Below are 205,212 nucleotides of genomic sequence, written 5' to 3'. Positions count from 1 at the left end.
CTAAAGTAATCCTGCAAAGTCAGCAGACCCAAGCAAGGCCTTTGATTGAACCTTAAGACTGGAATACTGTTCTGAATGGCTGTCAGTTTGTCCTATCATTTTGGAAACATTTGGGAAACTTAGTCTCACATTCGGAATTAGTTAGCATTTAAGGTCTTGTATTAATTCAACTAGTCTTATAAACTCTGGTACCTCCAGTGTGAGCAGTACCTAAGTAGAACAAAGGATGCAAAATAAGCTGCAGAGAGTGCTACTTGAGTCTTACGCTTCTTGGTAGAATCTGTCTGTCCCTCTCGGTTACTGTCTATTAGTACAATACACAGAAATCCACAGGTAAGACAAAGACAAGCAGCCAGGCAAGAAGAAAGCCTGCAGATGGGAAGAAGCTGGAATCACTGTCACTATGAGATTGTATAAAATGTTCTTAGACTCAGAGATGACAGGAGAAAGTTGGTATATAACTGTTTTGGACAGGAATCTGCAGCATGTAACACTTAAAGTAGTTTGTTCAAAAACTTTGATTTTTCCTTCCATTATTAGTATATATATCTATGTCCTTTACTCTGACTTTTTACTTTAGCTTCTTTTATAGAAAACTAACCATTTGCATGATCAGCGCTGTTCCAAGTACCTTCAAAAGCTGACAGGAACTAGACAACCCATCCCAGCTTTCTCTATTCCCACAGGAATCTCTTTCAGCCTGTACTGCTAACCTCAGAAACCCATGAGTCAATATGTTCTAGCCAAATGTCCCTAGAGGAGAGATTAAAATGCCAGAAGAGGAAAAAAAATAAAAAATATTGGGTTATCTCCTTACATTAAGAAAGTTAGCCTGAATGCATTTCCAAAATTTCCTTTGCAAGCAGGATGATTGGGAGAGTAGATTAAAAGTTATGAAAACTGAATTTCTTTAATAATCTTGTCTCTCCAAGGACTTGTATTTAAAGGAAGGACTATGTGTCAGAAAGCCTGAGTGTCAGGAGACCACAATTCTAAATCAAGCTGCTAAACTAAATTTTTCCTAAGATCCTCATCTTCAATCAAATGTGACCAAGTTGTTCTCAATTTCAGCATCAGGCATCGGATGTAACTAATAGAAGGAATTTCAAGGCTCAGTGAATTTCTGTTCGGGATATTTTATTAAGTGTACTCTTGCATAGGGAATTCAGCAAACATTTTCTAGCAGTGTCTAAAACCCCTTTGAGTTAAGTCTCAGTTTGCTCTAGGCTTGTCCTCTACAGAGAAAAATCTTGTATTAGGAGCTATTAGACAAACTGTCGAAAAGAAAGTTGAGGAAACCGCAGAACAGCAAACCAGACTCATACGTAAGCCTTCCTCTTAATTGGCTCTGGCAGCAGTATTCACAGGCTGCTCATTCTGGAAAACAAGGTTAATAGTTAACTTCAGGCAGATTTGGGTTTAGATGGTAGTTGGAGGGTAACCTTCCTGAAGAAAACAAGCAAACAAACAAACAAAAAAGCAATTGCAACAAATCAGTAAATTGCAGCAAATCAGTAAATTGTGCTTTGCACTTTTTGTTGATAGGGAGTGAATAGCCTTGCCTGGTGATACAGGCCTCTGTATTTGAAGGTATTTGACCCAAGTGTAGTGTGAATGACTGTGGAGGAGGTCCCAGCTCTGTGTCACGGCAAGGCTAATAGGTGATGGGACTGCTTCCACTGATGGACTATTTCAGTCACATTTCTTTGGGCTGTGATCAAAATTCTCACCAGAATCTATGCAGGGATCAGTTGGCATGATCTGGTAACTTCTGTGAAGTTAATTGATCTGTTCTTTATGCTGGTTTCCTTTGCATTAGTTCTTTTCTTTGCAGACCTGCATGTTCCTGGCAGAAACACCTTTGTTCCAGTGCAGACTGGTTGCATTCCCTGGAATAAGCAGACTTTTTTTCTTGCGGACAATTTTGTGTGTCTCAGAAGGGTGAGAAAAGTGGGATCCTTGCCTGCACTGTTTTTAAATAAAACAGCGATTGGCACATGTTCTGAAGATTAACAGCAAGATTGCAAAAGATCTTCACATGTTCTGGTAGCTGTCAAGATTAAATTTGCTAGTCTGTTTTTTAAAAAGTGTGAATGCAGATGGATTTATAGTGGAAATAGCACCTCCTGCTCTGTGCACAGCAGGGCTAGGTGCAATTCCCACACTGTGCCTAGCAGCCACACAAGGTTACACGGCTGCCACAGAGCATTACAGATTCATACTCACGTTCAGGCTGTGTTAAAACCAAACACTTAGACTCAGTTCTTCTAAGCTAGCAGTGCATTGGACTGAGTTGAGCCAGGCACGTTCTGTGTTCACACAAAAGTTGGCAGAGCAGTGAGTTTTGGCACCAGCTGGACAATACTTACAGCCTGAGTTCAAACTCCTTTCTCCGTGTGCATCAGCATGCAGTGCTACTGTAATTAGGCAACCCTAGAATTAGAAAAAATCCTGGTTTTGCAGCCAAATCTTTAGATGCAAACCTTTTTTTTTTTTTTTTTCAAAATCTTCTTTCATAGTGTATGAGATGACTTTTGATTATGTATGTAGCTTTAGGGATTTGAATTTTTTCTTCTCTTTTCCTCCATACTTGTTGTCTCTTTTCAGCAAAAAGCAAATCTCTGTATTATACAACCAGAATATAAATGTAGTCTAGTAAAAATAAGCATTGCCACCTGTCTCTGTCTGCGTAGCATCAGCCAGTTACAGAAACTTTGGCCCACACTCCTTTGTGAGCTAATTTACTGTAGTGAAAAAGCAAATCGGTAAGTGGAAGTCATGTGAAGGTCTTCCAGTGAAGACTACATTTAAAGTCAGCTGGTATAGCCCTGTTTTAATTTTTAATTTCTTTTTTCCTTTATGTAGCCAGGACCTTTACTATGACTTTGAGACTAAGGTGATGGTAACCATGCAAACCGTAGAAAGGAGCCACAACTTACTTGACTGAGAGCAGTGGTGTTTTTTTTTTTTTTTACTCTCTCTGTTTTTGCATTTTCAAGGCCACAGCTTGCTCTCACTGAGCAGTTTTCTGCAGGTAACTGGTGTGATACTTCTCCAGAAGGCATGTGCAGTGTTCTTCAGATCTAAACTGCGACAGAAAGCTTGGAGCTATGTTTAAGCAAGGATACAACAAAGATATTCCTTAGCTGCATGGAAGCGTCAGCTTTAAGCACTTACCTAGGAACACTTTGCAGTGCTAATTAGAGTGCTGATATGCAAACATGGCCATGCAACTTACGGAAATAGCACTGGTATGGCATTACAGCAGAGGTAGGACTGGGCAGAGAGATGAAACTGACTGGCCTGTAGTTCCTCCCGTGTTCCTTTTTTTCCTTTTTAAAAATTAGGACACTAAATTACTAGATACTCTTAACAGCAGAATCAGAGACTAATAACTTGGCGCCCTAAGTCCATCGTGGCTCATCTCTCAGGTTGGTCCTGAATCAGTTTAGGGCACAGTTTTAAAATAGGATCAGCAAGGAGGTGGAAAGTTTTGCTGGGCTCTTCAGTTGAGGTTCCCCACCTAGACCTGCTCTCTTTTTGAAAGTACCTTCTTTGGTATCTCCTTTCTCTGTTGTTGATGTGTTGTTTATGAACAGTTTACTCTGGGCTAAAGGAATTACAGCAACGCTACCAATGCAGCGATTAACACGTATATGCGATGCTTGAATTGAGGGCAAACAATCAGCAAAGAGAGACTACAAAGAGGTAGGAACACACTGGCAAATGGCGAGGGTGCAGAAACACTGTTGCAGCATTCTGACATTTGAAGTAGCTTCACATTTTGCTGACAAACTCTGCTATCTGCTGTCTCAGGGGAAGGATTTGTGCATTCCCTGCCATATGGACTGGCTGCCAGAGCAAGAATTTATTGAGAGAGCTTGTAAGCTTTTATCCCGCAGAGATCTTGCCCTCATTTTCAGGACGTGATAGATATGGAGAAGAAAATACCTAGCCCCTCATCCACATTATATATATACCTCCAGCTGCAGATGAGTAACTGTCAATCTGACTCAGAAATCAATTGACCTAAAAGACCAAAATATTTAAGTACTGTTGGAAATGTAGTTATATAGAATGAATAAAAATAACTTTTTCTCTGAATAGCCAAGTCAAGGAATGCTTGCTAGGCTAGATTAAGAACTTCCCAGTCTTTGAATGAAATGATTCTGTTCTTTTGAGTGAATATTAGAATTAGTGCACCAACAGAAATTGTATGAGCGCTTCGCTACTGTTTTGTGAAAAATACTTATATTCAAACTTGTACTTAGCATTTGAAGAGTTTTTGCTCTGGAAAGTTGTGGTTGCAGCCACAGAAGCTGTTTCAGTGCACTTCATGATGAATGTGATCTTCGTAGGAAGAGAAATTTGCCAGCTGAGGCAGCGTTCATTTCTTGCGTTCCACCTGCAGTTTCTGACATCAGGAGAAACTTCATAGAGAATTTTTGTAGGAGTCCAAATTACTCAATAAAACACATTAAAAATGTTTCAGCTTCCCAAATCATGTCTTTCTTGTGGTATTTTCAAGGCAGACCAGAGTCACTGGGTCTGGAAATGGTGCATGTTTAGGAAGCTTTCTGAAAGTTAAATTACTAGTGATATTACTTAGGCTTCCAAATGGGATATTCTCCTGGCAGTAAGCAGTAGCTGTGAGGAAGGTTAATAGGACCAGAGAGACATTTTTGGACTGAACAGTGCCTGCAACAAGCAGCAAGAAAACCTTTTTGGCAAAATAATGGAATTTTTATATAGTGCTGTTTTTTGAACTTGACACTTTTATGCCAGCTAACAAGACAGTATTACCTATATAGCTATAACATTTTGTTCTGCTTCCTGTACTTAGTCTGCAGTGTTTGCAAACTGTCTGATCTGTACTGAAACAAACGCAGGTGTTGCTGCATGCCTAACTTTGGTAGTTTTTCTGCCCTCTTCCTTCACTGCTCTCCGCAGCACCACAGTTTGCAGGACAAATCAGTCTGATATTATGGTAAACATCTCTTCGTCTTCTGTGGATATTGTGTAAAGGAAGATAAACCAACCCTTTTTCAACCTATGAATTTTTAACTATGAGAATAATAAGGTATTCCTGTATTCATTCTCTTCAGATTTTTTTCAGGAATGGTTTTGGGACTTTGTTAGGAAAATTCACATATTAATTAACGTTTTCTCTGTGAGAAGCTCGTGACATTTCAATTTATTAGATTAAGTAATGTCTTTTTATTGCACTGAAAAAAAAACAAACGTTAAGACACCTGTAGCCAGTTTTTGAGCAGGTATGTCTGGTGGCTATCAATAATTTTCTAGCCTTTGAGTTGGGTATGTCTTCCTCCACTGCAGCATTTTCTTTTGTGTATAAATTCTTAATAAAATACACAGTTCTTCTGGGAGAGGTTATATTTTAATGTCAGATGAATTATTTATGTACCAGCACTTACAGAAATGGAATTGCCATACATCAATATGCTGAAGAGAATGAGTACTGGCTTTTAAACTTACTCACAGATGGATGCAGAAAAATAACAAATAGTGCATTAGAAGCCTGTAAATATCGCTCTGTCTGAGATTAGGCATTTAATATATTTTTCTAGCTTCTGTTAAAACAGGTCATTTGCTGTATGATTTGCTTTAGTTCTTGAAGCAGAAACAGAATTCACTTTAAAATATGAATTCATTCAGTGTTTAAATTTGCACAGCCAAAAGATTGAGTAATGCAATATATCGACTGTGTACTTGTAAAGACGCTTTTCCTTTAGGTGTGACTGGAAGCAGGTGTCATTAGGATTTTTAGAGGAAAATGTTCTACTTATGTGTATAGAAATAAAATTAAATACATATTGAAGCCTGTGAAGTGGGCAGAGAACTGGTCTTTGTGTGGTCAAGCAATAATTGCCACTGACATTGGGGTCAGAGCCCCGAGCCGTGAGGGCTGGTTGCAGCCATGTACAAAGGCAGACTGCCTTCGGCTGCAGCTACAGACAGCCTGCAGCCTCCCTGCCACAGCAAGGCTGCGTTCCTCCCGTGGATTTACTGCCACAGGTTTTCCTACCTGAAAGGCCCATTTTGTGAGTGCCTCTGTTTGTAATGCAGAAAGGTGTGGGAGGGATGAATTATTGATTTAAACAGAAGAGCTGTGTATGATGCATGACAGAAAACGTATCCTGAAGAACCATTTTAAATTGTTTTAATTGTCTTTACTATCAATTAATCTCTTATAAAGAGAGCTTCACCAGAACAAGAACCTACAGAAATTAACGTCTGGAACGGCTGGGGGGAAGGACACTTACTTCCCCGTTCTGCCTCAGTGTGGCGTTGGGCACGGTCACTGTGTATTTCATTACCCCAGAGGTGTGTAGGTGCTGAACTGCCGCTAAGTCCCACAGGGATTTAGTTTCCGTGCCGTAGTCTGAAAAATGAAACTAACAGTTCCTCCTCTCAGCGTGAAAGACTGTGTGTGATGTGACTCATGCAAACATAGATGATATTTTTACACAGTATGGCTTTAGCGTCAAGCTATATTGATTCCCAGCTACCTCCTCCCATTGTCTCTGCTCTGTGGCGGATGTTGGTGGTGTGACGATGCTGGTGGTGTGATGGATGTTGGTAGTATGACTGATGGTGTTGGCGAGGTCTGAGCTTCCCTGTGGGAAGAGCTCCCCTGTGGGAAGCTCTAGCTCTGTGCTACCACAGGAGCTTGAAATAGTCCAGCTACTTCCAGCCACCGCTGCATGTCACCAGCCTTTGAGGTGGTGACACATCCAGGAAGGAAGAGGTTTGAGAGAAGAAGCCGTCACAGGACTGAGCGTGGTGGACTTGCCTTTGGGATCTGCCAGGTGCTCAGGGCAGGGAACTGTGATGGAAGATGACACGTCACTTATCAGAAATGTGATACAGCTGCTGTTGTAGATGTATTTTCAAAACAAACCAAGTCATGTCTGCAACAGTGACAGGTTCTTGGTCATGGTCATTAATTGGAATTAACGTACACTGACAGGATACATTTTCACAGGATGTAAGCACTCCTTGTGACCCTTCACATATACTGGGCAATTAACAAATTGTTGCTGTCCATGCCTGTCATAAATTTTTTTTTGGCTTCCTTTCCAGCCCTGCAGTCTGACTATGGCCCATGCTTGCTTGGAGGTGGCCTGCATGAATTCCTTTTCATAAATCAAACACAGGCGGGTGGGGGGACAATGAGAATGTGAATGGCTGATATGTAGTAGGAGATTCAAACTCCAGTGAAAGGGAAGGTTAAAAAAGCCAGGTAAAGGATTTGTGGTTTGTTCCGCAGGAGGGCTTTTGTCACTCATTTGGCATGACAGGATCCAATACCTGGGTTTGTCTGGGCAGAGCAAAGAGGGACAACTTGCCTCTGTTTTTGCCGTTCATTTAACAGTTCTTTTTTCTCAGTGTCACCAGAAAAATACCTGGGTTTGTATGTGCTGCACCCTGGTTTAGCAAGGCATCTGGACTGATGCCAAGATTAGACTGTTTGGATGTAGTCAGCTGTGCTAATTGCTTTGCTGATTGTTGCCACTCTTCCAACATTTAATGTATCTTAATCTTATCTCAGATAAATTAAAAGCAAGTTGTTGAATGTCATGTTTTTCAAAGAAAGATTGAAAGGAAGACAGGAATTCTGTTGCTATACAGAGTAACAACAACAAAAAATGGATTAGAACTTTTAAAACTCAGAACTTTTAAAACTCAGAACTTTTAAAAATCATTTTGTATTTAAAAACTAATGATTTTTGAACTTTTGTGCTCAGTCAGCAATTCTGAGTCTCCACTGCTGACGGCAGTGACAGTAACAGCATGCACTTCGTTTTGACTTAAATCAGGAGAAGCCTGGAGTTTCCATGTTAAAGGTTCTGGGCTGCATGTTGACCTGCTGATCTCTCTATAGGCAGGCAAGGTTCATTATATAGGGAAATGATTCACAGTCCTTCTGCTTTATTGAGTGTTTTAGGTCATAAATTTCTACCTAAACATAGCTTCCAGCAGAAGGAACTGTGGGGGTATTTGTAATCACTTGTTGACACAGATTGCTGTAATACTTCTTTATTCTTTTTATTCTTTTTATGTGCTAAATGTGAAGTAGTTTTAGCTAATTGGCAGCTTGGCTTTTTAACAAGACTTTAAGAAATTTTTAATCAAGTTATCTTGATCTAATCAGTTGTTAATCCCACTAGTTTACACAGAAGAGATAATTACTACAGCATCTCTAGACTGATTTTTCTGGAAAATGGGGCTTTAACTCCGTGATATTCTTTCCTGTAGAAAGTATTTAAAATACTCAAGGGGCGACCTTATTGCTCTCTATCGGTACCTTAAAGGAGGCTGTAGCGAGGTGGGGGTTGGTCTGTTCTCCCATGTGCCTGGTGACAGGACGAGGGGGAATGGGCTAAAGTTGCGCCAGGGGAGGTTTAGGTTGGATGTTAGGAAGAACTTCTTTACTGAAAGGGTTGTTAGGCATTGGAATGGGCTGCCCAGGGAGGTGGTTGAGTCGCCATCCCTGGAGGTCTTTAAAAGACGTTTAGATGTAGCCCTTAGTGATACGGTTTAGTGGAGGACTTGTTAGTGTTAGGGCAGAGGTTGGACTCGGTGATCTTGGAGGTCTCTTCCAACCTAGACAATTCTGTGAAAATGCATAATGAATATTTTTTGATATATATACCATGTACTGGTTTGTCTAGTCTTTCATGTTGATAAATTAAGCAAATAAGCTAAAGACTGACATATGTGACTAAACATGGAGAGATCCAAAAGCCGTAGCTTAAATCATAAGAAATGTGTGTATTTTTTATATTTGGAACAAAAGAGAGGCTGATGCCATGGTTATTTGATATATGAAGATTGAATTATAACTGTGGGAAGGAAGTCAGACTTTTCCGCAATTTTTCACTACTGTAACACAAAAAAATAATTATTCATTTGGAAAGAGAATTTTCATAGCTTCACAAAGCATTATATTTATAACAACACCTGCATGTGAGCATGAAATCTAATTAATATTTTTGTTTCAAGAGATTAGATTCCTGAATGTGTTCATCAAGAGCCTTTGTTGGCTATTTAATTACCTGTTCTCTGGGGAGGAGACAGGCAAAACGATGGCAGGAAACTCCAACGAAGCAAAGCTGGTTGGCATCGTTTCTCAAAGCAGTTTTATTAAACACAGCAGAAAAGTGTGGCCGTAGGTACAGTTCAATTGCAAGCTGAGCACTTGCTAGCTTTTCTCCTTTTAAAGTGATTATTACAGCCTTGCTGTAGCTCAATTTCTTTTACTTCCTTCAGGAACACAACAGAGATTTTGCTAGTTTTTTCTACAGGAGTTTGGAGATAAGCATGGTTATAAATCCAAAGCAAGAAGGATTTTGTAAAAAGAAAGCGAAGTGTAAATGAATGTCATGGTCTGAAATATCCCATTTATAACCTCTGCCTTCAAGACTGTCATACTGAAAGCGGATCCCCGTTTGTCTGTGGTAGATATGAATGTGAGGTATCAGTATGTGACTGTAAATGGTCTTTTCATCATGCCCTGTCAGTAGGGAAAAGCAAATTCTGCATATGCAAAACATCCCATGGTCTTAGTAAGACTTTCCCAATGGAACTGCCTGTAAATCCGGGGGCCTGGTAGCTTCTGCTGAATTTTAAACATTTATTTCATAGCAGCTACCCAAAGAAGAAACCATGCAATACCTTTCTTATAGGAACAGTAAACTCTGAGAAGTTTATACCATCTATGTGAAGTTTCCAGACAACTTGTTAGACTGAAAAAAATGTGTATGAACTTTTTCCAAAAATATAACAGCTAATTATTTTCAGCATGCAACATAAATAATATTTAAAGAATATGAATTTCCTTGTGTTCACATAATAAATATGAAATTCAGCACTACTACTCAGGGGAGTTACTGCTAGGGAAATTAACTGGGTATTATATCTGGAGCCAGAGTGTTAGTCCAAATTGAGATGGTCCCCTAAAATTAACTCAACTTAAAAGATGTAAAGGTGGTCACAAATGAATGGTTTGTAAGTTAAGTATTTTACAGAAGCACGTAGAGGAGAATGCAAAATATAGAGAAATCCATTGTTTTTTGTAGAAATTATATTCAACTATTAAGTAAAATGTTGTACAAATTTAAATTTTGACAAGTAATTTTATCTATTTAAGTGGAAAAAATTACTTTGGGATTAGAATTGAGTTAACTTTGATATATCGAGTATTAGATTTAGTTAATGTGTGTAAAAAGTTAATGTGAAGTGGCATTGACCAGATCGGTCAGGTGCTAAGCATTGCATGAATTCTGCTGTACATATAGTCCTTGCTCCAAAGGGTTTATATATTACAGAGTGGCTAAATCCCAGAAAAGGGGTTTAAGAAACAGACACTTCCTTCAGACTGTCTGTGCCGGCAGCTATGTAGTAGTGAGTAGCAGTCAGGAAAAACAGCTCTGCACATAAGGGAAGGATAGGCAGCAGAGTTTGAATTTGAGACTCCTGAAGTAGGTTTTCTTCTTGGGCTTGTCAGGATGAAAAGGATGCCGAACCGTCTGAAGTGGCCTGCTAGCATTTCCCTATCTTGTGCGGACCCCTCAGAACATCCTACGCTGCTGTTGTCCCCACAACTCCCGTCAGAGGCACATTTCAGAGAAAAGTCAAAGCACTTTTACACTCGGGGTTCAGGGCAGAGTGGGTAGACTAAATAAAAGCAGCACTCTGGAAAGCATTCTCAAAACTGACAGTTCAAAGAGAGTCAGGAAATTCAAAGCTACGAAGTCGTAAATTAATCATTTTTCATCCAGCACATAAGTGGTATGTTTTTACTGTGTTTCTTCTTTTGATGTCAGCAGTCTACCCTTTCTGTAAGGCGCAGCAGTGCTCGAGTTCATTCCTCATGATAGCAATCTGACACAACTCCTTCTGAATCCTGGTGGACATTTGAGAAATATATACATTGCACAGCTTCTTTGTGTTTCCATTTTGTTTGAACAACTGTGGTGAAAATAAAATAAATTGCATTTCCCTCCCCTCCATAAAATGGTGTTCTTAAGTCAGAATTTCTTTCCTGTTTATGTTAACATTTGCTTTCCTAATTCTGCAAGCATGCAGGCCTGTCATGTAGCAGAGACCAAGGCTGCACCTTCTATGTACAATTCCCAGACAGGGTTCCTGACAGAAGAAAATGAAGTATCTTGTTGAGGTTAGCTGGCATTGTATTGTCAGCTGAGAAAACAGTGCTCCAAAGTAGTAATGAACTACTTCTACAGTGCAGTACCGATCAAATTTTGTGTAAAACGTGGAGTAGAAAGCACACATGACATAAACTAACTCCTTTTCCCTTGTGTCAGTGGTAGATACACACAAACAGTGAACCTGATTTAGGACCAGTATTTATTAATATCCTAGACCAATTTAGTTTATCGTTGTTTCTATAACGGTGCTGCAGTTGATACCATATTCCAGTTTGCTTTGTACCGAACTAGTATTAGTAAGAAGGAATTGAAGAAAAACTTAGATATGCCTCTTTTCCTTGCACATTGTTGCTCTGTGAAATTAATTTACTGAAGTCGATCTCTAATATCTGACTGCTCTTTCTGATGTAGACAACTGCTTTCCATAAATTTAAAGATTCTCTTTCATTTTTTTTAATAGCATGTGTGAGGATTCAGCGTTATTTTTATGCTATGTGTTAGAAAAGAAAAATGATTTGCTATCAAGAGGTAAGAAGTGGCAATGGCTGAAGTAATGCTATGTGCATTTTTCTAATTGAGGTCAAGAAACTGGAACCTGTGTTTGCTGTCATGCAGAACCGGGATGTGTAGTGGTTTAGAGAGAAACTGCAGTGGGGTGGGTTTCTAGAAGATCTGAGCACCCAGAGATCTCAGAGCTGCTTAGGGAGCTGGGAGAGCACAGCACACAAAAATCAAGAGCGTTTGGTTCTGTAGGATCATATCAGCAAGTCATTTCATTCATAGGAGTGCATGTGATAATAATGTACTGAGCGTTGTACACTGCCACCTGAATCTGAGACTTGAGTTATTAAAATCTGTGTTAAAAGTCTGTTAGTCTGTTAGAACTTTTTTTTTTTTTTTTTACAGAGTCAGTAAACATAACCCTAGCTGGCATGTGACATATCTAGTAGAAGCACTAGAAAATAGTGCTCGTCTAGTCATGAATAATATACATATAACAAATTATTTATGTTTGACAAGTCTAATTTATAACAAAAGAAAATGGAAATTTTATTTTGAATAGCTATGTATCAGTGTCAGACAATGAGCCAATGTGATTTGAGTGTGGTTTGCCAGACGAATATGGTCCAAGGACAAACATTTTGAACATACAGTGACGAGTACTATGCTTATAAAAACTTTAATGTGCCTCCTGCACTTGCTGGCATGTGACAAGCTGAAGTATTTACGTACCATACATTCAGTTAAATACCAGTTCAGCGTTGGTTGAACTATATCAACACTGGTAAGGTTGTTAATGACATTTCGAAACATGCTCGGCCATGATATGAGATATTTTTGTATTTTGAACCAGAAAAAGGAATATGGGCAGCAGTTTGTGGTTCCTGGGCTTCCGAAGTGTTCTGTATGGATTGGCTGGTTAGGTTACCTGGAATTCTTTCTTTTCAGTGCCAGCACAGAGGGGAGCTGTTACAGAAGCGCTGGTATCACTCTGAACAGTCTCCTGAGGCAGAGATCCAAGTGTTTGCTTTCCCTTCAGATTACATATGTAACCAGCATACTTTCATCTGGAAAGAAGAAAAAAAAGAAAAAAAGAAAGGGGCAAAGGCTGACAGTCCTCCCTGGTAACTTTCTAGATTTATTGAGTCATAATGGAAGATAAAGAATGATCAAGGATGTGTATTTAGACAAATTGTGTGCTCGGTTTACATGTACTGATAATCTTCTGTGTGGGGAACTTGTTGGAAAAGAAATTTCTGCTGCAGTCGTATTGCTTAATGGACACTTCGTGAAGTGCTAAACTCTATGAAATAAGTCTCCCTAAGGGGCTAGAGTTGGGGATGATGGCAGTAAATTAAAAACCCAAACCATCCAAATTTAGTATTCTGTTCATTCTTTTGCCAAGCAGAGTTGATTTGTTCCTTATCCCTTGACTCTCAGGGGTCAGTGGCAGTGGCTGAGGATAAAGGGACACATACGGTGCAGGAACTGCTTGCTCATGTGTGTTCTTGTGCTTGAGGAAAGAATACATGTTGCTCTCATGCAGAAATTGCAGATCATTCTTAACGCAGATGTTGATAAATGTTTGTAGATTGTCACTTTTAATGCCACAAAGAGCATAGCACCATCTAATTTGACATTTTTTTATAGCACAGCCTTCTAGAACACAATGCCCTGAAACACCTCTGTCAAGCTTAGGAACTCTTCATATCTAGACTTAAGGCATTTGTACTTAAAATTGTTTTCCTTAAGCTTGTGTGAAATATTTATCTTCCTTATATATAAAATGTCATTCTTATCTGTAGTATGTCTCTACTCTTATGTTTTTTATATAATAAGTACTCCTCAGTGTGAGCTATTGACTAATTCATCAAATTCCCGTTGAGTGAAAAACATCTTAAAAGGAGAAGAAGTTCCTCAAAGGCTTGCAGAGATCTCACTTTTATTCATTACACAAGAAAGGAACTGGGATCAGGGACTGTAGTTTACCCTTAGGCTCAGAGCTGATGGACTATGCAAATGAAGACTTGGAACCCACAGATAGACAACTTGATGTCAAGGATCGCCTGTCCCAACAACGGGTGGGAACTAGTTAGCCAGTTGCAAGACACAGACACTGACTTTGGAGCACTCCTGAGCCCGTGAGTTGGAACAGTGGCTGGAAACCGTTCCTTTTCCAAGGCCTCTTGGCAATGTTTTAAAGGCCAAATCCTTATTTAGCACGCTGAGCCACATGACAGTGATCTTTGTAGTCTGGCTGCCTGAATCTTGCTGTCCCAGTGTCTTGCTGTCAAAGTTCCTACTCCTGATAGCATAATTGCTAACAGGGACTTTGTCTACTCTTCAGACCCTGCTTCCCTGAGAAGCTGTCATTGCCTTCTCATACTCTGTGCCAGTAGACCAAGGAAATAGAGGCCTTGCAAAATGGTTACAGGAAGTATTTTAAAAAGTAAAAGAGAGTTACAGATCTCAGCTAAAACTGTGTAATCCTATATGTAAGACCTTCAATATCCTCCTCATCCTTGAGGGATTAAGTTTTTGTAGATTAAAGAACCTCTCCTAGCTTTCTAGAACTGACCTCCTTAGTTGTGAGAAGTGAATAGTTTTCCTCACTTGAACATGTGTTCCTAAAAGAGCTTTTCCCCAGGTGTTTCTCCTCCCATTTAGCTCCTAGGTAAAGCCATTGAGATTTGGGCTCTCAGTAATGGTCAGCGGTGATAACCATTGGCTGCTCTGCAAGAGCTTCCTCTGTGGGCACTGATAGCTACCAAGTGCCAGCTACAGCAGGAATGTCAAAAGCCGCAGTAACTGGTAGTATTTGAGGGGAGTGGAGGGGCTGAAATATAATAAGGAATTAAGTTAATAAAAGACATTACTTGGTAAACATAGAGATATATTCCTTCTCAACATGCACATTCACCTTTCCAGGCTTCTAGGAGAAAAACCCCTACTATTCCTGTCTAAATAGACAGTCTGCTCTGAGAAATGAGATTATATGTGGTTCTAAAACCGTGGATGGAAGGTATGGTGTTAGACATATAGGACTCAGTATCCTGCTTCTGTGAGGGGCTTCCCTGGTTGTTCTGTAATCTGTCTTCCTTTGTCAGGACGTTTTTGAATAGCCTAGTCTGTCCTTTTCAGATAGTGGAACGATGCTGGGAGACTCTCTTCCACATGATGACAAGCAAGGAGATTTTTTTCTCATTTTTTTTTGGTCTACTACATGACAATGTGACAGTTTTTTAGAAAATACATAATGTTTGGACTTGGTTTAGATTGAATGTAATTTCAGATGAAAAACAGGACAGTAGCACAGCTTCTAATGTCAGTCAAAATTCTCACTATTTCTTCCCAGTTTCCCAGGCAATGAAGCAGCGGGGACAGCACTGCTTAATCCATCATAACACAGGCACTGTTGTTCCCAGACTCCTGAGTCTGCTGGCTCACAAGATGGCACAGGGAGTCAGCAAGGTCTGCGTTGCAGGGATATTCCAGAGCCACAGACCCTCAAGATGAATACTTACACCTGGCTTAGTAACAGACAAAGTTAAAGTCCAGAGAATGGTTTATGTTCCTTTTGGAGACAGGTCAGAGAGAGAGATGTTCATCCTCAAGTTACAGTGAACTTCATTCAGTGGTGTTTCAAGAACAGAAAATTTCGCCTGTTTAGTTTCAGGATGAACAATCACTGTTAGAAATATTTTAAACCTTGTACTATAAATCCAGAGAAAGGAACAATGAGTGAAAAGTTTGAAATGGGAAGTATGAAGTGAGGCTTTCATTTTATTAGCTTCTCTCTCAATGATCTCTTAATATCCAATTTTAACAATGTTTTCCTCTATTTTTTAAAAAAATGTACAGGTTTTTAAAAGAAGAAGAATTTGGGAAAGAATTTGTGTTGATATATATTGCTTGTTTTAGTACATCTATTCCCAGAAGGCATACTGTTCCCTGCAGCAGCATAAAATTATGCTTTGTTTCTGACAAGCTCGGCAAAAAAGTAATAGTACTTTCTTTTTATTTTATTCTCACTTCAGCTGTGACTTCCTTTTTTTTTTTTTTTCTTTTTTTTTTCCCCTCCATATATTGATGCCAAGCCTGGATCTCTCTTGCTTTATGAGATTTCAACAAAGTTCTTTGGAGGTAGCTGTCATCTTATTTACATAAGACGCTTCAACTCCGATGCTGTAGGAAACTTCTTATAAGAAGTACAGGCAGTTACACAGCCAAACTCATGGGGTTTCTCAGTATCAGGCAAGTGCACCTGGAAACCTCAAGCATCTTCATTTAGTCAGCTTTCCAGCTTTCTTTTTTTTTTTTTTTTTCCAGCATTTTAGTCAGGCTGTGGATTTTGCAAGGTCTTTGCTTCTTTTTTATCCCTCTAGAAAAGCATGTTGATGGACAGACTTTTCTCTGCATCCATGAAATGTTCCATATAATTATTTGAAATTATTAGGGCATCCCCAGCCACCTGTAAATGTAACAGACAATCAGTGGTTTTAAATCTTTGCCAGATAGAAAGCTGAAGTTTGAGACTAATTGCCCTTCAGACAGTAGGTTGCAATGTGGGCTCTTTCTGGAACACCTCCTGCACTTGCAGTTTGCCCTGAGCTCTGTGTAACCTACTTTCAATGCATAGTGAGGGCTCAGGAGCCAACCGCTTTCCCAACACAGTGCTGAATGTCTCACACTGTTCCCAAAAGACAGAAAATTCTCTGTCCCTTCTGTCTTGGGGAATGATGATCTGTTGCACAGGGATACTGATGAGACTAATTAATAGTTGGGAGAAAAAAACAAACAAACAAAAAACAAGACAAAAACACTTGAAGATGTAGAGAAGAACATTAGGTTTTTCATTTCTTTTTCATTTCTTTCTTTCATTTTTCTTAGCTTTTTCATTTCCACTTTTTTTTTACTTTCTTATTTTCTATGTCTGTTCCATCCTAACTTGCTATTACTTGCCTTTTCATTCCTCTTTTGCATGGCTTGTTTTTCCCTCTCTATACAACTGGTGTGGCTTCAATGCCATCGTAAAGGCTTCTACTTTTGTAACTCATCTGTGAACCAATGTGAAATTGGGTTAAAATAAAATCTGTGCTGTATTCGTAAGTAATCCTAAGAAAAGGAGACTGTACTTCCTGAGTCTGGGGTATATTTTTATAGGTAGGTGAGTTATAAAACCTCTAAAATAGGAGACTATTAGAATAGAAATGCTGACATGTTCCTGGAACGACCTGACTGGAAGGACCTGAACTTAAAGTTCTCTGACAATAATGAAGAGTAGAGTATCGCTACAATATCACAGTACTGGTATTTTCATTTTCAATGCTAGAAGTTGAGCAGCTGGATTTCCTTGGTGGCTTTTCCTGGGCAGCCCTGTACTCAGCTCTGCGAAGTCTCAGCCCATGGCCGCCTGCAGGGACCCCCAGCTCCCCGAGCTGACCACGTTCCACAGTGGATGCCAGGAGGAGATTATGTAGCGTGAGCCCAGCATGCAAACTGTTGCTTCCTAAACTAAGGGAAGCAGTTCTACTATCTATCAAGTGAAGAAATTCACATGCAGAAACAGAAAATTTAATATCTGCTAGCTTCTCTGAAGAGAGAAGGCACCCTCCTGCCTGTCCCAGCACGTTTCTGCATCTGATACCTCTGGAGGAGAAGCACAGCAATCCAAACTGTGTAGCTCTGTGGTTTGGCACTAACCAACCTAACAGGTGTCACTTTTTATCCAAAGGTTGTGCAGAAACTGGTTGCATATCTTCATAAATCCAAATTAAAATTACATTTAAATAGGCTATTTATTTTAAGGAATAAAACAGGCTAGTTATTTTAAGGCTATTTTATTTTTTATTTATCTAAGGCCCTCATTTTATACTTTTATTACCTGCCTCGGTAACTACGTAGAGTGTCGGATGTAATTAGGTTAAAAATAGCAGTTGTCTGATGATGTTTCCTGAGACCTTTAAGATGTCTATTCTGTTTAGTATCAACTGTGTGCAGAGAGCCGGTCTCCTGCCACTGCGATTGTAAACCAATGTCTGATTCTGTGCTTTCAAGAAACTGCTCAAATAGGCACTCAGCTAATGTCAAGGCAATTGATACTAACATGAGGATTTTCATACTCAGTGTACGCTTTTGAAGAGCAGCCTAAAATATCGCCACTGGCTGAAGGAGAAATGCACTGCCAATTCCTGAGGAAGGATTAGCATACCCTTTACTGTATCTGTGAGTCAGCTTACCCTTTTATTTTTTAGTATTTGCTTTTGCATTTTTATTGATGTTGAGCCCTCAGTGGGCAGAGACAGCAATTAAATTCTTCCCAAGGCTCTGAAGTGGGACATGGCGCTGTCATCTGTCACTGAAGGATGGTAGTTCAGTGAACTGCTGTGCAATTCAACCTGGCGAGGGGCTGCGGGGATGTACTGGGGCACCACTGTCTGGTATCCCAGAATATCAGAGCCTTCCACAATGAACAGAGCTGTTTTTTCAGTTCTTTATTGGTGGCACAGGTATCTTGGTGGTTTTGATGGCTGTCAGGTCTTATTTCCTATTCACAGAAAGATTCACTATGCCAAAACAATTAAAGTCACTAAGGTAATACAAGCTGCAAGAGCATCAAATGAGGAGGCTGACAATCAATGGAAGGGGCTGTTGAAGGAGAGGCATTTTCATCATTTATAGGTTATAGTAAGTTGTCAAGGCTGAACATTTTTTTAAGAAAAAAAAAAACAACAAACAACAAGGTGTTAAGTGCTTGCTAGCACAGGATGTGAAAGCTAACTGTTCTAAAAAGTGCAAAACAAACCACTTCATTGTCAAATTCACCAGACAGGCAGTGACTCTGCTTATTCTGCTCAGTGACTCTCTCAGCTAGGATGATGGCGTACGTTTTTCACTGCAGGCTGCTGACAAGCAGCCCCGTTGCATCCCCCAGTCAGATCACATTTGCTTTGCAGGAGGCTAGCAGCAACCGCTGCTCATTGCAGTGCTGCCTTCCTTTTTTGATCAGTCTGAGCTCTGGCATCTCATCAGTATTTGTAGTGATGGTTACACATCCCGTCTCACAGGGATCTGATCTCCCATGCCCTCCGCCCTGCAGCACCACTATTTTGTAGTAAGAGACCTGTCTCAAAAAAATGTCTGCTTTTAAACCCTGTGGAAAAAAAACTACAACTGTAGTACGTAAGAGCACTAAAGGAAGCAGTGTATGCATGCATAAAGAAAAATTTACTTAAAGCTGTATAATATCATACAAAGAGCTAAAGCTAATAGGCTCCCACTGAGACAAATTCCAAAGATTCAAGGTAAAATATCAGAGAATCCTCATATCTTCTAGAATTATCTGTAGGATGATGGGTCTTACATAGGAATACAAAAAGAATCATTCCTTACATAGGAATACAAAAGCATCTTTTGTCTCATCTGTTTGAGTTCTGCAGTTCTGCAGGCCACAGCAATTGAGTATATTCCAACAGCTCATGAGGCACTAAGTGCTGTCAAAATCGTCCATTCTTTCTCCTGTCCTTGCTCTACAGACTTGCAGTAAAAATTTTCTTGATGCATTTTCTTGCTACAGAGTGTGCTGGTGAGGGAGGAAGAGCTCCTTGCCCTTAGGAAGCTGAGCATCTGTACTAGCTTTCCAGTCTCCAGCTCTGCCTGGTGCTCCTGCTTGTAGAGATGCTGCCCTGAACCACATAGGTCAGTCGATTCCCCACATCAAGTGAGCGGGTGGCAATGATGAAGTGACCAGGTCCTGAGGATACTCAGCTGGGCTGGCCGCTGCCCTTTTGTAGTCGCCCAACACACCTAACGTGAAAATGTTCCCCTTTGTCAATGTGGTGAGGAACTTTTGCATAAGGTGACAAAATTCAAAATGTCTGTACTGCTGCTGGTTGGAAGAAATACTAATGTCTCTAAAGAGGCTTCTTCACAGCGTCAATGAAGTGGAGGTGGAGCGGAACTCTGCTGTCTTGGTGTAAGGTATGGGAGCTATAAGTTGCCTGCCCTGGCTGCCTGTGTCTCTCACTTCAAACAATGAAGCCTCACTGATTTTTAGCCTGGTTTCCTGTAGGACAATCTTTGCCACCCCTTGCACCCTGCCTTGCCACCCCCGATATCTTTTAGACATGTTGGCAATTTTCATCCAGATCATCTGGTGGCTGAGAGAGCAAGGAGGGGAAAAACAGCTGAGCCAAATTATACTTAAAGAAGGACAGGAAATTTGATTATGAAATGATCCCCTGATTTTTAAAGGAAAAAAAAAAAGAAGAAGAAGAAAAACTCAGTAAATAAACCAAGAAAAATCCAAAAATGTAATAAGACTGCTATATATGGGAGGTTTTTATAATGCTTGTGCGCAAGGGGCCAGACAATGAAAGCAGGAGAAATGGAAACATTTGGACTGAGGTGATTCCAATGTCATGGGCTTAATAGGAGAAGCTGAATAAATAGATGAACAGCCCATCAGTATAGCTCAGAGAAACTGTGGAGGCTCCTATAGCAACAAAATAACTGCTAGAAGCAATTTAGAATGAAATTGATTTCTTAGGAAAAAAAAAATCAATGTGCACAAGTCAGTCCAGAAAAGGGGTGAGTTGTTAGAGGGAAAAATCTACACGTTCCCCTAGATCCCATTAATCCGTGTCCTCCTTTCACTGAGGCACATGAAATGTCACAGTTTCTTCTGGGGGTGAAACAGTGCTTGCTGAAGGGACTAAAAGGCTGCCTGCATTCGGGCTTGAATGTCCAAGTGCCAGTAGTGGTGCAGAGGGGATGTTGAGGAAAACTTATTTACCAGCATTTCATCTCCCTTCCCGTTACTTTTTTCCCAGGAGGTAGGGCAGCTCCAGCTTGAGCTTTGGGCTCAGAGCCTAGCACCAGCCAGCCCACCAAAGGGGCCTTGATGATTTTCTGCTGAATAAAAGCAAGCGACCTGATTGATTTAATGTCTATCCAAATCAGTTACTTTGCACAACACTAACAGAAAAAGAAAAAAAAAAAAAAAAAGGCAAAAGCATTCATTGGCAACAAATATAATATTCTTTTTAAAGCCAGAAGAATTTCCTCTGGATTTTGCTGTCCATTAATGCCTTATTTCTTTTTGCTGAGCCAACAGGATTCAGTTTGTCAGGATCAAAGCCCTCTGGTGTAAAAGAGAATGAAAAATGAATATGGAAAAGCAAACAAACAAGTTTTCTTTCCACCCAACTGTTCTATGTATCTCTTCTGTTTAATGTAGCCTTTTAAAATGCTTATATGCTTTTTTCAACCCCTTTGTGTAAACCTTTATAGTGAAGGATTCTTCTGTCCTTACTAAAATAAGGGCAAAAGTTTAAAAGAAAAAAGAAATTAAAAAAGGGAAAATAGCAGTCTTCAGATGGAGCTGATTTGCCCCAGGAAAAGCAGCAGCTTTGCAATGTGTACGTTGTCATCAGAAAGGCAGGAATTTATAGAAGTATGAAATTACGAGCAGGAAGATCTTGGCTAGAAAAATACACTAGGTCTCAGAGTATCTATTCTTTATTTCTGGCCTGAGTCTTCCTAGAACTCGGGATTTCTCTGGAGACCTCTTTGACACCAAAGTGTAGTAATGAGAGGTTTCATGCTGCATTCCCTTCATTAATTCTGTTCACAAAATGCCCCCAAAGCAAGATATCATAAAGAAGATGCAAGGCTGGATTAACTAGGCTGGACTAACTTCTACTAAAAATAGCTTGTTTATTTTCAAATTTTCAATTGAAAAGTGCCAAACATGGGTTTACTGTTTTGGGCTTATCAATCCACCTACATAACAGAAACACGAGATGTGAAGGGTGTTCTGTTGCTTTGTCAGCAACTTCAATAAACATGTGCCTGGTGTTCCTTCTGTACGTTAAGAATGTCTTCAACCGAAATGCTGACTTATAGGCATCATAAGGAGATATGCTGTTATGACCATATAATTTAAACCATAAATAATTAAGTCATTCTGAGCTCTGAAACACTCTTCTTCCTTAATGGCCAGCAGATGTGAATAAATATGTTATATGGATCAGTTCTTTGTTACTAGAGTTGTGCCTGCAAGAATTAAAAAACAGGGTGATTAGAGGAGAAGAAAAGCTTCCAAATAATTGTGAAGATATTAGTTGAGTCCTAAGTGGAATGGATTTATATTTGTAAAATATTCCCATTTCGAATGCATTTTATTTGTTTTTAAGCCAATTAAATTTTGTTTTTGTTAGACTGCTTGGTGGGAGAATGGAACTGGATTGGACTTGGAATCCAATATTTATTGAGCTGTGTTTTTCTAATGTGCTTTTTGGTAGTATTCCACCTACCCTACATAGCGGGTAGGTCAAGCTGTATTGGCTCTACCAGTACAGACGCTGTGTTACGTAGAGCTTCGTACACTTCAATCAATAGAGAGGTTTTTAATTAAACCACTCTATAATGATTCACTGGCCTTTGGAAGTTCGTACATTTTCAAAGATAAGCTAATAATATAAAATGCACATTTCAGTTATTATTCGATAGTTCTGATTTTTTTTTCTGACAAGAAAATACCTTTGAATCCTGTCGTTTAGATGATATAATAATGACTTAGCCTTTTTGAACAAACTATCTCAAAAATTAGCTGTTTTTTTTTTCCCTTTCTCTGCTTTCTGTACAAAGTTTAACTCCAAATGTAGATATTTGGATTGAGAAGTTCAGACCACTAGGAGCTTGTTTTATATCTAATGTTCTGTAATTGCCAGAACAGGAAGTACTTGGTTCCTAACTCTTACATTTACATCTGCTGTTACATTATCTTTTAGTCATAAAGATTTATTTTGTCTGGACCAGTTCCAAACTAAAACTTAATTTTACAATCTCAAATGATGCCACTATTTTCACAAAAAATGATTCATTTGTATTTTTAGGGAGCAGCTGTACCTAGACAATATATAATTTTATACATTTGGAGGGAGGACCCTATTTTGATGATAAGTATCTAAAATACTGTACTACAGCTGACAAATTATTTGTAAAGTATAGCTCACCATCATTCAGGTCAGATCAGAACTATAAATACCATCTGCATTACTGTGGGGAAAGAGTAGATCTGAAATGTTAATCAACCTGTGACTGAAGACACTCATCGCTGCATTTAAACTTGATGGAGGGGCGAGGAGGGTGGGAGAAAGGCGGGGGAACAACATGATATCTACTGCAGACAAGTTGTCCCGTGACACAGGAGAAAGCCTGCCTTTTCTGTGGGATCCCTGGGGGAGCCCCCATGTTGAAGCCATTTGGACTCTGCAAGTGTAAAAGAATTAGTTCTGCTGAGAAATGCATTGCTTGCCAAACTGTCCTTAAAATATTCAGTGAAAACCAAGAAACAAACAAAATCAAACACAAACCACCTAAAATATAAGCGCAGAGGAGTAAAAGATTTAATTTTCTTAAATTAGCTACAGAAGAATTTTAAGCCTGCTGTGTGTCACTTTAGCCTTTCAAGTACTATGATAATAAAGCTATATTTATTCTCTTCTCTCTCCTCATCCACTGCTTAAAATATCCCAGCCAGTTGAATGAATTTGCATTTTCTGCTTTGTAGAACTTGGTAAGAAAGTGTTTGGTCTGTGGAAGGTGCCCAGAACTTGCCTAGCCTTGCTCTATGCAGGAATCAGAAGTTTAGCACCAGTGGGATCAGACAGTAGAATCACTGTATTTGTTCTATTTTTGTCATGCTACAAGGTCTAGAGTCTTTTAAACCAAAGTTTGAAATATATTTTTGGTACTATCACTGTGTAGTTTCCTTTCTGTGGAAAATAACATCAGCCCTATGCTGTTTTCCAGTCAGTGCCTAAAGGGACAATGTCTTCATTTGTTACTTGCTATTTATGGCATGAGCGAGGATAATTAAGCCCTTTAAACAACTTGGCAATTTGTTTCTGAAGGTCACAAAGAGCTGCTCAGCTTGTTGAAGCTTCATTTGTGAGGTCTAATTTTTCAGGATGTGGAAGGAAAATTAAAAGTGAAGTCTGCTATATTATGTCTACATCTAAGGCACTTTTGTGTAGATTTTCAGGCATATAGGATTTATACAGCATTTGTCTATTAACAAAACTTGAAAAGTACATTTTCATTTAAATGAGGCCTCCATTATTGAAATCATGCACACAGATCTGTTATCACGTGTATTCCTTTTAAAAGGTTAACTGGGCAGAACATGAGACCTGTGATGGTGCTTCTAGTGCAAATGCTCTCCAGATGGATGACTGGGCCTCTGCTTGGAATGACTGTGGAAAACTGTGAAATATTCGGAGCTGTGGTGGGACCCGGTGTAATCAGTACATCCGACGTACAGATAAATGCACTGTGAGTGACGAGGCGAGTCGTCATTTCAGATCTGGCTGCCCGAGCTCTGTGTGAAGCCATGCTGAACTTCAGGGTTCAGATAAGTGATGGGTAGATATCAGAAATACCAATGCACTGTGCACTTGTTTGACATTAGCAAAGTTTTTGCCTCAAAATTGTCATAGCCAGGTTATTGTATATGAACCAGGAGCATCAATATAAACTTACTTTTCAGCTGATATGAAGAACCATCGCTCATTTCACACGAGAGAGGAAATGTCTTTGATAGGTCTCTAATTTCATCTGATGTGAAGCCGATAGGGAGATCTCCCAGAGGCTGGGTGAGGGATGTGGCAGTGTGCTCCCCCTTCTGCACAGGTGACACCTGCCCTCACAGCTTAGAATAACAACCTTCGGGCATCGCTTTGCTTAAGTACATAAAGATGCAGCAGATTAGATCATGTTGAGAGACTCTATATTAAATATTTTTCACTGTGACATTGAATATGTAATTACTAGTCACAGCTCTACTGCTGAGCATTTGAATCTTCTTCATATAAGGAGCATATGCATGCGTGCTCATGGGATAGTTACATTTAACATTGTAAATGCCCAATTGCTGGATGGATATTCTTCAGTTTTCTCAATCTACATTCTCCATCTCCACCGAAAGCTCTAGCTTACTGACCTTTGATACAGCCACATTATGTAGCATCTGTTTACAACCAAGGTCATGTTGGCCATCTCATACTGTGGAGGAAACATCCTTCACTTGTTTCTTTTTATCCATTGTTTTGTGGAGAAATGTGTGAAGGCAGAAAAGAAATTACTCAGCGTTTGCCTTTGAATAACATTCTTATGCTTCCTTTGTGCTTTGAAACATGTGTTTCAGATTGGGTAAAACATTTGTCTGAGAGTCTTCCTAAACATCTCAAACTGATTGCAATAATTTTGAATTTAAATTGTAATTGCTTTTCCTCATCCTTACCTAATGTCCTTGTTCCCCTTGCAAAGAGAGGTGTTCTGTACTCAGTGAGTTTTAAAACAACTTTCCAAAATCTGATTCGTGAAATTAGGCAGTCGATAGTACAGGCACCAACACCAGTCTGCAGCACCCTGCGAGCACAGGTGGGCGAGCGAGCGCCGCAGTCATGCAGACTGCTCGGGGCACTGGTGGCATTGCCTATTCCATCTCTTCAACCGGAAGAATGATTTTTATTTTTATTTTTCCTTTTCTGTCCTGCATATTTTTGCTGTCTGGCACTCGCACCAATGCCATGAGCAGCAAATCTTCACAACGTCCAAAACGGCTAAGTCTGGGTGTTAGTTCTTGGTGCTTTACAGATATTCTCCCCTCTGAGTTGGTTGCTTCTTCCTTTATTTGCAGCTGCATTCTGGAGATTGCTGCAAAGATTGTAGGGCACACAGGTATCTTCTTTGTGCAGGATGAAAAAATAGTCAAAATTACCTTCAATCAATAAGCCAATGACAAAAAGGGTTATTTTTCAGCTTTTCTCTCAGTCCCTTAGGAAGAAGTGTTTTGGAGTATGTGTGAAATCCAGAAGGATGTATTGTGAATATCAAATATCCTGAAAAGTCATAACTAGATAACTTTCAGGGTGTACCAAAGGAGGAAACCAAGCCATGCCAAATCCTCCAGAAGTAAAAAATTCTGATTTTGAAGAGTGCTAGAAGTTCCACTGCAGAAGGATGCACTTTCACTAAGATACACTGTTCTAATCAGAGCTCAGGCAATGCTGTTCCCTGGTGCTGACAACTCCTGTGTCAGTCTCAATTACTCAATCGTCCCCAGGAATGTAATGTGAACCGTAACAGGTGTCAGTTTGTGGTTTCACTGAGTCAATAATGTAGACAGTAAAATGTGCAACACTGAGGAGTCTTCTAAGGAAAGCAAATGTGTATCAAATAATCTAGGAATGACCTTGATTTACATCCAGCAATCTCCTAAATGGGATGGTATAACATACCTCACCTTTCTTATTTTTTATTCCATTTCCTGTCTCATTCCTCAGTAATATAACGTACGTAAGCATCTAAAAGAAAGATTTTACAGATTAAAATATGCTTAATTTCCAGCTATGTAAGCAATGATGAGATGGCAAAGATAAAAAGAAGCATTCTGAGGGCTTGTGGCTTGTAGATGTTAAAATGGGAGAAGAGTGGTTTCTGGGTTTACAGTCACCTTTCAAACCTATTGGCTCCAGTTGCCTCACCTGCACGCAAGGATGGTACTCAGTGTTTTTGTGCTGCAGTTGGTGAACCTCCACAGTTAGAACGCAGATGGTCAAAGTTTTTACTGCTGCAACTGCGTTTTTTTTTTCACTGTAGCTATTTGTTATTCTGCAGAAAAATCTGGTCCAGAAAATGCCATACAGATGAAATCATTACAAGCGTGTAACCAGTCTGATAAGCCCTCCATGTCTGCTATGGGTGATTGTATATTGGCATTGTGAAATGCATGAATTACTTAGAATAATGCTAGAAGCCTTTAATATAGAAGCACAAAGTAAGTGTCTTGGGACTTGCATTTCTTTTTCAAATGTCTGTGATAAATAGATCATCTGAAAATAATTTAGTGCTCTCTCATCTTGCCTTCAAAAGCTGTTAGGAAAGGGCAGCTGCTAGTGCTTTTCTGGGAAAGGACCAAGAACGGTTTTAGAAGAAAAAAATATCTTGTAAATCAGCTAGGTTTAGTGGCCGTGGTGCCTTCTTAATACAAGGGTGGTCAGAGATCAAGGTGAGGGTTTATAATTTGAGTTGCTCAGTTATCTGCTCACTCTCCCTCCAGAAGCACCTCCACACTCGTGCAGCTCTGCAAGCATTGCTGGCTGCTGCAGCAGCAGTGGGGAAGCCTTGGGAACCAGCACGGCTCGCCTGGACCAGGGAGGGCAGTGGGTTTAAGGCAGGGAGGAAAACACTGGCAGTGTTACAGAACAGAGATCAGATTCCTGATTCAGATTATTCAACTGAAGAAGTGCTGCCAGAATGACTGCCAGATTTTTTTGGTCTGGCTGAGTCGGAAGTAAACCTGGGAGGAGCTCACTGTATGTTGAAGGCTTCTAAAGGGTTCAGCTAAATACTCTAAGTTTGTAAGATCCAGCTTTTAAAGCCTGCCAGTTTTAAATTCAAGTGTACGCTAAGAACGCTTGTTCTTTTTGTGAAAAATCCCTAGAAAGAAAGCATAACAGCATTATGCTTATTAAAGTCTCTTCTGTGCTTTAATTTAATTTTTTTTAAAGTATTGTTTAGATATGACAAATCTAAATGTGCTATTTTTTCCCTCTTTTTTTTTTTTTTTTTTTTTGTTCATCACCTCCAGCTAGAATTTTGGCACGTAACCTGTTTATCTGGACATTTTTCTCTTGCTCTTTGGGTACCCCATACACACACAGGCATGTGCACTCGCACACAAGTAGACAATCTAACCAGTCGCTCAGTCTGCTGTATCTTAAAGCCTTTTCCTAAAAAGCTATTAATATTACTGCTCAGTTTGTCTTTTCTGGCTGTAACATTACATTGCGATATTGGACGTGGTGGTGGTGGCATTCACCTGCAGATATAATAGCTGATTTTTTTATTTCCATTAATCTTAAATCAGCCTGCAATCATAAATGGCTAAATATAGCACAGCACTCACTGATCTACTTTTCAAAGAAAGATGAATAATTTGTAGTTTGGAATAATCTGGCAAGATTGATGTTTTTACCCCATAAGAGAGCATTTTGATTGCAGAACCGGTTCTCCCCTCACACACTTGTGTCTGATCTCAGGGAAAGCCTTTCTGTGTAATTTTGAAAAGACATAATCAAATTGTTGTCTGCTTCCTATTATTCCTTTCATGCTAACTTGGCTTTTATCAAACCAAGTTGGAAAATATAAAATTAAGATTTTGGAATAAGCAGCATTTTCCCATGTACTGTAATGGGGCAGAGAAGTAATTGAAGAGACTGTTCAAGTCCCTGCGATACGAAGTGATAAATGCTGTCTCATTTAGCTCTGGTATCTGTCCTGAGCGATGATTCCTTCATGGAGATCAGCCATAGACCAACCGATGTAGCTGAATTACAAAATAAAGTTGTATTCTGCAGCTGTCGTGTCTATAAAAAGTTTGCTGATTTAAGTTAATGTATGGAAGAGCACATGAAGTTGCCCTTGTGCTTATTTTTAATTTTTTTTTTTTTTAATCCATGGATCTTTTGTCTGAAGGAGCCCGTAACGGGCTGTCCTCATCCCACAGGGACGGCAGCATCTCTCCTGGCCTCTGCTGAGCCCCTGCCCCCCGAGGGACCCCATGTTTGTGTCCCCTGTTACCCGCCCATGGCTCATGGCTCCAGCCTTCACATCCATATGGGTGGTTTGAACAGGCCTGGCCTAACACTACATCTAACAAAAGTGGACTTTTTTTTTTTTTAATGCACACAATAATGGATGACAATATTTATACTCTGTGCATGGTTTGCAGGTGACTGCTGTTTCACATAGCCACATTGAACATAACTAAATGAGAGCAGCCTGCGTCTTGCATTCTTTCAGAGGAATGTATGTGCTCTCTCCAGCTCTTGCTAGCAATTTATAAATGGTCTTGATAGCAGAATTGTAACTAGAAAGTTTTAATAACCATAGACCATGCTAATATTACTACTTGGGAGTTATTACACAGCCATACTGAAAGCTCAATCTGTCTAGCTGAATTTGTAACACTGTTTTTGAATCAGTCTGAATATCTGCTGCTCATGTTTACATAGGCCATTGTATTTGTATTCACCTGAATCCCAAATGTTCCAAGATCATCTAACAACAGAAACAGTAGGCAAAAGTATTTATTTCCATAAATCTGTTGGATGACAACAGATTGTCAGGGACAAAGAGAAAACTGCTCACTTTTGCTTGCCTGTGTTTGCTGACTCTCTCTTCTGACCCGATACTATTTCCCTGAAGCTTTCCCAGAGCAAGTAGCTTGTTTGTGCAGTCTATTAATATTATCATAATTTGAAGTGGAATCTTATGCTCTGACTCATTCTTGGAGGATTTTCTTAGAGGAGTCAAACATCCTTCTTCTGCTCTTCTTTTTTTTTTTTTTTTTAATAACCATACAGTTCTGGATCGAGAGTTTGACTAGTTGCAATGTACTATAAATACATATAAATACATTTGTTTTAAGATCTCTACAATGTAGTTACATTAGGTATGTATGGTTTGGTAACAGCCTTCCAGGCATTTTGTGAAGTTAGAGGTGGGACTTCCATGAAAAATATGTCTGTGGCTTTCAGAAGTTTGTTACTCAAAAACACCTAAGCCTTTGCTGTTTTTCAGATAAGATTTCTTGTTTTTCTTTTTTTTTTTCTGCCTCGTTCAAATTAAATTGTACAGTAGTAACAATGTGTGAATTCTATTTTCAGTTACTTCATCCTTAGAAATTGCTTAGTTGCTTTTATTTGTTTTTAGAGGAATTCACTTTCAGACAGTCTCAGGCTTCAGTAATATCATTCTGAATATTGTAAGCACTGAAAAAGGAATTTAGAAGGTGAGTTCATGTGAAAGTGTTAAAAATAATGATTATTTCTACCTTGGACGGTTACACTAATTTATGTTGAAATGCTTCTGATATTTTCAGTGGTCTGTGAAACACTGTGAAAATATTAAACAAGGTAAGGCAAAAGTTGGATGAAGCTCTTTAGATACAGTTTATGCATTAACTGACTGTTTTGAAATACTTTGAAATGAATAGGAAGAGATATGTCCTCATAAATGTCAAACAAGGAAGGTCTTTAATTTAATCTAGTCCTATTGCTAGATTAAGAGAAATATTAAGAGGAAGCAAGAGGTGGATCTGACAGTGACTGAGACCTCTAAACTGCGATAGTCTTTTATATAACAATTCATGTAAACTAAGATCAGCTGTGAATGTTTACACCTGCATTTAGAAAAAGATCACCATGCATGAGGAAAGTAAAGAACAGACCATATGGAAAAGTAGCTAAAGATGCACATGAAGAACTGAGCATTATTTTATATATAATGCATAATTTTATATATGATGCTCATTCATAAAAACTCAATTATTTCTTCAATAGCCACCCACTACAGGTAAATTTGGCAAAGGAACAATCACTGATTAGTAAATAAAATATAAAATAAACAGTCTGAATTTTTTAGCAAATGAACTAAAATCGTTTTATATCCACCTTGGTGTATTGGCTTCAAAATCTTTATGCAGCACTGCAGGAAGCAGCCTTACAGTTTCGGTTAGTCTTCTGGATCTTCCTGGGATGCTTAGCAACAGAGCAGCACGTGTCAGGGTTAGCAAATATTTTCTGTCTCAACAAGTATTGGATGGAAATCAGGTTGTAAGCTAAAGTGGCTCTCAAAGGTGGCACTCCTCAGACAAAACCAGATCTGATGTTCTGCCGGTGTTAGATTAATGAGATTACTGTTATGAAATGAATGCCACCAGAATACCAATCAGATTTGCTTTCTAGTTTGATTTTACCTCAGCCCTCACTTATACCTGAATAAACATTGTCTAAATGTGATTACTGAAGGTCTGCAATTCCTGTGGGGTTGGTCTGTTCTCCCATGTGCCTGGTGACAGGACGAGGGGGAATGGGCTAAAGTTGCACCAGGGGAGGTTTAGGTTGGATGTTAGGAAGAACTTCTTTACTGAAAGGGTTGTTAGGCATTGGAATGGGCTGCCCAGGGAAGTGGTTGAGTCACCATCCCTGGAGGTCTTTAAAAGACGTTTAGATGTAGAGCTTAGTGATATGGTTTAGTGGAGGACTTGTTAGTATTAGGTCAGAGGTTGGACTAGATGATCTTGGAGGTCTCTTCCAACCCGGATGATTCTGTGATTCTGTGGTACGGCACTGATATCCTTGGCTCCAGCAGCAGAGAGAAAGTGGTTCGATTCAATTGCCGGTCTTGCTCATTAACACTAGATCCACGTGCAGTTGTGGATTTTGCAAGAAGTGGAGTTAATTGGTGTCTCTCACATTCTCAGTAAGGAACAATAGGTGCTGAACAAATTGGTTGCATTTCCACAGCCCAGGTGCTGTGGGTGTCACTCCTTGATCCTGACCAGAAGTGTTCTGGAAACTCTGGGAGTTGAAAATACTCCTGTTTAAAAATGTCTAATTGTTTGTGTACAAATTTCCAGAGTTCCACATTAAAAGAAAGCCTCTTGTTTTATACTTTGGTGGTAATTTTGAGATAATCCCTAAAAATGTTACTTTCCACATTCTTCTGCTGTACCGCTGTGCCATTTTCAGATGCTGATCCTCATTAAATCCTGATCAACCCTCATCTTGCCAAATAATTACTGATAGCATGCTGCCTAATGGCAGCATATTAGCAGTGAATGGAGCATGACAACACGTCTTCACTCCCACTGTTGCTTCGTCTTTTGCGCTCAAAAGGATAGGTAGGACTCCTGCATATCCTAAGTATTCCTACATACTGGTGTCCGTTATCTGACACGAAAGCAGGTATCTCAGGCTACCGCCAGAGCAGTGCTTGCTGTGTGCTGGTGGTGTGCTAGGCAAGGGCTTTCAGCCAGGTAGCAGGGCTCAGGCCTTGCTGCAAGCTGATGGCACACCTGGGAGCAAGTCCTTCACTGTTACACCCTGGCTGGGAAGAGGCATCAGAGGAAAACAGTTCCTGACCCAAGAGAAGAGGAGGAGAGATTCACAGACCTATTTGTGTTACTTCAGGCAGCACTCACTTGCTGTTGTAACACGTCCCCTCCACTATGCTGTATCAGAAAAACCACTGGCACACTGTGGTCATCTCACGTGCACAGATCAGAGTTGTGATTTCCCTGAATAAAGCTGTGACTAATGCTAAAAGTCACAAGGATTCCTGTGATTGGTTTTGGCTCGAATATCTTGACAGAAGGAAAGCAAATTAATAATAGCATTTAGCACTGGAGATCCATGTTATTTAAGGTACTTTTTGACTCAGTATTGGACTTGTTGACTAGTAGATTCTGTATTTATCTTTAAAATATGATACAAACATGTTACATCTTTTGGTACATAAATTAGCATTTGTTTTATTATATAAGAATTCACATGCTGTCAGTGTAAATGGATGTAGTATGGCCACTGTATCCAAACTCCTATTTGCAGTATGAGTGCTCCTAGACTCAATCAAATGTCATTTCTCTGTTAAACAGACAATGGAAATTAAGTAGCTGTAGTGGAAACTGTGAGTCCTCAACACTTACACATTGGCAGAGACTGTTTTGCTGCTTTAACTACAGACCCGAGCACGTTTGTGGGCACATAATGTTAGAACTTCTGTGCTTTATTATTTGTTTTTAAACAAAGCAACTTCTTTCACTCGTAACTCTAGAGCTGGCAGACTTTGCACTGTAGAGTGAGCCCCAGGGTCTGGCCTGAGTTAAGTGTGTACCTGCGATGTCAGGCCTTGAGACCCCTGCCACCAGTAGGCCCCGGCTGTCAGCCAGGCCCTGTATCCTGAGGGCCCACACGTCAGAGCCTAGCAAAGGGAGAAATCTCTCTTATTTCACACCTGGGATCCTCACAGAGGGGCCTAGGACTGGAACTGGGAAAGAACTAACACATATACAGCGTGGGTGGCTGTGACACTGGTGCTCTGGCAGGGAACCCAAGTGGGAAACAGTCAGACCAACTTCCTTGGCCACGTTCTGAATTTTGAGCTCAGCCTTTGGGGTGTGGCCTTTATGGCATGCATAAGGAAATGCAAGCAGCTCTTCTTCAGGCCACGGAGGGCATTAAACTTGCTCTGGAAATGAGGCTTTTGTCATCCCAGTGGAAAGACGCTTTAGCCTTCAAAGTAGTCAGTGAATTTAGTGCCATCTGTGTTGTGCTCAAACTGCTGTAGACAAAATAAATGCACAAATCTAAATGGAAAATAAACAGCATCTGGTACAGATGCACTCTGCTGCTGAAATCTCTACAGGCTCTTAAGGGTTTAGTGATCACTGGATGGATACACCAAAATTAGATTTTTATTACAAGAGAAGCATAAGAATGTGTTTATTCTTGTCACTGGGAAAGCAGATCCTGTGTGAGCGGCTGGGGGAAGGACCAGAAGGCAGAAAGGTTGGCCAAGGGCTCGTTAGTCTGCCAAAAATTGTCTTGACAGGCAGGGGAGTGGGGACAGCAGAGCTGGGTGCTCAGCACTTTCTGCCTGAGGGCCGTGTGGTGTAAGAATGGTGGTGCTAAACTATGACTTTCTCTGTTTGGTACTTCCAGCCAGTGGCGTGGTGGGGAGGGATGGAGATCCAAAACCCAGAGAGTTTCCAGAGGCTTTTGTGCTGAGTGAACCTGGTAGGGGTTGGGTTGGCTGAGCTCTTAGCTGCAGTGTACCCCATCTGCTTCCCTGACTGAAACGGAACTGGTGTAAAGCTCAAGGTCTGCGCACGCAGGAAGGCAAGAAGAGAGATTCCTCTTGAACTAAATCTGCCCTGGAAGTGCTTTGCAGCAGTTCAGCTCTGTGAGCTCTTCAGCAGGTGCATGTTTCCCTTTTTCACGTGTGAATACTCAGCGTAGCATGGCCAAATGAGCATGAGAGAAGTGCCTGCAGTGATGGAGATCCACCCCATAATTCCTAGCAGAATGTCAGCCGTGCTTTCTTCTGCCTTCTGTTATCAGTGTGTCACATTACTACTTTGTAAGAAATTGTCATAAACCCAAAGAGGAGTTAATTTTTCTTTATTTCTTTTTCCTTTTAAATTTTCTTAAGCTTTTAGGGTCCTATGTTCAACTTTAACTCTGCAAATGCTGAAGGTACTTGCTGGGCTCTTGTGTGTTCTTAGAAGTGTCAAATGGTCATCTTATTTAACTCTTTCATGGTACAGAAGAGACAACAGATGAAGGAATAGATTCATCTTTTGTGCACAGGCAGATGAAAATACTGGTTTTGCACTGGATCAGTCCAAATCAACTGCTGCCTGCCTACATGCTTCATGACTTCATTGAAAAGGCTTTTGTAATAGCTCCTATAACAACTGTTCAGAATTTCTAGATTTTACAGCATAAATTTCTTGAGCTGAAAGATTACCTCTACATAACTAGTGGCATGGCAGAGGAGCTTATGCAATGTAGACTTTTTTTAAATGCTCCCACTTTTATTGCTCTGTGTGGTCCTGGGATATTTCTCCAGTATTTTGCTGTCTGGTATCAGTTTCTCTACACTACAAGTTAAAATGGAGTTCCTATGCCATCGACTTAAGAGTTTTTTCACGGTATACTTTTAATGAACTTCAACATCAATTAGTTCTATTTCCTCTTCCTTTAACTTTGTTTAAATAAATGGTGATCATTCAAAAATGCAGTAACCTGTTCCCTAGGAACTGCAGGAACCCTCCCTTAATCCTTCCAGGTTATAATTTGCAGGCACTGCAGGGAGACCTGGGGAACATCATCAGGTCAGGTACCAATGTTACTCTGGACCTACTCTGATGCACTACTTAGGTCTTTGCTGTTTCGGGGATGCTGAAAGAAGGGCAGTGTCTTTACCTCCATCTTTCCAATAGCAACTGGCTATAACTGAATATTTGGCTTGCTTTGCAAGAGAAGGAATCCTAAGTAATTCCATGCTAATGATTTAACTCAAAGGGCAAGAAACTATCAGCTAGTGCTGTGTAAAAGCATCTGTGCTCCACAGACTTTGTTCCTCTCTTCAAGATTGCATTAGCATTCTGTTCTACATTTTTGGTGGGTTTGATTGTGTGAGGGCTTTTCTCCTTCCAACAGGCACTGAAAGTATGTTGTCAGAATAAAATGCAATTAAAAGAGAGAAACAGGAAGCTCTGTCAGCTTCACCTGCACTTAGTAAAAAGCTTCTAAAACTTCTTGCATGGCAAGAAAATAAACAAAACAAACCAAAAAAACACCAACAACCCAGACGTGTAGGATGCTGTATAAGTTTGTTCAACAGCAAAGTACAGGGAGTATGAGTTTGTCAGCAATTTCTTCAAAGTATTTTGAAGAAATTCCATGAGGCATGCTGTCTCTAGCAACATCTTTGTGCTAATACTCAGAATCACAGAATCACAGAATCGTCTAGGTTGGAAGAGACCTCCAAGATCATCTAGTCCAACCTCAGCCCTAACACTAACAAGTCCTACACTAAACCATATCACTAAGCTCTACATCTAGATGTCTTTTAAAGACCTCCAGAGATGGCGATTCAACCACTTCCCTAGCCAGCCTATTCCAGTGCCTAACAACCCTTTCAGTAAAGAAATTCTTCCTAATATCCAACCTAAACCTCCCCTGGTGCAACTTTAGCCCATTCCCCCTCGTCCTGTCACCAGGCACGTGGGAGAATAGACAAACCCCCACCTCGCTACAGCCTCCTTTAAGGTACCTATAGAGAGCGATGAGGTCTCCCCTGAGCCTCCTCTTCTCCAGGCTAAACAACCCCAGCTCCCTCAGCTGCTCCTCGTAAGACTTGTTCTCCAGACCCCTCACCAGCTTCGTTGCCCTTCTCTGGACTCTCTCGAGCACCTCCATGTCCTTCTTGTAGCGAGGGGCCCAAAACTGAACACAGTACTCGAGGTGCGGCCTCACCAGAGCCGAGTACAGGGGGACAATCACTTCCCTAGCCCTGCTGGCCACACTGCTTCTTATGCAAGCCAGGATGCTGTTGGCCGCCTTGGCCACCTGAGCACACTGCTGGCTCATATTCAGCTGCCTATCAACCAATACTCCCAGGTCCTTCTCCGCCAGGCAGCTTTCCAACCACTCATCTCCCAGCCTGTAGCGCTGCTTGGGGTTGTTGCCCCCCAGATGCAGGACCCGGCACTTGGCCTTGTTGAACTTCATGCAGTTGACCTCAGCCCATCGGTCCAGCCTATCCAGATCCTCCTGCAGAGCCTTCCTTCCCTCGAGCAGATCGACACACGCACCTAACTTGGTGTCATCTGCAAACTTACTGAGGGTGCACTCGATCCCCTCATCCAGGTCATCGATAAAGATATTAAAGAGGACCGGCCCCAGCACTGAGCCCTGGGGGACTCCACTAGTAACCAGCCTCCAACTGGATTTGGCTCCATTCACCACAACTCTTTGGGCCCGGCTATCCAGCCAGTTTTTAACCCAGCAAAGCGTACGCCAGTCCAAGCCACGAGCAGCCAGTTTCTCAAGGAGAATGTTGTGGGAAACGGTGTCAAAAGCCTTAATGAAATTAAGGTAGACCACATCCACAGCCTTCCCCTCATCCACCAAGCGCGTCACTTGGTCATAGAAGGAGATCAGGTTCGTCAAGCAGGTCCTACCTTTCATAAACCCATGCTGACTGGGCCTGATCGCCTGGTTGCCCTGCAAGTGCCGCATGATGACATTCAAGATAATAAATACTCCTCCCAGTATAGCACCTGGTATGACCTGGGCAGCCATGCAGGAGTTTGTACAGGGATAGTTAGCCAGGAGCTGCAAGACCCCACTTCCTAGCCTCTCTCTCCAATTAAGTACAGATTGGGGGCCTATTTTAGCATACATTGTCACTGAACGAAATTGCTGTGTTAGCATTGATCTCTGTGGAGCAAAACAAGACCCTTACAGTTCCAAGTGCAGCTAGAGCAAGTGGAAAGTGAATAGATTCAGCTGAGGGCGAAATTAATCCCAGTATTTGCAGAGAGGGAAGGAGTGGTACATTTATAATTATTGGGAACAAACAAATGTTTTGAATTAGTCACAGGACATTCAGTATCTTAATAGCAAAATTTGAGGCTCTTACATAAATCTCTAGTTTGTTCAGAAATTGTATGCAAGACAGAAGTAAATAGGCTGAGCTAACAATTCGGCAGAAATCTCAGCATTCTTGCTGATTTCAAAGGATTGGTCATGTGCAATTATATGTTTGTGATAAACCCCTACTGAAGACTGAATTGGAAAAATAAGGTGGAAGATTATTTCATTGTTGGCACAGGATTAATTTTATATCCAAAGCCTGAACATAGATTTTCTGTAAGTGTCACAGGCATCACCGGGGTCAGTAAAGAAGGCATAGAGTTGTTTGGTATTTTGAGCAAACCCTTGGTAGGACTCTGTGCCTAATTTCTGCTTTTCTTGTATATTTTCAAGGACAGATCATAAGAAAGTCTTCTGAATCCAAAGGCACCTTTATTGGAAGAGCTATGTGTTTGGTCTCTTCATTGCAAAATTCTTATGTAACGGGAAAACTCATGCCACAGTTTTGCAGGCACACAAACTCAAAGATTTGAGAAACTATTCCCAATTTGCCTTTTTTTTTGTGAAAAATGGCTTATTTATTTTTATGAATTTGCATGTATTCAAAATTTCTGCAATCTTGAAATAGCTCTATCTCTCTCTCCAACTTCCCAAGCACAACCTCTACATTTAGGCACTAGTCTTTAATTGAGAATCCCGTGGTTGTACTCAAGTGATTTAAATGGTCACGCAGATTGTCACCATGCTGCAGTTGCTTTGAAATTCACTTTCCGTAAGTGTTTTTGCTAGTAAAAGCAGTTCTTGGTCTTGCATGAATATTCAAAGGGTATCCAATCCCACTCTAGCTTGTGACACGGAACTTCAGCTGAACAGTCACAGAATGATTTAAAAATAAATAATTAAGCAATCCATTGTATGATGGAGCACAAAGCAGAAGAACTGAATGTGCAGTTTCCCAGTGTCCAGAACTCCCTTGCTAACAGAAATTAGAAACTCTGTCAGCAGCCAATTGCAAACGTAATTAGCATTAAGTGGAAACCATTTTATTAAACTGAAAACCTGATTAGCCACTGAACTGTACGATGCAGATTTTCCAGCAAGAATTATAACACTGGCACTTACAGAACATTAGGAAAGGAGGAAAATTGCAGCTCATGCACACTGATGGGCACCTCTTGTTTTAGGATCTTCTTGGCTAGGTTTAGCAACAGGTATTGCTTCCTCCCCTCTCTGTAGTAATACTACAAACAGCCGTACATCTACCTTATTGAAGAGTCCATTCACAAAAACCAGTAAGACGAGAGCCCTCGTTCATTTGTAATTTCCAGGGATGTTATTTCTCAACTCTTCTTTCTAGGGCTGTTTTTTATACAGTTGAGGGAGTGCTCTACAAAGCAGAGATTTTACCATAGAAGTGACAGGCCATAATGTTTTCTGTGATGTTCGGCTGGTTCTCTATGGAGTTTTGGTAACAGCATGCCAGTCTCTATGTGTGTCTGTGTGGAAACAAAATCCTGTTTACCACTCTATATAGAAAGTAAAGTGCTTCTGCAAATGATAACAAATGAAAGTTGTGTCCCTTTTGATACTCAAGGCTTGTTATCAGCAGTACAATGATGTCGGCTTTGGCATACGCTGAACTTATCTTTTCTTGTAGGGAATTCAGTTTTTGTTTCGTGTCTGGATGAAATAAGTTCATTTTTTCAAGAGGAATGAATGGAGTATTGTACATCGGGTGCAGGGATGTCTAATCCTCACTTGTGAGTCGTTTGTGATTATAACTGCCTCTTTTGTGAGGGAAACAATGTTCCTTTGCCGCTGCCTTCTGAGTTCCCCGCTCAGCTCACACAGATCCGCCACTGCTGCATCGTCCCGGCTGCCCCTCTGCTCCCCAGTGTTTTCTATGGGAAAGGAATCTCCTTCCTCATTCAGAAAGCTGGGAATGCAGCTCATTAGGATCTTGGCATCATGAAAGAAGCTTGTCATTTTTCTTCAGATTCCCTCATGGCCCAATAGAAGATATAATTTGTCAGATGAGGAACAAAATTAGTATGATATATGTTTAATCACTTTTTTTTTCTCCCAATTTTAACATGTTTTTTGGAGATATAGTAGAATAGTTTAATGCTCTCACTGAGCTGTTTTTGAAAGTGGTCCTGTTTCTTCTGGAATTATTGCTGTCCTCTTTCTCCATGCCTTCTTTCTGCCAAAGAATCTGAAGGTGCATATAGAAATTAAGTGCAGTGGATATCTCTTCCAAGAAAGTCCAGATCTGCCTTGTAATACTCTTGAGGAAAGACTATGAAAGATAATATTGCTATCACTAAAAAAAGAGGTGTCTGGGAATTGTATGTAAGAATTTAAAGCTGAGTTCTTTGATGCTGGTATAAATCTGCAGTAACGCCATTAACACTACCAGACCCTGATTTATGCTGGTATGATCAGGCAGAATTTGTCTCATCATGCCCACATCTATATTTCAGTGGTGGAAGAAGTGTTGAAATCCTGGTGTCTAAATGAAAGATCGTGGAGAGAAAAGAATCCAGACTCAATGTGCTGTGACACTGCGATGTGAGGGCATCAGTCAGCTAAAGAATGAAGTACTCCTTTTAGCCTCTGCTGGATCCAGTACATTCAGTTTGGGAAATAATAAAAAGAAGAGAAAAAATCAGAACCAAATAAGAGTCAAGAAACATGGTAACATCTAACAGCAAGATACAGGAATGAGAACAGGAGGTGGCGGGCTGTGCAGCACTGCTACTGCAGTTTGAAACCTGGAGGCATTTGTGAAGTTGTCACAAGGAAGCCTTTGGTGGCTTTTCTTCTTTAGAAGAAAGAATCCGTGCGGGTTGGAGGTCTAACTCTGCATTTCTGTCTGTCAGAAGCAGAATAGATACCAGGCCTTATCTGTACTCTTCTAGCTATAGATACTCTTTTCTGATCTGCAGGTAGACTAATTTCATACTGGCTATCTCCATTTCTATGTTACTTCATATCAAATTCTCCTGTTTTAATAGGGATTCTTTTTCTGTCAGTTATGTTGTACACAGGTCTTCTTACTTGTGTCATCTGTTCTTACAGGTGCAAATTTCCATTTTCACATTAAATGGATATACTGTGCATCTGTAAGTCAAGTGACACAGCCTCACCAGATGTGTATCAACTAGTGTCAGAAATACAGCAAGATGTTTTAATGAGGAACAATTTTGCCTATTACCAATGACAAGTGTTTACCTTTGTTCAGCTTGTGATATTTTAAAGCACTTAGATTACTACAAGCAGGTATATGGACATCTACAGCAAAAAAAATAAACACATTTTTCAAACGGTCCAAATCACACTGCAATTAATTTTTTGAAAAGAGCCTGCAGCAGCTTTTAATGTTTAACCATGAGTATCTGTAACATCTGTACTGAGACAATCAGTAGTACTGAAATCGGTATCCGTGAAGTGATTTCCCCCAATTTCATTAGACTGAATATGACTCATTTTATTTCCACTTAAACTGCGGTTTAGTCTCTGTAACCTGCTTTTGTGAGCAAGGCCTCAGAATAAGCGTACACCAGGATGCAGCCTAATGCAATTCATCATATCCAGCATCACTTGTTTTCAAATTGCATCTTTTTTTCTAACAGGAGGAAGAGGTGCCAGGTAAGTGCCAAGACACAGCACAAGACCTGTGGTTAAGTCATCTCTACTGTCTGGCAGCAATGGCTCTTGTGGGTGAATGAATGCAAAAGTCATCTGCCCTTTTTGTTCCTTGGCAGACACTTCCACATGTTTCCCAGAAGTTTCTTAGAAGTGAAGCAGATTGTGATCTGAGCTTAAAGCTTGGGTCGGCTCTTCTTAGGGCATTTTACACCTTTTTTTTTTTTTTTTTTTTGACAGGCTTCAGGACTTTCCAAACATGCTAGTTTCAGTGACGCAGTAAATTCTTAATCCAAGTGGTAGATAAGAATAGGTTCTTATCTGCTCTAGATAAGAATAGGTTCAGTCCTTTATTAAACTTAACATTTAAGTACAGAGACACTGTTAAAAGCAATCATAAATTACAAAGCCAAGCACTTCCTAGGAATGCTGGGGTTATGCTTGTCTTTCTGCATCTATTTTGTGCGATGCATGAAGCAAGGGATTTGGGAAGAATTATATAATTCATATGTACAAAACAGAATTTAAGAGATCAGATATTTGATATGAATAATTCCAAATTTGTAATTATTTTTCTATGATATGCAGGGATGGAGAATATTTCTTTAAAGGGATAAATAAATTTTTAACTGCCCATAGAACTTCACAGAAATTGAATTGTGAACTTTGAACCTACAAGACTGAATGTGTTAGCCAGTGAGATGCTTTGGCTCATTTCTGTTCCTTCCATGAAGAGCTGGGAAACTCCTTTGTCCCTCCCCCCCCCCCCCAAATCCGTGGTCCCATACGCTCTATCCAGTTAGATCGGCAGGTCCCTCTCTGAAAGCAGGAAACCATTTTGGCCTTCTGTAAAATATTCAGATTCTGGTATTTCCTGCTACCAAGTTTCTTGCTGAAGTCATGGGAGGAGCTAAAGCGTGTTTTCCTGGGATTTTTTAGTAATTGTGGAGAGAGATGAAAAGAGGAGAAGGGTTTAGTTCATATTTCAGCTAAAATTTGATGGGCTTGAAACAGAATAACAACCAAACAAAAATCTATTCCTTTGTCTAATTGTTGTGTCTCTCCTAATCCAAATTCAAAGGCTACACTGAAGCAGGGAAGCATCAGACATCAGCTCATACTTTTCTAATAGGCAGCCCCTACAGGGAAGACATAACTGTCTTCCCTCCTCACAGTGCTGGCAGGCACCAGAATGGTGCTAGGAGAAGCTTGGGCCAGTGCTGAGTCCCGTGATAACCCACACCAACAGGTGCCTAATGTAATAGGTATGCATCACACACAGCTTTCTCAGCAAGCCTCTTCCAAAACCCCGCTTCGGGGTATTAGCTGGACTGAGCCATCCTCCTAGAGGATTTTCCAGTGTAATTATCTGCACAACAAACCATGTAATTGCAAGTTTGAAGTATTGTTCACAATGTTGCAAGTGGTCCCCGGTGATTTCTTAGCAACTGTTAAGCATTTGGCATTCACACTCTGTGCTTATCTAAGTATCTGTTAAAAGATGTTGTTTCTCAGGCAAGAACTTGTTCTGAATTTATGTGAAAGTCTTGACATGCACTGTCTCATGTGATTACTGGGTCGAAGGAATTCTTTGCTCTTAGGGAACCTCAGTGATTTCTTATGTTTTCTTCAGTTTTCCAAGTTTCATTTTCAGGAAAACAAAAGCGAAGTGGCCATGACTTTTTGGCATTAGTTATGTTGTAGCTATGATGAACAAACATTGTAAGAGAATCAAGACGTATGAGAGGAACTCTGGGGGCAGCGGTCTGCTTTTGTGACTTCCTGCACAACTTGCTTCTCCATTTCTAGCTCAGCTGGGACTATTTTCAAAACAAATGGCAATTGGTCCCTCAAATTAATCTTGTAAAATAATAGGTTTATTTTTAATTAATATGAATAAAAAAGTTCCAAGTTTGTACCAAAGCTGGAATTAAACCCAGGTTTCTAGATTGGCAGAGCTCTCCATTTTCTGGAAAATCCCTCATAGGGTATCTTGGTGTTAACATCTGCTCTCAAAAGGATTAACAATTACGTATTTTTGTAGTACTTCTTGGTTTGTCACATTTAATAAAAGTGTTGTATAAGTGCCATATCGTGTAGAGCCCTTGGCATTCAGTCAAAACTATGGTTTTGGTAGCTGGCTTTTTTCACATTAGAAAAGAGTGTATTATTCATGAAAGAACTGTATGGCGTGGTAGGGGTTTGGAGAAGGGGACGCTACATCTCCCATGAGCAGTAAGACCCCTGTTCATCCCAACTAACTGAGGTGGCAAAGATCAAAGCACGGTTATCCTCACTGCTTCCAGAGCCGCAGGTAGCGGCCGTGGAAGGGCTGCCTCTGTCCAACCCTGCTTCTCCTGCTCATAGCCCGGGCACTGACAGCAAGGGGCAGTGAAGAACAGATGGAGTAGAGGGAATTGGTGGTGGTGGTGGTGCCCAAGGGCTGCAAAATGCAGCTGTGAGAAGCAAGATTTGCTGCTGCTGCCGCTGCCCCTTGTGCTTAGCAGCAGCAGGATGAGGGAGCAATGCCTCCAGAAGGTGCCACCAGTCATGGAGGGACCTGAGGGTGGCTGTATCAACACTTCACGTGTCTTAAATGCCTGAAATTGGGTGGGCGGATAGAGGCCTAAACCAGTTTCAGCTAATTACCTCATTTGCTAGGGCTTCTGCAGCTAATTGTGCTTAAAAATAACTGACAAAGATGAAGTCTGCAGTCAAGTAACCGCACAAATATCCTGGTGTTCAAGGCTAAGGCCAAGCCCAGCCTCATGGCTATTTCAGTGCATGCTGCATCGTTGCTTTAGGTACACGGGGCAGGTGCTGTGACAGCACTGCAGCCAGTTCTGTGCTGTGGAGGGTAATTTCTCTGCAAAGAGGTTGTAGGGGTTGGTTTTGACCAAACGGGTACTTGAAGCGACTGAGGAGAAGAGGAGACGTGCCGTAAGCGTTAGGTGTTTGTTCGAATGTAAGTGCCAGTACTTTTTACAAGTGCTGGTACTTACACAGAGCTTCATGCAGTGCTGTCGTAACCAAACAATGGGGATAACACCAGAAAGGGTTCAGCCTGCTTTATGAAGCACTCGGGTAATTTCTCTGAATTAAAAAATGCACTCAGTCCATAATGTGGCTTTGTGATTCTGTTGTATGCCAAGCTGCCTGGCTATTTTGAGCAGAACAAAAATGTTTTCAGGCTATAACGGAGAAATGTACTTATATAAATAACCTGGAATTCACATAATTCCTGGGAGGCTTAAATTGTTTTCTCTTGTCTGTGGTCTGGGCTGTAGCGCTAGCTTCTGTTTTTGTGTTACAGGCATCACTGAAAAAGCCATGCTATTAATTTCCTACTGTCACCAGGCACATACAGCGCATAGCAGGTTATTTTAGCTCTGTAGGCTTGGGTGCTGGGTTGGGAAACGTAGCTCTTCCTTTTGTCTTCAGATCTTATGTTTGACTGCTTCATGGAGTATCATTATTCACTAGCTCACGTTCAGAAGCTACATATGAAAGCTTTTGTTTTATGATTACGAATCTGCAAAGGGAAAAATATTACCTATATACAGTCAGTCTAGCTATATGGAATGCAATATAGTGTTTGACAGTGGGTTGCTTTCGCACCAGCTGGCTTGAAATTTAATGGACCTACCATGAGGTACTTTGAGGAAGAATCTTTGCGGTTTTTTGTTAAACGTGCAAGAGACTGTGGCTATCTGGAAGTCCTAAGGTTAAAAAGGCCTTTAATGCATAAAGCTTTGTTTTCACTTCACTGAAGGTTTTTGCAAGTTACTTAAAACACTGCTAAGTAATTATGTCCCAACTACAGGCTACCCTGTTCTATGCTTACATGAACTATACAGCTTGGTATGTGTCTTGGTGCTGCTGGTTGCCAGGCATTATCTAGGCAGGTTTGATGGGAAATTACATGTGCTAGACAGAAAATGAGTAAGACTGTTCTCTGCTCTGAATTTTTCTCCCTAGTTCTTCCCGTGATTAAAAGGAAAACATTTTAAAATATTCAACCCTATTACCTAAAATTATGCAGTCCATTTTTCATAATGACTGGGAGTTTAGAAACTGAAGCAATTCACAGGAGAGTAGTAAGAACTTTTATATTATCTCTTCTTTTCCAGATGAGCTGGACCAGAGTAAATAGTCTGCATGCAGCTCTGAGAAACCAGCTTGTTTCAAGGGATCCTTCCAGCTGCAGGCAATTATGTCATCCACACTAACGAGCTGCCATTCTGTGAGAACTGGGCTGGGTCTGTCGTGGGTGTGGCTGGACATACTCCAGTGCTCTGCTACAGTGGGAGATACAGGGTGAGTGCTATACGGAGCTGGAGGTGAGAGCCTGGAGATGGGCAGTTTATTTACAAAAGAATTATGGTTAGGAAGACTTCTTAGTAACACTGAAAAGGTTACAGGTGTTATGAAACAAACATTTATATCCCATCTTTCAAGGATCTAAGATGATGTTTTTATGCTGCTACTGTTCATGAAAGTACAACTAGATTCCAACAGAAATACTGCTGCTGCTTTTTCTTTCTGTGACTCAGAACGTGTCTCCTGCAGTCGTTTGTCTGAGGGCTTACAACTGGCGTGTAAAGGTTGCCTATACTAAGGTTTGTAATGAAATACAGCTTCCGCTACTTCTGACAAATGGGCTTCATCCACTTTGTTCATCATAGCCTTGCTTTAGTAAGCATCTGTCTGTGCATGAAGCCTATTTGCATTCCCCTGGAAGCCCAAATAGGGCAGCTTTAACTAACATATCCTGCAGTTCTCAATGAATCATTTGTATTAGAGTTTTCTGTCATGTAGTCTGCCGAAGGAGCAGAATTGCAAGTAAAGCATTGTCAGTTCCAGTCCTGGCAGCCTGGTTATCACCCATCTGGTTTTTACTGTATAACTGAGAATTCAGCAGGTTTTGCTGAAGAAAGAGAATTTTTTGAGTTGCACTGAGATGTTGTAAGTGCTTCAAATAACCACAGCTAAAAGCATCTACTGTGCTTGTACTAAAGCAAAGAAAAGCACTTTTTTCTTTCTTTTCAGGCCAGTGGTTCCCAGAATAACAATGTATGGTTGAACACAGCATCATTTCTATAAGGGGATATTGCAGCTTAAATGTTTAATACGAGGGCACTGTAAACTCCAGCCTCAGCACAGGGCGGTTGCTACCAAATTAAAATAGTCCAGCAACAGCCTGTTAACACAGCAGTGTGCTTATCAATAAGAAAATTCAGCCCCTCCTACTCTAATGCCAAACTGGTCAGTATTTCTTAGAAGAAGGAAAAATCTCTGAATCTATGCAATATTTCACATCTGCATCCATTTGCTACCTATAGGAAGGGGCAAAATAAATGATACCAGACAAATACATGCTTCCTCATGCACACCAGCTGTCTCCTGCTCTGCAAAATCGCTCCCTTCTGACAGACTCATTCCATAAATTCTTGATTGTGGTGGACAGCAGCTTGGTGAGCATCTCACAATCTGCCTCAGTCTCACTAGTCTGAATTTGGCAAATCAGTAAGTCTTTGGAGAAAACTCATGTCTGTTATTAAATCACTTAAATCACTGAAAATGATTACTTTTTTTACACCTGCAATTTTTAAACTGACTCTTAGAGCAATGAAAGTTAATTGTTACCTTTGAATTTTTTAGTATGCTGTTAGGACTATTAAAAACAAAAATTATGGCATGGAGAAGAAGAAGAAAAAAATATGATATCTAGCCTAAAGTGTCTTTTTTTGTCCTCTATTCTTGCCCCATTATATAAAAGCTGACCATCAGAGAGGTGTTCCAGTAACATCTGCAGTTGCACCTTTGTTTTCCTTAATCAGGAAATTTACTATATCCACTGATACAGTATATTCAACCTGTGTTTTTGGCAGAGCAGCACTGGAGAGTTGAGTCTGAAGCCCCTGCAACTTTACCACTTCCAGAGATGCCTGCAATTGAGCTCTATATGTACAAAGTGTTTGGAGATTCTTGATAATCCCCAAGGGGTTTATCTTGTGCAATTTCTGAAATAGTAATTTCAAATATACTGAGTTGTTGTGTTCAGGCTTTCGTTTTGGAAAAAACAATAGTTTGAATGTTATCCATGTTGTAGCAATAAAAAGACCTGGCAGAAGCTGGTACAGGTAGAAACAGATTTCTGATTATACCCTGCTGTACTCAGCCCTTTCTTTGAGGTGGGTACAGGACACAGCGGTAAGGAAACACAATTCCCACAAATTTGGCTTTTCCCACAAAGTTTTGACATCTTTTCCACAATAACTAATTCATTCACATTAAATGGGACCCTTTCCATCACCCCCAAAAGCAATTAACAGTTGAACATGCAATGAAGTCTGACCTAAACCACACTTTATTATTTAGCACCATCTCTGAATACCAGATGGAGCTCTTTCAACCATTTTTGCTTCATAAGCATTTGGGGATGACAACAGATCTTAAAAGAAAAGCCAGAAATAGGCTTGAAAAAGCTGGAATAAATAATTTTGCTTTAAGCCTTGCATCCAGAATCACTAAGTTGATTCATTATTTTAATAAAAAGATAACCTGTAGTTTCTTAGTAGGCTCGTGGTAGGATAGTGAGAATAAAAATGAAATGCATCTCCAGATGTTTCCCTAACTTATCTATTTTAATTCCAATCTCTTAGGAATTGCTCATATTCATAACTACTATGAAAAATATTGACAAGCTGACATTTAATTAAAAAGTACGCAGCATTGCTGTTATTCCATTGCATGGGGAAATTAAATGCTGATTTCACACTCATTTAACATTGCTCTTCCAGTCTGCTCTTGTAACTGACATTTCTGCCTTTCCTCTGGGTATCCAAAGCCAGAGTCTGAACTCATCAACAATGGCTGAACGTTGAACAGTTTGGACATTCTGGGACAATGTAGGCATATTCCAACTCAGAAATAAATAACAGAGAATGTATTAAAAGTATCAGACACAATTATAGGTCTGTGCATATGGATTTATAAGAGAGAAAATACAGTGCCTGGTTTGCTAGAGCAACTTTTGATCTCATTTTCCAAGTTCTTAGGATAGATGGCATACTGATATTGTTACCAACAGTAACCAGTAACCTCATGGAGCAGTGTAACTTCAGATAAGATGAAATGCTGAAGAGAATTTTGTGTGCACGAGTAGTTGTTTTTTTTTTCTGATTTTTTTTTTTCTCATTGCACACTGTGTTAATCAGTTGTCTGTGGTTGAGATGGAGAGAAGACATTGAATTGATATGTAGTTCCCACTTTGGAGTTGCAATAATTCATGTACATATATGATTCATGCAGATTATATATCATATAAATGTGATATAAGGTTGCTGGGGGATTTGAGGGTGACCTAGGGTTTTGTATCTTTAAGGAACAAATGGTGTTACTTCCATCTCTGCATATGGGTGATTTTAAAATTCATCTTTTTCCTTTCTTATTTGTGATGAATAACACTAATAAATAAGGGACAGTCCATAACATTTGCTCAAAACGCAATCTCTTAATAATCATCAACAAAACAACATCCATGTCCTTTTCTTACTGATTCACCTTGTCTTGCAGTTGTGGACATGGCTTTCCCATGTAATTTGCTGGAGGTCAGGTTTGTGGGCTCTCTAGGTGAAGGCAATTAATCTCATTTTAACAGCGGTAGCATTGCATAGTGGAATTACCTCTGTGAAGGATTTAAGCTTTTTTTGTCTGATATTGCGAAGCCTTTTGCTGTATCAGTTTGGACGCAGTGTGTTCCATCTTGTGGACAAAGCACGCTAAGTCAGAATCCTTGAGACACATTTAAAGATTGGGGTATTTTGAGTGTATGTCATAAAATTGCTTAGTGCAATATGTAAAATAATAGAAGTTTGTAGCTCAATGCAATAAAACCCTCTTCTGGGATGTTGGTTTTGTAACTGAAGTTACTTGAGTTGGCTTGATTCTTTTAATTCTGAGGAAGCAGAAATTCTTTTGCTAGGATGCAAGTTGCTTGCTACCATTTTTGAAATTATCAAATGTAAAATTCTTTTCTATTTTCTTCTTGAATTAAATTTAATGACCTAGAATTATGTTAATCTGGGAACAAACCAGAAATAATTCTGCGAAACATCTGTTGAAGCAGCATAATTGCTACATGCTAACATTAATAAGAAGTAAACAATTTTAGAAATGTCTTTGCTTTGGGTATGAAAGCAAAAATATTCTTATCAGAGATATAAGTGACTTCTACAAATATTTTTTATTTAAAGTTCATTTATCTCTACTCTTTATTGACCCATACTAGTTTATTTGATGCTTTCTTGGTGGAAAGCAAGTGACAACCCTTAAGATGGTGCTCAGTGACTGGAAAGTCCTTTCCAAAAGCAATAGGGATTTGTTTTACAGACAAGACTGTAAAACCCCAACATTTGTCAAAATATGATGCTTTCTGAATGAGACTGCTTCCCTTTTCTTGCAGAGATCGCTGAGATCAACAAATCATGTCCTATAAAAGTCCTTTAGGGGAACTAGCTCATTGCCTGTTTTTTCTAAAATTTAAAATAAGGTGAATTTATGGAGAGTGTTTTCAAAAACGAGTATGTAAAAAGCTTTAGTATAGATGGCTGCAAAGGTGAAGTTTTTGCTGTTAATTTAAAAGTAGGATTCTAAAAGGAAAAAAGTCTCAAATAAGATGATCTATGTGAAAATGTAATTTGGAGTCAATCAGAAGCAATTTTGTTTTAAAATAGACTTAAATTTGATTTCATGAATGAAAATTGCTGGACAAATGAAGTAGTGTCAATCAAATTCTCATTAAAGAAACTTTAAAGGTCATTGTGCTGATGGTCTGCAGGTAAGCAGAGTCATTTCTAGCTGCAGAGTAGATGTTCTCATTAATTGGTCATGCAGAGATACTGGAAAGGTGGCTGATTAATAAGTTTTCCAACTGTTCGTCTATAACCAAATTAGTGCTACAGAGATAAAAGGAGCTTCTGCTAATAGGTTGTTGCCCAGCATTGCCAGGTACATCTGAAGTACCGAAAGCTATCACGCAAATGGCAGAGCAGCTGGTCCAGATGGCACTGCTGTTGAGATATATGAATGTGGGGAGCCTAAGCTGATAAGAAAACTCATGACTTACTAAACAAACACGTAGAACCAAAAACTAGTGCTGCAAGAGCTGAAGATACTAACATTGCCCATCTATATGGCAAGAAATGAGGTCACTGTGATAATTATAAAGGGTCTGTGCTTGATGACCAATGCTGAGAGCTTCTTTATGAGCTGGACTGAATTGAGTCAGGAGTTTGCAGAGAAACTGTTTATTTTTAGTTACTGGAGATTCTGTTCTGGTTTTGTCACAGATTACTTGCTGAAGTGAAAAATCCAGAGGAGCTTTGGATAGAATCACAGTGTGGCTGAGGTTGAAAGGAGCCTCAGGGCCAACTGCTCCCCCCTGCCCCAGCAGGGCCACCCCGAGCAGGGGGCCCAGGCCTATGTCCAGGTGGCTTTGGGAGATCTCCAAGGAGGAGACTCCACAGCCTCTGTGGGCAACCTGTGCCAGGGCTCTGGCACCCGCACAGCACAGAAGTGCCTCCTGGTGCTCAGAGGGAGCCTCCTGTGCTCCGGTTTGTGCCCACTGCCTCTGGGCCTGGCCCTGGGCACCACTGAGCAGAGCCTGGCTCCATCCTCTGTGCACCTCTGTGCACTTTGTAGGCATTGGTGAGATCCCCCCGAGCCTCCTCTTCTTCAGGCTGAGCAGGCCCAGCTCACACAGCCTCTCCTCACAGGAGAGATGCTGCAGTCCCTTCATCATCCTTGTGGCCTTATGTTGGACTCTGTCCAGTATGTCCAGGTCTCCCTTGTACTGGGGGGCCCAGAACTCCAGGAGTGGCCTCACCAGTGCTGAGCAGAGGGAAAGGATCACCTTCCTCCACCTGCAGGTAACACTTTGCCTAATGCAGCCCAGGAGTCCATTCACCCTCTTTGTGGCGAGGGCATGTTGTTCGCTCGTTTTCAACTTGGTGTCCACCAGGACTCCCAGGTCTTTTTCTGCCAGGCTGCTTTCCAGATGGGTGGTCCCCAGCACGTCCTGGTGCCTGGGGCTGTTCCTTCCCAGGTGCAGGACTTTGCACTTGTAGAAATTCATTAGGTTGTTGGCTCAGTTCTCCAGCCTGGGCAGGTCCCTCTGGATGGCAACACAACCCTCTGGCGTATTAGAATCTATGTATACAGTCAGCTCTCAAAATCCCAAAGTGCTTTCAACCATCACATGCAAGGGTTTCTGGTTCACTTATTTTTATTACTGATGTTTGTAAGGATATTCAGTTGTTGACTGATTGCCTTGCACATCACAAAGGATTAGTCTGAAAAGACAGAGGATTCATTTCAACTGAGGAGTGTCCTGCACATTTGGTGTCCATATGTAACAAGCCACTGAAGATAGCCAGCAAATTTGGTGAAGTGCTCTCTTAACATTTAAGAATGAATGATGAGATTGTGTTTCACCATAGTTAAGTCATCATTTTGGTTAAATGGCTATCAATCCCCCCATTGCTATCACTGTTTTAGTCTGCAGTTATGACGCTTGTGCTGATTTTGTGTCCAGATGGTGAGATTTCTGGTTTGCTGCTTCCTGCAGACAAACAGTATCTAATGAGAAGATAAGATACCTGAATTGCTGGAACAAGAACTGACAACCTTCTCAGCTGAGAGTGTTGGCCATTTAATTTATATGTGGACTTGAGAGATTCCCTAAAACACCTTTAATGAAGGCACTGCTGCCAGAGGTGGGGAATTGAAATATTAAACATTATCTCTGAGGTATTCTTAAATAATGTAACATGAGTTATAACAGCTGGTGACTATAAGCTAAGACAGAATTTAATAGCAATAATTTCATATTTGCCAGATCTACAGCAGTATTACTAGAACTAAGTTCAAATGTCTGTAGCATGGAGGGGAGCACAAGAAAAACGCCTTTCAGCATCCATCTTTACACGTAATGTGTGTGGCTGATGCTGGACCAGAGTTGCAGAGAAGTGGATATTCGAGGCCTTAAGTCTCATTGGATAACTATGAATTTTAGCAACAAAGTCTTAATATCTGTCTGTGTTTCTCAATCTCTTGCCTACAACCCAACAAGGCTGTAATACTTCTGACATCCAGATAGCAGTTGTATGAAAGATTATGATGTCAGAATTTTACATGGGAGAGTACTGTGGTATTCCTTACTCACTTTAGATCCACAGTTTGATCAAAGCAATGCATTAACATAAGTCAGGCTGCTGCTGTAGGTAAAACAACAGCATGCCCAAATGTAAGTAGATCAGTTGTTTCGGTCATCAGATGTAACATGAGCCAGCAGACCTGGTGTACAGCCAAGATGATACCAGCAGCTTTGCCAAACAGCAGGAACGGTGAGAAGATGTGATTTTTGTGCTGCTTTGTTTAGGAGTAGCATCACAACAGTTGAAATGGGAACTGAGAAATAAGACGGCTTTACGCAAGATAACGTGTCTGACAGCTCACTTGAAGCTACCACTTATCTGTCATATGAGGGTGTTGTTTTATTTTCCCTATCGCTTCCACGTTGGTATGGAGCAATAGTCGTTTTGACGCATGAACCTCAGCAGTGAGATTGTCAGTCATGGGGTATTTCTCCTCATGGAGCAGTTCCTGAAAGGGAGGGTGTATTTGGGGTTCTCTGTTGTCTTTTTCCCTCATCCTGCTGCTGTGTATAGAATTTATTTGGGGTAACTTAAGCTGAAGTTATTAATGCCCAAATCAACATTGCAAAGCAGTGAGCACTCAGTGAGCCCACTTGCTGGCAGTCTTCAAACCCCAGCTCCCCTCGTTTCCCACAAACACACTGCACCGTGCTGTCAGATGAATTTGGCACTCAGAACGTAAGTCCTCGGTAACGGCACATATCAGTATATTGTTGGCTAATACTCACCCAAGCAGAAATGATATCTAGGCCTTTCTCTGCAAGCTGATAATTATTGCATTGTTAACTTTCAATTACTTTAATTATCGTTTCTATAGCATTGCATGAAAGGAAGTCTATTATGGCAGCACTTGGCTTTAAGTATTGTAGATATTTTTGTGTGCATGTGTTGTTAGAAGTAGCTTGTGGAATAAAACCAAACTCGTCATCAATCAGAAAACAAGAACATTGCTATAGATTGGGTTTTGAAGGTGACAAAACTCTTAAACCCCAAGCTAGAAATCAAATGACATAATTGCAATTTGTATTATGGTACATTTTTTTTTCTTTTCTTTTTCTTTTTTCTTCCTTCCTTCCTTTTTTTTTTTTTTAACACTGATGCATTATTTCTTAAATCAGATGGGACTGTTTGCTCACCAGTTGAACATTGTACAAAATGGGGGTGGCATTTGTAAAGATCTGTGCTCATCTAAAATATATTTTCCAGAAACTCATCCAAATTTGTCTGAAGTACTCAAAAGATGTAGAATCTCATAGAATCTCATACTTCTTTTGTCAGTTTCTTCTAGTGGCTCATCAGTTAAGTGTTGAAATGGAAAACAAGTCGTTAACCTTCCCAGCTTTGACCTCTGAACATAGCTTTTTACTATACTTTTCTCTCTTTGATTAAAAAGCTCCTTATCCCCTGGTACCTTCCTTCTCATAATTCAGTGAGTGCTTTTAGACAATAATTTTCTAACCTTGAAGAAATTTTATCATTCCATAATTAAGAGATTTAATACACAGAGTAAATACTGATCTTCACGTCAGTCTTGTTTAATTAGGGAGAAACATAAGAAAAACCTGTGCATTCCGTATACTGATTATTTTGACAAATATGTACAATAAAACTTGTTTATTTTACTTCCTAGATTTTTTTAATCCAAATTCTTTAGTAGTAACAACCTAGCAGAACAGTATTTTGATAATGGAAAGAAAAAGGTCAAGACAGGAAGAGATTGTGTGAACTTATTTAAATAATTACAAGAAAGGCTAACAAAACTGGAGAGGATTTATATTGGCATTATGCACAAAATAACATTAAAAAGAACTTAGCTCATAGGCGAGCTAAATGAGCTGTGAGGTTCATAGAAAAGATTTAGAATTAGTAAAATCATTGCTAAGCTCTACCAGTTTAATTAAAATTCAACCTCTGCATTCTCAGGCAGTCAGCATTCCCACGGGCAGAAGCTTAATTTTGATTAAGTACCATTTGACATTATAAATGTAAGTAATTTATTCTTCATTGGCATTGATCCTATCTGGAAGTTCAACCCCTGGGGGCTTTGAGGTATTCTTTCAACCCATTGCTGCTTCCAATAGTGAATGATGTAGAAAGGACTATTTTGGATTTTTGGTTTCATTTGGTTCACTACTTTGAACACAAATCATTCAAAATATTTGCTGTCCTCGGTGTTGCACTTCTAGATGGCACTCCTGTATTAGTTGTATTTTCTAATCCTATCAAACTTACCTGTTTCTCTTTTAAAATATTTATATAGTGAAACGCAAACCTATGAGTGGCTTAAATTTTAGCTGTTGTTTAGATCAGGATATTGACTGGCAATTGCAATACCAAAATGTCCGTCTTCATATTTCTTGTGCTAAATGTTCAGTGTGTTGCAGTTCTTGTTCTGTTTGCTTTGCAACTTGAATCAGCCATTGTAGAAAAAAAAACACAAAACATTCTTTAAGGCTATTTGACTTAATGTCATCTACCTTGCTTTGCATGTAAATCTGTGCATCAACCTTGCCTGCCAGTCTAAAACTGCAACCTAGTACAAATCTCCTTAAATATCTAGTATTATTGAAGTTATCAAAAGTCATTTGAGATTCTTTTTAGCCTTAACCAATTAGTACACGCAAAATCACTACAAAAACCAACTGTATGTGTGCAGATCCTACAACTTCCAGGCAGGAAAAAAATAAGGTGACATTAAAACTTGTTTACTTCTGCACATTGAATGTACATCAACTTCTCAGCTTCATTTAGTTTCTTTGGTGGAAACTGACTGAAGTAAAAGCTAATAAATCTAGCACCTACGCTAAGGCATTCATTTTTGGGGTTAAACTGACATCTACTGGTGTCCTGTAATAAATTACGTGCCATTAGTGTGTGAACAAAACATATACAATATACCGTGTACTTTACTGTTTCGTGACGCTGTCGGATGACTCAGCAGGGTGGAGAAAAGCGTAACAGCCAAATACCAAGGGTGGGGCTGCTTCGTACATCATACCACCAGAAAGGTGACAGAGCAGAGCTCTTGTGGGATACTGCGTTGGGACCTACGTAAATTTTCTGAATTTGTCATGTGGCCTTTCTTCTTTTTTTTTTAACAAGTTAAATATATCATCTTCAGAACACAGCTCACGGAGTGGGGGAGATGATCAAGATTTCTCTCAATTTCTAGCTGTGTTTCCTCAAGCACGAAGTGAGTTCATGCTGCGTGTCCCCACCCAACCACTTGGTCTACTGTGGCTGACCCCAGGAAGAGTGGGTCAAGCTGTCCCTAGCTTCACTCTGCATCGCCGGAAAAGGACTGGAAAGGGAGGAACTGGTAAATGGTGAGATAGGTGGGCAGGAGGAGGGGTAATGAGAGGAAATACACTTGTGCACTGCTAAACTGATGCTGTTAGTGGCCTAACCACCAAGCTGTATATGGACATTTGGTAAGAAGAGTGGTAGGGCAAAACGGCACAATGTTATTGGGGTCTGCAGAGAGGGGTAAAAGCTGTAGCATGAGGCAGCCTGTGATGAGATGTAAGCAAAAAATATAGCACTGGCAGTAAGAAGGCTTTCAGATGAGGCTCATGCCTTATTGCACCCCAGGAGATGCGTTTAGTCCTGGCTTCTCTCTGCTGTGGCTTCTAAGCTGCTCACATCCACCTGGCAAAGGAAATTCAGTTACAAAGAGCACAATTACTCCAGTTTTAACAAAGCCAGGGCACCAAGGCAGAAATTACACATATCCTGCTTCTGAGATAAATATCATGACCTATAATGTGATTTCTTGACAATGATGAAAAGTTACTCACATCTAAGTCGTGTTCTATCCTCGGGGTCAAACGCTAACAAGCAGGAAGGACTGACTGCTGCCGAATCAAAACAAAAGCAAAACCCACCACTTTTTTTTTTTTTTAACAGAATCAGGGGTGAGGAGTATTCATGCTAGCAGAGCCCTTGTACTTCACTATCTGATCAAAACCCTGCATACACATACCTGTAGGCAATACGGTAGATCCCTCTGACCGCAGAGTTGACTCTTGGGCTTCTCGTCACTTGGAGCGAGTGCACCTTTTGTCCTATGAAACCTGAATCCTGGCCCTGGGATGGACTTGAATTGAATATACGTGTTACTTAGGGCAAGGGCCAAGAAAGGTTTTAAGCACAAAACTAAGACTTTAACAGATTTTAGATACTTTCAGCCAAAAGGCCTACCATAGAGTCCCTGCTGAGCCCTGGGGGGTTGGTGACTCCTTCCAGTCCAAAGCAGATTGAAGCACTTAAATAACAAATCTTGCCAACTGGCTCATTTAAACTGCAGTGGTGAAGCAGAAGCAGCCCTTGGTGAATCCCTTTCAGCGATCTGGCCAGTAATGGTTTCTGTCTTACCTTGGCACATATTTTTGAACTGTTGGGTTGGATGGATGAAGGAACAACAACCTCTGTAGCTTCCAAAGGCTGAATCCAATTAATTGGTTCTAAGAGCCCCAGTTAACGACACTGGATCTGTTGGGAGGTTTCTTTAATAATTTTCTTTCAGTTTTGTCACATGCAGCACTGGCTGAAAGAGATGATCCTGGTAACACAGGCATATCAAGGAATTAGAGGAAGGATTTATTTTTTCCTCCTGTGCTAGGAAACAGGCAGTCTGGCAATGCTGATTACTGGGAAGCTGAGGATCCCTGTGAATCTGGGAACCTGCGCGTAGCCCCTGGGCAAGACCTTCCAGCGGGACGTTTCTCTGAGGAGGCAGCCTCCACTCCCGGCGTCGTGCGTCGAACTTTTCGTGTTTCCTGAGGCTTTTTTTTTTGCATTTCGTTTTCCTTCTCCTCTCGCCCCGCTGCCAGGTGCCGGAGAGGCGGAGCGGGGGCGGCCGGTCCCGGGGCCGGGGGTGTCCGGGGCAAGGTGCGTGATTCGTGCAGCCTCGGGGAAGGGGAGGAGAAAGAGACGGGACGGGACGGGACGGCGGCTCCAGCCGGGCGGCGGGGAGGGCAGGCGGCGACAGCTGCGGAGCGGTAAGGGACGGGCCGGGGGGATCCGGGGCTGCGCGGGCGCCTCTGGAGCCGGGACGGGCGGGAAAGCGCCGGGCCCCTCGGAGGAAGCCGTCGGTGGTCACCGAAGCTGTGGGCAGGGAGAGGAAGAGAAGAAGGGAAAGGAAGAAGGGAAGGGAAAGAAAGGGAAGAAGGGACGGCACCGGGCGTCTCTCTGTCAGGGCCGCTCCCCTGAGGGCGCGGCGCAGCTCAGCTCAGCTCAGCTCCCTGTGGCGCTGGCGCTGCCCCCGCCGCCTCGCCGGGTGCGTGGCCGTGTTTACTTTCTGCCTTACCAAACCTGAAGTGTGTAGCCTCCTCTTCTCAGGACCACGGGATGCCTAATGCGATTTCTGGTCTCTTAGTGTTTTATTTGCTAGTGTTTTGTTGGTAAATCCAGTGTGACTCCAATGGCACTGGTTGTCTTACTGAAACAATAATGTATTGAACTTTTTGTTTGTTTGTTTTTTCCCCTTAAAGTATAACAGAGTTTTATTCTTTCACAAACATCTAAGAAATCTGCGTGACTTTAACGCGCTGTTTCTCAGCAGGTTGGTGAGTTAGGAAGCTGTTGTCTGGAGTTCAGGTAACCAAGATGGTGGCCCCAGCAAGTGCTGTGCTACAGCTTGCTGCTGCGTGCTGCAAAAATCCCGAGTGCTCCCATAAACCTGTATATCCTGCCTGATTGTTTAAAAAAAAGATTAGCTGTCAATCTGCCTTTTGTTCCGGGTGCTGTTGATCAGCAGCTGTCTTCAGCGCCGCTGTGACAGAGCCCCTGTAATTAGTCATGGTGTTGGAGAGCAGCCTGGGGTTTCTAGCAATGGGAACTGAGGAGGAATAGTGCAAACAGATTAATCCTGCCAAATCTTAGCTAAAGAATAAGGGAAGGATAACAGTGTATTTACTTGGCCAGGCTGGGTTAGGAAATCTGTTTTCATAAGCCTTTATTTTCGGTGTCTTTACGCTAAGTAGAGAGGTGGGTTATTACCTTCTCTTTCTCTTGTCCCCAGGCTAATCTTCAAGCTGGATTGCAAGACACATGTTTGCGCTGGGCGTATGAAGTAATAGTTCAAATATTTCTTTAGGGTTGACGTTTAGAGCAAGAGGGACATCAGCAAAATTCTGTTGACAAGCTGAAGTTGTGGTTGCATCCACAGTGATTAATCTTTTGATGAGATTGTCTTTTAGTCCTGATGTCATCTTGTTCTTTTTTAAAGAATTTCCATTAGAAATAGAAATTCTATTCTAATTTCCATTAGAAATTAGATAGATGTATTAATGGGACTGATACTTGGTTTTATTTTTACACTGTTTGTTTTAGTACTTGATAGTTATCTGTGCCTCAGAATTGAAATGTCCTCCTTAGTTAATTAAAAAAAAAGGGGGGGGGGGAGAAGAAGAAAAGGAAGGCATAGGAGACGTCATTGTTCCAGGGATGCTGCTGTTAAGACCTGGAACCTGTTTGCTTCTGTCTTGTAGGGTGGAGGGAAGCAAAAAAGGATAGATATCATTTTTAAATAGAACCACCTGCCCCAAATTAGTCAGTGGTAAGAACTGAAAAATGCAACGTCATTTGAAAATAAGTATTGACCATAAGTACTGAGACTTAGAAGAATTTGTGCTAGAAATTATGGTCATGAGCATTTTGAAATCTATTAAAAGGCGTTGATTTCTTCGACCTTGTTTCCTCAGGAAAGCAGAGATGGGGATTGTCTTCAGTTGTGCAGCATCTGCCACGCAGCAGGAACTGTGACTGGGGGCAGTTGATCAGCATTCAGATCTGTAGCTTACTAAGAAGGGGAAACATTTTTTTTCTTTTTTCTAAAGAAAACAGAAGGTCAGTGGTTTTTAAAAATACAGTTGTCAAATATACAGTACTACTAAAACTTAGAGTTTAGTCATCATTTGATTGCTTTCTTCCATCTACCAAAGCTGCAGTGTGAGTAGGAGGTTGGTGTGAAAGCTGAGAACAATGCCTTCCACACAAGGAAGTGAGGGGTTACCAAAATAACTGCTCCTGTGTACACACTGTGCCTGTAGTCACGTTGTCCTTTCCTTCTGCACCAGCTCCTATGTTTGTCCTAGCTACGTGGCCAATCCTACACTGGACTGAATACACAACTCCATTTCTAATAAACCTTTCTACGTTTCTGCTTAGTCTGCTGGGAAGACCGTGAGACTACTCAAGTGTATAAACATCAGCAGTGTGTAAACATGGATCAGCAGAGCTTTGTCAGACAGGAGCCGGTGATTGAGAACTGTAGTTGAGAAGTTACAGTAGTAGAAATCTATGGGATAAACACTAGGATATACAAGTTGTCAACAAGCTACTTAAAGGATGATGTAGACACAACAGAAGCTGGTTATAAGTTAAAGGTAAAATTTTTTACAGTTTCTAACATGGACAGACAGGTTTCCAGAGCATCTTGCATAAAAGCGGGAAAATCAAACTTGTCTTAAAATGGGTCTTAATCTTAAAATTCATGTGTTCTCAAATATATCTATTTACATTATGCTTTGTAAACTACGGAAAAAAGTCAGGACTGCTACCAAAATCCAGTTTCCTTTTGATATGAAGATACTGATCCAGAATCTGCATTTCAGTAGGTGTACAACAGTACTTGGGGCAGGGGTATTTAACAGCTGCTGCAGTTCCACTCCTTGTGGTCTCTACTTGGGATGAATTAGTGCCTCAGTGACCTGAATCAAGCTGGCAGCAATGGGGACAGCTCAGCAATAAAGGCGGATTTCTGGCAAATTGTCCTCAATGAGGAAGTCATTAAAGCAATTTAATTTTTGTTTACATTTAACACTGGTATATTTTGCATCAGTTTTGTCTTAACTTAATTAGTATTTAGTACGCATGTCTTAAAACAGAACTGGGCCTTCGTTATCTTTTTTTTTCTAGCAACCTGTCTTCTGTTTTCTGGGTTGTTAAAGAGCAGTATAGGTCGGAAGGAATCCCTGGAGGTCACTTGGACCAGCCGCCTGCTCAAGACTAATTTTAGGGGAGGTTTTTCAAGGCCCTTTGACTTCTGTTTTGTCACAGCTGTCTGTTCTGGAGTGTGTTTCCTACTTCTGTTCTCGTTACGGAGGCATTTACAGCAAGCTATGGTGCTAATGGGGAAATTCTGCCTTAGTTATCTGGCTTGTTTACCATGACTTTTGTTTGCTTCTGGTAAAAACTGTCCAGCTTCAGTTTCCTTCCAGCTAATCTGTTCATTGCCCTTGAATGTTTGGCCCATCAATTCTGCTAGTATTCCAAAGTGGGCGTATTACTGGTCTTAAAAGATCAGATAGTACAGTTATGTATGCCATGTGTAACAAATGTGTAACAATCCAAGTGAGTCAAACCTTTTTTTTTTTTTTATTGGTGCCAGACTTTTTTTTTTTCTTCTGTTTCTTCTCCACTCTCTCTCCAAATGTAGGCTGTGTTATACCCTGCACTTTGAGACCTGCTTAGGTAGTGTCTTTCAAACTGGGGACAGCTTCTTGGAATAAACCTGAGGAATGGGAATATGGGAAGGGGATTATATCCAGGAGACAGCAGTGAGATGGGGATAGAGCAGCAAGAGTCCAGAGTCTGGCAGGAGTTTGTGAGATGCACTGTAAGCTTTTAGGATGGCGAAGGCAGGGAGACAGTGGCTTAGCTCTCGTGCTCCTGGCAACCCCGTGCATCTTCTGTCGTTTGGTGTCAGTGCTGTCTGCTTCCTTCCTCAGCTTAAGCCTCTCTCACACTGGGCTATTTTACAGCCCCATTTCTCCTGCCAGCTCCTCTGCTGTGTTCCCAGCCACTACCCAGCACTCTCTCTTCATCCTGACTGGAAGGTCTTGTGTTCCTGCTTGAGATCTGCTGTCTTGCACTGAACCATGAAGGACTGAGTTTACATAAGTGTTGTATTTTTTTTTTTGATCCAACAAATCTATCATTTAATAGAAGTCTTCCCCAAACTGCTAAGAAGTCTAATAAAATCGTAACTTTTGGTGCTCTTCTTAAAAAGAAATTCTTAATGCTTTCTGATGATGTTGTTACCTTGTTCTTCATTTGGATAGCCAGAACAGAGGCTTACAGAATCACAGAATCATCTAGGTTGGAAGAGACCTCCAAGATCACCGAGTCCAACCTCTGACCTAACACTAACAAGTCCTCCACTAAACCATATCACTAAGCTCTACATCTAGATGTCTTTTAAAGACCTCCAGGGATGGCGACTCAACCACTTCCCTGGGCAGCCCATTCCAGTGCCTAACAACCCTTTCAGTAAAGAAGTTCTTCCTAACATCCAACCTAAACCTCCCCTGGCGCAACTTTAGCCCATTCCCCCTCATCCTGTCACCAGGCACATGGGAGAACAGACCAACCCCCACCTCGCTACAGCCTCCTTTAAGGTACCTGTAGAGTGCAATAGCGTCGCCCCTGAGCCTCCTCTTCTCCAGGCTCAACAATCCCAGCTCCCCCAGCCGCTCCTCGTAAGACTTGTTCTCCAGACCCCTCACCAGCTTCGTCGCCCTTCTCTGGACTCTCTCGAGCACCTCCATGTCCTTCTTGTAGCAAGAGGCCCAAAACTGAACACAATACTCGAGGTGCGGCCTCACCAGAGCCGAGTACACGGGGAAAATCACTTCCCTAGCCCTGCTGGCCACACTGCTTCTTATGCAAGCCAGGATGCTGTTGGCCGCCTTGGCCACCTGAGCACACTGCTGGCTCATATTCAGCCGACTATCAACCAATACTCCCAGGTCCTTCTCTGCCAGGCAGCTTTCCAACCACTCATCTCCCAGCCTGTAGCGCTGCTTGGGGTTGTTGCCCCCCAGATGCAGGACCTGGCACTTGGCCTTGTTGAACTTCATGCAGCTGGCCTCAGCCCATCGGTCCAGCCTATCCAGATCCTCCTGCAGAGCCTTCCTACCCTCGAGCAGATCGACACACGCACCTAACTTGGTGTCATCTGCAAACTTACTGAGGGTGCACTCAATCCCCTCATCCAGGTCATCGATAAAGATATTAAAGAGGACCGGCCCCAGTACTGAGCCCTGGGGAACGCCACTAGTGACCGGCCTCCAACTGGATTTGACTCCATTCACCACAACTCTTTGGGCCCAGCTACTCAGCAGCCAGTTTTTAACCCAACAAAGCGTACGCCAGTCTAAGCCACGAGCAGCCAGTTTCTTGAGGAGAATGTTGTGGGAAACGGTGTCAAAAGCCTTACTGAAGTCAAGGTAGACCACATCCACAGCTTTTCCCTCATCCACCAAGCGCGTCACTTTGTCATAGAAGGAGATCAGGTTCATCAAACAGGACCTGCCTTTCATAAACCCATGCTGACTGGGCCTGATCGCCTGGTTGCCCTGCAAGTGCCGCGTGATGACACTCAAGCTAATCTGCTCCATGAGCTTCCCTGGCACTGAGGTCAAACTAACAGGCCTATAGTTTCCCGGGTTGACCTTCCAGCCCTTGTAGATGGGCGTCACGTTTGCTAGCCGCCAGTCAACTGGGACCTCCCCCGATAGCCAGGACTGCTGATAAATGATGGAAAGCGGCTTGGCCGGCTCTGCTGCCAGTTCTCTCAGTACCCTCGGGCAGATCCCATCCGGCCCCATCGACTCGCGTACATCCAAGTGCTGTAGCTGGTCACCAACCATTTCATCGTGGATAGCGAGGGCCACATCCTGCTCCCCATCCCCTTCTACCAGCTCAGGGTACTGGGTATCCAGAGAACAACCGGTCTTGCCGCTAAAGACTGAGGCAAAGAAGGCATTAAGCACCTCAGCCTTTTCCTCATCTCTCGTCACGAAGTTTCCCCCCTGCATCCGGTAAAGGATGGAGCTTCTTCTTAGTCCTCCTTTTCGTGTTAATGTATTTATAAAAACATTTTCTGTTATCTTTAACAGCAGTAGCCAGATTGAGCTCCAGATGAGCTTTGGCCTTCCTAATTTTGTCCCTGCACATCCTTACAAAATCCTTATAATCATTCTGAGTGGCCTACCCTCTTTTCCAAAGATCATAAACCCTCTTTTTTTTCCTAAGCTCTAGCTACAACTCTCTGTTCAACCAGGCTGGTCATCTTCCACGACTTCTTTGCTAGTGTTGTTCATCTCAGTAAAAATTCTGGAAGCAAACTGATGTCACGTGTTTGGATGAATTTGCATTCAGCAACATTCCTTACAGTGGAAGATAAAATAAGCTATTTACTTTTTTTCCAAGTCATCCTAATAAATGCTTGTAACAGAAACATCTTTCCTCTTACTCAGAGTGCGTATGTATTGATTCTGAGTTTTGGAATGCCATTCAGTGAAAGTAAAAACAGATGGTCTGAGATTTTGGGTCTGGTTTCATGATCTGCTTACATTCGTTTGCATGAGTGTTCTTGCCATCTCCCCTTGTACCACTTGTATGCTAGGAACTGATATGACTGAAAACTCACTCTGTGGTGGTAGCTAGCCACAGTGACAAGTTGGCTTTTTTTTTTTAATTATTATTATATTTTGGTAGAAATCTTCCTGAGTTGATTTAGGACATATATTTGCTAATGCACTGTTCTAAGGATATATATTTCTTTTTACTAAAAACAAGAAAGTTTTAAATCCGTGCCAAACAATGGAAATGTTCTTAATTGAAACTTCCATGGAGCTAACGAAATTTATCTTTCATAAAGGCTTCTTACAACAGACATTCAAGATTCAGTCCAAATGTATTTTCTTTATAGTAAGATTGAGTTTCAGGGTGGCCTTTTTAGAAACAAGTAGAGTATTTTGGGTCTGTACCTGAGTAACTAAGGAAGTTTTCAGATGAGGAAAATTTTTCTGGAAGGTAGTAAGTGTATTTACTCTTCCATTCTTAGCTGAGTGGTACTTCCTATTGCATTACAGGTTTGGCTGGTTGAGGAGACGGTCTCTCCCAGTTTCTTCAGGCTATCAAGAGCAGAACTTCTGCACATAAGTTTCTGCTCGTGTGGTGTGTTAATGTGGGGGCTATGCATACTTTTTCTTTTCTTCTCCCTTCTCCTCCCCCCCCGCCCCCTGATAATAAGGGGCAGAAGAATCATCTGCCCACAGTTATCCTTCAGGTACTGCTGTGTTACCTGTGCACTGCTGTGGAATCCATTTCTGCTGAACTTTGATGAATGCCAGGAAACGAGCTGGGATTAAAAACATCATTGCCCTCTGATTCATTTTAATTGTTGGTTGAAGCACAAGTGACTTATATTTCTACTTTTGATTGGTTTCCCCTCCTGTGTTTTTTTTTGTTGTTTTTTTTCCGTGTTTGTCCTTGGGTAAAAGGTGTTTTTCCACATTCTTAGGATACACATTTGTATCCTGTCTTCAGAAAAAGGGTGCAGTTTTAAACTACACAATCTTAACAAACTGATCTGGGCAGTATCAATAATTCTCATGAGATGGGGTTTGCATCCTCTGGTGAAAAAATGGCACTAAATATGTGTTCATATTGGGTGAGGAAAGGAGTAGTTGGTACCATGAGGTGAAGACAGGTGAAAGGCATGAGCCAGACCCTGACCCCAACTGATCAGCATCATGAACGGAGTGGGAAGAAGGAAGGAGAAGATGACTGCAGCTCTGTAGCTCTGTCCTCCTCTCTGTATTTTGGAGTATGACACAGATAATGTTCCCTATGTGTTCTTACAGTAAATCTGGCCCTTGAGAGAAAGGGAATCTTGAAGCCATTTCCCTTCCTAGGAAAAGATAATGGCATAAGTTCACGTGTGAATGTGTGTTACCTGGCAGATGGCACAGGTATCGATTATCACAGGGCAACCTGTTATGTTTTGGGCACGTTAAGTAGTACCTCTGTAGTTCCTGGTCTGTGACATACATTCCTTCAGATTTTCCCTGTATTAATTTTGATGAAGAAGAAGATCAGAGTAAGTCTTCTACACTAGGCTTTATAATTCGACATTTGAATTTGCCTTCTGCAGAAACTACCCAATTTCTGAGAAACCCGTGCAGTGGGAAGATGTACTCAGGAACACTGTGCAGCTATTTAATTAAAATGTAAGGTGTCACCTATATAGCAGTGTTTTTTTGTTTGTTTTTTTTTAAATTACATGAACATTATCAGGAAGATCTCACGTCTGATGAGCGGTAACCCAGCTGAAACCTGCAGTGTGTAGCTGCCTGTGAGTGTACTTTTAGTTCCAAGTCAAGGATTTATCTCGAGCGATTCCAGTCAGATACAAACCCTGCAGTGTGTGATAGAAGGCTTTATGAGGAACCCTTGGCTAATAATTTCCTCAGATAAGTTACCTTAGAAGTCTGATTTACTTAGTTCACTTTATCGAATAGCAAGGTAAAAGGAAAGTTTAGCCAGGTGCTGTGCTTTTTCAGATACAGCCTGCAAACTCCTCTTGCCATGTTAGAACTGGCAGTGTGGGTTAGGCAGTAAATGCAGGCCATGCTTTGGGTTTCAGCTTGCTACGTGGGCTTGTAGTTTAGGGATTAACTTGGGGGGGATGGGGAGCACTTGAATCAACTGAAATCTGATTTTGCAAAATGCAAAACTGCACAAAGTGCTGCATACTGCTGAGTTTTACTTAGCAGTCAACAGTTCTGAAAGGCTTCCATGCCCCGAAATTTATATGGCTTTAGTGCAGTTACAAAAGTGAGAGCGCTGTGCTGCACCCTCCGTTGGGCAGGAGGATATCCATGTATCTGGTTGTTTGTAGGATGTGCTGCTTGTCTTCCGGGTCTCCAGCTAGCATAAGTAACTAATCTAATGAGCTGGTTGCACTTGAATAGAGTGATTTGTGAATGCTGTAGCTTTTACCAGGCTTTTTCCTACCTTTATGCCAATGTTATTCTGTATGTGGAGCAATAGATCTCTGCATAAAGCAATAAGCTACGAGAGTGCTTTGCCCCATGCAGGTGTTCTGCCTCAGTATGTGCTTATGAAGGCAATGATTTGGGCTAAGACAAGTGTGAGCAGATACAAGTATTTGTGATTCTTTCTCTCGAGAGAATGAACAAAAAGAAAAATCTGGAGAAAGGAGCTGCTGCTTTTTCTATTTATTAATTTTTCTTTGGAGTCTAGTGACTCACCTACCCAGAGTTAGTGCAGCTGAGCAGCACAGTGAGTCAATATTCTCCTTTCTCTGCAACTGGAATACAAGAGATGTTTTTTTTTTTTTCTTCTTTTTTTCTTTTTAATGAAAAGCAGAAGTGTGGGACAAGTAGCTGAAGCCATTGGTTTTTGTCTTACTACGTGCATTTCTAAAGACTTCAAGCACAGAAGGGTAGTGAGAGACAGGGAACAAAAGCAAGAACTGCTCAGTTCTCCTCTGTGCTAAGTGGCATTTGGATCTGAAACTTCCAGATCTAAATGGAAACTCTTGTGTAAAAGACCCAGTCTTGAATTTAGTGTGCTTGTTGGTCATTCAATGTTTGCTTGTCCTGGTTCGAGATAGCCTACTGGTTTGCATATGTGTAAGTAGCAGATAACAGGGAAGTCAAATGTACCAAAAAGTTATCAGTCTTATCCTTTGTCATTTCTTACAGTTGAGTACTTGTCACCAATCTTCCTTTTTGAATTATTTGGGAGCAGCGTTTGAGAGTCTGTTTTAAGAAGACAAAACTCGTGGGCTTGGTTCCTGCCTCTGCCATCAGCTTGCTTTGGTGCCTGTATTTCAGTCATGTAAGTTCATTTATCTTTAAATTAGTAAATTGCTGTCATTTCATAGGATCTCAAAGTACCTTGAGTTGGAAGGAAACCATAAAGATCTTTGAGTCCTGCTCCTGATTGTCCGAGCTACCCGTGACACAGCTTTAAGCCATTTCCTTGTGTCCTGTCAGCTGTAACCAGAGAGGAGGTATCAGCACTTCTCTCTTCCCTCTCCGCACCCCTTCATGAGGAAGTTGTAGACAGCCATGAGGTCTCCCCTCAGTCTCCTCTCCTCTACGCTGAACAAACTGAGTACCCTTAGCTGTTCCTCATATGATGTATGTCCTTATGTAAGTAGCTAGGTACAGTTTGTTAACGTGTTAGAAATTCTGGTCTTCTCTGTCCTATATGGGTGCTTAAGACTGTATCAATTTTTTTATGATCTGGTGTTGGTTTGTGGTTTAAACCTTTTGTTCTCTTTGCATTCAGGCATTATGCACTAGTTGCTCTTCCGAGACAACTCTGTATCAATGGTATTTTATATAAGAATGTATCTGTAAAACATACGAGTAAAGGCATAAGCTGCTCTGCGCTTGTTTGCAATGAGCAAAATGCAGATGGTAACTGGAAATTCTCTTAGTGCTTTTATGCAGAGTGGTACAGCATACGTTACTAACTCAGGCTGTAAGACTTGCCTGAGCTAAAACAAAATGCTGAAAACCCTTTCTAGAATGTCCCTCTGGCCTTTGTTTTCATTGCTATCTAATCTTTAAGTTAATGCTTATTACCATATCAACTTACTCTAGTTACTATCTTACCTGAAACTCAGATAATATTGATAATCAGCAACTTTTTATCATGCTGGTTGGTTTCCTTTTTCTAGGTGAAGCTGGTTTTTAGTTAATTCTAGACCCAGTCTTGCAATGAGTTTTGTGGATAGGGGCTTGTTTACAAGCAGTTTATTCAGGATTTGGGCCTTAACTTCAGAGGAAGTAGCATTTTACTTTGGAAACAGCATATATAAAAGTACATGTTTAAAATTAGTGTTGCATTTATTTTCAACAAACAGTGCTGAACTAATGGAAAATACAGTTGCAAGGGATGTGAAGAGATTCTTGAATCTACTTAATGCTGTATGACAAATACATCAATAAAAGCTTTGGTCAAAACTTTATGGAGGGAAGGCTCTGCAACTCTTTAAGCAGTTTTTCCAGTGCTTAACTAGTCTTAGTGTTAGACCTAAAGAAAAGTTTATTATTTTGAAGCTTTTCTTAAAGTTTTCATTGAAGTTGTGTCAAAGAAGAGTTTATTCAGAGTTTCTTCATTGCTACCTGTCGTCATTATTCTCTCTGGCCTCTTGAAATTAAGGAACCTCAGTTAATTTGGCTTTTTCTCAGAATTCCTCTTCTCTAGCCTGTCTGATTGTTCTTGATGCTTTTCTTTGCAATCTGCTCACCTGTTTGTTTCTCAGATACCATACTCCCATGGGGCTTTCCCAGAGCAGCAGACCTTTTTCAGCTGTCATACAGGTACTCACTCTGCTTTCACACGCCTTCATGATGTTTGCTGTTGTCATCGCAGCTTCAGCTTCCATTCAGGTTCTGATCTGGTAGATCTGCTGGGTATTTGTCTGCACTCTAGCTGCTTAAGTGATCAGTTTTTCTGACTGAAGAATGTGATTATATTTGCTGGGTGCTAGGCAGAAGAAGGTGCATTTTAAACAGTAGAAAAAGCCATATTTTAGGAGAAAATGGCATTTCTTTTTTGGGCGGTTTTTTTATAACCAGCTAATAGCAGGACTCCATGTGCTAATTTCCAAGTCCAGAATATTTTGACTTGAGGGTTTTACAGTTTGTGACATTTGCGTGAGAAGATCCTCTTTCAAAATATGTGGTGGAGAAGTCCCATGATTTTGTTGGTTTGGTCCCTATATGAGCAGTTCTGTGTTCAAAATAGCTAGATTCTTTCCTGGGATGAATCTTGCTGATGCATTTTGTTGCTTTACTAGTGCTTTTAAGCATATCATTCTTTGGAAACAAAAAATTTTGAAGCTCACCTCCATGTATAAAGAGAATGGAATGAGGTAACCTGGAAAGAGATCGTTGTAGATATATAGTTTTACAACAGTTCTCTCTACTTTGGAATCTAAGTTCTCTGATAAAGTAATCACTCTAGCTTAAAAGTAAAAGGGTTATTCAGGCTGCTCTGTCAGGAAACTATTGAGCAATAACCTATTGCACAACAAGTTTAGGCTGGTTGTCCCCTGATCCCCTGATTGTTGTTCCTCTACTGTCTGCTGTGACTTTGTATTGATTTCTATGTGAAAGAAATTGTGATCTTCCTTTTTCTCAGAAGTTAAGTTCCCCAAAGGCAATTTAACTACTTACAGAACTGCTTACAGATTAGCCAGCTTTTATGTTGAGATTTTTTTTTTATCCCTCTCTTCCCTGCTAGGTCACAAATCCAGCTGTGTCTTCATGGACAACGCAAACTTCTTAAAGGATCCTTCACTTTTATTTTCCTTGTTCATCTATGTAGTGACTCTGCATATCGGCAGCCAATTTACAGTAAACTTACTGGATTGTAAAAACCCACAGTGTAGGGTAGCTTGTGAGGAAAGGATTGTTCACTGATTGAACTTGTGAGTTTAACCAGGTCTAAACTTCAGTCCTTAATGTTCAGCTTTGAGTTAGATTGCATCTGTGATTAACCACATTCCTCTTTGGTTTGTTTTTGGGAATGAGATTTCATTTTTATATAACATAGAAAAAGAACCTGGGGTGGAAATAACTTGGTAGTCATAAGCTTCAGAAAATAAGCTAAGTTTAAGATTAGCTTAGTATGTTTAGGTCCTGTGTTTACTGTGTAGCATAGCAATGCAGTGATGTCCCTAGATGTGGTATGAACAGTAGGGAGAATTGTTGTGCTTATAATGCATGATTTCTCACACCACAAGACATTGCATCTATACCCAGCAAGCTGCTTTTCTTTTTATTTCCTTATTTATTGGAAACATCTGTCATTGATTTTTAGTTGGCTATCAATCCATTTCATTATGTTCAATAAAGTGTTTCTTTTAGCTCATGTTTCAGCTCTTCAGTATAGAAATATTTTTTTTTAATCAAAACTTAGCAGTGGAGTTCATAGCATGGAAGAGAGAAAGCAGCAAGGTTTGACAGTAATGCTGTATTGTTGTGAGTAATTTTTTAACATACATTTTTTGATCATCAGTGCAATTTCTCTTATTCATTTTGTTCATACTGGTGCTATGGTAAGTTATTGTTCCTACCCTACTACAAGAATACAGAATGAGTGTGCCAGACAGGTTTCCCACCCCATATCGTACTGAGTGGAAAGATTGCATGTACACAGAGGGATGAAGTGTGCAACTGAAGAGGATTGAGTGTGGTTCTAATTGATCTGTCTGATGGTCCTTAGGAGGAAGAGAAAACAGGAGATGCTTAATGAGTGTTGATGCCATGAGAGATTGTTTGACAAAGAAATTGGTGGGCAGAGTGTAGGGAGTGTGTAGGCAGTGAGAAAGATAGGAAGTCCGTGCTGGAATCTGTCATTATTTCCACATTGAGAAAAAGCAATGGTTAGCATTCTGTATTCTGTAATAAAATAATACAATAGTAATTGATAGAGAAAAGTTCCATTAACAAATTCATTGAAACCTTGGTAAGCAGCAAAAATGAGAAACTTTAGACTTGAGAATTACTAAAGCTTTGAATTGAGTTGGATGTACTTAGTTTTTTGGGGTTTCTTTTTCCTTCAATATAAATATTTCTTTATTTCAAATCATGGCAAAGATCAATATTCTGTTTTAAATATTTGAGCTTTACCACAAGCCAGGCTTGTACTAGTTAGCAACTATTATGCAGCCCATCATAATTCTTGTTTTTGGAGGAGAGTGGGGACACCTGAAGTATGGTTCTTGCAGAACTGGGAGAAACTGACAGATAGCTTGGAATACTAATAAAGATGCATGATATCCAGCTTGGAATACTAATAAAGATGCATGATATCCCTGTTTTTAGCATTTTTAATTTATAAAGGAATGATTTGTGGTGAGAAAATGTGTAAAAAAAACACACAAAAAACAGTGAAAAGGAAGAGCGAAGAAAGCAACAACAAAATCAAGATTAACTTTTAACACTATCAGAAACACAAAACAGTCAATACATTTTGTGCTGTGAAATGTGCATTTTGATCTAGTTAACTACCTGCTTTGTGTCTAAATAAAGCCTAATTAGTTGCCACTTCTCCTAAATAAAGTCCTTAGTTACGATTTTTATCTCCATTATGTTCTAGATACAATGTCTGCCCCGAGTGGCATCCCTGCCCCATCTGCACCACCTTCTTATGAGGAAACAACAGGAATCAACGTGAACTATCCCCACCCATATCCTGTCCCAGACCCTGGCCAGAAACCAGATGGGAAGGGGATGAACCCTCCTCCGTACACAGGACAGCCTATGCCAGCAAATAACCCCGGTAAGCCTGAAACTTTACTGTACCTCATGTTAAAGAGGTGTCAAGCAGCTGTAATAGCTGCTGTGCAGAAACTTAAAGATTGTGGTTCAAAGGTGTTCCCTACTTACCCAGAAATATTTTTGAAGTGAATAAGGTCAGTCAAGTCTTGTGATACCCCCAGAGCACACTGATGTCAATAATGTAATTCACCTTTCTACAATTTTTAATGCAGACTTACTCTTAGACAATCTGTTTTGCATTACGAAATGCCATGCTGATTTCTTTTTGTCGTTGTGTATTTCATTGCTCTTATCCTCAAGTATTTTGGAATTATACCTGGTTGTAGCTCAGAGGAAGTTGATAAACTTTTCTTTTCTTCCTTGTTTACCCATTGAATAAACAGAATATTTCTTTGCTCAGTTACAGTTCAGACGGTGTATGTGCAGCAACCTGTAGTGGTATTTTATGACCGCCCAGTTCAGATGTGTTGCCCTTCCTGTAACCAGATGATTGTGACACGTCTCTCGTATGAGTCAGGAGCGTTGACTTGGCTGTCATGTGGTGGCCTCTGCCTGCTGGGGTAGGTTGATTCACATTTGCACTTTATTTTTCTCTTCTCACATGACCTTTGATAGCTCTAAGGAGTAACGAATACCTTGTAGGCTCTCAGCTTTGTTGCTTTCTCATTCTGTCTCAAATCTGACCCTCGATGGCTGGAATAGCCCATGTTGAGTGTAAGTCCTACAGGACCTCGAAGCAGGTCTGCAACAACCAGTGATGTGCATTCTTCCTAAAGCTTCATGGCATCAGTTTTATGGATAGCTTATGTAGGAAATATATTTAACGTTCTTGTGTATGTAACAAGTGTTAGAACTGTATGTTTTTTTTTTCCTTTGCAGGTGCATAGCTGGCTGCTGCTTAATTCCCTTTTGCATTGATGCCCTAAAAGATGTGGATCACTTCTGTCCAAACTGCAATGCTCATGTTGGTTCTTACAAGCGTTTATAGGCAGTGTTTAAACATTGATAATTGATTGATTTGAAGTTGGCTAGCAGCTCTGTAAGCCCCTTCCAAAGCTTCATGGAGGCTTCGTGATTGTTTCTGTGCATCCTGTCACTGGAAACCAATCAAAAATAATGTTTATTGCTAGATTGTTTGAATAAGAATTTGCTAAGAATAAAGGATTCTGACTTAGGTCTGTAGAAAGTACGTATAATCTTTATGGGCCACCCAGTCCAGCACCAGTCCAGCACCTAAGTGTTGTCCCACTCTGCTTTATGCAAAACAGATTGGTGATGTCGGTCCAGTTAATCTCATGTCATATTGCACACTGGTGTGTTTGCTTAGAGCCTCTGCACAGACCAAGAGGAGAATGTCTGGAGAACCATATAGTCTCATGCTTGGTGTTGATGCTTTTGCAACAGCACTGTTTACAAACTGGCAGGGAGTTGCTTGCCTCCGACAGACGTGGCCCTCTGACAAAAGAAGTGATTTTGGTCCCCAATGTTATCATTTGGGCACCTTTTTATAAGCACTAAAAATCACTTTAAAACTTTCTCTGTGAAAGACAACCAAACCTAAAGGCTTCTTCCTTCTGGAAGCTGCATTACCAAATGGCGGTAAACAATAACTCAGGTTATTGTGCATCAGCAGTGATTCAATCTAGTGCCTGAATTTCCTTGCCAGTTTTGAGTCCAGAAGTATCTCTACTTTGCAGTGAAGATGCTTATACAGGAATTTTGAATAGATATTTTTTTTCAGATTTTTTTTTTCTTTTTTTTACTGCTGATTTATGTCTGTGCTGTCTGTGAAATGTTCTCTTCTCCCCACCTCATTGGAAATGCCAATAGAGCCTCAGTTGTAGTGTTGGAAGGCTTCCTTATACATTTACATGAGTTCACTGATGGATCATAAACAAACCTCAGTCTTATGTTAAAGCTGGAATTCCACCTGCAAAACACAAATAAATACAGGACCCGTGTTTTTAATTGTTGATCTGTTTGTTAGCTGTGGTTTCTTCATTGAGAAGGTAGCATGTTTTTAAGGAGTTTTCTCTGATGATTATTTAGACTTGTACTCTGATTTTTCCAAATGAAAGATAAGTTCTGTTCTCAGAAACCTAAGCTGGCTATGCTAAGTTTAGGTGGTGATCACAGAAAATTAACAAGTGACACTCTGAAGGTTGAACTATTTTAAACAGCAGACTAGGTCCAAGTGACATCTAAATACATTTGAGTGATACCTGTCTAGAGAAGGCAGACAAATGTTTAAACAAGGCTGTGATGCTAACACTGTATTAATCTCTGTAAAAAGCTAAAATGAATACTGCATTTATTGTTCTTGCCAGATGTGCCTTCTATAAATATTTGGTGTAAGTTAACTTTTCAAAAATCTTTGAACGCTTCACATTTGAAATCTGAGTTTTGTGGATTACAAGTACAATGTCTAGGCCTCGTAAATTAGTCTTTATAAATTGCTGCTGTTTGTGGGTCAGTTTGTAAGTGATTTAAGAGCTTCCTTGTGCATTTGGAAAAGGCTTCGGATTGTATGTCTCTGTATTTACATTGGTAGCTACTAACTAGCAAGAGAATAATGGAAAGAAAAGGTGGTTGCTTTGTAGCTTTCTGCTTTGGGTCTGCAGTAACAGCTCATGTTTTCTATCTGCTGTACCACCACGGTAATGCCTTTGATGTTCTTTAAGGACCTGGGTGACGCTCCATTGAATTTTCTGTTCTGATGACACAGTCACTGGTCCTCATTTATGCAAGTCACAGGCATTACTGTAAAGCAGCCTTTTTTTACCTGGATTTCACAAAAAATGTATTTTTTGTCAGTTTATCATCAGAGTAAGAGAAGAAGAAGCAATGAAGCATACATTCCCTTAACTCCCTGTTTCTCTACGAAGTGCTGGTTGGAAAATCTAAGGTGGTAGCACCATGATGCAGAAGAACATTGACCACCTCCTTTTCCCCCACCCCCCAATAATTATAAATTATGTGGGTTTTCTTTTGGTTTTATGAGCATAGTCAATTGCATGTGTTAAATTGCTGTTATAGACTAAGAATAAGACAGGTAATGTTGGCAGCTACTCCATGTAATTAAGCATTCTGCAAAACGTTTTGCTGCCCCCTCTGTGCTTAAATTTCCTTAAATACAAAGCCTGTACATGTTCTCTTGTGTATGGATTTATCTACAGAATGTGCCAAAGTGACTTGCTTTGTAACGCTTATTTTAGACAGAGTAATGCAGGATATAACTTGCTGTGTGTGGAAAGTGCTTTGTTTGATTTTGTTAAGTTACTGTTTGTTTTTAAAGCTGGTTGTATTTAAAATAAAAACTTTCTTTTGTATCTAGTGATTATAATTGGAAAATTATAGCATTTGGAATGTTTCCAAATGTGAATGTTAAAATAGTGTCAAGAAATGTAACTATAGGATGCAATTTTTCAGTGTCTCTCTTGGGCCAAATCTCTGAGAAATGGCTTTCTGTGGCATGCAGATAAACTGCTTACACACAGCCACATTTGAAAATGTTAGAATATCCCAGTGCCTACTGAAGTAGGTGTTTTCTCTTTTAATAATAAATCTTCCTGAAATACTTTGGTCTTGTGGCCCCCTCTTGCTCTCTGGGACCTATCTGTGCTTCACCATGTGCTGTCTGCTCTCTTTTCATCTGGATCCCTTGTGTTGGGATGGGACTGCATGGCCTCTCTAGCTGAGATGTGGTGAGCAGAGAGGGCGAGCAGGGTGCATGCATGGTAGTTGCTCTTGGTGATCTTGAAGATGTTTTCCAACCTCTAAGACTCTAGGTCCTGGCCAACGGTGTGCCTTCTGCCTGGGTGAGTGCTTGAAGTGGTGTGTGCAGAGGGTGAATAGGCAACCTGGAGAAAGAGGGGCGCACAGGAAGGTTCTGGTCCTTGGGACTTCTTTGGAAGAGGTCCCAGCTGTGGCTCCCAAAGGACATGCATAATAATTTTTAGTCTTGATAAACTGTTGATGACAGCGAAAAGAATGGTGCAAATGATATAAAAATTACTGACCTGTTTATGCCTCAGAGTTTTCTAATGATTGTCAGAGTGATAGTTTTTTGTTGTTGTTGTTTTTTTTTTTAAGTTGAAATTCTTTTGCGCAAAACTTTCACTTGCAATACAACTAACTAATCCCATATACATGTAACATACCAGTGACCTGAAGGGAGAAAATAAGTACTAAATATCCTTACATTCAGTGGGAATCAATCCTATTAATTATGCAAGGCTATCCTTTTTTTTTTTTTTTCCTTTTGTATGTCTGAAGCAATGCACTCTTTTTTTTATGTATATATATTTATTTTCTGAGATGCAGAAGATACAGAAAGGTGAAGTTGATAACTTGCATGTCTGTTCTAATGCATTTTTTATGAGCAAATTAACCAAAATATAGGTTAATGAGTAATTTGAGTCGTGAACAAACAGTTTTCCTCTGCTGATAGATCCAGAAGTGGCATGCTGACTTGATGTGCTCGTCCCATTTCCACAAATGCGTAAGGAAAGAGTGGGGGCCACCTGAAACCCTCCAACCTCACTCAACAAGTTCAGAGGAAGCCTTCCCCAACCACCACCTTCCTTAGCTTTCAAGGATGACATTGCTCTCTGTTCCGCTCAGACAGCGTTATTTCCATTAAACTTCTGTCTTTAATCAACCAATCTTGCACAGTGCTCAAACTTAGTTATTTCTAGTGATGCGTGAGCCAGAAAGAAACATCTCACCATGCAAATGACATTTAAAAAAAAAAGGGGGGGGAAAAAAAACCAGTTAAGTAATCACTAGCTGACAGCCTTACAAGAGGGTGTTACTAAGCAAAAGCAGTGGTTTCAAAAAGCTGCTATTTATTGCAGTGTTTTGGAAAGCATTTCTGACCATCTAACCAGAAGATTTTTTTGATGAAGCTAGTTGATTTGTGTGCTAAAAAACTGTCAATTATTCTTCACAACTGAGCAACACAAGGTGAGTAATAGAACACATGCTATCATCCTGGGAATAAACAACTTCAGAAGTGAAAGTACCTTGACAGAGGTGTCAACTATCAAAGTGTATAGTTCTGGTATTTTATAACAAATTCACCTTTGTGTCCCTACTTTTCTTTATAAAATTCTGCAATGGGATGCAAATTGATTAGCTTCAGTATGACTTTTAATGTGTTTTTTTTTTTTCTTTTGTGAAGTGTACCCTCCTATATGATGTGCCAAGTGTTGCGGAATTTATTTCTATACCTAGTTCACAAGTGATTTGTTTTCTCAAGCTAAGTCGCCAAACCATCCATGGTGAAACCTGCTGTTTCAGAGGAAATGCTTCTTATACCATTGTAAATCTTTTTTTGTGTGTGTTTTTTCTCCTTATGAATCTTTTTTTTTGGTTTAAGAATCTGAAAATCTACTGTCTGTTTGAACAGGTGGCTGTGTGGTTTGGAGATACTAAAAATACTCATGCACAAGTCCAGAATAAAAGTAGAGTGAGTAGAAAGCTTTTTCAAAGTCCTTTTGTGGTTGGTTGGTTTGATTTGTGCAACTCCTTCGTATTCACGTTTCAAAAAGAAAAAAAAAAGCTTTAATGAGCTCCAGATGGTTATTGTATTAGCAGGGTGTGTGACAGACAATGTTTTGGGATTTAAAAGCATAATATAAGCCATGAGTCTGAACATGACAAGAGGGATTTCACAAAAGCATTGGAAAAAATAACAGATAAAAACTGAAGTAGTTTCTCTCTCTTGTTTTTCCAGACAATATTGCAACACAAAGACTGAAGCGTTATCTGTAAATCTTGGGTAATTTCCTCTATGATGGAATAACATCAGTAGGAAGGGTGAATTCCCCTGCTGTGCAGCAGACACCCTCCCTGCTTCAGGCACAGCCCCTGGAGCAGTTGGAGCTGCATGCTCCACCACCACTGGGAAGCGTTTTCTCCTGTCACACTTGGGAGGGAGAAAGGTAAAACTCCACCATGCTGGGTCTGCGATCCAGGCGGTCGTAGCTTGTTACCTTTTTCTTCTGGAGAAGGAGCAGAGGGAACATTGCTGAGGGGGTAACTTGGTGGCTGGTGGACATTGCTCAATTATACAAAAGTGACATTAGGCCTGTACTTCGTAAGATACTTCTTTACATAATGGTGCTCAAGTATTCTGCACTCTGAGATAAAAATATATAGAAAAACTACTTTGAGTTCATTTTTGCATAGGAAAAAAAAAGGTGAAAAACCTCAACACTTGATGCTCACCAGGCCCCAAGCAGGTGGGCAAGATCATGCTCTATTTTTGCAAAGCCAAATTTTCCCTTTTGGGGGCCCTCCTGGCACTTGGCTCTGACTCTGCTGCCCAGGGGGAGGAAGGGGCACTCCCTGGGGAGCAGCGGGGCCTCAGGGTGCTGTAGGACCTGGGCCCGGCCAGGCGCAGCCTCCTGCCCTCCCGGCACCGCGGGGTTTGGGCCCCACAGTACAAGAAGGACATCAAGGCCCTGGAATGTATCCAGAGAAGGGCTACAAAGCTGGTGAAGGGCCTGGAACACAAGTCCTTTGAGGAGCGGCTGAGGGAACTGGGGGTGTTTGGTCTGGAGAAGAGGAGGCTCAGGGGAGACCTCATTGCTCTCTGCAACTACCTGAAAGGGAGGTGTGGGGAGCTGGGGGTCGGCCTCTTCTCGCAGATAACTAGTGATAGGACTAGAGGGAATGGCCTCAAGTTGTGCCAGGGGAGGTTTAGGTTGAAAATAAGGAGAAATTTCTTCTCAGAAAGAGCAGTCAGCCATTGGAATGGGTTGCCCAGGGAAGTGTTGGCATCACCGTCCTTGGGGGTGTTCAAGGAAAGGTTGGACGTGGTGCTTAGGGACGTGGTTTAGTGGGTGACGTTGGTAGTAGGGGGATGGTTGGACCAGATGATCTTGGAGGTCTTTTCCAACCTTAATGATTCTAGGAGTCTGTGTTGGTTGTGGGGGATGAGAAGGGGGCACAGCGACCACTGCCGCCATGTTGCAGTTGGCCCATTAATTGCATACTTTGGTTAGTGCTCTAAAAATTTACCTGTATGAAAACACTCCTTGGTTTTGAGGCCGCCTTCCCCCCGGGAAATTATTTATTCTGAATAAATAATTGGTGGCAAACCCAACCGTTACCATCTGAGGACACTATCCACTGCCCTCTGCCTTTTGCAGCTGTTCTGGCTGCAGCAGGCCTCAGTTCACAACTTCTTGATAAGAACCAGAAGTGGTAAAATCTATTAAGACGTCAAAAGGTTGTAAAAACACGCAGGTGGGACCTGGAGCACAGGCTGTGGGCAGCCTAGGTAGGCTGCCTCAGCACCCTGCCCTGAGGGAGCTGTGGCCGCCATGGCGGAAGGCAGTGTCTGCAGCCGCTCGCCTCAGGTGGGCTTTGTAGGTTGGGGGCCAGGCCTAAGGGTGATTTCCTCCTGCTTCTGGCCATTAGGGGCTAATATGAACGTTATAATGGTAATATTAATTTTAAAAGCCTCACAGGGCCTTTGCAAAACAGACTTTGCCGATTTGTTAAACCTCAGATTTTGTTCGCAATGCTAGCATAGAGTTTTCAGGAATTCATGGACATCTTTACTCTGTTGTGTGCTACAAGGTGTTTTTGATTAAATTTGTTTCGCAAACTTGAGTTCATTAAATGGATGAACAATTTTCATAGACTTATTGCCAGGTAAGTCTCCTGAGTGTCAATAAACTAGTGTTTGCAGCATTCACGTCTAATTTTCCTCAGTATTTTCAAAGTATGAGTAAGTTTTCTGGGACAGAACCATATTGGAAATTCCTCTGGGAGATTTTTTTGTCTGTTTTTCTTTGGGGTGTTGTTTGTTTGTTCATTTATTTTAAAGAAAAATCTCTGTTATGGGGGAGGTAGAAAAAATGCTTAAATACATTGAACTTGTTTTTCAGTCTTGGAGTGCATCTTCTGCTTAACAGCCCACTTGAATTAATGAAGTTCGTCAAGTACACAGGGCACTGAAGATATAATGTGTTTTATTGTAATGATTTGACTTCAGCATGCATTTAAGAGTCTATTGTAAGCCAGACATTTAATTCCTAACTTTGAAGTTTTAACATGAAAGGCAGAAGCTCTGAGAAACACTGACAAAATACTGTTTGAAATGTTTTTGATTAAAAAAAAAAAAAGCCCTGGAGTTTTGTTTGTGAATTTCTTTGCTCTTAAAAAAATAAAAATTGATTGGTAGGTTTATGAAATTGTCAAGCCCAGGTCTATAAATCCTTGTGTGTGCTCATATACCTACAAGACATTTTTCTTTCTTTTTATTGATACAGTTTCTTCCCTAAGAAATTGAAAGCCCAAAGCTAGAAGTTTACATTAAAATGCAGGTTTGCTTATTTTGGAAAGTGTGATTTACAGCTGCACCTGAAAAAGCAGAGCAAGACAATTTGAAAATTATAGAGAATTAAAACCAGGTAACATTGATCCTGTTTTCAGAAAAATAGTCACCTCTAAGCCAAAGCCCAAATCCGCAAGCCTCTCCGCTGCTGAGCTGTGCTGACCATGATGCACTCCGGCAGTCTGCGTACAATGTGCAGTGTGAACCCGAGTCTGAATTGTGAGTCTCTTAAGTCTGAATTGTAGAATATTGAAATGTAACCCAGTCTGTAATTAATGCTTTTATATAAAAAAGTCACCATATCTGTTATTTTGCATGGATCTTCTATGTCCATATTCAGTCTGTAGCTCTCATTGTTACTACTGAATGTCAGTCCTCAGTGTGGTATCAGAAGGGGAGAGACTCAGCTATGTTCTGGTCTTGCTGATGCCTGAAATTGGACCTGTCTGGTTCTCAGACACTCAGATCAGTGGCGACTTCTGATGGAAACTTTGGAATAGCTGGTGCTCTTTTCTTAAAAACATTTGAGTTTCTCTAAATTCTGCTCAAATATTAATGTCCAGTGTTCACAAATTAAAGCTTTTTCTCCACTGTTGAGACTGGAGGAGAAAAAAAAAAACACTGGATCTTTTGAGAAAGTTTGCTTGTTAATCCTTAAAGAGAACCCTTCTGCTATGACACACCAGCTATCATAAATGATTAATTTTTCTATAAAGGTGTCATTACTCTAAAAATAGCAGTTGAAATGCTAACATCCATAGCTAAGTATTTGTTTTAAAGCTTTGAAATGTGGCTTCTTTTAGGAAAGACTATTGCATCTTTTCAGAAAGATCATCAGGACAGTCCAATTTGTTTAGTGTGATGCATATGTAACCTTTGAGGAAGACGCATATTTCTTGTCTCTTGCAGGTGATAGGACATATATGCAATGTTGTTGATTTGTTGTGCATTCTGAAGCATCCCAAAATCTGTGTGCAGATTCCCAAACCATGGTGCAGTGTTGTAAACAACATGTCTGACACTGCCATCTGTTTAGTCCCTGCTGTGTTTCAGTGACCTCAGGCACAGGCTGTCTCTCAGCATAGTTCGTACAACCTTTCCTGGTCTCCCTCTTTCATCCAGCTGTTTTCTTGTAGGAAAGGAGCAGCCTGTGACCTGCATGAATTATTCTGTATGAAAATTTAAAAATATAACTTAAAGAGAAAATTAGATTTGTAAAAACAAACAAACAACAAAAAAAAACGCGCACACAATGAAACAAACAAAAAAACAGAAACAAACAAACAAACCACAATGCTGTAAGGAAAGTCTAGTTTTTTAGAGAGAAAAAATGTTTCTGAAAGAGCTTCTGATGTTTGAGTAGGGAATGAAATGACTAATAAAATGGCCATATTCCAAGATAGCATTTAGATTTGAGCACATGCCTGATTCTTTGTGGTGTGCTTATGCGTAAAATTAAGCACTTATTTATATACTCTGACTCCGGACATGGATGTCATGCATGAGGTTAATATACACTAACTGGAAAACTTACTGTAAAGCACCTAATTCATTTGAAAATGAGTTTATATTGGCACCTCAAATGGATCACAGTGTTGTCCTAAATATGAAGGAAAGGCTACACAAGGGGATCTCAGTGCACAAGTGCTGCTTGTAAGTTGTTGATGTTGGGCTATGTGGTTCTTAACAGAGCTATGATAAAGTACAAATTTCCCCTAATTCCAGCTTTGATTACCCCACTGACTTCAGTATAAACTTTGTTCTTTTAAGTTGTTCTGCAATAGATATATTTAATAAGTTACAAAAAATCTTACTATACAAACAGTTAAAAGTCAGATTCCAGTGGAGAACAGGCAATAGTAGTGATTCAAGAACATAATCATCACAACATAGGAATTTTACTCTGAATCATTATGTTTTTATATTCTTGACCAAATATTATCTTGCCTGCTTTTCTGTCCATAATTGCTGATTGTAGATCAAGAGCTGAATGACTGCAAGTTACCTTACTGAGCGGGTACTGTGTCCAAATGAGCTGAAATCTTAAAAGGAAAAATCAGAACAAATACAAAATGGAGTACCTCAGCAGAGGACAAGCAAACAGCAAACCACACAAGTTGCAAGATTTCTACAATGAACTCTCTGAAGCAGTTTCAAAATTAGAATTTAATGTTCTGAAAAAATATAGTTGGAGATGGTAGGAGGTTTTCTCAGTTATTCCTTTGGGTTGATCACAGGAAATCCCTGCTGATGTGTGAAGTCTCTAAGATTGTTGGACCCAGTTTCAGGCCTGAGCTGTCCCTGAGCTCGACATTTAGGGGATCTGGGGTTTTTGTACAGCAGTACGTCTTTAATCGTGAAGTATTTTATTAACTCTTTATACTTGACCTGCTGTCTCTCATTTACTTTAGTCATTGATCTATGCAAAGCACATATGAGAAGCTGCTTTCCTTTTAATTAAAATTTGTAAGCATTTTAAACTGGGCAAAAGTTAACCAATGGAGAAAGTAAGCTCAGGCAAGAGGACGTGATAGCACAAGCTTAGTGGGGGAGTGTGGTAGCAGGGACTGGGATTATCTGTGGTTTCTGCTTGTGAATCTTGTTTGAAGTGAACGATAGCTCATGGTAAACCACAGGGACTCACAGCAGGTTAGTATGTGGCAGAAAATAAATATTGGCATGTTCAGAGCAGCTTCCTTCAGAAGGTCTTGGCGTGCTTGTGTAACTGAGTTCTGTTAATGCCATCTCTGTCTGAGATGGCACAGGTGATCATCGATCCTGTTACATGTCAAGAGTGAACAGCAGGTTTCCAGGGAAGGTGTGTGACAAGCACCCAGGTCTGGAGGAACGAATAAGTAGAACAGGAGACAGACAGTGAAGCTCCCTCAAGCAGGAGTGGAAAGGAAAGTTTTTTATCAGTGGTTTGGTGAGCTGTGGACTACTAATATCTGATGTGTTGTAAAAACCTGAGTGCTGTCAGAAGGACTGTAGTTTAGTCTTTTTGTGTGTTCTTTATGCACAATTTCAGCCATCTTAGATTTGGGACTTTGGTTGAAGGGATGAACTGCCTCCCATGAAGCAAGTTTTCATCCTGTGTGCTTTTGATTAATCATTGAGAATGATTGCTGGGGTGTTTTTTTGTTTGTTTTGTTTTGTTTTGTTTTCCCCCTAACCTTACTGTGTTGGATTGTTCTTAGCATTTGCTATTTTGTCATGTCATGTACTTCATTTCTTTTCTTTGCAGTTTTGTGTAATTTCTAATAGGTTAATTTCTTTCTCTCTGCCCCTTTTTATAGCAAAAGGGATGAAATGCTGTTAGGATTGGATGAGATGTTTGTGTGCTTCTCTCCCCCTTACTACACACATGTACCCTCCCCTCCACAGGCTGCCCTGCCAGAGCCCCTCCTCTGTCTGGAAGAAGGGAACTGAAAGAAATAGCGAGCTCCTGCTTTGTGAAGGAGGCTTTCTTTCACTGCCTTGCTCAGAAGTGCCTTTGAGAGGAGAACTGATGTGATTTTGTTAACTTCTGGGCTGAGGAGGGAATTTCACTGGTCATGGGGCTGCATGCCATCATTTTACTCTATGCTGTTGCAGCAGGAGCTTCTGGGAGTAAGTAGAATAAACTTTTTCCTCTGCTAAGACTGATATCTGTCAATGAAATATTTCTGCGAAGGAATGATCTCACTATCAAAACCTCAGAGATGCTGTAAATTATGTTACAGCTTGCAATTCTGCAGTAATTTTTGTAGCAGCTTTGTCTCGATTCTCAGTGTAGCGTAGCGGTTAGCTTTACTGAGCGCTCTGGGTGGTACATGGGCAGGTGGGAGGGCACCCTGCCTATAATGCAGTTAAGTAGTGCATCTTCCTTCAGGATTACAAGGGAAAGCAACGGAAACAGTGAGATTGTGCCAATTTTCTCACCTGAAAATAACAGGCAAAAATTCTGTGCTAGCCTCTTGTTCTAAACCTGTGCTCACTTTGTAATTTGGCAGATGAAAGATTTTCTTAAAAGTGTGAATAAATCATGAGATGTCAATTATGTGGTCCTTGGTTATCATTTGTGACTCTTGTCAACTGAAAAGGGATAAGTACATGAAGTAAACTATGAAAGAAAATTTACAACTTAAAAAACAAAGCAAAGAGCAGAAGCTCTAAGTTTAGGCACCTTAACAAAATTATCCAAGTGCCTGACTATCTGAGGTGCCCAGCCAACCACAGCATCTCTCTGTGATAAGCATATTTAACAATTCTTTCTACAGCATTCAGGTATCCACATGGGAGCTGAGAGAGCTCTTAAATCTGGTCCTGGGGAGGCATGCTGAACATTTTAAAAATCTGATGCTGCATAAGAGATGAATTTTCCAAGTTTGTCTTACTATATTTACTTCAAGTTTCTTGAATGTGATACTGATTTCTTCATTAAAAGCCAATAACTTGAAACAAACTTTTTCTACAGTTTAAAAGAAAAGAAGGGGGGGGGAAGGGAGTGCCCCTTTTTTTTGCCTGAACCACAAGATTCTTAGGGATGTCTTAGAGGCAGTTGCAGTGATGCACAGGAAATAGAGACCCTAAAACTCTGACTGGTCTTAACTTTCCATGTGCAAACAGAAATTCTCCTCCAGTCTGTCATGTGCTTTTTATGTTGTCTAGCAGTGCTTGAAATTCCCCCACTCATGTCAATGTGAACCTGAAGCAATTCCCTGTGTGGTGTAGGTGTGTTCTGGTTCCCCTCAAATTCGCTGCCATCCCAGACCAAGTCTGAAGGAAAGTCATGCTGGAGAGCAGGCTCTCCGGTGCTGAAGGATGCTAGCCTTGAGTTGTGATGTTTAAGTGTTTGTTCCTTAGTGGACTGGTGCTGAAAAAATCTTTCTTCAGCAGTAAAGGTTGCTCTTGTTCCTGTTTTAAATGGTACTTATGAATTCTTGATTGTCTGTGCGCAATAAAGATTTTAGTTAAGTAGACATTTTCCTAAGTTAAAGGCCTGTGGCTGTGCAGAAGTTTGGCGTACAGGAAATGTATTTCTTTCTTGGATTAAGAACCCCTAGTTAATGCAGGCATAATTCCATTTTGTACAAGGCATAGTAGTGCTTAGTCTAAATGTTCCTGGGAATACACGAGAGAAGGGAAAAAGAGCCATAATTTCCTTTTTGTTCTTTATTTGGTTATCCATGGTATTGTTGCATTTCCATACCTACCTCAATAAATACACTAAGGTATGTCATCCTTTTATCTGTGTGCTCGTGTGGTTTAGACATGTGGAAAAGGGTGAAAGCAAAGTCTAATCCTTGCATACTTAGTAGCAAAACTGTCCTTTTTTTTTTTTTTGGGGGGGGGGGTTGGGTAGGCTTTGGTTTCTGTTTGGAACAACTCATTGAATGGTTGAGGCCTGGTAGCAACAAAAGGACAGAGCATAGAGCCATGCTGATGTTTTGTGTGGTCACAGACTTTGACTCTGAAAGTAAATGATGTTTTTCTTCTCAGTGGTTGTTTCTAAGATTTTCTTCTGGAAAACTGAACTTTTATAAAAGACAGAATATGCTAGTTATTGTTTCTTTTCTTTGATCTTTTCACTAAAAATAAAACGAAAGAGAATAGACACATATCTATACAAAAAACATAAGATTGAACACCAGTATACATTACCTGAAACAACCACTGCTCTTATCTCTCCTCCCCTTTTCCCCTCAAGTGAGTTCCAAAGGGTTCAGCTCACAACGCCACGGAGGGTTCCCTTGTCTGGAACAGGAGACCCCTGGCTCTTGGTGCTGAAATCGAATGTACACTTCACTTTCACACAGATGGTGGTGGTGGTACAGAATGGGTAAGAATCCTTTGTAAGACATACAAAGGTGGATCTCAGCACCAAATTGTTGGATATGATCCTTCTGAGTTGCTCTAACATTACAACTCTCGGGGTAAGGATGTGTGCTTGCCCTAGGGTGTTCATAGGTTGCTTCTTATTATTTCATGTTGGGTTTGTGGTAATTGAAGAGCAGCAGGTCTGTCCTGAGCTGCATACAAATTTTCAATGCTTTTCAGTAATCTTACCTGTCATTACAGGAACCTCAGAAAATTTAAGTTCTGGAGCTTCCTGTTTTGCTGATTGTGTTGGTGAGTATCAGAAGACTGTATTCAGGCCTTGTATGTGATAAGGAAAGAGGGATTTGAAAACTTCCTTCTCTTCAGCAGGGATGTTGATTTATTAGAAGAATGATATTTATGTCCAAGTGATATGCATTCACAGAAGTATCTGAGAAGTCCTACTGAACTTTACCATGCACAGACTGCCTCGAGTTCACATTCTGTGAACTGAGAAAACTCATAAACATTAGGGCTAAACAGACTACTAAGCCAGTGCAGGACAAAACACAGCCATGTATGAATGTCTTTTTTCCAGCACCCAGTGTTAGCTGCTTTCATACTGAAATGGGCATGAAGAAAGACTTCTCCTTCAGTGACCATGCACAAAACTTCTATTCTTTAAGGGATGGACAGACAGGAAGACAGGATATTGAGCTGACCTGGAAAGGTTTGGTTGGATGGCCTGAAGTATAGTTTATAACTTTTGCATCTGATTTACATTGCCAGCAGGTGCTTGAATGTGCAGATTTTTTTTTTTATTTTTTTTATTTTTTTTAGTGTGGCAGGAGGGAAGGCATGTGGATGTTCTGCTCGCAAGATCTCACCCTGGCCTCTTAGCTTCCTACCCACACAGTGCAGCTTAGAGACCCTTGGTTTGTTCAGCATTATTTCATCCTTGTGTGGCTTTGTCATTGAAAGTGCTTGAGTGTATCAGTGCCACTGTGAGGCAAAGAAAAGGAAGTTCTGTTTTATGGGAGTCACAGTGGTCATTTTTCCCGCGTCTTGTCTTCTTCACCTGAGGGAAGAATGTGTATTTTCTATGAATCTTTCCTCTTCTGCACTTCAGTGGTCCTGGATAAGGCCATACCATGCTATCTTCTAGGGATATCATATTTGTTAAAATCTCGCACACCACAGCCACCAAAACGTTTGGCACTGAAGGTATTATGACTCCAATCCTCTCCTCCTATGAGGGTAAATTATCACCTGGTCTAGAAGAGAATCTCCTTCAATTAGAGGAATACAGACACTATGCAATATGCATCAGGGTGTCTGACATTATGTTCTCTAGAGGACAGTGCTGCTAATGGACATTGCAAGGTCATGACAGTGTCTTCATATACAAACATGAACAATCCCTGTCTTCCCATGCTTTCTTTTCCTCAGCCTGGATCTTCTAGGGTAGGTTTTCAGAACCAAACTTCTTTAGTTTGCAAAGGTCCAGCTTTGCTGCTCTCTGAAAGGTGTCAAGAGAGCATCGTGCCACAACTGCATTGCATTCACTTTCTGCTCTTGGAATTAGCTTCCTGCCTTGATGGGAATTGTGAGGCTGTGAGCATACGAGAGAGGGAAATTCTCTCCACCTATATAGCTCCATATAGGAGCTATCACTTGCATGCAGGGTGCTTTCAGAAACCCAGTTCTTTCAGTTGTAAGTCCAAGTGGGAAAGGAACATTTTGAAAATTTAGCCCCTTACTTATCTGATTTTAGTGGTGAAAAGATTAAAAACTATTTTTTTAAAAAAAGGAGGAAAAAAACCTGTAACAGACAAAAGATTGTTGTTGTTTGTTTCCTAGGACACAGTGCATCATACTTCCCCCAAAGAGCTAGATACAGCTACAGGTATTCAGCAGTCACCAACACGTTCCTGCAGGGGAGTATTTATAAAAGCAGTGGCATCTCTTTGGAGAGCACAGTGATCATTGAAGTATTGGGGAACTGCCAGATGGTTTTGAAAGTGAGTATTGTCATAGTCTGAGTGATTGGGATGAGCTAACATGGAATTGTATCTTTCTGTGGGATTACTGCTACATTTAATACATTTTTTTTTCTTATCATTAAAAGCCAGTTAGGTCCTGGATCTCATAATTAGAGTTGCAGATTTCCCTGGATGCGACACAGCTTCAAATTAAATAGCTTAGAAGGCAGATTAAACAAAACATTTTCTTTCCTAAGTGGCCTGTTTTGTTTTCATAAATTTCATTGTTTTGTTACATGAAGTGCAGAACTAGATATGAAATGCAGAACTAGATATGAAGCTAATCCCTTTGAAAGGAATTTGTTTTATTTTTAATTACTTTCATATCTGTAGCTGTAATTTAGAAATAGCAAACTTTTTAAAGAGAACTTGAGAAACTTGTATGATATGCTGGATTGGTGCCTTTCCTAGCACAGTGTAAAATTCAGTTTTGTAACACTCCATTGATCTCAGTAGGAGATCTCTGTCTCAGTGACAGAGCAACAGACCATTTTCAGATTACAGACCTCTTCCTTGGGTGAGCCCTGTGGTAGGCAAGCTGAAGAATTACAGTTCCTAACAGGAGGAGCATGGAAAATTAACTTTCATCTGCCTTGGTTTTCTTTGGGTTAACAAAGGAGCTAATTCATGGGTTCTGTGGGGGAGTTGACATATGTGTGCAATATAAAAAAATATAGATGAAGCCAACAAAGAATAGGATAGTTATCTCTGTCCTAACATGGCCATGTGGATAAAATTAACTGGTCGGTGGTCCCCTGGTTTTGCATAAAAAAATGAGTATTTGGTTACTGTCTTCAGGTTGAATCATTGAGTTCTGCCTTGTTATATCAGTGTCTGGACTCCGCTACTTCTAGCTTTTTGTCTTAGCTGAGGCCTTGTAAGACATGCAAAAGAATCTGTAGTTAAATGCTTGTCTTTATAAAAATAAATTAGAAAATATTAGGGAAAAAAATCACTAGTGGTCGTAATCTGTGCTGTATTTAAAAGGGGGACAGAGGAACACCATTCTTGTTGCATCATTTGAGAGCAGTTCTTCCTTAGTACTACCAGCCAAATTGGAAATCACTTAGGCATGCGTTTTCTTCTCTGAATTCAGTAAAATTAAACTATGAAATGGCTAATGAATACTGAGCATTTTACTGGGTTTAGTTGCAAGAATCAACCAACATAAGTAGTCATTTTGCTTCTCCACAGGAGTAGAAAGGACTTATATTTATCCAGGCTCCTACTTTACCTTAGAGTAGGTGATTGCTTCTGGCTTGAAAATAAAAGGGTATAATTGTGCTGTACAGAATGCATTTAATAATCAGTGAAACTTCTTTGTAGAAGAAATTTCTGGAAACTGTCTCAGATACGTACCCTGAAGATGTGGTTATTGCAGTTGTCTTGTTTGCAGCCCTGAGGCTTTTTTTCATAGTCTTCTACTTATGTCCTTATGTAACAAAGTCCACATGTTCCTAATGACATTGATATTAATTGCTCTATAATCTTTACTCCTAGGTGCAAGATGTACAGATCAAGAAAAGTCTTGCATCCAGAGAAGAGTCTCTGAAGGAAATGGACAGTCTAAGGTGGAAAAACTTCAAATTTGGCTTAGTTTTTTTTTTTTGTTTGTTTGTTTTTGTTTTGATGTTGTATGGTTTAGCAGCAGATAAATCTGAAGACCATCAGGAAAATGAGGGTCGTATGGTCCAAAAAGATTTTTTGAACTTATTTTTCATCCTTTGTATGTAAAAAATATTTGAGGAGTAGACAGTTTAAGTGATTCTGGGTACAAACTATCAAGCCTCTTGCTGCCTAGCAGCATGTATGGATCACTCATTAGTTTTCTGAGTTGCAGTTGTTACTTGCAGACACTCTTGAGTTTTGAACTCCATTTTAGAAGTTCTGGGTTTGGAGGGGACTGTATTTCTTGTGATGTAAAACTTTTTTTTTTCCTCCAGGTTATTTAAATTCCATTTATTCTTCTAATGTCATCTTCTTCCACTTATGGTTATACTAGCTTACTTTTAATATACTGTCAGTGTGTACCTCTCTGGCAGGCAAAGGTAAAGACACTTGTGAAGAATCCTATATAAAAAGAAGCCCCTTCTAAATGTGGAGGTCTGATATTTTTCCAGAGAGCTGATACTTCTTGTATTATCCAAAAAAAAAAAAAAGGCATTTCTGTTGTCTGGTCTAAGCTGAGCCTCATAATCTTCTCTTTGTGCCACTGCTTGGATTCTCAGCCTTTAAACAACACTGACAAGTGAGATAATTGACTCAATTCAGAGTGTCAAAAAGAGCAAGTTTGGAGTAAATGTATTGCTTTTTATGTTCATCAGGAAGAGCTCTGTGTTCCAAAATAAGAGTAGTGGTATTGGAATTCCAATCATTTATACAGGCACACATTCTTCTATAAAGATATTTGTAGGACTTAGAGATAAGAGCAGTTGTCTTATTCTTTGCAGAGAAGAGAAAAAAGAGGTAGCAAAGAAAGCATTCAGTGAAGTCTGGCTATTGAAAATAATTATTCAGACCAGTGAACCTTATTAGCATTTCCCTCAGCCTATTGTGAATAACAGTGGTATAGCTTGTCCTCTGAACATGCATATAATTTCCACAGATAGTAACAAAAGCAACCTCATTTGCCTAGGAGTACAGAAACCCTTATCCCATGCACAGTCTCTTCTTCTGGAAAGACTTTTTCAATGCACTAACACCTGGATAATGTTTTCCTCTTGCACTGTCTTTATGAGTTGGCTTGAAATGAATGGTTAGTTCCAATGTTAATGTGCAGAAGAACTGTGTATCTCCCTGTTTGGGAGCTGACCTTTGGAATACTGCAGAATTCTTCCTTTAGATGGCTTATTTTTCCCTATTGAGAGGGAAAATAGATTTTTAGAGTAAAATCAATGTTCAAACACAGTCACTTCCAAAAGTGGAAAATTCTGTACTCTCAGCCTGGGATAGCAAAGTTACTGAGTCAGACAACAAGGACTGGGGCATAACACTGGGATAGAGCCCAAGTATGTACACCTAGCAAAGAAGTTAGATAAAAACAAGGGGTTGACTGGAAAGCACTTAATCATGGTTTTGTGCGTATCACAGCAGAAGACAAATGTTTAAGAGTACATACAGCTGCATCACAAATGAGACATGCTCACCAATGCTGCAGGCACCCTGAATCATAAAATAAAATTGCTGTTTTACGTTAAACAATAATTGTTGCCATTAAGTATAATTGCTTGTAAGTAATTCCCCAGGAAATTGCTTTACTAAATGTTACAGTTATGTTGAAGATGATACGATTATCTTGATAGTTTTTTTATTATTATTTTTTTGATTGTTTGTTTTGAAAAGGGGCTTTTAGTGTCAAAGCTAACTCATGAAAAGTAGAGGTTTGTTATAAAGAATGGAGATACAGAGTAAGATGGATCCATTGTGGGGGAACAACTCTGTTCAGAAAATCTGAATCTAATGTCATAAACTGACTGGCAACCACTGTTTTGAAGCAAGAAGCATTGTTTAATTGCAGGGAAGTACTAGAACAGCATCCTCTTCACTTTTCTTTCCATGATGGGAAAGTTCTGAAGCTCTGTCCTGTAAGGAGTGAACAGACTTGGGCACTGAACATAAAGCGAGGCATTCTCAGTGTCCTGCAGATGTCACAGCCATCCACTGCTCGTGCTGTTGTTGAAGAGGTGAGACTGTTGGTAGAGTCATGCTCTAGCCTGACTGTTAGCCTTTGTGCCTATTAAGTCTATCTCCTTGTTAAACAACTACAAATTGTTACAGCTTGATGACAGGCTGGCAGCCTATGGTGCTTGTCTGATTTCTTTTAGGAGTTAGTGTTATGAAATTATCTGTAATTTGCATTCTTGTTGGGGTTTGGAAGCCAACACGTTGTTGCCTGAGCATGGTGTGCACTTGCTCTCATGCTATTGCTACATAGCATTGTTTAAATAAATGTTCCTTTATAAGGCGCGGGTCATATACAATTCGATTTCTTTGAGTAGAGTAGAAATGCTCTTCTTAGTTAATGCTTCTCTGCAAATACAGAAAATCTGGAATGAAAAAGCATATGTCTGTAAATGATCTGATTAAAAATAACACACTGAAGTTAAACAAACCAACAAACCCTGGCTTTTATAAAACTTGTCCAAGATCTTTAAAATGATTGGGCTTTCTGTGGCTTTTGTATCAAAGCAAGTGTCCTGCAAGGTATAATTTATGTCTCTCCTATCTCATTACAACAAAGCAATGACTTTAAATCATTGTAATAGGCCGTAATACTTCCTAGTATTGTAGCATGCATGTGTGATTTCACACTTTACATATGTTACCAGATGGATGTGCTGGGAATATGCCCAACCAGGTATCAGCGAAAGGGTCCTGTTCTTGTCAAAACAAGGGACTTAAACCTCTGTTCTCATCGATATTCTGGTTTTACTTCTGTGCAGTCTGTTGCTCTTCCTCGTATGTCGGTAAGTGTTGGGAAATGACATTGGTTCTTTCACAAGTCCTTTTAATTTCTTTGAAGAGTCTAAGGACCAGGTTTGCAATTTCTGTCAGGTACTTCTACTGGCAGGAACATTTTTTAATAATGTAAATGAAAACATTTTGAGTAGTTGTTTATGCTCAATTACATTTGTGCGTGTCTGCCCAAATTTGAATCCTTAGCAAAGAAATGATTACTGTTGTTATTGTCCTTTTAAAGCCTATTAACATAATCTGGTTTTAATGCAGATTTGCATTGTAGTTGTTGAGTATTATAGAATAAATGCAAGAGGTTACTGTGGTGCCTGTATTAACCTCTGTCATTAAAATGTTATAGTGGAAACTGACAGAAGACCATGAAAGAGGGGAATAGAAAGAAGGAAAAGAAAGCTTTTCTAAAAGCAAAACTTACAACTTTGCACTGTTCATGGCAAATACTGTTAATGTTTGTATTTTGTATCACTTTAATTAGGTGAAAAATAATTGTTCCATGTATTGTACTAGCTAGTCATCATTTACCAGCCTTTTCTTTTTCTCAACTTACTTGACCAGAAGGATCTGCTTAACAGTAATGCTTTGCAAACTGAAATGAATTGAGACCATTTGACACTGAAAGTTAGTAGCAGTTGCATTTCAGTGAAGGAAAGTGTAGACTGAAAAAAGAACACATTAACCTACACAGGCTGGGGGCAATCAGAGGTCTAGACAGAAGACTTAACTACATCACAGAACTGGAAACCTCCATGAAGTCAGGAGTGAAAGGATTGGGCAGCCTGACATAGGTCATCAAGACTTTCCCTGAAGTATCTTTTTTCTCAGTCTAAGCAGCAGATCCTGTCTTCTAAACTGGAATGTGTTCAGAGCGTTAAGGATGGAGTCCTGGCAGAAGCCAAATGTACTGAATCCCATCTCGTTGCACCATTCTCTCAGAAAGGTGGCAGGGCAAAGACAGAGACTCAGTCTTCGTTGAAACTCTTTCAAGTGGAAGCAGAGACACTGCACAAAAAAGGTAATAGGATGTTTCTGCTTTATCAAAAATAAAATTATTTCTTGCAAAATCAAATGATTTCCTAGAAGAATCTTGGGACTGCATCTTGCCTGTGAGAACTCCAGATATTTCTGTTCAAATATTAAACTATGTGAAAGGCGATGTTTGTACAGTCTGGGCTACTGACAGCTGCCTATTTTTTTGAAAGCTGGAGAGACTGCTGTAACTGTACTTTGAGTGGTTATCTAAAAGTGATAGATTGAGCTCTAAATGTGAGGAACCTTTTTTTTTTTTTTCTGCTTTAAATATATATATATATATATATATATGAATTTCCAGAATACTTTTTATTTGTATTTGTACTGATGTAAGATGACATGATCTTCCTCCTGAGGAAGAACCTTAGAGTCCAGCCATGTATTATTCTTGTATTCTTGGCACCCAGATCTCCTGTTGAATTTTGGGAGGCTGGGGTATGGGACAGAGTAAACGATTATATAAAACTAGAAAGGGCAATGATTGTAAAGTGGCAGGGTCATTGTAAAAGGCATATTTATAGCAAATAGGATTTTTTTCTCCAGATGTATCTGCTTTGTTTTGTTTCTCTGAATTTCTTTCACACCACATTTGTGTTTAGGCCTTCATTCTATGACATTCAACCAGAGTACAGGCATACATATTCATCCCTTGGCTTTACTGAAACTAGAGAGATTCTTACATGTAGAAATAAATGCTGAGAGTAACATTTCCCTAAAATTTGGTGTTAACCAAAGCAAATGGCCAGCAACCAGGTGTCTGATTTTTCCTTATGTCTTTCCAGTGGACTCCAAGGATCTGTATATGACCAGCATGCTCTATGAAAGGGAACAAACCAAGAAGGAGGTCACTGGGAAGGGAGTGACCGACCTATTGTGGAAGCTTTGCCTAGCACATAGTACGAGTTTTGAGGTGAGCTTTTACATGTAACCTCAGTTTCTAGTGGTCTTTTTGTGGTCTGAGAGTTCTACACAGACAGATGGTGACTTCCACTGGACAAGTTTAGAATCACTCTGGCACCATTCCTGTGTCCCTTCATTATACGTCTAATCCATAGTATCAAACCTGTTCCTATGGGAATTGTACAATTTATGATGCAGCAAGGGAGTGTAACAGAAAGAGGGAGATGGGATAGTAAATGTAGTAGCCTCAAAGTTATGGAGGTCACTTATTTTTTAACTGGGTGAATCCAAGTGTTTGAAAGCACTTAAAAAAAACTAAAACAAAAAACCAACAATGTTCTTTTGCTTCCTAAACTGACTGGCTTCTTTCTACTTACCTTTTTCTATTACCTGCATGCTGTACTCACTGCCTTTGTTCTCCTTTCCCTATTATGATTTAACTGCATGTTTTAGTTGTATCTTTACAACTTTGTATCTTTACAACTTTACAACTATCTTGGTATCTTTAGGTATCAAACATACACAAACTCTATTGTACCTCAGACAACTTTATATATAGGAGTTTAAAAAAATCTATTTGTGGTGCAGATTGGCAAAAAATTTTAAAAGCTGAAACATTGTGTAAAATGGAATTTGTGCATAATGGGTTGAAAAGTTTCTACAGTCTGTTATTATGAACAGATTTTCAATCTTTATTCCAAGTTAGTTGGAATAGAGGTAGCGAAGCAGAAAGATATGTCCCATTTCTGGAGTATGCAGGTAAAGCCCAAAGATGAATATTTACATTAGCATTTAGCATTGCCATAAATTGCTAGTTATGTAGTTTGTTTAATATTTAAAATACCTACCTAACATATGAAACTAATGTGAATTTCCAAAAATATGTTTTTAAACATGATACATCTCTCCTGTGTCTTGTGATTTTTCACTGTTCTTGGGTATGGATTTATTGTTAGACATGTCAGAAGAATACTGGCTCCAGGTCTTTCCTCTGGTAGTTATATGTAGCACGGGCCTGATTCTAAGAATCAGCAGAAGTTTGTTCTAAGTAGCTCTGTGTGTTGTCCTAAGAGAACACATAGAGCTACTATGTTCTGGCTACATTATGCTAAATAAAGAACAGTTTTTGTAGCAAAATATTAAATTCAGTAGAAATTGTAGTTTTGATTTTAAAAGGCAGCAGTTTTGAAAATGCTGAAGCCTTGCATTGTTTTGAGAATGTATTAGTGTTGGATTACAAAAAGAAAAAATGCTTTGAAGTGTCACTTTCATATATAAGCAATAAATCAGACTGAAAAGATGACTTAAAAGGTTGTAAGACCACTGAATATTGGGCAAAAGCAATTTTGAACTGTATAAAAAAAAGTCTGGTTTGGGTTGACGCTGCAGTTTGTACAATTCAGCATCAAAAACTTTTTTCCTACAACTTTACTGGGAGATACTGCCCTTGGTAGTGCTATTGTTTCCATGTTTATTTGAGTTCCAAAGTTCTTCTCACATTGCCTCATTCCCTCAGAACAGTTTGCACATGAAACCCTTGCTGATGAGTCTTAAATGGTTTGTTCCATGTGTTTCTGATGAATTCTAGTAATAACTATCATATTTTTCGGGGGTGCTGCGTGGGGCCAGAGGGAATCTCTTCTCACCTAAACCATTTTCACTGGTGATTGCTGCTAAGGTAGGGTGGAATATTGTGGTCACATGGAACATGCAGTACCTTCATTTTTTTCTGTGATGGCCATCATTCTAGATGAGGGTCTGCCTGTCTCCTTAGATTGTTCAGGTCTTGACATTTTTATTGATACTGGAAGCAACTGCATCAGTTAGTATTTGTCACTGTCTTTGAAATGAAGATCCCTATCTTCTGTGAAACTCTGAGGTTATCAAGAACACCTGTTATATACAATAGAGAATGATCAGCAGATGATGGTGCTTAATCATTGCTGATGGGAGAGAACTGATGGCAAAACCTAAGAGAGAGAGAGCTCTCCAATATCCCATTATCCTTCAGATTGAATGGTTCTTGCTGGTACTGGAGTTTACATATTGAACAATCTGGAAGAAAAAAATAAAGAGAAGAACACAGTTCTTGTTTAAATCATTCATGGTCAGCATGTTACTAGAAAACAGTTATGGCTTAATGGGGAAAACACTGAATTGAGCCTTGGTGCCTTCAAAAAGCTTCAGTCCTAGCCTAGGAGAAGGCACTCCACCTTCATTTGTGTAACGTAAGTCCCGTGTCAAATAACAAACACTGTCTGCATCTTTCTTGGGAAGAAGGGACACAGATACTCCAGTAAGGGTATAGATGGGGTACAGGCTTTACGGGGACTGGAGAAGAAAACCATGGTGGATTAAAGCTCTGCAGGGTAGTGGTGCCTGTTTAGATATGAATATACTGCATATATTCACCTTTCTCTTAGTTTTAGCTGTGATTAACGAGCACAAGTAGGTGTTTGTGTAATGCGGCATGAGACTTATGGCAAAGACATAATATGGAGGAAGAATCACAGTCACAACCCCCGAAACGGGCAACTTTAGTTATCTATGATAAATGACAGCCCTAGGAGTTACTCCCAACCTATTAAATGGTGATCATAGCCTGACCTTGTATCACAGCCTGACAAAGACCTATAGCACTGGGCTGGGGAGCAAGCAGCAGGTGGCCTTTCTGAGTGCTGTTCTATGGGACATGTTTTGTTACTGAGCTGTAAGCAAGTCTGCCATCTTTTTAGCATGTGTGAGGGAGACTGGTGCTAAAGAGAGATAGCAGAGCTGTAAAAATAAGGGTTCTTGATATGTAGAATAAAATCAGCCTCTTTACTTATGATAGTGCTGAATTCTATGTGACTGTCATTGTAAACACAATATATAATGGCATTTAGGAACAGACTAGAGTGCTAAATAGTGTTTGGAAAATGCTGAAAAAAGAAATCATTGTAGTGAACCTGAGAAACTTTCTCTAAATCCTGGCTTCTTTTGAACACCCATAATTCAATGTCTTTGAAGGAATGGTAGATGATTTTTCCCAGTAACAGAGGGATGTCACTTCTGTCTCGAAAGGGGCCCCGCTGGCTTCTTGTGTGGGAAATTTGTTTTGTAAATTACTAGGATTAGCACAAGTGGCTGCTGTCTGTGTCACTGCCTAAAAGAGAGGTGAATTATTCATCATAAGGCTGTCCCAGCACAGGGTTCGATTGGTCATCGGCTGTTTTCACTGTTCCAGGGTGTTCCTTCTTTGTGACAAGGCATTTCAAAAGGGATCTGTATTATCCCTCCTTCCAACCAATAAAACGCCCTTTGGGCCAGGAAAGCAGTTATGGGAATGGCGACAGTGTTGCTTGGGAGACAGCTCTGCTGTTACGCATGTATGGCTTGTTTGTCCCCTTATTGTCTGACTGTGAATGAGGCAAGATTATGCATCTCTTTCAGGACCCCAAACCAAGAATAAATAGAAGGGAGAATCTCAAACTCCAGTGAAAACAGTGAACAGTGGAGAAAATGGAGGTGGAGACCGTGTCATTTCCAAGGAAGCAAAGCTGTTGTTTAATTTTTTTTTAAGCTATTATGAGACAAAATTGAATTTCAATGTGGATGTAGATTAGCTAATGGACCATTAAGTGGACAAACTGCATACTGACAAAGAATGGTCAAAGGGATATGAGGAGAAGTGACCCTCACTTGAGAGATTTGAAGGAAGGCTGTCACACAGCTTCTGCTGGGGGCTGCATTTACATATGGCTGTCTGAATTTTGATGCTGAACTGGTAGCTCTGGTGAATGTAGCTGTGTGTGTGCATTCAGCAGTATGGGCAAGGGTATGTCAGGCTCACTCACCCAACTCCTGTATCCCAGTCTGAGCAAAAAATGTTGACATATAGGACATAGTCTCACTATTTGTTTTCTGTATGAGACATTCTATACACATGCACTATGGACCCACACAGTAACTAGTTCTTCCCATAAATATCCCACAAAAAGTTTTGTACAAACCCCAAATATTCTTCCCCTGCTTTCCATAATTAGCCCTGGTGGACTAATTAGTTCTGCCAGTAGACTTCAAAGAGAAGATTGTGCCACCTCCATGTGATATCAGACCTGTCTTTCAATTAAAGGAATAACTGGTTCTTTAGCATATGTGTAGTCGAAAAAAGAAATCAGCTGAAAAACAGAAGTACAGAGAAAAGACTATGTAATTCCAAAGAGGTATATTAAATTTGTTGGAGAGAAGGGCTCAAACTTTTACTGAGAACACATATTGGTAGGTGAAAAAAAATACGTTCATTGAACACATCAGAGTAACTTCCCTTGTGATTACATGGGGTTTATACTTGGAAGCAAATAAGGTGTGAAGCTTCCAAAGAGTAAGTGCTCCTGTACATCATAAACGGAAGTATTTTATTGGGAAACATCTTACTACTATACCTTCTGATTTAAACTATAACATATCTATGCTTGCAGAGGAAAAAAAAATGATGGACATACAGATAAGTCTGCAGATAAAAGGAAAAACAAACTCCTGAGTACAATAAAAGCCGGGCTTCTTTATATTTCATTTAGGCTTGGGAGTGGTAGCCAAATTTGCATGTAGTTTCTGGTTCTGAAAATGCGAATAGAGGAATTTACAATGAGATTATTGTTTCTCTGACATCCCAATTTCAGTGCAACTTACCTTAAAAGTACAAACAGCCTACTTCAGCAGGCAGTTCATTCCAAAGCTTTATTTTGTTAGGAAATAAAAATAGTTGTTTCCCTGCTAAATTTTGTCCTGGGGTATTAGATTAGAATTGGTCTAGTCAGCAGGTGTGAAACTGAATGAAGTTCGTCTACAGTCTAAAATTATGTTGCCTCAAAATATATCAGTCTGGAAATGACACAGGGACTGTGCTGAGGGCCACCTGAGCCAGGCCCAGTGCGGCCTACACCCGGCAGCAGCTGCACACGCAGCTCCTCGCGATGGCCTCCATGAGGCCACACACCTCCCAAGCTCCCCCCTTCAGACGGCCCACGGTGTGCTTATGTGTATAAAAGTGGACATAAGGCCTGAATTTTACACATATTTTTGAAGAACTTCATTAAATAAAGTTTTCTGAATTTTACAGACTGTGAAATGTAATCTATTTCCCCAGCTCCACGGTGCTCAGGGCTCAGTGATTTGTTTTTAAAGTGGACCTTAGAGCTAATGCTGGAATACATGTTTATCTAGCTGGATTTTAGCTAGGAATTATAAATGTCATCCAAATTAAATCCCAGGAAGTGTTTCATGTACAAGAATAAATGTTATTTTGATGAAATCAATACATTACTGCTGAAAAGAAGTCCCAAAAGAACAGAAGCATAAACAATATTTATATTGGATTTGAAAAATGATTTCCTTAGCCTATCAAACAACACAGTAAGAAATTACTGTCTTCTTACTGAAAGATAGATTCTTTTTACTGAAAATGTCTTGGCAGTCTTAAATGAAAATTAAATGTTGGCACTGCATTATTCCAATTTTTTATTACTTTTGGAAGCAACTCCTGAGAGGAAGGTCAAGAGGCCCAAGCAGGTCTCCCCCCAGACCTTTGGAACTGTGGCTTAGTGGAATTGACTCTGTTTGTACGATATTTACACAAATAAATTTTTTTTCATTGGAACCTGAGCAGTAGAGCTGCATTTAAACCTTTCACATCTGAAGTGAATAAACAGTTGAAGTGAATCTTCACGATGTGGAGCATGACTAAAGCTTGCACACTGTGAAGTTAGATTAAAGTGAACATATAAGCTACTGTATTTAACATTCTCCTAATTTTTCAAATAATGAGACTTATCTCCCATCTTGAACTTTAGATCAGGTCTCAGAGGAACATGTCTACATGCTATTTAGCCTTTAAATGCTTTTCTTGCCGTTCCAAAAGCTTCTACTGAGACCAAGATAACAATGTGATAAATAATGTATATGCAAAAGAAAATAAATTGAGAAAATGAAAGAGGCTCCTCCTTTTCAGCAGAGGACAAGCTGGACAGGTATTATAGAGCCTGGTTTGAGTCAGGATGACATTGGCAGGTTTATACTGCAAAAAAGTAGACAGGTTCATGCCCTTGGTAACATGTTCGGGTCAATTCAATTATTAATTTTATTTCCAGCATCACATTTCAGAAAATAAAAATTATTGTTGATGTCGTAATACACATCCAAAAGTACCTTGAGATGGTAGTTTCTAAAAAATACTTGTTTCAGCTCATAGGAAACTGATACTGACATATAAGTTATATGGTTTTGTGTCTGGTATTTTGGATGTGAATCCAGTACAGGTAGCCACTTCACTTGACATAAAAGTGTGGGTTAGCTCTAAATTGCCCTTAATTTCTTTCAGCCAGGCACGTGAAAATAAATTATTAAAATTATTCAACTCAGATTGAAATTTTTTAAAGTAGTAACCATAAAACATGTTCTTCAGTCTTATCTGCTTCACAAGAGCAAGGGGTAGCATGTGACTAGAGGGCTAGGATTTATGTACACTGACAAGTGCATGAGAATAACGTCCTGCAGGTAAAATAGCAGCTGTATGTAGTAGCAATTCAGTAGAGAGGAGAGCAGGTATGTCTGGGGAAAAGCCATTGAGATGGGATATTGTCACACAAATATTAGCCAGAGCCACTTAAGCAAAACTTTTAAGTGTTGGTCCCCCTTCAGTTAAATGATCTTTCTCATAAAGTTCAGATTAAAATAAAGTTAGCTTGACTGTTGTTTCATTTTGTCATAGTTACGTCAACAGTTCTGGTCATGCACCAGGATCTCAAAAAGTCAGAGAAGATTACAGTCTTCTCTTCCAGATTGTTATTCATTTGTTTGGAAGTGGTGTGCTTAGTGGTCACTGATCACTGTTGCTTGAGGGATTGAGTGGTATCCTAAGTGAAAGCCCTTCTCCTTAGATGTTTGCAGCCCCCATAGAAAAGTTGGGAGGGAAGGAAGACAGGGGCAAGCAGAAAAGAGGGGTCTTTGCTCTCAGGTTATGTCGCAAATTAGCAGCAATACTGCCACAATCCAAAGTCTCTTCTTGCTGTGTTCCATTATCTAAAGCTGGTTTCTGCACAGCAGTAATACTACCTTTATCCTTGTGCTGTTTTGCAGACTGCAGACCTTTTCATGACTCTCGTGTTTGAGCTTCGACATCTTTCTCTTGAAGCCTTAAAAACGCTATGGCAAAGATCTTCGTTTAAGTGCAGAGACAACTGGTAAGATCCCTTTAGTAACTTCATTAAATATACATATATTTATCAGAGAAATGTTTTGTAAATATTTTAAATGGATTAATGATCTAAACCTATGTCCAACTGTTGGATTTAAATTTGGAGTACTTTAAAGGAAGAATGTGTATTGCAGATCTTGTTTATGTGACAGACATGATATTCTTTCTTACCAAATTAACATTGTATACAAAATAGACTTTCCTGTCCCATGCATATTCACAAAGACAGATTTCCTGTTTCAGGAAAAATGTGAACAGGAAACTTGAGTCATGGCTTAGCTGTAAATCAGTGCTGATGGTTGTGAAAAACTACTGCCATTTGTCACAAAAAAGCTTACCTGGTTTAGTACCTTTAGTGCCCTTAGTACTGGCTGAGGAGAGGAGACAAAGGCTTGGCTGGGAGTTACAGACCTGGTGGAACCATGTCATTCAGTAGCAGCCTGGTCTCAGGATGCTTTATACTGATATTGAACTGTGAAGTTGAAGTTCAAGGTCCCCGCTCCTCTGCAGTCAGGAGTAATTGTGATCCAGTGGTTTGAGACTTTCAGGAATACTAGTCTAGTATTATTAAAATCAGTACAATTTCTTTCTTCTTCTGAAATCAATGTCCTGAAAAGTGTATACAAAGAGATAAGTTTTTTACTGGTTTCAGTATGAAATGTCATCAGCTTATTTGAAATTCACCTAATGCCAGGCTTTTTTAACAATATTTTGTTTGTAACAATATTTTAATACTTACTTAACACAAAAGGGATAGATTTTGGTTTGGCTTAGGTTTGTTCTCATCTTCTGAGAAACAGTCATGTTAATATTATATATTAGAGAGCAATCTGAACTACTCTGCCTCTTTCTATATTAACTTTAGACTAACTTACTCAGGACAAAGTCACTGGTTTTAGGAACTAAGAAGAATTCCATGTAGACTACTCTCTTATTCCGATACAAGTGCTTTTACCCAGTTCAGTTTAACTGCTTCCTAGTTAATGTGTGTTTATCCACCAGTGTGTTAATGTGTGCTCATCCACCAGTACAGGAGGTAGGTGCAAAAGTTTTACAGAAGGACTCCTAAGAGCTGAAATGTGTATTGTCTGATTGTCATGCTGGTGTAATCTTTCCACTTAGATAAGGTCTAAGACAGTGCAGGAAGGTAAAAAAAAAAAAAAAAAAAAAAAAAAAAGTTAATTCAGTTTTAATATTTTCATTTGGTATTGGTGAAACAAAAGAAAAAGAAAAAAAACCTTAATATAAAATTATTACTTTAAGATACTTTAGTCTTCAGAATTTTGGATGTCTTTGGATGTCTTTTAACTTAGTTTTCAGAGAAAGCAACCAAATATTTTGCTTAGAATCCTGGTTACAAAGAGTTATTGAAACACCAAAACATTTAATCACATCTTGGCTGAAGCTTATTTCCTTACGGTCACCAAGCCAAAGGAAAATGGTGATTTCTATGGAATCTGCCAGTGGAGTGGACTTTTATTTACTTTGAAAGAAGCTGAACCTCAATGTGTTTGTTCTTTTATTCTTGAGTATTCTGGTCATCTTAGATTTGCTGTACTTTTTTCTTGTGTTACAGGCAGCCCTTAATAGATGCTCTCCCATCTTGTGCTACGGAAGCATGTGTTATCCTAATGAAAGAAATTATAGCTTCCAGAGAAGTTGAGGAAGACAAAATGGAATATTTCTTCTGGTCATTTTCATTCATTCCTAAGCCCACCTCGGGCATGATTGAATCTCTTGCTGTGAGCAGATCAGTTTTTTTTTTCTTTTTTTTTTTAATACATTTATCATCAATCTAGCTGTCTCATAATTTTTGTATTTTACAGTAATAGTCTTTTTCACAGATTTACACAAATCTCCATCTGCAGGGGTTGTTTGGGCAATGTGGTGAAACTACTGGCTATTTTAATTTTATTTTCAAAAGATGATCAAGTCCTGTTTGGTCACTGGAGCTTGATATTGCATTTGTAGTCTAGAGACTTAAGAAGCAAAAACAAAGCAAAACAGAAATGTATGAACTACCCTGTGGACTCTAGAGATGGGTCTGGGTTAATTAGTTTTAAGGTTCAAGGTCAGGTCTGTGTGAGGATAGGATGTTGAAATTTGGCATTTGCAGGTTTATGGGACAGATATAATTATTTTCATTTTAAAATGGGTGAATTTACTAAGTTGTAAGTGCTTTTTGCTAAGTTTTTAGGTGGGATTTAGAGAAAATGTATACTGATGATGGTTTTAGTATTAAGCAAGGAATAAACCCAGCATAGGTTGCCTCAAGGGCCTTGATCCTTCCATTCCATTTATGACTTACTTACGTGGTTCATTGCATACAACAGCAGAAGTTTGCTTATCCAAATGTGTTAGTTAAATGCTAGCCTGCTGCCTTTGCCATTGAAATAATTTTTATATTACGTGCACACATACACTCTAAAGTTCGTATTTTTTTAATATATATATATATTATACTAGTGGAAAAATTCAGTAGTAGCCTTGAAGAATACACCGCACTAGCAACTGCCATACTGCAGTAATAAATGGTGGAACTATCCTCAAATACTTAACTTAGTGTGATTTTGCTATCTGTTACAATAATGAACAGTGCCTAAAATCACAGATCTGCTCACTCTGTGCATTTACCTTTGTTACATCATATCCTCAGGCACCACCAAAGCAAGCATGGACTTTTAATAGTTTTACATGTACATGACCCACCTTTCCCTCTGTAAAATGCCTGTTTTCTCCTTAATTCCAGTGGCTTTCATTTTTATGTGGTCGTGGTACTTATTCCTCTGTCGTGCTGCTCTTCACTTTTCATCTCTTCATCTCCTCTTCTCTGTTTCCTGCTGCTAGCTCTTCGTCTTTTCCACTTGGGATTATAGCAGCTGCCCTCAATTTTCTGGCTAGACATGCTGTCGTGGCAGCTTGTAGCCTTCTATTAAGAAATTGGACAGAAATTTGAAAAGCTGATAGTTAGGCTGTTACTGCATAAAGTACAGACAGGAGCAGCTTTGGTTGTGGTGAGTGAAAGAAGACTCTTTCACCAGATAGAACTTATTTGTTGTTATTATGTCCCAAAGTGTATGAAAAGAGTCTGGCTGCTAGGTAAGATGTATATATTAACCATGCATCTTTTGTACAGCTACAGATGGCATGTTGTGAGCTAATGTAAAATATAAAATCACTAAAATTGTATGAAATTTGGCAGGTTCTGCAATAAATATAGGTTTTCCTTTGTCCTCCACCGTCCTTCTCATGTAATTTTTAGGAAGACAGGAGACTGTCCACAGATTTGTCTCCAATTTGGAATGTAAATGATGTTTAAAATATTAATGTTTTCAGTCAAACTGGAACTGAGTTTTTGGCCAGCTCCAAGGATAAGAAAGCCCAAACTACATGTATGACAGGCATGAATGTCACAAATACTCTGCAGTAGAGCATAGTAATTGATCATTCCTGTTGAATGCAAGTGTTAGGGCATTGATTAGAGTTACAAGACTTGGACCTTGGAAAAGATATGTAACTATGAGATCCATAAATATCCAGTCTGGCTAATCTATCATTCATGGATGCCATATGCAGGTTACCAGTTTCAAAAGCATGTGCTACAACTATAAACATGTCATTAGATTTTATAGATGTTTTCAAATACTCTACTGTTGGACTAGGTAACTAACAATCACAAATAATTTAATTATCTGCTAATAATTTACAAGTAGTACAAGAGTATTACTTAAAAATAATTATTTATGGAAGTCTTCATCAAGGCACAGCATATTGCATAGTTGTGCTTCCTTACACATTTTAATGCTAGTTTTTACATCCTCTTCTAAATTAGTTGTGTGTCACATTGGGGATACTCAATTCATCATTTTGAGCATCCTGGAAAATAGTTTAGATTTGTTTTCTTACTCTTTCCTGAGCACACAGGGCATGATTTCTTGTGGAAAGAACTGAGGTCTGTGTCATACTGACATTACCTTAGCCCTTCTGTTTACATGTGAAGGTGGAAGAATTTTCCATTATTTCTCTGCAGGGTAGTCTGGCCCCCCCCCCCCCCCCCCCTTTCCCCCCCTTTTTTCCTTTTATTCCTTAAAGGGCTGTTTGAAAACATGCATTGCTGAGATTGAGTTTTAGTATGTAAAACTTTGGATACATCCAGTTTCTCTTGTGTGTTATAGTAATTATAAGACTTTTCTGACGCAGCCTGTTTTTTTCGTGCTTGTTCACAGCCTTTGCTGAAGTCATCAGGAGCAAGCCAGAGCTGCTTCTTAGGAGTAACTGCTCTCTTACATAGGTTTTGCTCAGCTCACAGCTCCTGTGATGGTATGCCTGCTGTGCAGAGTGTGATGAGGACACTTGGAGAATTTTTGGGAGGAAACTGCACCGTGCAAGATTCAGAAGGTTTGAGCCAGGTATCGATCATATAGATACCAGCATGTGGTATAATGCTTTATCACATTACCATTATGATCTAGAATATATTTGATGGAAATAGCATTCAGTGGGTTCCCAGAAAGTCATAAATACAAGTTTTTTTTAATGCATACTCTTGAATAGGATGAGCAGATAAAATTCTGTAATCCAACAATTATTTCTGACCGATCAGCACAGACATTCATGTGTATTTAAAGAAGGAAAAGTCTTGGGTCTTTTCTTCTGATGAAGCAAACTTCATGACTTGAGATATGGAAGAACACCCATCACTCCCCTGTAAAGTGGCATGATGATGAGAGTTTCCTATTCTTTGGTGACTTCCTTTGGACATGGATTCATGTACAGTTGTTATTGGCTATGATGTCACTGGCTAATAATTTCTATCGAGTCACAATGTTACTGTCTGTAAGCAAATTGTGGTTTTGGGAGAGTGTAATGGGAGAGTGTGTGATTTTTACCCATTTGTCTTCCAACAAATCTCATTAAAATTAGCCACGAGATTAGAGAATCAGAACTGGGAGTTGAAGTGCAGCCTCTTGAAACTCAGCAGCATGTTGCAGTGACAGGCATAGGTATCTCTGATGAGGACAACTTTACTGAAAATGCTGAGCACTACAGGAGAGACCTGCCACCTGAGCTCTCAAATCAACAGTGAATGGAATCTTTGACCCGTACTGTTATGGAAGATTTTTGAACAGTTTCACTATGTTGGCTTCAATGTGGTTTCATGGGGACTGCTGGCCCATATTACATAGAACTCCCTAGGCTTTAAAACTCTGGACTTCAGTACAGAGCTTTTAGCTAAAAAATCAGATTGCCAGCAATTAATATGCTTTCTGGATTCTGAAATGGCACAGGTTTCCTTTATGTTCAGCCAAAAAAATATGGTAACATTATGGTATCTGGTGATGAGTTATTCTTTTAAATCAGTTATTGTTTCCTGAACTCCATGTTAGATCACTAAAAGGTCCAAATGTTTGTGATCAAAATGGACAAAATATCAAAGTACTTGAAAAACGTTTAGTGTACATCAAGTCCATGACTTCTGCTTTCCTATTGCAATGCTGGTTGGTTGGTTGGTTGGTTTGAATGTGCTGTTTCACCAGGTCTAAGCCAGATTTTACTTGTGTTACATGACATTAGAACACCAGTCCCAGTCCATATTCATAAAAGGTCTTGTCCACACATTAAAGCCAGAGTATAGCTGTTATAATAGGGTCTGCAAGGAAACCTCCCATATGAGCAGCAGTTATTTTAAACAGAGATTTTTGCAAAGAAAATGTTAATGCAATAAGTTTTCATGTACAGCTGACAAGATATGGAGAATTTTTTATGTTCTGCTTTGTATTTACAGATGCAACTGGTTCTAAAAGCCATTGGAAATGCAGGACTGGCAGCAGCTTCACTTGCTCCTGTTTTGAGCCTGTGTGCTTCCCTCCAAAGTAATCCAACTGAAATTCGTCTAGCTGCTATCCAGGCATTCAGACGCATTCCCTGTTCTGTCAGGGTAAGTAATTTATTGCCAGCAGGCAAATGGTGGCTTCCTGGTACAGTCCCAGAGTTTGGACTTTCTGGAATAGGTAAGAAACACGCAAGCAAACAGGAAACAAATCTAAATGTGTCTTTCAGCAGAGCTTCTCTGCTGTTGGAAAGGTTGGTACGGCCACCTTAAAAATTGGACCTGTGGTAGGTTTTGCAATAGCTGAGGTAACATATCTAGTGACAGAGATAATGTTGTGTGGCTTATGTCTATGTGGGTTAATGGTTAAAAACCCACAATAGTTGATTTTTCCTATAGCCTGTTCCACTGTATCTGTGAAATGCTGAGTACTAATGTGAGAAGCTTGTTGTGATTGGCAATACACTGTCATAGTTGGAACATTTTGTTAATTGTTTAAGAGCAGAAAACACAAAACTTGTTTTTTCAAATATCTTCATACTAAAAACAATGGCAAAGCCCAGAGTGCTAGCCTGGGCAAAGCTGGCTGTTCTCCAGAAGTACAAGAGATTTGCACATGGATTTGCAGTTAGAGAAACATTTTGTATGGCTTTTTAAAATCTAATCCCAGCATGTGTTGGCATACTTGTTCTGTAGTTATGAAGCTCAGCATTGCTTTTTAGAGTTGATGAAAATATGAAGTCTGTGACATCTATGATACACCCTATCATTGTCTAGCAAATGAACTGCTAAACCAACAACCTCTGGGTGGGCTGTGGATGTTAAATGCTAATAGAAATGTTACTAGTATTAGTCCTAAGTCCTTAAGTCCTCACAGTTCACCAAATAAACTCTTATTTGTTGATATCATGGAAGTATTGAACAGAATAAATTTGTTACAGTCCTATACTTTGAAACCAGAAGTAATGATTTTAATAAACCTTTAAAAATGTAGCCACTGTTGTCTGTGGCAGATGTGTGAAATATAATAGAACTCTCCCCTGTGGTAGAGTAAAACTATCAATTGTACTGTGAGCAAGTGAGGCTGTGTGTTGGAAGTAGTCCTGCATCCTACCCTGAGTGGGTGTAGGATTCAGGTCATAATGACAGTTCTGGAAATTTGTGGATAGAGCAGTATAAAGAATACATGCATACATTTGCATACATATTGCATGAAGTGACTGTCGAATATTTATAGTCATGGATATCTCTTTCAGAAAGAAAAACCCGCCTGTACCTGAAAGTGCTCACATGAGGTGTTTTAGGGGTGTAAATATAACAACTGTCTTTTTCATTCTCTCTCTTTTGTTTTTTTTTTTGTAATCTTTTTGTCTTTCTTTTTCTCTTAGAATGCTGTATTACTTGAGCTGTATCAAGCAACTAGTGAAAATGTGGAAATAAGGATTGCTTCTTACTATATGGCAATGAAATGTCCAAATGAAGAGTTGCTTAAACAAGTACAAAAGAGTTTGCTAAAAGAAACTTCCAGTCAAGGTTAGCAAAGCATCAACTGAAGTCTTAGGCATTCCTCAATGATACTTTGGTGTAACGTTAACTTTACAGGTGTAATGGTACCAATCTATTTCAATGTTTATTTAATTTTAATACTTGGTAGGTTGTTTTTAAAAGATTGTTTGTATGGTTGTCCCATTTTGTATTAACATTGTGGTGCTGTTATTTTAGCTTTGTGAAGTTGTTATTTTAGCAATAGTGACTCTATTGGCACCATTTCATTAACTTAATACCAATAAAGAGATGCATGGAACTTCTCTGATGTTTAGTGCATCCCAGATACAAATGAAGAACTACAAATTACATTTTGTTAAGTTGTGAAAGAAGCAAATGGCAGAAAAAAAATATTGCAAGCTGCAGGTATTAATTAAACTATTTCTTAATTATGTTTTTAATGCCTCTAAATCTCATATTTCCTATTAATTTACTATATATAATATTTTTTGCCATTATCTTTGTTTGGTCTTGTCCTCATTTGCAGTTATTTTGTGTGTTTTGGTATGGTTTTAATATTGACAGCAGTTTAAAGATAGCATTAGGCAGAAACTAAGCAGATCTGAAGACAGCAAAGAAAGGCATGCTGATTTTCATCTTAAAATGCCTAGAAACTTTCAGGCTTCCCTGCAGTTAGTAAGAGATGCTCCATCACTGTGCCAGCAGTAGTTCTTCAGGTCAACCAACAGTCTTCTAAGGATCACAGTTTGAGAACTGCGGATGTAATGGCAAAAAAAAAAAAGGTGTCAAGAAACTGTTTATAACACAAGAAAAAGGAAAACGTGGCAACTGGGACATATTTTGTTAGAAATGCTCTGAAAAGGATTTTTTTGAGGGGCATTAATCATATATCCAAACATATTTTGCTGGGCAACAGTGTAACAGCTATTTGGGGAAAAAATTAAAACAGTTAATAACCTCTTAATCATTCATAGTTTGTTCTAATTAATGCTGCCTGCTTGTCTGGCTGTGTGACTGATTATTGCCTAATCTGAGACAGATTTCTGACATGAGAGACTGAATTGAGAACTGATGCCAAATAGAAAATCTTCTATGCTATATTTAAAAATAGTATTTTAATGTAAATAGCTTATCTGAAGGAGAAGCTGTTTGGTCTAGTATGAAATTAAACTGTAGGTTCTATAAAAGTAAAGAATCCTATCAGCCCTTTATTACCAATGCACAGGGATTATTTAAGATAGTCCAATATTTTGTATGAAGAAGGGATTTTTTCTCAATAGTTTCAACACATTCAACAAAGAATAACTTTAGACTAATCTTTGGCTTTTAAATCTGTCAAAAACATGAAAGGATATCTATAAGGCAATTTGCAAGCAGATGAAAGCAGGCTCTGTTTGCTCTCTGGACCCCAGTGCCTGGACCCTAGCTAGCTCTGAACTTGAAGCTGTGTATCCGTTTTGTCAGGATGTTGTGTCCAGACCAGTAAATCCTGCATGGATTATGAGTTTAGGCTCAGTATTGTGCTCACCTGAAGATATGGGCTGTGGTTTGGAGGGGACTTGCGTTCCTTTTTTTCGAGTTTAGACAGAAAGAAATTGCATCAGCCTGCAAAATACCATCAAGGCGCACCCTTAGTGACTCTTCTTCCTGTTCCATGTGAAAAATAAAATGTCTGCTAGCTCAGATTTACGAAAAAACTCTACAAGTTCATCTAAAATGTTATGTTTGAACAATTTAATGCAGTATTCCTGAATTTTGATAATTTCTTTCCTTTGTCTTTGGTTGACATAATAAATAATTCATATAACAGACTTTTGAGTAACAAGTGCTTTTGCAGGCATAAAGCATATTTTTTTTTTTTAGTTTCCATGTTCAGAAAAAAAAAACAATATAAAGAAAGAAGTTGTATTGTGAAAAAACAGTTATATCAGTGTTAAGTGTCTGTGTGTTGAAATATCACTGGAGCCTAACGTACATTAACTTCAGGAGAAATAAAACCTCTGTTTGAGAACCAGACTCCAAAACACTTGGAATTAGTTTGCTCCCCACAACGCAGCACATAATGTAGCCAAGTCATGAATCAGCACAGTGTTGTGCAGACATAACTCTAAATCACAATCTAAATCACAATTGTGTAAGTGTATGCGCTTTTTTTTCCCCCCAAACTGTTTTTTGGAAATATGCTGCACTGCACATTGTAGAAAGAGTTTTCGTATTTTAATTTGTTTGCTGTATACAGAGAAACTTTCTTGCCAATTTTCTCTTACAAATTCACCTGCAATTCCATTATAAACCTCAGGGTACTTGGTTATCACTTGCCAAAGTTTATGTAGGGAATCTGATAACTAGAATTCCCTATATTTAAAGTTGCTTAATGCTTGGCATTAAAAGGCTTTGTTTACTGCTGCTTGTAGTTTTTAACTATTTAAGATTTTCATGTTCTTGCTGTCTATCCCAGACTTAATTTTCATGTTTCTGCACACTGGGTCAGTGATTCGCTAGAACAAAATGAGCATTACTGCCAAAGTGAGAGTGTAAAACCATATTTCAAATAATTCTGTTGCATTTTTTCTTTGAAAAAGGGACAGAAACAGTCCTAAATTATTTGAGCAGCACAGCCTGCCTCTAATTTCTGTATGTATTGTATCTTTTTTTGCAACACTCATTTGGATTTAGTATAGAAGACCCTTTCCAAACAGCAAATAAGTAGCTTAACATTTCTCACTTGCTTGCTTAGTTAGCTGAGAGGCATAAGTGAAATTAAGGCGTGAAAGGCCAATTACATTCCATACTGGAAAACAATAAGACAGTATCTAAACGAACTGACTATGGCAAAGATAGGTGCTGAAAACGAGTGAATCTTGTGATCAGGGGAATTATTTAGGATTAGTTCTAGTATAAATAAAAAAAAAAGTTTCCTGTATCAGTCTTAAGAACAGTTTTATTTTTTCTCTAGTTCCCAAATGCTTTTCTTTTTCTAATTTAAGTGGGCTCCTTTGTTTGGAGTCATCTCTCTCAGCTCCTGGAGACAGATGATCCACTGAAGGAACACCTTCGAGATTCTATTCCCGGTGATATCCTTAGCAGAGATTTTGACTGGGAGACATGGAAATACTCCTCATATTCAGATGTCACATTCCAATTAGGTATGTGGAGTTTTAGAACTTGATGCTTTGGAGCATATGAACTATTGAAATCCCATGTCTTTTTGGGTTCTTTACACCTTTGTGTGGAGATTTTTAATTTCTAAGACATAATGGAACCCAGTACGCAAATGGAGGCTTGATTCTGCTCTGACCTTAATTGGACTATTACTACTATCAATTGTAATTCCAGTAAGCCAGATACCATGCAATTTTGCGCACATAGTTTGTGAGGGAGGAGAACCAATGTGGTGGTTTTTATTTATTTCTTTTAAAATAATTTTTATGAACACCAACTTTTAATTCCTTAGTGAGCTTCCTCAGCAGCAACAGAGCATTGGGATGTGTTTTTTCTTCTGATATGTGTGTTTTTCTTGTTGTAAAACTCAGATTCTTTCCTGTTTTATTATCTATTCATTCTTTGTTTTCAGGGAAAAATCTAGAGAATATTTTTCAGAGTAACATTATGATTCATCCATCTCTTCCAACATAGTTGTGTGAGATATGTGTTCTAAGTACTCTTTTAAGGTTAGATAACAGGCTTTCAGTCATGTCCATTAAAGTCTTTGCTGTACTAGAGTTAAGTAATTTATCTTGCTGTTCTAATGTTTTACTCACCACCATCTTAAAGGGCAGAGTTGCAATTTCCCAAAGCATGATAAGACTTGAAAAGTATATAAGAATAGCTCATCTCTGACTGACATCTGATATTTTATGTTGCAGCTGGTGCAGGTGCAAATATGGAAGCATCAGTGGTCTTTTCTCCTGAATCTTTTGTACCACGATCAGTCATGACAAATTTGACTGTTCACCTTATGGGGCAGGCTATAAATCTACTGGAGGCAAGTTCTGGGAATTTTTTTATCCCTCTACTCAAGGGACACTTGGTGTATTGAAGTACAAAATATTTTCTGTTTTCCCATTACAGTTCCTTTACCAAGCTATGCTTTTCATTGCTGCAGCAAAGTTGCCTTCAGACTCATGACTCCTTTGCATAACGGACTTAGTCACAATAAAACCACTGTTGCTCTGATAGTACTGTATACCAGTATGTATGCCAATTGAGTTATATTCAGTTGTTGCTGATTCAAATAAAAGATGAAAGCCAGTGCTGTTGCTTTCTGAAACACTTATCTTAGCTCCTGTTTAAGATGGTAAGAATCATCTAGTTGGTTTACAATGGAAAATGGATTAGCTTGGATATGCCACTCCATTAATACAAGAGATAAAGAGTTTTATATTTCAAAGTGAAGTAACTGTTCTGGTCCCACTGGCCATGCTATAAGAGAAAGGAATGCTTGGCATATAGACTCTTTTTATTGCAATTAAAAATGTGTACACAAAAGAGAGAATTTAATTTAACCTTCAGATTTCAAGTGAAGCTTGCATATTCCCTGGATTCGTATGTGTTAGTAATACTATTTTAGTGAAACTTGCAAGCAGAATTTTGTTTCAGGAGCAGAAAATTGTTTTTTTTTTTGTCATAACAACCAAATTACTGTTTGCAAAGTGATAAAATAGGAGTAGCTAACTGTCCTGTCATGGTGTAAATGAACAAGTACCTGAATACAAAAGGATTTTTATTTTGTACTGAGCTTCACATAGTCAACAAACCAAAGTGTTTTTACTAGTAAGATTTAGTACTGAAATATCCAGTATTGGATGCTAAAAGAGGTAAGATACTTTATAGACCCCAGTGATTTTGTATGGCAAATTCTCGTTTGTACAAAAACCTAAATATTTCGTCTTGATGTATTTTTAGTTGTGTTTCTGCCTGTAGAACTGTACATTGCTTATGTATCTCATTTTCAGCCTTTGAATGCTGTATGCTTTCCTGTAGGTTGGTGTACGGTTAGAGAATGCTGAAGCTCTCGTGCAGAAGATTTTTGGGCAGAAGTTTGATACTTTTGGTGACAATTTTTTTGCAAACACCAGTGAAAGAAACCACAAGTCAGGACGCCCCGTGCAAACAACAGGAAAAGTCAAGCAGAGGAAGCTGACTTTTAAGCAATATAGCCCTGCTGATCATCTTGTAACTACGGCTGGCAAGCCAAAGTTGAGAAGAGCTAACCAGAATTGTCCACGTCAAAAGTATAGCAAGATGAGTGAGTTAGTGAAGAAGGTAATTGACAGTGTCATGACTTGGAAAAATTCATAACATTACCCAGTTAACCATAGGTCCCCATCTAGTATTGAACAGTTGTTTTGCATTAGTATGCCTCCCTTGCAAAAAGCGTACGTACCCTTTTCCATTCATATAGCATTTAACAAATGCATAATATACAAAGCACAAAGGGCCATATCTTCATTTTTTCAGATTGTGTTATTGTCTCCAAACAATGACTCTCAGCCACAGGAATGTATTGCCTGTGTTTTGGGCTTCATCTTATTATTTTGAGTACTGATCGTCTCTTTACTGATGTCCTTTTGGCTATTGACTTTTGTGGCACTTTACACAGTTGCTTGATTCCTGAGTCATGTTGTTTGTGATCTGAATTCCCAGTTTGTGTCAGATGTTACATTGACCCTTTGTACAATAACTCATGAACAACTAATGTTTGGAGAGAGCTATGTTTATGACAGGGAAGTTTTGGAAATTTACTTCAATTGTTGATGTGTTATCTGGAAAACTTGGGGGCTGTGATTTCTTTAGCTTGTCTTAGACCATCTGTACTTTTAGGATTCATCTTCTTAGAGTTTCTTCTTACAGTGTGATCTCACGTTCATGTTATGTTTCTGTTGTATTAATTCCTACGGAGGGAAAATGATTTTATTTTTTTTAACCTCTTAGTTTATTTAGCAATCATGTTGCTCATAATGGTATGTTAACTGAGATTGTATTTCCTGGTATTTTTTCAAAGTTTCAAATGTCTGAGGGTATGTACTGCAATACTTGTTATTTTGTTCAGTCATCTTAGGACTAGATGTTACCTGTTAGCTGGAAAGAGCAGGTATGAGTCAAGGGTCTTAAGTGGGCTTGAAATATTTATAAAAGGCAGCCTAATGTCTGCTTATTACTAGCCTAGCCTGTACTGAAGAAGTGTTTATTATAGGCTTGAAAGAAATTTAATATAAACATCCTTCTCTTCCTGATTTATTTATCATGTCAGTTCACTGAGAGAAAGGTGAGAAAGGAGGAGATGAAATGTGAGCTAAGCGTGAAAATCTTTGGAAATGAAGTTAGCTTTTTGGATTGTGAAGATTTAAGAAAGCAAATGAAACATTATTCTTTAAATCTGGCTGAGCTTGCTGTCAAACTTCTGAAGGTAAAAGGAATCTTTTTGTTATTTGAAAGTAAATGCTTTTAGAAACTACTTTCTGACAGATACATGAAAGATACAACATATTACTTATTGTTTCTCTAAATTGAGCTCTAAAAGGCACTAGTATATATTGGGTTTAAACTGTGTATGATTAATTAGGGAAGGATTGGTTCTGCTGTCTGATGGTTCTTACCTCTTATTTTTCCTGTTCCAAACCATCTGCGTTTAAATAGAAAATTATTTCTTTAAACAGGATAGAACTAGTAGTGAACTCATGCCCTGACCAGATGCTGGCTTTGGGCTGCTTTCTACCTAATTTCCAATATCAGTTCAGTTTAAAACAATTTTGCAGCAGAGAAATGCGTTGGGTAGTTATGTCTGGAAAAAAATGTGCATGTTGGCTTTATTATGCAAAACAGAATTCTGGGATTTTGCATGTGTGTATGGTTTTTGTTTGTTTGTTTGTTTTTCCACTACAGGGGCAAGAGATCCAGCTTAATAAAAGGCTTAGTTTGGCCACGGAAGAATTGCAGTTTCCAGTAATTTCAGGCTTTCCTGTTCAACTGGCAATCAATGCCTCAGCAGCAATCAATGTTAAAATGAAAGGCAATGCAGAGTTCAAAGAACAGTCAAATTTCTTTGTAAATGGCTATATCAAGCCAAGGTAATAGCTGCTGCAGATGCATGTCACTTCTACGTATTACTGGTTTTAAGTAGTAGCTCCTGACCTGAAAGTTCTGTGTGAATGCCATTGTAATCAGTTAGGAAATTCTTGAAGAACTTGAACAGTCAACCTTACATTGCTGGGTGGTTTCTATGCAATAAGGACAGTTGTGATTTCCTATTCTGCCAATCTGATTTTGAACTTTATTGCTGTGCTTTTCCAGATCTGTTTCAAGCTGACCATTCTTCCTACCTCTAAATCAAATTCCTAAATGTTTGCATGCAGATGGTATGCTTTACCTGCTACAAGGATAGCACCTTGAATTTTTCTCAGGACCAGATATACAGTTACAGCTTATGGATCAAGAACCAATTGGATGATTTAACCTTACATTTCCTTACCTGGCTATTATAGTTTTTTGTGCATACTGAATACATTTACTAAACTTCACTATGGGCAGCATAATATAGATAAATATAGATAGGTAAATATAAAATATAGATAAATATAAAAGATATATTAGATAAATATAAAAGATATAAATATAAAAGATAAACTTACACCAAACCACTTAGTCCAAATCACTTTCCCTTACTTGATATTTCATGCTGAAGTCTGGGTTCAAATCCTTTAGGACACATCTCTCACAACACTTAATTTTACTGTTCTTGTTAGAAAGTGTGTGTCTGTGTACACACAATATCTTAAATTATTTCCTGAAACAAAATACTCATTATGATTTTAATGCTAGAATATACAGTCTAGAGCACCAAACACTGTGTGTTTACTGAAGAGGATAAGAAGACTATGGTTTAGAATAAGTGCTTTAAAAATAAAGTGCTCTTCACAGAAGAATGTATACCTGAATTTTTCAACAGTGCATTTATCCAGATTTCTGTTCAAATGGGAACTGTGGGGACTGTTGGACAAGCTGGCCTAAGCTGGTTAACAGGAATAAGGACATCTACTAGTCTTGATGGAGGAATCCAGGTTAAAAAGGGGCAAGAACTCAAAATTGTTTTGAACACCCCAGAAGAATCTATGGAGATAATTAATTTCAGGTAAGCAAGGTCATCTTCCTAAATTAGTAACCATGATAACTTTATTGAATCAGAGCTTGACTGGCAGGCTTATTAACAGAGCAGAAATATATTCTGTCAGCAAACTGTTTCGGTCTGACTGTTAGTCCAAATCCGCTATTCAGAAGAAAAGGAAGGGGAAATAATTCTGTGTTTTACACTGTTTTAACAAAAAAAGTACATCCTTCCACTGAAGTAAAATGCTCAAATCAAAATCTTGTGATAAAAAATGTAAATTATTTTTTTCCATACTGCTCATTTTTTTCCTACTAAACATTAGTGCTGTTTCTGGAACCTTACTCTTAAAGTAATCTCATTCAGGGCATTAAAGTGGTGGAGAGAAACCTTAGCAATACTTTTTCTACAGATGGTATTTACCAAACCCAGGTATAAAATAATATTTAGCAAAACACTGGAGTAATTTGGAATATAGTACTAATGAGATGTGCTCATGCACTTCTGATGAGTTTTTACTTAGGTTCTTTAATGTTAAGTAAAGGTTAGAGGTTACAAATACATACTACCACAACTGACAGATGTTAAGCAAATTAATTACTTGTGCTAATGCAAGCTGTGCTTTTAGGCTCTTGGTTTTTCTTTGGACTTACAGCTTTGTTAGAAGTTCAGCTAGGAGGCACTGAGGTCATCAGTGTGATGACATTGAAAACCACATGTAAACTGCATGGCTCTTAGGCATGACTATGGAATCATGAAGTGTTTTCAGTATGTGGATTGTCATTCCTTTGTGCTTATTTTAATTTTGGACATTGCAGTACTACAGGATATGCAGTTCAGGAAAGACTGTGGAGTTTAAATTTAAACCATCCATTTCTTTAGGACTGCTGGAAACTTACTGATGTAATTCTGTTTCTGTCAGCTAGGATGAATGACAGTCCAGAAGACTAAAAGTCAAAGTAATTACAAACCTGTTTTGTCCATTATTTGAACAAAAGTCTGTCTGTAGAGCCTACTGGATATTTCACTAACCCTCTTGCTACCAACAAGGACAGATACCGTGGTTCTTGTACTAGCAGTTTAGTGAAGTTCTGAAAGAACTTCAGGACTGGAACAAAATTCATGTCCGTACGTACCCTAAGGGGAAAAAAAATAATAATAATTAAAAAATAAAATCTAGAAGCCAGAAGGTAAAGGGATTTGCAAAAAGCTGACCATATCAAATTGCTCAGAACAGAGAGCTCTAATTGTGACTGTAAAAAGATAAAGGATCCTACAGAAGGATCTCATGATAGTAAGAAATTAAACATGGAAATTGTGGATAAAAATCAGTGCTAATTAGTGGAAATGTAGACTGAGCTTAGTAGAATTTGATTTTTCTTGTGTTTCTCATGTGGTACAAGATGACATGTAACTAAGAATTCTGTTTATATATTGTTGTAGCTTTAGCATAATTGGTTTTAAGTGACTGTTTGAAATTCTTGGTTGTAGCTCTAAACTCTTCTTCACAATGGTGGATGAGACTGAATATGTTGATATTTTCCAAGACCACACAGAAAGCAGATCTTGTACTGGGAAGGAAGGTAGGTCTAACTATCAAGTTTGTCTGAGAAATCTTGATCATTCTGAAATATCCACAACAGATGTTTTATTCACTAGAATTACTTCTTTACCATATTACTTCTAGGGGGTTCTTCAGTGCTCAATGTGCAGTATTCATTTGTATGTTTTTTTTGCTTGGTGTTCTAACTGAGTGTTCAACTGTTGTTTTCCACTAGTGTCTGAGTTTATTGGTTGGCAGCTGTGTTCTGAAATGTCATATCCTGACCCAGCTAGTGCTTTGCTTTATCCTCTTGCTGGACCTTCAAGAGTGGCTGTCACATTAACTAAGCAAGACAGAGGCCTACAGCAGTACGTTGTGGAAGCTGCATATAACTATGTTCCTCAGGTACCATTAAGCTGTGTTTTCCTTGGCTTTTGTAAATTTATTAGTTTACTTACAGTGATGAATGAATGGTATATCTTAGCACTGTATATTCAACATGACTAATTTTCAAAGTCTGTGGTGTTATTACTTTAATTCCCATTATATTGGAAAAAGATGTAGAAAACAACTAATGCTGACAGTGGGTGAATATTATTTTCATATATAAAACAGTGCACAGGTTTTTTTTTTTTTTTTTTTTTGTTTTTGGTTAGATGAGAGTTACAGGACTAAAACATCTGGCATCATTTTGATGACTTTTTTTCTGTTTGTGACAAAAGACAGAACAACAACAACAAACCCTCCCGAATCATTAGTTTACATTAACCACCTTATTTAAAAGCAAAACTTAGGCTCCAGTGGATCAATTCTAGAAGGCTGCCAGTTATTTTAATGTGTTCATCTGGGCAAGCCCATGGAAGGAGTCGGTTTCACTGTCTGCAGGGGACAGCAAAACTGTATGGCTTTTTCTAAAATAGTGTTACATAGTTGTGGGCTTAGGTGCTACACCTGACCTATTATCATTAAATGGACTATGAGGGGACTAGCAGCCTTTCGACTAGTATGTGCCACTGGGCCATAGTGGGACAATGTACCCCTAAGTCATCTGCCGCAGGGGCTACATCTGTGGTATGGTTGCTGAAAAACTTGAAAAGCAGATAGCTGAAAATGCTTTATAGCTGTAAAGGTCGCTAGGATCATATGATGTAACTCATTCTGACAGACTGTTTTGTAAATACTTTGCCACTTGCAAACATGGTTATCCTTTCTTTCTTTCAGGAGGATTCATGGATCCCAAGCGAAGCTGTCCTTCACTTCTTCATTGGGACTCCAAAGTCAGAATTGAAAAGGGATGTTGCTGTTGACCTAAACTTTAATGGCCCACAGAAGAAATTTAGAATCCAATTCATACAACCAAAGAAAAAAATTGAGATCGATGGTAGGTTTTTTCACCTAAGAACCAGATCATCTGTTAATGTCAACTCGGAGAGCTTCGTTAGAATTAATAGAGAAATGCCAATATATTTCAGTCAATAATCTAATGCTAAAATTAAATTATTGTGTGATAGTCATTCAGTTTACTGCTTTAGATAACACTCATTCCCAGTGGTTTTTGCATTTCAGACTTCCTATTTTTGAGAGTCAGCTTTTCAGTACAGGGTTCACAAACTCACATTGAAGAGGAAAGCCATTACTAGTATATATGAAATTAAGGCTGAGGAACAGAATTGATAGTTCTATAATCTTCTATATATGCTGAACTGGCCTTACCTATTCCTGAATTTTAGTTTGTTGTATTCTGTTAGTTACGATATGAAATCACTTGTTGCCAAACGAACTAAGTACTGATTATAATATTGCCGTGCATTATAATCAAAAGTAACATTTCAATCATAGTGTAACATAAAAAAAATAAAATCAACAAGTATATGGATGAAATATGAAGTGATAAATGTATGGTAATAATATAGGCAATATATTTCATCTTCTTTGACATGCTGGTCAAGACATCTAGATTTATACAAAAATGTACTGTTTGCCAAAGTCAGATTGATTTATTTTATTTTTTAAAATTTTTTATGTATTTTAGCAAATCACATATTTAGAATTTGTTTGCCTCTCCAGATTTTATTTATTTTATATTTGTAATCCCAGTTATTTTCAAATGGTTTGCATGGAAGATTAACCTATACTCTGCAAAGCTTTGGGTGAGAATGTCTCCACAGCACAACACAGCTTATTAATCTTAACACAGGCCTAAAGGAAGTGTGTAAACCACTTCCAGAACTAAGCTGGTTTATTGGAGACAGTTTGGTTGCCTCTTCTTAATGAGAATTCTCAGAATGTCCTTTCAAAAGGAGGTACGTATTCTGAGAATGCTTTGATGCCCTTGTAAACTCTGTTCCTAACTTTTTTCCTTTGCTCTGATATTTATTACATTTTTGCAATTTAAATATGTTGCTAACAGAAACGGCAACCAACATTTTGGAATATGTTTTTATGAAGCATTGCTAAATGGTGTATGTCCAGAAAAAGTAAACAGTTTTATTTCTCTCTAAGGGAAAATTGATTCTTCTAAAAATTCACGAATTGGATACCTGGAGTTGATAGTAGATGACCAAGATGTATATTACATTAAGGTATGTTTTTAGATCATGAGCTCTGGTACTAGGATGAATACTCAAATAAAAGCATGGAAAAGAGAGGAAATTAAATACTTGTGTTTAAAAATAGTTTTATGAGCAATCCATCAGAGAAATTAACAATACTCTTTATTACATATTTTTGAGATAGACTCTGCTAAATTGCTCTTTTTTTTTTTTTAAAGCTTTTAAAGCATGGCTTCTGCAAGTAACCTAAAATAATTTTTTTACATTCAGATGTACTCAAAATCTTTGGGTTGCTTCCACTGTTAAGTCAGTAGAGAAGATCATATTGACTCCTGTGGACTTTGGCTCATTATGTGCATATGCAGTCACACAGTTTTTCAGACCTGTATTCTGGCATAGAGACTCTGAGTAAACCTGGGCTAATATCTTCATGTCTGTGGAGTCTATAGATAGAAGAATATATAGCAGAATCTGTAAGATATTGTTCTTTATATCATATAAAATTTTTATTTTTTTTAGGCATTGGGAAATAAGCAAGAGCATGCCAGTGTTCAAACTCCGAGATGAAAAAGCAAGGAAAAATGCATGTGGGAGTTAATAACTGAAATTCTACTAGCATTTTTGTTTCTATTTCAGGACTTGAGCAATTTTTTTAATTATGCAATTGAAAGCCACAACAGCGTGCCATGCATGTCTTATGTGGGCCTCCAAAGTCAGTTAATTTCAAACACTGTGTTTTCCTACAGTGAGCACATTACTTAAACAGATTTTTTTTTTCTTTCTAGAATAATGTTGATGTTTCTCCTGGTCTTCAGTAGAATAACAAACTCAAACACTAATTAGTTGCAGATTGTTGCATTTGCATCTAATCCAACCTAAATCTAGTTCCCTACTATGAGGCTGCCAGTATTTTCAATAATACCATATTATTTTTTGGCCCAGTGTTACAACATTCTTTGTGATTTCAGTCACTACTGAAACCAGCAGGAGGTGAAGGAAATCAGCATCTCACACCACTGTGATTTTTGTAGAATGGAAAAATAAATAAAAATAAATCCATCCTCCTTCCCCATTGCTTGCTAATGACAAATTTTATGCTGTTTTTGTTTTTTTGTTTTTTTTGTTTATTTGGTGGGGTTTTTCCCCTGGGGTGTATAGGAAAAATTCTTTTCTTCTTCTCTCATCTCATTTCTGAAATGCCCGAGTCTTCTCAAATCTTAATCAGTTTCTAGTGTTGAGTGGCTTGGGATTTTGTTTTTCATTTGTTTGTTTGTTTTAGGGTATGACAGATTTGCAAATACTGAATGGAGAGCAGAGGTACATGACCCAAGTGGAGTTAAAGCTGATAAAGCAAAGCAGTCCTATCATTCTGTCAGGAAACATCACCAAACAACTTGGCAAGAAGATAGCTTTTTCAGTATCCCTGAATAATTTGTTGAAGGATGCTGCATTTCTATCAGGTTAGAGGACAATAAGTATTTGCCATATAAATGTAAATTCTGGAGCCCTTATATATTAAGATTGCCTGGGCTTGGACATGCATTTCTAAAGTCCCTTTCAAATCAGTAAGACTGCTTTTTAAAATGATTTTCCTTTATAAATTAGTGCTAGTATGTATTTCAGAATAATAGGAATTGTAGAATAAATTGTAAAATAAATATCTGTTTCTAATTACTGTTGAAGAGGGGTGAGAACGTAAGTTGTAAGGCAGCACTTAACAAAAACAAAACATCAAAAATGGTTCTCACAGTATTTTCTATTGTTCACTTGTGTTAGTACAAAGCAGTGCAGAGATGCAAATATGTAGCTCAGCTCCAGACACTCTCTATTTAGAAAATCTTAAATCTAAAAATCTTAATATCATTTTTTTCTAAAACATACAGTAAGAAGAAAATGTAAGAGAAAATACCAGAAAGAGGACTTAACTATTTATATGACATCAATTCATTAAAACATAAATAAATACTGTGAAATAAACCAGCGTTGTAAGACTAAGGCTGTCATTTTATCCTTAATATTTCTTACTGTAGTCTCCATGTGGCAAAGACATTGCAATGTTTTACCCAATATTTTCAAATAAAACTATCTTTTAAGGAATGGATTTAGGAAGATCACCCTTTAGTGAAATATTCACCTTAACTGTTACATGGAGTGCCAGTGCATCTAAAAATGGTGCTGATCTGATTTAAATTCTTATCCCCTGAGAACTAGTTGCACCAGCTCTTCTGTTGCAAAGCCACAACCTTGCTCTGAGTTAATGTAGAAGTAAATCTCCATGTTAGCTGTTAGTTAATTAAAAGATCAATCTCTTAGAATTGGTTCCCGTTTAGAAACGGCTTTGGCTGGATTCATTTCACGAAACTTTAAGCAGTATCTGAGAAATGTAGTCTACAGGCTGTATATGTGTTCAGGGAAAGAGTCTGAACATCCAGCTCTCTTTTTGTTTACTACACAGGGAGTATGTGGGATTCCTCAGTTAGACTGGGTGAAACAGGACACATTTGTGTTTTCCCCAATGTGGTATTCCATTTTCTAGCTGAAGTAACTACATATCCCACCAGTGTATCATTGCTCCTCTCTTTTTGTAGCATTTCTGGAGAAAAAGTTTGATGATAAGCTGAGGCAATACTCATTGGAAGGGAAGACATACCTTCCAGGTGTTCTTGGAGTTCACGTCATTGGTCTTCTCCAGCAACGTGAGGGCTTGTGGTCTCATGATCTGAGGATAAAATACGGACTTCTAGGTACAGTGAAAAGGAAGGAAAGTAAAAACATTCTGTTTTTTACATTTTTCTGCAATTAACTTGCATTCAAAATTCACATAAAATGTGTTTTTCACAAGTATGTCCAACATTGATTTAAATTTCACTTTTTAAATAGGAGTTGTTCCTAATTAATTGACATTCTCAGGTGCTTATGCAAAGCAAATGGGTGCATACATTCATTTAAAAGTATGAGGGGTTGTTTCCAGGAAACAACTGTGTTTTCTTGGCCACAAGGTATAAACTGTTTTAATTTTATTGGACAAAGCAGGTAAACATTAATGCAATTATATCAAGATATTGAACAGTTGCAGTAGCTGGTCATGATGTGCAATGTAGGGTGACTATATAAGTAAAGTATGTTGCACATTCAGAGAAGATGTATAACAGTATGAGTAGTAAAGTTTTCCTAAACCTACACAGGTATGACCCCATCATTTTGCTAATAATGGCATGCTGATTAAAATATTTTGCACACGCAGACAGAAACATATGTGAACACTTATAACAGTAATAGGTGATGTCTAGCTATAGCTGTATTATTATGCTTTTATGTACTTAGAGCTTAAGTCATATTTTGATATATGCCCAGTCTGGCAACTATTCAGCAGTCAGCAAGTGTTTTCTTGTAAAGTACTAGATTTTTGAAAAATAAATTAGTCCTCATACTCAGTGGTTGAAACTTCAAATTCATTATTTTAACCTCTTCTCAGGGGCCACAAAGTCTAGAAGTTCATTTCTGTTTTTCGTTTGAGATATAATGTCATGTCATGATGTCAGCAACTGAGTGGTAACAAAAAATCTTCGAATATTGTGAGACACCAAGAAAAGTGCAAAAGTTAAAAGTAATTAGTGTATACCACTTTTGTTTCACTTAGCTAAAATCTATTTAAATAATAAATCTATTCTGTTTTTAATATATTTATTTATTTAATTATTTACTTCTAAAGGAAAAGTGAAAGAACCTGCAAATGTGGCAGAGTAAACATCTAAGCCTTTGCTTCTCTTAAACAAAATCAGCCTAAATCATTGGATTATATTCATTCCATTCTTAATGTAAACTGTCTGTTTCCAATTGCCTAAAATTGGAAATACTTTAATTTTTTATTAGACTATAAAATAAACACAGGCCTAAACTCTTACATGTAGAGCCTGTTGCTAGGATGTGCATTTCTAGTATAGCTTGTGGGGGAAAAATAAATAAATTGTAATTCATAATACATTTTTTCCCCAAAGTCTTATAGCATGTCTGCACTCAGCAGTGCAAACCTATTGGTTGTAGTTAGGTTGGATATATGCTGACTAGCTGGAAAATAAGCTCAGGTATCAGAAACAGCATTTTAACAGATATATTGTAGTCTTTAAAATGTGTCTAGGTCTTAGGCAGTTATTGGAGATGACTGTTGAGCTGAACTTCATGGTGCTGCTATTATACCAATATTGGTACTGATCTTCACAAACTTTGGTCAGTACCTTTAGGCTGCAGAACATACTGCCAGACCTTTTTACATTAATTAGATATGTACTTGACTTTTGTTTGCTACTATGGTAGTGTTTTCATTTTCATCATGTAATTCACTCATTAAGTCATCTAGCAAATATAAACTCACTACTCTTAAATGCAGGTTCATTAAAGGTGTGCTTTCCTTTGGATTCCTAGGATAAATCAACAAGTATTTGTCTGTGAAAACAGATGAATTTCACTTCAGTATTTTTTGAGGAAAAAAAAAAAAAAAGAAACATTGAAGCCAGCTCTAGATTTCTATTATTAACATCTATATGCTTACTTTTGAATTATTTGAACAGATAACTTTGTGATTTAACTTGAACAGGAGAGGCAAAAACCCTTCATCATGAATGCAGGATGGGGCAAAAAGTTGAAGAGAAGACAGGTGCACATGACTTGTACAAACTTGATGTTGGCCATGAGTTTCATTGTATGCAGACTCCAACCTATAATCACAAGGTAGAGGTACAGACCAAAGCACTTGTTTATATGTGTGCTGAGTAAATTTGTGTCACTCATGTACTGAGGGGCTTAAACAGAGCAATGTCCAAGATGTCATTTTTGGATCAGTTGTCTTCTTCTGATCTTTTGTTTCTTTTTTCTTTCTGTATAGACACAGGCATCTAGTGATGTTGCTAATTTGTGCAGTCCATTGCAGCTGTAAGTGATGGAACTGTTCAATGATGTCATTTTTAATGTATAAATGCACAGAGCTTCTGCAGAATGTTTGTTGTGGAAGTTTTTGTTTTATGTAAAACAATAGTATTAATAAGTTTGTGATTTATCTAATTTTTCAGTACTTGTAACTAAAAGTCAGAAACTCTGCTTATTAGAAGTCCTATGTCTTGAAAATAACCTTATTTTTTATTAGTTTTCTGGTTCAGATCTGGATTTATTCTTATAAATTTCAGTGTGTGCCTCTGATGCAGAAAAGCAGATCTGTTTAAAATCTTTTCATTTGCAGACTGTACAGAGACAAAGGTTAATGCAAAGGGAAATTACCATTAATGCTGGATATTCACTGCAGACTAGAGAGCTGGATGGCAAATAAGCTTCTGAATTAAAGGGAAATTTTGTATCCTTTCACCTTTGCTTTTCATCCAAGTTGGACTGAAGCCCAGGAGTGTTAAGATTTCCCGTGTAGCAGGATCTTGCCAGACTCTGCAGCTGCACAGTGAATCCATGCGGGGCAGTCCATTGGGAGTGCAGTTGCCTTAGCTTTTGAGAATAGCAATTTGACAAGCAGTGAATGGACAAAAATTCTGGGGCTTTGTAGTCTGAATTGACATATTCTGATGGAACTTGATTTTTGCTTTGGAAAATCTGCAACCCTTTCTTCTTTAGCCTTGCTTGCTACTTGGGAATATTTCTACAGCCAGTTAACAACAGTAACTAAATGAGAAAGCATGGTTTACAGGAAAAAGACAGATTTTCATTCTTCAGGTTCACCTGAAACATGATGCGAGTGCATCTTGGCTTTCCTCCCAGATGGAAGTGAACTATGGGAAACACTGGAACAAAATAAACAATAAGAAGAAACTACTGATCAGCCAAACATTAAAGAATAGTTCCAGTTTTTCACTAGTCAACTATTTCATGGAGGTAATCATGATTGTTGAAGAGTAAAACCTTCATTTCTAATATTTAACAGATGATCTTCTTTCAAAGCGCGTTCTATGGGCTACCAACTGAAAGAAAATAATCATTTATATTGGCATATCCTGTGATGTTTTATTTGTAGGAAGTTCTTACAGAAGCTATTCATGTAAATTTTTGTGTTGTTTCTTAAAGTAGCAGATCTCCTCTGTTATTGTATTAGAATAGATGATAGTTTTCTGAGGAGGGTTGTCATTATTCTATTCCCATAGAGAGCACCTAAACGTAGATTTTATCTGTGATCACAATATGGGCTGACATAGAATTATGGACATTATTGTTTTTAACCAAGTAAGTGATCCAAAATTTAGTGGAAAATATCCTTTTTGAACCCCCAGTAGATAAAACAAATGCACGTTAAAGAAATTTCAATCTGTAATTCATCAGCATTCATGAAAATCTGTAAAATGAATGGCAAATATCAAGAGCAGAGGCAGTAGTTGTGACCTTCCTGTTACTGTATGTGTGTGTTAGCTTAGATAGCTCTGAAGATGGGATCCTGTTTTTATTTAAATTTGCTTCACTTGTTTTCCAGTTTACTGCGCAAGTCGTGGAAAAGCAGATGAATTACAGAACCCAGCTGCAGCACTCGCACAGCTCTCAGGGTTATTTGCAGAGCAGCACCAACTTTAAGGTGCAGTATAATAACCTCATGCCATTTTTGGCTGGACTGCAATGGAAAGATGTATCCAGAAATGGCCTGAAGAAGTGGGAAGGTGAAGTACCACAAACCATTTCCAGTCTGCTTAGAAAAGCATGCATGCAATGTTGCAGCTGGGATTTTATGAGGTAGTCACGTATGGGTGTAACAGAATCATTGAAATATTGGTTGATCAAGGCAGACCCTGGAGGTTATCTTGACAAGCTTCCTGCTCGAAGCAGGACATGATCACATCTGCTGTGGCTTTGTCTAGCTCAGTTTTCAAAACCTCCACCTTTCCCCAGCCTAGCTGACTTAACCTCTTCCAGCAGTTCCTGAGACTCTCAGTGTGCAATTTGTGGCTGTTGTCCTTGTATTGTATGCCTGTGTTGAAGGGTTTGTGTTTCTCATTTTTGCCATTTGCCTTCAAGATAGCTGTAGGCAGCTATCAGATCCGCCCCATCCCTTTGCCAGACTAAATAAGCCCAGTCGCCTCCCTTCTTGTCACAGGTCTTGTCTCTAGGTGTTTTATCGTCAGAGCAGCCCTCTGTTCTGTCCTGTCTGGTTTCTCACTGTCTGCCTGGCTCTGGGTGGTCCAAAGCTAGATTCAGTGTCGTAGGCAGGACTTCTCCGGAGCTTTGCAGACGGGAATAACTCTGTTTGATAGCCATGCTCCTAATGTAGACTGGTATTGTCCTAGTAGCTTTTGACTGAGCTAACTGACCAAGATGTGAGCCATGTTTTATTTATTTATTTTTTATTATCAACTTGCTTTAGAAATAGTAATTGGATTTGTAAATACATTAGAAAGTGGGACACTGAGATGAATACTAATGGTATATCTTAAGCTGTAAATTAAACACCTGTGTATGCATATGGATGTATTTTAAAAATCACATTTCTTCTTGGTCTTCGATTCATAAAGTACAGCAGGGAGTAGACCTTTGTTATTATAAGCTATATTTTACATTTTTGGACTTCTTTCTCAAATAGAGATTAAATTACCTGTAGCATGCCAAGAATCAATTTTCTGATATTTAGTGCTTAAAATGGATTGAATGACACTACTATTTTATGCTTCAGTGGATTACATGCTGTACAAATCAGGGCAATGATTGGCTCAGTGACTAGGTATGCTATTGAGATGCATTTTTCAAAGCTAGTATATACTATGTGTGCCAAAACTTGGATCCTTATTAATGCAAAACAACTAGCTTGATACACTGGATTAATTATTAACTGTTGTGCTTTTCTGCTTGTTAAAGTGAAATGAACTAAGGTCGAATTAATTCTGAAGTCTTAAAAATGTGGAGATTACTTTGTGAGTGACTGTCATAAAATTGTGCATTTCTGAACTATATTGCAGTGGGTGAATGGCATAATTTGATAAATAACCAGTGAAATTTCAACAGTGAATTTTCAGCACCTTGTCAGATATAAACATTCTGAGCTGTCTGGAAACTAGTTTCCAAAATAGCCTACCAATCTTGTTCAAAATTTATGTATTGCAGAATTTAATTACTATGTTGGCTTGTGTTGAAACAGCTTTGATAAAAGCCATTATAGTAATTATGTGAATAATAGCTACAGAATTACAGTTCAAGTAAAGGTTCCACATCTTGTTGCAGGTCATGCAGTAGAACACTTTTCTGGTGTAATTTAAGTACCAAGTTCCATAAATTTCCGTTCTTGTAAATGGCGCTGTGTTTTAAACTACGCAGTATGGTACATTAGTGCAGGACATTCATTTAACTATGTACCATCCAGAGATTTTGACAACTCTGAAGCCAATAGTAGCAATTAGTCTCATTCCAGAAACCCAGCTTTGTTGCAGAATTAGAAGCCAGGCAGCTTGAAATCTCACATTTCTGCCACCTTTAATTTATATATTCCTTCCAGGAGAATTAAGTATGGACACCCCATGGCTATATCTGCATGCAGCTCACAAAATACATCAGCCTCAGCATTCTGCTTATTTATTGACTATGGAACTGACAACTGGCAAAGTTCTCTCCATTAAGAATCTTGTAGTGGAACTATTCTGTAAAGATCAAGGCAATGAAAAGGAGGGGAAATTTCACATTTACACACCAGCAACCACATACCTGCAGGTAAGTAACATGATGTTTCCTATAATGTAGAGCTTTGATGATGCAGCTTTGTGACGGTACGTAACTAAACTGTCATCATACTGGAATAACACTTGCTCAGCTTGTTATGTGAAGTAGCTTGTTTGAGAAACTAATCCACTATGTGCCAACTTATAAGAGAGCATCTTGAAAAGCCGATGTTCATCTCTTTCTTGTGCTGGAATGACATGCTATTCTTCCTCTGGGAGCAGGCAAGTCAAAACAGGCAGGGTCTCTTTGCTGTCTTTGAAAATATTAGGGCCCGCTATCTCTGCCTCTATTTGGAATGGAAGTCCATTTATTCCTGCACAAAGCCCAAATATTTCAAGTCAGAATTCTACCTAGGAGTGTACAAACAACTAGAACTATTTTTAAGTTCTCTCTCCTCTCCTTTACTCCAAGAAAATGAAAGGTTATTTCTTTTGTTGTGACTCAGTTAATTCAGTCTCCCATAATTCTGTGTGAGAATTTTCACTAGTAGGTTCTCAATGTGTAATCTTCAGTCTTTTTTATAGGAATTCTTCCACTTTCTGTGAAAGGATTAGATATCCCTTGGGTGGAATCAGTGTGCCTTGAATCTATGGATTCTAAGCTTCTTCCTAACTTGTTTTCAACTGTGCCATGCAATGGAGATTTTAAAACCAATTTCATCACCAGCTGCTATGAATTAACAAATAAGGTTAACCTTTGTCACCATGCAAGGTGTAGATTTGCCTTGGAGAAGCTTCATTATTTTCATTGAGGTAGTCCTTATCTGTCTCTGTATAAATGAGAAGAAAGTCTAGAATTTTTGCCTTTCTTCTAGACATTCACAGTAGATTCTAAATCTTATTTTGGTTTATCCTTAAGGTTTTCCTTTATTCTGAACTGCAGCTTTCCCTTGTTAGATCACTGATGGTTTAGGCACAGTGAAGAAGATTGTGAGAAACATTCTTCAATGAGAAAGGAAAAAAAGTGTTCATCAACTATTTTCTTTCCAACTACTTAGCTTCCTCTCTCTCCCTTGCTTGAGGGGATAAAATAATTTTTGAGATCTTTATGGAAATTCATATTATTTGGATAATGGAAAAGCTGATGCACTATTTCTAATAGTTATTGTAATGAACTTCTCCAAGACAATGCATTCTTTTCAGCTCTGGCCTGTGATGCTGGCACAATAGGATTTTCTCTGTCCCAACTCAGCCTGACTACTATGTTCCCCTTTATTTTTAGGCCTCCACATTTAATCATCTTGAGAGAAACGTTCTGCACAGCTATACTGAAATGGTATCTTTGTGGAATCAGCCTGTGAAGAATGAGATTCATTTGGAGAATAATGAACAAGCCAAATTTCTTTGCTTTAAGATAAAGAGCGCAAAACAGGACTTTAACTTCACAGCCAGCTATCAGAACCTGCCAATGGTAAGACAGAAGTACAAATCCACAAAGGTAATTTCTCTGACCCAGTGCTGTGTTTTTCAGGTCTGCCACCTTCCCCAAAGATGTCTTTGCTAGTGTTGAAGCTTAAACACTTCCAGAGCTCCTTCTTTTTCATCTGTTTTGACAACCTGCAGTGTAAAGCTAAGTTTAAAAACAAAACCAACCAACCATACCCCACCCTCCAACGTCATCCCCCACAATAGTTTTGAGTCCTATGCACCTATCTGGGATGCCAATCACAGACAGAAGGGCAGGGAGGAGAGAGCAAAAAGATATTAGATGACTAGAAAATAGAGCTATAGATGTGATTGCTTACATTCTTACATTTTGATACAAGTGGCAGGTATGGAAGATTATATTGTCATAGGGAATGAGCATGTTTTGCCTATGAGTGTGCATAGTAACAGCCTTGGGTTATATGTCATTCAAGCCTCTGCATCCTTTCCAATTTATGATAATGCTTAAAATCATGTTTGCTTTGCTTGGTGCCTACAACACGGGAAACGTAATAAATAGTTTGTCTCCAAAGAGGAGTAATATATTAGTAAGGATGTTTGTCGTCTGACACACTCTGTGGTTTACTATTAATGTCACTTTTATTCTTATGTAAATTGTGATCAGGATTTAAAGTGGTGCAGAAAGGGGATGTTCTGTGAAATGACAGTCTCACTGCAGCCTGTTAAGCTGTGTGGTTTCTGTTTTGGTGTTCCTGAATATGAATGCAGTAAATCTGATGCAATTGTCCTTTTCTCTCCTGGTGTCATGATTTGACTGCAGCCTATGAAGACAAACTTCTCTGTGAAGGCTGTATGGACAGATTATAATAGTCTGCCTAAAATTCTTCAGTTTGAAAGTCAGATAGAAGAGCTGAAGAAGAAGATGCTCTATCAAAAACGTGGAACCATTTATTTCAGGTTCAGTAGTTTCATTCCTATCTCTGAAGAAAATTTTGGTCTAAATTTAATGTGTATCTTGATGCCCTCAGGAAAAAGTTCTGGGCTTTACATGATGTATGTGTCACATGCACAAAGCCTTAAATCTTTCCCATCCGTCTCTGCACTTCCTTGAGCACACTGCCTCCATGGGCTAGTTATTTGCATCCACTTAGCTTTCACACCCTTTCTTGAAGTGGTAGAGAATAAAGTCATCAAGGGAAACAGGCAGTTTGTGCTGTGACAGTGTATTTGTTGGCAAATCTATTAGACTTAGAGCCTTCTTTAACATCAGAATTCACGGTGTCCAAATGTCCAAGTGGTGAGAAGATCCAAAATCTAGATCTGATCCCCTGTGCCATTCAGATATGGTAGGAATAATGGAAGCATTCTAAAACCAAATATTTCCCTCTTAAAACATATAATAAATAGTCTTATTTATGTTTTAGAAAGTGTTTCCATTTGGTGGTGAGAATGATTGCACTGCATCTAGATATTGGCTGTCTCCAAAGTTTCTCTTATTTTTGAACTCATTATCAAAACACAGCTTGAAGCCTCTGGTAAAAATGTGTTGTCAGACCTCAGAAATCTGTATCTTCTCTAGAGATATCTCAGCTTTTTTAAGGCATAGTAGGGTCAATTGGAGTGCACAGGCTCCCTTAGGAACCACTGTGCATCTTGGAAATAACTTCATATATATATATATATATAAATAAAAAATGAGAAATGTCTTTTCAGTGATGGAAAAAGTATAGAAACGAAAAACGATAAGGTATACCAGACATCCAGAATATATAAAGGCAGTCCAATATCTGATTATAAAAGTTAATGCATTTTTCCAAGACTTCCAACTAAGTAAATGCAGAGAAATATTTAAGAAAGTCCATAAAATGTTGCACTGAGGTAGTAAATTGAACTATATATTGGCTGAACATCTGTTGCATAGAATTCTTGGCATGCAGTTATTGTTTCTGCAGAAAGCATGAAAAGTGTTTGATAGCTGATACTTTGAAAGCTGCCCTAAGCTTTTGGACACTGTACCTGTTTGAAATGAAGTCTTGGCCATGCAGGTTTATAAAACATATGTACTAGTATGCATGTCAGAATTTTAGATCATCCTCTCACCTGGTCTTCCAAGCCTTTCCTGAATCCAGGCTGGAAACTCTATCAGAAATTCTGGTAAATGGGTATAGTTTGTATGAAGTTGTAATTACACTCTAAGAATTTTTCAGAGGTCCTGGCTGCATGTGTTTTGCTTCTGTATCTGACACCCTGATGGCATCTGCAATTGAAGATTTGGGAATTCTAGTTGAACTCTGCATAATTTCTCATTGTGGCTGTCCATTAAGGTCTTTTATGGTTTGTTCATTCCTTGTTGTGCTCCAGGCATCCTTTTAAACTGCCGATTTTGCAGACCTTTCTTCTGCAGGAGACGTTTACTGTTGACAAACAGCAAAAGCACTACTTCTTGGAAACAAAAGTTTTGATAAATGGGCTGGAGGAATCAATTCAAACTCTTATACTTGGCTACCAACCTGAAACCCCCTATGTGAGTTATGTAAGAATTTTTCTTCTTCTGGCATGCTGGAAAAAGCCAGCAAGTGAGTGATTTAATGTACATAACTTATGTGCCTTCTATTTTCTCTGATTTTTTTCTAGATTTGTGCTGGCTTAGCTCATCCTTATAACTACAGTTTGTTCCCCAGAGATGTTGAAATATGCATTTTAACTCGAAGTCACCAACCTGTGAGTAAAATTACCATTAAATTTCATTTAGAAAGAGCCATTGATCACCTCTCTCTATAGATTTCCAGTTTATTGTCCGTTTAGACCAAATTTGCTCTAGGTCTCTAGTTACTCACCAAGTAAATGCTGTATGCAAAAAATTCATAGCACAATGATGTGCTTTGTGGCTGACTAATACAGTGTTTCATATAATAATATATAATGGTTTGTATGGTAATACATAATAATCTCTAATATAATCTTTCAAAATGAATTTTAAGTATAAATATCATTATAATTAAAAAGTGCAGGGAAAGAAGGGATTCTAGTCTATATCTAGGTGTATCTGTTCATCTTTCTTAACAAATGCTTTTTTTTTCTTTTCCCTATTTTTTGCTCATTTTTCATTCTGTGCCACAATGTAATAGCTCTAAACTGCAATGGCTTCTCTCATCTTTCATAATATGTAGGGTTAATACCTGATGCAATTCACTTATTCACATTCTAAACACATAGGGGAAGCATGAGGTTGAGACTACCTTGAAAGTCAACAAGCAAAATGTTCTCAGCTTTCTGGGAAGATACCAGGACAAATCCAGTGATGTAGACTTCAGACATCTTTTACATGTGAATATGAGGCACTCATTCCAGGTATTGATGCTGAAACTGGTTGTTATTTTACAAGTTAAGGAGAAAATGTGCCTTCCTCCTTTCCAAAGAACAATTTCTCCATGTTGGTTTTATTTATGACACTTTAATTTTTATGTCTTGGTGGCTCTTTTACTGCATTGTCTTTAGAATTATAATTATTTTATGCATGTAAGAATCCAAGTTCAATAAAGGTCAGGCTCTGACAAAGGCTCCTGGGTGTATAACAGCTGATCATCAAATCATAATTCCTGTCAATAATGTCTTGTAAGAAACACAATGAGCATTTGTTGTCATGTGTTTTTTGATGCATTTGATTTATTTTTCTGTGCCTTTGGGTAAAATTGATGTTAAAAAAAATTATATACACATGAGTTTTATACTCATCCTCCACTTCATGCTAAAAGTTTAGATGGCAAATCTCTTGAAGCAGTTGCAGTAATTATGCATTTTACTTTGTCAAATAGCTTGAGTATCCACAAGCAATGGGCCTAAGTGGGGAGCTATCTTCTAGGCAGACCAAACCAGAACACTTCGATTACAGCGTGAACGTAAAAGCCATCATCAACAAGACCGTGTCTTCACAGGTCAGTTCCCTATTTACCACAGTTTCCTTGCATGAACTTTCAGGCAAACAAATTATTCAATTTAATTTTTTAATCCCTCTGACTGAAGTATTTTAATGGGTTCATGAGACTATCAAACCTTGTTTCTGCCTACAGTCTTATTCCTCAGAATGGTGTTTCAGTATGATTTCATTATGTTGTTGGTGTTTTATTATGATTTGAGATTCCTAATGACCTGTTCTCAATTTTCTCTATGCGTAGGCCCAAGCAGCACTGAGGAGTTATGATGAAAACAAGCTCAATGGCTCTCTTTACCTTCATTCTAATGAAAGGGATGTGCTGATGCTGGAAGTTGATATGAACAAAGAAAATAGGAAGGACGCTAGAGGTGTTGAACTGAGGGCTTTCCTCCACCAGGCAATCCTTACAAACCCTGAATCAATACAGCTCCAGCTCATGTGCAAAATGTTTCCATCGAGGTAGAGAAATCAGAATCTTGGTTAACAGAGGAGTTGAACTGTGTTCTGTGATAAATATCTAAATGTAACTATATTCATATAGCTGCAGTATAAGCCACTGCCATTTCATGCATTAGTCCTGTTAGTGAAACACTCTTTTTTTAAGAATTGATAAAGGAAAAAATTCAATCTATACAGTTTTCAGTCACTGACCAGTGAAATGAATATAACTTTGCTGACATGTAGATCAATTCTATCCAATAAGTGGATTTTTGTTAAGGTTTTACTTGTTATCAGTCTTTTAAGAGGGTTCAAATTTTTAGGAAGGATCTCTAACACTCTGAAAATAGGATTGCCTCACTTTAAGGTATACTGTGTAGTATACTTGATTCCAGAAAGTCAGATATTTCAGTGGATATTTTGACAGAAATTTGCAAATTGTGTCTGTCTTGTACTTGAAACACTGAAAACTGAACTTCTTGTTTTCCCAGTAGATTTCCCTAAAAAGATGTGCTATGTTTCTCCAACACTGTTCAGCTCAGGGCTAAGATGCAAAGAAATGATTGTTGGTTCATTTACCAAACCCAGATGTTGGTGGCTGTTGTGGTTTAACCCGGCCGGCAGCTAAGCACCAACACAGCCATTGGCTCACCCTCCCCTCTCCCTCTCTGGGATGGGGAAGAGAAACGGGAAAGTGAAGCCTATGGGTTGAGATGAAGACAGTTTATTAAGACAGGAAAATAATAATAATAATAATAATAATAATAATAATAATAATAATAATAATAATAATAATGTGTATGAAACAAGTGATGCACAATGCAATTGCTCACCACCCGCTGACCAATGTCCAGGCTACCTCTGAGCAGCCGGCCACCCCCATCCTGGCCAGCCACCCCTATATATTGTTTAGCATGATGCCAGATGGTATGGAATACCCCTTTGGCCAGTTTGGGTCAGCTGTCCTGGGTCTGTCCCCTCCCAGCTCCTACTGCACCCCCAGCCTGCCCGCTGGCAGGACAGAGCGAGAAGCTGGAAAGTCCTTGGCTTAGTGTAAGCACTGCTCTGCAACAATTAAAACATCAGTGTGTTATCAGCACTCTTCTCATCCTAACCCAAAACATAGCACCCTGCCAGCTACTAGGAGGAAAATTAACTCTGTCCTAGCTGAAACCAGGACAGTGGCATTTCAAATTATTGTTAATGCTGAATTCTCAATGATGAGTTTTATAATTCTGTTTCTAAATCAGCATTGGAGAGAGATTTCACATTGTGGCAGAGATTAATTAATTTCCAACTCTACCTAATTCTGTCCAACTCTATCTTCTTCCATCTGCCAATCTTTTAGACTTTATTGAGTATTTTTTTTAAACATTTGGTGAATATCGTGTACTGTTCCAATGCATCTGACTCACTGATTCACAACACTGGAGCAAATTACCCAGAAAGTCTGCAGAGTCTCCTTTGTTGGAGATACTTCAAACCTGACCTTACACAGACCAGAGCACCCAGCTCTTGTCAATCCTGCTTTGAACAGGGTGGGGGTGATGATCATGAAATAAGCATTATAATGGGACCTTACTGGCAGTTTTTGTCTCTGTCTTTTTAGATTTCGGATATCTTCTGTGATAAAATTTAATGAGAATGGGCTTCATGTGGATTTCATGGGAGCCAGACAGCAGAAAGTTGGCTTTGTCTTGTCCCTAAATGGAAGAATCCAACACACATTTTCTGGATTCAAGACTATACCTCATCTCCTTTCTCTGAATGGATTACTAAAGCACAAAAACAACATTCACGATGGTATGTTCTTACTTTGTGTTTTGCTGCAGCTATCCAAGAAAACTTCTTAATATATTCCTTACTGAAGTGCATTTGATGCAGAGAGTATTTAACAAGCAAAATGAACTATTCGTCGTTGGGTTGAAACTACTTCTGAGTGAATTCACATAGATGCAGTTGCATTTTTTTTTGTTTGATAGTTTTCATATTTTTGTTAATTGAAGGAAGTAGTGGGAGGCATCCTTCCTATGCAGTCCTTCTGAAACACAGAGGGAGACAGACTTGGGACCCTTACTCTTCTGAATGGTTCATGGATGCAATAGGTCACTGCAGAGTTCCAGAGGGATTGTTTAGCTTGGAGGCATACGAGTAGCCTTTGTGATAGGTCACAGTCCCTGTGTAAGTTTTCCCTCAGAGAGCACTGATAGTGTAGTCTGTGGCCTAAAGGGTCAAGGAACTTGGTGAATAAAAAGAAATGGTTGTCAGAAGTACCATTATGTAATTTGTTTTAAACACAGACACTTCTAGTAGTAGATAAACTCTCTCTCAAGAATAAACTGATTTTCTATCTGGATTCGGGTAAATTATCTATTATAATCAATGGAAATTCATTTACTTCCTCCTGGTATAAATAAATGGTTAAGATGTTGCTCGTCAAATCCTGGTTACTTCTGTCCCAAAGGGAACCTGTCTCCAGTAATCATTTCTGCTCATTACAGGTAACATCAATTTGATGATCAACAATGCACTGTATGGATTCCATCTCGGGAGCAGAAATGTGTTTGGGAATAGCACCATACGCAAGATCACTTTCACTATGTTTCAGAATGGCAGTCAGGCAATCCCAGTGGAAGCAATACTGAAAGGACAACTGGAGCTGAGTAAAGAGATGATAAGAAGTCTAGTTAGCTTTCACATGGATGAGAAGGCCCTTTTTGTAGATTTTTCCAAAGTAATGAGTCACGGACACAATAGAGTCACTGGAACTCTCACACATAATATCAGCTCTTTAAAAAACGCAGGTATGAAGAAATCTCTGACTTGATGGTGTGATGTAACAAGATGTGAAGGTGGGCTTGTCTAAATGGATGCAGATCTGTAGAAGTAGATGAGTTGCATTTGTTCACACCAGAATAAAGTTTGATTCACTCTTGATTTAGCAACGTTCTTTTTCATGTTAAGAATATACAATAATTTGTGTAAAAGAATATTTAAAAACTATTTGAACTGCTTCAGAGTAAATTATTTCTCATTTGTACATCTGTATTCCTGCATGCTGATCCATTCCTCTAAGCATATTTTTATGCCTGCTTTGGTTTGGGCCATAGTTGAAAAACTGAATGTCATTGAATAAATCACCCAGTAAACTATTTCAAGTGCTGTTTACTAAACAAAGCCAACAGTTTTCATGAACTGAAATGATTTTGAAAGGATGAATTGTCTTTGTCCCTTTGTACTGAAGAAATCAGTTTTGAAATTTTCAAACATATGATTACTGGAGTTGAACACCATACATATTGCTAGATATCCTTTATTAAAAAAAAGAAAAATCATTTACTTCTAAAGTGCATGCCACATTTTAATTTAATAATCCTTTTTTTAATATGATTTGTATATGGTAGGTAATGTCCTTTCTTATTGTAAATATCAGAAAGTGCAGCTAACTGGAGGATAGCACTTGAAAAATCTGTTTCTTTTTATGAAAAATGATAGCTCTTCCTTAATCTGTAATAAAGTTTTTCAGTACAATGACAATCCAGCAGTGTTGATTTTGTTTCCTTCCCTGTCAATAGGATTGCCCTCGGATGGCATTCTCACCATGATATATGAGCACAGAACAGGAAATCACACCATTACTGTAGTCCTACAGAGTGGCAGTGAAAGAATTTCTGCTGTGTTTGGAGCTCACAGACTGTCCACAGAACCTCCTAAATCCTATCTGTCTGTGAGATTAAAGCACAATGTCACAAAGATAAAGAAACATGGGATCCCTTTTATTGTGGAAGCTGTTGGCTATTATGAGGTAAGAAAAGTTCAGCCTATTATTTAATTTCTGGCAGAACCATTTCTAATAACTGTAGTTTATTCCTGTGCACGGTATTCCAAACACATCTGCATTTTTGAGAAGTACTAAGTTAATATGCAAAACAAAGGCACCTGGATGGTTTCTTGTCATACGGTGTACCTGTTGCCTGATGTTTTGGATCTGAATGTAGACTAAATGAGATTTTAAATTCACTTCTGATTTCAGTGTAGTGCCTTGCTACTGCAAGGAGTATTGTACAACAGGAGTATTGTACAATTTTATTTTTCCCCTATAACTGAGAAGTTATAACTTGGAAGTGAACAGGGAAGCATTAATGTATGTAGCCATCAAGTAACTGTCAACAAACCTAGCACTGCATTGCATCTTGTACTGGGATTTATCTAATTCTGATTTCATCCTTTGGATGTTGCTGAAAAGAGGAAGAGTGCTTAGCATTTCTTTCCATTTGGAAATTTCTATCCACAGGAGCATCACAGATCATGTTTCCTGGTACTATGTTGCTTGTCTACTCTTTGTCTATGTGCATTTTTGCTATAGATCTGTGAACAAGTTATAGCTCTCTTGTATCTCAGATTATCCTTCCATAAAAGAAAAAAATAAAAAAGTTCAAATATTTTTCTTGTTCTTATGTATGCTGGAAGGCTCGAGTCACTACTATACTCATATTTGTGGTGGGTTCAGCCACTGTGGTACAGTGAGCCACAGAGTTGTGCAGAGGAAGAATTTTATACCAATCCCCCTGGCCCTGCTGACCAGTAATTTCACTGGTTTCATCAGGTATGCCTTAGGACTCAAATCTTCCTGTGTACTGAATGCTCTCAGTATGTTTTAAAGCCTGAAGGCATCATTGGCACACAGCATTCAGAAGGTGTAGTATGACAGGAAAATCTCTCTTTGAATTGAAGCCATGTTCAAGAATTTGTACTAATATTTTACCAGTGCTGCTGCCCTGACACAGGCTATCATGTTTAAGCACCGTGAAACAGACTCTGCCTTTGCCAGTTGTTGCTGGGATGTTATTTGTTTCTTCCCATGATTTGGTTTCTTTTGTGCTTAGAATTTCACCACAAAGATTGCTGCAGGGCTAACAACCACCATAGAGACAGAACAGCTCAAAATTGAAATAGAGATGAAAACCACTGGCAGTGCCATGGAAATTTCTCTTTCACTTCACCATGATGTGGGAGGACTGATTAACATCGTTCCATGTGTACTACAGGTAAGCAGACATCCTGCTATGCGGTGTATTTGATCTAGCTTTCTGTTGTGTGTCAACTATTTGAATTTGCGTCGTGAGAACAATTTAGCAGGTCAGAAGAGAGGGTGAATTTTGTCAAACAAAGCCACCACAGAAAGCCTAAGAGTTGTTTGCAAACATGCGTTTTACTGCTAAGTAAAATGTGGTGGATGACAAAAGTATTAATGTCATGAAATCAGAACGGGCATATATCCAAAAGGGTGCTTGCCCAGGGCCAGTTATATGCAGCCCCTACTTTTCCACCTTGATACAGCAGGGTTTTCAGGTGGATCACTTTACTGTTTGTGGGTGTGGGGGTGCTGATGGCAGAATGAATAATAGCAGTAGTTTTCACGCAGCCAACAGCGCTTCCCAAGGAATACACTTTCTGCATTTGGAACACTGAACATCTATTTGTGACAGTGGTATTTTCCATGCTACAGATAAGAAATACCATAACCTCCTGCTAAAATCGAAAGTCAGAGTATCAAAAAATAGTTCAGTCTAGCCAGTAGTGGTTTCCTACTGTTTGAAGATATATTTCTGTCTTTATCTATACTGATAATATTTTGGCATGATAATGTAAAACTAAAGGTGTGATTTTCCCTTAGATCCACTAAACTGTTTCTTTTTTGAGATTTAAAAACTTTAATCTTAAACATATGGTTTAACATATTCATGCTCTTTATCCTGAAAGCTGCCTTTTACCTCACTTCTTTGTATTTTAGTCCTCTCTGCTTTTCTCCTTGCTCTGAATGTGCTTTGTTGATATGCCGACAGGTTACTTGCAGTGGAGAATCTAACAAACAGGTTTGTGGCCTTTGCAATGGAGAGATTGCATTTCATCATTTTGAGGTACTGGCTTCATTCATAAACTCTGCTGTCAACTACATCTTCTTGTAACTACCAGTAAGGGAATCTAAATGCTGGAAGGTGTCAGAGATGTAGAACTGTAGCTGGAAGTTTTGCACACACATTAAGATATTCTTAGTTCCCTAATATTCACAGGTTCATACAGATCAGATTACTTGTTCATTAAAAGCCGAGTAAGTCCATGGGGAGGGTTGCATTCAGTTTCATGCACTCTTGCAGAACGCACCATATATGGTTTTACTCTGTTGTTGAGCAGCCAACCTGAAATGAAAGGAACAAGCGAGCATAGGAGACACAAGCTGAGAATTTCATAGTTTACTTCTTACTCTTTCTGCTCTTTCTCACTAATAATTTGTTTGTGAAAGTCCCTATGATACTTGAACTGTTCCAAAAAGATACACTTTATAATCTGACATTTACTTAAGAATGTGTTAAAAATGTCTCCTGTGACTGATGTTATATAAGATTGTTTGTCTCTATAAAGATAGTAATCATAGTGACAGAGATTGCCATGTTTCTTCTAATGGCAAAAAAAGACAAACGCATTTCAATTCTGCCCTCGTGTAACATGGGTCCAGTCTACATAACACTAGTCATTCCTGCTGAGGTCTGGGGGAATAGAACACATTCTCACATTGCTAGAGCTGTATTTGTTTATAGTAAAAACAGAAGTAATGATAACAAAAACAGTAGTAGTTGATTTTTCTCATATTAATAATTGTTTGAACAGGCTTTTTTTTCTTTTATTTTATTTTCTTTTTTCTGTTATTGTTATTGTGGAACTCTAACTAAAGGTTTTCAGCCTTTTCTCCATTTGTTTAGGTACTTATGAATATGCAGGGTGAGTACCAGTATGTTAGCAGGCTAGTAGGGAAATAGTTCTCTTTTAGTAACATGCACATTTTTAAAAAGTATATGATCTGACAGGAAAACAAATTTGACAACATTTTTTCTGTAATTTTTCAGAATCCAGCAAGGGTTTCACTGAATGGATCGATGATTACCAGCGACTTTACTGTCATCATCTTTGGACGCATTTCCTTTAATGACATGTTTGCCTGCCTGCAACTTCATGCCACCACTAACATCCAGCCACATTTGGAAATTGACTTCCAGCATTCCTTGCCTCATCTTCAATCTCTGGGTATTTCCAAAGAGAATCAAGTGAAAGTGTCAGCTGTCAGAAGTGACAAATATAAGGGAATGCTTGATGTCATCCTCGGGCCTTGCAGTTTCAAAGCTGATGGAGAAGTGAGCCTGACAAGCAATGAAACAGAAACAGCATGGGTACTTACTTTTACAAACAAGTGTGTCAGCCTAGAGGTAAGCATCAATTGTTTTCTGTATGGTGTTATAGTCTCTCTATTTCAAACCATCAGGAGTTACAGAGAACTCTGTCCTGATGCAGGAGTATCTTTAATGACAGTTTTGGTCATTAAAGTAGTTCTGGTACAGCACTGAGTGAGAGTGTTTTCCAGAGGGAGTGTATTTAAAGTTGAGAATTTAGGGTAGTACAATGGCAGATGTTACTGCTGTTGCAATAAAATAGTTGCTTAATCATAGCTTTTTAATTAAAATAAACTTTTGTTTTGGAATCTAATGAAAAGCATGTACTTTCTGTTTAAAATTCTGGAGGCTTTCTTTGGGATTATGAACTTTTCCTTCTACAGTACTTCTTAAAAAGTTGTTTTAGCATTTTTTTTTCCATTCTGTTTATTTTGGGGGTAATTTCTGATTTCTCTGTGAAAAAAGCTGTCTTGGATGGTCCTTTCCAAAAGCATATTGGTTCAGAAAGAAGAAATGCTTTCTGATTAACTAGGAGGACAGTTTTTAAAATTTATTTGCTTTAAATAGTGTCATCTTTTCTGTTGCAGAGAGTGGGACTGCCGCATGCTGTAGCCTTTGGGGGCTCATTTCAACAGAACACCTGCAATATTGGCTTGTTGATGAACCTCCAGTGTGATGGCAAAACAGTTGATGTGCAGATGGATACTTCCTGCAAAAACAAATATGCCTTCCAAGGGATGCTCAGGCATTCAGTTCCCTGGATGAGTCAACTTGGGCTACCTTTTGAAAACTCTGTCCTGTTCTCTGCTTCCACAGACTCCACCACTGAGGGCATTTTGTTGCTGCAGGCTGGCAAATGCAAACTTAAGGCTAGAGGAGATCTCTGTATTCAGAATAAAGCTGAATGGACACTGGAAACAGAAACAGAATGTCGGCTTCTGCAGGTAGCTCTTGGAGGCTTTTAATGAGAGACTTGGGATCAAATGAAGGCCATGTAGAGATTTAGCTAAAACAACAGTGAGTGTTGGAAAACCACTCTAAAGACGTATCTGTCTTACTGCATTAGGCAAAAAGGTATCTAAGGGATCCTGTTGTTCATAGATGGTCTCTGTAAGCTGAGATTATTTCAGTGTCTTTATTGCTTGTTGTCCTGGCAGGCTGAGACTGCCCTTATAATTCTATAGCTGAACAGCAATTTTAGTTTGAACCATTTGTCAGAGAAATGCTTTCTCTGGTGTCTCTTTTTTTTATCATAGTAGAAGTTGTGAAATTTCCTTGGTTTTCACATCGATCATCTCTGACTGCATTAGAAAGAATGACTATTGTGAGATTGGGGGTTATTTCCAGATGTTCAAAGGCATTTATGTTTTGCTTTTAACTCCTCAGTTTTAGCTTTCTCAGCTGCAAAGTAGCAAGATTAAAATAAAAATGATGGGAATGTGTTTATCATTGTATTTTCATAGTCATGAAGAGGGAATGTAAACCACTTAAAATATTAAAAATAGTAGAGTTTTTGGTATCTTTGCAAATATTTCAGAAAAATGAGAGGAAACATTTCATTTGGGATGTTACATAGGTCAAACTTGAAGTTTTAGTATAAAAAAAATCTTGGAACACCAGATGCAAGAATATCTGTTAGGCCTATTATTTTGTGGGTGTTAATGTGTTCTGAAAATTTAGATTGGTCTGGTCTGAATGAAGCAGAGGATGGTCAATAAACCTTGCTACTCTGAAGAAAGAGGCATTTTGCATTTTTGTAAATGTGTAAAATTTCATATAAAGAAAGAATTTGTAAATTTTGCAGGGCAGTCCAAAAATCTTCCCTCAGATTTTATTCAGGCCAAATAGTCACCTTATCATTGGGAGTGAGAGAAGCAGGAGTGCAGGGATTGCAGGTTTTGTCTCTGATTTTGTAGCATAAGATCTCCTTCCTTGTGTGCTGAAAGGAAAAGAAAAATTAATCAAAATTGACTCATCTCAATGTGTATGTATAATCAAATGGATAATTATTTTTTTTTTTGTATCTTGGTAGGATTTTAGTATTCCAACTCAGTCACGGCTTACAGGATCTGTTCAGAAAGACAAGTGCCAAACAGAACTTCTCTGTGTCCTTGAGACAGAAGGCAAGACTGCCCATCTTGAAGTAAGAGCAGAGTGCAGACCAAAGATCACACTGGAAATTCAATTCAGGCATGATCTCCCTCAACTGAAGGATGTCCCAAGGGAAAATAAGCTGTCCATAACTTCACGAAAACAGTTAAACTATCAGATCGGCTTGGGAGTGAAATCAGGTTCTTGTGAGCTTCAAATGAATGGGGACTTCCACCCTGAAAAGAAGCTTCAGTGGAAAATGTCTGTAGAAAATAAATGCAAAACAATTCAGGTATAGGAAAGAATTTTTTGTATTACTCTTGATTTTATGCTGCTAAACCAGAATCTTTGCACCTACTAAAGTAAAAAGAAAACAGTCTAATGATTTCAGTGGTAGCAAAAAACAAAAACAAAACAAAACAAAACATTCTCTTAATGTTACATTTTACTTTTAGAGCCAATCATTCACAGTAGAATGCCTTTAAAAGGTTTAAGCCAAATTTTATAGGAATCAGTGCCTATGGTCAATGGACTTGCTTGTACTAGCTCTGGTGTATTTTTTTAAAAGGATGGCTGAGAAATCTGCTTGATTTTAATCTTGAGAGAATGAGTATTCAAAGTAGTCCTTGGTTTCACCTGTGATTGTAATTTCTCAGCAGTTTGACAACAAATCTCTATAGTAGTTTAAAAATATATCAAGTAAACTGGGAAACAAAATTAAAATATAATTTAAATGAATAATCTTAATGTCAGAAAATTTTCATTCAGCTTTACAGGAAAATGAATTTGTTAGCAAACCGATGTGTAATGTATGAAAAACATTGTGTAGGACACACAGAGCAGGAAAAAAACACAGCATTAAACAGCAGTTGCAATTTCCTGGGAGACCTTGATTGAGGAATATTTGAGGGGAATTTTGGTTGAAAACCAACAATGACATTTTGAACAAGCTGTTTTGGACTGCCCTGGTGAGGCATTTTTCTGTGTAATTCTTGAAAAGCTGGCCATACAGTTACCCCTGAGCTGAACCTTACCATTTAGAGTGCCTGACTAGCACCGCCAAGTCACGCCTTCTGCTTCATTAATGAGATTAAACCTCTAGGTGTGGTGAGAATCTCACTATAGACTGTAAACAGCAACAGTAGTAGTGTCTTTGTTGAAAAGATTTAGCTAGTAGACATATGTAATGAAAACTGGAGATCTGTGGAATGACCTCATATCGCACACTTGAAACGTCCATCCTTTGCAGTACAGTCTCATTGCTGTACAAAACAAAGGAAGCTAAGCCCCGTTCTGGGGATAATCCACCTGGCAGGCATCAGACATCCTGGGAGTCCTCATCTCAGAAGGAGTTCAAGTGCTGGTGCCTGGGAGGTGCTAAGAGAGCTGGGCAGTGAGGCAGGTTTCAAAGCTCCCTAGGTGAAGAAAGGCAGAGTGCCGTGACCTTTCTCAGCAAGTTAGTGTGGCATGCTGAGCACGTTCTGCCTTTTGATGGAGGTGTGAAAAAGTGGCACTTCTTCCCTCAGTTCTTACTCATGAGTTTGTTTTCTCAGACTAGACTGTTGTAGGAAGGTGGAGGGGGAGAAATTCTGCAGCAGGATTTCCTGAAGTAGCAGTTTTAAATGTAGCTGGATTGAGCACTGAATCTTCGGACTGAAAATTTATATTGCTGTTTGAAATCATTGCATTGTTATACTAGGCCTCTCACAGACCCCACCAGTTAGTGCTGCACAGCCAGGAAATGGAAGGGACAGAATTGCGTGGGGGGAAAGTTTTAGTGAGATGTTATCACAGAATGAGCCATGGATTCAATATGCACATCAGGGTAAAATGGAACATATAATGATGAGATTTACCTGCCCTCTCCTTAAAACAAAGCTGCTGTAATCAACCTGTGTAAACTGTACGGTTTCAATGGATTTATGGATGCTTTGTGTCCTTGGAGCAATGCAATGCATAGGAAATTAATTGACCGTTACCTCAGGTAGGAAGATCTGTCAGGTTGTCTTGTGTCCTATTTATGGTAGCTCTCTTATTGAAAATATGTCTGACATCTTCAGAAGAAAAAAGAAAAAAGTGGATGGGTATACTACCTGATGTGCTAGATTTAGAGCTAGGTGTTATTATGGCTACTTAAAAGGAATAAAAAAAAAAATCTCAGGTATATAACACCTGTGGGTAAGCATAAAAGGGGTGAATTTTGGTGTTTTGTTTAGTGTGTGTATTTTTTTTAATTATTTATTTGTTCATTTTACTTCTACAGGATCTTGGAGCACCAGTAAAAATTGATGGTTCAGGCTATGTTTTAATGGATAAAATGAACCTAGATTCACAGACATTCATCATTGTTGATGAAAGTAAATTACAAGGACTCCTTATACTAAACATCACTGATGTGAGTATCCTGCAGACTATTAGATTGCATGTGCAAAGTACTGGATGACATACTCTATTTTATTGGGAACAAATATTGTCTATTTGTTTGTGTTGGCTTTAGTAACAAATGCCAGAATAAAAATTAAATCTTCGGAAATTTGACACCTGTAATATACAGTAAAACACATAGGATAATATGATACAGGCTGTGGCACTTCCTGAATCATTTCCTTATTATGTTCTTTGCCTGCATGTATTTTTTTATATCATACTATTTGGTATTTTTTATATTGTGCATCAAATATGATACAACATGCAAAAACACAGGTGCTGATCACACCCCAGGTACACAACAGGTCCTCCCAGTATTAACACTCTTCATTCATCATGGAAATACACAGCAATGCACAAGAAGAAAAAAGGCTGTGATTTATAGAGTGATCACTGTGATTCACAGTGCAAAATAATAGGCAATGATTAATTGTAGCACTGCTGTTTGTTTCTTCAGTAAGACAACAACACAAGAAAGGCTATGAATCTCTTGCTTCCCTGTTGACAATTACAAGTTTGACTTCTCTTGTCACTAGTGCAGGAGAGAAGAGTACACACAGAGAGAAGTACATGAAGTTCCTTTTGATCATTCTCTTGCTTGCCATAACTGGTAATTCCTGGGTATTTTGTGCTGTAGAGAAACAGATTGCTAGTGGAAGTTTTTGACACGAGGGGGAGACATTTGCACTTTTTGTCTTGTAATTGAAAACTGTTTTTTATACTCTCTGTCAGGCTTAACTTTTTTTCTATTCCCTACCCGCTCCCCCATCCCCCCCCAGTGCAAATTCCTTAATTTCAGTGCAATTGGCTTTAATTAGTGTTAAGTGTAGGACAGACAAATATACTAAATTCCTGTTTTGAACTATATATGGCAGCAAGCTTTGGAATCTACACATATTTTTCTATATATGTTGTGAAATTTTAACAGGAAAGACAAGAGCTGGATGTCGTGCTAACCCATAACATTCAAGAAGCTGCTGACATTGGAATTCCTATGAGGATGTTAGTTGATGTAATATCAGAAAAAAATACTAACTTCTATAGAAGACTGACTTACTTCTGTGTGAACAACAAGCAAGTGAGTATCTTCTCCATGTTAGGAAGATGTGAAATAGAGGTTAGCGTGAGCTGATTGGTATGGTAAAAATTGCTTTTCCACTTCAAATAGCTGTGCTTGAGGCTCTCCTAGGAATACTCTTCAAGGGCTGGTTCAGTTTTAAAGGTCTTAAATGAAGCCACTGTCTTCCAACCACTCCTGTGCCATCTGTTTTAGCAATAAATTTGACTTCAGCAGTGATCCATGATTCCCATTTGCAAACTGTATGTCCTGGTTTCAGCTGGAGTTAATTTTCTTCATAGTAGCTGGTATGGTGCTGTGTTTTGGATTTTGGAAGGAAGTAATGTTGATAACACGTAGCTGGTTTAGCTGTTGCTGAGCGGTGCTAACACAGAGCCAAGGACTTCTCTGCTTCTTGTACTGCCCTGCCAGCAAGGAGGCTGGGGGTGCACAACGAGCTGGGAGGGGACCCAGCCAGGACAGGTGACCCAAACTGGCCAAGGGATGTCTCACACCGTGTGGCCTCATGCTCAGCAGTAACACGGGGGGACTTGGCCAGGGGATTGCCACTGCTTGCAGACAGGCTGGGCATTGGTTGGCTGGTGGTGAGCAATTGCATTGTGCATCACTTAATTTTTAATATATATATATATATATATATTTTTTTTTTCAGTCTTGTTAAACTGTTCTTATGTCAACTGTTCTTATGTTCTTATGTTCTTGTGCTTTTACCTTGGTCAATTCTACCCCCATCCCACTGAGGGGAAGTGACCAGACAGCTGTGTGGTGCTTAGCTGCCTGCCAACTTAAACCACAACACCATGTCAAACCTTTCTTTTCATACATCAGCACTAGGTGCCTCACACTCCCTATTGCAGTACAATGATGTGACATAAAAAATTAGACAATTCATCACCTTAAATTTTTGTAATTTTACTCTAATGTGTAATTAGTACAATAATTAGAAATAGTCAGGGCAGTGCCAGTATCAAAGATGCACCACAGTTAACTTTTGTTATATGTTATTTGTGCATAACAGATTAGAGAAGAACTGAGCCTTGTCCAGAATTTGGGTGTTGTGTCTCTGAACTACAAACTTACTCATAACATAGAGGCACTGAAGGCTTTGCAAATAGAAGACAGGATTGAGTTGCAGGTGAGTTATCAGACACTGACAGGGGAGACACGCACCTAGTCTGGAATCAGGCCATGAGATAGAAGCAGTAGCTGTGGAAGTCAAATAGCAGGGGAGTCCAGAAGCTCACTTTGTTCTCGAGGGGCTGGAAGAACAGCTTGCTGGACCCGAACTTTTAATAGGAATAAGAGCTTGGAGGCTTGTTCCCAATCTATGAACAACCCAAGCCACAGCTGAGCTTGCAGCATTCCCTACCTGAGGAGGGGCAGTGGATTTTAGCATATGCCTTGTCTGTCTGATAGATCTTCAGTGTGCCATGTATAGACTAGTCAGAGTTGAGTACTAATAACAATTTCAAGGTTTACATTCCAAATGGTATTTTCCTTCCAGTCACTGATTATCTGACATATTTTTATATCTGAGATACACAAGCCTACAGCACAACACTAAAGTTTTATTAATCACATAACTGCTTGAATAGGGTTAAGGCCTGGCCATGCTGGAGAATACTTGTTAAAATCTTAAATTTAAAAATAACAGGTAGCTTTCTTCAATATTTCTAACTAGTCTGTGTTACAAAATGATATGAGATGAATTTTTATTTACACGTCTTTGAGATGATACTACCTGAACCAAAGATGGAAACCTGACTAACAGGAACTTTGCATTTTACGAAGGTGCGTTTTCACAAATTACCATTGTTGCTTGCAGGCTATTTTGAACCTGAAAGCGATCAAGAGCTTGAGTATTAAAGTGCATTATGGTGCTCACTTGACGGTTCTTGAAGGGCGTATCCAGGAGTCTGAAACAAGTACCAATGTAACAGGGAATTTCGAGCATACTTGGCCATGGTTGATACAAGCCAGAATCCCAACATCTATACAGGTAGTTTCAATTTAAAAAAATGTAAAAAAAAAAAAAAAAAATTATTGTCCTTTATTGTAATATATAGACCATGGCTAAAATGAGAACTACAATTTTGTAAGATGAGACTTTCTGATATTTAATAATATGGATGGCTAAAATCTGGACTACTGAAATAGAAAATTTATTATTAACTAATTTCTGGACCAGGTTATTCCATTCTGATCAGTGTTACTACAATGTGTTTTACAAATATTGCACATCAACGACAGTATGGCATCAGCACATTGCATTGTGAATTGGAATATTGCTCCTGATTTTGTTAATAGGAATTTAATACTTAAAGAAATAATTATTTAAGTACTCTTTCAGGGAAGTACTGGAGTACCTACTCTCTAGTAAACATTGGCAGTATGCATGGATCAAAGATTCTTTATATAACAGGAGTCATGTTTTTCATGTTTTTGTGGGATAAAAGAGAACTAATGAGAATTTGAGATAAATAAATGAGACTTAAGTGATTCGAAACTCAGTTGAACAGATTTGCTATGGGAAAGTCATAGATGATTAATGAAAGGATAAGATTTTTTTTTCTGCTAATGGATAGATTTTTAAAATAAGTATAGAGTAAAGAGACTTTTCACTTCCATTTGCCTTCTGTTTTAAAATTAATTGACATTTAAATGGTATTTCAAAAACATATCTACATGTTATTTTTTAGGTAGATGTGTTTTTTCAAGGAATAAATGCTACTCAAGAAAGATATATGCATATTGCAGCTGGAGAAACATCAATCACATACATAATAAACTCTTATTATGTTGGTCACCAAATGGATATCTTTTGCCAGAGTGTACATAATAACGAGGTGCTACAGGCATCTGGCTACCCTAGGGCAATCAGTTTGATTCTCGGTTTACAGAAATCAGGTAGGTTCCTGCTGTTCCTTGTGGCATTCTTTTTGAATAATAGCTCTTTGAGGATGTTTCAACTATTTCTTCAACAGCTACAAACTGATTAATATTTTCTCTACTTAAAAAGGGTCCTTTTTTTTTTTTGGTATGTGAATAAAATTGTCATTCTTAAACTACATCTGTTTTTAGTTATATTTCATTTGTTTTTTTAATTCCAGGAAACATCTCACGGGGTACAACACCTGGTAAAACTGGTGATCCCCAGGATACTTAGCTGCATAAACTAAGAAACTTCATTTTCCAGATCACACAAAGAAACTGCTACAGAGCACAGAAATGTGAATTCCAGTGTAATTTTAAGCAGTTTTTGAAAATAATTATATATGGCTTTTATTTGTTGACAGAACCATCCTGAATAAGCCAGTCTGTCCTTAAAGTGTGCCCTGATGTAAATCCTAACTGCATTTTCCTCAGCTGGTGATTTCCTTTCTGATCAAGTAACTCCACTGCCCACACAGGAGAATATTTGTGGTGGTAGTGGCAGACAACTGTGTAAATAAAACCATAGAGCACCAAGAAGTAGGAATTATTGAAGCCAGCAGGCACTGGATCAATACTGTTGTTAGCTATTCTGAAAAAAAAAGCAACAGCAAAAGGCTTTTGGGACAGCCACCAATGGTGACTGTCTGTGATTCATTTTCTCCTAAAGATTTTTCAGATTTCATATCAGATTTTTCAGATTTCATATCTCTCATCTTGTTTTTATTTCAGTATGTATTTTCTCCTTTTTCAAATACTAAAAGTTGGTAGCAAAATGGAAGAAAGGTCTTAAGTTGTTCAGTTTGATTAGTGTTGTTCCTCCTGTATCTGGAACTCAGTCACTGGAGATAAAAACAGCTCAGAGCTCTTCAATAAAGGGAGTGGGTACTACGTGCCAAGTGCTACGCCTGGTTGTATAAGCTAGTCGACTCTAGTCACAAAAACACATTACTGTTGGGAACTGACTTGTGACTTAATACATGGGTTCATGGGTACATGCTCTGTTAAGACTGGATAAGTTCAAGGACATCCAACACTCCTCGAACCCACAGGCTGCAGCTTATGTTGTCACAAATGGATGACTTCTTCATGATGAGTGTCTCAATCCAAAAGCATGATGGATTAATTTGATACAGGCACTACTGAAATTCCTTGAAAATGAGCCCTTCAAAATGACACTATTTTGTTATTGTTATTTAGAAAACAAAACCAAGACTATCTGTGAAGTCCAATATGATAATAAAGATATAACCATGAATATGGATGTTGATACCGGCTTTGAGCTCTATGGTTTATTTGAATTCATGGCAGAGGTGAAGCATTCAATATCACTTCTCCATCATCTGGGACTCCCCTTCTTCCTTCAGGTAATAAACCATAGATCTTTTGTTGTACTTTGATTAGACCTGTCAGTTAAGTTGCACTAGCGTGAATCCAGAGCACCTCCGACAGACTCAGTGAAATTATTCCAGGTTTATACAAGGTGCAGATGAGAGACAACTTGGTCCAATGTATCAGAATCCTTCATTATCTTAAGTACAAATCTAATGGTCTCTTTCTAAAGAAACTCGGCAGGTACCTGAAATCACTGATTTCAGGATTTAATCATGTCAGGAAGGCACTTGTTTACTGTCACTTCCTAGCTGATTTGGGTTGCTAAAGTAGGAGCTTTAGCAGTAATAGCAGCTGTCCTTCATACACTATACATAGAGAAGTCCTGAGCTCTGTTAAGCCATCTGTAGCACAAATACCTCAAATATTTCATTGTTGCTCAAAGCACAAAGTTTAATGAACAGAAATAGATTTGTATTCCAAACTACCTGACAGGATCAACAAACGCTGTTCCTGTTCATCCATTGGGAGAGTTGTTAGTTGAAATGTCTCCTTGCCTTCTGGTGGGTAGTGTACAGAACAGCACATCCAAGTCATCCACCTGTCACCTTCTCTTCTAATAAGAGGATATGCAGCTAGAATATAAGATTAAAGGTAGACTCTTCTGAAAATAAATGTTAAACCAATATTAAACCTGCATATTAAGTGTCAGTGTTTGAAATGTATATTTAATGCCAACATTTTTATTAAAAGGTGTTAGATGTATCCCCCGCTTCTACCACCTTGATCATTAGTGAAATGTCTTTTATCTTCTAAATGTTTGAGTGAAAAAAAGAATAACAGAGATGTTAATTCGTTAAATGCCTTATTCATGTGTAAGGTACAAGTGTAATCAAGGGACTTCAGAAATTATTGTTTCCACACACTTTGGCAAACATGACGTGTTGATATTTAAGTGAGAGACAGTAATCATCTTCCCCAGGGGGAGTCTCTAGCATTTCGGGATAAAGCTGTAGATGCGCCAGCAGCTGTGGGAGAAAGAAAATACACTAGAGTAAGAGGTTTGTGGAGCTCCGCCTGTTTCATCAAAAAAAGAAGGAGAGGCAGTTTATTTACAGCAGATGAAAGACTGGAGGAGGCATAAACAAGAATCTAAGGCTTTAGATTTAAAGTAGACAAGGGTACGTTAAAAGTAAGGTTATTTGTCAACAGTGCAAATAAGTAGCTATGGAAACACAGAAATAAAGGAAGACATCTCTTTATCGTTTTGAATTAAGTCTAGAAAGCATCTGGAAGGCCTGTCGGGAAGATAAATTTTTTTGGTCAGTCAAGTGACTGTGGTCAGGTTAGGTCAAATATTGTGTGGAATCTATGGAGTGTGGTTTTTTATTTGCTTCCTTGTTGTTTTTTCTTCCCTGCAGATGACAATTAAAGAAGTCCTGACTGAAAAAGAATTTGAAGGAGCTCTGAAGCTGACCTATGAACAAAACAGAAACTTCACCTTTACCATTAATAGGAAAAATGACCAGCAAGGGTAAAAGGGTCATTCTGAGCACTGAAAAAATGTCATTAGACCACTGTAATTCCATGGAAAAAATTACTGCTTTCATTACCAAAGCACTCTGTAAGTTTATGAAGAGCTGGAGATGCCCAGCCCTGCAGTTTGGGGCATGCTTGTCTTTTTGCCTGCCCCCACAGCATCAAAGTGCAGCAGACAGTGAAATAATGCAGGAAACTCAAGCTGAGCAAGACAAGAACTTAGAAGTATACCTTAACTTGATGTTGCTCTTCAAATCTTAAGTCATTCTAGCATAATTGAACCATGTAAAATAATGGAGACCCTCAGTTTTGTAAATTGTTATCAGTAGGGCTGTATCTGCTGTGCTTTATTTCCCTATATTTTTCTTTTAAAAATTTAAAAGTTATTTCAAGAAATGAAGAATGAATAGAATATGCTGCAAAGTGTCTGATAATCGATGCCTAAACAGAAAAATTCGGTATAGCATATATATATATTAAAAAAACACAACTATAGGCTTTTGAGGACGTTTAAGAGGTGTAATATTTTGAGCTTTACAGTATTTCAGGTATTTCTAGATTAAGTTTCTAGTAAAAGACCTTTGTGCTGAAAAGTCTTGTAAGTTCTGTTAAAATGTCTAATAATGGTAAATTCTAAAGCTGGAAACCATGGCAATGCTTGCAAAGTGAGATTCCAAAATATATATATAATTTTAAAAGAGCTGATGTATTTACTATGGCAGCCAAAATAATTTTTGATCCAGCAGGCCACATTCTATCCCTCAGATACATACACAGGTTTTTCACTGACGTCAGAGATGGCACTGCTCTTTAGTTTCCTTTCCATTTGTATGAATACATCAAAAAATGTGAGCTAGGTAAACTTTCAGTGGAAGGTACTGCAATTTTTAACTCTTATAGCTGTGGTAGACTCAGAGACTACTCAGCTGAACTTGTGCTGTCAGTGAGAGTAGACTTTCTGAAATACTGTTGAACAAAAGTCCGTTTCTTCCCTTTAGTGAAGAGTTGAATATAAAAGCACTCCAGAATCTTCCCTTCTTTCTACAGTACTTCCCCAGTGCAACAGAACTATCTACTAAGGTAACTATGTGCAAGTTATCTATCACACATCACCACAAACTAGACTTACCTAGTATTTTTGGAGTCAAGCTGTATTATTTCTAGTGCTACTATCTCTGGCCTTCTTGTTGTTGAGGACGTTGATGTTTTCAAAGATGCCAGCAGTCCTGATGGAAAGGCTTTGTTCCATTTGACTCACTTCCATGCATCTGCATAAATTACGACTTCTGACAGAATCTCCCCCAGAATTTTTTTTAATTATTCTGGCTACTAAGAAAAGGGAGACTGGGCAGAAAACAGTTTTGGATATTGGCTGTTTGCAGTGCAAAAGTACACAAGAATCAAGACAGATGAATGGGGTTATTTGTCAGTCACAGAATCACAGAGGCTGGAAGGCACAGAGGTTGGAAGGCACCACTGGAGGTCAGCTGGTCCAACCTCCCTGCTCTACAGTGGCCAAGTAGAGCAAGTTGCCCAGGCAGCTTTTGAAGATCTCCAAGGAGGGAGGCTTCACAACTCTCTGGGCAACCTGTGCCAGTGAAGTCAAATGCAGAACACTATTACTCCTGAAATAACTGGTCACATACAAAGTTCTTATGCGTGTTATTCAGTATACGCTATTTTGTACCTGTCTTCTACAATGTGAACATAAGGGAAATTGACAAGTCACATCTGTCTAAGGTCTTGAGGACCATAACATAATATACTGTGACAAGAATGTGAGCACAATACTCATCTCTCTCTCTCTCTCTCTCTCTCTCTCTCTCTCTCTCTCTCTTTGGGAACTTTAAAAGGTAAATTCTGACATGAGTGAAGCAAAAGGCAAACTCTACCTCAGTATGGAAGAAAGGGATTTCAATGCTACGGCTAAGCTAACTTTCACTGGAACCAGCTACACTAATGTCATTGAAATAATACAGACAAGGTCCCAGGTTGGTACCATCAACTCAAATGGCAAAAGGCAAGCTGTGACTATCTTATTTCTAGAGCATGGCAGTCAGGATGCTGGCCGCCAAACCTTGAAGGACACATACAACTCTATTTGCTATGAGGTGCTTTGCCCTTGATTTCTTCAGTAGCATGAGCAAACAAAAATTTGAATGGCTGGATTAGCTTGCCTGGATGACAAATGATATAAATTGTTGTTTGGTTTGATATTTGTGTTCTCCTATAGACAGAGTATGTTAATACACCTAGGAAATAAGAAAAATCATATATTAAAAACTGAACTATTGCTAATTTTTTATTATACAGGTAATAAAAGGAGTGATCAGGTATTAGGGTATCATTGTGCTAGACCTTTTACAAACACATTTCTAAAGCTAGATTCTAAACAGGTAATTTTGGGTATAAACTATAAACTCCAATAGGTTTTTAACTTTTCAGAGAACTTGGGATTTAATGTTTGTCCTCTTTTATTTTTAGTTAAAAAATATTCCAGTGCAGCTTGTGTTCATGACGGTTTACCAAAAAGGCAATAGAACACGTATGCTGAGGCAAATTGCTCTGTGGGATGGCAAAGAGGTAAAGATAACAGGCATTTACACTGGACTCTTTCCAAAGTTGCATGGAGGTCATGACATTCAGGGTAGGTTTCTGAATTCTTTTGTTGATAGCAGACTATACAATAAACTAAGTTGTATAAACCTGATTCTAAAATCCATATTCAAATTGTCTCAGTCCAGGCCTTACAAGATCTTATTTGCTTCAAATTCTTGAGAAGTTTGGCTGTTAGAAACGTCCACTTCAGAGCCATATTTCTGCTTTGTGAAGCATGTGAAACTTCAATAACCTCTAGTAGTGCCAGGAAAATGTTTAGCCAGACTGAAAAGTCATCAACAAATACAAATGTCTATTGCTATTTTACAATAAATTTCAGAAGTGCTCTGAATTAAATGAAACATTTGATCTTATTTTTATATTTGCTTTTGAATATTTTAAATATTTAATGAAGAACAAAAACTTAGGAACTAGTATTGGAGACATAAACAGACATAGACACCATTTGTAAACAGAGAAGAGCGTTAAAATATTGCAGCTACTTTCTTTCTAGCGAGGGCACTAGGACACATAGCTGGGAGGTGGCCGACTGAGGTTTGCATCTGCGTTCTGCCTCATTCAGAGTAGTGATTTGAACTAGAAATCCCTGTTTAGGTGTGGGGCTCTCGCTCTCCTCTTCCTAATGGTTCCATTTTGAATATAATAGCTCCTTAATTGTGTGCCAGTGAATGCCTCATTTTTCACAAGCACAAGCAACCTTGGTGGGAGAGATGGAGAACACGTAGTGTGAGCAGCAGTACACTCTGCAGTGTACATCAGGGTCTTGGTTCTGTAGTTTTACAACTTAAGGATACAGTTGAAAAGTACTGGAAAAGAAACATATATATTTCCTTCCTAGAGAAATCAAGGTGCTGAGGAGAAGCTTTATAGGATCTGTAGACTTACAACTCGGTGAGGTTGTCATTACATGTGTACACATGGACTTGCATGGACATGCTTGAGGAACATTCAGCCTCAAATGCCCAGTTATCCAGTGGTGAGGGTTGCTCACCCTGAAGTTATTATATAAATGCAAGTCTTTCACAACTGAGAGAAGGAAAACATTTCAACATCTCAGATGTGGCATATCAGAACTGCACCAGAAGCATATCCTGCAGATAACATTTTTTCTGAAAGCTGGCCAAGTACCCTTTTGAATCTGTAGAGTTGAAGCATTTTGAATTCATTTTCGTTTATTCTTCTTTCTTCTTCTTCATGTGTTTCTTTTTCTCCTCGGATAAAATTCTAATTTTTGTTGTTTTATTGTCACATGCTTCTGAGGCTTCTGTCAGAAACTGTAGTGAATTCTGTTACCCTAGTGCACTGGATTGCTGCAGGGAGCACTGGTGCTACAGGCCACTACCTTGAGGTGCTAAATCTGTATGCTGAGGCTGTGTTAACTGAAAATAGAGAAAATAACTGCACTTACTTGTTTGAGAATTGTAAACTGTTACTTAATTGTAAACTGTTACTTAATGGTAAAGTCATCCCAGCTCCATAAAGATGACTTCCCTGGCTGTTACTGCGGGAAGTTGCTTTGGGTGTAGATATCAATCTTCTGATGATTACGGATAATTACTGATTTGCTGGTAAATAGAAGACTCTTCATTTCCCTTATTTTTTTTTTTTTTTTGTATTCTGCAGAAATCAGCACACTAAAGTCACTATGGCTGTTGGGTAGGGGTGCATGCATGTGTGTGAACCAAGACCATGTTTTCTCTGTGAACCAATTGTTGCCCCGTTCCCTTTGGGAGAGCATATCCTATACCTTCTTCTTTATCAGAAAGTAAAATGTCATGATTCATGGTGAGGAGAACTTACTTGTGTTTTCATTGTTGGTGGTGTGTTTTTTCTTTTTTTTTTTTTTTTCTTTTTTTTTCCCTTGTAGTGGAGCTTTTCCATCCTCTCTCCATTACCTTCCCGTGGCATGTGAGGGTGAAGTTGTATATGAAGCATTCAACACGCAGTCACCGGGATGACCTGACTGTCATTTGGAAGGAGAAGGACCAGGTACAGCAGTCCACAGAAGATATGTGTGTGGGGAATTACAGGAACTATGAAGTTTGTGGAATTTTTTTTATTATTATTTTTTAAGACAGTATTAAGCAAGCCAAAGAATTCAAGTAGGAGTCAAACTGTCCTTCTCAGATGTATAAAATGCTGTGACTATGGAACATGAGAAGGCCATATACTTGTTGGGAGTATTTTCAGGCCATAGTATTTTGTTTGCAGTAACCCCACAGGTTGCTGCATAACCAAAGGTAATGAAATACATATTGTAACTAACTATGCCAACTTACATATATGTCTGAAATACAGCATCTTGGCTGAGTATTACTTTTTTTTTTTTCTGAATAATAGAAAAAGAATCAGAATTCCTTTAACAGTATCCATTTACAAAGTGCTAAAATTCCAAATTTTACTTTAGAATTTGTATAGTATGCATTTTTGTGTTGCTGTTCAAATTACCAAAACTATTTAAATGCTGCCATTACTTAAATTATCACAAAAAATATTTTCAAGTAATGTATGATACCTCCCAGCGACATTACAGAATTTAGTTCCTGACTCTGCAAATATTTTTGTTTGTGCTTGAATTTGCAAGCTCTGACTAATCATTCTGAGGCAGTGGAGCCCAGTGTGCCTAAAGATGAGATCAAACTTAAGCCTCAACAAACTTAAGCATGGTTCATCATCTCCATAACATGCATAGAATAGTGTTACTTTCAGATGTGTCATGTAAAATTCAAGTAGCAAGAATGTCCTTATTTAAACATCAATTTGCCTAGCTACTTTAAAAATGACTTTATTAAGCACACAGTTCATCTCAGGAAAAGGTACAGAAATATCTTGCTGGATGTATGTTTGAGGTCAATATATGAGACGTATTTTATTTCACAAGATTCTTTTACATCTGTTTATATTGATAAGGTATCAGTGTCATCTTCTCTGAAGTTTGGAAGAGACCGTGTGAATTACAGAGCCACTGTTGCCCACCCATTCAATTACACTTTGAGGCAACTGGAGGTTCATTCCCTGTCAGAAAGAAGAGCCAGAAAGTACAACCACCAGGTGAGATAATGTGTAAGGGCTACAAAATACAAAGCTGAAATACTATATTGACTGTTAGTGTCTTTTCATCTCAAAGAATTGCAGAACCAGATATCATCTTGAAAAACTGAAAAAGCACTAAGTGCTATCATCTACTTGTGTTCAAAACACGAGTGTTATTTCCATTTGTAAGCATAACTGTTGCTAGCTGACAGTATCTGTCTTGCCTTAGCATTGACCCACTTTGGATGGTAAGAAGCCAGAAACACACGAGAGCCAACCTAGCAATGAAATAAGGCAAATTTTGATGAACAAACTCCCATTCTTACAAATAAATAAATAAGCTAGAAAATAAGCCAGAAACCCTTTGATAAAGTTTTTTGTTTGTTTGTTGTTTTTTATGATAACCTAAATTTTAGTACCATGTAGGAAATTGCAACACAAGTGTGAAAATGTGTGAGACCAGAAAGGCTTTAAACTAAGATTGTTATGTATGCTTGCAAAGCATAAAGGGGGCAAAAAGATGAAGAACTCCTCAAATCATCCTTCAGGTTCAAAGATGATGGAATACTTTTTTACCTGAACATTGTATGCATAATGCAGTACCTGTACGGCATGGGCCTGGACACTTCAGTTGCTGAGGCTGAAGACTTTCTGCTCAATAACAAGCTGCACAAACTGTGTAATGTTCTGTTTGTTCTGTTTGTTGTGAAATATTTTGGTTGTCATAGTCGTGCCATTGAGAGCTCTCAGTAAGTCAATATGTCTCAAATGTCATGTTCAGTGTGATAAATTCTCTTGTAATGTCATTACTCCACTGTTACCATTAATTGCTATGCATGATAGACCAAATGCAGCTTCCCGAGAAGATAACAGAAAAGCTTCTATTGCTTCAGTTGTAAAAACGCAGTTTCTCTGTGCATTTTTCTAAGGCCTTCAGCTTCCAGACCACATGCATTTCAATGGAGTCTTAACACTTTTCTCTAGCAGTTTTAATTGTGTTGCTTTTTTTCTCCACTGGATGGAGATCATTCTGCTGCATTGCCATGAAGGCTCTTCTGCTAGTTCTAGTCCTGCTTCACTAGGCAAATCCTTGTCTTCTGGTTTCAGCTGCAGCTAACGTGGAATGGTGGGCAGCCTACTGACATCCAACTGACCCTGGAGGATAAATCAAGGCCAAACATCACTGCCTGGGATGGGTGTGTATCAGGCTCTTCAGGACAGGTATGAATCTTTGAGTCAAAGAAGGGCAGGGTGTAACTGATACCGTTTTTCTGTCTCAGAATGATTTTTTTCTCCACCTGTTATTATATGAAAACCTTTTAACATTTTTTTTTTCCTGCTGCTGCCTCAGAGGAAGAAAAATAAAAGCTCTGAAGAATTCTGTTGCATGTTGCCAGATATTTTTGTATTTGGGATGCAGTTTTTTCCCAGGACAGGATATTCAACCTCTTAGAGACTAGAAGAGTATTTTATAGATATGGACTGTTCAGGGCTTCTCACAGGGATGTATTTTGCCCACAAAGCATAGTCCTCTAGAAAGGCTGATAATACTGAACACATTTTTTTTTTAAATTACTAATATGTCTTTTTTTTTTTTTTTTTTCCTCTTCCAGCTTCAGGGAGTATTAATTATAGAACACCTTCATGCATGTGGGTTTCTAGAGCAAACATCAACATCATTTAAGGAATACCTAGATCTGAACTGGGATGACAAAAAGTTCAAACACAATTTAACTTATGAGGTAAAAGAAGGCTGGTGTATCTGCTAACTTACCATATTTTTCATGGAAGTTGTTCTTAAAAGATGGAAATTTCTTTAGTTTTTGTATGTAATTTTGAATGGCTTTTAATAAAGCTTATGTAAAACACCATGTTTTATGAAATACCACTATTTCATTTTACCTTTTACATCTTTCTCTCCATAGGAAGAAAAATAAATGTAGCATAAGTAAGAAAAATTGAGTTCTTATAAGCCATACACCTCACTTGTACCCTAAATTTGCAAAACTGTTGAGTTAATTCAGTAGGATGGGGCCTAACAACTGTGCTGTTAAACCAAAACATTGCCAGTTGGAAATGTTATGTAAAAACACTGAATCTGAAGTTGAGAGCTGAGGCAAAAGGGTCACTGAGGAATGTCTAAAGTTCTGTTGTCATATTTTAACTTCGCTTTCTCGGTTAATTGCAGAGAAATCGATTCCTATATCCTGATAAATTTCAGTTAGAAGCTGTTATGGAAAACATTTTCCTGACCTCATGCACCAAACAAAATATTCTGGGTAAAATAGAAACAAACTATTCATCTTGCCTGGACTATTACATGAGCTTTGAGTTCTGCGACATTCCAAATGTAAGTCTCACATAAACATATTGAACCTACTTCACTTTAAACTTAATTTCTGGTTTGGAGACTGAATTTTCCTCAGCTGCAATTTTTCACAAGAATTGCCTTACTTATGTAATTTAACAAACCATAAATAAACAATGCATTTTGATGGACTGCAGAGAAAGGTTATGTTTGCCACTGTAGTGTTACTTCTTCTTAGTGTTACTTCTTGGGGGGTTGGACCCGATGATCTTTCGAGGTCCCTTCCAACCCCTACAATTCTGTGATTCTGTGATTCTTTTTCTGTAGGCCTTATTATGGTTGTAAGCATTCACCTGTCCTCTATGTTCTTTCTTTTCTATTCCTCTCTCAAAGATCTTTTAAAAAATTTCATGTTTCTGCAGAATACTAAAACAGGCTCATGTGTGATCAAAAATGAAGCTAGGCCTTACCCTGTAGTCAAAAGTTTACTTTTTATTTTATTTTATGCCTGCTCTGCTGGTAGTGATGGACTTTTGAACCTTATAGTTGTCATTTATTTTTATGTTACTCAGACAAATTGAAAACCCTTCCATGACCTTCCTTAGGTGCAAATTTTGACACCAAATTGCCCATAGATAGTCACAACAATAAAAATCTTTGAACTTGCAAGAAATGTGGTCTTTCTTTCCAGTTCCCAGTGGCTAAAACACATCTCAGTTTCCTCATTTACTGTCAGAGCATGTCACACCCTTTTGGGAATGAGAAACAGCTGCCAAATTCTGATGCCAGTGAAAAACTTTTTCCAAGATCAAGATGTGTTACTGCTTGTTTATTATGGGGAAAATGTATATATGTGTCACTTTAAAATCAGGTGCCTCTTTATTTTTTGGATCCTTTCAAAAGGGATCCTACATAGGGTAGCTGAGAAGCAAAAAGGCAAACATAAATTTGTTTTTAATATGGTTTTAATGGAATTTAGTTACAGTACAGCTGTTCATTGTCTGAGATTGTAATCAGTGAATATGCATTATTGTACCACAAAAACTGAAGATGTAATGAAGTAAGCACTGTGAGGAGGAGGCTGTGTTGATTTCTGAAATTACAAGTTTTATTCATCACTACATTGTGTAATTTCATGGGAATGCCAACACCCATGTACAGCCTCTTATTACTCTATGAAGAGCCCATTTCTTTGACAGAATTAAGCTTTAACACCTTCTTTGATTATACTTAGGTAATCGTTTTCTCTGGAAAACACCAGCTCAACAAAGGAGACATCATTTTGCAATCAGAGAGCAGATTCCATTTTTCTGATCATGGGAGACATGAGGGATTGATTGGAGTATCCTTAAAAAATCAGACCACAGCTGATGTGAAAAACTATTCTCTGGAAATTGAAGTGAGTTTTTATCTTATTTTATTGGTAGTGGATTTGTGGGGGTTTTATTTCCTAAAGACCTACTGCCATCTATCTTCCAAAGTGCTCAGGTGCAGCCAGTGGCTTGTAAAACATCAGGAAAGTACAGGCAATATAAAGTATTCTTGATTTCTTCAGTTCTGTTTTTAAAGGAGCAGTTATGCAATGTACAAGCAGTATGATCAAGACAGAAAGGAAGACAACAACATTAGTTATCTGCAAAGCTCAGTGACAAATGTAGTAAGTGTATATCAGCTGGAGTATATAATTTTTTCAGAAGCTGTATGTTGTTATAGCTCACCTTCTTCAGCATGATTGGGCTGTTTGGTAAGGCAGGTAAAATCACCATAGCAAAAATAAAAAAAAAAAAAAAGAAATGAACTGTAAGATTCAAAGCATCATTTGCCAGAAAAAAAAAAGAATTGGCCTTCTTAAAAAAAGGCACAGAACAGCTAATACAATGCTCATCTTAAGGCAAATCTCTTCCTCTTTCTCTCCTCTGTTCTGCCTTTACTCTTAATTCTCTGTGATATGAATAACATAAACAAGGTGATGGTAGCAAAAGAGTGGGACAGAAGAATGATGTGGTCAGCACTGTCCAAACTCTTCATTAGGAGGAATGTGGGTAGTTAGTCATAATTAACTGAGAGAATAGGCCATCCTTTAAAAAATAATCATGATTTAATAAGTAACAGGCTAAGACAAATACTACATAATTTTTCACTCTCTCTAAACTTGCTCTGCTTAGCCTTTCTCTATTCCTCGTTTTGGAATAAATCGCACAAATTAGCAGCCTTACAGGGAATTGACTGTCGGAGTATGTTTCTTTCATTGCTACCATTAAAGGATTGTCCACAAGCCTGGTCCTATCCAGTCATTCAGCTCTTGAGCCAATCATCCTCATGCCTGTGCCTCTCTCGGTAACTCCTATGTAAGCGCATAACCATTGGGAAACATTTCCCTCACCACTTACCCCTCTGTGGGAAGCACTGATAGTTGGGCATCATCTCTGAACATGGCTTCATTAATTCTGTGTGGTGGCTTTGAACAAATGTGTTTTTCCTTTATGGCTGCAGTTAAAAGGCTCTGAAGACACTTGGCTAGGCCTGACAGGAACTGCTACTTCCTCAGCTGTTCAGAGCCAAATCCTGGTGGAGGGGATTATTGATCAAAAAGAGAAAGTAAAAGTAGCTGCTTCTAAAGGAAAGGAGTGTTTGCAGTACTACATGGGGTATTTGAAAGGTACGTACCTTCAGAGCTATCAAAGGTATGAAGATGCAGGAGGAAAAGTTGTGTCTTAGTTTCTAGGGCCAAGCTAGCTTCAGTTTCATGGCAATCCAAAGCTATGGTCTTTCACATGATGAAAAGCTGAAGTTTAGAACTTGTTACACGGAGGTCAGTTTGGTGGAGACTTTTGTATGATTACTGCCCAGGGAAGGATTATAACGGTGACTGAAGATAGGATTCATTTCACCTTGATTTAGCCATCTTACAATTGTGTGTCTCATTTAAGATAGTCCTTATATTCCAATTTTGGTGAATGTAAAGAGAGAGGCACCTTTAAGAGGCTGGCTCAACCCCATGCTGAAACAGATGTATGAAATCACTCTCTGCAGGTCTTCCAGTCAGAAATCATTAGTTCTGACTGACCAGGGAGAGGAAACAGGGCTATCTCAGACTGTGCTTGGCTTTCGGATGACTGAAATTAGGTGAAATGAGACCTGCTGCAAGTGCTTCCTGTTGTGACTCATCCACCTTTTGGACTGTATTAGATTTATTTATGTGCAAACCAGGCAGATTTGGTGGTATGACAGTTGCCTCAGACTCGTTTTGTTGACTATCCCAGTCCTAGTTTCTGTTATGGATTTGCCTTCACACACTTCTGTTCACATACTTCTGCAATGGAATTTCTCTCATGGTCATGTCCTCACTTGTAAGTGCTGTGATCCATTTGCGATGAAGACCATTAGTTTATGGATTGTTGAGGTCACAAGTTTGTAGAAATAATTCAGCTCAAGTTTCTATACACAGATTCTGTGCACACCTCACCAGCTGTTTCTGTTTATTAGTACTTGGGCAGAAACAACTTACGTGTGTGACAGGTAGTTGACTGATAATCTTTAATTTATCACTTTTAAATTTCAGCAACAAAGGATAGTGGAAGACTAAAGTAGAAAAAAGCCTGTGAATCACTGTCTGAGAGGATTATTTTGGTTTATAGTAATTAATTGCTTTCTTTGCAGTAGCAAATCTGTACTTCTAAAGCATTTACAAGCCACAGAGGAGAAAATCAAATGTTGATGCTGATCTAATTTTCTCATGGTTTTTTTTGCCCATGAATACCTAACACTCAGATACTGATTTATCAGCTAAGTAATTAAAAAGCTGTCTTTGAAACAATGTCTGTCAGTGTTGTTCCCATAAATGAAGTGCTCCCTTTTAATTTTCCAAGGGGATCTGGAAGAAGGAATGGAAGTCAGTGCTTGTACTGATGGGCAACAGATGGCTGCCATTAATAGCTATCTCAACATTAATGGTGAAAGGCAAGAAAACATGGGACAAATTACTCTAACAGCTGTTAATGAAAGCTTAAATTTTCTGACTCATGGATGTGGGGATCTAATTCTTAAGGCTGAGGTAAGAACCTTCAGTGGCAGTTAATCGTGGTGTGGCTTTTCCAGAATAGTGTTTAATCTTGTCAGTTGTAGCATCTTCTAGGCAGGCTTCAGTTGTGGGTTTTAGTGAGTAACCAGGGGAATATTGGTTTAAATTTTTAATTTGTAATAATATTATTTTACAATTTGGTGTGAAAAGATACCATGTTGAGAATTAAATAGTTCAGCTACACCTAGAAAACATAGAAAATATAGTACCCTCTCTTAAAAGGTCTATTCTGTGAAAAGGATAAGTAAAGTGAGAACAACACTAATTTGCCATGGCTGCTCAGCACATTGGTTACAAAACTGGGATTAGAATTCTAATAGGGTTTCACATACCTACTGCTTGGAGGAGGCTTTACGGTTTTTCATCCTTAGACTCTTCTAATTCCATTTCTAACCATTGAATAACACAAAAGTCATTTCACCCTGATAAATCAGAGGACACTGTGGATTTTTGCTGGTGTTGAAACTATTACAAAATTTAAGTGATTTAGACCCAGTACAAGCATTTCTAAATCATAAATTCAAAGTTTTTGTTCATCTTCTCATAGGACAAAATTAATGAAATTGGGAGCATTCTCAAAGCCAGACTGATTGAGAAGATAAAGAAGCTTGATGGATATATCTGGAGACTCAGGAGATCAGTAAGTACCTCCACAGCATTTGTGAAAGTATCATGAAATGTTCATTCAACGTTAATAAAAAATCATTAGGTTGTATACAGTTGTTTTGGTTTGCTTAAACATTTAAATGGCTAATCAGGTGCTAAACTGCAATTCATACATTGGCAAAAAGAACATTTCTTGGTCAAGACCTTATATCTCTGCACCTAACATTGAGAAGTTCAGAATTGCCTTGGAATGGAGTTAAAGCTTTGCTTGTGATCACTGTGTATTTTGATATTTCTTCTTTATTGGGAACCACTCCAGGTGCAGCAAATTGATTTTCTGTCTGAAGCAGCTGGCTGGCCTTCAATAGCCTCACAAAAGATAGCAGGATTCCTCCACTGTGTGGGTAGAGCTTTCACCCAAGTGTGGAAGCAAAGTGGAATCAAGCAGATACTAAGAAGCAAGCTCCCGCTTTACCTGAATAAAATTCAAGACGCTGTCCAGCAAATGCAGAATGAATTGCAAAGTAAGTAAAACCACGCAAAGCAAGGAGAAAAACTGCACATGGCAATGACAGTGCAGGGGGGTAGGGGGGGAGGAGTATAAAAGATGCTGAACTGCACAAATGTTTCTATTTTGATCTAGCAAAAGTAGTGACCTTTGCTCTTACATATTACAGAGAAGGAGCCTTGATACAATCAGCTCTAAGTAACCCCAGTGTGGCCATCCTTCTAATGAAATCACTGAAGAAGCATTCTCTTGGTTGTAAGAGTCTGGGTTCAGTCAGATGAGAACAGAGACCTAATTCCTTAAGCTGAAGCAGTTATACTAATGGTTCCCTGGCAAGCATTCCCTCCCAAAGGGCTGTTCATATCCATCCTTGAGTTTTGAATGCTTGTACTAATCAGATTTCACTTGACCTGTTGTTTTCAAGTCTATCCAGTAGCCAGTATTTCTGGATTATTGCCCATGTTGAAACCATTGAGAAACATGGTCAGCCATAATTATCTGTGAGAATCTTCAGTTTTCAATAAGAGTAACATCTCGTTTTGAAACATCTGACACTAGACTCTTTCCACTCAAAAACAGGATTTAGTTGATAAACCTAATATAAGATGTATAAGTGGAACAGGGTTATAGCTAAATGCCCACTTCAGTTTTTCATGATACGGTGTCCACACACACACAGATGTGAAATATGCCTAACTGCCTTGAAGATAAAGCTGCCTTTTCCTGTTTTCTGTGTCCCTCCTTCACTTATGTTTGAAGCTGCAAGGATTTAAAATTAAAAACCAAATCGCTCTTGGTAATCACTTTGTAACATGTTATTTAAGGATTGTTTCATGTAATGTTTGCTTCAGACCCATTAGCAACTTTGAAAGATGCCTACTATGATGTAACCTTGAAGCCACTGGATGAAGTTTGGCAGGAGAAGACAGAAGAGTACCTGAAAAAAGTCCAGGCATTTTTGCCCAGGATTATAAAAGATGTTTGGCTAATGGAGCCAATCCAGATGGCATTAAGGACTGTTAAAACAGGCTTGGATATGGTTGGTATAATTAATTTCTTAATTTTTAATGTTTTGAAGGAAAAGGCTTACAAATTTAAGTCTTAGCTTTGAACTGTGGATACGCAAAAAATGTTTTTATGGAAATTGTGTGGTTATCTTTCCACATAACAAGCTTATGCACAGCTAATGTACTGTTCCTGAAATATCTAACTTGCTTTGACAGTAGTGCTTCAGTAGGACAATAGGAGAAGGATTTGCTTTACTGGTTTGGTTCAAATCAACAGCAGTGAACTGCTGCCATTCATGTAGCTTTTTCATTTTCTGTGCAGAGAGGAGGGATTGTGATTCCAACTAACAGTGTACAAACAAACAGGTTTGGGCTCCTGTAGTTGAAATGATAAAGGACATATCATGACAAAAATTTGTATTAAGAAAGATATCAATCCCTTTGTAAGCCCCTGTAGCACATTAACTCTGTGAAGTATTGGTATACAGTAAGTAATGTTCTTTTAGGAAAGATATATATTTCTGTCCACTATTTGTTGCTGGAATGACTGAAGGCTGTCTTCTGGATACTAACCACTAAATGAAAAAGTGCTGTCAGGCAAGTGATAAATGCAAGAGAGGTTAAAGTGCAATTTCACTGATTGTTGCTTTAAAACTCATTATCAAGTACTGACCCTGCACTAAAGCCGTACAGAAGAGTTTTGTAATCTCCTTTTCTGGCTCTCCAACAGACCACACAGCAGATGCTCAGGTGGGCAGAGGCCCTGGTTTCTAGAGCTGTGAGCAAGATTCGGAAGCCCTTACTCAACCTTTACAGTTTTTCAGCCAGGTAATTGTTTTTTTGGAGGACTTCTGCTGCTGGGTACCATTCTAAATGGATATATGTGTAGTTAATCTTCATATTAGCTTATATGCTTCAGGCTGAAGATAGCAACCTGGCCATTCTTTGCTGTGGGCACATCATATCATGATGTTCATGTTTGCTGTCTACTAGGAAAGTGTGCATTTCAAAAGAAACTACTCAGCAGCAAACAAAATAGCAATAGCTATGATAACTTGGCCTTATATGGCATGTTTTTTTGTTGGTCTTAGCAATTGTACATCTTTGTTTTGCTATTCTAACCAGACTACAGTTCTTATGAATATTTCACTTCCACATTTCTAACATAGCAACTGCATTTCATCAGTTTAGCAGTTAAGGAGCACATGTTGTTTTGCTTGTATTCTGCAGGAACTGTTCAGTGGCAGTGAAACTGCCAGTACTTCCTAAAGCATACTGCTCCCTGGATCTGGCAAATATTACTAATTATCTCATTGAAGAAAAGCTAATGAGGCCTCTCAAAGACCTCTACAACATCAACGTGGTTGCAGAGTATTACAGATTCAAACGAAGGATGATGGAGAGTCCCTTTGAACGTAAGCCCTTTCAAAGTGATGCTTTTGTTTTTTAGCTGGGTCAATTTCCACTTCATTCTAGTCTACAGATCCTATCTGGAATAGTGGTTTACATAGAGATGGTCTCTAATTTATAATTTGCCTTTAAACTTCTTTATATATAGTATTTTTTGTAAAACAGTGATTGTATGTATGATATTCACATTGTGGCTAAAGCTGTCACGCAAGAAATGCTCCTCTACTTAACAGTCATGCAAATCTTGAAACTCTTCACATTTCCTACTGTTGAGACTATAAATCAACAGGTGGCGTTAATCTGTCTTAGAATCATAGACTGGTTTGGGTTGGAAGAGACCTTAAAGATCAGCTAATTCCAACACACCTGCAGTGACCCCTCCCACCAGACCAGGTTGCCCAAAGCCCCATCCAGCCTGGCCTTGAACACCACCAGGGATGGGGCACCACAACTTCTCTGGGTAACCTGTTCCAGTGCCTCACCACCCTAATAGTAAAGTTCTTCTTGATACCTAATTTAAATGTACCCTCTTTTAGTTTAAAGCCATTATACCTTTCACTACACTCCCTGATACAGTCTTATCTATATGCTCTTGTGATTTGATTCTCCAGTTCAATGCTAGTCATAAAGTCATAGAATGGTTTGGCTTGGAACATCATCTAATTCCAACTCCCCTGCCATGGGCAGGGACACTTCCCACTAGATGAGGTTGCCCAAAGCCCCATCCTGCCTGGCCTTGAACAATTCCAGGGATGGGACATCTTACAGCTTCTCTGGACAACCTGTGCCTCACCACCCTTGTAGTAAAGAATTTCTTTCTAATATCTAGGAAGAAATCAATATCAATTCAATCTATGTCTACCCTTTCTTAATTTAAAAGCATTACCCCTTGTCCTCTCACTGCAACCCCCGACAAAGAGTCCCTCCCCAGATTTCCTGTAGCCCCCTTCAGGTACTGGAAGCCACTATAAGGTCTCCCAAGAGCCTTCTCCAGGCTGAACCCCAGCTCTCTCAGCCTGTCTGCGCAGGAGAGGTGCTCCAGCCCCTCGGTGGTCTTCATGGCCCTCTTCTGGGCTTGTTCCAGTATCACCATATCCTTCTTGTGCTGGGGGCCCCAGAGCTGAATGCAGTAAATGCAGTCATACCTTTTGACCCTGGGCCTTCTTGTGGAGGCTTTATCCATACTCTGAATCTGGTAACATCACTTCTGCTGACTCTAGGATGAAAAAACAGTGCTACCAGATCTTGAGCAGCAGTATTGCCTGAAAAGCACTGCTAAATACTAAAAGACTGCATTAACAGTCCCAACTGTCCCTTGTAGATAATGGATCTTCCAGAAAGACATCTTCAATGGCTTCCTTCCAGTAAGCAGACACAATGAAGGGCACTAAGAGTGGGTCTTAGTGACCAAGGAGTCTAAGTAATGTATCAGGAGTGCTTCTGGACTGCAACTGTGTTTGATACTCTGTTTTGGCAGGGTATTTTTTGATACAGTTAATATTCTTGCTCTTTCCTGTATAGGAATGTGTATGTGGGGGGGAAGGGGGCACTATAACTATGATTATCAAGTAGCATGACTGTAAATCAAGGTGAGCTTTGAATCCTAACTCATATTTGCCTACACTTAAGGGCACTCACGTGGCTTTATAATGAAAAATAAATCATTAGATCATTTTCTTTCCTGGATGAATTTTTGATGCAGAGCAACTTTTGACTAATTAAAATGTACTAATAGCTTGGAAAATTCTTTTACGAGTAAACCAGTGAGAAGCTGGTCATGTTGCAATATGCAAGTAGCAGCACTTGCTGCTCTGTGGACAATTCACTGACATTTCTTCTGAAATATCTTTATCTAGATCATGCTATGTTAATGGGTAACAGGCACCTTATGACTTTTGATGGAAAAATTTATGATTTGGCAACAAAATGCAGTGTGCTTCTTGCCAAGGATTTTCTTCACAATACTTTCACTATAATACTAAATGAGGAAATCGGTGATTCACTATCACTGTATGTGGAGATGAACCAGAGCGTGATCAATATCTATCCAAGACTGAAGGTAGGAGGGCACAGTCAAACATTGTTCCTTTCTAGACCAGATATTATCTTCCACCCCTGCCCAAGTAATAAAGCTCCAAACATAGATCAGAACATTTCTTGGACATAACTGCCAGGAAGTGCACTGATCATTAATCAGGAAATAACTCCCCAAACCAAAACCACTTTTAACTCAGGGGCTGCCTCTTTTCTGTCTTGGTATTTAGAATGAGAGAGGTTTGGTGAACTTTTCAGCTTTTCTCTTACCTGGTCTAAGGGAATAGCAGTTAAAGAGGTCTGACGGACAAACTGGGCCCACAGCCTCAGTATACGTGGGAGGCTTTATGCTTTCCTGCTCTCTCAGAAGATTAACGCAACCCAATTCTTATTCCCTCACTCTGAGCTGAGCAAAATTGACGCCACCTAACCTGCAAACACAGTCTGAGCATGCCTTTCATTGGACTTCCATTGTGGCATATTTGAAATTGCATTTTCACTTTAAAACAGATGTCTAAGGTATCTGTGGTAGAGAACTGCCAAGGACTGGATCAATCCCTTGAAAAGAATGCCACTGATTCAAGGAAAGAAACCAACAAAATAGAAATATCTGATCACAAAGGAGTTTCTGTCTCTTGTGACTTTCAGTATGATCTCTGTACTGTCACTCTGGCTGGATGGCACCATGGTGAGTATCAATCATTCAGCTTGTCAGCTGTATTTTTCTGTACCTCTGGAGTATCCTCACCTGTACGGGGGTTGTCTTTCCTTTGCTTTTCCCCATTCATTTATACAAGCCCAGGAAATGGCATTCAGCATTCCCAGTTATTATCAAATAAAGCACTATATATGTCCCTCCAGTAAGGACAGCAAGTGTTTACCCAGGTTACACTATTTCAGAACAATAGAGCAGCAAGCAATAGGAGTTAGATGTAATGCAGTCAGCCCAATCTCAAACCTGTCTGAGAATCACTGTTCTATAGCAGGCTTATCTTGTCACACCTGTAAGAGCACAAGAGGGAGGCCTAACAGGCCTAACATTCGGGGGGGGGGGGGGGGGGGGGGGGGGGGGGGGTGTCGGTTGGAATACATTCCTATCCATGTGCCTCTATTCTAAAACTCACTCCGCTGAGATTAGCAGAGAATTAACATGATGTCTTTATCTGGTCAGGAGAAGCAAATGAACACCTAACAAATTAAATGCCATTGCAGTTTGAGGAAAAATATATAATGGATGCTTGGGCATATTTACACTCTTCAGCATTGCAGCTGAGCTCTGCTGTGTGGAATAATCAGAGCCCAGAGAGAGCTTCTGAAATTTTCCTGTGTCTACTCGTGACAACTACCTTTTTACACCATTTCAATTTAATTCCAGGTATTTCAGCTGGACTTTTTGGTACCAATGATAACGAAGCTGGAAATGAATGGATACTTCCTAATCATTCCTTCACTGATAATGTGCAAGAATTCACACAGAGCTGGCAGGTAAGGAGCTGAAGGGTTTTTTTTAATGCAGATTACCTATGGTGTTGGAGCACAAAGGACAACATTTTACATGCTGTTTTGTCTTACCTAGATAAACTGAAGCTAGACAGAGAAAACAGCAGCATACCCTAGATACTTTGTTTTTCTGTGTTTAACTGGGGCAAAAGTTGCACGTTTGCTAAAAGCCATCCAAGAATAACCAATGCATAGGTACTGAGCATTTCTGGCATAAATGGTAAGGTAAAACATGGAGGTTGCTTCTGCTGTTAGAAGAAGAAACTGATGTTGCAACCAAGTATATTTGATGTTTTCCTGTTTGCAATACCTCTGTGGAGTACAGAGCTGGGTGGTACTGAAGTTTGCTGTAAGTACCACAAGGCCATGGTTTGTACCAGACAAGGCCATGGTTTGTACCAGGAGCCCTCTTACATGATGGGTCTGAAGTTTTCTCCAGAGCTGGATGTTGTCGCTGGCAATGCTGAGACTCTTAATCATTTTTTGGTGTTCCTGATTCTCATTTATCAAGAAACAAAACTTTAGAAACCAGTAACTGGTAAAGTTGTTCTCTGCCCATGTGCCATTTAAGTGCTAAGTTTTTTTTCCAGAGGGTTAGCAGCTACTCTTTCAGTTATTAACTTACATGAAAGAACTTTTTCTATTTAAGAAATTATAACATTAAGTAAATAAGTTTTACTCTTTTACCAGTAGTTTTATACCTCTTTGCGTCAAAGAGACTTAACCTTAATTCATGTAATGTATCATCAGATTAAAAATAATCTAAATATGAAAAAGTGCATGTACACATGTGAATACAACTGACCAAAATAAAATCCTAGCCTTAATACGCTCTCAAGCCATGCTGACAGTTCTTCTAAATCCCTTCATGCATAATTTGAGAATCTACTAGAAACAAAGAAAACAACAGCGTACTGCTATTAAGATTTTCTGATTCTGTTTACTTTCAAGGGAAAGGACACCAGAAAGCGTCCCAGTTCTGGGCACAGAAATACTACTATTCTCATCTTTATTTCAGTACTTTATGTTAAAAAAATGATTGCTTCAAGTCTCTTGTACTTTTCCCTGCTATTGGCTAGTTATATCTAATAAGTTTGCAGCCTGTGCATGTGGGACCATGACATGACTGACTGTTGATATGATTTTCTTAACTGCTACAAAGATTAACTTCTAACATATTCATAAAAATGCAACTATCTAATGCAAAAGTACCCGGAGAAGTTATTAATTGGTTATTACTTCTAGTTCAACAATACCTAATGAAACTTACTGTCATAAACAAGCTGGGGAGTCATGGATGACCTTCTTTAAGTGGCTGATGGCATAAAGGCTGTGCTTATGCTATTGATTAGTACATTTTATGTGTAGGCCATGGCATATTTGAAGTGCTGTGTACCGCCAAGAAAAATTTATAGATGACTCTAGCTGAACTCTGTGCTGTTTGCAGTCATATCCCGTTCAGTAAAAATGTAATAAAAGGACTGACTTGCCGATAATGTACTAGTGTCATACATCATTAAAGGAATGGCCGGAAATACAAATGTGCCAAGTCAGAAATTCATACAAAGTCTTATAAACTTTTATAAAGAGGTAAGAAGAGATGATATGGTGGAAATAACCAGTTCAAATAGCCAGCTTTTGCAGATGTGCTGATAAAATGGAGCTTGCAGAAAATCCTTCCTGACCAGAAGTTTTGGCATAACTGTACGTGATGCAGAAAGCAAGCAAAAGAATCGGGTTAAATCTGACCAAGTATCTAAGCCTGAAGCAAAAAGCAGTCAGTTGCCCTGAATTCCTGGAGTCACCTCACATTGCACTACAAACAGTCTGGAAACTCACTACCAGGAGCTTTCCTACAGCTACCTCAAACACCGCCTTGCAGATAGTCAATGAAGTTCTTGTGTTACAAGACCAGTGGCTGTCCAAAATGAGGGGATTAGTAAATTAACTTTGCAAATGTGTGACTCCTGCAGGAAGAGAGTTACCTGAGAGATTAAACTGGCAGTTTATAACTTTTTTTCAATTGACTTTGTTTGCTTAAAGAACTTCTAAACTCAGAGATGTGCCATCTATGGAAATTACTGATTAAAAAATGTATAAGTTGCTGATTTGATTACAAGTCTTAAGAAGTGTTTGGTCAAAACAAATCTTAAGAAATGTTAGTAAATGCTGTTCATTAGCAGTTCTGTTAATATTTAGTATCATCAGCTTTTGACTGGGACCATATTTAAACCATGTACAACAAAAATCCATCCGCATTTTGTTGTCCAAAAATGCTCATTCTTGTAAGGAACTTCAGGTGTGATGTTTTTTTCTTAATTTGTTTTCTTTTGTTTTAAGCCTTCTTGCTGTTTATTACGTATGAGTAACCCAGTGAGGAGATGAAGATTCCCCCCTCCCCCTCCCCACAAATCTAGTAAAAGCACAACTCAAATCTGTCATATATAATAAAGTTAAGACAAGCCAACTATTTACTGTGTCAGCAGCCACCCACTAGAATCCTTTAGTGAATAACAAAATCAATAGAAAAAGGAAACAATGTCTGTAATCTGTAATATTTATGAGACAAATACTTTCTTCATTTATGAAGAGCACAAGGTGCTTCACAATATTAATGAAAAATGGATGTATTCAGGGCAGTGTAGTGAGCTGCCCATATCTTCCTTCAACCCACTTCACATTGTAAATCTGAAGAATTCACACTACTACGCTGATGTTTATATATATATATATATACACATATATATTATTTTCCTAGGTGAGCAAGTGCAGTCTCACACAGAAGAATGTGAAGCCCTGTCCAATTACAGATAAGGAAAAAGTCTGTAAGGAGTTTTTTGAAGAAGCACATTCTTGTCTCAGGAACTGCTTCAAAGTTGTAAGTATAACTGTGTCAACCAAGGACTACCCAAGTACTCAAATGTCATACTTTAGAACAGTACACAGAATTATTGCAAGGATATAGAAGTTTAATTGTAGAAGTTTAATTAACTTTAGAATTAGAACAATAATCCAGACAGGAGGAAAAAAAAAAAAAAGAAAAAATTGTATCAGCAGAAACATGGAGTGGTGTCCTTGAAATCTACAAAATAGTGACACGACTTTGCAGCACCCTTCAGCATAGTAGTTTAGCATTTGGAAATACAAATAAAAGCCTCAAATTCAGGATGAGAGTAAAGATTTGTGAACAGTCCTTACAAGGGAGAGCTGTGGGGAGGGGACCAAAATCCAAATTTCCTTTTCAATTCACTTCCAGGTGTATTGCCAGATCGCTCTCTCTAGAACAGATGTATGCTTGTACCCCGTACGCCAAACAAGTAAACAAACTCCCTTTCTGTTAAAGGTGGACCCCGAACAATTCTACATCATGTGTATATATGACACGTGTGAATCAAAGAAGTTGAAGGCTGCCTGCAGTTTAGCAGCAGCTTTTGTTCATTTGTGCAACCGAAATTTTGTTCCTGTGGAAATTCCTCCTCAGTGGTAAGTGTCCCTTCTTTTCATTCTGAATATTCTGACTGCATTGTTCCAATATTTTCATAGCTGATATTCAAGATCACACAAGAAAATGAAACTAATGAATCTGACTGTGGGGTGAGTAAAAATAGTCCTATTCCAGGATTAATTCTTCTTGCGCCTTTTCTATCTTATCTATCTTTTCTGCTGCTTACTCAGAAGCACAGCGTAACCTATCTGATTCATACTGTAATGGCTTTCTTATTTCCTCCTAAATTGCTTTGTAGAAGGAAGCAGAGGGGATACTTGTAGTATATAAAGGAATTTCATCAGGAGTTCCAATTCTCAGATACTAATTTTATTTCAACCTTTTTTTTTGGTCTAAATAATGCATGTGGATTCATAGTAACAGTAATAAGTATTATATAAACATACCGAATGTACTCAGTGACATACTTTTGTACTTTTCATTCTCTTATAGTGAAATGATCTATCCTCTTTAAATTTACCCTAAAATTTCAAGATTATCATTAGGTATTTTAATGCAGATGTCATCTAGATAGCTATCTTCTGGGAATCTGAAGTTAGCAAGCTGAAAAGCTTGAAAGAACAGTAATTCTAGTTTGAAAATTTTGGCATTGCAGTCATTGCACATTTCATTGTGCATTGCTGCAGAATCTAGATTTAGGACAGTTAGTACTCTAAAAGTGACTGGAGTCATTTGTTTTGCTAACTGTACCTGTATTATTTGGTAATTATTGATAAGCGCAGGATTTTAAGGAATGAATTCTTGTTAAGTAAAGAAAAACCCGTGTAAGCCCACAATCCAAAAATACTGTTAGTAAGAAAGTTTAGTCCCTTCCTGTTCACTTTCTTCAGAGTTACTGCATTACAGTAGTTACTGCACCATACAACCATACAGTTACCGTTTCAGTATTATCCTATTCCAGTTCAACTTAACTATTTTGCAATATATGTACCCAAAGAACAGCAGTCTGTGCCAGAGAACTGCAGTAATCAGAAACGCTTTACCATACAAGGATTACAGCACCTGTACATTTAGGCATAATCTGTATTATGTATATTCACTAATTTGCACCATACGTCATTCCTACATTTTTTAACCTCTCTCTCTCCATTGGAGCATCTTTTTTGAGTTATGCTATTTATTGACTACTAATTGTGACAGAATGGTATATTGACAGTGATAGTTTGTACTACTTGAGCAATATGTGATTAGTCAACAATACTACTGTCTTAATAGAAATTACCATAAACTAAACTTATGGTAATGAACTTTATGCATGGTCAAAACTTGCTCTTTTATTCACCCATGTGACATTATTCCTTAGTTTAGGCAAAAGAGAATGAAAGGACAAAGCCTTCTACAAAATTTGTTATATGCTTTTATCTTTGCACTGAATGAGAACATTGAAGGAAACACACACATTATTGTCATACTAATTACTGCCACATTTGCCCAAGTAATAATTTAAGATATATTTTTACAAGACTGCAATGAGAACATTTACTGCAAGTGACAGAACCATGCAGATGAGCCAATTACATTTTTTATAAAAGTTTAAATTCAAGTGTTTCATTTCTAACTTCTATGCTTCATGCTTTGCTAGGGCTTGGTAATGAGAAAATAAAGATTTGTTTTGGTGGTGGTGGTGTTTTTTTGGTTTTTTTTGTGTGTTTTTTTTTTTTATATACACAATGCAATGTTACTCCTTTCCATTTGTAAACAGACCACCACCTCAAGAGAGCAATTTGGTGACTACAAGCATATTTGTGGTATGCTAAAAACTAGTTACAAGTGTTTGCTGCATCTTTACTCACTATCAAAAGGAATGACTATCAAATATTTGTAGATAATTGTGTAAGCTATAAGATACAAGCCTAGAAATCAAACATTCAATATACATATAAGTGCATTACATACATACACTCCCATATGCAGTAATAATGCCACATGGCATTATTTGCCTTATTTATTGAGTCTATTCTATGTGTAAACAGTAGATGGCCATGAAATTTCAATCTAGGTAGTATCTTGTAGGCAGTAAGTGGTTTTAGCTCTAACAGTTTATATAAACAACTCATCGTCATATGAATGTGACATATGGAGACAAACTTTATTAAAATTGTGAGCCTGAACCTTCAGCTGATGTTGTGTCAAACAGAGTTTTAGAATGGCTTGGTAGCGAAAAGACTGAAGTCGGTCAGTGCTACTAGTTTACATTATCCCATTTCTAAGAAAAGGGATTGGAATTACTGTGGATCACAGGCTCAGTTAACAACAACAACAAAAGTATGCTACTAAAACAAGTAGAATACACTGGGATGCATGTATGAAGAAACACATTTAAGATAAGAAATAACTATTATCTATTCAGCTTATTTCATACATTTATTTTTGGACATGGTTTCTCTCTGTGGGGAAAAAAATTGAAGAGCTGAGGGAAGACATGAGTTAAGTCTTTAAATATGTAAACACACTAAAGAGAAGGAAGCGTAACAGACCAGATTGCAGTAAGGGAGAATTAGGTTGGATATTGTGAAAGAGATTTAAGGGCTCAGCTAGTCACGCATCGTAACAGACAGCCATCTAAGGTCATGAGAACAGAAGAGATGATGTCAGTCAGTAATAGACATATCTGCACTATTTTCTTTTAGAAAATAATTTCTTTCTTGTCAAGGGTATCCCATTAGATAGATGAAATAGTCTTAACAGTCCTTATTCAGGTCCCTTAAACCTGAGTAATAATGCTCTTCTTTTCCTCCTAACTGTGAATGTATCATCAAATATGAAGAAAGAACCTTACATTTTTATTCCAGTTTGGTGTATCTAGACAAAGCTGTAACTAAAACACTAGAATATTTTTCCACAACCTCTTGAAAACATCATAAATATACATGGTTCTATTTCTCCCTTCATAAATTTCTTGTACTTCAGCATAACAACTTGTATTATGTATCAGTTGTTAATTTCTATCCTTTAAGTACTTACCAAAAACTTAATTGGATTTCATCTCTTTTTCATTTCAGCTTGAGCCTTTTTTGAGTGGTAGATACCAGCCCTGAAGATGGAAGAACCCCTTCAGCATCCAAAATAAAATAGCTATTTGGATAGCAATGTTAGGGAAAACAAGGGGTGTTAATGAGATAGTGTTATGATGATTAATATAATAAAGCATAAATAAAATAGAAAGCATAATAGGACATATAGTATAAAAGGAAAGCCTTTCACCCAGAAACACCTGAGGCCAGAGTAATCACTTCAGTACAATGACAAGAAACTATAATAAATCAGAAGGTATTGGATATGAGAATATCAGTTACTTAAAAATAAAAAAAATCTTTCAGCCGGTAACAGAATTGTTTCCTCAGAAGCCTTGAACCATAGCATGAATACATTTAAAAGATGACAAAAGATCTTTTCCAGTTCAGATTAGTACAAATAGGCTACTTTGTGAAAGCAGTGTATGAGCTTTGAACCTGTGCAGAGATGTTGACAACTTTTTCTCCAGAACTGAAACTCATCTGTTCAATACATTCTGGAGAAATTAACCTTTTTCCAGGGAAGTGCCCCAACACACATGAGGTTTGACAAAAATAAGATGGCTAAAAAGATACAAAGGAAAGCACTTAATCATTTTCATGCTGGCTGATTTTTCCCTTATCTATGTACTCATTGTTAAAAGAGAAGAAGCTTTCTTGGTATCTGCTCACCAGTTTCACATTCTCCCTTTGTGTCTTTAGGAGTCCCTTCTTGGAAGTTAGTTTACATGTTGGGAAAAGCTCTGGTATTCATAAAGTAGTCTTTAAGTGTTATAGATACTGTTGTGTAAAAGTACCTTATCTGTCGAATTATTTTCTATATCGCAAGTCTGTTGATTAAAAAATGCTTAACAGCGAGGCATATATTTCCCTACACAGTACCAGGAATGTGATTATTTAGTGAAAGGTAACATTAAAAAAATCCTTCAGCTGTCTTTGCATAAGAATATACTAACATCAAAATAAGTGTTCTTAACTATGAAATGTTGATAAATAGTTGACTTCCTCATTTTTATGCTTCCCCAATTTTTATTGATTATTCATAAGAATAACGTTGTACTGATGAACAGTTAGAACTGGCTGAGTTTAAGTAGTTCCTGCAGTTGTTCATAGAGACAAAAACAGCAGCTGGCCTCACTTACCTTGGGTTTGGAATGCAGTAAATTGTTTAGTATCATCATCACATAGTCTCAAAGCTGCAATCTGGAATGCACCTACATGTGCACATAGCACTTGCATAGCTGGCTGAAGGTAACTGACAAGGATCAGAAGTGATAAAAGCACTAATAAGCCTTTAAAACACAGTCCTTTACTCTTTCTCAAATTAGGCCTCTCAAAGTTGTTTTTCACATACATAGCATGCGCAGAATCTTCCACTGCTTACTAGGAGCAACACTTTTGAGTACAACTAGTCCAGGCACTTAGATGGGTGCTTTAATAATGTTATCAGCTGGGGTTACATACAAGATGTTGCAAAGGGTACTGAAATCCAGAAGGAGCAGGTACTTTCACACAGATTGATTAAAGACTTAATTTACAGTGTAAGAAAAAAAAAACCCTCCACAGAATAGCTGACCATCTCGCAGTGTTTTTCAGCTGGGGAAGCATCTGTTGCAGCTCATCTGTTGCAGCAAGGCCCTGTTGGCACAGGGAATTCCTAGATGCTCCTGGCAAACACGTGCACTTTTGCAACTGTTGCAGCTCTTGCTGCAAAAGACCTTGCTTCACTCACTGATACTAGCTTTACTTTTTCCCCTGAGAAAAATCCCAGCCTGTTAGCCCCCCTCTCGCATTCTGAACGCTGCTGTACACAAACGCCACTCCTGGAAGAGTGGCACTGCTGTGGCACATAAGGCTACATGTAGCATACCACAGGTGATTAAAAACTCATTTAAACACCAATAAACATTTTAAACTACAAACATCGCACTCAGGGAGTGCTAGGTGTTGCTGAGCTGTTCCCCGCATACGCAAAGGGATGTTTTTGAGATCTTGACGTTAAGGATGGGGCAACCCAAAGAATGGAGGAGCGGTGACCTCGGATGACCCCCCCCCCCCCCCCCCCCCCCCCAGAGGTTAATTGGTGACCTCAGATGACCCCAGAACCCGAGGAATGGAGGCGCAGTGACCTCAGATGACCCCAGAACCCAAAGAATTGAGCGGTGACCTCAGATGACCCCAGGGGCCAATTGGTGACCTCAAATGACCCCAGAACCCAAAGAATTGAGGAGTGGTGACCTCGGATGACCCCAGAGGCTAATTGGTGGCCTCAAATGACCCAAGAACCCAAAGTTTATTTTTTATTATGTTAGGCATTGGAATGGGCTGTCCAGGGAAGTGGTTGAGTCACCATCCCTGGAGGTCTTTAAAAGACGTTTAGATGTAGAGCTTAGTGACATGGTTTAGTGGAGGACTTGTTAGTGTTAGGTCAGAGGTTGGACTCGGTGACCTTGGAGGTCTCTTCCAACCTAGATGGGTCTGTGATTCTGTGAAAAAATGTCCCTCAAACCAAGTAAAATATGCTTCTGATTCCTCACAGACATGATCCTGCAGAAAGGATCCCCTTGTCAGGATGTGACTGAATTGTTTCCCTCTCAGGTCAAACCTTCAGTTTTAGTATTGCAAAACTGAGATTTTTTTTTCTCTGTGCTACCCATGGCTTTATCTGGACTGAACTTGTACACCTGATAATACTGCACATTTTAGAACGTCTTCACTGAAGTTGCTTTCTGTAAGACTACTGAAATGTTTATGCTTCATTTGAAGGTAAGGCAATACACAAACTGGGTTGTCCTACAGAAAATGTGTACAATCCGTTTAAGAAATAGCTCATGGCTCTACCTATCGGACAATATAAATGACTGACCTTGCCTCCTGGCTCACTGGAGACCAGGAGCTTCTGCATCTGTAACTCCTGCCAATCAGAGCAGTTTAAGCACAAACACACACGCCAACTGTCCTTAGAGGAGAATAGAGAGACTAAGTCATTCTTCCAAGCACAAGTATTTCTAGTGCCTACCACACACGTTTATATAGGTCTTATACAGAGACCTATACCTAACTCCAGCTCTAAAAGTTCCCAGATGTTTATGTGTACCACACAAACTCTTATGCCCCAAAACTTAGTAGCAGAATTGAGATTTTGAGCATCTATCAGAGGCTGAGAAAGCTGGAAACACACCAGGCCTCACGTTTCTGCTGGCTGTGCTCCGTGCTCAGATAAGCCGAGATGCATTTGTTACAGCTGCTAACATGGTATGCACAGAAGCCTTCCAGCCATCTGTCCCTGCCAAGGCCCAAACAGCCAAGCACTCCGAAGAAGATTCCAGCTCTGAGCTCCCCCTCCGCAAGGCAGGGATGGAGAAGCCCTACAACTCCTTTGGTTATGTACTCTGCTGTGCAACAGCCGCAAACCCACTGAACTTGAGACACGAGTTGAGCTGTGGAAAAGGCAGGATCTGCAGGCCCCAGCAGAGCCCTACAGCGCCTAACAGTCTCCTCACAGAGCTGCCACAGGAGCGAACCCATCTCTCCACCAGACAGGAAAGCCAGAGACAGGCGTTTTGGGCAAAGTCTGGAACCTAGGGAGCCCGAAGTGCCATCAACCACATGAGGTACAGCACAGCTAAACACCAAGTCACAGCCGTCACTGGAAGCCATTTGTTTGCAGGCTCAATGTTCAGCTTTGCTGAGCTTCTGCTTTGAGTTCCTAGGAAAGCACTTTTTAAGGTGAATCGTCATAAAAGCATCCAGTCTTGGCTTTAAAACCCTTAAAAGTTATTCTTTTTACTAATGTAAGTGTAATCCTTTCTGAAGCACTGCTTCAGCTAAGCAACAGATCTCTAATCAACTGCCAAGCGACATTTATAGCTTTAGACTGATTAAATATGCAAAACTTTCCAGAGGGCTGGAACCAGAGTTTATGCCCGGGTTTTTAGTGTGCTCAAGTATATGCTATGGAGCCAAACAGATAATGAAACACCCTAACTCAAGTAATGAAGAGATCTAGGTCTTTATGCTTAAGTAACAGCATTGAAATTGACTGTTAGAAAGCAAGAAAAGAAAACCCAGGTACTTAATTCACTCATGAACCTCTGGATAGGGCAGGGTGGTAAAACATGCAAAGAAATCCTCTACAAATCCAATCCAGCAATATTTAAATCGACCCTAGGTAAATACAACTATTCGGACATGTTCAGTGAATACACATCACTGCCTCGCTGCCAGATGGCTCAACAGTAGGTTAATCCTCTCCTCCTATTTGCTGTATTGCGTACTCACTATGGCAGGGTCTACAAGCCATATTTAACTGCTGCTGATTTATTGGCACAGGCAAGGATGCAGCAGGGCTTTTAGCTCGTATTTCCAGGGTTTTATTGCCTAGTTACAAAGCATAAGATTAACTTAACTGGAATGAGCTTCAGGTTTCTGGCATGTGAAGCATTCAGATGAAAGAGTATCTATCACTGGATGAAGAAGGTTGCCAACCAACGTGTCACCGCGTGGATCATTTCTGAATGGCCACAGCATTCCTCAGTGGATTTTTCCCAGCACTGAAAACAGAAAACATACCCAGGCTGTCAAAATCCTGTTTGCTCTGGCATTTCATCAGCAAGCTCTCTGAGCACAGGACCTCCATTACACTGCTGCCACTGATGTTGCCTCATTTGAAATACTGAACCGAAGGACGGAATTGCATACCTCTGAAATCCATCTCTTAATCTGCAAAGATCTCACTTCAAGATCTACTTAATAGATACTTAATTTCCATACGCTGTGGGATTGTGTTTGCAAAACTTTAAAATATAGTTATTACCACTGTGTTCTTGTCTTGAGAACATGGTGCACCAATACAAGTACTTATACTTCCAGTTCTTTAGGCACAAGAAGTATCTAGGGGATGACTCTCGTCTTATAGAGAGCATCTTTCCTTCGCATATGCAGAGGAAATGTTAATTAACATAACTCAATTGCTGGACAATACAGTCCCAAACTACAAACCTACACCATATGGATAATGCAGTGCTTTCTTTAGGACTCAAATTATCTTTAGACAAGATGGGAAATAGTAATATTTTTCAGAGAGTGCTTTTTAAGGGTTTTTGATTTGATTTAGTATTTTTTTCAACAGGAAAGATAGATAAACATAACCAGAAAGATACCTAAAAATACCATACACTGGAACAAGAAAGGAAACCTTCAAATAGAAAAGTGCACTTAAGCACAACAAGTTTTCATGAGGTGGTGAAAGTATTTGCATCTTGAACCTGGAGAACCTATTCCAAGGAATTCTGCATCACATCTTTTCAGTTAATTTCATTTCACTGGAACACATGGGTTATTACTGTACCACTTTCACTATTTCAGAAACACAGAAACCAGAGAGGTATTTAAGTACAAGATTATGCTTACAGTTAGAAAGAGACATCTGTCTTACAAGTAAAGTTTACTGACATGGTTATTACTGAAAGAGAAAACACAGACCAAGATGCTATTTCCAGCCACATCTAAATGGACTAAAACACCTTCTGCCTTCATTCCACATATCAAGCTCACCTTGGTAACATGAGCTGTATGCAGATCTTGCTGCCACGAATGCGTCACTCTGGGAATGCCTGCCTAGGCACGTGTTCCTAGAAACAATGGCTAACACAGGCAGAAACGTGCCACATTCATAACAACACTGGCGAGAGCATCAAGTGTTTCTCAGATTAATGTGGTTTAATCTGTTGGTACAAGACTGTGAAAGAAACAAGCACTGTGATTACTGTCACATATGCACATTTCCCTCAACTTAAATCCAAGCCCAACAAAATCCAAGCCCCCGCCAAAAAAAAGCCCGAGTCTTGTTACACTCCAAGGGTGTTGTTGGAAATCACAAATACCCAGAATGGCCCAGCACAGTGCACCAATACGTGTGCTTATATTTCCAGGTCTTTAGGCACAAGAAGTATCTAGGGGATGACTCTGTGCAAATCCTCCACTTCAAGGCTCCACATATTTTCATGCACCGGATTTTCAGAAAGATCCGTCATCTTTATTGCTCGCAGCACAGGTTCGGGGCTGCAGGACCGCACCACGCCCATCACCATCACGTACTTCCCTGAGAGAGATACAACAAAAGCAGCCAGTCTGAGGCCCCATCGACCTTTACGTCTTCATTTCATTTCTAAAGCGGGCAGCGAAGCCTTTACGACCACGCAGAGAGCCCGAGGTACAGTTCGGGGCTCCGGCCCCGCTCCGCACCCGCCTCCCCGAGGCCTCAGGGGGCCGCCGAGCGCCGCCCGGGCCCGGGCCCGGCTGCCGGCGGCCCCGCGGTACCTGCGCTGAGGCACGGCCGCCCCTGGGGCACCGCCTCCACCCCCAGCACGGTGAAGGCGCCGCTGGCGTCCCTCAGCCGGGCCGAGCCGCCGGCGGCGCCGCCCCGCGCCACCTCCAGCACGGTGCCCTGCATCCACGCCGCCTGCAGGCGCAGCGGCCCCCGGCCCGCCTCCGCCCGGCCCAGCGTCCACGTCCCGCCGGCGCCCCGCACGGCGCCCCGCAGCTGGGCCGCCAGCACCTTCACCGGCGGCCCCGCTGCCTCCCCGGCCATGCCCCCGGCCGGGCCCGCGCCGCGCAGCCGCTGAGGGACGGAGCGAGAAGGAGAGGGCGGGAAGCGGCGCCGCAGCCCCGCCTCAGCCGCCTGGCGCCGCTCGGCGGCCGGGACTGCGCTCGCAGCCCCGGGTCAGGCCGAGAGGGGGAAAAGGCGGTGACCGGCCGCGCTCCGGCTCCCGGGGAGCGGGGCTGTGTTGGGGGAAGGCGCTGCGGGGAAGGCGCTGCCCACAGCAGCCTGCCCGGCCCGCCCCGCTGGTGGCCGCCGGTCAGTAGGAGCCGGTTCTCGCTTCGCCTCAGTTCACTGGTCCCTCACCTGCTCCCCCGTGGTGTAAAGACACGGTGTAAGACCCCGGCCCGTGCTTTTACCGCAGCACAAAGTGCCCCCCCGGGGGTCGGCACCCTCCGCGGGGTGAAGCCGCACCAGGTGGGCTCGTCCAGGCCCCAGCCCGGCTGCTGTGGGCAGCCTGGAGCCGGCTCGGGTGCTGGTCCCCGGGGCATTTCGTAACCACTGAGCAGGAAAGGAAAACGTTAATGGTCACTGTTCAGTTAGCGTTAGAAAAACACGCTGGTTTGCTCAGGGAGGCTCTCAGGGTAACATATATATATATGTATACACACATATATATATATGTGTGTACACACACACACGTGGAAATCTCAAGCACTACGCACAGAAAGCACATGCAGCCCTAAGGTGGGAGCCTTTAATTCCAAAGCCTTTCAGCATTACTTTTCAGTCTGTTTATATTCCAGCCAGGCTAATTTGCTTCACTTCGCTTCGAAATCCCTGAAATGCTGTAGTCTGCTTTGGGTGGGTGGGTTGGCACTTCTTTTGGAAAATATACCAAGAAATAGGCCAATGGAAAAGCAGGAGAATGGGACAAACAAAAGCAAAAGAATCAGGAAAATTGTGGGGACTGTTTCCTCGGGTTCACAAGCTCTCTGTTACCTACAAAAATGCAAAATGTGTAAAAATACATAGAGAACTGACTTCTCTCCAATCATTCTTTAAAGCTCGTTTTGTTCTCCATTAGAAGAGGCATTACTCTATTTTAAAAAAATCCAGTTTCAATTAGCAAAATACATCAAAAGACATTTTTTTCCCTACTCACCCATCATGTTATGAATTATTTATTCAGAATATCTTGTCTCCAGAGATATTTTCTGTTTAGAGACATTCTGTAAATGGGACTTTATTCCTTTTATAGTGTAAGGAAGCAGTTAACGTTTTGTTACCATTTACAGTAAGGATAAAAGATAATATTGGTAATAACAATAAAAACACTGACATCCAAGTACACCCATTTCAATACAGAATCATGTAATCTGGCAATCAAATCATATGGGTTACAGGAATAGAAAGACATTAGATGGTTACTGTATATGAATGCAAAATTTGAGCTAGGCTCACTGGAGAAGAATATTTGTAATTTATGCCCCTAAGCTACAGTCTCTTGACAGCATCAATATTTAGTTTCACATAAAAAAAATAAATTGTGCCAAATATTGATAAAAGTATTGTATTCCTATTTATTACGGTATAATAGGAGGGTCTAATGCTTATTAAACCACTAAATCTACGGATGAAGGCAAGACCCCTACAAGAGAGTAATCTGCAGGAGAGACTAAAAGGTCCCTTTTAAAAGATTTTCCTTGGAGAAACTTATGAGAAGAGGGCTGGAGTACTGGTGATCTCCACCAAGTAATGGGTTTGTTTTCCAAAACAAGAAAATCCTTTCCTTTCAGCAAAAAGCAAAGTTATACTGAACTATCTGCAAAGTTCTTATCAAAGAGCTGGCTCAGCACAGAGACACAGTCTGGGCTGCAGGAAGCACGTCTGATGCCTCGACAGACGGCAGTGTCTGGAGGTGGTCCCACGGCTGTTGCACCCAGGTTCTTGGCAGCAGAGGAAGCACAGCACACTCTTGGGATGGGAAAGGCAGTAAGCTGGTGGCTGGCAGGCTGTAAATTACACTGGATTAAGTTTGAGTGCAGATGCTGAGAGTATGCTGGATGAGCCAGTTTTGGTTTGTGGGGAATAAAAATGAGTCAGTCTTCTGTCTGCTGCTGCAACATGTGCTTTTCTTTAGAGCAGTCTTCAAGGACGTTACTCCTCACGCTGACATGCATGTGAGAGGTGCAGTTACAGTGTGGGTAAGAAAAGGTCAGACAGCACACTGATAAGATAGCCTGTAATGGAGCCAGGTCTCCCTCTGTTAGGCTGGCACTGGTTTGTTTGGTCTCAGGAAATCTGGAAAAGAATTTGACCCTAGTGTTGCCTGAAGAGATTTCCTAAGAAGCAGAAACTTGAAATGTTCTGTCCAGTTCGTACTTCGTCACCCTCTCACTGACACTGTGACTTAAATGGAAGCAATTCTCTGCTTTCTGCCTCTAATTTTGGTGAAAGGCTGCTATTACACAATAAGGAAATTCTTCTTTGCACAAAATAATAATAATAATAATAAAAATCTGGTATTTTACAGTCCTTCACCCTACCCAAAAGAATTTTAAAGAAAAGCTCTGTCCCAGTCCAATGACTGTCTAGAGAAAAGTTTCTTCAGTTTCTCTTTCATAGTACTGAGAAATCCCTAAACAGGCTTCAGACAAACTTTAACACTGCTTTCAGCACACACAAGGAACTGTCAAGTTTCACCTTTGAGAGATCCACCATAGTTTATGCTTGTTTTCTTATATTGCACACAGAACTAAAAAAGGCAATCACGAGACTATATAAAATTCAGTAGTTTCCTGCTCTTTGTTTTGTACCATATAAAAGGTGCAATGTGGACATGCTGACATAATTAATGACTTTAAATTAGCAGGCTAATGGGTTGGAAGTACTGGGTTGAAAATTGAACATATTTGCATCCCTAGATCAAAGTTCTGCTGCACGCTTTGGGACTGACCTGTCTGGCAGGTAGATGCTGAGTTGTTTCACCAGCAGTTTCACAGGGCTGGGAACCAAACAATGCTGAAACAGGAAAACTATAGCTGGGGCCTGCCAAACTTAGCAGGTTGCTGTGGGTAAGTGACGCTTTAGAGGTGATTTGAACCGAGGCATCATGAGCAACAGATGTCATCAAAACACTGCTAATAGCAGCTACGGTCTGGGCTCTTCTGTGGTGAAGTCCTGCCAAAACTGCATGGCAGTCACCCCAAGGTAAAAATGAACTAACTTCTCCGGCAAATACTGTCAAATAAAGCCTTAGTAAGGCACCCTTTGTGCTCTTTTTTTTTTTTTTCTGGAGAACCTAGCACAGGTGCTATGCACTGCATGTGGGTCTATGCTTAGCAGAGTCAGTAGAGGATTTTGGCCAGAATGCAGCAGCTGTGAAGGAGCTGACAGCTGCACCCCGTGTGTGGCAGAGGGAAAAACAACATTTGGCTCAGGCACCTCTGCAGGGAGGGTGAAAACCTCAGCTTGTGCAGCCAGCCTTAACATGAGAAATGATTCCTTCGCTCTTACTGTCACGCAAATTTAACCAGTTCCTGTCACTCACCATGCATCCCTACCACTGGTAGCCTGTGGGTGATGAAAGCAGCACAATGCTCTCCAGCTTAGCTGACTCATTTCATTTACAAAGAATACTTAGAGGAAATGCTTAGAGAGCTCCAGTTGTGTTCTGCAGAAGTGGGTGTCACCTGTTTATTCCTTTCTATGCTATAAATATGCCTGGTGAGTAACTGAAATAAATCCACGTTCTATGGAATAGGAGCATGGCATGGTGAAAGAAGAAAAAAGGAATAAATCACTGTATTTACCAGTACTGCTTGCTGCCCTGGAAATGGTCTGTGAAGCTGGCTTCCAGATGGGCTTACACAAACTGCTGCATCGACATTAAAAAACAAACAAACAAACAAAAAAACTCTTTAAAACAGGAAATATGAATGGCATCCAAAGCGTTAGATCTCAGTACTGACTGAAGTGAAGCCAGTAGCTAGGAGACTTTAGAGGTTCAGCTTTGTTGACTTCACTTTGCTTCATAAAAGAGCTGGATGTTTAGGAGTAGCTTAACAAGACTGGAGAGCCCCTGTCAGCAGTGCAGGGGAGTACAGATCGCAGCATCCTCTCTGGACAGCTGCTGCTGGCGTGCTATAAATATTCTCCCATGAGCATCACCAGCATCCAGTTTATGCACTGAGAGTGAGAACAGAATCATTTTCCTAAAGAAAAGCAACAAGAAGAGTGACATTTTATTTTCAAAATCTTAAAATCTGCTATGTCAGATACCAGAAAAACACATAAAGGCCAGTGAGGATGGGAAGTTACATTCAACATGGAGCACACCTTGGCGTGGTTCTACAATATTCAAGGTTTGTTCAAAAGGTCATGAAATAACTTCCTTGAGCCTATAGGGAAAGGTAAGACCTTGAAAAATTGTTGAATTTTCAAGCAGGCCAGGGCTTTCTCAGGTCCAATCAAAGAGAACCTCTACTGCTACAAGCCTTACCTTGCTTAAACCGAAAACATTACAGCTACACCATCACCAGTCAGGCTAATTTAAATTGGTACAATGTTAGAACAAGATTAAAAGCAGCTCAGAGTTTTAATATAATGACTCGGATTTTATAGCCATCTCCCATTCAGCACATACCTGCATTCATTCAGGAAAAATGGAAGTTTAAGACGAATGTCAAGCTCTTTGAAGAGGAAAGTTTGAGGCGAGCCTCCAGGAAGCCTGAATAAGGAGCCTGAACAGAGGAAGCCCACGTGTCTGTTGCTGCATCAGGGAGGATTTTTGCAGAGTCTTCAGGAGACAGACATAAAGCAGACACCAGGTTCGGTACCTGCCAAGCAGACCAGTCAGCTGGTGTATTATCTGTTTCCTAGTCACTGAAAAGTTGTAGAAAAAAGTGATTACTCACTACCCTGTGTGCTTTAGCCGGTGTCTTGTACTTGTATTCCCATCTTGAAGTAGGGAGTGAAACTAATTTTTTAAGTGACCCATAGATCATGGAGTAACATCTAAGTCACAAAATGGGGTGACTCTCCTTAGCTAACCACATTTTGCTCTGAGATCAGAGCATCTCCATGTAGAATGTCTGCACGGATTTTCTATGGAGCTGTGACTAAAGCTTTGCCTGTGTGGTTGCTCAGGGATGCCAGACAAAAAGGACCTTGCCACGAGCAGCTCTGGAGTCCTCTTTGGAAGCTGTTCATGAGGGACCGCTCTCCTGACTCCCCTGGCACTGGCAGTGATACTGGCAAGAATAGCAGAAATGGCCTCGTACAGGAAGAAATGTGCTAGGTACAGGCTATACAAGGCCTATTTACCTCTTAATATGTCTGAGAGAAGATACGAAATGGTAAATAAACTCACAGATTTCTTCCTAAACGATGACATACAGTGTGTAGTTGCTGAAATGTTTTCACATTCTAAGGCTTCTTTAATTTACTGAAAAATCAAAACACATGAGGTCTCATGAGCCAACTGGGAGACATCCCATTAGTTCAACTTAGAAAACCTCTGCAACTCATGTGAAAATGTCACATTTTAAAATATAATCTGACATTAAAATGTCACAAACTGCCTCCACCTCCTGATTTAAGTCATTTTTGTTCAACGGTTCTAGTTTGTATTCTGCACAGCACCTGACATTAAACACTATACTGAAACTCTCTAATTAAGACCCATCTTTTTCCACTAGGTCCAGAATATACAGGTTCAGATATGAGTTTGAGGGAATGAAGGTCAGACTTTTATTGTTGGCATTTGAAATCTTGCACAACCATCGCTGACAATTTATCCATAAGTACCTCATCTCATACATTATTCAGAGACAGGAATTTGGGGGTTGGCACTCAGTTTCGCTTAAGGTAGATATATCTACTGGTTTTAAAAGATTTTCATCAGCTCATGCCAGTGAGACTCTAGAACCCATGTTATGAACTAAGTAGGAAAACAAAATGAACCAGAGGAACATAAACAGAAATTGTGAAGAGGACCCACTGCAAGGGAAAATGATAAAATCACTTATGCACGGGCGAACTGACCTTTCTGCTGGTTGTGATGAAGACTGCAATGAAGCAACAATATAAACATTGATTTATTTCAATAAATGTCAAAAATTAATAATGAATGGTATTCAAAAATATGTTTGATGGTTTTGCCAGGTGGTTAAAATGTACACAGTAGTGTAACACAGTGGTTGTTTCTAAAGGCACCTCTTCATATAGCAAACTAAATAACGAAACTGGGACTTGAAATTCAAAGATAATCAAAAACCAGAAAGTGATTCTTCAGGGATTCAAATATATTGAAACCAATAACTAAGCAAGCTTTCAGCTTGTCATGAAAAGCAGCAATAGATGATAAAGACCAAACCAGCATGCCTTATTTTCACAACCTGAGGAGGCCATAAAACCGGACTTGCAGTAGAGAACTCCATTGAAAAAGCCAGCAGTGGTCAGTAATTCAAAACAGAAACTGGCAATACTTTAAGAGCCAACTAGGGGACATCAGCTTGGCATAGATGGTGCCTAATTTTCTTGGAAATGTCACATAGAATAAAGTGACTGTGCAGAGCAGGCATGAAAATGTGTGCATGTTTTTGCTTGCACCTTTGGAGTTTTGACGTTCCAAGCATCAAACATTTATATTCAAATAATTACAAATATCGTCCAGGAACATCTGAAGCTCTGTGGCTTTGCTACAGTTTCAGCCGGTATGAATTTCAGGCAATAGACACTTTAGAATGGAAAAGGACAGCACGCGACCTCAGATTTGCAAGGCAAAGCTCATCAGAGTATTCAGGCCTCGTTGCCGGTTACAGCCTCATTTACGAGAAATGCACAGGGTGAAAGTGAAAGGCGCAAAGCAGTTTCTTTCTCTTACCCACAGATCTCTGTACTCTGACTATGCCTTACCTAAATTCTTTTAAAACACAGTACAGTGATTACTAGCAAACAATCTTAACAGATGTGGGTTAGGTATTTTCATTTTCATTGTTTACATAGATATTAAGGCAGAGGGAGAATTGTGATCTTCTAGTTGAACGTACTGTTTGACAGAGACCACTGGTTTATTTGCATTTGGGGACCTCTGACTCTTACTTGGCTGGGAACTCAGGGGTTTTGGTCCACGCCAGGCCATGAGGACACCAGGGGGAGTAAGGAGGAGGGAGCGCAGTCAGAATGGCCTTCACGCTCCCCACCATTTGAGCCAATCCCTCTTACACTTTCCTTGTCCGAAGCAAATAACTGGGTGAATATCTGGGCAATGGCAAAAATATTCTTCAGGTCCTTTTTTTTTTTTTTTTTTTTCCTCCAGCCAGAACGGTTAACTATGGTTAACCATACTGATAAAGGAATTCATAGTTCAGGGCAGACATAAATGTCAGTAGGCTGGCCCCAACCACTCCCAAGTTCCACTGCTGCACCTTTCCTGGTAAAATTAAGCATTCAGTCATATAGGTTAGATTCAACATGTATAATATTTTATGGATAGAAGAAAAAAACAAAACAAAACAAACAAAAAAATCACTTTGGCTAGCCCAGTTAATTACAGTAAATGTTACCTGCAGAACCAGCATTGCTTGGTATCAATCTACTGATTGAGTCTTCTGCCTTGGGACCTGTTCTATGCAGTGCTGAGAGATGCTACATACTTTAAGCCATCCGTGGTATCAGCCTGATTGAGGGTTGCAAGTGACTTGCAAAATCAAGTCTGGTAGGGAGAGTCCTTATTAAGAAAGTCCCTAAAGTTCACACTCAGAGGAGTGAGCATTCAAATAGCAGCACATTTTACTCATAGGTGGCAGTATTCAGTGAATGCCCCTTTTGTTTGTGGCTACTTTCCCTTCTGTTTCTAATAAATGTCATTGTACTACCCTGGATTCCGTCTGGACACATTATCTGGGGAAAACAGAAATTCCACCAAAGGAAACAGAACTGAAAGCAATTAGAGAATCTTCTTCATTCATCCTGTGATCTGTGAAATAGATTGATGTGTTTCCTTCTGAAGGCTGCATTTCCCAGCTTTAAAACAACAGTGCTCACTCCACCACTGCTTCTGTGGTCTTCATCACACAGCTGTGGAGCATTGCCAGCTGATAACATTTGTAAAGACTACTTGTAAAGTCATGAAACAGGCAGTGCTGCATAGTTCTTACTCCTAAACTGTGGTGGAAGTTTAAGTTTCTGTTCTTGATTTCAAAGGGGTTTGCATGTTTTGCAAGCTGCAGTTTAACTTATCTTGAACTATGGAGTTTATGGTATGTAATTGTACATTTTATGGCCTGTAATCTTGCATTAAGCCGTGTGAAATTCCTGGCACATGAGTAGGAAAGGGTGTATTGTTGCTTTGTTGCTTAATCAGTATAAAGTAACAGACAGGTTTTAGCAGAGCTGCTTTAATCTTTCCCAGTAGCCCTTTCTCTTGCAGAGAAAACTAAAGGATCAGTTTCCATCACGGCTTCTGTTTTGCTGGGTTGCATTCACACTGTTGTAATATGTATAAACGTCTTGAATATACAGCACCTCAACCTAGTGTCTTGGAAGTCATACCTTCTTGTTGCAGCTCTAAGTAAGCAGACTGTGCATTGCAGAAGGTGACAAATGATCAGGCTCTGCAGAACAGACCTGTGGCAGGTGGCAGGTCACATCCTGGGGCAGCTCTGGTTATCCACCCTGCTCAGGCAGGAGAGAGCTGCTGCCCCGTTCCCAGCTTTTACCCAGTGCTACAGCTTGAATTGCCACAGTTTGGCCTCTGTGGAAGCAGGTTAGCTCTGATCATAAAAGCACAAGGTGAAGGTGGGATGAGACGTCTGGATTGCAAATGCAGACCTAGAAAGCTCTGAGCTTTGTCTAAGCTTGGCCAGATGCCTCAGGAGGAAGGAGAGCTCCCCTGACTGCAGAGCAGCCTCTGATCATGCACTGCTTGGACTGAAGTACTTCCTGCTTCCTTTTTTTTTCTTTCTCTTTTCTTCCTTCAGTGCTTACAGACCCTGCAATAAAGCGGTCTCATTAAGAAGGAAAAGGAACTCTTTTCCCTCTGCTGTAGTTATCAAGGGACAGATGACTTAAACCTGGGAGGCAAGGCAGCTGCATATTTCAGCAGACAGGAAATGTTGCATGGTCACACAACATTGCAAACACAAAAACTGGAACTGCTTCTATTTAAGCCTCTGCCTTGGTTCTGTGAAGAGGTTAGACATAAATCCTAAACACAGGCTTGATTTGCTAACTTCCCTAGAACTCAGAGCTAGACTTCTTTCTTGCTCAGACCTGTTGTCAATTTTAGCATTTATTGGCTGTTGTAGCTAAGACTGAATACTCATTTAACCTCACCAGGATACAATCTGTACTTGCACTATATTCCAGGAAACTGTAGTTCACATTTTCACTTTAAATACAGCTACTTATAAAGCATTTTCAACATAAGACATTAATTCAATATGTTTTTCTTTCCCTTAGTTTTGCTACAGTTTGATCTTTATGGGACAATTGTCATTATTTTTGCAAACTGAATGAAATAAGGTGCTTTGAAAAAAAAAATCTGGACCTTGCCATAAGCCCATAGAAGGAAACATTATCTGGTTATCCTGTGAAGTTGCGCTAGTGCACAGAAAAAAAGGCATTTGAAAGTCCTTGAGCTACACAGAGAAAGAATGGGACTTTCCTTTAAGCCTGCAGGTTGGGGCATTGATTTGAGAGAGGTGAGGCACTGAATCCTGGCTCAGCTTCAAATACCACTTATGCACTTTACCTAATAACTGCTTAATGTACAATATGTAACAGCACTCAGAGGAGACACCAATATCCAGCGTTTCCCACTCATAGGTGAGTGGTCTACCTGTTAAGCTCCAAGTCTCTCTTGGCTAACAAATATTCCTTCTTCCCTTTTGATGAGAAGAGAACTCTGCTTTGCAGTTAGGACACTTTCCAGAAAACTGACATTTTGCCTGCCATCATGCTAAGCAGGGACAGAAATCTCAGTTTTCCATATACTAAAGAGGTCTAAGTAGTAATCACCTGCCCCAGCAACATTCTTTCAGCTTGCTTGATTTTTTTAAAGACTGCCATTCTTCAAAGACCCAATTTTGAAGAACATAATTCTCAAAAACTATGATTAACGTGCATAAACTGAAAAAGTTTCAGGCATACCTCTGTGGGCAATAATACCCTACTGGCTGCTTGCACAGCATGCTGGCTGCTTTGGACCTGCTGGTAGAGGAACTCAACTCTCAACGTGCAGTGCAGTAGTCCACAATACTGCTCCAACACATTATCTCAGGAGCTTCACAATTTTATGCTCAGTGTTATGGCACACTCCTTTCTTGGCTTTTTGCCTGGTTGATCAGTGCAAGGTTACCAGGCAGTCTGTTCCAGAACTGGGTTTAAATCTGTGTTTTTTTAATTCTCATTTAGTGTCCAAGCAACTAGATGAGTCTTCCCTTGCTGGGCCTGCTTCCCGATCTATAAATATGAAGCTGGTCCCTGCAAAAGGCTTTGTCATACACAAATGAAAAGCATGATTTAAACAGCACTTAGTATTGTTTTTCACTTAGCAAACCTCCCTTGTTACACTTTACAGACAAGCAAGGCGGGGCTTCAAAGTTTGAATTGCCCAGGAAAAGCACGTGTGCTTCTTGGAGTCAGATTTTGATTATTTCCTGTATAGACACACTATGCAAGTACACTCTAATTGCATGCAGTGAGATCATCGACAAAAGATGTACGTAATACATATAGAAAATAGTGGGAGCAAAGAGGGTGGACACCACTGAACTTAGACAATAAGATAATAAGATGACAGGATGAATTTTCAACAGACTGACTGAATGCTCATACAGATGGAGGGATTTGAACACATTTGCAGAGGTCATGCCAACTGTTCTCTGAATCTCAACTCATCAGATAATGATAGATAACAGAAAGATAGTAATGATCTTGTGAATTTAGAGTCTGTAATCTTTTTCAGTCATAATCTGTAATGCTTTTACTAGAGGTCTTCTGCATGCAGGGATGAAGATATGATTTTTCCATCCAGCAGAGGGGGCTTGGCAGCAAGATTTTTAAATATAAACGCAAGAGATTTCTTTGGAAATTGAGCAATACTATAATTAAACTGACTGTTATAAGAACTTGCATAGTATTAAAGATAAAAACAGAACTTCCTATGAACAAGAGACAAATATAAACAGAAACAATTCAAATTGAGTGTCTTTCTTGCTATCTTTGTTTCCCTTTCTTCTCAGTGTGGCTTTTCTATTTCAACAGAAAGCCCTTTCAGTTATACCTGACAAGCACAGTGCACAAGAGAAAAAGGGTTTTCTCCTAATTCCTTTGAAAATATGAGTCCAAGTTAAACCTGTCCCTGCAAACTACTTCAATACATATACCAAAAAAAAAAAAAAAAAAAAGAAAAAAAAAAAGACATAGACAGAAACTTGAGGTGGAAAGTTTTCCAAGCCACAACAGAGCTGGGTGTTTGAAGGCAGGACATGTCATCCAGGGGTCTGGGAGCTTACAGCATGGTTACCTAATTATTTTAGGCCACTTTGTAGTTTTAAACTGGCAACCTCACAGTATGGTGAGAATAAAAAATGGATGTAATTCAAGGTTATGGTGTAAAGACGAACATTACAAGCTAATGTTTAATGTCAAGTTGCACACAATGGTAAGTCTAGTCAAAAGACTGACATAAATTTCTCTTGAAATTAAAATGGGCTGGCTAGTCTTCTGATGTAATTCCTCTTTTTCATGATTAATTGCCCCAAAACCTGTTTGCTAGTTTGATTTCCATATACCCAGAAGAAAAGTGCAAGGAGGTGCATGCTTGACTACCTGGGAATCTTATTCACTTTATTATTTCTGGTGAATAGAATGATACCTGTGTGTGAGCACTTGGATGACAGTACTCAGTGGTGCTCAAAATCTGATTTTCTCCACTGAGAACCGTCTCCAATTTTAATGACAGATTCTGGCAAGCGTAATTATTGTCAACTTTGTGGCTCCAGTTTCTGGTGAAGGAAATATTGACAATAATGATGCACTAGTAACTTAAAGTGAAATTCACGCCAGATGTAGCAGGAGGCTCAGATGACTCACCATGGCCAACAAGGGCGCAGTGCTGTCCCTGGCTGGTGTGAGCACGGGCTGTCCTGTACTGGTGCAGCAGCAGTCACCTCGCAGGGACACTGATGGGTGTGGCGCTCTGAGCAGCCCAGGCTCTGCCTACTCACCCTGCCGCTCACTCTGGTGAGCTCTTCTCAGAAGGCAGGATCTCAGCAGCGTTGGTGGGGTACCGGGGCTGGCACCCACGTGGGCCGCCACCCACGTGGCCCAGAAATTTTCCTCAAGTACTAGTATACTTAAAAAAGGAGTGTGTGGGGAAAGAGGAGGAGGAGAATTCTAGTCACTTGGTGAAATGAAATTTTCTCTTAGTGTAGTGTGGATATCGGGTTGTCTGCTAAAATTTCTGTTCGGAAGTGAATGTGTGATATGTACTGGCAGTATATGCCACCATGTTTCTGACAGAAGAAAATGTTGGGCTATGAGAGTTTTGGAAGTCCATTGGGAGGAACGGGATGCAGCAGGACATTGTGTGTCCTCAGGCCCAAAAACTAGGCCCTGGCTAAGAGCACCAGCTCTGTGAGATGGTGATCCTGGGCCCCCTGCCTTTAAGCTCCCTCACCCATACCACATCTGCAGCACTTCCACCCATTGCTCTCAGTTCCACCATTCCTCGGACCCAGTGTCTTCTGTATCCTTCACCCCACTTCTCCAAACCCATCTCAAAGCCTCTCCCTTCTCTGCCTTTCTCCTCACAGCAACAAAGTGCTCGGCCTTCCACACCAGGGCATCCCCTCCCTGACCTGCCCTTTCTGCCTGTCAGGAGAGCCTCATCCTCACCTCACAAGGTTGCCTTCTCCAAACCTTCAGGTGCTCCCAGCACAGTCCCTGCCTTGTGGCCAACACCCCACCACCAGGTCCCCCTGCTCCATCCCTCCCCACGCTGCCCTGGTCCCTTTGGCCTCTGCCCCTTCCTGGCACCAGCTCCTTGGGTAACCCCTCCTCATGCGCACTGTGTGAGACCCCTGACTCCTGCTTTTCACACAGGAGCATTTCAGAACAGAGCAAACCCTCCACTGGTCACAGGTGCAAGAGCAGCAGAAAGAGGATTTGTCAGGGGAACAGCAACTCTGTGGTAGCTTTCATAAAACAGAATGAACCGCATAGCACTGCTGTGCGCTGGTGGAGAGGATTGAGGAAGAGAAAAGAGGAGAAAGGTGGGTATTTATGGGAATTTGCAAGAAAGAAAGAATCCACTTTGATGTTAATGACCTGAGTCAAAATATAAGGAGGCTGAACTTCCCAGAAAGGAAGTTCACTAAGAGGGAACCACAGATAAGCTTCAGATGCTAAACTGAAAACTGGAGGAGAAGGTAGACTTAATTCTCAGAAGAAAAAAAAAAGAAGAAGAAGAAAGAAAAAAAACTGTCTGAAGTATACTTTATTGAAGACAGAGAAAGCAAAAGACAGAGAGCATCTTGAAAGTAAAAGAGGTATTAAACAGAATTACAGGAAGCAACTAAAAAGCAGCAGGCAGAGAAAAGCAGAGCAGAGTAAATCTGAAACCCGGGACATTGGGATTTGTTCACACAGGGAAAGGTCAGATGGGGACAAAGTTCCAGCAGTATCGTGGAACAAGCCAATAAAGAATTAGCTGAGACTAACACATAGGAAGTAATAATAATAATAAATAAATAAATAAATAAATAAAAGAATTATGAGAAAGAATGTGAACCAGAGGAGAGGAGACAGGCTAGAAATGAGAGATGAAAGAAGAGACAGAACAAATACTGTATGGGATGAGGAGGGGCAAAGAGCAGAATAGCCCATTCTAGCTCAGCTCATAGGAACTGAAAATCTCCCAAATCTGCTTTACTAATTGCCAATGCTAAGTTTAAAGCCTTATGGGTACAGAACTTTTTGCATAGAGAGGCAACTATCTGTGCAGGTTCAAAATGGACATGGGAGAGTGTTAGTTTAAATGACAGAGGAGGTACAAAAACTATGAACCCAGAAGAGTAAGGAGATGATATCTGGCACAGCTTCAAACAAATATTCTAGGGCAAGTGAGACTCTAGATGCTGCTGACCTAAAAACTACCAGACATTGCTACTACTGTTATTTTGCCAAGGGCATAGTTTCTTCCAGCTCAGCTCATATTTCCATAGAAGCTAATTCCTTGAAGGAACAGTAGGTACATTAGAAAACATATTATAACCAAAACTTTAATCATCTCCCATCCATCCAGCATATTCACACACACTTTTTAAAATAAAAAAACAATCATTCTTCAGTCTCCCTGCACATGAAATGAAAACAAAGAAAATTCCATCTTCAGGCCAATGACAGATGCAGGTAAGAGTCCAGTTAATGTACGTTAATGGAAGTCCCAAGAACTTTCACGTGAAAAATCTAACAAAGATCCGAGCACACAGACTGTTTTACAGGCATGGGTCACTGACAGTGAAACAGTTTCATAAGAAGTCCAAGCAGTCTAGTTGTTCTCCTGTAAGATCATTACCTTAAGACATTAACAAATATTGGGTCATATTGTCAATTCAGTTCCTCCAGGGATGAATGGAGCCCCTCTTGATATGGTGCAAAAGGAGAAGTAAAAATACCCAACTAGAAAGGGTGTCTGCACCGAGTTCCCAGTGACTGCAGCGGCTGAGTCACAGTGGGTTCTTGGACATGTAGGGGAGTTTTAGCAGGAAACCGCCTACCACTTTATTTACAGCTCCACTTCAACTATGCCATTCGACTCAGCTCAGTAGACGATTTTTATCGCTGTAGATGTTGGGGATGCATTTGCAGAGACACTTTCCAGAAGGTCACGTGTTCAGCATTGGATTTCTGTGAGCTTTATACGTGTTTGCTTTGGATGGTAGAAATACTGCCCCTTCTGTCCTTCTACCCCCAGTACAAGGTAGTACTTTTTTCCAACCACTCTAATTTCTTTGTCATACCTGGCCTGTATGCATGTTTTGCATTGCTGGACTCCTAGAAACCAGCATGCTGTCATAGTACACCTTACCAGCATGGGTACCTACAGCAGCACATCCAGCACCTGGAGACAGAGTCCTGCTCTACCACTCAGCACACTGTCTTTTTCTGGCATTTAAAGTAATTAAAACAACAACAAGTTTGTATCAAAAAACTATGCTGGAACTCTAGCAAAGCTTCTTTTTATTAATTTCTTCTTTGTAAAGTATAGACATCTATTGAAAAAAAAATATTTTTTTAAAAGGTAATTTTTTGCAAATTTTAGCCCTTGAAAGTTAGAAAGGGCCTTCCCTGTCTTTTCCTGCAAACTCTGTCCTAGTTTTGTGAAAGAGTTAAGATCACACATTTCACCAGCACCCCTGCGTCACTCGGCATACAGATGCATGAGTGGGCAGTTTTCAGGTTGCGTGTGTGTGTAAATCCGATATTGCCCAATTTTTCAGTTCTAGGCTTTGTAAACCACATAGCATCAGTGCAGCATGTGTGCCTGGTGCAGGACAGGAGGCTGGCTGTGGTGTGCAAGTACAAACTGCTAATTAAGACAACACAAGAGGAAGCAGGCTAATTACTCTCAGGAACAGTGATGTTCCTGAGCCTCATGACTGCACCGAAATCGCAGTTTCAGAAGTGAATGGCTGCTGAATCCCAGTGTGAAGGACTCATCTGTGTTCATGGAGGGCTTCTTGGCAGAGCACATCCAGCCAAGGACAACACCGGAGCCCAAACCCTCTGAGCAGCATCTCCCAAACCTGCTGCTTCCTGCACAAGTCTAAGTCCTGAAAAAGAGGGCTGGGAGGTGATACAAAGACAAGAAAACACGTCAGTTGGACCTGCTTCTCTATGTTTATACCGGTCTATAGAAAAGTTTATGCAAATTAAAACCAGCCACAGGACTGCTGGGAAGCTGCCAGCTACACTCTTGGTGTTGCAGTTAGGGAGGGAGTGAAGTTCAGAGAGGGAAGTCTCATCAGGCTGGTTCCCAACAGCCAGCAGAAGCATCCAGTTCAGTACAGCAGTGTGGGGGTCATAGCTACAAAGAAGTAACTACCTTAGCCATCCACGCTGGCAGGTATTTTTATGCTTGAGTTTTTATTTTTTTACACCCCAGCACTTTTTTTGTGCTGCACAACGCTCTTCTTGTGGCTCATTTTTTAAAAACAGAGTCAGCTCTAGCCCTGCCTTTCAAGTACACACTTGAGAGCTCACGCAAAGCAGAGGAAAGATGCTGAATGAATCACAGGAGACTATTTATTGGCCAAAAATGTGCAGGATGTACTATTCTTGGTATTTTGGGCAGCAGGTCTGTCACATGAAGAGGATTCATTGTGATCTGACCCAGATGAATGAGCGTATTGCTGTAGAAACCAATGGGGTTATCTCCCTGGTCTCAAGGCAGTGTTATTATTTCTGTCCCCTCCAAATCATTGTCCTCCTACCTGTCTACCACCACATGTTGGCACAAGATTAGCAGAAAATAACCACACACTGATCTGCCTGCCACCCATTAGTGGAAACCGGGAATTCACTGGAATTCGAGGAACTGGAGACAGGTCACAAGTTACACTCTTGGTACCGCAGTTCATCTGCACAGTTGATATTTTAGAGTTTCAAGTGTATTGCTCAGTTTCCCTGAAATTAACCTTTAAGAAAAGAGAGAGAGAGAAAGAGAGGAGAAGGGGAAAAAAAAAAAAAGCAAAAGCACCCAAACCCACAGCCTTTCAGGGGGATCAGAAACCAATTTCAGGAAACACTATCAACTTTGATGGTAAACGCAGCCACTGAAAGTAAATAGTAAATGCATTCGTTTGTGTGTGTGTGTGTACTGAATTAACTTTTTTTTTTTTTTTTGAGTTTCATACAGAAACAGAGAAGGAAAAGTGCAGAAAACTACGTAACACACTGCTGGGATACAAGCTATTTATTGCAGACTGATCAGGGGTGAGCTATTTTCAGTATGACCCATGAGCAAGCAAGAAGCTTGAACCAGGTGAGATGCTTTTTCCAGTGCTGTCACCTGGGACCCTTCCGTGCCATTATCCCACAGCGTCACATCCCTGGAACATGCACAACCTCAATCTTGGGCTTCTCAGGAATGCAGCACAACAGTCAATGGTTGTTCTGGGGAAAATGGGACAGTAAGAAAGTAAAGGAAAAATATGAGAGGAATATAAATTCAGGGTGAAGGCAGGAAAATGAAGGGAGCTAAGTGGTACCCTTTCAGATAATTCAAAATGTGTAACACAAATGTATCTAGAAGTGAGCATCAAATGTATGTGTTTTTGTCTCTTAAAAAATAAACTATTTTTAGCAAGGAAGTGGTCTGGACCCCAGTGGTCTGTTCTGGGTGCAAGTCTACTTTCCATTTTGCTAACAACAGTGATTGCCACAGTGCCACCAGCAGCACTTTGGATGCTGAAGTAAAGGCTAATGTGAAGCCATGGCACTTGCATCCCATTCCTATTAAAGAACCAGCACACACTAGAGAACAAAGTCTTCATCTTTTTGGATGAAGGAAAAAAACTGAGAAACAACCTAAGATCACAGACCTTGTACTATTGTTACTGGGCTTACATACTACTCTAACTGGAAATCCTCTGAAGGGCTCTGATGAAGCTCCTGCCAAGCCTTTAGCAAAGAAAGCTAACCTCATTAAAGATTTCCTCCTGACCAAAGCAAGTACCCATCTGGGAGGACACAGGAGCATTTTTAATGTAGCCAGAAATTCTGGGTCTCTGGCAGGCCTCCAAAGACAGGAAAAGCTGTTAGGGTGTGCAGGATCTTAGCCGTAAGTCCTCCACCTCTGTTTTGTGGAAGTCATGGCATGAAAGGGCATGAGCTTTCATTGCATGGAAAATCCATATTCCCTGTTAGTATTCTAACCTTTCCCCATAGACTCAGGGAGAGAGGATGTTCACCTACTTACATGGGAAATCATTAGAAAGAGCATGGGATTTAAATTCACATTCATCAGTTTATTGGGATTTCTTTGTATTATTGTATTATATATAGGTGCTTAATTGCATCTGTTTGCCCATAAAAATTCTCAAGGGAAAATGCTCCATTACTTGACATTTGAAGAATTATATATTTTTTTTTAATTACAAATTATCACCCAACTGCTAATCTGCATTTTGAAAGTGGTGATTAGAGAAATCTAATTACAGAACTTCAGCATAGGTATTTACTGAAAGAGCAGTCACCTGAAGGCTGCAGTAATTTATGTTGAGTGGGGCTGTAATATCAGGAACATACGGATCATTCTGTTTAGAAGTAAAACCAGAACGTCATGGACCATAACTTTGGTACCACTGCAGAAACTGAGAGGTTACTCAGGCCATGCTCGAGGTATGAGACAGTCAGAACAGGACAGCTGGAGCAGAAAACTAAACAGAGGAACAATTCTAAACTGTTTGTGGATAAGAATAGCTCCAGCCACCTTACCAAAAGGGTTTTCTGTGAGTAAAGTTGTATTAGAATGACTTGGAGTTTGAGATCATCACATGTCACTACTAATATGGTCAATAAGTTTTTGAAGGTTATCTTGGCAAGCTCAATTCAATTTATGTGACTAATCCTAATGCTTCCTCTAGACTCATTATCAGAAACTTTGCCAGTATTTTGACGTTATTATGAACTGAAATGGATTTGCAATTGAAATACAGCACAGAATTTCTTCCCAGTTTAAGACAGCTGATAACAGGAGTCCTCACAGAACTGGAGGATGAAGCTGCCCTTACAAAGTGAGTCACCACAGACGTAAAACCTCCCAACAGCAATTCAGCGAGATGTCTATAGTGCTCCTGGAGGAAATCCTCCAAGATGGGCACTCTTCCCACTTTCATATTCTCAATTGCCTAATTTACTGAGAGGGGACATCAAGGACTGCATGCTATGATACGCTAATTTTACCTAACATAATATTTCTTCTAAATTAATCCATAAGCATTTGTGGTGAGGTCTGTATCTAACTAATATAAATATTTCTAAACTTAGAGAAGGCATCATTAATATCTTTGGATTAAGTTTTTGATTTATCACTTTAGTTACAGATGCCAAGAGTTCTACATGTAAAGTGCTTTTATCTTGTGTCAGAAATTGCCAACTTCTTTTCCAGATTCCTAGAAATTCTGCAGTGTTTGGAATATGATGAAGCTAATTTATTCTGAGCACAGCTTGTTGACTTCACAAGTAAAATTGGCCAGCGTTTGCAATAATTCTGGAGAAGGATGATGTCTGAAATAAAATAAAACAAAACAACTGTTAATTATGGCAGTGGTTTTGACTTTTATTTTTTTCTTTATCTTGGCAAATGTGGAATTAATATTTCTGTTCTGAAGTAGACTGTTGAGCCACTTATCAAGACCTATCATTTTCCAGGAAGTGAGGACAGAAGAACAGAAATCTAGCTAATTTCTCAGTAAATACATCGAAAATTGAGAAAATAAAATTAATATTACCTATTTTTTGCCTACATTTTTGCAGACATAAGTTCTATAATTATCCAAGGCCATAAGACAGCATTAAAATCCATATAGGATCTATCTGTGTAGCAGAATGAGATGTGCATTCACTAGTTCCTATCTGTTGTATATATGAATTATTTGCTACTGCAGAACCAAGGGTCCTTAATATTTTTTCATCATAAGAGGCTGGATAGTTTATGATCTTGAGATTAGATTGCGACTGTAAAAATATCAGTTATTAAAACAGCAATCACAGTAGGAATATAGGGGCCTGCATATCATAATAGTAGGAAAACCTACAAAAATAGCTTTTTGTGGCTGAGTTTTAATGGTGATTTATTCAGACTGAGGCTTGATGATTTCAAGTATTAACAATC

At 39.3% G+C, this 205,212-nt stretch overlaps 3 protein-coding genes across 8 annotated transcripts; 2 read left to right on the top strand and 1 right to left on the bottom strand.

The window, feature by feature from the left end:
- Nucleotides 1-56,335: 56,335 nt before the first annotated feature.
- On the top strand, nt 56,336-74,032 carry LITAF (lipopolysaccharide induced TNF factor). 6 transcript variants are annotated; one of them, XM_048053758.2, is made up of 5 exons: nt 56,336-56,472; nt 66,105-66,240; nt 70,522-70,704; nt 71,104-71,263; nt 71,583-74,032. In XM_048053758.2, exons 3-5 carry the CDS (start codon nt 70,527-70,529, stop codon nt 71,689-71,691), a joined length of 447 nt encoding a protein of 148 aa, XP_047909715.1. In that variant the 5' UTR covers nt 56,336-56,472; nt 66,105-66,240; nt 70,522-70,526; the 3' UTR covers nt 71,692-74,032. The 6 variants fall into 6 exon arrangements, with proteins under 6 accessions (XP_047909715.1, XP_047909713.1, XP_047909716.1 ...); XM_048053756.2 differs by having other exon boundaries at nt 56,453-56,582; XM_066977985.1 differs by lacking the exons at nt 56,336-56,472; nt 66,105-66,240 and adding exons at nt 56,563-56,582; nt 58,287-58,431.
- A 188-nt stretch (nt 74,033-74,220) lies between these two features.
- Nucleotides 74,221-180,315, top strand: LOC106041217 (uncharacterized). Its single transcript, XM_066977881.1, has 74 exons — nt 74,221-82,662; nt 85,114-85,164; nt 86,713-86,873; nt 88,395-88,465; nt 90,412-90,577; nt 91,223-91,360; nt 92,193-92,382; nt 93,182-93,309; nt 100,416-100,519; nt 102,110-102,275; nt 104,760-104,942; nt 106,319-106,471; nt 107,752-107,896; nt 110,857-111,015; nt 111,736-111,854; nt 112,853-113,134; nt 114,123-114,278; nt 114,755-114,939; nt 115,818-116,000; nt 117,465-117,556; nt 117,752-117,921; nt 118,738-118,897; nt 120,019-120,098; nt 121,348-121,528; nt 122,657-122,812; nt 124,663-124,802; nt 125,781-125,939; nt 126,529-126,709; nt 128,533-128,744; nt 129,975-130,190; nt 130,959-131,095; nt 132,500-132,662; nt 132,773-132,859; nt 133,355-133,489; nt 133,954-134,073; nt 134,314-134,531; nt 136,120-136,313; nt 137,012-137,314; nt 138,086-138,315; nt 139,397-139,558; nt 140,357-140,431; nt 141,416-141,772; nt 142,324-142,680; nt 143,769-144,119; nt 146,091-146,222; nt 147,183-147,332; nt 148,351-148,467; nt 149,158-149,331; nt 150,032-150,239; nt 151,464-151,630; nt 153,017-153,129; nt 154,133-154,214; nt 154,988-155,125; nt 155,619-155,903; nt 157,533-157,742; nt 158,664-158,804; nt 159,894-160,007; nt 160,400-160,528; nt 160,975-161,136; nt 162,329-162,634; nt 163,555-163,800; nt 164,258-164,444; nt 164,964-165,148; nt 165,723-165,815; nt 166,101-166,305; nt 167,141-167,328; nt 168,027-168,124; nt 168,527-168,711; nt 170,563-170,765; nt 171,251-171,428; nt 172,116-172,225; nt 174,999-175,118; nt 175,584-175,723; nt 178,748-180,315. Exons 1-74 carry the CDS (start codon nt 82,608-82,610, stop codon nt 178,761-178,763), a joined length of 12,213 nt encoding a protein of 4,070 aa, XP_066833982.1. The 5' UTR covers nt 74,221-82,607; the 3' UTR covers nt 178,764-180,315.
- A 3,871-nt stretch (nt 180,316-184,186) lies between these two features.
- Nucleotides 184,187-185,491, bottom strand: RMI2 (RecQ mediated genome instability 2). Its single transcript, XM_048053741.2, has 2 exons — nt 185,081-185,491; nt 184,187-184,862 (listed from the first exon to the last, which is right to left on the bottom strand). The coding sequence occupies exons 1-2, from the start codon at nt 185,349-185,351 to the stop codon at nt 184,714-184,716; spliced, it is 420 nt and encodes a 139-aa protein (XP_047909698.1). The 5' UTR covers nt 185,352-185,491; the 3' UTR covers nt 184,187-184,713.
- Nucleotides 185,492-205,212: the final 19,721 nt, after the last annotated feature.

Source organism: Anser cygnoides, chromosome 15, assembly GCF_040182565.1.
Source record: "Anser cygnoides isolate HZ-2024a breed goose chromosome 15, Taihu_goose_T2T_genome, whole genome shotgun sequence".
NCBI classification, from domain to species: Eukaryota; Metazoa; Chordata; class Aves; order Anseriformes; family Anatidae; genus Anser; species Anser cygnoides.
Note: the sequence above shows the minus strand (reverse complement) of the source record. Positions and strands in the feature narration are given on the sequence as shown.

Bases quoted from the DNA above. Each gene is read 5' to 3' on its own strand.
- LOC106041217 (XM_066977881.1), top strand. From the start codon at position 82,608: ATGGGGCTGCATGCCATCATTTTACTCTATGCTGTTGCAGCAGGAGCT. The intron at 120,099-121,347 runs GTATGTTTTTAG...TGTTTGTTTTAG, and splicing joins AAGATGTATATTACATTAAG to GGTATGACAGATTTGCAAAT. The intron at 136,314-137,011 runs GTATGTTCTTAC...TGCTCATTACAG, and splicing joins CAAAAACAACATTCACGATG to GTAACATCAATTTGATGATC.
- RMI2 (XM_048053741.2), bottom strand. From the start codon at position 185,351: ATGGCCGGGGAGGCAGCGGGGCCGCCGGTGAAGGTGCTGGCGGCCCAG. The intron at 184,863-185,080 runs GTACCGCGGGGC...TATCTCTCTCAG, and splicing joins GCGGCCGTGCCTCAGCGCAG to GGAAGTACGTGATGGTGATG.
- LITAF (XM_013189514.3), top strand. The intron at 70,705-71,103 runs GTAAGCCTGAAA...TTCTTTGCTCAG, and splicing joins TATGCCAGCAAATAACCCCG to TTACAGTTCAGACGGTGTAT. The intron at 71,264-71,582 runs GTAGGTTGATTC...TTTCCTTTGCAG, and splicing joins GGTGGCCTCTGCCTGCTGGG to GTGCATAGCTGGCTGCTGCT.